The 281,848-nt window shown below is 41.2% G+C and overlaps 1 protein-coding gene across 1 annotated transcript; it reads left to right on the top strand.

The window, feature by feature from the left end:
* Positions 1–71,232: 71,232 nt before the first annotated feature.
* Positions 71,233–239,900, top strand: LOC124775730. The gene is made up of 6 exons (XM_047250557.1): positions 71,233–71,604; positions 80,381–80,438; positions 91,496–91,707; positions 194,055–194,120; positions 197,227–197,354; positions 238,827–239,900. The coding sequence occupies exons 1-5, from the start codon at positions 71,233–71,235 to the stop codon at positions 197,317–197,319; spliced, it is 801 nt and encodes a 266-aa protein (XP_047106513.1). The 3' UTR covers positions 197,320–197,354; positions 238,827–239,900.
* Positions 239,901–281,848: the final 41,948 nt, after the last annotated feature.

The raw sequence follows: 281,848 nt of genomic DNA, 5'->3' as shown, positions 1-281,848 counted from the left end.
GACTAATGACCTCAGAAGTTGAGTCCCATAGTGCTCAGAGCCATTTGAACCATTTTTCTAAATCAGGATGGCCGGACTCGGGTTGGAACCGTCGTCCTCCCGAATACGAGTCCAGTGCGCCACCTCGCTCGGAAACCTGTGTGGAGACAACCTCATGAATCCACGGACCCTGTATGTCAGCAGTGGATTGTTCAAGCAGATGCAGGCTCCGTAATGGTGTGGGGAGCGTGCAGTTCGACTGATATGGGACTTCTGATACGTCTAGATACGACTCTGACAAGTGACACGTATGTAGACATCCTGTCTGATCTCCTGCGTCCATTCATGTTCGTTGTGCTGTCCGATGGACTTGGGTAATTCCAGCAGGACAATGTGGCACCCAAACGTCCAGAATTGCCACAGAGTGGCTCCAGGAACATTCTTCTGGGTTTAATCACTTCCGCTGGCCACCAAACTACCCAGGCATGGACACTATTGAGCATATCTGGGATGCCTTGCAACGTGCTATTCAGAAGAGAGCTCCAGCCCCTCGTACTCTTTCGGATTTATGGACAACCCTGCAGGATTTATGGTGCCAGTTCCCTGCAGCACTACTTCAGACATTAGTCGAGTCCATGTCACGTCGCGTTGCGGCACTTCTTCGTGTTCGCGGGGGTCCTAGATGATATGAGACTGGTGTACCAGTTTCTTTGGCTTTTCAGAGTAGGATCACTTTTTTGTCCGTCTGTGTGTTTGTCTGTCTGTCCAACTGTTCAAAACCCTGTTTATTAGGAAAGGGTAGATTTTATGTCGCATATTGAGGTTCACGTTCTCTTGGTGATGTAAAAAAAGTGAAGTATCTAAGTCAATTCAATCAAATGATAAGGCAAATTAAGTCACATATTTTGATAGTCGAAAACACACCCATTGAGACCCACAGGGATTTCCCGCTGATCTAGAATCATGAAATTTTCCGAGAAGCTGGCTTTCACACAACAACCTAACGGAAAAATCCGAAAATTGTTAATCTGAAATTATATCATACGAAAAAAAGTCATTTGTTATTAGACTGTGCGTCTGTCCGTTCGTCCGTTTGCCAAGACCCCATTTTCTGAGGAATGGGTAGACGTATCAAGCTCAAAGTTATATGTCATATTAAGGTCTACGATACCTTTCGTTATAATAAACGCCAAAGTTAATGCAATCAAAAGATAATGCCATTTATGTCAAATAATTTTCTGTTCGCAAACTCAGTTGTTAAAATCTACAGGGTACTACCTGTTGATCTGGAATCATTAAATTTGGCAATAAGCAAGGTTTCACAGTAATTTTTAATTATATGACACGAACAAATTTTTTGGTCATGTGCTATCGTAGTGCCCCTCTATCTGTCTGTCTATCAAGAGCCCTTTTTCTCAGGCACGGATAGACTATGAAGTTGAAATTTATGTCACAGACTGAGGTCTGTAGTCCTTTGGTGGTGTAAAAATGTTACGTTTTTAAGTCAATGCGATAACAAGATACGACCATTCATGTCACACATTTTGATACTCCCTCATTAGAAACAGTAAGGTTCTCCTCCTTGATGTATGATCACGAAATTTGACGGGATGAAAGGTTTCACTGTACAAGTAAAGGGAAAAATTATAAAATTGTTAATTTATGTCACACGAAAAATATTTATTTTGTCATTTGTTATCCGACTTTAAGCTTGAAATTAAAACATTCTGGAAGGTTTTGGAATCCGTGGGACCGATATCTTGCCAGTCATGAATAGTATATATCGGATATAAAAAAGAAATAGATGAATAAATATATTTTAATCATGCTGCTACCGATTTTTCGTGTAACTGTGGAGTACGAGTACATATGGCCTGACGCGATCGTTAGGAATCGGCCAGTTTAACCTCCAATAACTCATGTACTATTCAAGTTACACGCCGGTAATTTATACCAATTTAGATTTACACTAATAGCTTTCTAAAGACACGTCGATCGACGAAATCGGATGAAGCGTTTACATTTAGGAAATTCATTGCTGGGCGATACTTGTATAATTTACCGTCAGATACTAAACTTTAAACTAATAAAGATATTGAAAATCTGATTACACCATCAGAATCGTCGTGCAAATAATAGTAAGGTACATGTTTCTTTTTGGGGTATCATGATTCATCTGGCTACTATTAATTTCAATACGAACTGTGATATGTCTGCCATTATCGTTTCACAAAGTCCGCCATCTTTGGCACTCCCGGCATAGACATCTCCTTCATCGACACAGAGCACCGTCCTCGTCACAGCGTCAACAAGGAATTCCCAACCACGCCACGCCTGGACCCCGGCTAACGTTTGGCACCACGTGGTCCAGCTATTGTGCGGCATCACGCGGTGGCTAACGAGCCGCGGCTTTGACGAGCGTCCTGTGCGACCGCCCCAATTCCAAACATAGAATATTTCCAGGGTGCCGCAACTCACCCGTTACCTCACACACCTCCACTTATTAACATTCTGGCTTGCAAGAATGCTCAGTTCATACAAGTACACACAATACAAATTTCAAAGAACAGAATTAAGTGATTAAAACGCCAGGCCAATAGTGTTTACAAGATTTTTGTAGTGGTGTGAGAACAGCATGAATTTCGAAATAAGCTTAATCGAACACAAATTATGTACGAAACGGCATATTAAATAAATGCCTGCATGTAATTTTTTTTTGGACAAGATATAAAATTTTTAAGTGAGCTTTCATTTATGTGCGGTTTTGTAAGCACTTCTTGTGCCAATCACTCAGCGTTAAGGCGCCTTCTTGCACTAATGTTTTCCGTCGCACTACACAAGCTCACACGGATTTTCGCACAAAATATTGATCAACTCACATCAGTCTTTTGGCCAAGTGCCTCGCAGAAATCGTGTCTGCCTCTGAATTCCGAGCTCCACTGTTTATCGTGACAAATCTGTCTGCAACGAAAACCAAAAGTAGAAACCCCTCAACAAACCATTTCCTAAACAACCAGGATGCTCGCTAAAGATCCCCTCCAGCAGAAACGATACTTTAGGGACTAAGTCATATGGCTCAAAATAGTTCAAATGGCTCTGAGCACTATGGGACTTAACATCTATGGTCATCAGTCCCCTAGAACTTAGAACTACTTAAACCTAACTAACCGAAGGACATCACACACATCCATGCCCGAGGCAGGATTCGAACCTGCGACCGTAGCAGTCGCGCGGCTCCGGACTGAGCGCCTAGAACCGCTACACCACCGCGGCCGGCCTCATATGGCAAACAACTGAATCACAGTAAGCTCATATTCCCATAAGTTCTATTTAATTGGCTTTAATCAATCCTTCCTACCTGCAAGCACCAAATATTGCATGCACATACAATTAAATTTTTAATACACTTCAAATTGACCACTAAATTCTTTGCCACACTCTCATACAAGCATAAATCAATACATATTTTACTTAAATCTACGAGGTCACTGACCTTCATGCACCCTCAGTGCCTGAACTTCCCCCATTTGCACACTTACAGTGCCACAATAAACTAACAAATTATTAATGAATCTTCAAGTAAAACATAAAATTATCCCTCCAAAACTACTACAACCTATTACAAATTAGAACAGCTTTTCATTTCTGCCCTTTCTCTATATATCCGCTGCCATTTTAAACTTCTCACGTTTCCAAATATGCGGCAGCAACGACCATAACGTTCTACCGTACCAACGCCAATCAGTCTCACTAGAATCACACTCCTCCTTCGTATACCAATTTTTACGAACATCATTACACAAACTGTCCGCATCCACACTATTTATTTCAGCCGTCTCTAAATTTTCTGTTAGTTCTTCCACACATTTTGCCGATTCACTACCCACAGCATGCACAACTTTACGGTTTTTTCCCTCCAAAATATCGACACTTGCAGCTTCATCAAAATTACACATCAAGTCACTGTTAAACACTTTATTTTCCTGAAATAATACATCGATGCCTAAGCCACCATCACCATAAATATTCATCTCAGGAACCTTATCTGCTGATACACTATTTAAATCACTACAAAAATTCACATCAGAAACCTTACTTTCCTCCATCGACAAATTAACTTTACATGAATTGTACACAACTTTATCCTCCGCCGCTACATTACACAAATTGCTGCTACCTTGTTGTACAATTTTGCGACTTCTAGGCTTGCTACATTCCGCTCTGATCGGACAAGAATCAGCACACACTGCCATTTCTACACACTTTTCATCCAGATTAACCCCCGATCCTACTTTACATACATTCTCACATTCATACTCTGACAAACGTTTTAGATCCACACATTCATCAATACGTATGTTTCGCCTTCATTTGTGACTAGAAACGCGTAAATTCCTCCCTCCGAAGTATCAATACCAGTAGCTTTTACATCATTACATAAATTACCATTACTCTGTTCCTTTAAACAGAAATCATCTACCTCCTCCGTTACATTTTTAACTTCAATTGCTGGCGAGACCAATGCTAAGCCTTCCTTAGTGACACGCTTTCCGCCAGAAACACAATCACCCTCACTTGCAGCTGGCGAGACCAAAGCTACGCCGCCTTCACTAACATTGACGCTTTTCACCGACTCACAAATACTTGTTACTACAAGACATTCCTTATCCCAACTGCTACTATTTGCTATTACCTCTTCAGAACTCTCCACACAATTCGCTTTCACAAAATTCATGTCCTTTTTAACTTCCTTTTGAACCGCTGAATCTTTCCATTTATCACCATTCATTACACATTAATAACTTACATAACTTACATCATTCACCGCAAATTTATTACCATTACTTGAATCTCTCACAAAAATATGCTTCCGCCGTTCGCGCCGGTTTTTATTGAAAGAGCTATCGATATAGCCTTCCTCCTTAATATACTCCATATTATATATTTGTTGCCTTTCTCCAAACCTATCAACATGTCTACCATTACCATTATCTCCAGTCCTTTTCATCGCCTGTTCAGATCGCCATCCCCAGATCTGAGATGTGGCGAACATCAGTTTCCCGACTGGTTGTTACGCGATTGCACTTCGCGCGAATTTCCCCCGTCAAATTTGCGTTCTTTACTTGGATCCCATTCATGGAAGTTATCACTCCTGTTCGTTCTCTGGCCAATCTGCTCATTCCAGCTACTATCTCCCTGAGAATTCCTTTGATTTCTCTCACGATTATTATTTTGGTGGTGATTATTTGGATTCCCATTTTGATAACTACCACCCGGTTTGCTCTGAGGTTTGAACTTCAAAGCCCTCTCTAATTTTTCTACAAATTCTAGAAATTCGCCCACGGAGTCACATGGACTATGGTCAAGATCCCACTGCAAATTTTCGGGTAATCGCCTTTTTAACGTGATGATTTTCGTTAAAACCCCCAACGGATTTTTCACATGCATAAGTTTGCCAAGTTCGCACTTGCAAAAATCTCTCATCGTCCCATTACCGTACCTATGACTTGGCCCATTTAAGAATTCATTTTCGATCCGCGTCTGTTTTGCCTCACTCCAAAATTTGTTCAAGAAACACTTTTCGAACTCTTCGTACGATTCGCATCGCTTTTTCCAACATGCCGCGGCCAAGATATTTACTGCGTGATATCTTCCGTCATCTGTGTAAAATTTCACAGATCCGGTATTTGCACAAGGGATATTTATAACCAGTGTGGCCTGTTGGGACGCTAACGAATTTAAATCACTTTTTATCTGTTGCATTTGTTTTTTAAATTCATTTTCACTAGTGATACTGGACTCTTATTTTATCTTTAATTTTGCCCACTTCTTTCTCCCACTCACCTGAACGATTGGCAATGTCGCTAACTGCTAAATTTATATCGCCTTTATGAGCATCTTGCGCTTTTATACAATTGCTTACCTTGCCCCAAGTTCCATCTGAATCTTGTCCATTTTTTCCCCGAGATCTTTTTCCACTGATTCGATTTTAGATTTTACTATTACAACTTCGTCTGTAATTTTCCCCATATCCATTCGGACACATTTTAATTTATCATCAATTGCTTTTTCACGGTTACCCATAATTTTTTCAACTTCCTCTTTCACAGCGGAACCTATTTCAGTTCGCATTGTACCTATATAAGCCCGAATTGTATCCGTAACTGTTTGAATTGTATTGGTATTATATATTATTGTTTTCATATTATTTCCCAATCCATGGATCATTTGCATTAGCTGAGACGTCATATCTCCCCCACATTCATTCCCCTTGCCTGAATTCCTACTAGTTACAGTTTCGCACTCTGATTACGGACTAACCAGCTCACTTCTGTTTTTAGAATAACACATATTAGGTGACTGTTTTATATTCACGAGATCTATAAGTGGAGCGTGAACTTCAGAAACAAACACTTTCTCTCTATTTGCGCAGGCACTTATCTGATCTGAGATGGTTCCCTCTGCCATGGTGAAGCCATCGGTTGTAGTGGAAGTCGACATTGAAGACTGCCCTGAAGTACTGGAAGAAGCTGCCGTCGTATTGCTGATGATCTGCATCCACCACTGGAGAAGTTGCCTGATGTAGTTGTAACTGCTGCCGGTTACCGCATGTTCCAACCGTCTCCAATACCGCTGTCCATTAAACGCGCTAACCGCTACTGTTCCCTGCACTCAACTTATTTAGACCCTGAGCCCCCATGCAAATTGCCTTTCACGTGATAGATTAGGACCTCTATCGATAGCATGTGTTAGTTGTGAAAATTACTGCATAATTTCACTATTCCCATGAACCTACTTGTGAAAAAAAAAAAAAAAACAATCTCACACTGTGTTTTGTGAGAGGTTCACTCTACAGAAATCTCTACTGGTTTTGCAATGGTTTTTACACTTCGCATAGTATGCTGAATAACAGAGAGCAAAGGAATTACCACTTTGCAGGGCACAAATCCCGAATGAGCCCCCGATTGCAGGCTTTCTAATTAAAAAATGATGAAAAGGTGGTGACCCTCAACTATGTGCCCTCCAACTCAAAGTTGAAATATTAAAAGTTTTGGATGGTTTTGTTGTCTAGGGGGCTGGGATACGTAGTTGCCGCATTACAGGCCAAATACTGCTGAGTCTACAGTATACGATAAGCATACACACATGAATCGAATGGTCAAAGGTTTCTATCACTCGGCAATTGCGAACTACGAAAGTAACATATAAATTTATAAATGAAAGATTGCAATTAAATAAAATCTGCAGGTACTATCTTAACGACTTTAAATAATGAGTACGATAGTAGAAGTACTTTTGAGAATACGAAACTCAAACTATACTAAAATAAGAGATCAATAAAATGTAAAATTAAAATTTTTGTTTTTTTGTGCTTAATTTTAACACTCTGAAATTATAAGCGAATGTTAATTTGTTAAATCATCGTATAATGACAAAGCCACAGCAAAGTGTGGCCGGTTCAGCTAGTACTGCAGTATATAATTGCCATTTTAACTTACAGAGTTTAGTTGAAGAGATGAATGAGACTGCCCCTGAAGATTCGAGGGTTTGCCTATTGGTTTGTCAAGGGCGCTATGGTGCTGAGACTTGATCCACCTTGCTGCAAATTTTTCTGCGTCGAAGCAATGCAGTGGAGGTCCATTTATTGAAATGAAAAGTAGATTTGAAAGTGTCGGAATTTGTAAGTGATTTCTCTGATCAGTCAGTGTTAAATTCATGGCACTAAATCCGCGTTCACATTCAACCGTAGATATAAGTATAACATCGACTGCTTTCAAAAGTTCCTTCACAGAATTGGGCATGTGTTGAGGATTTTCTCTATAGATTCGAAAATCTTTAACTAGTGACGCATACGTGCTTTCACGTAATTTAAAATCCACCTTATTACACAAGCGAGAAATTGACATGTCACCATAAAACACACGTTCATGATCATCTGAAGGCCATGTATCTGAATTTAATACGCGTACACCCGAAAAGAAAGCCAGATCCTCAAACGGTTTTTTATGTTGTCTACCAAAGACTGAAAAAATTTCTTTCGAAATGTCTGAAATCTGTTACATTCATCACAAGATGGTTATTTAATTAATACCCTTTGAATGTGCGCTTTTCCTCTAACTCTTGTACTATCACCCTAATTCGAGGCGAGTCATTTGTTTTCAGTGTTTCAAGAGTTCTTATAGCCACGTCAATTTCCTGTTTTGCTTTTAAGGACTGAAGAATTTCTGTTATGCATAAAGAATGATAATACTTGCAGAACTTCTAGGGCCTCATAAAGCATAACTAATTCCATTACAAGCAACCATTTTGTGAGATGTTTTAGTAAACCAAATTTAGATCTCTCCTGTGATCAGGAACCATAATGTTTCAGTTTTTCAAAAAAATGGACAAGAGAGCTGTGACTTTCAAGAAAAGCTCGAACGGCATTAAATGAGGAAGCAACCCAACGTACGCGAAAAATACGGCCTAGTTTTAATAGCTGCGAGGATAACTCTTGTGAAACACTTTGTAGTAGTCTCTGATTTTTGGGACTTCGAGAAAACACAGAATATAAGGAATCTAAAAAAAAACCTGTATATGGTATACATCCGCTACATCATTCATAACATCGTGGACAGCTAATTCCATTTTGTGGTTCATACAATGAACGACAGTTAAATCCTTATGTAAATGACTACGCAGTAGAGCGGCTACGCCTTTGTAAGGTGCAAGCATTGTTGAGGCACCATCTGTTGCGATACGTACAAGGGGGTTTTTTAGTACGTCTTTTGTAATGCCATACTTTTCAAGAGCTGCTAACAGTGTGCTGAAAATGCATTCTCCGGTCCCACTTTCTAATTCAACAATGTCAAAAAAAAATTGCAAGCAACTCCCTCAAAGGACAAACGTAAATATATTATTAAACAAGTTTTATTGGAAACCGTTGTAGTTTCGGCCATCATGATACTAAAGTTTGTATCCGATTCTACAAGGAAGTGAGAAAGATTCTTTTTCATTTCTTCTCCTACAAACATAATGATATTTCGGCTTGCATGGTCAGAATGAAGCATATTACCGACTGACAAACCATTAAGCTTTGGTAGTTCGATTACTGCAGGATACGATTTAAATGATAATTTCTGTTTAGCTATTACATATGCAGATCTGAACAACGAAGCAGTTCCGATTACTTTTTCTTGATGCTGCTTTCCCCACAACTTTTCACTTTCACTCACGCATTTTTCTAAACTTTTCTTTTCTTTTATACTCATGATGTCTACGCACTTCATGGGTGATTTGCACTTTGCATTAACCCCGATTTTATCATTTAGTTTTTTGGCGTTATTAGCAGAAGCACCAGCTAAAAACGCGTTATCGATACGCACACGTTCACTGCTTTCCACCTAAGTTCACGAAATTGTGAGCACACTGTGCATATTACTAAGTTTTTGTCATTTACGGACAGCCACGGCTTAGTCTTCTGCCAGTTTTGAAAACGTGATAAGGCAACACAATTTCCTACTATAATCTCAAGAGTACTGTTACTCCCATTCCTACCTTGAGACGTGTCACAGTTTTCAGTCACCGGAGATTCAGTCTCTTCCACTGTATTAGCACCATCATTACCGTTTTCTTCTTTACATTCACTGTCTATTTTAACTCTTTTAGCACCACTGTTAGTATCCTGACTGTCAGAGTTTGTACACGTATCAGGTAATGGACTGCTCTTAAGGAAATCAGAAATTTTGCTTTGTTTGAATGACATCCTGAAATTCTGTAGTTCTTACAGGCCCGGACGCACTCAACTCACTAATGAAGCTACTGAAGCGGGACGTGTGAAGATCACCGTGTGTTTGGCGGACGCGAGGCAACGAACGAACGGCACCAATTAATTTGGAGTACGCGATGCTGGGGAGCCTGTGTTACGCTCCACCCACGTGGTTCGCGGCTAGCGAAGTCAGACTGTCCGATTCCGTCTGACCAGTACCATTGCTCACTTCGCACTACTTTGTGCTTTCGTCCCAGGCGCGTTAGTCCGCGCCATACCGTTGCCAAAAGGTGGCCTAACAGTAAATGTTCGCACTGGTACCGGGCCAGGCACCACCCTGTGTCAGGGCCCGGGGTGGGAATTTCGGCCCCCAGCTAACCCAACTCTGCGGTACGGCTGCTGCGGTATGACTGTCACACTACTTCCCTCGCAAGCTCACAAGTAAACGGTTGACGCACCTTAGACGAAAGTAACAATGACAACATGATAATGATGATTTAGTTCTAAATGTTTTGAAATGCTTAACTACTACATAACACTTTTTCAAAATTAATAAGCAATCATATTAATAGTATTAATAGTAAGGCTGTATTAAAAACTTTCAGTGATCGGCTCCACAAATTTAAATTATATGTAAAGTTTTACTCCAGTGCGTGGGAAATAAACATCCCAGGTTAGGATGCATAAACTAAAACCAGAGGAGGGGATGGTCTGATGCAGAGGGGGGGGGGGGGAATCCCCCCCCCCATCCCCCCCTGCAAATCGCACACTGATTTGGAGGTACGTAAGGTTGTCCGAGGAGCCACTTTTCAAATGAGGAAAGGCGTCGACTGCAAAGAGAGCCCAATTAGGCAATTAATCCGCACTATGTGGAGGCTGTAATTCAGGCTGGAAGTGGTTCTGTGATGGTTTGAAGGTTTTTCTCGTATCATGAATTGGGCCTACTCACTCAGGATACCGTGAACATGAACCAGAATGTTTATTTCAATGTTTTTGGTGACAAAATGTTCCCCTTTCGCTGCATATCCACAATTATTATGCTGTGGACGCTCACATCTTTCAAGATGGGAAAAGCTCTGTTCACAGCGTTACATGCTTACTTTCCTTCTTTAACGACCACTGGCACCCTATGGTACCTCGACTAGCCACTAAATCTTCTGATCCCGTAGAACACGCCTGGGACTATGTGGGATGGCGGATGAGTGTAGCAGGCAGTATTCCCGCAATTTGGTCTATGAGATGTTTGAGAACAGTAATGAGACTGATGTTTTGCCTACAAAAGTTTTCATTTTTCTCAAACAACAATACTGTGAAACTTCCTGGCAGATTAAAACTTTGTGCCAGTCCGAGACTCAAATTTGGACCTTTCCCTTTCGCGGGCAATTGCTCTACTGACTGAGCTACCCAAGCACGATTCACGCCCGGTCCTCACAGCTTTACTTCCGCCAGTACCTCGTCTCCTACCTCCCAAACTTCACAGAAACTCTCCTGCGAACTTGCAAGACTAGCACTCTTGGAAGAAAGGACATTGCGGAGACATAGCTTAGCCACAGCCTAGGGGAAGGTAGGAGACGTGGTACCGGCGGAAGTAAAGCTGTGACGATGGGTCGTGAGTCGTGCTTGGGCAGTTCAGTCAGTAGAGCCCTTGCCCACGAAGGGCAAAGGTCCCGAGTTCGAGTCTCGGTCTGCCAGGAAGTTTCATATCAGCGCATACTCCGCAGCAGAGTGAAAATTTCATTCTGTCCACAATATTGTCCCCTTCAGAGTAGTTCCCTTCGGCAGCTATACACAGGTAGAGTCGTTGTTCCCAGTCTTAATACCACTGGTGAAAGGCTTCAAGTGGTAGTTGCTTTAACATGCCGGTCACATTCTTTTGAATGTTCACCAGAGTCCCAAAATGACGTCTTTTGAAGACATGCTTTAATTTCGGGAAAAGAAAAAAATCACAAGGAGTCAGATCAGGTGAATAGTGGGACTGTGAAATAACAGGCATGCTTTTTGGAATCAAGAATTCCGTGATGGAAATGGACATGTGATATCGGGTGTTGTCATGAACCATCATCCACTTGACTGCACTATCCAGTCTCACTCGATTCACCCTTTTCCTGAGCCTTTCAAGCGCATCTTTGTAAATACCTGGTTGACAGTTTATCCTGGAGGAACAAATTCTTTAAGCTCAATATAGCCCTGCGTCTAGAAAGCAAATCAGCAATGTTTTAATTTTTGATTTGCTCATTTGGGCTTTTTTTAGTCGAGGAGATGTCTCAGTGTGCCACTCCTCACCTTGTCGCTTTGTCTCAGGATCGTACTCAAAAATCCAGGGTTGGTCCATCACCTGTGATCACGCGACTGAACCATTCATGGTGATTGGCAGTCCTCTCAAAGAGATCAACGCACAAGTTTCTTCGATTGTCCTGCTCAGCTGTGAGGTTTTTTGGCACCATCTTTGCACAGACTTTTCGGGTGTGCATAACTTCGGCCTTTATGTGACGTACGAAGAAAGTGTTTTAACAGGTCACCTATCACTCTTACTGTTAAACGTCATTCTGATCTCACAACAACAGGCACACGTTCGACTTTTTGAAGGTATTCCTGAGCGAGGTTCATCTTCTACGTGTTCTCAGCCTTCCAAAATGATTCGTACCAACGAAACCACGTGATATAGATAAGGAATGTTCCCCATCGGTCTGTTTCAACTTTTCAAAGATCACACTCGAGGATTCCAGAAGTTTAACACAGAACTTGATGCTCTAAATTCCGCTGATCCATTTTCGTAACAGTCTAATTGCTTTTCTCACACACCTTTAGCTACGGGACCAAATCATCAATGAATGGCCTCAGCTGAGTATGGCATACCTTAGGAAACTTGATGACTCTCTTCCTGGCTGAATTGAGGCCATTATCAGGGATACAGGCTGCGTTACACGGTTTTGACGCGATGTCTCCTACCGGAGCCTATTCTTTGTTGTTGTTGTTGTTGTTGTCCACTGTGCTCAATTAACATTATAAAAGTATGGCTCCGCTGGGATTTTCTCTTTCAGCAGTGCATTGTCAGAAGAAATTAATTCTGACTTATTTCAAAGCTGGTGGTATTTTGATGAAAACTGGACCATGAGCACATTATACATTTTCGTAACAAGAATTTTCGAAGCAAATACCTTATGTGGACAGCATTTGCAAACAATTACAAAACCACAGCATTTGCTTTGTTACGAACACTGAAGCTCCTGTTTTACTCATCTTCATCTTCGTGCATCATATCTGTCATCTCTTTTATATAGTCTTCCCTCTTATGTTATATTCAGTTAGATGGGTATGTAATTGCGGAATTTCTTTGGGTTCCTTAACTTTATTGAGGCCCTCTCTTACCGCCTCTGCTTTCCGCATGTGCATCTCATGTGCATTTTACAGTGTTTTCCTCCCTCTTTCATTTACAGCTTGGTTCTTCTCTGTCCACTCCTTTTCCCTTTACTGAGGATCTGTTTTCCTAACAATTCGACGCCACCTGGCCTGCTGGTAGCATCTTCTTCACCAACGCTTAGGTTCTTCATATAACTTTGCATGTTCGTCGAGCAGCTGGTATAAGATATTCCTTCTCACTCCTCTTTGTAGCCATGGATAGCCACATTTTCAAGACGAGGTCATCAGCTCTTCGTGTTACGTGATTGTACTATCTCACCCTGGATTCCAAGTGTTTTTTTTATTTATGTGGACTGCTTTGAAACTACCTCTTATGAATTCTTTGTGCACTTTATCTTTCAATGTTACTCCTCTAGCCAATCGTAATATGTGCATTTCTGTTGCAAGGAGCTTCTATTCATGGGCCTTTTTTGATGCCCAGACTTTAGTGGTGCAAAGAAACACTCGTGTTACAGTCACAGACTTTGTTTTTGTTTTGTTTTTATGGGCGTTTTTGCATCGTACATAAACCATGAAAACATATGCCACTTGTTCCAACAAGATGCTATTCTATGAGTTATGTCTGCTTCAGTTGACCTGTCCTCTGATGTTACTTGTCCCAGATACTTAAAATTTTTTGACTCTTGGAAGTGTGGCGATATCAAGATAGAAATCTGTGGTTTCCGTGGCATTAAGGATGAAACTGCAAGATTATCAATTTTAAATCCATCCCGTATATGGAGAGTGCGATGTTTTAAGATAAGGAAAGACAGATTAAAATCTTATTCAGCCCGTTCCTTAATCGGCTGCAGTTCTGTTTCAAAGCAAAACACTAAATATCAATAGAGGAAGCTGGCAGCACTGGCGCAGATCGCACAAGCTTGAATATTAAGCTCGTCAAGAGAAGTAATTAATTCTATAATAACTGTCAATTAAGTTAATATTACACCGTAACGAAGTTAATTACAGCCTGTTTTATATTATCTATTGAAGGTTTCACTCGTTTCAAAGTATTTCTCGAAAAAAAAAAAGAAAACATAATGGCCGGTTTCCGCTTACTTTAGACGTAGGTTTACATACAAAATTTGACATTTCTTTAAATATTAAGTGAAGAATTTAGGTTATTTTCATTACACATATATTTAGTAGTACAGTACCTACTCTGGGAATTAAAGGTTTTAAGTTCTATCTTTTATTTCATTTCAAAAAGCGTAAAGTACGTATCGCGCATACACGATCCTAGGACTAATTTTTCGGGTATACAGATTTTGATTTTTAACATTAGTTTAACTGCATTAAGTTACTGTATTAATAGTATACACATATATTAGTGTTCCACATAACTTTAGTGGCTTTTATGATCTGTAGTATTAGAATATTATTGTTATTGCCTAGATAAATTTTGTAAAAAATATTGTAAACAACCATGAGCGAGAAGTGCTTGAGCTGCCGTAGGAAAGTCAGTTCTGGGGCTCTGTGCAGCTGTTGTGGCAGATGGTTACGTTGGGATGAATGTAGTGGCATGGGAATCGGGGAAGTAAATGGGTCTCTTCCATGGTATTGCAGATTATGTTCAAGAGATAGGAAAATAGCGGAACAGGAAGAGAAGATTAGAGCCCTTCAGGCTGAACTGGATAGTGCTAGGGAGGAACTGACGAGGTTAAGGGGGGAGGAGGGTGAAGACCGGTTGGAAGTGGTAGCAAGGAACAGGATCCACAGAAAGACAACAGCATCAGACAGTTTCACCATTGGCAAAAACAATAGATTTGCCTTGCAACCTCAGTCAGATAAGGAAGAGGCTCAAGTAGTTGTAAGTGTAGTCGGCACTCAACAGGATTTCACTAGGAAACCAACTGTTGTTTGTTGTCATTTCAATGTAGATTTTCTGAAAGAGTCAGATAGAAAGCTTGACCTTGAAGTACTACTTGGTTCTTTCAATTTGACGTCAGTTATTGATTTTCCTACTTGGATGGTACAGGAAAGCAGCACACTGATAGATAACGTTTTCATAGAACAAGGCAAATTCAATCAAATAGAAACTTTTCCTGTTAAGAATGGTCTGTCTGATCACGATGCACAGCTAGCTACAGTATATGAATAGCTCCATACAGTAATGCAAAACAGTCCTCCAAAATAGTGTGTTCCATTAACGATTTAACACCTCAAAATTTTTGGGAAAGTTTGCAAGAGTTAGACTGGGATGAGGTGTATAGGGAACATGATGCTGATTTAAAATTTAACCTATTTCATGATACCTTTGTGAGTATATTTGAAAACAGTTTCCCTAAGAAAATAGTGAAATATAATTGTAAGAAAGCAAGTAAAAAGCCATGGCTTACTAAAGGGATAAAAATATCTTGTAAACAGAAAAGGGAACTGTATATTATAGCTAGGAGGAGTAATGGTCCCGAAACAATGAAACATTATAAAAACTACTGCACTGTAATAAAAAAAGTTATTAAAAAGTCCAGACATATGTGCATTATGTGTGAGATTAGCACATCTGATAATAAAATTAAAACAATTTGGAATATTATGAAAAGGAAAACAGGGCAACCGAGAGCACAGGAAGACTGTATTTATATCAAACACAATGAAAAGTTTGTTAATAAGAAGTCAGAAGCAGAAAACATATTTAATAATCATTTTTTAAATGTTGTAGAGAAAAGGTTCCAGCTATTCATTAGAAAATGCAAGGCAGTATATGGAAGAGGCAGTACCTACGCAATTTCATAAAATTGAAATTCAACCCACCTCTCCTACTGAAATTAGGAAAATAATAAATTCACTCAAAAGTAAAAGCTCACATGGAATTGATGGCATTTCCAACAGAGTACTAAAAGCGTGTTACCAACAAATAAGTAGGATTCTCAGCCACATATCTAGTAGCTCACTGAAACAGGGAATTTTTCCAGATAGACTGAAACATGCTATTGTTAAACCATTGCATAAAAAAGGGGATAGATCTGATGCTAACAACTACTACCCTTCTACTCAGTAGATGAATTTTTAGACATCAAGTAGTAACTGTAAAAAAAATTAATTATTTTGTGTAAAGAAAACTTATGTTAAAGTGACACGTTCCACATCATTACGAAATGTCGTATTCCTGATCTATGGAACAAGGATTAATGTATGTATGTATGTATAGATCATTTCAATATGAAGCAATATGTTGGAAATACCGTCGTATCTCGTATCGATCAACACACAAAATTTAGTTTTAAACTTGGAATATACAAACGTATAACACTTGTTGAGGTTTTATGTACGTTTAGCGTCTCCAGAATTACTGTAAATCACAGTCCTTCATGTTGAACGCTCGCTGGAGATGGCCCATTATGTTATTGGACAACGTGATCTCACTTCTTACAATCTGTTAACAAGTGGCGGAGAAAAACACTCAGTACATGGCGCGTTTTTATCATCAAATATACCTACCTCGGCTGCAGGAAGCAATAGATAACGCGAAAATGACAAAACTGGACAGGGCCCAAGCGTCCTTATGTGATGCGTCACAGTCAATTTGAAACATTCGTGGCTGTGTCTACAGGATGGGAAACAAAAACTTGAAATCAAGTTCAGAGCAGGGCAGGAGTCCTCAAATCGAACAAAATTTTTCAGATACCTGCACATCAGAAATGCACTGTTCTAATGTCACGCACTTCCTTCGCCATCCTCTCTTTTAGACCTTAGCTTATTCAAACCAAAAGCTCCTTTCGGGAAGATGGAGAGTGAAATTTGTCCTTCTATCAGGTCAGTTATATCTGCTAGAACATTAAAGCTTCATTTTAAAAATTGAAAAGGAAAATCTGACACCTAGAAATGACACTCACCTTCTTTTTCTAAAACTGCTCTGTAAGATATAATGTGGCCCCCTCTAAACACAGTCATAATACAAATAAGTAGCTCATATCAAATGCTTTTGTTTATTGCAAATTTATAGTCTCGGGAGTGAGACTGTGACTCAAATAAGTCAAACGAGCGAGTTGGAGAATCAGCACGAAAAAAAAAAAAACAAATAAATCAATAAAAACAGGGTCATATAACAGCAGGCAATCAGCTACGAATGCGCAGAAGTCTTGAGTATTTACTCTAATCAGCCTCAGCTAGCAATAGCTACGCTAAGGAGTGAAGATGTAGGTGAAATTATCTCAAGTTAACTGCTTAAGCTGCATAGTCTGTACAAACTTTAGATTTATACAGGTGGCTGATATCGTTAGTTGTCGTTTCACTGTGATGTTTAGAGGATTAAGTTTCGCTATCAGAATATCAGCTACACTTGGGATACTGAAAAGTTATTTAATTTACTAAGGTAATAAACTACACTGCAGAAATAGCACTCTAGTGAGGCAGTCAATTATGAGTTACTGTAATACCCAAAGCTGTTAAAGAACATACTGTAAGGGCAAAATGTTTTAATTTTTGCTTAATGTACTGATACAAGAATGAAATCTCACTCTAACAAACAAAGACTTGATGAAAATGATACCTAAGCATAAAACATTTCCGTTTTCTTAAACCACAGGTTTTGCAGCAAATCCTCGAAATTTCTGCCTCCAATATTGCTTCAAAGATTATTTATTTATTTATTTATTTATTGCCTTTCACAACTTGTCCATACAGCCAGCTAATCACAGGAAATGTCATAATGAATCGGCCGCGGTGGCCGTGCGGTTCTAGGCGCTGCAGTCCGGAACCGCGGGACTGCTACGGTCGCAGGTTCGAATCCTGTCTCGGGCATGGATGTGTGTGATGTCCTTAGGTTAGTTAGGTTTAAGTAGTTCTAAGTTCTAGGGGACTGATGACCTAAGATGTTAAGTCCCATAGTGCCCAGAGCCATTTGAACCATTTTTTTTTTGTCATAATGATTTTGACAATTTTGATAATTCATGGGGTAGACACTAGTGAAATCATACTCTCGTACGATGTAACGTAGCATTAACCAAGGGCTGATTAGACATAAAATAAAATTTACAATCAGAGTATACGATAACGGGTAAACAAGACGAACACGCAACACTAAATGAACATTGGCAGTGTACTATAAAAATCTGACTATTAACACAATAAGAAATGATAAATCGCCGTTGGCACACATTGGGATACTCCTAATTCAACTCACATGAATGATTGCATATCTAAATTAACAATAAAATGTTCTTAATTACGTGCTGTGAGAATTGTTTCAAAAGTAGTGGCTGGAGAACTGAACATTTGTGCAGGTCTGTAAGCACCATCTAGACAAAACAGGAGAACAGTTCGCAAGCATCAAAATTGTGCATTAAAACCACATATGTAGTTACACCAGTATTCAACTTGTACATTCGTTGTTGTGGTCTTCAGTTCGAAGACTGGTTTGATGCAGCTCTCCATGATACTCTGTCCTGTGCAAACCTCTTCATCTCAGAGTAACCACTGCAACCTACGGTCTTCTGAATGTGCTTACTGTATTCATCTCTTGGTCTCCCTCAACGATTTTTACTGCCCCCCCCCCTCTCCACGCTTCCCTCCAGTACTAAATTAGTGATCCCTTAATGTCTAAGAAAGTGTACTACCAACCGATCCATTCTTCTAGTCAGGTTGTGCCACAAAAATCAGAGATGATAACTACTGTGTCTGCTGTGGACGTCCGTGCGAATAATAGGGTTTTCAAAATGGTAATCAATTCGGCTGTCATAATAGTAGAGTGGGGATTCAGCTCGTATAGGCCTTGCTGTTTGCTTCGGGGTCCCAACAAGCACTGCGGCGCCTTCACTAGACTTGGATCCATCTTTATACACCACGCACGCATCGTGATACTGAGACAGAGCCACAAAGTTGCCACTCCAAAAGGAGTAATCCGCACACCTTTACAAAAATTCCTGTTCTGTTACATGCGATGCCCAAGGATTAAAACATTCTTGTGGCCAGTTCTTCAAGCATGTATCTCAGTTTGGTAAATGCGGCGTTAAACAGCACAGTTTTAGAGGCACTTTCGGAGAACATTGTTTGAGTCCACCGGACCTTACACACTTCAGCCAAATTATATTGATTCCGTCGATGGCGGAGTAAGAGTTATGGGTGTGAGTTGTCACTTTATTGAGTGTACTAAATAAGTTTTCTTCTCAGATGACTCATTTGTTACATTGTTCAAATTACACCGCTGTCGAAACCGAAATCAAAAATTTCCGTCTTCAGATACCCACAAAAGACGCTCTGAGTAAGCGAAAATAGATCAGCTAAAATTCTCTTAAGAAACCAGAAAATTGGCAGATTATAGACTAAAAGCCCGAAAGTATCAGGAGCATTGCCAGTTTAAGTAAGTATTGGAAATATTGGTCCAATTTCTACAACAAATACCCAGTGAGTTGATAGGTGCGGTTGTATGTGTCATGGTCCCTACAGATGAACAGTGTCTGTACACAGAGGCAATCGAATTGTTTTTCCACATCTCTAACATCAGTTGCAAATTTTTCATACCATTTCAAATGTCCTTTGAATGCTCAAGCAACGTTCTGACTGATTAATGTGTATTACACGATCACAATTACCTAGACGCTTATTCTCCTGCACTTAATGACTTTCTTAGGATACACTTTACCGTGGTAGACTTTAATAATTGATAACTGCATGTGTCTTCGCAAATATGGATGCTTTAATGCCACAGAACAAGTTATGGACTAGACATCAGAAGGTTTTTAATGGTACGACATTACAGGAGTGAATTAGTAATACGTCACGAAGCTCGGTATAAAATTACATGCTACGGAAACTGTTTTCGTGTGTACTAAAGGACAGTGCAAGATCTTTCGCACTTGTTAACTATGGAACTTCAATGAACGGAATTGTTAGGGTAAATTAAAGCATTTCTTAACAGCAGCTGATTTGGCGTTTTACACACATTACCTGATCAAAGTAGCTGGACGCCTATGTATGCAGAATTGACTACTGAGTTGTCATACGAGGAGAACCATCCAGTAATAATAGGGGGTGGAGAGTACTGTGTTGTCAGTAGAGGAGCCGCAACAGCAGAGTACGTTGGTCAGGGGAGCTCAGCGACTTCGAATTTGGGCCAATCACTGGATGTCACCTGAGTAGCAAATCCTTCAGAGATATTTCAACCGTTCCACAGCTGCTCTAGCTGACTGTTGGCGGTGTGATTGTGAAATGGAAGTGCGAAGGAACAGCCACAGCTAAACCAAGATCGCACAGACCCCATCTACTGACGGACAGTGACTGTCGATCATTGCGCAAGGTGGTTGTAAAAAAAAATCGCGTGAAATCAGCGAAATGAATCATTTGTGAGTTCCAAACTGCTGTCAGCTAATCTTGGAAATAAACGAATTAACCTCGTGACATATTTTGCACATTAACGTCTTACGTCTTACGGAGTAACGTCTTACGTCTTACGGAGTAATTATCTGGGGTAGCTCACTATTTGTAAAGATAGTATTGACTCCACACAAGCGAGCAGTAAGAATAATATGTGGTGTTCACCTACTGACGTCAGTAGGTATCTTTCCAAGGAGCTATCATTTTAACTGCTAGTCGCAATACAAATATTCGCTAATGAAATCAGTCATGTATAATCCATCAGAATTTGAGAACAGTTATGCCCATACGTACGACACTACAGCGGAAAGTGACCTTTATTACACTTTATGAAAACAGACTGGCTCACAAGGGAGGTCACTATGCAGCAACAAAAATTTTTCATCATTTGTTCAAAGCCATAAAATGTCTGACAAGTTGGGAAGCAAGTTTTGAATCTGACGTAAAATTGTTTCTCCGCGACAACTCCTATTCCATTGACGAATTTCTATTTAAAAACTGGTGGGCATAAAAAACCTGTTTCCAAGTGTAGTTGCATAAGAAGGCCTAAAAATAATGTTTCCATTAATTTCAGTATTTTATTATCCATCTTCAGCAGCTGTAGTTGCCTGTAACGAAATAATAAGCAACCAGTTACATAAAAGAAATTTAATTTCTTTACCGTACCCGAAACCGGAAAAGAAATAAATCTCTTTTATGCAACTGGGTGCTTATTAATTACTAAAGCACTCCGTCTTCAGGCGACGAGTGACCTAACGGGACCATCCGACCGCCGTGCCATCCTCAGTGGAGGATGCGGATAGGAGGGGCGTGGGGTCAGCACACCGCTCTCCCGGTCGTTATGAAGGTATTCTTGACCAAAGCCGCTACTAGTCGTTCGAGTGGCTCCTCAATTGTCATCACGAGGCTGAGTGCACCCCGAGAAATGGAAACAGCGCATGGCGGCCCGGATGGTCACCCACCCAAGTGCCGACCACGCCCGACAGCGCTTAACTTCGGTGATCTCGTGGGAACAGGTGTATCCACTGCAGCAAGGCCGTTGCCTTTGCTTATTAGTTACATGTTAATTAATGTTAACACTAATCATATATATGCTGAAACTGACTTGTTCCACATCATTTCGATAAAAGAATCGAACTAGGTAACTCAGCAGTCCACATCGGACAATAACTGAACGTAGGGAGTTACACAGAGGATGGTGTAAAACGGTGGAGAAGCTCCTCGTAAGCCACACATTTCACTACACGGTGCTAAACGACGCTTCGGGTGCTGCAAAGAGACTATCACCAGAAGAAATGTCACTAGTAGAACGTACAGATGCGTAATAGTGCAGAACAAAAAAGTGTCAGCCTACAGACATGAAACGAGCTAAACCAGAACATATAGGTATAATTTACAGGCAGACAATGATGTAGACCCGAAAACATGTAAAAAGTACACACACACACACACACACACACACACACACACACACACACACAATGATCTAGGCTGGAAAGCATGACATAAAGACATAAAGACACAGAATGATCTAGACCAGAAAACACGTCAGAAATAAAGCGTGCAGGCAAGCAATGATCTAGGCCAGAATCATACAGACACACAATGAGCTAAACCAGAAAACATGTCAAAAATAAAGTGTATAAGCACGCGATGAATTAGGCCAGGAAACATCTTCTGAATCCCGAGGAAACTTACATTTCTGCCTGGGTAAGAAATATGCAGAAATTCGTGACAATGGTTCAACTTTTTAAGTGTGAAAGTAGAATAAATAGTTTTTACATTATTAACAAGGTAAGTACAGGGTGTTTATAAATGAATATCGGGGTTTTAACACTTTATAATACTTATCATATTAAACTTATGTCAAATGAAAGAGCAACTCAATTTGTCCAAGAACCTTATAAATGTTCAATGTGAGCACCATTTATCACACGGCATACATCAACTCTATAGCCGAGTTCTTCCCAAACGTTGATACGTGTGTCTTCAGTGATTGTAGCAACAGCTGCTTCAATCCGGTTTCTTAATTCATGGAGGTCTGCTGGTAGCGGAGACACGTACACACGATCATTGATGAAGCCCCAAAGGAATAAATCGCGTGGCGTTAGGTCGGGTGAAAGTGGAGGACATGCAAAGCAAGCCCTGTCATTGGGCCCCTTGCGGCCTATCCAGCGCTTGGGTATAGTGAAGTTCTAGCGGATTTCGGCGGAAACATTGCGCGCTGTGCATACGCACTGGTGCCAAAACACAACTGTGAGTTGCTATTTCATTTGACGTATCATTTATAACCGTAAGTTTAATGTAATAAATATATAAAGCGTTAAAACGCCGATATTCATTTGATAAACACCCTGTATTTCATCTCATTTCTTCACATTCACTCACATTTCTATTTTTTAAATTTTGTTGATCGCATTGAACAAGACCAGCAAAAAGAGCTTACGTTTCAGACTAGTAAAGTATACCAAGTCAACTAAATACTGGAAAGAAATGACAACACGTGTTTCAGAACATTTTTACGTTGCCCCTTTTCTTCCTTTGCCCTCATCCCTGGGGGTATCTTACTCTCACCGTATTTTTATACAAATAATTAGTTGTGTACAAACAAAATTTGATTAAAATTGCTCGAGGCGTTCCTGAGCTATGCATGTATGTCACCCCCAACCCCAGCCACACGTTTATGTAAGGCAGATGGTTCTAACCACCACCACAATGTTTCTATGCAGATAGTAATGATGAGCATACTAAATTTGATTGGCATCGTTCCAATGATTTAGGAGGAGATGTGGAACTTACATGTGTACACGCATACATATAATGATCTTCATAAATACGGTATATAAATAAGCTACTGCTAGTGAAACTATACCTATACAACTAGTGCTGACGCCCTAATCCCTCTGTCGTGTCAATTTCACTGAGATTCACGGATAAACCTTGCGTATAATTTCTCGCGAGCAAAAGTGTACTGTATGTGTCGAGCCGAGTTTATCTCACTGTAAGACGCTACATCCTGTAGTTATTTCAAGAGAGATCTCAAAAAATCTCTAGTACAGTAAGTTCTATCTGTAATACGATGTGCATTAATTTACTTGTGCTGTACCACAGGGACACCTATTCTGTATACCCCAGTTATGTTCTACGCAACAAAATAATTTTTTTGTCAGGAACTGTGTTTTTATGGTTCATTTGCAGCAAGTCCTACATACAAACTCCGCGTCTCAGTAGCTGTAATCATTGTTTACTTTTTCAAACAATAGATAGTTTCGCCGGCCGTAGTGGCCGTGCGGTTCTAGGCGCTACAGTCTGGAACCGAGCGACCGCTACGGTCGCAGGTTCGAGTCCTGCCTCGGGCATGGATGTGCGTGATGTCCTTAGGTTAGTAAGGTTTAAGTAGTTCTAAGTTCTAGGGGACTGATGATCTCAGATGTTAAGTCCCATAGTGCTCAGTGCCATTTGAACCATTTTTAGGCTGTGCTCCAATCTTTACTAGAAACTTTTAAAGGCGAGATACCCAGAATTCACTCCGTACAGAGTCTAAAAGCAATATATACGCTCTTTGAAACAGAATATCACTGTAATTAAAAAACAGAAATATTCAAATTTCGTGGCTATCTTAAATTTTAAAAATGACCGCTTTCTGCCACAATGCGTTGTTGACAAAGTGTCAACCATCAGCTTTGTACTAATGGAATAGCAACATAGGCCTGCCCAGTCAGCTCCCTCTAATTTCGTGATTCTGTGGTGTGCACTGTCTTCTTGATAGTTTCCATCACTTCTCTTTCACGTACCAATCTCGCAGCTAATTTACGACCGAAAAATGCCCTCACACGGATTTGAAAGTGAGATCGGTGACTGCTCCTTCTGTAAGTAACAACTTCACTGCTAAAATGCTTGTTAAGACCGCCAGGAATAGCGAGCAACATTTCAAGGTTAAGTCTGACGGTGTATTTAAGGAAATAGGACGCGACCAGTCCTCTGTAAGATGAACCACGCCACAGTGATACGCCTGGCAGATTAATCTGCTACTCTTCATTAATGTCCGAGTTTTCGTTAGCTCTCACGCACTTTTATTGTTCCGCTAAGTTTAAAGTTCACTTCATACGACAAAAGATTCAATCCTGGAAACCTTCACTTTTTTCAGACATGTTAATGAATCATTCACAAAACTGGATTTGTCTCTATGGACCACCCTCAATTAGAGCACGAAAAAGTCTCAGAAAATGAAGCTTCCGTTACTGAGACCACAAAATTCCTCGAATACTGGTTCTGTTGAACCCAGCCTCACGAGAACATTGCCTCAAGAACTTAACTGGTGATTGTCCGACACTTGGCTTCTCTCCTAACAACTTGTAGGGAAAACTGACTCTTATAATAATGATTCCTGTCAAAAAAAAATACAATTAAAATTAAAATCCTTCAGGCTGAGTCCAAGAGATATTATGGTCAGCTGTGTTAGTTGTTGACATAATATCACTGTTTATTATTCTTAAAGAGACGCTTTCACAGTTGGAAGGCATTTTCACTTCCCTTACCCGTAATTTTACATCAATTTATTTTCAGTGGGACAAGACTGAGCGCAGTTTTCTATGAGGAAAAATTTGAAGACTCAGCCCTTCGCAGGGCCAAAACGAAACCCTCTTGTTGGTTTCGGGATGTTGTGAGACATTCGTTATATGACGTCCCGGAGAAAAATAATTTTCAGAATTTCTAAATTTCTGAAAGGTATTACACATAGTACAAAGTTCGCTACGGTAAAAAAGAAAATCTGACGGTACTTTAATGCACAAAGTCTACAGAAAGCCCACTAACACCGATAGACATCATCACAAAAATCCCCAAAAAATCCCAAACAACACCCAAGCAGAAAGCAGCAGTGATTAAAGCATTAGTGGACCGAAATAAAAGAATCTGCTAACCACTGTACTTGGAGGTTCATCAGTTAAGAATTACTTGCAGAAGAAATAGCTTCTCTGACAAGGAGATAAATAGGGCACTACATCTTAAGAGGTAAAACACAGATATATCAGCAGGTGCTAAGAAGATAAGGTTTTTGGCATTATTCAAACCAACAAGAAATACACGTGAGTAATTGAACACCGCAAAGGACCTACGCCTACCGCTTGTCAAAACAGGAGTATATAAAATCCTTTGCACATGCGATCATATGTACTGTACATATGAACTACAGGAAGGCCTGGCTTAAAGGACAAGAGCAACTGTCACGTGACGTGCGGTGGCGCCCTTTACGATCTCCATATAAGCGGTGGCCCCAGCTCCTAGCAGCCAGTCGTCGACTCACCTCGGAAGATGTTCTCGGTAGTTGAGAACGAAACGTCAGGGAGAAGAAGTTCTACAGATCGACCACGGCAACTTAGCCCAGAAGTGTTTACTCATGGATTCAGGTGGTATGTTCTCAGCAATTAGCGGAGTATACAAAACGACGAGCATTTGTGACAAAAATGTGTGCAAGTTGAAATAAAACAACCTCTTGTTTTACATTCCTTTTTTGATACCCTAATGAAATACTCTTCGAAAAGGCGATTCACTGAAAGTTTCGTTATTCCAGTTGTATCTAATAAGTGATTTTGTACAATACAATACATTTTATAAAATTTATTACTTCATTTGTTTACGTGTATGTCATGTTCGTCCAATATATGCTAGCACTATTTTGCATTCACTAATTAAGCCATAATTAAGAAAAATTGGGTTGACATTGCTGTTTTTCACTATTTTGTGTAATTTGATGTATATCCTATGTAAAAATCTTTTATATTGTATACGTCAGTTTGGATTATTTCATGGAATTCACGCAACTAGATCCAGTTTTCAGATGAAATGCACCGGGACGACGACCAGAGCAGCAGTGGCAGGAAGCAGATTACTCCGAGTTACAGTGAACTATGATATGTATAAGCAGTGAACTAGACTTCATATGTCACTGCAGAACTAATTACTAAAGTGTAATGTTTGGAAACTGTTCTAGCAGTTAACATGTTTTTCTCTCAAAATTATCTTTGAGTGGTGGAGGCCAGAGTGATCAACAACAGATACGCCCATGATTACACATTCTTGATGTTACTGGAAAACAAATATAACAACAAACTTTTTCAAATTCTCTTTTTAATCAAATAATCTTCAAACATCTGTGAAAATCCAGGTGCCATTAATAAATGACAGATGAATCTTGTTTATGTGTGAACGCAAATTGACACTGAACTGTACGGACCTCTGCAACAACGCCGATGAACGAAATATGAGCACTCTGTTTTTCAATTATATTGGTGCTGGACCCAGATTTCATCATGAGCCACAAGTCAGCTCATAAAGTTTTGCGGATCGCTATTAAACATCGATACATATTGTGTTGAAATGTCAAGGATGCAATTTGGTCGATTGTGGGTAATAGCGGCACCCATCTTGCACACAGCTTCTTCACAACCAATTCTCTGTGCAGGGTACTACGCACTCGTTCAGCTGTGGTGCCTACAGTTCGAGAAATCTCATGAATTTTTATTCAACGGTCTTTCATCATCACATCATAGATTTTATCAATGCCCCCAGGGGCTCAGCATTCATTTGCTGGGTACAGGCTTGGCGACCCCGGGGTCCTGAGCTGGGGACTGGTCAGCGCCGCCAGTCTCCTGTCACCGTAACCCCCGGACATGCTTCAGCGACCGCCGTATGGCGCGGCGGTGGAATGTTGTGTGCTGCGGGGAATGGTAATCTTGGCTTGACCGCCTGGATTGCGAGGAAGGACGACCTCTATAAAAACCCCTCAATCTTCCGGTGTGCTCCGCGCCTATGAGATGCATGGCTGTTGGGGTGGAACAGTCGCAAGCGGGCAACCTCTGGGGCACCTGCCGCACCCCAGTTGTATAAGGCTTACTCAGGCACGCGGGGCTCTGTCTGAGCAGACCTTTAGTTCCCTAGCTGCTCGTGGGACCGCAATGGACCCTTCGACCTCTACATTTCCCCCTACCAGTGGCTTGGGTGGGCCGCTGGTAGGAAAACACACCCCATCGAAGAAGCGACTTCGTGCTGCGAGTCCTCCAGCGCCTGGTGTTGATCGAGATTTATCAGACTGTCGTAACAGAGCACATGCTGAGAATCAGAATGTGTTTTTGATTATTAAACGGAAGGAGGGTAGCTTTGAGAGGGTTTCTCCCTTTTACATCCACAAGGGTCTTGAGGGAATTGCAGGAACACTGAAATCTGTGAAGCGACTGCGCAATGGGACTTTGAGGCTCTCACAGACCTTATTAGCCAACTCCCCCGCCCATTTCTTCCCCTGGGGGACTTCAATGCTCATAATGTCTTATGGGGCTCTCCGACTACTTACCCCAGGGGTCGCACTCTGGAACGCCTCATGATGTCTGAAGAACTGTGCATCCTCAACTCTGGTGCTCCTACTCATTTCTGTACTGCTTCCGGGTCGTCATCGGCTATTGACCTTTCCTTTTGCTCTCCAGCACTCGCGGATTCTGCTCTGTGGGAGGTTGTTGCTGACCTCCATTCTAGTGACCACTTCCCCCTTTGGATTCGCCTCCTGGATGAGGCTGTGGCAATATCAGTGCCGCCTCGGTGGCACCTCTGCAGAGCTGACTGGCCACTTTTCAGCCAACTGGCTGTTTTGGAACACCGTGCCAGCGTCCACGAATGGGTAGACCATGTTATAGCTGTAATCTCCCATGCTGCTGAATTGTCCATCCCACGGTCATCCGGTCATCCCAAGAGGCGTTCTGTCCCTTGGTGGACCACTGAGTGCCGCTCAGCCATCCGAGCCCGCCGTGCAGCTCTGCACTGCTTCAAGTGCTGTCCCTCAGCTGACAATCTTGCGGCCTTTCGGGTGGCAAGGGCCAAAGCGCGGCGAGTGATTAAAGAGAGTAAACGACGGTCATGGCAATCGTTCTTGAACTCCATCTCCCGCTCCACTAATTCTACGAAAGTATGGGAAGCCATCAGGAGGATTTCCGGGAAACGCAGCCAACTTCCTGTCACGGCATTGCTGCATCAGGGATGTCTCCTCACGGCGCAGAGAGACATTGCCCAGACACTGGCCATGCATTTTGCGGAATCTACCGCCATTATTAACTGTGATCCAGATTTCTGCCGCTACCGCATTGCCGTCGAGAGAGGTCACTTGGACTTCCTGTCTCCAAATTCTGAACCCTACAACTGCCCCTTCACAGTGTGGGAACTGGATTCGGCGCTGACTGTGGCTCATGATACTGCGCCTGGTCATGATCAAATCCAGTACGGCATGCTGCAGCACTTGTTGCTGCCATCCAAGGAAGTTCTTCTAAATTGTTTTAATATGATATGGTTATCCGGCACGTACCCTGACTCATGGAGGGAGGCGATTTTGATTCCTCTCCTCAAACCGGGGAAGGACCGAACGCATCCCAGTAGTTATCGAAGTATTGCTTTGACGAGCTGTGTCGGGAAGACGTTGGAACGCATGGTCAACCGTCGCCTGGTTTGGGTGCTCGAAGCCAGGCAGCTCCTTAGCCCCTCTCAGTGTGGCTTTCGGAGATGTCGTTCAACTATAGACAACTTGACCCTGCTTGAGGCGGCCATCCAGCAGGCCTTCCTGCGTAACCAGCATTGTCTAGGTGTATTCTTTGACATTCATAAGGCGTACGACACTACTTGGCGCCGCCATATCCTCAATCAACTCCATGAGTGGGGCTTTCGTGGCCATCTCCCCATCTTCATTCGGTCCTTTCTTTCCCACCGCCTCTTTCGATATAGGGTTGGTGATGTGCTATCTGATTTGTATGTGCAGGAGAATGGTGTTCCTCAGGGAAGCGTTTTAAGTGTCACCCTCTTTGCCGTCGCCATTAACAGTATCACGTCCACTATCCGGAGTCCTGCCCAATGCTCATTGTTTGTGGACGATTTTGCTGTTTTCTGTTCTTCCTCCAGTCTTGTCACTGCTAGTCGGCAGTTGCAGCTTACGATACAGCGATTAGAGGCATGGACTGCGAAGACGGGTTTTACCTTTTCTGCAGACAAATGTGTGTGTGTTCATTTTAATCGTTCTCGACGTCTTTTTACCTCCCCTCAATTGCGTCTGAGGGACACCATTCTTCCTTTTATCGACACTGTGCGGTTCCTGGGCCTCACTTTTGATTCCAATTTGTCGTGGTTGCCTCACCTTAAAGACCTCAAGGTGCGGGCCCTGAAGGCCCTGTATGGGTCCGCACGGCCTTCGTATCTGAAGATCCTTGACGCAGTACACCATGAGGGTATCAGGCTGGCCATTGGTGCCTTCCGTACCAGTCCCATCCCCAGCCTGTGTGCTGAGGCAGGGGAACCGCCGCTCGCCATCCGGCGGAAACTCCTCATGGTGCGACGGGTGTGTCAATTCCTTGCCTGTCCTACCTCCCCTGCGTACCCTACCGTTGCCCGACCGCCTATGGAACGTCTCTTTTTCAGTCGTCCCAGGGCAACGAGACCATTTGGGATTCGTGCCAAGCATTTGCTTGAGTCCCTTGGTGTGGAGCGTGTGGCCCCCCAACGACAAGGTTTTACTCGCCTGCCTCCCTGGTTGCTCCAGAGGCCCAGCGTCCTTTTAGACTTGTCGGAGTACCGGAGGAGCTGCACTCCTGCGTTTGTTTTTACCTCCTTATTTTCTGATATTTTAAACCAGCATCCCGACCATGTACCAGTATTTACGGATGGTTCTAAACAGGGGGACTCTGTTGGTTGTGCTGTTGTTTTCCCTGATCGAGTCATCAAGTTACGGCTTCCTGCTGCGTTTACCATCTTTGATGCCGAATTGTTTGCGATCTTGCGGGCATTGGAGCAGATGCAATGTGTTCCCAGTCTTCAGTTCCTCATCTGTTCTGAGTGCCCTTCAGACCATGCAACACTTGTACCCAGCAGATACGGTCGTCCAGAACATCCATGATGCCCTACTCCACCTGCAACGGCAGGGGAAGGAGGTTTCCTTCTGCTGGGTGCCGGGGCACGCGGGTATTGTGGGAAACGAACTGGCGGATGTGGCTGCCAAAGATGCATGTTCCCTCCCTCACGTTGTTGAATGTGCCGTCCCTCTCCATGCTGTTACCTCCCTTTTGCGTTTTCGTGTTATGCGTCAATGGGAAGAGGAGTGGCTGGCAGTCGGTGACAATAAGCTGCGTCTGGTCAAGGCCACCACGCGGCCATGGCGTACGTCCTACCAGTCGTGCAGGCGGGATGAGGTTCTCCTCACTCGCCTCCGCATCGGGCACAGTCCCTTAACGCATGGCTTTTTACTCCGGCGGGAGGACCCCCCAATCTGCAGTGCTTGTGGCGTCCAGAGTACTGTCCGCCACATTTTACTTGACTGTCTTTTATTCTCTGACCAGAGGGCGGTGGTTTCTTTGCCACCGGATTTGCCCTCTATTTTACAAGATGACGCAACGACTGTAGTTAAGGTCTTACGGTTTTGTGTCCTGTCCGATTTGTTGCCTCGGATTTTAGGGAGAGGGTTTTAATGTGCTGCTGGGTGACTGGCTCACCCAGGTTTTAGGTAAGAGGTCAGCCAGTCACGATTACCTCCTTGTTTCCCTTCGGTTTCTGTCCTCTTTTCCTTGTTTCCCTTCCTTTTTAGTGTGTTCCTTATCCTCTTGTTTTGCCTCTGTATGTGAGGATTTGAAACTGCATCAGGTCTGTGTGTTTTAGCCGTTCTCCTTGTTCGCTGTCCGTCTTAGTCCCTTCACTGCATGTGTTCCTGTTTTTATGCGTTTGGGCGCTGATGACCCCACTGTTTAGCGCCCGTAAACCTCAAACACACACACACACATTTTATCAATGATTTCCTGTTTGGTGACCTCAACTGGACGGCCAGAGAACGCTTCATTTCCACTAACTTGTCTGGCCGCATTCAAATTAATTAATTCAAAAGTAAATGGTGTTCAATGATGGTGCAGTATCATCGTGTACTTCATCTAATTCTGTTTTGATTTGTGCGGCAGTCGAACCCTACAAATCAAAATTTTTAATAACAGCACGAAACTCTGTTTTCTCCATTTTCAATCGTAGTCGACACACTGATCAATTAATTCAGACGGTTGTCAACAATGAACCATGTCAATTGATGAAATTCTTGGAATAATCAAGGCTCCCAACTATGAAGGCACAGCAAAAATATTCAATTCTTTCATGGAAATATACCAGACTTATCAAAGCACCCTCGTATGATGATGAGAAATGCTCAGTTTTCAGTTACCTGTTGATTCTGTCAGTCGTGAATCGATTAGGCGTCATGAAATTTAGGAGCGTTTTTCTCAAGAACGGACGGCTGTTGAGTCAAAATATCTTAGAGACTTTAAATTTAGGTTGTATACAAGTGGCGTGCCAAATATAAATCGCTTCGGCTGGCCGTTTCTGAGGCCTTCACCTGGTCAGTACTATAGCTCCAAACATCCTTCAGTCCCGTCATCCACTAAAAGTCTGAGACTGTAACTAACATCAACTGCCAATTTATTACGTTACATACAACATTTTCCGTTGGTACTTTAGAATCTGTCCGCCTCTATAGCGAAGTGGTTAGCGCGTCTGATTACTATTAAAAAACTAGAAACCCGCCTCGACTGCGAAAAAAACACCTAATGTTTACCTAAGTTTCGGCGTAGATAACTACACCTTCTTCAGAACAATAAAACCCACAAGTGCGTAAGAAGACCTTTGTCAATGATTAAAAGAACACCATGGCTATACATTTATAAACGAAAAAGGGAAACACAAACAGTACATATGTACAAAGTATAAACCGTTGTTACTTAACTGTTACTGCAGTTTATGGCGGGTCATGGGTTTGGCTAAAAATGATCTCCAAGCAGCCGAACATAACCATTTCAGTTGGACCAGAGGACCCAATCCGTTCCATGCAAATACAGCCCTCGCTATTACACAGCAACCACCAGCAGCACAGAGCATTGTTGACAATTTGGGTGTATGGCTTCATGGAGTCTGCGCCACACTCGAGCCCTGCAATCGGCTCTAACCAACAGAAGTCGACACTCATCTGACCAGGCCACGGTTTTCCAGTCGAGTAGGTTCTAACCGATACGGTCACGAGCACGAGAGAGGCGCTGCAGGCGATGTGCTGTTAGCGAAGGCACCCTTGTCGGTCGGCTGCTGCTGTAGCCTGTAACAGGTCCATGACTAAGGAATTTATTGCTAGCGCACTCGAGCAGATGTAATTTCGATGGATTGCTCACGCGCTGCCTGTGATATGTAAGCTATAGGAGAATCTCAGGCCAGAGAGCAGTGTGGTATGCAGTAGGAACTGTGTAGCAGTAGGAGTAAAGCCGTCGGCACACGGGCCGTTCAGTCGAACGTTAACGTTGAGCGTGCCATGTTCAACGTGCTGCTGAACACTCAGGAATGACACGACTTGAGCATACGGTACGTGGGCCCCAACATGGTATAGGCGATCGCAACGCACTCCAGCGGCAGTTGAGGGATGTTTCTAGTTCGTAGATCACACTGTTTACTCAACGGGCGCGCGTAAAATTCCCACTTTAGCTCTATCAAATCGCACATTTTCCCCATCGTCCACGAAAAGGAAAGTACCATGTCCAATCAATAAGGACAGAGATATATAAAAGTTCCATTACAAACAGTGGGGTACAAATTTGGAATACTTCTCCGCATAAGATAAACATTATTTCATCATTCCCGCATTTTAGTAAAACCCCAAGGTCAGTCTTACTTAATCACTGTTCCTACCCAGTAGCAGAATCTTTACAACATGTCAATTACGAAGCGTAAAAGAAAAAGGAGCAAAATGTCTTTATACAAGTAGCGCAAGCTGTCCTGTAGATTAAGCCAATCGAACAAAGTCACCCCTCAAAAAAAGTTGAACTTATATTTACATAACATCAAATATTATAGTATATACTTATATTAAACTAATAATACAGTATCAGAAACTAATGAAAACGCGAATGTTAGGAAATAAAATTTAGTAGAGTCAAGACGCGAACCTCCGCCCCAACTAACAACTCAATACAAAACAGTACTGCTATTCATTACGCTAAGCCAACAACACAGATACTAAAAGTATTCAAAGTATGTTACCCATTGCAGAAAACCTTATGGTAGATATGTTACTAATTGAAATTTAATTATAACAAATTGTACCAAGAACAATGCGTTTTAGTGGATCTTCCGTGTGTCGCTGCCTTCAAATAGCCTACTCTCGTAATACGCAAGTTATAATAATTCTTTTGCCATGAATATGATGTTTCTCGTTACTTTATTGGAACGAATCACACAGTTAACAACGGGTTTTCCAGTGATTCTGAATTTGCTGGTGCTCAGAAACAGCATATATACATATAAGCTTGAAATGAATGCCAATATGGCGTCTCACAACTCTGTACTGGAGGGAGACGACGTGTGTGTGACGCAGGTGGCGTTGTGCCATCTCATTGGTCAACGCTCAGACGCACGCTCAGAATATCTGACATGCCAGATATTGCTCTGCACGTTCGGAAAGACTCCCGAACGTGCTATTCCACGATATGACGTCAGGAACTCGGCACGCTCAACGCTCAACGTTCGGATGCACGATCCGTGTGCCGACGGCTTAAGTAGTAGCTAGCGGTCGTGTGTATGGAGTTGGCTGGGCCGGTGGTGGGGAGCGATGGCGGTGCCTGAGCGATGTAGTATAAGATAAAAGCAGCATGTAAATGTTTAAAAAAAATCTCTTGATAATAATCTATCTCATAAAAATTAACTTCTGACAATCATTCATCTCTATTTAAAGAATTTACTAATTTCTCCAATCCATGGTCATCCCAATTATTGTAAAGAAAAATCAGTTGTTTCCTTTTATACATGACAAATCTATCAGCCAGCATTGCACTGGGCTGTGCCAGAACAGTTTCTTATAGGAGAAGATAGATACGCGTTATCCGGCGACCTTATTGAGGTAAGAATTTTCAATTTATTCAGTATGATCTTTCAGGGCCATGACGCAACAATGCTGACGACCAAAATTTACCAGTTTAAATTCACAGTCAATTATTGAAAGGTTGTAACTGAGCCACAATTTTATTGAGAGATTAGTCACATTTTGTTATTGGTAGGTTGCGGAATTTATCTGTTGGGAGGTTACACTAAATGTGAATGCTATACATAATTATATTTTGTCTGTGGGGAGGTTACAAGCCCAATAACGCCAATTTTCGCCGCACTGTCCTAACGGATATGTTCCTCTTACAGTCCACACTGATTTCTGCGGTTATTTCACGCAATGTTACTTGTCTGTTAGCAGTGACAACTCTACGCAGACGCCTCTGCTCTCGGTCGTTAAGTGAAGGCAGTGGTCCACTCCGTTGTCTGTGGTGAGATGTAATGCCTGAATTTTGATATTCTCGGCGCACTCTCGACACTGTGGATTTCGCAATACTGAATTCCCGAAGATTCCGAAACTGAATGTCCCATGCATCCATTCGGCATTCAGACTCCGTTTACTTCCGTCGCCCGGCCATAATCACGTTGGAAACCTTTTCACATGAAGCACCTGAGTACGAATGACAGCTCCGACGATGCACTGCCCTTTTATACCTTGTGTACGCGATACCACCGTGGTCTATGTGTGTGCATATCGCTATCCCAGGATTTTTTCACCTCTGCGTGTTATTAATGCGAGTATGAATGCCGCCCTTAAAAAACTGAAACAGAAAAAGAATGCAACTGGATACCAGTAGCGATAATCACCTAAAATGTTATATTGCCATTAATTGTAGCCTGCTGGAGTGGCCGCGTGGTTCAAGGCGTTTCAGTCCGGAAGCGCGCGACCGTTGCGGTCGCAGGTTCGAATCCTGCCTCGGGCATGGATGTGTGTGATGTCCTTAGGTTAGTTAGGTTTAACTAGTTTCAAATTTTAGGGGACTGATGACCTCAGATGTTAAGTCCCATAGTGCTCAGAGCCATTAATTGTAACAGAGAATTGGGAAATAAACTTTACTGAACTGTTATTCAAATTTAATGTCATCTATAGAATTAATTACACAAAAAATAAAACCCTCTGTGGACAGTCATCTCCCAGAACGACAAATGGGTTTCATATCTGGAAGATCAACACTTACGGCAGTCAAGCTTCTTCTAAACGACATCGACGAAGCGCTACAAAAGAAACAAATGTTCTACACAGTGTTCATAGACTTTACCAAAGCCTTTGACCTACTGGAAAGAGATCTCACAGTCCGAAAACTGGAAAACACCATGGGAGAAGATAGCATATCGGCAAGAATAATCAAGTCAATCATCGAACACAACCTAATCACAATACCACACAACATCTCTTTTTCGAACCTGCAATCAAACGGAGTCTTTCAGGGTAACCCAATAAGCCCTTTGCTGTACCTTCTTGTCACTGAAGAAGTACTCCGAATTGGAGAAAACGAAGAAGATGTATATGCGTACGCTGACGACAAGGCCGTAGGTTCAACAGATGTACAGAAGCTGCAGAAAATCATTGAGAAAACAGACAAATGGTGTAGTGAACACAAACTACACATAAACAAAACAAAGACAGGAATGGTGATTTTCAGAAAAGGAGACAAAACACCCAAGAATGCGGAAATCAACATCAGAAGACAAAAAATAAAAATCTCATCAGACTTATACCTAGGGTAACATTGCAACCAACAGCCAAATGCTTCACAAAACATACAACAGAACGTGCAGCCCAAGCAATAATAGCAATACAGAACATCAAAAACATTGCATGGGGGCTTAATTATATATAATGCAAATAATTTTAATTTTTTTGATTTAGTAGCTGTCTGTTCGGTTACGCTGTCTCGTAAACGGTTGGCCCTGACTAGTATTTGTACGCAATCTGACTGCATAGAATAACAACAAAGAATGAAAGAAAATTTCCGTTAACACAATTAATTAATTAAGTCCCCAGCAACTATAAAACCTAGGAAACAACAAAACACAAGTGTAGCTGTTCTGTGTGTGGAAGTGTCATTCAACGTACACATCTGGCACGGTTCTTCGTCAATAAGACAAGATATTTTGAACACCATTTCTACTGAAGCAATTAAAAAAAATAGAAATACTATAATTGCGTAAGGAAACCAGAATTACACTCTAATACAAGAACACAAGCCAGATGCTTTGTTGACTGAACCTGTAATGACGCATTATTTAAGACACTGAAATAATAAAAAAAAGGGAATTTTTTTACCTTCATATATATTGACGAAAAGCACTCTGATCATTACAATATCTCCATTCGAACAACATCTGCTGTCTAGCCCATCAAACAACTGCATAAAACATGGCCTCAAATAGTACAGCTATCAATATCCTCTCAGCAAGATCTGCACAACCACTCACTACGACGACATCTCAACAACGACTGACTCCTACTACTTCTCAACAAGCACTGACTACTGCCACAACTCGACAAGCACTCTCCACCACGACTTCTCGACAAGAACTGCCAGTGGAGGCGGCGGAATAAAACTCTTCGGCGCAATCTCTGGCGCTGTGGCTCAGTGTAGCCACTTTTCATATGCCCTTCCTCCACAGGCCAGAATTTGATGGTATTTTTGCCAGCATTGGTGGTGAAAATACCACCAAATTCGTCAAAAAAAATACAGACAAAAATAAAAGATAATATTAATACGCAAATATCACATAATTAGATAAAATTTTGGCTTTGCACTGACCTTTCAATAACCTAATATATAAAATACAGTAAGCAATACAAATTCTTTCATACATGTGGCCCCACATAATAGTTTACACAATACACAAAAAATCAGTTTATACAAATATTCACATAAATGCTTTCCATAGTTCAAGAAACAAGTAGTTGACAGTTCCAGCAGTAGCACCCAGCAATGGTCAACAGGTGCAAACACAAAAGAGTGACATTATTTCAGTAGAAGCAGTTCCATCAGTGGCACCCAGCAATGTTGAACAGGTGCAAACACCAACAAATGACATCATTTCAGTAGAAGCAGTTCCATTAGTGGCACCCAGCAATGTTGAACAGGTGCAGACAGCAACAAGTGACTTCATTTCAGTAGAATCAGTTCCATCTGTGGCACCCAGAAATGTTGAACAGGTGCAGACAGCAAGAAGTAACATCATTTCAGTAGAAGCCGTTCCAATAGTGGCACCCAGCAATGTTGAACAGGTGCAGACACCAACAAGTGACATTATTTCAATAGATGCAGTCCATCAGTGGCACCCAGTAATGTTGAACAGGTGCAGACACCAACAAGTGACATTATGTCAGTAGAAGCAGTCCATCAGTGGCACCCTGCAATGTTGAACAGGTGCAGACACCAACAAGTGACATTATGTCAGTAGAAGCAGTCCATCATTGACACCTAGTAATGTTGAACAGGTGCAGACACCAACAAGTGACATTTCAGTAGAAGCAGTTTCATCAGTGACACCCAGTAATGTTAAGCAGGTGCAGACACCAACAAGTGACATCTTTTCAGTAGAAGCAGTCCATCAGTGGCACCCAGCATTATTGAACAGGTGCAGACACCAACAAGTGACATTATCTCAGTGGAAGCAGTCCATCAGTGGCACCCAGTAATGTTAAGTAGGTGCAGACACCAATAAGTGACTTCATTTCAGTAGAAGCAGTTACATCTGTGGCACCCAGTAATGTTGAACAGGTGCAGACACCAACAAGTGACATCATCTCAGTAGAAGCAGTCCATCAGTGGCACCCAGCAATGTTGAGCAGGTGCAGACACCAACAAGTGACATTATCTCAGAAGAAGCAGTCCATCAGTGGCACCCAGCAATATTGAGCAGGTGCAGACACCAACAAGTGACATTATCTCAGTAGAAGCAGTCCATCAGGGGCACCCAGTAATGTTAAGTAGGTGCAGACACCAATAAGTGACTTCATTTCAGTAGAAGCAGTTCCATCTGTGGCACCCAGTAATGTTGAACAGGTGCAGACAGCAGTCCATAATATTCACTATCACTAATCACACTGTTCATCAGAGTTTATCAGTAGAAATTTAACATGTCCTAGTGGCACCAATCATGTAGAAAAAGTGCAAGTAACAGTCCATAATATTCACTATCACTAATCACACAGTTCATCAGCAGAAATTAAACATTTCTAAGTGTCACACATCAATGTTGAACAGGTGCAGGTGTGAACAACAGTTTGAATGCACACACAATTGCTTTTACAAAATTATTATCAATGCTCTTACACTAAACATACAAATTATAATAAACACACAAATGATATCAGATAATTATAATATTAACTATTACAATACACAAATAACAGTAAACCTATAATATTTGTGGGTGTCAGTGCAAGCCACAACAAACAAGGAAAATAATATTTAGGAGATAGGTCGGTACCAATTATCTGGGATTAGGAAAGGAAAACACACAAAACACACTCCCTCATCTTTCCTCCACATTAAGTGCTACTGTGTAATTGAATAGTGTTAACTGTGTAAATACAATTCTGTCAAAGATTTGATGATCGACATGTGTATCAGGTAGTAGTGGCAGCAATGTATAACAGTCAATAATAGTTAGTCAACGTCATAGTCATCATGTCAAGACCAATGTTTGCCAAGCCAAATCAAATGTATGGTTGCTGAACAACTGTCAGTGTGCCAAGATATGCAATTACTTCCTCTCTCCCAAAAAAAAAAGTATGTACTGCTTATTGATTTAACAAAGTGTGTGTAGACAATCTTCCTTAAACTTTAGTGTTCTAGTCTGCCATCTTCATCCTCCTTGTTCCATATATAAGTTACTGAGCGTAAGCAAAACATGCAATAGCGAGTAAATAAATATACCAGTGGAGAACAAAATGTCAACAAGTGGATACAGCACAATTCCTACAACGAGGCTCTGCCAAGCGAACAATCTATAATTAACAACAAAAAAAATATGCTCCTCACTTACTTTACCTCTTATCCACCAAAGCTCCAATAATCATTATCATCACATAATCTTAATACTTCAATAATACCCCTTACGTCGATACATATAAACCTTATCATCAATATCATTTACCTTACTTCTTGTCCACCAAAACTCCAATAATCATCCACTTCACACAGTCTCAATACCTGAATAATACCTCTACAATACGTCGACACATATAAATCTTAGCACCAGTATCATTTCACTTCCATAACAACTCTTACCTCTAGTCAGTCTCCTCGAACAAGTACAGATAAAATCCTAGTGCAAACTTCAATTCATCATCCCATATAATCCGAAGACACAATGTCCACACGCAACCTCTGTGTAATCCATCGGACCCATCTCTTCTACTCATAATGAATTATAAGATACATTTTGGTTACCTTGTCCATCATTAAACAAAATAAATGCATACATGACTTCTAACAGCCTTTAGTTTGAATAACTCTCAGTAAGTAAGTACGAGTACGTAGTATGAAAGATCACATAAGACTTTGAGTGAATAAATCGTAATATTTCACAGTGTGTACACCACTTCAAGAATCGTGGCAAATCAGAAACATACATGTGGAGTATGTCTTGTGTCAAGTGTCACTTCCTATTTCAATTGCTCACGAAGAATGCAGTGTAATAACTGTCAATGGTCTAACCCTAGTGTTGGTATGTCATGTCATTAGCTTCCTTCCTATTAGCATTAATTTATACAGCTTCCATAAAACCTCCAGCTCATGTGACTTCTATGAAGTTTCTTGTACTAATGTCGTTCGTCGAATTATAGCAGTTCATTTTTTTATCTTAAAAATATAAGTTACTGAGCGTAAGCAAAACATGCAATAGCGAGTAAATATACCAGTGGAGAACAAAATGTCAACAAGTGGATACAGCACAATTCCTACAACGAGGCTCTGCCAAGCGAACAATCTATAATTAATACCACAGTGTAACCTAAACTCCATGTTCGTACACCTCATATCAGCATTTCTATATACCAAATTAAAGAGTAGTTATGACAACAAACAGAAATGTATAAATATGCAATCCATACGCAAAGCAGCAAATATATATCTTACACAATAAACAGGTCATTAGCATCATATCATCATAAGCAAATAAATGTTCATATGTAATCTTAATAAGTAAACATGAAGGCGCAAGCAGATAAATCACAAAGTATAACTTACATACATATCAGCACAACTAATCAGGTGACAATTATAATTTAAATAAATAAGCACAGCAGGCACATAATAAAAAAAATGTGACATCAGTGAAAAAGCATAGCAGCCAAGCGATGCATAATATACATAAGTAACAACCCTGTTCATTAATCAATCATTGTCAAATCAGTTAATGTACGCAAGCATGTCGCTTCACAAGTAAATTCATAGAACATGAAATTTAGCAAAAAGTATGAATCACGTAATCGCGAGCAGCAAATTACGTCTAAAGTACGTACCAAGTGGAAATATGTTACCTGAAAAATAAACTCAATTAATAGTTACCTTTTTAGTTTATTAGTTTCTTCTTCGAAATTACATTCTTCCTGAAATTTTCTCGATAGCAAGTCCTCTTAACGTCAGACACACACAGAATTTACCTGAAGTTCTTAAATATTTTATACAAACGTATCCTGAAAAATACTGAACGTTAATAACATAATTTATCAAGTCACTATAGCTTTATACCGAATTTAATCAGAGAAATTAGACTGTGTATTTGTTTACGGCTGTCAGTGCATTCACACTGAGCGCTCGATCAGCTGTAGGCGCGTGACGTAGGAAAGTGTTGCTTTGAGTACGTGCCGCCGCCAAAACACAGCGCGGTATCCTTGTATTCTCTGCATGTTTACATGTAGCTGTTAGTTTCTCAAAAGTATGTCATTCCACAAAAATTTTAACGTTTGATATATCATGTATTCCCTTAGAGCGCCGAGATTTAAGAGTTTCTACTTCGACGGTGTTATCATGAATAATTTTGCGAATTCTATATGGACCGTTATAAAGCAGAAAAAATTTGCGACACAAGCCCTTTCCTTTGTGAGACAAACGATGACACTTAATTAACACCTTTTGACCAACTGACAAGGTTTTTAAACGACTAGGACGCTTAGCTGACTTCTCTCTTCTAGCAGCTGCAGATGCAAAATTTTGTAGAGCCAGGTTGACAACTTCAGAATGCCGCAGTTTCCGTGAAGGCGGAAAAGGAACGATTTCAGAAATGCGATTTGTCGGTACTTTGTTTTTTAATATCAGTATAGGCGGTAAAGAAGTTGAATCATTAGGGAGTTCATTCAGAATGTTTTGAAAAATATGAAGATACTGATCCCACGTTTTGTGATTCTGATGACAATAAAGTCGACACAATTTATTGATTTCCTTCATCCATCTCTCTGAAGCGTTAGATTGAGGGTGAAAAGGTGAAATGAAAATTGGTTTAATCTTATGACGCCGTAGAGTACGAAGCCAAATTTTAGAGCGAAACTGTGATCCATTATCTGATATAACCCTATCAACATGACCCACTTCTTTAAGAAAATGTTTGATGAAAGCATTAGATACTGAACGAGCTGTTGCTTTGCGTAAAGGTGTAAAACACACATATTTTGATGTCAATTCCACTGCTACTAAAATGTACGCAAAACCATTAGTAGAACGAACCACTGGACCGAAGAAATCGACTGCAGCCATCTCTTTCAATTTCGCTGGAATGATAGGAAACAACGGTGCTCTGTGAGAAATCGTTGGCGGCTTAGCCTTTTGACATAATTTGCATTTGGCAAGAACAGATCGAATACGTTTTTCCATATTACTGAAGTAGCAATTTTCTCGTAATTTATGAAAGCATTTTCTGGGACCAAAGTGTGCATAACTGAAATGTGTGTACCAAATCAATTTATTAACCCACTCATCAGGAATGCAAACTAACCAAACAGAGTTGTCGACCGATTTTCGTTTAAAAAGAATATCATTGCGAACTAAATAATACTGTCTGATCGCTACACTTTCCTTTCTCCTCCACTTCTCCTTAATGTCCTTCCAGATTGGATCCTTGTTTTACTCCTTAGCGATGTCCTGGAGCGAAGACGAAATAAAATTCTCAAACGCAACACCTTTAATATACATCAAACAATAATTGTTTTCTTTGCAGTCCTCCTCAGCACTTTGTTTCAAACCCACAGGTGCACGTGATAAATCATCAGCAACAATATTTGAAGAACCCTGTATGTAAACAATACTAAAATCAAATTCCTGTAGGTACAATGCCCATCGTGACAATCTGCCATGAGTTAATTTTGTTGACATAAGAAATTCCAGAGCTCGGTGATCGGTGTAAACCTTAGTATGACTGCCAAACAAAAATGTCCGAAATTTTGTAAAAGCCCAAACAACAGCCAAAGCTTCAAGTTCCGTAATCGAATAATTCTTTTCTGATTTAGAGAGAACACGACTTCCAAATGCAATAGTTTTCTGTACTACAACGCTGTTTTCTTCTATCTCTTGAAATGAGTGTGCACCTAGGCCTTTGTATGATGAGTCCGTCGCCAAACAAAAATGTTTAGATAAATCCGGATGTGAAAGAAGTGGAGCACCAACTAAAGCATCACGAAGTTGTTCAAATTCTGATTGAGCTTCCTCATCCCAACACCAATTAGAATTCTTTCCAGATATTTCACATAAACGGGGTGTGGTCAAATTGTCCAATCTAACAAAGCGTCTAAGAAAATTACAGACACCAAGGAAACTACGAACATCACGTTTTGTGGTAGGAATAGCATAATTACGAATAGCGTCTAGTTTCTCTGGATCAGGAAGAATACCTTCTGTAGAAATAATGTGACCGAGAAATTTCACCTGAGGACGACCAAATTCAGATTTTTCCAAGTTCACTGTAATGCCAACTCTTGCAAAAATACGTAATAATGAATCCAAAATTTTGTTGTGCTCACTCCAAGAACGTTTAGCAATAAGTATATCGTCAACATATGAAGTAGTATTGTCACGAAGATAAACAGGTAAAATTTCGTTTAAACTACGAATAAATGCTGATGAAGATACAGTAAGTCCAAATGGTAATTTCCGAAATCACTTTTAGGTAAAATAGTCATATCCGGTTATTCTTTACCGATTCTCTAGATAGATTGATAGTCGAAGAGTTGTTTTGACAGATGCAAAGAATAGTAAAAGAGTAGGCAGCGGTGCAGAAAACTAAAAGGGAAATAGCACCACTACAGCTCGGGGCCCTATGCACGCTACGGCACATATTCACTTAGTGTAGTGATTCCCCTGAGGACATTAATAGCCGCACATAATTTCCAGTTTGTGACTTAGTGGCCAGTTTCGTGGAAGTGCGTACGTAAATTGATCTAACCATGCACATGGATGTATGTCATTCTTAGAATTGCGGAAGATCTTAAATTTCCGAACAGTTAAGAAGTGTTTATAGTCAAAGTTTTCTCCTCGTGGCGACAAAGACCTACCGCGTCTGTCCCAGTCCGAATGTCGATTATTGTCAAGTTCGCGCGCCTGGCGCTCTCTTGTTGCTTCTCATAAATGAAATAAATTACTTTCTACAAACCCTTCTGCTATCTGTGATTCTAAATTTCTTTTGCTGTCTTTTCCTACGATTTCGCCTTCAATTTGTTTGACTTGCTTTTGTAATGCCTCAAATTCCCTTTTAATGCGTTCATTAAATTTTCCCTGATTTTCAACATGCTTATTTATGTTCTGGTACTCTTCGGTTTCTGCAAATGGTAATGGAGCTGTATCATCTGAATCTCTGTCCCGATGTAAACTAAGATTTGTCAATTTATCTGAAATCTCCTCCACTCTTTCCGATAAATCACCTATTTGTTCTTTCTGTTTATTTACGTCTTCTGTAAGTGTCGCGACTCGGGTTTCAGTATTGACACATTTGGTAGTTAACTGTTCATATTGTTGTGTTAGGTTATTTAATCTGTCATTTGGTACGGATTCCTCGATTCTCTCAAATATTTCTTCCTTATCGTGTGCACGTTGTAAATTTAACTCTGAAAATTTTTGTACTATCACGCGATCTCTTTCTTTCTGTTCTCTATCCTGTTCCTTTTGTCTAATCTCTACTGTAATTAATCTATTATTGTGAGCATTCAAAATCGGTTGTATTTCTTCTCTAATTTCTTTCTTTAATTCATCTTTCATGTTTCTGAAACATGTCCCTATTCGCGAGTCTAACCGTGTTTCCATTGTTTCCATCTCTGTTTTAATTGTTCCTATCTCTGTTTTAATTGTTCCTATTTGTGATCCCAGTGAGTCTAACCGTGTTTCCATTGTTCCCATACCAGTTCTAATTGTTCCTATCTCAGTTTTAATTGTTCCTATTTATGAGTCTAACCGTGTTTCCATTCGTGCTCCCAAATTTAATATAGCACCCATCAACTGCTCCATATTAACCGGTTCGAAATTCTTTTCGCCCCTAACATTTCCCGCAAAACCAACTTCCTTCTGCATAGCCATAAAGCTGTCTGTGTTCGTTACTATTCCAGAATCTTCTATCGTTAATCTCGTATTCTGTGAATTTTCTGATTGAGAAAAATTTTGAAATGGTTCCGGTCTATCTTCCCGACTTATTAAATTGTTTTCAACTTGATCATTCATCATACTGTTCTCCTGTGTTGGCGAGTTCGCCATGTTAACAATTTCGTCATTCTCACTATTCATCATTTTTGCCTTTTTCATTGATCGCGTAATCATTTACAAAACATACAAAACTCGTCACTGTACGAAAATTACACACAATGACTCTTTATCTCCAACAATACCATTCACACGAAATATTTCCCTCAAACACGATTAACGAACAATTGAAATAATTGCACTAAATTGTCAAACCCGTAGACAAGACAACAAAAATTAAATTCTGCGAAAAAAAATACCATTAGAAGAATGACAATTACCAAATCTACACATGCAATATAGACTACAATTACTAAACTACAAATTACTACAACAATACTACTGTCCGCTATTTTTACAATCAGAAGAATTCCAAGGGACGATCCGAAGCAGCGGTCGCCACGTGCATGGGGGCTTAATTATATATAATGCAAATAATTTTAATTTTTTTGATTTAGTAGCTGTCTGTTCGGTTACGCTGTCTCGTAAACGGTTGGCCCTGACTAGTATTTGTACGCAATCTGACTGCATAGAATAACAACAAAGAATGAAAGAAAATTTCCGTTAACACAATTAATTAATTAAGTCCCCAGCAACTATAAAACCTAGGAAACAATAAAACACAAGTGTAGCTGTTCTGTGTGTGGAAGTGTCATTCAACGTACACATCTGGCACGGTTCTTCGTCAATAAGACAAGATATTTTGAACACCATTTCTACTGAAGCAATTAAAAAAAATAGAAATACTATAATTGCGTAAGGAAACCAGAATTACACTCTAATACAAGAACACAAGCCAGATGCTTTGTTGACTGAACCTGTAATGACGCATTATTTAAGACACTGAAATAATAAAAAAAGGGAATTTTTTTACCTTCATATATATTGACGAAAAGCACTCTGATCATTACAATATCTCCATTCGAACAACATCTGCTGTCTAGCCCATCAAACAACTGCATAAAACATGGCCTCAAATAGTACAGCTATCAATATCCTCTCAGCAAGATCTGCACAACCACTCACTACGACGACATCTCAACAACGACTGACTCCTACTACTTCTCAACAAGCACTGACTACTGCCACAACTCGACAAGCACTCTCCACCACGACTTCTCGACAAGAACTGCCAGTGGAGGCGGCGGAATAAAACTCTTTGGCGCAATCTCTGGCGCTGTGGCTCAGTGTAGCCACCTTTCAACATCCGCCTGCTCAATCTAGAAACAGCCATGAATTTATTCAAAGCAAAAATCTCGCCAATCCTGGCCTATGGGATGGAGGTTATATGGGACCACCTCACAGAAAAAATCTAGGAACACTAGAAAAGGTAAAATCGACTTATCTAAAAAGAGGACTAGGTCTCTCAAAGACAACAAGATCTAGACTAGTGTACCTTCTAGCGAGAGAGACATTCCTAACTGAAGACATCAAACTTCGATAGATGATACCACACACCAGGGCTTCCAGAAATCAACTGAAGATCATGGAGGACAAACGAGAAAAAATATGGCCGGAGTTCTATGGCACCGAAGCAATGACGAACGGCTCATGGATAGCACCAAACTTCGAGCTGCGACATGTCGTAACTAGACTCTCTATTCACGGCTTTCATCATCTAATTTGCAAAAACAAAACTTATCATGACCCAACTACAACATGTGTATGTGAACTGTGTAACGAAGCCTGTGAACGATATCACATAAAACTGTCCAGTAAAAGAGTGAAATCGATAAATGAATATGCAAAAATGTAAAATGTTAAGCAAAGTAACTGTATATTTGGCTGCAATTTTATTAAATAAATCTATAACATTAAGTTAACAAAATTTCACATCTTACAATGTTAATGGACTTATTGGTTTAGTATCATGTCTTCCAATATTAAAGTGAGCTAACTTTTCAAATCCTCTTTCAAAGTGCTAAGCATAATTGACTTTTAACGGCCCAGGATTGAATCAAGGTAAGCGTAGTTCCTAGAGTTTGACACATTATTGTGCATTCATGACAACCAGATTCCAAGAACCGTCACTACATGTTGCTCCTTGTGTATCCCACAGGGTTTGAGGCGGTCCAGATTCCCGGAGAGTACATATTTTCGCACTTCCAGACTGATGAATGTGCGCCGACAGAGGTACATGTCTACAGTACAGCGTAACCTTGTTCTTCGGCGTCTATTACATTAGCTCTGAAGCGTAAAACTGTACGCAGAATCAGGAAGCTGTCTAAGGTTTTCTTTGACTATAGAGAAGTGGTATACTCCTGCGTGATTAAATTGTACCGTAGAGGGAGGGGACTCGATGTGTGAATTTGAGACGTGTTGCAGGAATTCGAGCTTTAGGATATTTAAACCGGGTCCTGTCTGCAGCTCGATAATTTCTGTATGGAGAAACGACAGAGAAAAGATTGGGAATTCTTTCTCGATAACGTTCTGTAGTGTTTGATTACAGATTGCGCAAAAACCACTAGTGGTATTGTTTTGTACATAAATTGTCTTCCATTGTACAAGAAGTAGAAATACTTATCCTTGCTGATGATGCAAGTACACACATCAAAAAAAGTTTTGCATCACCCCGGTTCCCAGAACACATGAAAATAGACGTTGACTGTGGATATTGTATCACAGACACAAACCCTTTGACTGTTCAGAAAAGTCACTAAACCCGCCCACAGATGTAAACAACCATGCATGAGCAGCACCTATTAGACGGAGGGGGTCCGATAGCCGATCAGTTCCAGTTTTTCCACCAGGAAGGAAGTATACGGCTCGCCTAGTCTTTAGTTCAACCATGCCTAGACGATCAGTACCGCGGTTCGATCGCGTCCGCATTGTCACTTTGTGCCAGGAAGGGCTCTCAACAAGGGAAGTGTCCAGGCGTCTCGGAGTGAACCAAAGCGATGTTCGGACATGGAGGAGATACAGAGAGACAGGAACTGTCGATGACATGCCTCGCTCAGGCCGCCCAAGGGCTACTATTGCAGTGGATGACCGCTACCTACTGATTATGGCTCGGAGGAGCCCTGACAGCAACACCACCATGTTGAATAATGTTTTTCGTGCAGCCACAGGACGTCGTGCCACGACTCAAACTGTGAGCAATAGGCTGTGTGATGCGCAGCTTCACTCCCAACTTCATGGCGAGGTCGTCTTTGCAACCACGACACCATGCAGCGCGGTATAGATGGGCCCAACAATATGCCGAATGGACCGCTCATATTGGCATCAAGTTCTCTTTATCGATGAGTGTCGCATATGCCTTCAACTAGACAATCGTCAGAGACGTGTTTGGAGGCAACCTGGTCAGGCCGAACGTCTTAGACTCATTGTCCAGCGAGTGCAGCAAGGAGGTGGTTCCCTGCTGTTTTGGGGTGGCATTGTGTGGGGCCGACGTGCCCCGCTGGTGGACATGGAAAGCTCCGTAACGGCTGTACGATACGTAAATGCCATACTGCGACCGATGGTGCAACCATATCGGCAGTATATTGGCGAGGCATTCGTCTTCATGGACGACAATTTGCGCCTCCATCTTGCACATCTTGTGTATGGCTTCCTCCAGGATAACGACATCGCTCGACTAGAGTGGCCAGCATGTTCTCCAGACATGAACCCTATCGCTCACATGCCTAGGATAGATTGAAAAGGGCTGTTTATGAACGACGTGACCATCCAATCACTCTGAGGATCCACGCCGAATCGCCGTTGAAGAGTGGGAAAATCTGAACCAACAGTGCCTTGATGAACTTGTGGATACGCCACGATGAATACAGGGATACACCAACGCAAAAGGACGTGGTACTTGGTATTAGAGGTACCGGTGTGTACAGCAATCTGGACCACCACTTTTGAAGGTCTCGCTTTATGGTGGTACGACATGTAATGTATGGTTTTCATGAGCAATAAAAAAATGGGGGAATGATGTTTATGTTGATCTCTATTCTAGTTTTCTGTACAGGTTCAGGAACTCGCGGAACCGAGGTGATGCAAAACTTTTTTTGATGTGTGTATTATACTCAAGCTTAAAAGAGTAACTTTAACGCTTAAAAGTGTTAATAACACTGTGTTGAAAATTAATAACGGTCTCTGTAAGTGCACTGACACTGAATCTAGGTAAAACGTAATACATGAAGCTCAGTACCGCACAGGGCTTTACTACGCTAAGGGGCTAGTAAATAAATAAAATAGAATATTCTAAATTCTTAGCTGTTTGTAATGATAAGAACCTGAACTGGGAGTCATGTGCTGCAGATCTTTTTAAAAGTCTCAACTCTGAAAATTTTGCGCTTCAGTCAATAACCAAATTTTAGAGATTAAAATGTGAAAAACTGAATTATTTTTCCTATTTTAGTTCACCAATATTTTGTGGCATCATATTCTGGTGTAGCTCGTCATTGTCTTGTGACAGCCAGAGCGAGAGCACCAGCAGCAGCGAGTACTGTTTGTATAAAGCGTTTATTTTGCATTTTGTTTACGACCTTCCACTAAGGAAGGGATTCTATTTGTGTTTATCTGCTCTGCATAGTAACTAACAGTTCTTGATAAAACTTTACGTAGTTTTCGTGTTAGATTTCTTAGTGTTTTCTTGATCGTTTAGAACAGAAAGCGCCCTAAAACCGTCTTTTGTTTGTTTCGCGGCCGTTAGCCACTAGTCACTTGAATCAGCAGTTGTCTTGTGACAGCTAGAGCGAGAGCACCAGCAGCAGCGAGTACTGTCTGTATAAAGCGTTTATTTTGCATTTTGTTTACGACCTTCCACTAAGGAAGGGATTCTATTTGTGTTTATCTGCTCTGCATAGTAACTAACAGTTCTTGATAAAACTTTACGTAGTTTTCGTGTTAGATTTCTTAGTGTTTTCTTGATCGTTTAGAACAGAAAGCGCCCTAAAACCATCTTTTGTTTGTTTCGCGGCCGTTAGCCACTAGTCACTTGAATCAGCAGTTGTCTTGTGACAGCCAGAGCGAGAGCACCAGCAGCAGCGAGTACTGTTTGTATAAAGCGTTTTTGTACTTATTTGCTGCGCTTAGCTTTTAAATAGTTTTTCTGGGAAAACCTAGCGTAGTTTTCGCGTCTCGTATTTCAGTGAGTGTTTCTTGATTATCAGAGTAGCTCATCAGAAGATTATCTTGGGAATTTGTCACCGTATAGAGTAGGGTAAACATAGTCATGTGTAGGGACTGTGGTTGTTGTGAGCGGACGCAAGGAGAATTGGCCACTCTTCGGGGGCAGGTGGAGGCTTTGTCTGTTAGGCTCATCGAGCTCGAGGCGCAGGCGTCGGCTCGTAGTGGCGTTGGGGCAACTGTGGTGAGACCTATGCCTACTTCGGTGGCCTTGGAATCACATGGAACCCCTGATGTCGCTGCGTCTTCCGGCAGTGAGCATCTTACCGGTCAGCCATCACTCCAGGGTGAATGGCGGACAGTGGTGGGCTCGCGCGTGCCTGGCCGAAAGGCGAAGGTGGGATCTGGCCGCGTGGCAGCTGCCTTACCCCTTTCCAACAGGTACGGGGTGCTTCCTAGTGGTGATGACATCGTTTCCGAGCCACCACAGGATGCCTCGCCTGCTGGGCCAGTGGCCGATTCTCCGGCAAGGTCCCGACAGTCACAGAGGGCGGGCCTATTAGTTATAGGGAGCTCCAACGTTAGGCGGGTTATGGAGCCCCTCAGGAAAATAGCGGGTAGGTCGGGGAAGAATGCCAGTGTGCACTCGGTGTGCTTGCCGGGGGGTCTCGTCCGTAATGTGGAGGAGGCCCTTCCGGCAGCTATTGAACGCACTGGGTGTGACCGGCTGCAGATAGTAGCACATGTCGGAACGAATGACGCCTGCCGCTTGGGTTCTGAGGCCATCCTTGGTTCCTTCCGGCGGCTGGCTGATTTGGTGAAGACAACCAGCATCGCACGCGGAGTGCAAGCTGAGCTTAATATCTGCAGCATAGTGCCCAGAGTCGATCGCGGTCCTCTGGTTTGGAGCCGTGTGGAGGGTCTAAACCAGAGGCTCAGACGACTCTGCGACTATAATGGTTGCAAATTCATCGACCTCCGTTATTGGGTGGAGAACTGTAGGGCCCCCCTAGACAGGTCAGGCGTGCACTACACACCGGAAGCAGCTACTAGGGTAGCAGAGTACGTGTGGCGTGCACACGGGGGTTTTTTAGGTTAGATGGACCCCCCCTTGGGCGAAACGATAAAATACCTGACGGCTTACCAGAGAGGACATTATCATCGTTGATAAAGAACGTCCGTCCTCAGAGACCAAAAACAGGAAAAGTTAACGTAATATTGGTAAACTGCAGGAGTATCCAGGGCAACGTTCCTGAATTAGTATCTCTTATTGAAGGAAATAGTGCGCATATAGTATTAGGAACGGAACGTTGGTTAAAACCGGAAGTGAACAGTAACGAAATCCTAGACACAGAATGGAATATATACCGCAAGGATAGGATAAACGCCAATGGTGGAGGAGTATTTATAGCAGTAAAGAATTCAATAATATCCAGTGAAGTTATTAGCGAATGCGAATGTGAAATAATCTGGGTTAAGTTAAGTATCAAAGGTGGGTCAGATATGATAGTCGGATGCTTCTATAGACCACCTGCATCAGCAACCGTAGTAGTTGAGCGCCTCAGAGAGAACCTGCAGAACGTCGTGAAGAAGTTTCGTGATCATACTATTGTAATAGGGGGAGACTTCAATCTACCAGGTATAGAATGGGATAGTCACACAATCAGAACTGGAGCCAGGGACAGAGACTCTTGTGACATTATCCTGACTGCCTTGTCCGAGAATTACTTCGAGCAGATAGTTAGAGAACCAACTCGTGAAGCTAACGTTTTAGACCTCATAGCAACAAATAGACCGGAACTTTTCGACTCCGTGAATGTAGAAGAGGGTATCAGTGATCATAAGTCAGTGGTTGCATCAATGACTACAAGTGTAATAAGAAATGCCAAGAAAGGAAGGAAAATATATTTGCTTAACAAGAGTGATAGGGCACAAATCGCAGAATATCTGAGTGACCACCATCAAACGTTCATTTCTGAGGAAGAGGATGTGGAACAAAAATGGAAAAAATTCAGAAACATCGTCCAGTACGCCTTAGATAAGTTCGTATCGACTAAGGTCCAAAGCGAGGGGAAAGATCCACCGTGGTATAACAATCATGTACGAAAGGTACTACGGAAACAAAGAAAGCTTCATCATAGGTTTAAGAGTAGTCGAATCATAGCTGATAAGGAAAAGCTGAACGAAGCGAAAAAGAGCGTAAAGAGAGCAATGAGAGAAGCATTCAACGAATTCGAACATAAAACATTGGCAAACAATCTAAACAAGAACCCTAAAAAGTTTTGGTCATATGTAAAATCGGTAAGCGGATCTAAATCCCCTATTCAGTCACTCGTTGACCACGATGGCACCGAAACAGAGGAAGACCGAAGAAAGGCAGAAATACTGAATTCAGTGTTCCGAAACTGTTTCACTGCGGAAAATCGTAACACGGTCCCTGACTTCAGCCGTCGCACGGACGCCAAAATGGAAAATATTGAAATAAACGATATCGGAATTGAAAAACAACTGCTATCACTTAGTAGCGGAAAAGCATCCGGACCAGACGAGATACCCTTAAGATTCTACAGTGATTATGCTAAAGAACTTGCCCCCTTTCTATCAGCAATTTATCGTAGATCGCTGGAAGAACGTTAAGTACCTAGCGACTGGAAGAAAGCGCAGGTCGTTCCCATTTTCAAGAAGGGTCATAAATCAGATGCAAATAATTATAGGCCTATTTCGCTTACGTCAATCTGTTGTAGAATAATGGAACATGTTTTGTGTTCTCGTATTATGACGTTCTTAGATAATACAAATCTCCTTCATCATAACCAACATGGATTCCGCAAACAGAGATCATGTGAAACTCAGCTCGCCCTATTTGCCCAAGAAATTCACAGTGCCGTAGACACTGGCGAGCAGATTGATGCCGTATTCCTGGACTTCAGGAAGGCATTTGATACGGTTCCGCACTTACGTTTAGTGAAAAAAATACGAGCTTACGGAATATCGGACCAGGTTTGTGATTGGATTCAGGATTTCCTAGAAGAAAGAACACAACATGTCATTCTTAACGGTTCAAAATCTGCAGATGTAGAGGTAATTTCGGGAGTACCGCAGGGAAGCGTGATAGGACCTTTATTGTTTACAATATACATAAATGACTTAGTTGACAACATCGGTAGCTCCGTGAGGCTATTTGCAGATGACACGGTTGTCTACAAGAAAGTAGCAACATCAGAAGACTCGTACGTACTCCAGGAGGACCTGCAGAGGATTAATGCATGGTGCGACAGCTGGCAGCTTTCCCTAAACGTAGATAAATGTAATATAATGCGCATACATAGGGGCAGAAATCCATTCCAGTGCGATTATGCCATAGGTGGTAAATCATTGGAAGCGGTAACGACCGTAAAATACTTAGGAGTTACTATCCGGAGCGATCTGAAGTGGAATGATCACATAAAACAAATAGTGGGAAAAGCAGGCGCCAGGGTGAGATTCATAGGAAGAATTCTAAGAAAATGTGACTCATCGACGAAAGAAGTAGCTTACAAAACGCTTGTTCGTCCGATTCTTGAGTATTGCTCATCAGTATGGGACCCTTACCAGGTTGGATTAATAGAAGAGATAGACATGATCCAGCGAAAAGCAGCGCGATTCGTCATGGGGACATTTAGTCAGCGCGAGAGCGTTACGGAGATGCTGAACAAGCTCCAGTGGCGGACACTTCAAGAAAGGCGTTACGCAATACGGAGAGGTTTATTATCGAAATTACGAGAGAGCACATTCCGGGAAGCGATGGGCAACATATTACTACCGCCCACATATATCTCGCGTAATGATCACAACGAAAAGATCCGAGAAATTAGAGCAAATACGGAGACTTACAAGCAGTCGTTCTTCCCACGCACAATTCGTGAATGGAACAGGGAAGGCGGGATCAGATAGTGGTACAATAAGTACCCTCCGCCACACACCGTAAGGTGGCTCGCGGAGTATAGATGTAGATGTAGATGTAGATGTAGAAAGTAGAGGGTGCTGTAGATTGAACGCCGCTTTTCAACTGTTTATTAATACTGTTATTAACACAGGTTCAAAAAATGGTTCAAATGGCTCTGAGCACTATGGGACTTAACGTCTAAGGTCATCAGTTCCCTAGAACTTAGAACTACTTAAACCTAACTAACCTAAGGACATCACACACATCCATGCCCGAGGCAGGATTCGAACCTGTGACCGTAGCGGTCGTGCGGTTCCGGACTGTAGCGCCTAGAACCGCTCGGCCACCGCGGCCGGCTTAACACAGGTATTCATAATTACCAAGGGCAGATGTGTCAATGGGTCTTTGGAGTTCCGCGCGACAAATAGCATTCACTTCTTAAAGATCACATCACTCAGGTGACCACCGCCTTTATGGTAGCACTCATGTAGGCTTGCTGTGAAGCTGCGGCGCAAAGTGTCCTCTGGTGCGACAACAGGAATACGTTATAATTCTCTACGTATATTGGCCTCTTGCGCGTGGGAGTTTGCAGGGCGATTTTCGAAGACTCTGGACTTAAGGTGACCCCAAATTAAGAAACCGCCATACCACATCACAAAATAGGGAGATGCGACATCCGGGAAACTACTTGCGCAGTTCGTCCACTGACAGACGGGCGGTGTGTGCAGTTATACCATCTTGTCGATACCACGTCACTAGAAGGGGATGCTGTTGTAATGCACGCAAGACAAATTTTGAATCATGCGATTAACACACTGGACTCGCATTCGGGAGGACGACGGTTCAATCCCGCGTCCGGGCATCCTGATTTAGGTTTTCCGTGATTTCCCTAAATCACTCCAGGCAAATGCCGGGATGGTTCCCTTGAAAGGGCATGGCCGACTTCCTTCCTCGTCCTTCCCTAAAACCGATGAGAGCGATGACCTCGCAGTTTGGTCTCTTGCCCCAAAGCAACACAACCCAACCACTCATGCGAACAGTTCGCTCGGAAGTCACAGTACATGTTGCACCATTGTCATCCCGAACGAAATATGGACCAATGATCCCAGCTGTAGTGAGTCCACACCACACCGTCGATTTTGGGCTCTGTATCGCCTGTTGGATCTTCTGTGGGTTCTCAGTGCTCCAAATCCAGTAATTTTGTTTCTTAACTGCGCCTCGCAATGTGAAGTGAGCCTTGTCAGTCATCATCAGGTACTCAACAACTCCTGGGGTGAGCCGCCAACATTTCCAGGTATTTGTAGCAAAACCGAACACATGCGACATTGTCGGAGGGCCTTCAGAGTTGTACTGTCCGTATTACATAGGGCTGTTCATGCAAATCTAGGTGTAAAATGAGCCGTACAATGCCGTAGCTCATGTTAAGTGTCTGTTATCTACGGCGGAATGATCGTCTTGCAGAAATGATGCCCGGGTACGGTCGATGTTTTCCCCGAGTCCTTACATTTCGGGGTCGTTCAGATGACTTGCCGTCAAGCACTGACCCATCTCTGCGTCAGTTATTTATTCGCAACGTATGGTATGAATTGGGACAAAAGCCTTTTCAGTAGTTGCAGGGGCAACCGTCTGGATGATTGACTGATGTAGCCTTGTAACACTAACCAAAACGGCCTTGCTGTGCTGGTATTGCAAACGGCTGAAAGCAAGGGGACACTACAGCCGTAATTTTTCCCGAGGGCATGCAGCATTACTGTATCGTTAAATGATGATGGCGTCCTCTTGGGTAAAATATTCAGGAGGTAAAATAGTCCCCCATTCGGATCTCTGGGCGGGGACTACTCAGGAGGACGTTGTTATCAGGAGAACGAAAACTGGCGTTTTACGGATCGGAGCGTGGAATGTCAGATCCCTTAATCGGGCAGGTAGGTTAGAAAATTTAAAAAGGGAAAACGATAGGTTAAAGTTAGATATAGTGGGAATTATTGAAGTTCGGTGGCAGGAGGAACAAGACTTTTGGTCAGGTGAATACAGGGTTATAAACACAAAATCAAATAGGGGTAATGCAGGAGTAGGTTTAATAATGAATAGGAAAATAGGAATGCGGGTAAGCTACTACAAACAACATAGTGGACGCATTATTGTGGCCAAGATAGATACGAAGCCCACGCCTACTACAGTAGTACAAGTTTATATGCCAACTAGCTCTGCAGATGATGAAGAAATTGAAGAAATGTGTGATGAAATAAAAGAAATTATTCAGATAGTGAAGGGAGACGAAAATTTAATAGTCATGGGTGACTGGAATTCGGCAGTAGGAAAAGGGAGAGAAGGAAACGTAGTAGGTGAGTATGGAATTGGGGTAAGAAATGAAAGAGGAAGCCGCCTGGTAGAATTTTACACAGAGCACAACTTAATCATAGCTAACACTTTGTTCAAGAATCATAAAAGAACGTTGTATACATGGAAGAAGCCTGGAGATACTGACAGGTTTCAGATAGATTATATAATGGTAAGACAGAGATTTAGGGACCAGGTTTTAAAATGTAAAAAATTTCCAGGGGCAGATTCGGACTCTGACCATAGTCTATTGGTTATGAACTGTAGATTAAAACTGAAGAAACTGCAAAAAGGTGGGAATTTAAGGAGATGGGACCTGGATAAACTGACTAAACCAGAGGTTGTACAGAGTTTCAGGGAGAGCATAAGGGAACAATTGACAGGAATGGGGGAAAGAAATACAGTAGAAGAACAATGGGTAGCTGTGAGGGACGAAGTAGTGAAGGCAGCAGCAGAGGATCAAGTAGGTAAAAAGACGAGGGATAGTAGAAATCCTTGGGTAACAGAAGAAATATTGAATTTAATTGATGAAAATATGAGAAAATGTAAAAGTGCAGTAAATGAAGCAGGCAAAAAGGAATACAAACGTCTCAAAAATGAGATCGACAGGAAGTGCAAAATGGCTAAGCAGGGATGGCTAGAGGACAAATGTAAGGATGTAGAGGCATATCTCACTAGGGGTAAGATAGATACAGCCTACAGGAAAATTAAAGAGACCTTTGGAGAAAAGAGAACTACTTATGTGAATATCAAGAGCTCAGATGGAAACCCAGTTCTAAGCAAAGAAGGGAAAACAGAAAGGTGGAAGGAGTATATAGAGGGTCTATACAAGGGCGATGTACTCGAGGACAATATTATGGAAATAGAAGAGGATGTAGATGAAGATGAAATGGGAGAGCCGGCCGCGGTGCTCTAGCGGTTCTAGGCCCTTCAGTCCGGAACCGCGCGACTGCTACGGTCGCAGGTTCGAATCCTGCCTCAGGCATGAATGTGTGTGATGTCCTTAGGTTAGTTAGGTTTAAGTAGTTCTAAGTTCTAGGGGACTGATGACCACAGATGTTAAGTCCCATAGTGCTCAGAGCCATTTGAACCATTTTTGAAATGGGAGATATGATACTGCGTGAAGAGTTTGAGAGGGCACTGAAAGACCTAAGTCGAAACAAGGCCCCGGGAGTAGGCAACATTCCACTAGAACTACTGACAGCCTTGTCATGACAAAACTCTACCATCTGGTGAGAAAAATGTATGAGACAGGGCGAAATACATTCAGACTTCAAGAAGAATATAATAATTCCAATTCCAAAGAAAGCAGGTATTGACAGACGTGAAAATTACCAAAGTATCAGTTTAATAAGTCACGGCTGCAAAATACTAACGCGAATTCTTTACAGACGAATGGAAAAACTAGTAGAAGCCGACCTCGGGAAAGATCAGTTTGGATTCCGTAGAAATATCGGAAAACGTGAGGCAATACTGACACTACGACTTATCTTAGAAGAAAGATTAAGGAAAGGCAAACCTACGTTTCTAGCATTTATAGACATAGAGAAAGCTTTTGACAATGTTGATTGGAATACTCTCTTTCAAATTTTGAAGGTGGCAGAGGTGAAATACAGGGAGCGAAAGGCTTTTTACAATTTGTACAGAAACCAGATGGCAGTTATAAGAGTCGAGGGGTATGAAAGGGAAGCAGTGGTTGGGAAGGAAGTGAGACAGGGTTGCAGCCTCTCCCCGATGTTATTCAATCTGTATATTGAGCAAGCAGTAAAGGAAACAAAAGAAAAATTCGGAGTAGGTATTAAAACCCACGGAGAAGAAATAAAAACTTTGAGGTTCGCCGATGACATTGTAATTCTGTCAGAGACAGCAAAGGACTTGGAAGAGCAGTTGAACGGAGTGGATAGTGTCTTGAAAGGAGGATGTAAGATGAACGCCAACAAAAGCAAAACGAGTATAATGGAATGTAGTCGAATTAAGTCGGGTGATGCTGAGGGAATTAGATTATGAAATGAGACACTTAACGTAGTAAAGGTGTTTAACTATTTGGGGAGTAAAATAACTGATGATGGTCGAAGTAGAGAGGATATAAAATGTAGACTGGCTAGGGCAAGGAAAGCGTTTCTGAAGAAGAGAAATTTGTTAACATCTAGTATAGATTTAAGTGTCAGGAAGTCGTTTCTGAAAGTATTTGTATGGAGTGTAGCCATGTATGGAAGTGAAACATGGACGATAAACAGTTTGGACAAGAAGAGAATAGAAGCTTTCGAAATGTGGTGCTACAGAAGAATGCTGAAGATTAGATGGGTAGATCACATAACTAATGAGGAGGTATTGAATAGAACTGGGGAGAAGAGGAATGTGTGCCACAACTTGACTAGAAGAAGGGATCGGTTAGTTGGACGTGTTCTGAGGCATCAAGGGATCACCAATTTAGTATTGGAGGGCAGCGTGGAGGGTAAAAATCGTAGAGGGAGACGAAGAGATGAATACACTAAGCAGATTCAGAAGGATGTAGGTTGCATTAGGAACTGGGAGATGAAGAAGCTTGCACAGGATAGAGTAGCATGGAGAGCTGCATCAAACCAGTCTCAGCACTGAAGACCACAACAACAACAATGGTATGGTCATCAGCAATGTGTTTGCGATGGTTTAACCTGCGGTAAGTTCATTTGGTCGCTATTATTGCACCGCCTCACTGTAAAGTTCTGCCACACGGAACCAGTCTTTCACAATCGACTTCCGCATCGTAACTGAATTTCCCTTTCCCTTGCAATGCTGCTAGCGTGTCACAGATTATCTGTGCGCGCACTCACAATAACGAGAATACGTGGTTATTTCAAAACAGAAACAGTCTTGGTTGCCAAACCATGTAACATCAGAACGCCTTTCACCCAAAGCTAATTTGCACGATCTGGTGACGCCACAATAGTGTGAAAGTCGCTATTGACATTAATAAGTTTGCAACCGTCCGCCCCTGGTAGCTGAGTGGTCCGCGCGGCAGAATGTCAATTCTAAGGGCCCGGATTCGATTCCCGGCTGGGTCGGAGATTTTCTCCGCTCAGGGACTGGGTGTTGTTTTATCCTAAGCATCATCATTTCATCCCAACCGACGTACAAGTCGCCGAAGTGGCGTCAAATCGAAAGACTTGCACCCGGCGAACGATCTACCCGACGGGAGGCCATAGTCACACGACATTTATATACTTTGCAACCAAGGTTATTTTTATTCTGAAATAATTCAAAACCCGTTATCGTACCGTTTGGCCTCAATTACTTGATGATGTCGCTAGAAATGAAAGAAGCGGAGAAAATTGGTATTCCTTGAAAGGCATTCACGTATCTCCGGGAGCCGGCAACGTCAAGCTGACCCTAGATGCGACGTACCACCAAAGGCTTCTGTCCACTAGCAAGTAATTTCTGTAAGCACTTGTTGAGGTGATTACATTAGAATACAAACTTGCTCAAGTTTACTTCTTCAAGTGACTGGAGCAACTTTATTTCAGGAACTTGCTGCAAGTAATTGTTGCAGGAGTGCAATTATTCTTAAAGACCAGAGCAGTCGCCACTGTTGCTGCATTATTATTAATGAATAAAACTGTTTCTATCATTTGTAGGCTTAGAGAAAGCTTTTGATAATGTTGACTGGAATACTCTCTTTCAAATTCTGAAGATGCTAAGAGTCAAATACAGAGAACGAAAGGCTATTTACAAATTTTACAGAAACCAGATGGCAGTCATAAAAGCAGAGGGGCATGAAAGGGTATCAGTGGTTGGGAAAGGAGTGAGACAGGGTTGTAGCCCATCCTCGATGTTACTCAAATGGTTCAAATGGCTATGAGCACTATGGGACTTAACTTCTGAGGTCATCAGTCCCCTCGAACTTAGAACTACTTAAACCTAACTAACCTAAGGACTTCACACACTTCTATGCCCGAGGCAGGATTCGAACTGCGATCACGCAGTTCCAGACTGTAGCGCCTAGAACCGCTCGGCCACTCCGGCCGGCGATGTTATTCAATCTGTATATTGAGCAAGCAGTAAATCAAACAAAAGAAAAATTTGGAATAGGTATTAAAATCCATCGAGAAGAAATAAAAACTTTGAGGTTTGGCGACGACATTGTAATTCTGTCAGAGACAGCAAAGGGCCTGGAAGAGCAGTTGAACGGAATGGACAGTGTCTTGAAAGAAGGATATAAGATGAACATTAAGAAAAACAAAACGATGATAATGGAATGTTTTCGAATTAAATCAGGTGATGCTGAGGGAATTAGATTATGAAATGAGACACTTAAAGTAGTAGAGGAGTTTAGCTGTTTGGGGAGCAAAATAACTGATGATGGTCGAAGTAGTGAGGATATAAAATGTAGACTGGCAATGGCAAGGAAATCGTTTCTGAAGAAGAGAAATTTGTTAACATCGAGTATAGAGTTAAGTGTCAGGAAGTCTTTTCTGAAAGTATTTGTATGGAGTGTAGCCATATATGAAATGAAACATAGACGATAGAGAGCTTTGACAAGAAGAGAACAGAAGCTTTAGAAATGTAGTGCTACAGAAGAATGCTGAAGATTAGATGGGTAGATCACCTAATTACTGAGGAGGCATTAAATGGAATTGGGGAGAAGAGGAGATTGTGGCATAACTTAACTAGAAGAAGGGATCGGATGGTAGGGCACGTTTTGAGGCATCAAGGGATCACCAATTTAGTACTGGAGCGAAGCGTGGAGGGTAAAAATCGTAGAGGGAAACCAAGAGTTGAATACACTACGCAGATTCAGAAGGATGTAGGTTGCAGTAGGTACTGGGAGATGAAGACGCTTGCACAGGATAGAGTAGCATGAAGAGCTGAATAAAAACAGTCTCTGGACTGAAGACACCAACAACAACAAAAATCGCGACGCAACACAAAAATAAGAAATAGAAAAAAAGTTGGAGGTATACATATTGATATAACCAAGAAACACTTTTCTTTTAATTAAAATCAAAGGATTTCACGTAGATTAAGAACTTTGAGGATGTCGTTTGTAAATTTCGAACATCTCTTGTCTATCGTGTAATGAAATATTCGATAACAGACACAACAATGCGCCGCGGCGCGGTATCTCACCAAAAGAGTGCATTTTAATTACTCTTTTACCATAAATGTAATGCATTTACGTTTATGTTAACATTGAAAACCAGCTAAAATTTAAATATGTCTGAACTACCATTCTGCTTTCGTTTCTGACGAACCAAATTAATTGGTAATCCCGTCTCGCACTTACTTGACTGTTGGTGCCAATTACATCTATTTGACGGTTCCAGTAGTATATTTCTTTCGGCCTATCTGTCTTCGTGTCATTCTCCTTTTCGACACTGATATTTTCGCGCCGGTATTGAACACACATATCTCCCGCAAGTGTGAGAAAAACTCCTAGAAAATGACAAATTCGGCAAGTACTTGCAGCAAGATGCAAGAAACTAGAACGAATTCTCAGCCTGCAATGGAGTGTATGCTGTTTGAAATTTCCTGATAAACTGAACTCTTGTGTTCCACCTGGACTCGAACCTGAGAACCCGGTCTGAGACAAAGTTTCAATTTGTTGGGGCGTTTCAGGCAAGAAATTGCTTCCACTAACCAGCGAATTTCTTGAGGTGGACAAAACTAGCGGCCGTCTACGGGTGGGGCGTATGCGGGTATGGTGGTTCCTTATATTCCACTCAGTTCTATAGTTATACAGATAACGCACAATACCACAGCAGGAAGTTCCACAGAATTCCTAACAAATATGATTTCAGGGTTACGATGTTAGAGTGGTTGCGAGACTGGAAATTAAGCTGTACCGACACAATGAAGAAAGCTGAACTGTTATCTAAAATAAAGAAAACAAACCAACCGTGAAAGTGTATGTCGTGGATAAAATCTCTGACAGCAGAGGCCAGATAGTAGTCCGCTTACCGCCCTAGAACTGCGATCCTAATCCGATAGAATTGGCATGGAGCAAAATAAAACCTAATATCAAGGAGAACAATACAAAATTGTTGAGGCTTCCGTGGCCACTTGTTGACAAACTGCCTACTGGCTTCTGTCTCGGGTTCTTCGGCCGACGTTCATCTAATGATTTTTCTGACGTTTCGCCAGCACGAGTGGCTGGCATTGTCAAGCTTCACCCCCCATTGCCGGTGGTGAACCGGAGCCGAGCTCGCGGGCGCAGACTATATGTACCTGGCGCGCCAACGTCCGAGGGCTTCTCCGCGGTCATTTCCGGTGCGGTTCTCCTCTTGCTACCTGCGACGGTCGTTCGCTGCAGTACGGGAAGCCAGGATCCGTTTACCTTAAGGCTTTCCTCTTTCTTGTTCAAACTGTTCGCGTGTTTTTGTATTTCCACAGCTTCTCTGAACAAGCGCGTGTGATAGTGCTTCTCTACAGCCAGAACTTCCGTGTCGACGAATTTTATTACGTGGTCGGTCTCATTCAGTGCGTGCTCTGCCACGGCCGATTTCTCCACCTGCCCCAATCTGCAATGTCGCTTATGCTCTTTGATCCTGGTGTTAAGGGATCGTCCAGTCATTCCGACATAACGGGGAGGAGATTTGCAGATTGTACCGACGCCTTGACCAACGACGGAAGAAGAAAGCGCGACTGATGTCCTCTCTCGCCTTACTGTCACGGTGCCGAGATGAATGTGCTACACCAAAGTTCTTGAGATGTAAGCGCCTATTCACCACCGCCCAAGCACATCGTATCTACGACAGAATGGAACGAGCTTTTCTTCGTGAGCGAATACAGACAACACGGAGAGACTTGGCAAGAACGGATCAGGAACTACTGGACATTTTCTACCAACTAAGTAGCGGAATGCAGCGAGACGACTGGGACAAGATCGACAGCATCACTCACAGGAGCATGCAAAACGAACTCGAGCGCTGCACCGAGCGACAGAAGAAAAAGTTTGAAAGATGCCGGAAGCAGACCGACAAGGCGATTCCCGACATGTCACACACAGTGATCAACCTCACTGAACGACAACTGACCGAAGAGGAAGTGTCTGTTCTTCAAAAAGGAGGGAATTTCCCTAACATCCCGAGAACTATACCTATGGAGGACATCATTGCCAACACCGAAGCAGCCATTCGGACCCTTCCCTGTGAAAGGGCAGAGGAAATACGCACTGAAACAGCCAGGATACTGTACCGAGCTTGCAACCTGAAGAGAGAAGAGGTACAAGCCATTAAGAATCTCAACGCCGACAAGAGTATATTGGTACTGCCTGCCGATAAGGGGAATGCGACCATCGTAATGAAGACCGTAGATTATGAGCAAAAGATCCGAGACCTATTAGATCCGACGACGTACCGAAAACTAAGCGCAGATCCGACGCAGCGTATCACACGGAATACGAATCGATTAATCAAGGCGTCTTCTCTGCCGGCGAACATACACAGAAATCTGCGCAACACAGAAGCCCTACCACCTCGGCTGTATGGATTACCCAAGATCCATAAGAACAACGTTCCACTGAGACCGATCGTTAGCGCTCCTGGATCACCGTCATATAAACTGGCAAAACACTTGGCCTCTCTCCTCCAGCCACACGTGGAGAAGACCGACAAATACATTAAGGACTCAGGACATTTCATTGAGAAGCTTAAGAAACTGAAACTTGCACCAAACGACATCCTGGTCAGCTTTGATGTTGTTTCGTTATTTACGAAAGTGCCACTCAGTGACGCTCTGGAGCACATCGATTCCATTTTCCCGCAAGACATCAGAAAGCTCTTCCATGCATGTCTCACCACGAGCTATTTCATGTGGAATGGCGATTTCTACGAACAGCTGGAAGGCGTCGCCATGGGTAGTCCTCTCAGTCCAGTGGTGGCCAACTTCTTCATGGAACAATTCGAAGCACAGGCACTGGACTCGGCGACTTGCAAACCTAAGGTGTGGTACAGGTACGTCGATGATACTTTCGTGGTGTGGAGCCATGGTGAAGAACAGCTCGGTGACTTCCTAAGACACTTGAGCAGCCTCCATGCCAACATAACATTTACCATGGAAGTAGAAAAGGACAAGAAACTGCCATTTCTAGATGTGTTGGTCACAAGGGACGGCGAAAACCTGGGACACAGTGTGTGTCGAAAACCGACACACACGGACCGATACCTGCACAAACTGTCAAACCACCACCCGAGCCAGAAAAGAGGCATGATTAGTACGCTCGTAACGAGAGCAGGACGAATATGTAAGCCGCAACACCTCAAACGAGAAATGCAACACGTGGAAACTGTCCTGAGGAGCAATGAGTACTCCACAAATTATATTAGAAGTGTAAAAGAGCCAAACACTCGACGAAGTAAGGAATCAGAAAAAGAAATGTCGGGTACGGCCTTTCTGCCCTACATTCCCAGAGTGACGGACAGAATCGGCCGTATATTGCGTAAGCATGGCGTAAAGACGATTTTCAAACCGACAAAGAAGATCAAAGAGTGTCTTAGATCGGCGAAGGAGAAAAGAGACCCACTTGCAATGTCGGGAATATACCGTATACCATGCACATGCGGAAAAGTTTATGTCGGAATGACTGGACGATCCATTAACACCAGGATTAAAGAGCATAAGCGACATTGCAGATTGGGGCAGGTGGAGAAATCGGCCGTGGCAGAGCACGCACTGAATGAGACCGACCACGTAATAAAATTCGTCGACACGGAAGTTCTGGCTGTAGAGAAGCACTATCACACGCGCTTGTTCAGAGAAGCTGTGGAAATACAAAAACACGCGAACAGTTTGAACAAGAAAGAGGAAAGCCTTAAGGTAAACGGATCCTGGCTTCCCGTACTGCAGCGAACGACCGTCGCAGGTAGCAAGAGGAGAACCGCACCGGAAATGGCCGCGGAGAAGCCCTCGGACGTTGGCGCGCCAGGTACATATAGTCTGCGCCCGCGAGCTCGGCTCCAGTTCACCACCGGCAATGGGGGGTGAAGCTTGACAATGCCAGCCACTCGTGCTGGCGAAACGTCAGAAAAATCATTAGATGAACGTCGGCCGAAGAACCCGAGACAGAAGCCAGTAGGCAGTTTGTCAAGGAGAACAATGTCACTGGTGACACGCCCAATGTTGACAGCAGGATCTTGTAAACGCAGCTGTCGTTTCAGTTATTGCTCAGGACTGGCAAGACTACTGCAGGAAAGTGCAGCAGGCGGAGCGAGAGTATTGAACAAGAGATGGAATAACGAAAATGATCGTCGATGAAGCTATCATCAACACCACGCAGTCAAGTGATGATGATGATGATCTTGAATCAAACACAAATGACGATGATCTTTAGTGAATATCATTTTGACAATTCCGTCAGGCGTAGTTACTTCCACTATATAACCATTCCTGCTGTGCTGAGTTCAATGAATGCAATGTACAAAAAGAGTCCAAAAATCAGTTTTTGACTTTCGATTTATAGTGTCGAGGTTGTACATTCATCTACTTTCATTTGTCATTATTTTCTATAAATAAATAAAACACAAGTTGCAGGTAAAACTGTCGAGCATGAATATATCAATAGATAGGTGATTTCCGATCCGACGGAAGTGTCACTTAACCCTTTCGGATCCGAACTTTTTATGGAGGACGAGAAATTTTTCTTCGTGTGGTAATGCTATTAGATAAGTTTTTAATGATTTTAGATTCAAGATTTACACAAAAATATGCATCCGTTTTCAAAACATACTTTGTTCACTTGGCTTCATTTTATGGGCTAAAATAACTAATTACGAAATATTTCCTATCGTAATAAGTAGTAAAATTATCATTCAGTAATTACTATGCAAAATAACAATAACAATATTGAGTTCTGCAGTGGAATATAGCGAATCAACCCGATCCGTGTACTCTGGTCATAACGGGCTCTTACGGACTGCTACAGTGACTTGCTGATATTTTCATAATAATGCCCAATGTTGGCAGCACTTGCACATCATAAAATGTTGAATATTCAAAAATGTGTACCTCATGTCTCCACTGGGAAAAATATTTATGTTGCACCTGAGACACAGTAAAAGTTAATGTAAATAATTGTAGCCAGAGGGTATGAATGGGTTAAGCGGGAAATATTCAGCACAAAAGGCGGAAAGCAATTCCAGCACTGATGCAAGCCCCTGTGGAGGCATTGCAGTTCTCGACAGCCACCGCACCAATCGTCAGCTTATCGTGGACAAACGATGCCAAACTGCCACAATGGAATGGCAAAATTTTACGGTACGTGGTATCCACCCTAGAATCTCTCACAGACAGGTTTTTTATACAGTTGGGTATACTGACAACAACCTCACATACGTTTACTCCCTTGTGAAGTTTGTTGTCAACAATCAATTCAAGTTTGAGAACAACAGTGACATTCATAAAAGAGGAGGAATTATTAACATTACCTGACATTTCTCCATAGCGTGGTACAGAAACGAGAGAGGTATTCAGCGTATAAATCTTTGAACACCTAGGGAGTGATGTGGAGAATTAAATGGGCAGTAAAATTAACATCAAACACGAAGTGAAATCGTATCGGCTCGATAACTTCTCCTACTTCTCACAAGAATTTCTGAATGTCTAGTAGTATGATGTGTGTGTGTGTGTAAATGCGTGTGTTTTAAAGAGAGAAAGAAACTGAACATAGTTAAGTGTGAAACACTCTGTATGCAAGTTTATAAAAGTCAGGTTTAGAAATCGAGTAAATGGTGAACATGTTGCCATACATCTCACTGATAACATAATAACAGGTGTCCCAGAAGACTTTTCCTGATTACCAAAATTAATGAGCCATAAATATGAAACATACACGAACACTTTTTATCTTGAATTGTATGTGTAATAGTCAAGTTTTTGTGTACATGCATACTGACTGTTACTTTCTTTGTCATAGGGCCTAGTGCCGTAACGACAGCAGAATCGGAAGCCATTTTCAAACAACATGTACTGTACTGAAACCAGGAGAAAGCCCAATGTGTCGTCTGATATCACGAGACACAATCACCAAAAACAGTCCAGAGAAAATAGCAAACTGATTTCTTGAGGCTTCTCACGAAGGCATCTGTCACTGTCTAAACTAGGTCTAGGCCATCCTATTCTAAAGAGATCACAGCGCTATCGGTTTCCTGAAACTTCGCGTACCGCATCTTGATGCCTTTAACACCTAGTGGCTGTCTATGGTAAGATGTCTGGGATTTTTTTCTGCACTGTTTTTGGTGTCCGTGTCTGGTGATCCAGAGGGCATGTTGGTCTTTGGATTGGATTGGATTGGACTGTTTGAGGGAAGAGACCAAACAGCGAGGTCATCGGTCTCATCGGATTAGGGAAGGACGGGGAAGGAAGTCAGCTGTGCGCTTTCAAAGGAACCATCCCGGCATTTGCCTCGAGCGATTTAGGGAAATCACGGAAAACCTAAATCAGGATGGCCGGACGCGGGATTGAACTGTCGTCCTCCCGAATGCGAGTCCAGTGTGTGTTGGTGTTTCTCCTGGTTAGAGTACAAGTTGTTTGCAAATGGCATCCGATTCCGCAGCCGTTAGTCATTGGGCGCTATAACAAACAGAATATTAGTAAGTACGTATGTACACAAAAACTTGAAAATGTCAGATGCGATTCATGATATTGTCCATGTGCCATATTTTAAGCCTTATAAATGTTTGCAAACAGGGGAAAACTTCTGGGTCACCATGTGACTGTAAACGTAAAACTTTCTGTCCAGGTAATTGCGATAGATCGCAGTTATGATTCACGAACATGAAAATTACCAACTGACTTTAGTGCGCAAGGAGACGGCACAATTCCTGTGAACTGCATGACAACCAAACAAACCAAGGTACACGTTGACTGCTAAAGCCACAAGATTTGCCGTCACCTCTACAGTGCTTAATCTGAGGTTCCGCAGAACTGCAGGCAATCAGTGTTAGAAATGAGTGAGAATTTAATAATGAACAGGAAGTCTATACATCCCTCGCAGACACCTATGGCTTAGTGCAGCTGCGATACCGAATCCAACGTAGCACCCCGGCAAGAAAAGTGACCCAAGTCGGAAAACGGCATCTTTAGTTTACGTCATTGAAAAATACGTGCAAAGTGCTCAAACGTGCACGAAAAGTACCAAAACCTGTAGTTACCTGTTTATAAGAGACGCTGGAAGTGATGGCTATGGGCCTCCAGGCATCGCTGATTTCTTGTAATGACGTTACCAGCAAACCGCTGTAATTCTGCAGGTGTGATATAGTTAATTTCTCTAGTAATGTTCCGTTTAAGATCATCTGTTTTGCGAGAACTGTCAACACACGCTTTAATTTTTAGTGTGTCCCTCCCATAAATGAAAATCACACGGTGTGAAGTTCGGGGACCTTGGAGGCCAGAGGCCTCTACTGTAGGGGAACACGTCAGTGATGGGGGCCATATTTTGGTTGAATGTGTGAGCGACTCCTGCATCTTGTTGGAATACTGCATACAGCTTCTCTGCATCTGTTAATTATGCATAGAAAGAGTAAAAAATCTCTAGATATCTGGCACTGTTTACAACTTTACAGCGTAATTGAAAAATAGGGGACTAATAATGCGCTTGCCGGACAACGCACACCAAACACCTACCTTCTCTGAGTGGAGAGGTTCTTCATGACGCAGAATACGTGGGTTTTATGTCCAATTCTGGAATTTACATAATCTGACAATTAAAACCAGATCTCATCTGACTTGAAGCAAAACAATGAAAATAAATATTAGTGTCAGGGGTGTTGAGAAACAGCTGAAATTGTTAAAAATGATCAAAACTACAGGGCCCGATGGAATCCCTGTCAGATTCTACACCGAATTTGCGACTGAGTTAGCCCCTCTTCTATAATCTATCGTAGGTCCTTCGAACAAAACACCGTGCCCAGTTCTTCGAAAAAAGTATAAGCCACACCTGTGTACTAGAAGGATAGCAGAACTGATCCACAAAACTACCGTCAAATATCCTTAACATCGAATTGTTGTGGAATCTTGGAATATATTCTGAGCTCAAACACAATGAGGTATCTTGAATACAATGACTGCCTCAGTGCCAACCAACATGGAATTCGACAATATTTATCATATGAAACACAACTCGCAATTTTATTACATGACATTGAAAGCTTTGGATCAAGGCAGTGACTTAGACCCAATATTTCTTAATTTGCGAACAGCATTTGACTCAGCACGACACCTACGCGCATTGTCAAAAGTACTATCACATGGGGTATCAAGTGAAATTTGTGACTGTATTCAGAACTTTTTGGTCGGGAGGACGCAGCATATTATCTTGAACTGAGCATCATCAGCAGATGTAGAAGTAACTCCAGGTGTGCCCCAGGGAAGTGTGTTGGGAACCTTTCTGTTCTTGTTGCATATTAATGAATGTCCTTGCGGACAATATTAATAGTAACCTCGGATTTTTTGTAGATGATGCCGTTATCTATAGTGAAGTACTGTCTGAAAGAATCAAGTCAAATCTTGATAATATTTCAAAGTGGTGGAAAGACTGGCAACTTGCTTTAAATGTCCAGAAATGTAAAACTGTGCACTTCACAAAACGAAAAAACGTAGTATCCTATGGCTACAGTGTCACTGAGTCACTGCTGGCATCGGTCAGTTTTCACAAATACTTGGGTGTTACGCTTTGTAGGAACATGAAATGGAATGATCACATGGGCTCAATCGTGGATAGAGCAGGCGGTAGACTTCGGTTTATTGGTAGAATACGGGAATACGGGGGAGTGCAGTCAGTCTACTAAGGAGACTGCTTATAAGTCACCGGTTCTAGAATATTGCTCAATTGTGTGGGAGCCGTAAGAAGTAGGACTAACAGGGGATATTGAACGTATGCAGAGAAGGGCAGCACAAATGATCATAGGTTTGTTTGATCTGTCCGTGAGTGTCACAGAAATTCTGACGGAACTGAACTGAAAGACTTGAAGATAGATATAAACTATCCCGAGACAGTCTATTAACGAAGTTTCAAGAACCGGCTTTACATTATGACTCTAGGATATTACAGTCCCCTAGGTATCGCTCAAAAAGGGATCATGAGGATAAGATCAGAATAATTATAGCACAGAGAGAGGCATTCAGACAATCATTCTTCCCACGCTCCATACGTGAAAGTAACGGAAATTAACCATAATAACTGGTACAGGACGTACCCTCTGCCACGCACGTCACGGTGGTTTGTGTTAGCAGCTAATGTTAACAGCGAAATGCAGTAATGAACTCTTTTATTTTATACTGATACTCAAATTTCAACTCTTGGACCACAGTCGCACGATAAGCTTTTAATTTCATACCTTTTGGTACACGATGTACGCATGGACTTGTGCCTATAGTTTCAGCGGTCCTCATTGTCGGTCACCTATCCATCTGCACGTTCTCAACGGATCCTACAGCACGCCATTTCTTGCACAGATCTTCAATATTGCTGGTCGTAGGGAGTTTCCTACCAGGATACTTCGCTCGAATCATTTCTTTACATTCTTTGACGGAGCCTCTCTTTATTCAACGCTCCACAATATCAATTCGCTGTTGTAATGCAAACTGCCCGACTCTTACAACAATTTAAGAATACGAGCTTCTTAACAAGTGACGCTCAAACACACAGCTGCACTCAACTTTCCGGTAACATGCAGTGTAGCCAAGTTTCGGGAGTTTTGCCACTTCACAAGCAATTCGACTAGAGGTGATTAACTGGTAAGTGAGGCTGTATATAGAATTTACTGCCTGCAATACTAACTTGAAATTCAAAGGAAGCTTTCATTATGTTTCAAATAATTAATTCTTTAAGCCGAGTTTTCTCAGGTCTTGCGTTTTTGGGTTGTGTCACTGTTCTTGTCAGGGTGCGTTATGAGATGGCAGCCAACGGGATATTGCAGTTCGTGGAAGCGACTGCGGCGCTGTGGCCGGACGAGGCGGCGCAGTATCCAATCGAGCAGCCCTGTTTCGGGTACAGGCCTTGCTTGACCTTGGTGGCTTCCAAGCAGGATGCAGTGCATTGCGCACAACTGCGAGCCGTGTTGCTAGCCAGCGGGCCGGTCACGTGGCCGCCTGCCGCAACGCTGGTTTGCTTGGGTGGGGCGCAGGGGGGGGGGGGGGGGGGCCTGGGACTCCACAGAAGCAATATACTACGCCGCCGGGACTGCAGAGGCGCACTTGGCCGCCGGCTGCGCCCAGAAGTGGGCGCAGCCGGCGCAAGCCGTCGGCGCCGACCAGCAGCGCTACAGGTAACTCGAGTCATTCTGTTCTGTCGTATTCTGCGTCTGCCTTCAGCCATGTCATCCTGCTGGTGTTACCGGCACAGCACTGAATATTCAAGCAGCGAATAATGGGGCAAACAGTAACAGGGTGGAGGGCTCGAATGTCTATACCGTGGTAGTACAGGTTACGAGAGCATGCTTGGCAGTGCAACTGCGTGAGTACGATCAGATTATTTTTGTAGCAGCACGGTGCAAAGCGGCATTTCACCTTGGTGTCCAAATTGAGCTCAACGGACACCTTTCTCGAAGGTGTACGGGTGCAGGAGAGTCTGTTCCATCACCTCCTCGAAGTGCAGGCCACGGGTTTGGACAGTTGTAACATGTTTTACCCATATTGGGGAAGAGCAGGTTTGAAATGTCCGGCCAGCGAACCTAATTTAAGTTTCCACTGGGCTATCTCATCATGCAGATGCCAACATGGTTCCCTTGAATGGATCACAGATAATTTTCGCGTTCTTCGGAGTAAGAACCTCATCTCTAAAACACCACGGCGTCGAAATAATGCTAACTGCAATCTTCATTCTCGGAAATACGTATTTCAAGCATTATATTCATTTCCTAGGATTACGCGAAACACATCCTAAGTTCGCCGGCCGAGGTGGCCGAGCGGTTCTAGGCGCTACAGTCTGGAACCGCGCGACCGCTGCGGTCGCAGGTTCGAATCCTGCCTCGGGCATGGATGTGTGTGATGTCCTTAGGTTAGTTAGGTTTAAGTAGTTCTAAGTTCTAGGGGCCTGATGACCTCAAAAGTTAAGTCCCATAGTGTTCAGAGCCATTTGAACACCCTAAGTTCGTAATTTAAACCGTGATCGAATTTTACATATCCACGTCCAATATCTGTATGATACTATACTATAAAGGGATAGTCAAATGAAAACGATGTAGAAAAGTAACCAAAACGTTTATTATTTCGAAAGTATTCGCTGGCGTGCCTGTTGTTTCGATTACGCTGCAGACGTTCCACTGAGGAGCCCTTATACATCCTCCTTACTTCCCCGACTTCTCTCCATGCGATTCCCATATATCTGGAGACGTGAAGAGAAACATTCGTGGCCGTCTATTTGCTTTGGACGAATAGGTGCAAACCTGGGTACAATCATGGTAACCGCAAACATTTTTCCATGAAGGCATGTCTGATCTGACTGTTGGATAAATGTACTATCAGTTATGGTGGTTATTTTTGAAATAATAAACAATTTACTTACTTTTTTCCATCTGTCTCGTTTTCATTTGACTGCCCCGTATATAATTACTTAATGATCGTAGAGACAGGTCTCTATATTGACATCATAACAAATGAGTTAATCGCTGAGTGAAGTGAAAACTTTCGTACATACATATTCTACTTCTTTTCGGTGGTATCATAGATTGATTATCCGCTTAAGAACCCTACAACGCGTGTGTCTGGAAAAAATTCTCATCGTTAACTAGAGATTGCAGAATTAATACAACAGATTCTTGGCATACTTATGGCGAGCAACGGTCGTATTTGCGTACCGTACAAATTTTAGGCAAAATCAACTGCTTGATATCAATAATAGTCCACTTAAAGACTTAACGAGTGCATACATCGGGAATAGTTGTAGTGCATCCCTTACTACTAGCTCTGTTTGTCTACTTGCAAAGAGCTGATTCCTACCTTTTCCTATGGGTAAATGTGACACGAAGTCACTCAAACTCAACATAAACCAACATTTTCTAGTTGTGCATATGTGTGTGTGTGTGTGTGTGTGTGTGTGTGTGAGTGGGGGGTGTGGCGCGGGGGGGGGTGGGGTGGGGGGGGGGGAGCGAGGGCGAGCGAGGTGATCTCGGTTTGAAACTGAGGCCGGATTGGTTTTTTCTTATTTATTTTTTACATCTTGTAGCAAGTGGCTATATACATTTCTGAAATTTCCTAGCTATAAATCTACAGTTCTGACTTTATTTAAACATGATAGTGTTCTCGACATATAAGGCAATGTCCCCACATTCCGGCTGACGCACACTATTTGTACCGTACATAATATGGGACCAAGCATCGAGCCTTGTGAGAGTCCGGTGATGCAGTTTTAATCGCGTTATCACATCTGTTCTGCACAGAGTGATTCCTTACTATAAACTAGGCAATCACAAGAAAATGTGCAGTGAGATGCCTCGTTGTGAGGCTTACCAAACGTTTCCCCAATGTGGAGGAAGTATGCTGTCTTTCTGTGTCTCGGGTACTCCTTCATACGATGGCTATTTGGAAAGTGAAGTCCGATCGGGCGCGAAGTGGAAACAACAGTGACAATCCGGTAAAGTTCTGCACAGATGTGGAGGGCAGTGCCTCTTGTATGCTCGTCGATCGCGTCACGTCCCTCTTTTCAATTCTGTGCACATAAAGATGCCTGGCTAAACAGTCTCTCCCGTGAAGTATGAGGACCAAGTGAGAGATTTCGCCTGATGTCATGCAGCCCACATAACACAGTTCCTTCTTCATGACAATTGTCAGCCACACTCTGCAAGGACAATGCAGATGCTCCTGTAGCGTTTTCGATGGGAAGTATTTGATCACCCACAATACAGCCCGTAACTGGATACCCCTGAGTTTCATCTCTGCTCACATGAACCACTGGCTTTAAAGACAACTTATTGGCACCGTTAATGAGCTATAGACAATCGTACAGAGTTGGCGGAAAGCACAGGCGGCTGCCTTCTATGACGAGGGTACTGGAAAGGTGGTACAACGCTACGACAAACGTGTAAGTCGGAGGGGCGACTACATAGAGGTAGCTGGAAGCTGTAGGTAACCGTAGCAAATCAAATAACTTTTTTGTTCTCACAGTGGCTTCCATTTCACGACCCGACCGGATCTTACTTTCGGAATAGCCCTCGTATGTATGTGGTCGACTAGTGGAGAGTTAGTGAACAATGTGGAAGCTTTCTCACGTATAAATTCTACAAATTTCTGATGGTTCGCTTAAGGAGACCCTAGCGCAAGCATCTGGTCCAAATTTCTCAGTTTTGGCTGTAGTGTGCAGAATCCAGAGAAGCTATTGGTTGTTTGAAGCATTCACATGCCACTGTCGACCATCAGATAGATCAACTGTTCGTATATTCTTAAGCTGATGTCCATTGATAATACCCCATTTCAAACGGATATATACATCTAAATCTACATGGATTCTCTGCAAAAGTGCCTGGCAGAGGGTTCATCGAACCACCTTCACAATTCTCTATTATCGTACAGCGCACAGAAAGAATGAACACCTATATCTTTCCGTACGAGCTCTGATTTCACTTATTTTATCGTGGTGATCGTTCCTCCCTATGTAGGTCACTGTCAACAAAATATTTTCGCATTCTGAGGAGAAAGTTGGTGATTGGAATTTCGTGAGAAGATTTCGTCGCAACAAAAACGCCTTTCTTTTAATGATGTCCATCGCAAATCCTGTATCATTTCTGTGACACTCTCTCCCATATTTCGCGATAATACAAAACGTGCTGCCTACCTTTGAACTTTTTCGATGTACTCCGTCAGTCCTGCCTGGTAAGGATCCCACACCGCGAAGCAATATACTAAAAGAGGACGGACAAGCGTAGTGTAGGCAGTCTCCTTAGTAGGTCTGTTACATTTTCTAAGTGTCCTGCCAATAAAACGCAGTCTTTGGTTAGCCTTCCCCACAACATTTTCTCTGTGTTCTTTCCAATTTAAGTTGTTCGTATTTGTAATACCTAGGTATTTAGTTGAATTTACTGCTTTTAGATTAAACTGATTCATCGTGTAACCGAAGTTTAACGAGTTACTTTTAGCACTCATGTGGATGATCTCACACTTTTTGTTATTTAGGGTCAACTACAACTTTTCGCACCATTCAGATATCTTTTATAAATCGTTTTGCAGCTTGTTTTGATCTTCTTATGACTTAATTAGTCGATAAACGACAGCGTCATCTGCAAACAGCCGAAGACGGCTGCTCAGACTGTCACGCAAATCGTTTATATAGATAAGGAACACCAAAGGGCCTATAACACTACCTTGGGGAACGCCTGAAATCACTTCTGTTTTACTCGACATCTTTCCGTCAATTACTACGAACTGTGACCTCTCTGGCAGGCAATCACAAATCCAGTCACATAACTGAGACGATATTCCATAAGCACGCAATTTCGCTACGAACCGCTTGTGTGGTACAGTGTCAAAAGCCGTCCGGAAATCCAGAAATACGGAATCGATCTGAAATCCCTTGTCAATAGCACTCAACACTTCATGTGAATAAAGAGCTAGCTGTGTTTCACAGGCTTTCTAAACCCATGTTGACTGTGTGTCAATAGATCGTTTTCTTCGAGGTAATTCATAATGTTCGAACACAGTATATGCTCCAAAATCTTGCTGCATATCGACGTTAACGATATGGGCCTGTAATTTAATGGATTACTCCTACTAACTTTCTTGAATATAGTCCACCATCGCACCAGAGAGTGCTCATCTCAACACGTTTAAAATTTCGTAGCTGTGAAAGTACGGTTGTGACTGTGCTTAGACGCTAGTGTGCTTGCCTTTTAAGGCATTCACCTCGCGTTCGAACTTAGGTACACTACATAGAATGCTTATATTACAGGACCTAACGTTGAGCCTTGTGGCATCCCAGCGATCCATTTTTGAGCGTGCTAAAACGTTTGTTGCGCAGAATTGCTTCCTCATTAGAAACTTTTCTGGAAAGCCTAATTGAGACAATTTGTACATGAGGTTTACCAAAAGCTTTCTCGGTGTGGAGGTAGTTCGTACCCTAGCCAACGTATCTGATCGACAGGCGCAGCGTTTGGTGAACTGTGTTATGTCTGAGCGTAAGCCATACTGCTGAACAGAGGTTACGTAAAGAGCTTGCAGCGTTAAGACGCTCTAGACTCTAGAGGTTTCTCCAGGAACCTGACGAGCTGCAGTAATGGGATTCTGTAAAATTTTCGTCTCTGCATATTATAAATTAAATTTCCCTGCTGCGTTTTTCTGTCCGTATTTGAAGGCTAATCTCAGGGACTACTGTAGGGGTTTTGACACGGCTTTGACTAATAGACTGATCCACGAGAAAAACTATTGTGTGTAATTTATTACGACTACGCCAAACAAGTCGTCCGGCCATAGATGTTTACAAGGGATACTCCCCATCGCACCCCCTCAGATAATAATAAAAAATAAAAAAAAACAGAGTAGAAACAGTGGACGGTCCAAGCTTAAGATGTGCAACATCGAGCGCATTTGTAAGAAGCTGGGCGTTGTGATTCTGTAGTCATGGTGTTGTACTACAAAGCGAGAGGTCAGTGTTCAAATCTCCCTCGCGCCCCTTCATTTTTTAACAAATTTATGAACTGCCCGTCCGGTCACTGACGTGTCTGTTCTCCTTCTGTAGTCTTGTCACTTGCCGTACTATACACTGGTTGTATAATAGGAGTCATATGGTAAGAATACACTACCGTCGCAAGCAAACGTGATGAATAGTGAGAGCAGGCGAGATGCCGCATAGACCTCACACAGAAATGAAAACAAGAAATAAACGAGTGTGAACTATGTTACAACAAAGAAATTCAGCGTCAAAACTTCCAAAACGGAACGCAAGAGTCGTAACATTTGGTACTTATGCAGAACAAATAAGTACGTACGTCTGTAGGTAACATCTCGCTGTTGCAAACCGACGTTACACAATGACACAGACACGAATATGAGTGCAGCGAACAGACACTTCAATGACCGGACTGTCGAGCCCGAGGAAGATTTGAACACGGATCTCCCCCTTCGCAATCCAACACCGCGACCACACAACCACGATGCCGTGGCTGGTCAGATTTGCTCGATGTTGCACGTCTCGAGCTTGGACCGTTGACTGTTTTTATTTTGCCCATTTTTTCAAAGTTACGGACACCTTCATCCCGTTTTCATGCTTGGTCTGTGTTTAGTTTTTGACGGGATAATAATTGGGGCATCTTACAACTAAATCTAACGGGGTGCAATGGGAAGTTTCCCTCGTTAGTGCTATTCGTGTGAAGCCTAGGCAAGTTGCTAGTCATCAGGCATAAGCTAAGACTGTTACAAAATTTTGTACATGTCTGCACGTTCAGAGACCGTGAATAGTTAGAACTGAAAGAAAAACAGCCCTCGGTCACTATTTTCAACAAATTAACCTGGTTTCAACACTGCTAACATGGTCACAGAATAATGACTAAAACGTATGATAGGGTATAAGTATGGAATCATCGTAAAAGACTGACAGTACTTCTATGTCATTTATAAAATAATAAATATGCCAAAAGGGCATTAGTCACAAAGATATTTAAGAAAAAGAAAAGAAAACTGTGATAGCGAGTCGCTAAGGGCTGCTCGTTACTTGCGTGATGCAGGTTGCAACCTATCACAGTTTTCTTTTTCTTAAATATCTTTGTGACTAATGCCCGTTTGGCGTATTTATTATTTTATAAATGTCATATAAGTACTGTCAGTCTTTTACGATGATTCCGTATTTATACCCTATCATTCGTTTTTAGTCATTATTCTGTGACCATGTTATAGAATATAGACCATTCTTTGTTTTAAATTCTGAAGAAGAAACTCCTAGCAGTGTTGAAACCAGGTTAATTTGTTAAAAATAGTGACCGAGGGCGGTTGGGTTTTAGCTGCTTGGTATAAGGCAATACATATTCAGACTCTAGGCCGAGAAAAATATCTTCCTTTGTTTCCAGCACTTGTAAAAAGCCAGCCCAGTGTTAACGTGTTTTCCTATAAGAAGATTTCTCACTCTAGGCGGTATTTTAAGTTTGACGGGAAGCTGCTCCCATACGACACAAATATTCCATTGCCCGTAGTCTGTCTCATTCTCAACCTCGGAAAATCTAAACTTTTTAAATTTATGTCGGTTAAATCGTTCCTATCGTTTGTAATTGACTCGAACTTCCCTAAAATAAATGAAATGAGAAGTTTCGGTAGTTTTCGCAATGATCTCAGTCAAAAGATCTTATAAATACAAAAGCCAATTTAACGCAGTAATGGCATTATAGAGCTAACAATGTGTGTAATTTTTTTCATCAAGAGACAGTTCGAGTTTCATTTTGATGGTATTGCTTACTCGTTAATAGCGGTCTAGACACTGCCAGTTCAAGAAAAGCTGCAGTGTGTCGTTTGATTTGATCTGTTGTTATTCAGTGTACGTTCAGAGAGCTACGTGATACAGTAGCGCCAGAGCAGTATGGTTCCAGAAGCAGGTTCCAGAAGTAGAAGAAAATCGGTAGCTTTGAGGAGAATAAATTTTTCAGAAGAATACGAAGCAACGGATAGTACTTCGAGTAAAAGAAAAAAAAGTTACCGTCGTAGATTTCTTTGCAATACGGTGTTCGTTGACAACTGTCCATAATGTCACGTGCAAGAAATAGTGATCACATGTGAACATAATTTAATAACAACGCGAAATCAAGAAGATTAATCGTCTTAGACGTATTGAGTTTGGAAACAATGATGCTGAGGAAGACGGCTGACGACTATGTGCTGTAAGTTTTACAGACGAGACAACATTTCACACAACAGATGCATAAATAGCCCCGACTGTCGCAATTTAAGGTTCGGAGAAACTAAAGTAATCACGTGAAATTGTTCGTGATCTGGCTGAACCGTATAGTGGACAACGCTAGAAAAACGTTATAGAGCCAAGCGGCGATTTTTTCAGTGTATACGACCACGTTATTTTGTGTTGGTATCGAGTAACTGTCCTGTGTTCTGTAACACTCTTCTTGCTGACGTCAGTATGATTCTCCTTGAACTGCTCACAGCCGATTTCCTCCTCTATCGTTGCCCAAGAGAAAAAGTATTGCGTCTCACTAAACTCTAATACTTGTTCTTCGAAGTATAGATTTCACGTCATTAGATTATTTTTCCAGAACCACACTGGGACACGCAGAATGCATTTTTGCTGATGACATACATTCTGTATGATTCTTGTCGACATGTTGTTATGCGTTAAAGAGTTACCGCCGTTTGTAACTGCCATGTTCATTTCGAATTGCTCTGTACAATCGTTTCCACATATCTGGGAATCGGGTCTGACGAGCGATACTAGTCAAATGAGTCATAAAACGCGACCTTTCGCAGTTGTGCATTAAACTTTTTATTTCTTCTCTCCAGCATAACATAGTTTTTGAAGGGCGCATACAAATATTACACACGTCAGTGTTTACAGTGAGGCTTTTCGCAAAAAGAGCTTTGGGGGAACAGTGTGTCTAGAGGCTCTCATATATGCCGAATGCGTCATCTGGTGGACGTTTAATTCATCCCAATTATCAATTTTACAAAATTGCTCACATATTTCCATTTTATCTGTGAATTACTGTTTGTAACAATGAAAACGGGCGCAAGAGAAATGTAGTTTTCTTACTTCAGGCTCTTGATGTCGCATTATTTCAAATAATTTTCACTGGCAGCTTCAAGTCGCAGAAGCTCACATAGCACAACACTGAAGGAGTAGAACTGTCCACACCACCGAACTGCCACAAACATTACAAATGCTGTCTAGTTCTGAGTGCTTACTGCAGTAACTTCTTTTCAGCAGCTTAGTAGAGTAGAACATAGCGCCGAATCAGGTGGTAATATTTTTCTCACCACTGTCATCCAGTATCACACCAAATGCTGCAGCAAAAATTGGAGTTGCTACACGTCCACGAATTCAGAAATTTCCACGTACCTTTTACTTGGTAAGCATGTGTGGCTCACCCAGATAAGTATATCTGATGTTTTCTTCTGTTGCAGGGGTGTGCAAAACGGGAACTACCAGGAAAGCGATGTGCGCCCAAGAGCCGCCTCAGAGGTGAGAACCAAGTTATGTAGTTAGGCGTTTGCATGTTCCGTGTATCATACGTACTACAACTCGATATTTTTGGTTGTGGCACCGTTCATGGGAAATCAAGCGGATCCCAAATGCGACGGCGATTTCCAATTACGATGTAAACGAAATTTTTCGGAAATATTCCGAAATAGCGTCCTCAATCTTTTACCTGTCATTTCCTCATATAGCCTTTATGATATTGCAGATTGCACAACGGAATCACAACAGTACTTTACCGTTTTGTGTGGAGGATTAGACCCATGATGACATGCTGAATATACGAGGGTTGCCCAGAAAGTAATGCAGCGCATTTTTTCTTCAACAATTCTTTACTGAACGTAATGAGAATTATACACACGAAAGAACGGTGCTTTATCTACACACCCTATTTTTCCACGTAATCTCCATCCCGTTCTATGGCCTTCCTTCAGCGCGAAACAAGGGCGTGTTTGCTCTGACGGTACTAATCCTTGTCCTAATGACGGAGCCAGTGCTTCACTGTGTGAATCACCTCCTCATCGTCCTCAAAATGTCTTCCACGACTGGCATTATTTAATGAATGACATCAGCTCGCTGCAGCATGTCAGGTGTGACAGCCGTGGATGGTCTCCCCGACCGCTGCAAATCGTGGAGCTCCGCCGAGCCGCCTTCTCATAAAAAATTGGAAGTTTGTGGTAAGGTCTTATCGGACCAAACTGCTGAGGTCATCGGTCCCTAAGCTAACACACTATTTAATCTAATTTAAACTAAATTACGCTAAGGACGACTCACACACACACACACACACACACACACACACACACACACACACACACACACCCATGCCCGAGGGAGGGCTCGAACCTCTGACGAGGGGAGCCGCGCGGACCGTGACAAGACGCCGGAGACCACGCGGCTACCCCGCGCGGCGCCTTCTGATGACCTCACCCTCCTTGCCCAGCGACTAACTGTACTTCCATCGACATCAGGTGCTCCACAGACTTTGCACAAGTGTCTGTGCATATTTTCCACAGTTTCTTTCTCTGCAATGAGAAATTCAATGACGACACGTTGCTTGTAATCTACATCACCTACAAACGCCATTTTGAAACTCTCCTGCAGCTACGCTATCTGTCGGAAATGACGGAAACTGCGCGCGCTCGCTCAGTAGACTTAAGATAATACATACGTAACGTTTCTCATTCGCAGCATTGTTTTCGGCTGAGAAAAAAATGCGGTGCATTACTTTCTGGGCAACCCTCGTGCATTCAGTTTTTACGCGGCAGACCTGCTGCACTGCTCTGGAGAGAACACGACCATGATGTCCTGCAGGTGTGTACGTCTATACTTAACCTTGGTAATTAACTATGCCGGTCGCAAAAGGCAATACCTTTTCCACAATGGAAGACAGGAAAAAAATGTTAAATTTCAAGGTCGAAAACGTGTCCTCTTTAGGGACTGAGACCTTCTCAATCTCTATGAGGTGCAACACAGCTCCAGATACTGTCATTGAGTACGAATTCTGGAATCCAGATGGCCGGACTGCACAACAAAGTGGTAAACTGAAGATACGAAAGCTGTCTTGATTCAATCTGAGGCTGTAAATCGTTGGTTGCGCCGGCCAATTTGCGGCCGCTTTTGGGAGATTTCTCACATTCATCTAGTCGAATGCTGGCCATAAGTTCCCCTCTTTCCAACCAAACCAAAAAAAATGTAGCATTCAGAACACATTTTATTCAACTTCAGTTACGCCGATCAACATCAAAGGTATAGATCATGGAAGTAATGCAGTAAATCAATTAACGTGGTCAGATGTGAGGTTCCGTAAACAAACAAGATTTTATGGATCCCATAAATGTTAAGTAAGTGTTAAATTTGATTCCCTGTTTCTCCATTTCGTGTTACAGTCAAGTGGCATTTTGTGTGTTCTTTTTGTTGAAATCCAACAGAATTTTCTGAATTTTTATGAATTTTTATATTTCAGGTATTTAATTTCAGTGGCAGCTTAACATTATTCGAGTATAATGATTTTGTTGTAAGTATTTTATACCTATAGTATATCATAACTCATTTGCTACGCCGACGACATAATTTCGGATTGTTGAATAACCGTGGTAGCATTCATATTCAAATAAATAATATTAAAAGACTTCACACTATTGAAAAATGCATGCCGTTTAGGTACCAAAGTAATATACCTTAAAATTACAAAGTGGATAATTATCGGTCATTTGAGATACAATTAGTTTTGTTTTCTTTCTATATAATTACTATTTGTGGCACGATGTGTTCTCAGACTCATCGAATTAGCTATGTCAACAACGGAAATTTCAGATTTTTTTCCCCACCTTGCCCGCATCTCGTGGTCGTGCGGTAGCGTTCTCGCTTCCCACGCCCGGGTTCCCGGGTTCGATTCCCGGCGGGGTCAGGGATTTTCTCTGCTTCGTGATGGCTGGGTGTTGTGTGATGTCCTTAGGTTAGTTAGGCTTAAGTAGTTCTAAGTTCTAGGGGACTGATGACCATAGATGTTAAGTCCCATAGTGCTCAGAGCCATTTGAACCATTTCCCCACCTTGGAAAAAATTCTGCGGACACCCATGCATGCTGGCACCTTACATAGATCGATTTTTACATTATCTTAAAAGAAATAAATAATAAATATGATTAACAACACGTAGGTATTGTTCTGAAGTTCGTCTGTGGAGTAGAAGGAGTTGTCAAGCAGAAATGATTTACATTTGTTTTTAAAATTGTTTTAACTGTCTGTCAGCACGTTTGATTCACAAGAGGTAGTCACCTATTTTTGTTGCTGCATACTATGCTCCTTTCTGTGGATGAATAGGATTAAGCTATGGACGGCGGAGGCTGTTTTCTTTTCTAGTGTTACGTTTATGAATATCGTACTGTTAGTTCAAAAAATGGTTCAAATGGCTCTGAGCGCTATGAGACTTAACACCTGAGGTCATCAGTCCCATAGAACTTAGAACTACTTAAACCTAACGAACCTAAGGACATCACACACATCCATGCCCGAGGCAGGATTCGAACCTGCGACCGTAGCGGTCGCGCGGTTCCAGACTGAAGCGCCTAGAACCGCTCGGCCACACCGGCCGGCTATCGTACTGTTAGTTTCAATTTAGCTGGTTTTGCACAGCAAGCGTTATAATAAAGTACTGCGAGTCATTTCGTGCATTGCCTGGACATTGTCATGTGTTGCGGATGTCCATGGCTCTCCTTCCCAATCATCGTCGCCAAAGTGTATGTGGCCCTGACCAAATTGTCGGCACCTTGCCACTACGGCTGGACGCAACATTGCATTTAGTCCACATACCGCTAAAACTTCACTGTGAATCTGTGTGCAGCTCAGACGTTTTGTTCACAAGAACCGTGCCGTCGTACGTACTTCAACTTCGGAGTACGTGTCCTGTTGCCCGCGCCGTTTCGCTCCCACACTGCGATGCACCTGTACCGCAACGGAGCCGTGTGTGTGTTACCTGGCAAACCTGATTTTAGGATGAACTACTTTTGCCTAGGTCAAACTCGTTCAACCTGTTACCGATAGAATAAAACAGTTTAGCCTAGGTCGAATCGGTTTATCCAAGTTAGAATTTACATGCTTTAGGATAAATTGGTACGTCCTAGTCTGAACTTATTTCACCTAGTTTGTATCTTCTATAAGCTTTTCAAAGTAAACTGAATAAAGGTATAGAAATAAAATATTCAGTATGATCCATTAAAGTTATTTATTAACTAATCAGTAATTTCACATCTGTCACTAGATCAACTTACATGTATCCATCCACAGAAACCACCTTTTCTGCAATTTGCTTATTGACTTATTTTTACAAGGTTTACTTTGATGGTACTTAGAATTGCAGAGTACTTCGTTTTTCTTACAATTGCATTTGTTTCTTGTACAGTTTTTCATGCAACTGCATTTCACGAAGCCTTGCCCTGATCCAACAGAATGTTTTGTGGCTGCAGTCCTTAAAGATATTTCAATATCCTGGTTAATATCTCCCACATCTAAAAACTTCTGAATGCAGACGTCGAAATCAGTTCTAAAAAATAAAAAAGAAGTTGAAACAAATATTTTTTAATATTTTATTACAAAAAATTATGGAAAATTTTAATAAAATTATACTTGCAACAGTGTTTTTGAAGTAGCCCATGTTTGGTGCCAACTTTTTATATGCCCTCATCAGTCTTTTGAAGTATTACTCCAATTATGTTTCGAAGGTCACCTCTGCCTTTATCTACATCCAGAATAGGTACGGTTACGTCAGATGGTGGATGGGATTTGTCAGAGGAAGCTTTCATTCTTTTAGCTTGTTTTTCTTTTTTTAATTTTCTGTCGCAATTTTTCTAGCATTTTGAAAGTCGTTTGTGTCAGTTTTCACAATGTTATCGTCATCACTGTCTTCGTACTGTTCAGTACTGCTGTCATCTTCAATTGCCTTCTTTAGGTCATGTTCATCCTGAATATCGTTTATGATTTCTTGAGGCAACGAGGAAGTGGAAAGTCTTACTCTAGGTTCGATTCCGGATAATGCTTTCTAAGGTGACAGTTTTATGCCAGAGTGGTAGGCTCGATTTTTCATGAAACGGACATACCTTAATCGTTCTGACCACTTCGTCGAATTGTTGTCCTTCAACCAAAAACTTAACATATTTTCAATAGCACGTTCAACAGAACCCTGACTTTGGCTGTGCCTTGGTTTTCCACGCACAATTTTCAGTTCTGACCAAAGATTTGCGAATTCACTTATAACATTATTGACAAATTCTCTGCCATTATCAGATTCAAGAATGCACGGCGCCCCTGAAGTTAGGAATACGTCATTCAAATCAAGCCACTTCTTCGGCCCCCTTTTGTTGTTAATGCACGAAGGAAAACAAATTTTGTCAGATGGTCTAGGTAAACTAGAATGAATTTTAAATTCCCGTCTGCTTGTGTTTGGAAATCAATAAAATCGACTTGGCATCTGCTATTCATTTCCGAATGGAGAATTGGCTTTGAAACTAGCCCTCTTTTCTTTTTTTTCTTCTGTTGTTGACAAAAATCACACATTAATAAATAGACATATCATTTTCTTTGTGATATTGGCATATTTTTTTGATGTCTCGGCTAATATCCTATCGCGACCACCATGACCCACAGCTACATGAGCTGCGTCAATCACATCATGAAGTTCATCAGCTGGAACAAAATATTTTATATTCCCTTCACACTGTGCAATGAGATTTTTCACATCACCAATTTTCAAAACAGTAAATCGTTTCAGTCTTCTTTTTTGTTCAAAAATCGTTCAAATGGCTCTGAGCACTATGGGACTTAACTTCTGAGGTCATCAGTCCCATAGAACTTAGAACTACTTAAACCTAACTAACGTAAGGACATCACACACATCCATGCCCGAAGCAGGATTCGAACCTGCGACCATAGCGGTCGCGCGGTTCCAGACTGTAGCGCCTAGAACTGCTCAGCCACTGAGGGCCGGCTTCTTTTTTGTAATGATGTTCTTTTTTCCAACTTTTCTGCGTCTTCTAGTTATTCATCTGCTGATAACACATGATAATGAGAATACATTTTGTTTTCACTCTGCAAAGTTTGCCCCAGAAACTTGTCTCTCCGCAGCTTTTGATTCGTTTGTCTACTGCAATAATTATACTAGGATTATAATGAAATCTTTTAAACGCAGGCCTGCCGGGGTGGCCGAACGGTTCTAGGCGCTACAGTCTGGAACCGCGCGACCGCTACGGTCACAGGTTCGAATCCTGCCTCGGGCATGGATGTGTGCGATGTCCTTACGTTAGTTAGTTCTAAGTTCTAGGGGACTGATGACCTCAGTAGTTGAGTCCCATAGTGCGCAGACCCATTTTAACCATTTTTTAAACGCAACCAGCAATTCAACACGCGCACTCGTCGATGCAAAATACCGTTCAAAACAAAGAACAGTGCGAGTTAAGAACGGTTGACAGGAGCGAGGTGCGAGTCAGAGATGATTCGGGGATTCCCCGTTCGTACAGGCAGCGACTTGCGTTCCGACTAGGTAAAATTAGTTCAGACTAGGACGTATCAGTTTATCCTAAAGCATGTAAATTCTAACTAGGATAAACCGATTCGACCTAGGCTAAACTGTTTTATCCTACCGGTAACAGATGAACGAGTTTGACCTAGGTGAAACTAGTGCATCCTAAAATCGGGTTTGGCCGGTAACATATGCATGAGACCGGGAGATTTCTCTTCTGCCAATGCGTCTATCTTGTTACGCATTGGTCTTACCGCGGGACAACGAAAAATGTGTGTGAAATCTTATGGGAGTTAACCGCTAAGGTCATCAGTCCCTAAGCTTACACACTACTTAACCTAAATTATCCTAAGGACAAACTCACACACCCATGCCCGAGGGAGGACTTGAACCTCCGCCGGGACCAGCCGCACGCGGGACAACATGGGTAACGTAATTTTTGAAGTCCCCCGTAAATGTATTGTGACGCTGTTTTTAGTATAAAGGACAATTCAAAAATATTTATTTCGTCATTCATACACGTCAGTGCGCGCATACCTGATGGCACGGACAACGTCCAGTGGGTATTCTGTTTCTTTCCATGTACGAGGTCTGTTCAATAAATTCCGGAACATTCGTAATTTCGCGCCAGTGGTGTGATGGAGCGAAAAGCCCTTGGTATCCCTGAACAAGCGTGTGTTTAATGCGTAAGCGCCGGAAGTTTCATTGTTGTATGTCTGTCAGTTATTGTTCCGTTCTGTATTGAGTAGAACGTTGTGTCGCACAGTTTGCGAATTTCGAGATGGCAGAGTTAGAGGAGCAACGCGTCTGCATTAAATTATCGTGAGACTTGAGAAAATCTTTACAGAGACACACCAAATGATGCAGGAAGCCTACGGTTATGAGTGCGTAAACAGTACTCGGTGTTATGAATGGTACACACGGTTTAAAAATGGCGGACGGAAGTTACAGGTGACGCTCGTTCAGGACGCCCTTCGACGTCTACTGATGATGCTTATGTCAGGGACGTCAACGAAATTGTGCGTATCAACCGAAGACCGACTGTCTGAGAGATTGCAGAAGAATGTAACGCTTCAGCTGGACCATGTCACGATAATGCTGACACAGCACCTTGGAATGCATCGTGTTGTCGCTAAGTTGGTCCCACTGCCCATGAGTCAACACCAGAAAGACCTCCTCGCAGTCTATGAAGAGCTTCTGGATAGCACACGTGAGATGTTTCTTAAGAGAATCATAACTGGTGAACAGACGTGGGTTTACGATTATGATGTTGAGACGTTGAAAAGACGAAGATTTGTGACGACAGACGAGATAAAGGAAAATTCACAGACGGCGCTTCACAAGACGTACCAAGATTGCCATTGGAAGTGGAAACGGCGTTGGGAGCGGCATATCAATTGTGGAGGAGAGATTTCGAAGGACACCATACACAATAAGTAAAAGGTAGCGCAGAAAAATTTTGTGGACCAAGTTCCGGAATTTTTTGTATCTGCGCCGCAGACGTAGTTTCCTATACTGGCAACAAGCTTCCGCTTTCCCTTCGATTTTCTGCTTTTTGATGTCACAAAGTCTTTCGTCATGTTTGTTTTGGGTTTGGGACGGACATACTTCTGTCTGTGTACAGGCACTGTTTTCCTCATTTTACTTATCGAGACTTCGTTCTTGCGGTGGTGCTTGTGTTCTTTCGTCGGATTGCTGCGGCAAGTGCGGCGTCGAATTCGCCCCGCTCAACAATTGCCTGCGCGTTGGTCGGTGAGACGTTCTGCGCTGCTGCCTCAACTGCTTGCACTGTAGTTATGAAAGCTTTCGTTTTCGATACCGATTTCAGACTCTTTCTACCGCACGATCCGTTCTAAATTTGGTATGTCTTCGACCGTGCTGCTTCCAACACAGGTTCGTTTGATGCCTCTTGTTTTTAGCGGCTACAAATCAGTCATAAGGTATGGCTTTTCTCCTTCCTACTAACAGAGGAAAACCTGCAGCTGGTCGTTTTTGCTACTGCTGCAATACCACTCAGCTACGGATGCGGAGATAGGTTTTAGTATTACCCTAAATACTTACCCTATGTAGGGTGACTAATCTCGTAATTGAACTGCCTCCTCACAAGGGGTGCACCAGAAGGCTTGCATTTACCGTGAATCTCTTGCCCAACGTAAAGTCCGGAGCGACGGGAAAAAAGCGCAGGTGACGCCTGTATATAAGAAGGACGGATCCTCAAGAGTACAGACCAATATCCTTAACATCGGTTTGTTGCAGGATTCTCGAACATATTCTCAGTTCGAATATAATGAATTTTCTTGAGACAAAGAAGTTGCTGTCCATGCTTCAGCACGGCTTTAGAAAGCATCGCTCCTGCGAAACGCAACTCGCCCTTTTTTCACATGATATCTTGCGAACCATGGATGAAGGGTATCAGACGGATGCCATATTCCTTGACTTCCGGAAAGCGTTGGACTCGGTGCCCCACTGCAGATTCCTGACTAAGGTACGAGCATATGGGATTGGTTCCCAAATATGTGAGTGGCTCGAAGACTTCTTAAGTAATAGAACCCAGTACGTTGTCCTCGATGGTGAGTGTTCATCGGAGGTGAGGGTATCATCTGGAGTGCCCCAGGGAAGTGTGGTAGGTCCGCTGTTGTTTTCATAAATGATCTTTTGGATAGGGTGGATAGCAGCGTGTGGCTGTTCGCTGATGATGCTGTGGTGTATGGGAAGGTGTCGTCGTTGAGTGACTGTAGGAGGATACAAGATGACTTGGACAGGATTTGTGATTGGTGTAAAGAATGGCAGCTAACTCTAAATATAGATAAATGTAAATTAATGCAGATGAATAGGAAAAAGAATCCCGTAATGTTTTAATACTCCATTAGTAGTGTAGCGCTTGACACAGTCACGTCGATTAAGTATTTGGGCGTAACATTGCAGAGCGATATGAAGTGGGACAAGCATGTAATGGCAGTTGTGGGGAGGCGGATGGTCGTCTTCGGTTCTTTCGTAGAATTTTGGGAAGATGTGGTTCATCTGTAAAGGAGACCTCCTATAAAACACTAATACGACCTATTCTTGAGTACTGCTCGAGCGTTTGGAATCCCTATCAGGCCGGATTGAGGGAGGACATAGAAGCAATTCAGAGGCGGGCTGCTAGATTTGTTACTGGTAGGTTTGATCATCACGCGAGTGTTACGGAAATGCTTAGGAACTCGGGTGGGAGTCTCTAGAGGAAGGGAGGCGTTCTTTTTGTGAATCGCTACTGAGGAAATTTAGAGAACCAGCATTTGAGGCTTGACTGCAGTACAATTTTACTGCCGCCAACTTACATTTCACGGAAAGACCACAAAAATAAGATAAGAGAGATTAGGGCTCGTACAGAGGCATATAGGCAGTCGTCTTTCCCTCGTTATGTTTGGGAGTGGAACAGGGAGAGAAGATGCTAGTTGTTGTACGAGGTACCCTCCGCCACGCACCGTATGGTGGATTGCGGAGTATGTATGTAGATGTAGATGTAGATGATTGTTATAAGCGTTTTCCTTTCTGTTACAGACATTATCTTACATTTATCCACACTTAGAGAGACGTGGAAGTCTTGTCCAAGTCATTTTGCAACTTTTTATTTTAGTCTGACGACGATGTTTTCCTCTACTGAAGTGTTTTCCAATCTTCTTGAATACGCAACGTCCTTCCAAGAAAATAAATTCTGGTGTCTCCTCAGAACCGCGAGAAAACTATGTCAGTGACCTGAAAGGCAGAGGATTTAATTTTCTTTCTGTTGACAGTGTAGTGATCGAGAAATCGACTGCACTGTGCAAAGTGGTCGCAGTGCTCTGCGGATGGAAGCGTGGGGGCGAGAAAAACCAGCTGCGGGTGCGCGTTTTCGCTCACTTCAGTCAGCTGTCCGAGTACGCCAGCGAGTGCGGACGTGGTTACTACGTCTTTGTACATCGCTCCGAGTTGTGTGGGTAAAATGGTGAAGTTTCTCAAAATACCTGCGCAGTCCTGTACGTCTGTTACATTTGGCAATGGCGGAAGCGGCTCAAAATCGAAAAAAATAGACTTTATGACGACAGTTATTTGAAGTATGGTTTTACTGTCACCAATAATAAACCTCAATATGTATTGTATTAAACAGTCCAAGGAAATGGACAAACCGTTGGATTTCTCCGAAAGAAAACTGAAAATCCGTAATTAGCAGCAAACTACTATTATTCAGGTAATAAAATAGTATTCTTATTTGTAGGTTAAAAATAATGGTATGTTACGGATTACTTGTTTTCTGATTTAACAATATTTCTATTAGGTTTTATGTATCCAGTGTCAAACCGAAAGCGTTAGCTGTTACCGAGTCACATATCGAATCGCTAAAGCAGGGAAGGCGCGTATACATGCCGGGAATCTTATTTTCTCAGCAGCCCTGGATGTGACTGTAATTATGCTAGGTAAGCAGGAGGCAAACAAGGTAAAAAGCATACAATTTTCCGATAATAGCACTGAAAGCAGAAGAAACGATATGGCTGAATACATTCGACACCAATTAATCGCAAAAGTAAAGTAGAGCCCGCAGTTTGCCTTACAGTCTGACGAATCTACTGATGTTCCATATGGTGCGCAGTTTATGGTATTTGTGCACTCTGAAGTGGATGAAAGTGTCATGGAAGACATTTTATTATGCAAAACACTTCCTGCTATCACTAGTGAGCAGTTTTTGTACGACATGTTTTTAGAAAGCACTCGCAGCTACGAGACTGATAGGACGAAATGTAACGCCATTTGTAGTGACGGTGCTAAATCTATGACTGGCAATAAAAGTGCGGTCGTTGCGAAATTAAAATCGATAATGCCATTTGTTTCATGGACACTCTGCTTTCTTCATCGACAAGCTCTGGCTGCCAGTATTTTACCTTCTGATTTAAATGATGTGGTTAAAGAGGTGACAAAAGCTGTGAACTCCATTAATGATAAAGCGTAGCAGCATCAGCGAATAATATTGTAGTGCTGCTGATATTATTTGATAAAACGTTTGAATGGGTTTCAGGTGGCGTGTGGCTTGCACCGGGACACCTCAGTCAGCGGGCGCTGCTGACGGGTCCTCAGTTAGCCCGTAAAGAACACGAGGACCTGCGACTGGACTCCTTGCAACACCACCTGAGGAAGGCTCCCAGCGAGGAAGAAGCCGGGCCCCCTGCACAACAGCCTAGGGGGGCCTGCCCTAACGCTAAACGGCAGAGGAAAACGATTATGAAAAACGTAAGTTTCGATCCTAATATGTGAACCTTTTTCATAAGGACTCTCCTATTAGAGAGAAAATAACCCAGACTCTTAATACTGTCGTGAATTCACAGACTGTGATAAATAGTGCTGCAGTGTTAGGAGCACGTCATACCGAGAGGTACTGTGCTAAGATTGATGTCTTCATCTACGTGTACGAGCCTGCATCAAAAAGTAATGCCTCCTGTGGCATAAAAGATTTAGTAATGAACATGTAAGGCCGAAATTAGTTGCTTCCTGGTCTCGGGTAGGTGCGCTGGCCCCGGATCGAATCCGCCCGGCGGATTAACGAGGGCCGGTGTGTCGGCCAGCCTGGATGTGGTTTTTTAGGCGGTTTTCCACATCCCGCTAGATGAATACCGGGCTGGTCCCCACGTTCCGCCTCAGTTATACGACTCGCCGACATCTGAACACGTTCGCACTATTCCATGAATTACACTCGACGCAGAGAGCTGGGGTACAATAATTCCGTCCCGGGGGGTACGGGGTGGCGGCAGGAAGGGCATCCGGCCACCCCTTCATCCTAACCTTGCCAAATCTGTTCGTAACAACACCGACCCTGCGTCAGTACGGGACATGGCACCAGTGAAAGAAAGAAAGAAGGAATGTAACAGTGGAAGTAGTACAGATCAGTATCCTACACAACAGAACCATTCAGCACAGTCACCATCCATTCGTACACATTTGCGACTTCATTGAACCCAGCCACCAACCAGTTAGGTAAAATTCAATTTTCTGCTACTTGATCCACAATTTTAAAGCTGTTTTAGCCTTATCCGCAAAAAAAGTGCACGGGGTGCTGTAATCAGCAGTATGCGACGTTGTATGTCCCACAATGCGTCAGCTGCCTGCGGCTGGCGCTGGGGCAGCAAGCGTCTGTAGCCGAGCAGTATAGACGCAGCCGCAAAGGACAACAAGTGAGCGTATCCGAGAGAAAAGCACTATATACGGTGATGGAAGATGAGAAATTGGTGGAAATGATTTCAAAATTTCCTCGCGTCGGTACCATTATACAAGGACCAAACTGTGAAGGATAATGCTTCGAGAAGAAAAGCGAAATTCATGGAGAGTGTCGCCAGCCGCGTAAGAAAACTTGAGTCATAAATTTATCAACGAAGCGAAAATGAGAACTCTGCAGAAGCTTATCGAGTTGGAAAATCGTATTTCATTCGGCTCTTATTTTTCCGTGCGTCGTTCATCAGCGATTACTTACACTCAACAACTCCAACGCCATCAATTGCGGATAACACTGTCGTCGCATAACCTGATTACAAAAAGACTGAAATGCAAGCTTACCAACCGTTTTAATATTGCGATCAGTTTCTGTTTTTATTTTTATATTATACTACTTTCAGTCTTATACTGTCTGCATTATTAATAAATCAGTAACACATTTAGGGAGATTTTTCATTTCATGCACCCTAGTATTAAGGCTAGTTTTTCGCCTGAACTTATTGGGTGTGGATATCTGGGAGAAAAATCCTTCTTAGTAACTTCTTTGACGAGTTCGTGGACACGGCTGAACTGGGCCATGTTCCATTTGAATTACTCTGACGATCTATAGGAATAGCGAGCTAAGCGTCGGCCGTTCAGCGTGAAACGCATAACGGCAGACGCATGTTTCAGGCGCCGCGTAGGAAGCCCACCTTAACGGAGAAACGGACATAGTAGATAAACGACGGAGTAGCAGTCGACAATATCTGTCACAGATGCCAATCTAGGACGAGGTGATGAAGTGATTGGACGAGACAGATGAGTTAGAGTTCGTAATCATCAGGTTAAAAAATACTGTGAGAAAATGGGTCAAGAAGCAGAAACACGAATTATTCCAAACTAGCTTTGATGTCTGGGTTCGACTATGGCGCAAATGTGTACTAAAGTATGGTGACTGTTGAACTGCCGGCCGAAGTGGCCGAGCGGTTCCAGGCGCTTCAGTCTGGAACCAGGCGACCGCTACGGTCGCAGGTTCGAATCCTGCCTCGGGCATGGATGTGTGTGATGTCCTTAGGTTAGTTAGGTTTAAGTAGTTCTAAGTTCTAGGTGACTGATGACCTCAGCTGTTAAGTCCCATAGTGCTCAGAGCCATTTGAATCATTTGTGTTGAACGGTAGAGCTGTGTACGGCACAGTTCAAGCTGTGATCTGTACTTATTCTGCTGTTACGAGAGTTGCCCAGAAAGTAATGCACCGCATTTTTCCCTTCAACCATACTTTATTGAACATATTGAGAATTACACACACGAAAGAATGGTGTTTTTTCTACCCACGCCTTTTTTTAAACGTAATCTCCACCCGTTCTGTGGCCTCCCTCCAGCGCAAAACAAGGGCGTGTATGCGCTGTCGGCAACAGTCCTTGTCCTGGTGACGGAGCCAGTGCTTCACTGTGTGAACTGCCTATGCTGACTGGCAGATGCAGCGCCAACTTCTGAGTCGTAATGCGTCTGTCCTCACGAATGACAACATCAGCTCGCGTCAACATGCCAGGTGTGACTGCCACGGACAAATCGTGGAGCTCCGCCGAACCGCCTCCTGGTGACCTCGCTCTCTTTCCCCAGCGACTAACTGTACTTCTGTCGGCAGCAGATGCTCCATAGACTTTGCACAAGCGTTTGTGAATGTTCCGCACAATTTCTTTCTCTGCAGTGAGAAATTCAATGACGGCACGTTGCTTGTAACCTACATCACCTAGACACCATTTTGAAACTGTCCTGCAGCTACGCTATCTGTCTGAAGTGTCGGAAACTTGGCGCGCTCACTCGGGAGACTTCAAATAATACATACGTAACGTTTCGCATTCGTTGAATTGTTTTCGGCTGAGAAAAAAAATGCGGTGCATTACTTTCTTGGCAATCCTCGTGTGCTGTGCGTACTACTCTGAACTATATGGTAGAGGTTACTTTTATTTTTTTATCAGCTGGTGGGGCGTCTTCCCGTTCCACTGGGCTACGGGGCGCGTGAAAAAAATCTTCTTTAAATTCCTCTGTGCGCCCTGTTACCAGTGTAAATCTGGCTTAACGCTCCCAGCTGGAGCGGTAAGTACAAGGGCTTAGTAGATTCTTAGGAATAGGATATCGCAAGACAGTTACCGTCTTTCTTCCAGAGTCTGGCAGTTCAAGTTTTTCGGTATCTTCGTGACCCTCTCCAGTCAGTGAAACGAACCTGTGAGTATTCGTATTGCTCTTCCCTGCATAGGTACAGTATCACGTGCCAGTCCTATTTGGTATGTTTCACACACACTTGAGTAATATTCTAAGGTGGATCGCACATGTGTATTCTAAGCAATCTTTTTGTCGACTGATTTTTCAGTGTTGTACCAACTACCACCTACTTTACCTCCGACTGAGCATACGCGATCGTTCTGTTTCACACATCTACAAATTAGAACATCCAGGTATTTATGTTAGTTGGATGATTCAAGCTGTGACTCACTGATATTGTAGTCATAGGATACTACGTTATTTCTTTCATTTTGTGAAGAACACAGTTTTACATATCTGAACATTTAAAGCAAGTTGCCATCCCTGCACCACTTTGAAATCTTATCAACATCTGATTGAACATTTGGGCAGCTCCTTTCAGACAGTTCTTTATAGCTGCGTCATCTGTGAAATGTCTTACGTCATTAACATACGACATGAGCAGCAAGGATCGCAACACACTTCTCCGGGGCTCATATGAATTTACTTCAACATCCGTGGACGGCACTCCATCCAAGATAACACGCTATGTTCACCCTTCGAACAAATTCTCAATCTGCTCACACGGTTCGCTTGATAACAAACGTAATCTTTTCACTTTATAAAATTCTAAGAAAAAATCATTGGCACCAACGTTAACAAGATCTCTGTGAGTTGCATAAGTAAATGCGACAGTCCATGCAGTCCGTGGTGTGTCCATCATTGGAGTTCCTTTCCGGGTTTGACACAATACAGAGTACGGCTCTGAGTTGTTCGGAAATACGAAATGATCGTTATAACATTACAGTAGAACAAGAGAACAGTCAATGTTCATTGCAGAAAAAATATGTCGCACGCAAAGGCAGTATGTACGAAATTAACCTTTAGCCAGTTTGAAACTTGTACCAAAGAATAACTGGTAACGAATCTCCCTGGGTCCAGCTCGACTCCTGAACCACCCGAGCAGCCGAAAGGGACTGACTCAAGATATTACCGTTTCGCTACCTGTTTCTCGCTTATTGAACGTTGAAACTTCTTTATTACATATTTTACTTAAACTGCTGAGTGAAATTGAATGCAAGTGAACGTACTTTCTCTTTACTTATTCTTATCATGTCAACACTGACCCACAATATTCTAGCGCAACGCAATCTGACTGCTTAAAAAAAGGATAACCTCACTTCAAATAATTAATTCAAAAGAATGGCCCTGACTAAAAAGAAATCATAACAGTAACCACCGGCCGGTGTGGCCGTGCGGTTCTAGGCGCTTCAGTCTGGAACCGCGTGACCGCTACGGTCGCAGGTTCGAATCCTGCCTCGGGCATGGAAGTGTGTGATGTCCTTAGGTTAGTTAGGTTTAAGTAGTTCTAAGTTCTGGGGGACTGATGACCGGCGTTGCCCCCTGGTGAAAAGTTGTTGTGATGCCTCGTGTACGGAGGATAAATGCGTACCATCACGTTTACGACTTTGATAAAGGTCGGATTGTAGCCTATCGCGATTGCGGTTTATCGTATCGCGACATTGCTGCTCGCGTTGGTCGAGATCCAATGACTGTTAGCAGAAATTGGAATCGGTGGGTTCAGGAGGGTAATACGGGACGCCGTGCTGGATCCCAACGGCCTCGTATCACTAGCAATCGAGATGACAGGCATCTTATCCGCATGGCTGTAAAGGATCGTGCAGCCACGTCTCGGTCCCTGAGTCGACAGATGGGGACGTTTGCAAAACAACAACCATCTGCACGAATAGTTCGACGACGTTTGCAGCAGCATGGACTATCAGCTCGGAGACCATGGCTGCCGTTACCCTTGAACCCTTGACGCTGCATCACAGACAGGAGCGCCTGCGATGGTGTACTCAACGACGAACCTGGGTGCGCGAATGGCAAAACGTCATTTTTTCGGATGAATTCAGGTTCTGTTTGCAGCATCGCGATGGTCGCATCCGTGTTTGGCGACATCGCGGTGAACGCACGTTGGAAGCGTGTATTCGTCACCGCCATACTGGCGTATCACCTGCCGTGATGGTATGGGCTGCCATTGGTTACACGTCTCGATCACCTCTTGCTCGCATTGACGGCACTTTGAACAGTGGACGTTACGTTTCAGATGTGTTACGACCCGTGGCTCTACCCTTCATTCGATCCCTGCGAAACCCTACAATTCAGCAGGATAATACACCACCGCATGTTGCAGGTCCTGTACGGGCCTTTCTGGATACAGAAGATGTTATACTGCTGCCGTGGCCAGCACATTCTCCAGATCTCTCACCAATTGAAAACGTCTCGTCAATGGTGGCCGAGCAACTGCCTCGTCACAATACACCGGTCACTACTCTTGATGAACTGTGGCATCGTGTTGAAGCTGCATGGGCAGCTGTACCTGTACACGCCATCAAAGCTGTGTTTGACTCAATGCCCAGGCGTATCAAGGCCGTTATTACGGCCAGAGGTGGTTGTTCTGGGTACTGATTTCTCAGGATCTATGCACCGAAATTGCGTGAAAATGTAATCACACGTCAGTTCTAGTATAATATATTTGTCCAATGAATACCCGTTTATCATTTGCATTTCTTCTTGCTGTAGCAATTTTAATGGCCAGTAGTGTATTATCTATCCTAACTAGCGCATGAACCCCAAAGTTTTCGTTATAAATCTTGCAAGTATATTCATATCTATTAAAAATTCTTGAGCACAAATTTTCGAATCATTCTGCATGGGATGGGGAGGGGGGGGGGTATGAATGGGGCTAGGAGAAATTATTTTTTTTACTTCTTAGACCGATTTAAGAACTTGCAATACTAAAAACTTATTAAACTTGCTGGCAGATTAAAACTGAGTGCCGGAACGAACACTCGAACCCAGGACCTTTACCTTTCGCGGGCTCTTGCTAGTTCTGCAAGGTTCGCAGGAGAGTTTCTGTGAAGTTTGGAAAGTAGGAGACGAGGTACTGGCGGAAATAAAGCTGTGAGAACGGGGCCTGAGTCGTGGTTGGGTAGCTCAGATGGTAGAGCACTTGCCCGCGAATGGCAAAGGTCCCGAGTTCGAATCTCGGTCGGGCACACAGTTTTAATCTGCCAGGAAGTTTCATATCAGCGCACACTCCGCTGCATAGTGAAAATCTCATTCTAAAAACTTATTTAAATGATTATTCAGCTGGAAACAATGTAGCTGCAGGTGATTCGAGTGGTGCGAGGCGTGTTAGTGAGGAGAGCGCGCTGGCTGTTGGCAGGAACGACGCGCGGCTGCCCAGGGTGGGCTGCCTGCACCGTGAGCAGCTGCCACGGCGGGGCCTCGGCGCCGCCGCCGGCGGAGGGCGACGCAGCCGAGGCCCTCTCACGCCGACGGACCCCTCGTGCAACCGCAGGGAGGGACATCTCGTGAGTGGGCCCCAACAAGACTCCAAAACTTACCTTTACGCTACAAACTGTTTCGCAATTCGCCGTAGCGGTGAAGGAGTGACTCTGGGCCTCGAGGTCAACGTCTGGCAGAAGCACGCGGTGCGGTGCAGTGCAGCGGACCAGGGCGACATCTCAGCTGGTGGCAAGCGGACGCGGACCACTCTGTTCCCGCGGCGGTGACACTTCGTCAGTCGCCGAAACTACTCGGCGGCGGCCGGCTGGGGCCAGCCGGCCGCCGGTGAGGCGGGGGAAGCCTTGGCGCAGCCCCAACTTCCCAGCGCACAGTAGAGGCTGGGTGTCGGAAGCCGCTTCCGGCGGACTGTGCATTGGTGGGTAGCGGAGCTCCTGATGGGGGCCACGTCAAATCACGAGACAGCTGCCCGCCCCGTGGTCGCCTGACGGCTCCGATCGTCGGCGACAATTCCGTCCTTTTCACCCTCGCCCTCTCCCCTCTCCTTTCCAAAGACTGTGATCCTCGTTGTTTCCCCAAACCATCGTCCACGTCCATAACCTTCCTTTTTTTTCTCTTACCCATTACCCCTCGATCCGTATCCCACTTACTACACACTCGCTGCTGGGCGCCATCCCACACTCAGGTTCTCGTACGAAACTTCTCGCAACTACTACACCAGTGGTGTCCCACACTAAATCTTCATCGCCCTGTACGTTCTAGTTTTATGGAATAAAAAACTGCAAAAAATATGTATTCGTTTCTTTATTTCTACCTTGCATCATTCCTTTCCTCCCACAAGATGGCTCCCGAGGTCTATTTCAATGCAATAGGTCAGGGGTCTTCAAACTTTTCAATCCACGGGCCCCATTGACTCCTCCACGAAGTCATACGGGCCAAGATCTACCTAAAACACCCTAGCACTCCATGATCACCGTAATGTAAGGCTAAAGGAAAGATGAAATCGCAAAAATCTAAGGTTGTGGGAATAGTTAGCACTGAAACGAACTACCATTTTTATTTAATTACATAATTTTAATTGGTGGACGTACCGACCGAAATTCTGGAGTATTTTATTCTGGAGAATTTCACCGACAAAAAAGTATGTCACTGCATATTCTTCACGAAAGCGTCCTGCAAAGTTAGCGAAATCTCAAAATCATTGTTAGCAACACTATTACTGCAAGACGTAACAGAGGTAGAGTATGTCAACGCATTGTTATTTCAAGCAGCGCAACAATAAGTTTAGTTGTGTAGTCTTGTAGCGAGTAGCAGAGCCAATGTCGCGGTGTATTGGTCGCGATAGCCCTCGAAACTCAATTGTTGGCAGCATAGGTACCACCTCAAATATTTTGGCGGGCCGGATACCGGGGATGTCCGACCAGCTAACGCGGGCCGGTTTGCCGGCCCTCGCGGGCCATAGTTTGGAGACCCCTGCAATAGATCGTCTTGATCCCAACCGCTAATGTTCGGAATAAAACATCTCTCTGTATACCTATGCTTGGGTAAACAACCATTTTTAAGGGACTTGACAGAATATCCTCACACCACCGGGACTTCATATACAGGGTATTTATTTTAACCTGAGACAACTAAATATCTCGAAAACGACGCGTCGTATAAAAAAAAGGTTTAGGTGAAAAGTTAATATTAATAAAGGGGACATGTACAGCTGGCCACCCCAAACCATCGCTCCTTCGTGGGAGGGATCAACTTCATATTTAAAAATGGGGATTCCCCATTTCTATTACACCGGATTCTACGCCAAAAATACCTACTGTTTACTCAAACCATTGTTTTCCATCCGTGACAGATGGCGCTGTAATCGACAAATATCAAGTGCGCGTGCGTTTGTGATTACGGACGCATTTGATTCTACATTTCATTTACGATGTACCAGGTGATCAAAAAGTCAGTATAAATTTGAAAACTGAATAAATCACGGAATAATGTAGATAGAGGGGTACAAATTGACACACATGCTTGGAATGACATCGGGTATTATTAGAACCAAAAAAATACAAAAGTTAAAAAAATGTCCGACAGATGGCGCTTCATCTGATCAGAATAGCAATAATTAGCATAACAAAGTAAGACAAAGCAAAGATGATGTTCTTCACAGGAAAAGCTCAATATGTCCACCATCATCCTCAACAATAGCTGTAGTCGAGGAATAATGTTGTGAACAGCACTCACTGTAAAGCAAGTCCGGAGTTATGGTGAGGCATTGGCGTCGGCTGTTGCCTTTCAGCATCCCTGGAGATGTCGGTCGATCACGATACACTAGCGACTTCAGGTAACCCCAAAGCCAATAATCGCACGGACTGAGGTCTGGGGACCTGGGAGGGCAAGCATGACAAAGTGGCAGCTGAGCACACGATCATCACCAAACGACGCACGCATCAGATCTTTCACGCGTCTAGCAATATGGGGTGGTTCTAACAAAACCCCATGTCATTCCAAGCATGAGTATCAATTTTTACATCTCTATCTACATTATTCCGTGGTTTATTAAGTTTTCCAATTTATACTGACTTTTTGATCACCTGGTATATTAAACTTTTATGTCCTAACGGTTGATACTGATGTTCCAAATTTACTTTAATTTTGTAAATTTGATTGTACAGTACAATATGTTTACCAGTTTCATTGCCTGCTTAGAAACTGCGTCTAGTGTGATCCAGGAACAACGAAGTGGATGTATTAGTTTTCTGTTCCCATTGGGATACTTCATGTCGGTGAGTCCCCTTGGCTCTCACTATTGGTATGCTCGATTTTGGTTCGCCGCCTTGCCTCTCACCACAACTGGAATTCAGAATAAATGCTCAAACTGATGACCTTCCATTTCGATACGTTTATTAAATTGTGCATGAAATGCATGGACACATCTTAAAAGCACATCCACTGGAACGTTGCGTAACCATTTCTGACACCATCTATCATGTTCTCTCGAATAATTGGTACTTTTGTGTACACTGCGTCCTTCATATAACTCCGCAACAAAAAATCCAGCAATTTAAGGTCGGGTGATCTGCCACGCCACTTTGCCGCACCAACTCTGCCAACCCCGCGACCACTGAAATAGTGAATCAATGTTTCTTTGTCAAAAACTGGCAGACATGATATTTGTCGATTACAGCGCCATCTGGCACGCATGTGAAACACTGGTTTGAGTAAATGTTCTTAGAGACCAAAAACCAGTTTACTGAAATTGTTGTGTTATAAAACACATTGTAGCAGTGCAGTTCCCAATTGCCTTTGATGTTTGGTCTCTGATGAACAGTGGTGTGACTCGAATTCAAATCTGCCCCAGTCACTCTCGCTGTCAACCGAGGATCCGCATGCATAAAATCCTGGTCTAGAATTCAAATATGCAATAAAAATGAGAGAGCGGGGTTCCATTTGAAAATACGAAGTTGACCCCGCCCACGTAGGACGGGTGTTTAGGAGTTGGCCAGTTGTAGCACAGACTGATGTCCCCTTTACTAAGATTAACTTTTCACCTTGAACATTTTATTCGTACGATGCATCGTTTCGACATATTTATTTGTCTCAGGTTAAAATGAACACCCTGCGTACTGGGTGAAGACCCACAGGACAAATTCTGTATTATTGGAGATAGCGAAAACTACAACGAGAAGAATGATCCACCACGACCACACCGCCGAAATGATTAGCCGAATGCATGGCTGGTTGTCTGTGAGACAGCTGATTAACATAGTCCGACAGAAAGGTATTAAGCCTGTGCCAATTACCATAACCGTATTGTGTGGTTCTGTTCTGTAGTCACTCGTACAACAAATCACACGCAGCAGGAGCAGACGGAAGTGTGGCAGATATGAGTCAATAGGAAGTAGCTGGAGAATACCACAGACAACGTCCAAAAAAACTTAAGCCTAATCACAGAATGATGGGCCGTTTAAAGAAACGGTGCAAGTAAGCAATGTTCACGTTCCATGTGGCCACGCACAGCAACGTGGGGTTCAGTCAGCAGCTGTGCTAGCAAAGGCGACAGTGAGTCTGACTCGGTCAAGAAGGAAGGTGGCACAGGAATGCGGGCTCCAGGATACTGTGTTTGATCATTTCCACCCCTATCAGATCAACCTTGTGCAGCAACTCTACTGTCATGATATTGACAGGTGAGTACGAGTCCTGTGAATGGTTTGAAGAAAGACGCACACACCAGGAGAACCTTGAGCTATCACTTTCTTCAGCAATGAAGCTAGTTTCCATTTGAATAAGAGGGTGAACGGAAATAACGCTGTCTAAAATTTTAGGAAGCATTGTGTGTCTGGAGCAAAGCGGTCGGTTTATACAGCTAAAAATCAAATAAAAAGTCTCGAAGCGTTTTTTTTTCAGCCAGTTTCGGCATCTCGCCTTACTCAGACTGTCTTCAGGCTTAATGGCTGTACATTACGGCTTCTGGCGGCGGCAGACGAGGCGAGATCCGTAGAAGCACGGTACTGCAGTCACAACCCTACTTCTATGGATCTCGCTCCGTCCGCCGCGACCAACAACCATAATTGCCGTAAAAAGCCTGAAGATGATCTGAGGAAAGGGCCAAAACAGCTTGTTAACAAATAAAAAAATTCGAAAACGAGATCGATACTGTTTGTATTTGATTTAATAACGCTGTCTGCTGGAGAAGCGATATTTCCCATCTTGCTGTCGAGGCGCACACTCAGACTAACCCTAGGTTAAAAGTGTGGTGTGGCATACATGGGGATGTTCTCATTGGTCCCATACCTGCTCTTGTCCTAAAAGACAGTCCTAACTGTCAGTTTTGCGCAGCCTAAGTTTTGGAAAACTATTCCTGCATTTCCTCTAACTGTATTTTGATTGCACCTAACAGTTTAGTGTGCCATCTCTCCGTCATGAGCATTGACGCGTGTGTTTTGAGCCTGGCTCACTGCCAAAGCACGTCGGGCCACCCGGTGGTCCGTCGTCTGCACTGCTGTTTTCCCAGACTTGAAACTAGCCTATTTTCAGACTGCTGCGACGTTTCATAGAACCGCCGGGCAGTCAGTTTTAATTGGTTCCATAGTTTTTAACGGCATGCTCAATGCTGCACGCTACATACAAAATATTGAGGAAACATTACTACCTTGTTTGGACGATCTGTCTCTCGTTTGGAAGACGTACGTCTTTCTTCGGCAGAATGGTGCACCTCCTCGACTCAGATGAAACGTCCCCCGACTCCTGGATGAGGTTCTGCCAGGGCGTTGGACTGGTCCAGTGGGAAGGCCGTCTAAGTCGCCAGACATGACGCCATTGGAACTTTTTCTTTGGGGCCACCTCAAGGCTGCAGTGTACACAAATACACCAAGAACCTAAATCAGGACGGGCGGACGACGGTGGTCCCGAATGCGAGTCTAGTTTGCTAACCACTGCGCCAACTCGCTCGGTAGAAACGAATGATGACGTGGTAAATTACGTTAACGCTTATTCATTTAACAGGTGTATTGGAAAATTTAGAAAAGTCAATTTACAAACGTACTCTTTATTTTAATCAAGAACTGCAAAGAAACGACAAACTCTGAAAATTCTTTGAATTGGTTTGTTCAACAGTGTCATGTTCAAAGAATTATTACAAAATATAAATGTTCATCGTAGATAAACAAAATGTTAGATTAATTGAGCTAATCTTTCCTGAATCGTCGCTAATGTTACCTAATTAAGAAGAGGGGGAAAGTTTCGTGTTTGATACTAAATTGCTATAATGGCGTGCAGGCAGCAGCACGCGCGCAATTAAAGCAAAGAAAATTAATCATTTACCTTATTATGAAGTCTTCACCGAATGAATAAAAAAATCTCTCTTTCCGCAGTAAAGATATTAAAAATCATGTGATAAAATCAGTTTCCTTACTGCAGACGCGCAGTGTTGCCGATGATATTGCGCCGTCTGTGCTACAAGTCATAAGAGAAGCTGGTAGTGAACAGGTATCAACATACGACACTGCGCGCTCTGAGAGAAACAAAGTGTGCGACTGTCGTCTGTGCATCCAAGTTATATGGGAAGCTGATAGTGAACAAATATCAACAGCTTACTGCCGTCGGTGCATCCAAGTCATAAGGGAAGCTGAATCATTGACGCTACCGTCATTGGCGACGCATTCGCTGCCGCTTTGGAGACACCAACCACAATTACGGGCTAATTCAGCTCGTAACTCCTAGGTTGCAAGGATTAGATGGGTACTAGAAGTAAAGGTGACAGCCGCTTTCTGCGCCACATGAAAGGAGGTACTGCCAACAGCTTGTAAAAGACTCCTGTAGCTTCAATGACTTGCTGGAACAACATTTTACTAACTGATCTTAACTCTGCAGCGATAGTTCGCAATTCCATATGCGAGTAAATAAGCTACCTGTTTCCTGGGGATAAATCATTCATAAAAGATATTTGAACCTGTGTGTTAATGTTTTCCTAAGGAATTGTAAATTACTGAGTCTGCCCGCAAAATTAAATTTTGTTCTGGAAAATTTAGTAGGGACCGATATCAGAGCAGACATAGAGCTGCCTAGCATCTTCTCGCTGAACTCAGTGCTATGAATACATCGCAAGTAACTGAACTTTTCTCTTACATAGAACGATGAGCAGCATAATTTCGAAAAATACATTTTACAGCATTAGTCATTTTCGTTCCCTTAACTCAGTTACTACTGTAACTTGTTGCTGGAATGCGTATTTAATTACCTATTTCTTCATTAATATCGGAGTAGTAAATTTAGTAAGAGACTTTTATTTTTCATGTTATCCATCTATATATTGGGGCTGGTCTTCTTCCATGAAGTTGAGAGTACCCTTTCAGTGTTGTTCGTCAAAGCATTATCTTCAGAGCTCAAGTTAACGTGGAGAAGTAACATGAAAGTAATAGGTCAAAGCATTCTCTTCAGACCTCAAGTTCCGTAGTGGTAACAGTTAACACAGGACGCACGTTTGTACCGCCATTAATTTTTGCTTTTGACCATGCCGATCTTATGTTTTTGAATCTGACGTAATACTGTAAGTGGCAAGAAGAGCGATAGTCGAAATTTGTTGCGACCTGAATAAAAAGATAGTTTTTGTGACAACTAGTCCTTGGTGCATTCCGGTCTCGGAAACTGACATACGGCCGGGAGAGGGTCGTGCTGACCACATGCCCCTCCATATCTGCATCCAGTGACGCCTGTGGGCTGAGGATGACACGGCGGCCGATCGGTATCGTTGGGCCTTCACGGCCTGCTCGGGAGGAATTTAGTTTTAGTTTAGTCCTTGGTGCATTATAGGGTCGCGGTTTAAATGTCCCAAATCTTTGCAAACGTTGTAAGTGGCAACGTGTGTGACAGGACAAGTTTGAAAACACACATGAAGTGTTGAATGCTATTGACAAGGGATTTCAGATCGATTCCGTATTTCTGGATTTCTGGAAGGCTTTGGACACTGTACCATACAAGCCGCTCGTAGTGAAATTGCGTTTTTATGGAATATCGTCTCAGTTATGTGACTAGATTCGTGATTTCCTGCCAGAGAGGTCACAGTTCGACGTAATTGACGGAAAGTCATCGAGTAAACAGAAGTGATTTCTGGCGTTTCCCAAGGTAGTGTTATAGGCCTTTTGCTGTTCCTTACCTGTGTAAACGATTTGGGAGACAATCTGAGCAGCCGTCCTAGGTTGTTTGCAGATGACCCTGTCGTTTATTGACTAATAATGTCATCAGGAGATCAAAACAAATTGCAAAATCACTTAGAAAAGAAATCTGAATGGCGCGAAAATTGGCAGTTGATCCTAAATAAAGAAAAGTGTGTGGTCATCCATATGAGTGCTAAAAGGAATTCGTTGAACTTCGGTTACACGATAAATCAGTCTAATCTAAAAGCAGTAAATTCAACTAAATACCTAGGTATTACAATTACGAACAGCTCAAACTGGAAAGAACACATAGAAAATGTTGTGGGGAAGGCCAACTAAAGACTGCGTTTTATTGGCAGGACACTTAGAAAATGTAACAGACCTACTAAGGAGACTGTCTACACTACACTTGTCCGTTCTCTTTTAGTATACTGCTTCGCGGTATGGGATCCTTAGCAGCCAGGACTGACGGAGTACATCGAAAAAGTTCAAAGAAAGGCAGCACGTTTTGTATTATCGCGAAATATGGGAGAGAGTGTCACAGAAATGATACAGGATTTGGGATGGACATCATTAAAAGAAAAGCGTTTTTCGTTGCGACGAAATCTTGTCACGAAATTCCAATCACCAACTTTCTCCTCAGAATGCAAAAATATTTTGTTGACACTGACCTACATAGGGATAAAGGATCACCACGATAAAATAAGAGAAAATAGAGCTCGTACGGAAAGATACAGGTGTTCGTTCTTTCCGCTCGCTATACGAGATTGGAATAATAGAGAAATGTGAAGGTCGTTCGATGAACCCTCTGCCAGGCACTTAAATGTGATTTGCGGAGTATCCATGTAGATGTAGATGTAGAAAAGAAAGACTGCCCTATTAAGATCTAGTTGCAATTGTATGCGATCTTTGGATTTTTAAAGTCAGAAAGAGGAAGGAGATCCATAAACATTCACTCAGTAGCGGAGGGCATGCTAGGTGAGAGCAGTGGTACACGGAAAAGATACAGGTGACAGAGGAGAAGACAAGATGGTGTTTCCAGAAAGGTAGGATAATGTAAGTATGTCACATTTATAAAAAGAAAACTGGGACAAATTTGATAACGCTGAGCAATCAAATACAAAACGAGAAATTTTGGAAGAATATCTAAGAGCTCAAACTGGAAACGTAGAAAACAAAAGAGACGAAACTTCGTGGCAGATTCAAACTGTGTGCCAGACCACAATTCGAACCTGAGACCTTTACAATTCACAGGCAAATGCTCACTGATTGGGCTAGGCAAACACGAGTCACTACCAGAACTCACAGAGTGTGCTCCCTGCTGCCGTTGGATGAGCAGCTGCCAGCAGCAAGTCGTATACTCTTAGCTTACTTATTTGCTACAGAGTTTAATTCTTAATTTCTTTGCGTGTTGTTGGGTACTTGAATTGTTTAATTCATAAATTTCGGGCGTATTATAGTATTTGAGAGTTGCAGCATCGCGTTTTAGTACCCGAATAGTGTAAAATCGCGTAGTCTCCTTCTGCCGCCGAGCAGTGTGTCAGCAGTGCGCAAGTAGCAGCATTACTGCATTTACTAGGCAATCTTGTATTTTAATAACCGTTTAAATTGTGTCGAATTGTTTGTGCTCTCTGTAGATTAGTTCAGATGTTCTTTGCACAACAGTATTTAGCATGGATAGGGACTGCGACTGCTGTGTTCGGATGCAAGCTGAGTTGGCATCCCTTCGCTCCCAGCTTCAGGCAGTGTTGGCTTCGGTCACACAGCTTGAGGCTGTTGCCAATGGGCATCACTGTGGGGGTCCGGACGGGGGTTTGTCGGAGACGGCCAGCTCGTCCCACGCATCCCCCGATCGGACTACGGCTGTGGCTGCCCGCGATACTGTCCACATTGAGGCTGACCCCCTCACCTGTGGTAGAGTGGGAGGTCGTCTCGAGGTGTGGCAGGGGGCGAAAGACATTCCGGAGGCCTCTCCAGTTTGTCTGACGAACCGGTTTCAAGCTCTGTCTCCGGCTGATACTGATCTTTGGCCGGATATGGCTGCTGGTCCTGTTCCAGAGGTTGCCCCTCATTCTGCAAGATCCGGGCGGTCGCAGAGGGTGGGCTTACAGGTAGTTGGGAGCTCCAACGTCAGGTGCATAATGGGGCCCCTTAGGGATATGACTGCAAGGAAGGGGAAGAAAACCAATGTGCACTCCGTGTGCATACCGGGGGGAGACATTCCAGATGTGGAAAGGGTCCTTCCGGATGCCATGAAGGGTAAGGGTGCACCCATCTGCAGGTGGTCGCTCATGTCGGCACCAATGATGTGTGTCGCTATGGATCGGAGGAAATCCTCTCTGACTTCCGGCGGCTATCTGATTTGGTGAAGACTGCCAGTCTCGCTAGCGGGATGAAAGCAGAGCTCACCATCTGCAGCATCGTCGCAGGACTGACTGCGGACCTTTGGTACAGAGCCGAGTGGAGAGTCTGAATCAGAGGCTGAGATGGTTCTGCGATCGTGTGGGCTGCAGATTCCTCGACTTGCGCCATAGGGTGGTGGGGTTTCGGGTTCCGCTGGATAGGTCAGGAGTCAACTACACCCAGCAGTCAGCTACACGGGTAGCAGGGGCTGTGTGGCGTGGACTGGGCGGTTTTTTAGGTTAGATGGCCTCGCGCAAGTACAGAAAGGGCAACAGCCTCAAAGGGTGCAGGGCAAAGTCAGGACATGCGGGGACCAAGCAGCAATCGGTATTGTAATTGTAAACTGTCGAAGCTGCGATGGTACAGTACCGGAACTTCAAGCACTGATAGAAAGTGTAAGTAAGCTGTTTATGTTTTCTCTATGTAAGTAGGCTGTTTATGTTTTCGCTATGTAAGTAGGCTGTTTATGTTTTCTCTATGTAAGTAGGCTGTTTATGTTTTCGCTATGTAAGTAGGCTGTTTATGTTTTCTCTATGTAAGTAGGCTGTTTATGTTTTCTCTATGTAAGTAGGCTGTTTATGTTTTCTCTATGTAAGTAGGCTGTTTATGTTTTCTCTATGTAAGTAGGCTGTTTATGTTTTCTCTATGTAAGTAGGCTGTTTATGTTTTCTCTATGTAAGTAGGCTGGTTAGGTTTTTTTTATTGGTAACGCCAACTCTGTATGAAAATCACTGGCTGTGCTGTGTGCAGTCTGTGGCTGCTTTGCATTGTTGTAATACTCGCCATTGTAGCGTTAGGCAGCTGGATGTGAACAGCGCGTAGCGTTGCGCAGTTGGAGGTGAGCCGCCAGCAGTGGTGGATGTGGGGAGAGAGATGGCGGAGGTTTGCAATTTGTCATGAACTGATATATATATTATGACTTGTGATGATATTAAGGTAAATACATTGTTTGTTCTCTATTAATATCTTTCATTTGCTAACTATCCCTATCAGTAGTTAGTGCCTTCAGTAGTTTGAATCTTTTATTTAGCTGGCAGTAGTGGCGCTTGCTGTATTGCAGTAGCTTGAGCAGCGAAGATTTTTGTGAGGTAAGTGATTTGTGAAAGGTATAGTTTAATGTTAGTCAGGGCCATTCTTTTGTAGAGAATTCTGAAAGTCAGATTGCGTTGCGCTAAAAATATTGTGTGTCAGTATAAGCACAGTCTTGTAAGAATTGTTCAAAGGGGACGTTTCATATGTCGACCCTTAGCCTAGGATACCTCACTGGAATCTTCTGATTTTTTTCTTGTAGTTTGTGTATTTAGTGTAGCTTTTGTTTATTGCTAGCGCGTAATTGTAGAGAGAATCTCCTTTGTAGTTGCAGTCTTTCATTGTTGTACTGTAAAACAGTTGTGGCATGCATGTAGATTTGCACCAAGTATTTCGCAGCTGCAATTAACTAGATATTATTTTCAGTGCTATGTTAATGTGTTCTCTTATTTTTGATCTTCAAATTGTGCTTTTCTTTGTTATCGTGTGAAATACTCTGACAATAATGGCGTGTGAAAAACGTAATACTAGGCTCCAAAGTAAACTGAGAAATGACAGTGAAGACGAAAGCAGTGTGTTAACGCCACCATGTAATGAATTAACAAATATTCAAAGTAGTAATTTGGTAACTGTGCATAGGGAAATGGAGCGGGCGTCAAATAATGGTGTAGACATTGAAACATGTAGAGAACAGGGAAGCATTCTCGATCGATCGGTCGGCAACAGCTCGCCTCAGGAATCCGAAATGACAGGAAACAATCTCGCAAATACTGTAGATTCAGGTTTTGGATCCTCACCGTTTTCTCAAATAAGTCAAGACACATTTTCTGCTTGTCAAAATGTGAATGTTGCCGGTGCAAATGCACTGCCGAACAGCGTAGAGAAACAGATTCCAGACACTAATACATTATTATTGCAATTAATGCAACAAATGGAACAAAATCAGAGACAAACACAGCAACAGTTAGACACAGTGGAACAAAATCTTAAAAAGTTAGACTCATTGGAGCAAACTCTTGAACAAACACGTGAAGATTTAACTACTGAGTTACATAACATTGAATCTAAATGTCAAAAAGTCTGTAATGACGTAAAAACACAAATTTGTGAGCATTTTCAACCTATTTTTTCGCGGCATGAAAATGCATTACAGAATCACGAAGCAGCCATAAAAGAACTGCAAATTATTGTTCATGAAAATCATGAGACCTTGCAAGCTAAATATAACTCAGTTGCATCTACCGATTCGGTTACGCAACTTGCAAAAACTCAGGAAAACTTTAAGGACACAGTAGATACTCTGAAACTTGGTTCAGAAAAACACACTGAAGAAATAAGTACACTATCGGAGAAAGTAGCCGAACTTTCGGATCAGGTCACTAACTTATCTACAAAGGTAGATGATGATCTGAATGACACAAGACCCGTAGCCTTCACTGACACAGAAGAGTATGAACAAATAAGAAAATTCAAACAAAATCAGAATCAAATTAATACGCAACACCAAAGAGAAATCCGGGAAGTACAAGATCAGCTGACACAGGTAATACAAGAATTACGTATTTCAGAGGACACTCGCGCCCCAACACGGGAAGAGGGACTTAGAAATACGGAAAAGGCGCAAAATAATAACACAGGGCATTTCGGAAGTTATGAAAGAAACTGGCAATGTGCACCGAATTTCGAGATGGAACGGCCGACACGACCTAACAATGACCGATATGCGACTCGCCGACATGATGATTTTGACTATAAGCTGTTCATTACTACACGTAAATTCAAAACATTTAAGAATTCAGGCAACGACATTCATCCACAAGAATGGCTCCATCAATTCTCTCATTGTTTTCCTCCCAACTGGTCGTTAGAACACAGATTAGAATTTATGTGTGGCTACTTAGAGAATGAACCAGCTGTAAGAATGCGATCGGTCATTCACGATTGTCACAGTGAAGGAGAATTTTATCATGCCTTCCTCTCAGCATATTGGTCTCAAGCTACACAAGACCGTGTAAAACATAGCATCATGATGATGAAACACTTTGAACAATCTGAATTTTCCAGTCTTGTCAAATATTTTGAAGACATGTTGCACAAGAATCAATATCTTTCAAACCCATACAGCCCCTCAGAACTCATCCGCATTTGCTTAATCAAACTGCCTGAACATTTACGACATATTATTTTGGCAGGACGTTGCAAAGACGACATTGAAGCATTTCAGGGACTCCTACAAGAATTAGAAATTGACACAGACAGTCGCTGGATGCGAAAACAGGAAAACAATCACTACAGGTCACATACGTCACAATTCCGTGATGACAGAAACAATAACTGGACACGAAAAGGCTATTCTTACAACGCAAATCGTGACCAAAACAGACACCACCCATATGACAACCGCTGGCAGAGTAATAATAGTTACAGAGAAAGATCGCATTTCCGTAGTAATGACCACCACAGAGACAATCAGAGAAACAGACAATATGGTAACCAGAACTATTTTTATCAAGGGAGTCAGAATACTTTCAGACGCAACAGTTCAGCGCGCAGTTACGATTCAGGAAGAAATTCTCCACCACATGACCGACAAGAAAGAAATTATGAAATCTACCGACATGACAACAGACGAGATAATCATAACGACAGACCTGAATTTCATCAGAACTGGCGGGATTCAAACAGAGCAGGGCACTTTCGACAAAGTGAATTTGTAGAAGTTAGGTCTCCAAATCCCAATAACGACGCGCGCCAACAAAGGAACAGACAATGACTCGCACAGCAGGCAGCCGCGTGCGCCCGCTGGCTCCGAGAAAAATAACATAAGACGCTAACCTTGAGAAATAGTCCAGTATTCTTTACCGACGTATACCGCACGATAACTGGGTTGATGTTGAAACTCTGAGTACTATGAAGAGTAAAAGATTGTACCACATTTCAAATGTAAAACCGTTTATTGAAAGATAATCTGCTTTTTAACTTTGTCTTTGCCATAAAACTTTTCACTTCACATTTCTAGTATGCTTTGTCAGATTTAGAATCTGTTAACATGTAAGAATGTTTGAAGTGAAATATCCAGTCAAGAACCAAGAGAACTTATTTAAACAGAAATTACGAATGCATTGTTATAGTGAACAGACGACACAGTGTTGTATTTGTACATTCTTGCTTGTTAGTTGCACGATTACGTAACGACTATCAGGCTTACATACTTAGGACACATACTGGTACTACTAATGAGATTTTAATGCAACATTTTGGTTTACTTGAAAATACATTCCGGATTTAAAGTACTTTCTGTGAGATACCAGATGAGACAATAGTTAGTTTATGTGACAGCTACACGATTTTATCACGACGCTACTAATGAGTGACAATTTACAATGCTGCTTTTGCAGTGTATCTGTTTTATATCTGCACAGTTTTTCTGAATTCTTCTGGAAAGTAAAACATGTTTTAGTAGTAACTTTTGTGGTACAGCAACAATGAGATTGTCTTTTCCGTAGCACAACAATACGTTACAGCACAGTACTTTCATCATCACAACAATAAGCGTAATAACTAAGATATCTCTACACAAAGCATTTCACTTTTGTTTATCATGAGGTAAGTACATTGACTTCTGCAGAACTTAGCTTTCGGAGGACGATAACTACGACACTTCCACACAGATTATGTTGCAACAAGACGCACATTTAGCGCTACAGTACACGTATTTGAGTGATTAATTTTGTACTTGAAACATTTATTTTTAAAGATTTTTGAATTACAAAGAAAGTTTTCCGTGATACATTTCATTCCATTGCTGTAATCTGTAATACCTGAGGGTATAATTACATTAATCCTCAGGGGGGTACATGCTTACTTTGTGTACCATGTGTGTGGCAACCACAAGGAACCCTAGCTAATATGGTATTTGCTTATACAACTTTACACATCGGTACCATATTTCTCTAACACACAAATTACACAGCTATCTGATCATTTAACTGAGAGAGACAAACATTTATTTTACTACATCAGTGACACATGTTTACGCAATTACACAGTTGGATAACTTCACACTTATGAAACTGTATTTTGTCTGTACTTTGTAAACTGTTCATATTTTTCGGAACCATTGTGATACTATGAGAGCTTTGAATGATGTATTTGGTATGAGATCATGATTTTTAAAGTACGTTTGAGGTAGATGACACTATTTAAATGAGCAGAGAATTCTTTTTAGGCTTAGAAATTATTGGAGGAAGTTACGACGATTTTGAGATTTGACTGAAGTTTTATGATGTTATTATTACGACGACGATGTGTATTATGTTGTTGAGGAATGTTTATTATGCTACGTATTTCTCACGATGAAATATTGAAGAAGTGTCGACGAATATGTATATGTATAATGAGGTAAGGAATAATGAGTAGTGTTTAGGGACTCTGATTTATGAAAAGGATGTTGGAAACCAAGAAACGTACTTTAAGAGTTATGAAATGTGTGTGTATATGCATGAATGTATTACAATGCAGACGAAAATTTTTTGGACACTGTTATATCAATAGCATTATGTTTCTACAGATTTGCAACGCTCATTCTTGACCTGTGAAATATTTTTAAATGAGACTGCAACGGTAGCAGAAACTGCTGTCGTAAATATTTCCGTACGAAAGTTAAGTGACCACCTGCACGTAATGCGTCGCGGGCACCCAGCTGTGTCAGACGCCTGGAGAAAAAGCCATTATTGCGAGCCCTTTTCAGCGGCACAGGTAGAAAAAAAAGGGGACGTGGGACGTGTCAAACACCTGGAGAACAAGCCATTAGGGTGTGCCTTTCATCGCTAATGCGACACCCTCGTTACTTGAAAACATATGATTACTCGCACTTTGTGCTAATTACTGAAATGCTTATGAATTGATGGGAAATATTCGTACATCTGCACACCTGATTACGACAAGCGTCTTTCTATGAGAGTTGAGAGCTACTAACTTATGAAATGTCACATGACTACTGAATGATATTTTTATGCTTTGCTTTTCATAGTTGCTTATTTCATTTGACATCTGTTTTTCAGCTGTGTTGCAGCATTGCTTTTATAAAATAAAATGCATTTGCTAATGTGAACACTTTCTGTCAACAGATCTATTAAATAATTATTTTATGATCCACATTCTTTAAAAAAGGAGCACTTGGAAAGGAAAGAACAATAAGAAGGAACTAGTAACTGCATTCATAATTTTCTTTTCAAGTAATTGGTAACTTTTTGGTAGAATAACTTCTTGTGGTGCACCACTTTAATTACTTAGACATTAAGATGTGATTATACATTTGCCTTATCTGCATTGTTATCTTTAGTGTACTATTTTTTCTGCTTGAGCTATGTCATGTTTCGATATAAGCTGCTGTTTGCCAGGCATAGTGCTACTGAACTTTAATTTGTGTTACTCTGCTAAGCCAGATTTATTTTTTTTTTGCTGCACAGTGCCCTATATTAGTTGTAATATTGCAATTGCTTTGGCATTTGTATTTTTGTCATTGATATTTGTGTTAATTGTTTTGTGCTGCTGCATTGCCTCGTCCCTTAGTTTAGCATCTGAGCTCAGTAGATTTAAGTTAGATTAAGAGGGGGTAGACTATAGAAGAGAATGAGTTGCGATGAATTGGAAGAAATGCATTGAAAAGTTATACAAAAAAAGGTACAGAAAACAGGTTTAGGTAGGATTTTCTTGGAAATAAATGTTGAGGTAAGAAATGTATGAACATATAAATACAGAAAGCATGCTTAGATAGAATTTTTTGGGTGGAAACAAAGGATGGAATAAGACGAAAGATCTATAGAATGAAGTTTTGGGATGGACTGCAGTACCAAATGTTACACTGAAAACGAACCCTGTCCTTTCCTTTTGTGTTATCCCAGTATGTGTTTGTGTACCCTTGTGTATTTGTTTTCTTCCTGTCTCTGTGTAGTTTCATAGAATTTTTTTCTCTTTTAGTATTAAGCTACATTCACTATGATATTCTGTTCTGTTCAATGCTCATGTGTAAAGTTGATGTTTCAAAAGTTATTCTGATCTTTTATGTATTTACTTATGTCATAATTCCTGTAACACTGATGTATATGTTTATTTCTATTCTTTTGTAAGGCCTGTACTACAAGTGTTATCTGTATTGTTATGTTTTTAATTATGTATTTTGTACCTTTGTAATTGTATTCTCATGTTATAATATTGTAATTGACGCCAGTTAATCAAATTTAGTAACTTGAAAGCATTCATTTCACTGCACACTTTTCTGTTGGTCATAGTATATGGACACTATGTGAGAAGTAGGGTCTGTGAGAAGTAGGGACTGATAGTGTTTGCACGTGTGTTGATAATTCAGCAAGGGACTGGATAACAGCATTGCTGGTTCTAAGGACAATTTCAAAAACTTTGTGAGTGCACAAGTGGTGGTTTATGGACTTGCTATATTATCCGCAAGACGCTTCAATGGTGATTGTGCACCTGCACAGTCACAACAGATGGCTGCTGGCTATCTCTCCAAGGACTACAGTGGGTCTGCATCTTTGATGACCCACCAGTACCATTATCTCTACAAGGACTACAGTGGGTCTGCATCTATGATGACCCACCATGCTATTATTTCTACAAGGACTGCAGTGGGTCTGCACCTCTGGTGGCCCACCAATACCGTAATCTCTACCAGGACTACAGTGGGTCTGCTCTGTGATGACCTACCTACCAATACTCTTCAAAATTTCGACTGACTCTGCTGTGGGTTTGCTCTGTTGTGGCCCATTACCTGTCTGCATATAGAGAGTCAGCACTGTCTTTCCATTGGAAGGACAACACTACTTCTTCAAGACTGCATGGAAATCCACTACTTCCGTGTGCATTTTCTTTTACTGCTCAGACTTTGAGAAAAACACTGAAATTTTACAGTGATGAACAATCTGGACTGTCTTTATGGACTGTGAAAAAAATTTTAGCTTTTGACCAGCATTGTATAAATAAGTGTGTGAATTTGATATCTTTGTTATTGTAATTATGAAAAATTTTTTCAAATCATTATTGGCCACTGCCCAAAAATATTTCGTAAAATTTTTTGTGGGGAGCATGGGGGCTATGTAAGTAAGCTGTTTATGTTTTCTCTATGTAAGTAGGCTGTTTATGTTTTCGCTATGTAAGTAGGCTGTTTATGTTTTCTCTATGTAAGTAGGCTGTTTATGTTTTCTCTATGTAAGTAGGCTGTTTATGTTTTCTCTATGTAAGTAGGCTGTTTATGTTTTCTCTATGTAAGTAGGCTGTTTATGTTTTCTCTATGTAAGTAGGCTGTTTATGTTTTCTCTATGTAAGTAGGCTGGTTAGGTTTTTTTTATTGGTAACGCCAACTCTGTATGAAAATCACTGGCTGTGCTGTGTGCAGTCTGTGGCTGCTTTGCATTGTTGTAATACTCGCCATTGTAGCGTTAGGCAGCTGGATGTGAACAGCGCGTAGCGTTGCGCAGTTGGAGGTGAGCCGCCAGCAGTGGTGGATGTGGGGAGAGAGATGGCGGAGGTTTGCAATTTGTCATGAACTGATATATATATTATGACTTGTGATGATATTAAGGTAAATACATTGTTTGTTCTCTATTAATATCTTTCATTTGCTAACTATCCCTATCAGTAGTTAGTGCCTTCAGTAGTTTGAATCTTTTATTTAGCTGGCAGTAGTGGCGCTTGCTGTATTGCAGTAGCTTGAGCAGCGAAGATTTTTGTGAGGTAAGTGATTTGTGAAAGGTATAGTTTAATGTTAGTCAGGGCCATTCTTTTGTAGAGAATTCTGAAAGTCAGATTGCGTTGCGCTAAAAATATTGTGTGTCAGTATAAGCACAGTCTTGTAAGAATTGTTCAAAGGGGACGTTTCATATGTCGACCCTTAGCCTAGGATACCTCACTGGAATCTTCTGATTTTTTTCTTGTAGTTTGTGTATTTAGTGTAGCTTTTGTTTATTGCTAGCGCGTAATTGTAGAGAGAATCTCCTTTGTAGTTGCAGTCTTTCATTGTTGTACTGTAAAACAGTTGTGGCATGCATGTAGATTTGCACCAAGTATTTCGCAGCTGCAATTAACTAGATATTATTTTCAGTGCTATGTTAATGTGTTCTCTTATTTTTGATCTTCAAATTGTGCTTTTCTTTGTTATCGTGTGAAATACTCTGACAATAATGGCGTGTGAAAAACGTAATACTAGGCTCCAAAGTAAACTGAGAAATGACAGTGAAGACGAAAGCAGTGTGTTAACGCCACCATGTAATGAATTAACAAATATTCAAAGTAGTAATTTGGTAACTGTGCATAGGGAAATGGAGCGGGCGTCAAATAATGGTGTAGACATTGAAACATGTAGAGAACAGGGAAGCATTCTCGATCGATCGGTCGGCAACAGCTCGCCTCAGGAATCCGAAATGACAGGAAACAATCTCGCAAATACTGTAGATTCAGGTTTTGGATCCTCACCGTTTTCTCAAATAAGTCAAGACACATTTTCTGCTTGTCAAAATGTGAATGTTGCCGGTGCAAATGCACTGCCGAACAGCGTAGAGAAACAGATTCCAGACACTAATACATTATTATTGCAATTAATGCAACAAATGGAACAAAATCAGAGACAAACACAGCAACAGTTAGACACAGTGGAACAAAATCTTAAAAAGTTAGACTCATTGGAGCAAACTCTTGAACAAACACGTGAAGATTTAACTACTGAGTTACATAACATTGAATCTAAATGTCAAAAAGTCTGTAATGACGTAAAAACACAAATTTGTGAGCATTTTCAACCTATTTTTTCGCGGCATGAAAATGCATTACAGAATCACGAAGCAGCCATAAAAGAACTGCAAATTATTGTTCATGAAAATCATGAGACCTTGCAAGCTAAATATAACTCAGTTGCATCTACCGATTCGGTTACGCAACTTGCAAAAACTCAGGAAAACTTTAAGGACACAGTAGATACTCTGAAACTTGGTTCAGAAAAACACACTGAAGAAATAAGTACACTATCGGAGAAAGTAGCCGAACTTTCGGATCAGGTCACTAACTTATCTACAAAGGTAGATGATGATCTGAATGACACAAGACCCGTAGCCTTCACTGACACAGAAGAGTATGAACAAATAAGAAAATTCAAACAAAATCAGAATCAAATTAATACGCAACACCAAAGAGAAATCCGGGAAGTACAAGATCAGCTGACACAGGTAATACAAGAATTACGTATTTCAGAGGACACTCGCGCCCCAACACGGGAAGAGGGACTTAGAAATACGGAAAAGGCGCAAAATAATAACACAGGGCATTTCGGAAGTTATGAAAGAAACTGGCAATGTGCACCGAATTTCGAGATGGAACGGCCGACACGACCTAACAATGACCGATATGCGACTCGCCGACATGATGATTTTGACTATAAGCTGTTCATTACTACACGTAAATTCAAAACATTTAAGAATTCAGGCAACGACATTCATCCACAAGCATGGCTCCATCAATTCTCTCATTGTTTTCCTCCCAACTGGTCGTTAGAACACAGATTAGAATTTATGTGTGGCTACTTAGAGAATGAACCAGCTGTAAGAATGCGATCGGTCATTCACGATTGTCACAGTGAAGGAGAATTTTATCATGCCTTCCTCTCAGCATATTGGTCTCAAGCTACACAAGACCGTGTAAAACATAGCATCATGATGATGAAACACTTTGAACAATCTGAATTTTCCAGTCTTGTCAAATATTTTGAAGACATGTTGCACAAGAATCAATATCTTTCAAACCCATACAGCCCCTCAGAACTCATCCGCATTTGCTTAATCAAACTGCCTGAACATTTACGACATATTATTTTGGCAGGACGTTGCAAAGACGACATTGAAGCATTTCAGGGACTCCTACAAGAATTAGAAATTGACACAGACAGTCGCTGGATGCGAAAACAGGAAAACAATCACTACAGGTCACATACGTCACAATTCCGTGATGACAGAAACAATAACTGGACACGAAAAGGCTATTCTTACAACGCAAATCGTGACCAAAACAGACACCACCCATATGACAACCGCTGGCAGAGTAATAATAGTTACAGAGAAAGATCGCATTTCCGTAGTAATGACCACCACAGAGACAATCAGAGAAACAGACAATATGGTAACCAGAACTATTTTTATCAAGGGAGTCAGAATACTTTCAGACGCAACAGTTCAGCGCGCAGTTACGATTCAGGAAGAAATTCTCCACCACATGACCGACAAGAAAGAAATTATGAAATCTACCGACATGACAACAGACGAGATAATCATAACGACAGACCTGAATTTCATCAGAACTGGCGGGATTCAAACAGAGCAGGGCACTTTCGACAAAGTGAATTTGTAGAAGTTAGGTCTCCAAATCCCAATAACGACGCGCGCCAACAAAGGAACAGACAATGACTCGCACAGCAGGCAGCCGCGTGCGCCCGCTGGCTCCGAGAAAAATAACATAAGACGCTAACCTTGAGAAATAGTCCAGTATTCTTTACCGACGTATACCGCACGATAACTGGGTTGATGTTGAAACTCTGAGTACTATGAAGAGTAAAAGATTGTACCACATTTCAAATGTAAAACCGTTTATTGAAAGATAATCTGCTTTTTAACTTTGTCTTTGCCATAAAACTTTTCACTTCACATTTCTAGTATGCTTTGTCAGATTTAGAATCTGTTAACATGTAAGAATGTTTGAAGTGAAATATCCAGTCAAGAACCAAGAGAACTTATTTAAACAGAAATTACGAATGCATTGTTATAGTGAACAGACGACACAGTGTTGTATTTGTACATTCTTGCTTGTTAGTTGCACGATTACGTAACGACTATCAGGCTTACATACTTAGGACACATACTGGTACTACTAATGAGATTTTAATGCAACATTTTGGTTTACTTGAAAATACATTCCGGATTTAAAGTACTTTCTGTGAGATACCAGATGAGACAATAGTTAGTTTATGTGACAGCTACACGATTTTATCACGACGCTACTAATGAGTGACAATTTACAATGCTGCTTTTGCAGTGTATCTGTTTTATATCTGCACAGTTTTTCTGAATTCTTCTGGAAAGTAAAACATGTTTTAGTAGTAACTTTTGTGGTACAGCAACAATGAGATTGTCTTTTCCGTAGCACAACAATACGTTACAGCACAGTACTTTCATCATCACAACAATAAGCGTAATAACTAAGATATCTCTACACAAAGCATTTCACTTTTGTTTATCATGAGGTAAGTACATTGACTTCTGCAGAACTTAGCTTTCGGAGGACGATAACTACGACACTTCCACACAGATTATGTTGCAACAAGACGCACATTTAGCGCTACAGTACACGTATTTGAGTGATTAATTTTGTACTTGAAACATTTATTTTTAAAGATTTTTGAATTACAAAGAAAGTTTTCCGTGATACATTTCATTCCATTGCTGTAATCTGTAATACCTGAGGGTATAATTACATTAATCCTCAGGGGGGTACATGCTTACTTTGTGTACCATGTGTGTGGCAACCACAAGGAACCCTAGCTAATATGGTATTTGCTTATACAACTTTACACATCGGTACCATATTTCTCTAACACACAAATTACACAGCTATCTGATCATTTAACTGAGAGAGACAAACATTTATTTTACTACATCAGTGACACATGTTTACGCAATTACACAGTTGGATAACTTCACACTTATGAAACTGTATTTTGTCTGTACTTTGTAAACTGTTCATATTTTTCGGAACCATTGTGATACTATGAGAGCTTTGAATGATGTATTTGGTATGAGATCATGATTTTTAAAGTACGTTTGAGGTAGATGACACTATTTAAATGAGCAGAGAATTCTTTTTAGGCTTAGAAATTATTGGAGGAAGTTACGACGATTTTGAGATTTGACTGAAGTTTTATGATGTTATTATTACGACGACGATGTGTATTATGTTGTTGAGGAATGTTTATTATGCTACGTATTTCTCACAATGAAATATTGAAGAAGTGTCGACGAATATGTATATGTATAATGAGGTAAGGAATAATGAGTAGTGTTTAGGGACTCTGATTTATGAAAAGGATGTTGGAAACCAAGAAACGTACTTTAAGAGTTATGAAATGTGTGTGTATATGCATGAATGTATTACAATGCAGACGAAAATTTTTTGGACACTGTTATATCAATAGCATTATGTTTCTACAGATTTGCAACGCTCATTCTTGACCTGTGAAATATTTTTAAATGAGACTGCAACGGTAGCAGAAACTGCTGTCGTAAATATTTCCGTACGAAAGTTAAGTGACCACCTGCACGTAATGCGTCGCGGGCACCCAGCTGTGTCAGACGCCTGGAGAAAAAGCCATTATTGCGAGCCCTTTTCAGCGGCACAGGTAGAAAAAAAAGGGGACGTGGGACGTGTCAAACACCTGGAGAACAAGCCATTAGGGTGTGCCTTTCATCGCTAATGCGACACCCTCGTTACTTGAAAACATATGATTACTCGCACTTTGTGCTAATTACTGAAATGCTTATGAATTGATGGGAAATATTCGTACATCTGCACACCTGATTACGACAAGCGTCTTTCTACGAGAGTTGAGAGCTACTAACTTATGAAATGTCACATGACTACTGAATGATATTTTTATGCTTTGCTTTTCATAGTTGCTTATTTCATTTGACATCTGTTTTTCAGCTGTGTTGCAGCATTGCTTTTATAAAATAAAATGTATTTGCTAATGTGAACACTTTCTGTCAACAGATCTATTAAATAATTATTTTATGATCCACATTCTTTAAAAAAGGAGCACTTGGAAAGGAAAGAACAATAAGAAGGAACTAGTAACTGCATTCATAATTTTCTTTTCAAGTAATTGGTAACTTTTTGGTAGAATAACTTCTTGTGGTGCACCACTTTAATTACTTAGACATTAAGATGTGATTATACATTTGCCTTATCTGCATTGTTATCTTTAGTGTACTATTTTTTCTGCTTGAGCTATGTCATGTTTCGATATAAGCTGCTGTTTGCCAGGCATAGTGCTACTGAACTTTAATTTGTGTTACTCTGCTAAGCCAGATTTATTTTTTTTTTTGCTGCACAGTGCCCTATATTAGTTGTAATATTGCAATTGCTTTGGCATTTGTATTTTTGTCATTGATATTTGTGTTAATTGTTTTGTGCTGCTGCATTGCCTCGTCCCTTAGTTTAGCATCTGAGCTCAGTAGATTTAAGTTAGATTAAGAGGGGGTAGACTATAGAAGAGAATGAGTTGCGATGAATTGGAAGAAATGCATTGAAAAGTTATACAAAAAAAGGTACAGAAAACAGGTTTAGGTAGGATTTTCTTGGAAATAAATGTTGAGGTAAGAAATGTATGAACATATAAATACAGAAAGCATGCTTAGATAGAATTTTTTGGGTGGAAACAAAGGATGGAATAAGACGAAAGATCTATAGAATGAAGTTTTGGGATGGACTGCAGTACCAAATGTTACACTGAAAACGAACCCTGTCCTTTCCTTTTGTGTTATCCCAGTATGTGTTTGTGTACCCTTGTGTATTTGTTTTCTTCCTGTCTCTGTGTAGTTTCATAGAATTTTTTTCTCTTTTAGTATTAAGCTACATTCACTATGATATTCTGTTCTGTTCAATGCTCATGTGTAAAGTTGATGTTTCAAAAGTTATTCTGATCTTTTATGTATTTACTTATGTCATAATTCCTGTAACACTGATGTATATGTTTATTTCTATTCTTTTGTAAGGCCTGTACTACAAGTGTTATCTGTATTGTTATGTTTTTAATTATGTATTTTGTACCTTTGTAATTGTATTCTCATGTTATAATATTGTAATTGACGCCAGTTAATCAAATTTAGTAACTTGAAAGCATTCATTTCACTGCACACTTTTCTGTTGGTCATAGTATATGGACACTATGTGAGAAGTAGGGTCTGTGAGAAGTAGGGACTGATAGTGTTTGCACGTGTGTTGATAATTCAGCAAGGGACTGGATAACAGCATTGCTGGTTCTAAGGACAATTTCAAAAACTTTGTGAGTGCACAAGTGGTGGTTTATGGACTTGCTATATTATCCGCAAGACGCTTCAATGGTGATTGTGCACCTGCACAGTCACAACAGATGGCTGCTGGCTATCTCTCCAAGGACTACAGTGGGTCTGCATCTTTGATGACCCACCAGTACCATTATCTCTACAAGGACTACAGTGGGTCTGCATCTATGATGACCCACCATGCTATTATTTCTACAAGGACTGCAGTGGGTCTGCACCTCTGGTGGCCCACCAATACCGTAATCTCTACCAGGACTACAGTGGGTCTGCTCTGTGATGACCTACCTACCAATACTCTTCAAAATTTCGACTGACTCTGCTGTGGGTTTGCTCTGTTGTGGCCCATTACCTGTCTGCATATAGAGAGTCAGCACTGTCTTTCCATTGGAAGGACAACACTACTTCTTCAAGACTGCATGGAAATCCACTACTTCCGTGTGCATTTTCTTTTACTGCTCAGACTTTGAGAAAAACACTGAAATTTTACAGTGATGAACAATCTGGACTGTCTTTATGGACTGTGAAAAAAATTTTAGCTTTTGACCAGCATTGTATAAATAAGTGTGTGAATTTGATATCTTTGTTATTGTAATTATGAAAAATTTTTTCAAATCATTATTGGCCACTGCCCAAAAATATTTCGTAAAATTTTTTGTGGGGAGCATGGGGGCTATGTAAGTAAGCTGTTTATGTTTTCTCTATGTAAGTAGGCTGTTTATGTTTTCGCTATGTAAGTAGGCTGTTTATGTTTTCTCTATGTAAGTAGGCTGTTTATGTTTTCTCTATGTAAGTAGGCTGTTTATGTTTTCTCTATGTAAGTAGGCTGTTTATGTTTTCTCTATGTAAGTAGGCTGTTTATGTTTTCTCTATGTAAGTAGGCTGTTTATGTTTTCTCTATGTAAGTAGGCTGGTTAGGTTTTTTTTATTGGTAACGCCAACTCTGTATGAAAATCACTGGCTGTGCTGTGTGCAGTCTGTGGCTGCTTTGCATTGTTGTAATACTCGCCATTGTAGCGTTAGGCAGCTGGATGTGAACAGCGCGTAGCGTTGCGCAGTTGGAGGTGAGCCGCCAGCAGTGGTGGATGTGGGGAGAGAGATGGCGGAGGTTTGCAATTTGTCATGAACTGATATATATATTATGACTTGTGATGATATTAAGGTAAATACATTGTTTGTTCTCTATTAATATCTTTCATTTGCTAACTATCCCTATCAGTAGTTAGTGCCTTCAGTAGTTTGAATCTTTTATTTAGCTGGCAGTAGTGGCGCTTGCTGTATTGCAGTAGCTTGAGCAGCGAAGATTTTTGTGAGGTAAGTGATTTGTGAAAGGTATAGTTTAATGTTAGTCAGGGCCATTCTTTTGTAGAGAATTCTGAAAGTCAGATTGCGTTGCGCTAAAAATATTGTGTGTCAGTATAAGCACAGTCTTGTAAGAATTGTTCAAAGGGGACGTTTCAAAAGCACCGAAGCTGAAATCGTTATAGATACGGAAAGCTGGCTTAAGCCAGAGATAAATTCTGCCGAAATTTTTACAAAGGCACAGACGGTGTTTAGAAAGGATAGATTGCATGCAACTGGTGGTGGCGTGTTTGTCGCTGTTAGTAGTAGTTTATCCTGTAGTGAAATAAAAGTGGATAGTTCTGTGAATTATTATGGGTGGAGGTTATACTCAACAACCGAGCTAGGTTAATAATTGGCTCCTTTTACCGACCTCCCGACTCAGCAGCATTAGTGGCAGAACAACTGAGAGAAAATCTGGAATACATCTCACATAAATTTCCTCAGCATGTTATAGTCTTAGGTGGAGATTTCAATTTACCAGATACAGACTGGGACACTCAGATGTTTAGGACGGGTGGTAGGGACAGAGCATCGAGTGACATTATACTGAGTGCACTATCCGAAAATTACCTCGAGCAATTAAACAGAGAACCGACTCGTGGAGATAACATCTTGGACCTATTGATAACAAACAGACCCGAACTTTTCGACTCTATATGTACAGAACAGGGAATCAGTGATCATAAGGCCGTTGCAGCATCCCTGAATATGGAAGTAAATAGGAACATTAAAAAAGGGAGGAAGGTTTATCTGTTTAGCAAGAGTAATAGGAGGCAAATTTCAGTCTACCTACCAGATCAAAACGAAAATTTCTGTTCCGACACTGACAATGTTGAGTGTTTATGGAAAAAGTTCAAGGCAAGCGTAAAATGCGTTTCGGATAGGTACGTGCCGAGTAAAACTGTGAGGGACGGGAAAAACCCACCGTGGCTCAATAACAAAGTTATGAAACTACTGCAGAAGCAAAGAGAGCTTCACTGCAAGTTAAAACGCAGCCAAACACCCTCAGACACACAGAAGCTAAACGATGTCAAAGTTAGCGTAAGGAGGACTATGCGTGAAGCGTTCAGTGAATTCGAAAGTAAAATTCTATGTTCCGACTTGACAGAAAATCCTAGGAAGTTCTGGTCTTACGTTAAATCAGTAAGTGGATCGAAACAACATATCCAGACACTCTGGGATGATGATGGCATTGAAACAGAGGATGACACGCGTAAAGCTGAAATACTAAACACCTTTTTCCAAGGCTGTTTCACAGAGGAAGACCGCACTGCAGTTCCTTCTCTAAATCCTCGCACGAACGAAAAAATGGCTGACATCGAAATAATTGTCCAAGGAATAGAAAAGCAACTGAAATCACTCAACAGAGAAAAGTCCACTGAACCTGACGGGATACCAATTCGATTCTACGCAGAGTACGCGAAAGAACTTGCCCCTCTTCTAACAGCGGTGTACCGCAAGTCTCTAGAAGAACGGAAGGTTCCAAATGATTGGAAAAGAGCACAGATAGTCCCAGTCTTCAAGAAGGGTCGTCGAGCAGATGCGCAAAACTATAGACCTATATCTCTGACGTCGATCTGTTGTAGAATTTTAGAACATGTTTTTTGCTCGAGTTTCATGTCGTTTTTGGAAACCCAGAATCTACTCTGTAGGAATCAACATGGATCCCGGAAACGGCGATCGTGTGAGACCCAACTCGCTGTATTTGTTCATGAGACCCAGAAAATATTAGATACAGGCTCCCAGCTAGATGCCATTTTCCTTGACTTCCGGAAGGCGTTCGGTACAGTTCCGCACAGTCGCCTGATAAACAAAGTAAGAGCCTGCGGAATATCAGACCAGCTGTGTGGCTGGATTGAAGAGTTTTTAGCAATCAGAACACAGCATGTTGTTGTCAATGGAGAGACATCTACAGACGTTAAAGTAACCTCTGGCGTACCACAGGGGAGTGTTATGGGACCATTGCTTTTCACAATATATATAAATGACCTAGTAGATAGTGTTGGAAGTTCCATGCGGCTTTTCGCGGATGATGCTGTAGTATACAGAGAAACTGCAGCATTAGAAAATTGCAGCGAAATGCAGGAAGATCTGCAGCGGATAGGCACTTGGTGCAGGGAGTGGCAACTGACCCTTAACATAGACAAATGTAATGTATTGCGAATACATAGAAAGAAGGATCCTTTATTGTATGATTATATGATAGCGGAACAAACACTGGCAGCAGTTACTTCTGTAAAATATCTGGGAGTATGCGTACGGAACGATTTGAAGTGGAATGATCATATAAAATTAATTGTTGGTAAGGCGGGTGCCAGGTTCAGATTCATTGGGAGAGTCCTTAGAAAATGTTGTCCATCAACAAAGGAGGTGGCTTACAAAACACTCGTTCGGCCTATACTTCAGTGTTACTCATCAGTGTGGGATCCGTACCAGGTCTGGTTGACAGAGGAGATAGAGAAGATCCAAAGAAGAGCGGCTCGTTTCGTCACAGGGTTATTTGGTGAGCGTGATAGCGTTACGGAGATGTATAGCAACCTCAAGTGGCAGACTCTTCAAGAGAGGTGTAGCTTGCTGTCCAGGTTTCGAGAGGGTGCGTTTCTGGATGAGGTATCGAATATATTGCTTCCCAGTACTTATACCTCCCGAGGAGGTCACGAATGCAAAATTAGAGAGATTCGATCGCGCAAGGAGGCTTTCCGGCAGTCGTTCTTCCCGCAAAACATACGCGAGTGGAACAGGAAAGGGAGGTAATGACAGTGGCATGTAAAGTGCTCTCTGTCACACACCGTTGGGTGGCTTGCGGATTATAAATGTAGATGTAGATTTACTTCCGCCAATAGCTCTTCTTCTACCTTCCGAACATGTCAGTGCTCTGGCGTACCTTACAGAATTAAATCTGGAAGGTAGGATATTGTGGAGACTCGCTTAGCCACAGCCTTGTGCCGTGATGTTTTTTTCCTCTGGGGCACTTCAACGAACGTTTCAAACCTTCGCGATACTCCTACGTGTGATATTGTTCCTCGATACAAAAAGCAACCACACAAAGTACTTAAAATACATTTTTTATTGTTATTACGGGTATAATCACATATAATGATGGCCGGTTTCTTGCAGAATGGACTACTCCAAGAAATGAATGGCGATGAATGTTTTATGTTCTTCATATTTTATCTGCGGAAGATTAGAAGACCTTAAAAATTTCTCGATACACGACATATATGAGCCAACACCAGTGTTTGAGAAACGGTGGAGTATGGGATTGTTTCTAGAATGAATTTTCAGTCTGCAGTTGGCAGTTGACTGTGCGCCCATTTGAATTTCCTGGCAGGTTAAAAGTATGTGCTGGACTGTGACTTGAACTTGGGACTTTTGTCTAGGCAAACACCTTTGAAATGGCTTTAATATTTACTAACATTAATGAAGTCACGCAAGATGAAATTCTTTAGGAAGGATGAGGCCCCGGAAATGTTGGAGTCAACAGGAAGTGCAGTTGTGACACTAGAGACCCGTAACACATTATGTAACACTGTTACATTGCGTTACTATTGGAATATTTAATTTTATTCCATTTCACGAATGTCGGTTTTTATTTTTATTTGTTATGTATGATAGCCTAAATATTTTAAACTAAACATGGGAAATGGTTTTGTTATAACTGCAGTATTATCTGAAAGAGTTAAAAACTGTGTTATAATAGTAGACACATTGGCATTGTCACCAACTTTATACTATTTCAAGTCACTGACAATGTCTAGAGTGGTTAAAAGAGACAATTCGGAGTGCAGACGGGCTCAGAACAGCAGACCATAAGAAGTGGTGCAGCTGCGAGTGAGGAAGGAAGGAAGTGTGTGTGGCTCTGGTGCATCGAATGTGGTTGCCAGAGACACTGTGAGTTCCAAGAGACACAGTACCCTGGTAATCTATAATGACTAAAGAAAAGTACTGTGTCACCACAGAAAACTGGCTATTTTCCTATATTAAAATAGAGTTTGGTTTTGTGCTGTCCAGCTAGGATCCTTGTTGTTTAAACTTTGTAAGTTTCATCACCTTAGATAAAGATGAAGTAAGTCTGCTACAGACACTGACGTTAGTTTACCCTCATGAACATCACAGCCCTTACGTATGTGTTACCTCCATGGTGTAGATGCTTTGTATCTCACTGTATACAAAATCTCATTGTCCTACACCTCGTTGTAGAATGGGTGCATGGTGATATATTCACTGCTAAAAATTGTTTCCAAAAAAATGAATAGTTTGTACGCAGAGTACATGTGTTCATCCTCAGTAGCTAATTGCTCAGACTAAGATTAATGTGAAGCTATGTATAATATATCCCACCATTTAAACAACTGCTACAATGAGTTCTTGCTGATGCCATTTTCGTATTTCGTACAAAACTTTTAAAAATATATAAAACGTGTTCACATTAAGTGGGACATATCTTTTTGAACGTGACATATGTGAACAGCAACTGCAAATGTAAGCGCATGTAAATGCCAAGGAAGAAACAATAATACTCTTACGGTATATTGATAATTTTTACTTACGGACCGTCTGACAGCAACTGAATAAAACACAATTTTAGTGCCAATGAGTTGCTTTCAGAACGACCATAAGTAAAAATTTTCAATATACCGTAATATTACACGCAACTGAGGAAGACAAGACTACAAAAGTTGAAGATGTCAATAATACTCTGTTTTTGATCAGTGTGGCGAAGTTTTGTAACTGTGATTTCGTTTTTGTATGAGAGGAATATCGAGTCTTTTTACAAATAAGTTAAAATATTCTGTCATGCTCGATTCGAACCAGCGATCTATGAATATATTATAAAATTCGACGGTTTACCGCTTTAAGAACTGGACACTACTTTGCTGTACAATTTATGATTTAAGAAATTGGTAAGACTAAGAAAAAAGAATTAAAATTATGAAGGTATTCAACAAGATTTATTAATATGACAGTGAACAAACGTATTAAAAAGAAAAGAACATGCCCAAGTAAAAATAAGTACATCAATTTAAAAAGGAAATATTGTAACTTAAGCAAACATGTTGTAACGACTCATTTTCTGATGGTACCCGTGTGCTCTCCCCTCGGCCACGACAGCATGGTGATTTATGGGGAAGGATGCTCGCTTCAACCTGGGGCGGGTGGAACGGATTTTCCACTAATTACCGCTTGGAGCCGACGGGGCTGGAGAGAAATTTTGGCATGATGGCTTTTGTATAAAAAGTGCTTAAAGGCAGCACCTTAGAGGAGTGCGGTAAGCAGGAGCAAGTAACGGTCCATGAGAAGGCCTTTATTCTGCTCCAAATTCTGATTGCTTAGAAGGACTATATGTTCACTTCGTGGAGTGTTTTGTAGCTCGCGAAATCGAGAGAAACGGCCGGTAACACTCGTGGAGTTGAGGTGGCGAGAAGTGAACCCTCTAGAGCCAAGTTTCGTGTTTTTTAATTTTATAATTTCAGTAATATGTAATTAGTGATCCTTCGGAATCAACGGAGTTGCGTTTCCGTTACGAAACACCTACAAAGTATTCGAAAGCGACTTCCTGTGCATGGGCGTCGTTTTCTTAGAGCTCAAAGGAAGGGTGGAGATATTAGCTAGGTGGAAGCGGTGGTTAGATAAAACTTAACGAACTTAGGTAAGGTTATTTGACCTATAAATTTCATTTGTTTTCGTGCAAATCTGGGAATGTTTTTAGTGGCCTTTTTCTTATTGACTGAACTGTGTTCCAGTTGGTTGTTGAAGTAATTAACACACGTATTTGCAAGCAGCCAATTGAAGGAATTGTTGGCGTATACTTCTTTCTATAGCGTGATCAGATCTGGAAATCTTACCTGAAAGAAGTTAGGTAGCAACAGGGCTTTTACTGACTTTGAAACCGCGAAGTTTAACCCAGCCTTGCGGGACAAAGCGAGACTGGTGACCCTTACGTTAGACTGATTTTACATATGTAGCAGCTTAGCAAATTGAACCGAGTCAGCCAGTTAACATTTCCTATTCAATCTGTGGAGCAGTAAATCTGTGAAGCAGTAAACCGACAGGAGGGTGTGGATTCTAGCTGCGGACGCGAGTGTGATTTCGCGTGACGTCGTGGAAACTCGTCAAGGGACGAGAGGAATGTTTCAGTGTGTGTTAGGCCAATAAGATTAAAAAAAGAAGATTTATTTATATTTAATTTCAGTACAATACTTAGACAAATATGCGGTCTTAAAATAAATATTTTAAATAACCTTAATGTCTGCTGGACCATGACTCGAACCCGGACGTTCCGACTTCTGCGTTCAAGGCTTTCCAGCGAAAGAAAAGGTCCAGCGTTCGAGTCCCGGTCCGGCCAGGAAGTTTTCACCTTATTGGCTAATTTGTTTGCGCCTACACATCGTATTAATGACACTACTTACATCTTGATAACGTAGTTGTCTTAAAATACCACTTTCAGTGGTGAGTGAAGCCAAAATACTGAGCCTGTCCTCTAACAAGGAACTTAAATTTTGATAATTATATTTCTCTACTAATGTTTGTGATGATTAGTGACAGGTTCGTCCTTAGAACGACCTCGATATTAAGGAAACACTTTTGACGTTTGTGGGGTTCTGGTTCGTATGATACGAGGTACGCAAGAAAAAGCTTTTCGCGAAATCCAGCTCATTTCAAAGTGCGAAAATTCCCTTAAACAAAATTTAAAAAATGTTTTAGTGGTCTAACATTCTGCGTGGTGTCTGTTTGTTCTAAGTCGTGTCTCCCTACCACTTTCGCGCAACGACGCTCTGAGCGTGTTTTTTAGGGAATTGACTAGTTTGAACCTGGGACCTGTTGCTGGTAAGGAGACGCCAGACCACACATGACATGAGTTCAGTGAGACTAGCGATGATATAATCAAATACTTAATGATTTCAGCGTCAGTTCCACTGCACTCCCCGTAAGATAATCTTAATACTAACTAAATTTAGTGGAAGGGGTTCGAGGCTTTCCTATTTTTAGTTAGCTGGTAAAATAACGTCGAGAAAGTAGTTGAGTTTACCATTGGAATTTTTATTCTATTCACAAAACATTGTTTATAAATTGCACTATTGACAAAAGGAAATTTTTTAATATAGGATGATAAAAACCAACTGCGTTCAACAAAAATGTGAACGAATATTCCCTGAATGGGTTTCCAAGTTCTATAATGGATCGAAGGATGACCTATGCCATATCACACCTATAATCTAGGTTTAAATTAAGTTTCATAAAAGAGAAAACTATCAAAATGGTCTACAGTGACCCTCAATTATCTTATATTACTTATTTAACTTGTCGTAAATTACAGTGGCTGATGTGGCTTCTCAATAATTATATAGCAGAAAAATCATCGCGTTTCAGATTTTTAACTTCTGATAGCAAATGCGAATACCATGAGCGTTAATTGACGATCGACACTAGTATTACGCAAAAAGGGGATGGAACAGATGAGACTTCTGCAGTTCTGAGTGAAGCCTTTTGACTCTTCTTCGGCATCGCGTGCTTTCATTACCTTGTCGGTGGTTAGGCAGGGGGCGGCAGGCGGCACAGCTCCACGCACCTCGCCGTCTCGGAAGCAACTCTCTCTCTAACTTCTCTTTACTACAATTTACTGAGGTGGGTTTGAGAAAAAGGTATCTGGCTGTGTTTTCAACTGACAAATCGGGGTCTCAATGTTAACCTTAAGATCCGCCTACAAAAATTCTGTCCATCCAATGAGAAACGTTATACTTTTCGTGGTGGGGCAATGTTTTTAACGTTTGCAACGTAACAGAGACGCGTATAGTCTCACGCTAAAACTTGCAACTGGTGTGGCCCTTTTAGTGTTATCGTAAGATCAATACTGTTCTTCTGGAGGGCTCTATCTTTTAACATGGGCTGGGGGGTGGTCTTGGCGGTCGGCCGGGGATGTGGGTATCCGTCCCTTATCGTAGGGCCTTCTAGCTTAACACGGTTCTGCTCTCGGCTTCTGTTCTCGTTTCTCCCCTCGGAACTGCGTCTGTTTCACGGTGGCAAGGTATGACATGCATTTAGGCGCTCTTGCGTTAGACTGTGGTATTCCATTTGCTCACTCGTTGATCGTATTACTTTGGTTAATTTAATGTCAGGATTTATTCGAAGCTATGTGACATATTACCGGATTTGCTATCATGTCAGGGTTTTCATGGAAGGTGTTGGGTTTGCCTGCCACCTTACAGTGGTTTTGCCAACTAGAGCGCCACACGTTCGAGCAACTAGCACTGGGATATGACGCGAGGGAGCGCGAAGTACGTGTTTTTTTATTATACGGGGGCTCGCACCACAGCATTGATAAATACTTTTATTACTAATTTTTTTGGTGTGAACCCATAGTCTGTAGTCTGTGGAGCGAGCCCATAGCCGGGATGTTGGCCTGACTGCAGGAGGAATACAGATTTTCTTCATCACGGCGCTAGGAGGGAGAGGGTCTATAGCTTACATAGCCTGCACTTAAATGCGTCCCTGACGATTAATGATCTTTATGCACTTTGGAAGAAATCGTTCAATATGGGCATTGCATTGGGAACGTCGAAAGGCTGTTTAAGAAATGTGTGTGAAATCTTAATGGACTTAACTGCTAAGGTCATCAGTCCCTAAGCTTACACACTACTTAACCTAAATTATCCTAAGGACAAACACACACACCCATGCCCGAGGAAGGACTCGAACCTCCGCCGGGATCAGCCGCACAGTCCATGACTGCAGCGCCTCGACCGCTCGGCTAATCCCGCGCGGCGCAGGCTGTTTAACTTGGTCATTTTCCAACTCGGCCGTGCCATGGTGAGTACATACACTGACGGAAAGAAAATCACAGCACCCAAAAATAATTAATGTAGGGCAATGAAATTTCGGGAATACATTTGTCTACGTATCACATTTAGGTGATTAACATCGCAAGATCTCGGGTTAGCGCGACGTAAGCCACTGCTAATGTGAAATGCTGGTACACTATTAACTGGTGTAACCGCCAGAATGTTGAATGCAAGCATGCAAACGTGCATGCATTGTGTTGTACAGATGCCGGATGTTAGTTTGTGGGATAAGAGTTCCACGCCTGTCGCACTTGTTCGATCGGTTATGCTATTTGTGGATGACGCTGGAGTTGTCGTCCAATAATACACCATATGTGCTTACTCGATTAGAGACAAATCTGGTGATCTAGCAGGCCAAGGCAACATGTCGATACCCAGTGGTCCGCAACTCGTGGTCGTGCGGTAGCGTTCTCGCTTCCCGCGCCCGGGTTCCCGGGTTCGATTCCCGGCGGGGTCAGGGATTTTCTCTGCCTCGTGATGACTGGGTGTTGTGTGATGTCCTTAGGTTAGTTAGGTTTAAGTAGTTCTAGGGGACTGATGACCATGGATGTTAAGTCCCATAGTCCTCAGAGCCATTTGAACCATTTTGATACCCTGTAGAGTATGTTGAGTTGCTACAGTGGCATGTGGGCGAGCGTTATCCTGCTGGAAAACACCAACTGGAATGTGCTCATGAAAGGCAACACAATAGGTCGGCTCACCAGACTGACATATAGTTTTGCAGTCAGGGTGGGTGGGATAACCACGAGAGTGGTCTTGCTGCCAGAGGAAACCCACCGAGGACGGTAACTCGAGGTGTAGATCCAGTCCCTCTAGCACGCAGACAGGTCGGTTGCTGGCCCTCAGCTGGTTTCCTTCTGATCAACACACGGTCATCGCTGGCACCGAGGCAGAACCGACTTTCATCTGAAAGTCAGTGAAATACATGCAACAGGGCGTCTGGCTCCGAGCGGTCATTGAAGTAACTGACTTGTGACAGTTCATCATGTCAACGTGGTGCCAACTGCTGCTCAAATTGCTACTGCAGATACAGTTATACGAGACAAAGCCATACGCCGACCACGATGGTCTCCACTCTCGGTGGTGCCACGTTGCTGTCCGGAGCCTGGTCTTCTTGCGACCGCGCCTTCTCTTGACCCCCACTGCTAGCCATCATGTACAGTGGCTGCATTCCTGCCAAGTCTTTCTGCAGTATCACAGAAGAAACATCCAGCTTCTCGTAGCCCTATTACACAGTCTCGTTCAAACTCAGTGAGATGTTGATAATGGCGTATTTGTCGCCTTAAAGGGACGCAGTCGCGAACAGGCTAAAAAAAGAAGAATTTTTTTAGTCTTAATCTATGCTCCAATTATTTGGCTACAAAATGCCGTTTGTTTCATACAAATCTGATTATTAGATTCCGAGTTATTAATTTATTCGTGAAGCATGGTAACTAGCGCCACGTCCATTTTTGCTGTGTCTCGAGCAGTAGTCAGCATTGACCATAGTACAACAATCATTTATGTTCCACGGATATAAATACTCTTCTGATGTTTGCCAGCTTGTCTGCATTGTCGACTATCGTTTGCAGTTTCTTTATCCTAGTTGTTTTCGTTTTGGTGATACAAATGTAATGACTTTGTGAAACGTTATAACACAATGGGTAGAATAAGGAAGTTTGGATATAAGCCTAAGTTTCGTAAAATAAATATGTAAAAATAAACCTCGAAACTGCTAGTTTTGAACAGAGGGCAGAAAATAATATTGAAAGTGAAGTCAGTGCGAGTGTCAGTGCTTCAAGTAAGAAGCTTCTAGGTGCTGCCGGTTTTCCAAGTGCCTCTCAAATGCGTGACAATGCAATATGTGGTGTGAACAGTGTTTCTATTGTTACTGACACGAACTCCACTGATCTCCATGAGGTTATTACGTGAACTTACCGAAAAACACACAAATTGTAAAAACTGTGGTGGAAACGTTACTTTGCACGAAGATGTGGTGAAAACCAAGGGAATTGTTTGTAATTTAGTTTTGACATGTTTGGAATGTAGCTGTACTGCCAATACAATGTCATCCCACGTAACAAGAAGCAGATTGTATGAAACCAATATAAGATTGGTGTAGGCACTTACATCTATTGGAAAAGGGCGAAGTGCAGTTGCTGTTCTTTGTGCAGTGATGAACATTCCTCCACCTCCAAGAAAGTTTGATGTTTGCAACAAGACCATTGGTGCAGTTGTAGCTGGGGTAAGTGAATCTACAGTGTTGAAAGCAGCCAAAGAAGCAGTTCAGTTGAATGATACGAAATCTGACCCAAGGCAAATTTCTGCTGGTTTTGATGGTAGTTGGCAGAAACGTGGGCATACATCCCTAAATGGCATTGTGTCAGCAACTTCTTTTGATACTGGGAAGGTTCCGGATATTGAAATTATTACTAAGTTCTGTGACATCTGTAGCAAAAATCCCAGTATACAACTTGTGTGCAAAAAGGGCTATGATGGTTCTAGTGGAGGCATGGAAGTGGCTGGTGTTGCTAACATTTTCAAAAGGTCTGTGCAGTCAAGAGGTATCCTCTATACGGACTATCTTGGGAACGGGGACAGTAAGGCTTATCAGAAAGTGGTAGAAGATAAACCTCATGGGCCTAGAGTCAAAATTAATAAACTGGAATGTATAGGTCATGTACAGAAAAGAATGGGATCACGACTTCTAAAGATATGTAAGGAAAAATGTTAGGTGGTAAAGAGGGCCTGACAAAGGCTGAAATAGACAGGATCCAGACTTAGTATGGTATGGCCATTAGAAATAACTGCAACAATGTAGAAGCAGTGAGAAGAGCCATCTGGGCTATATTCTTTCATAAAATTTCAACAGATGAGGAACCACAACATAACCTTTGCCCACGGGGACCTGACAGCTGGTGCAAATTCAACAACCCAGCTACATCTTCCAGCTATAAGCACAAACATTCAATTCCAGAAAGAATCCTGCTAGCTGTGAAACCCATTTTCAGAGACCTTAGCCGACAAGAGCACTTGAAAAAGTGTCTCCATGGAAAAACTCAAAACCCAAATGAAAGTTTGAATTCTGTCATTTGGACAAGGCTACCAAAAACTGTTTTCTTTAGAAAAAGAAACATTAAAATTTGGTGTTCATGATGCAGTGATGTGCTTCAATGCTGTTGTGTCAAAGAAGACTGATGTATTAAGACTCTTGGGAACAAAGGATGGTATCAATACTGAAAGGGGACTGAAAAAGATTGACATGGACCGTATCCGTTACGCTGATATTTCTGCAGGAAATGCTACCAAGGAGGCCAGGATAGCCAGAAGATCAAAGAAAAGAAGATAAAGATCAAGAAGCTGAGCCACAGTATAGCCTGGAATGTTTTAGAAGTATGTCTGTATGACATTGTACATTACTTTCTTGCATGTAAAACTTTAATACCATTTTTCTTAAAACTACATTTTTGACCTTCTGGTACACTTTTCTCAAAAACTATGACTACTACAGACATCAGACTTACAGTATCCCTTGTTAATATAACGATGATTAATTTGATAAAAAAATAGGCCAGTAGTGATAAAAAGAACAGATTTACAAGCTCCAAGGTGTTTAGAAAAGTTTTAATTTTTTGTCTTATAGAACAAAAAAATGATTACTCATGAAATATATAAAATACATTAACCATTTTATTATGTGATTTGAGAATGATGTTTCAGCTGTACACTGTAAAAGTTTCAGGTCTTTATCTCCATTAGTTACTTCAGAAAGTGTACCTGACGTTTGCTCGTTTTAGCATTGATTCCTTATGGGAGTTCCCTCACGACTGTGTGCCCTTAAAGGTATTCTTGACTAACATCAACTCACTACGTCCAGTCTCAAAGGTAACCAACGCTCACGAACATTACACCGGTTACACAGTTTAATAGTGTACCAGCAATTCACATTTGCAGTGGCTTACGTCGCGCTTACATTAACCCGTGATCTTGTAATGTTAATCACCTAAATGTGTTACGTAGACAAATGTATTCCAGAAATTTCATTGGTCTACATTAATTATTTTTCGGTGCTGTGATTTTCTTTCCGTCAGTGTATGTACTCACAATGGCATGGAGGAGTTGGAAAATGACCAAATAAAACAGCCTGCAAATCCGACATTCCCAATTCAACGACCATATTGGACGATTTCTTACAAAGCGTGTCAGTAAAGTATATCTGATTTGCAGCCTCACAGCGGCGCTACAACCACCACTCTTATGCGACTGGCGCGAAATTTAAATAGATATCCTTTTTCAGAAGTAGAAACTCACCTAGCAACTTTCCTTTATGTCGCACAACTCCTGCTTGGTGTCGTGATTTTTTTTCCGTCGGTGTATTAGTTTACTTTGGCAGAGGACGTGTTTTCCTTGTATACGGACGTGGTCAGCACGCTGCAGCCAATAGCACTTCTGTCTGACGCAGCGAATGAGTGAACCGTATAGTTACGGTTCAAAAGACCCTATCTAACGATAGGACATCTTCAACATAACCATGAACTCTGTAATGCGCTTTCGACATTGCAGTCTTCGAAAGACATCTTTTTCGTTTGAGGAGACTTTTTCGAATGCTGAATACTCACTTTGTTTTTCAATTTGTATTTCTTGCAACAAATATATGAAGAAATTGTGAATACAAAGATCACATATTGGCGCATAAGCTGACACCAAGGATAAAAACTAATTGCACTAGCGATTGGATCTATTTAGAACAAACAGTTTCATAAAAGAAACTCCAGCCATTAATGTGTACAGAATAAACTAAATCTCAAAGGTTTAAAAATTTTGTATACTGAAAAACGTTCTGAGAGGTAGAAAAACTTAACAGAAAAGAAAGTGAAGCACACAGGAAACATAGTCGGATATTAACGTAACATGCATTGTACACGTACGCAACACAGACGGGTATGTAAATGATTATTGGTCTCGGAAATAACCAATTTTCGGGTTATTATCTCCATTATTTTCTAAAAAAAATCGAACAAACGATCGATTTTGACACTCTGAAGATACACAGAATCAAAATGTTAAATTAAATAGCCAAAAAAAGAAAACGTACTCTGTCCACCGTTCGCTGTTTTTCTCGAAATGCGATAAGTGACTGAATACCGTAAAAAATACCAGTATTCTCCGTTGATTCTAATTTTTCCAAAGTGCTCAGAAATGACGTAATCGGAAATCGGGCCACTATTTGGGCATTATGAACAGTCTGTGCTAAAGGGTGAAAACAGGTTGAAGAAGTGCGGAGCCGGCCGGAGTGGCCGTGCGGTTCTAGGCTCTACAGTCTGGAGCCGAGCGACCGCTACGGTCGCAGGTTCGAATCCTACCTCGGGCATGGATGTGCGTGATGTCCGTAGGTTAGTTAGGTTTAATTAGTTCTGACTTCTAGGCGACTGATGACCTTAGAAGTTAGGTCGCACAGTGCTCAGGGCCATTTTTGAAGAAGTGCGTTTTTCGTGTTAATTTGTCCGTTTTCAAGGGCTACATGCGGATAAAGGCATATTATGTAAACACAGGCAGGAGATCAGCTACTTTGTATTTTAATTGTATGCTACGAATGAATTGTTGTAGGGTTTTTAATTTATTACTGTTACCATAATTTACTTTCTCTTTTATTATTTCTTAGAAATGTCAGACAAATCTTTAATTTTTGAAGTCAAATAAAACATTGTACTTTGTTGCTACGTTATACCGTAAAAATATTTCCAGGCCAGGGTTGGTGCCGCTTTGTAATACAACGAATGTTCGCCAAAGACAGAGAGAAACTACCATTTAGATTAAAGATCTAGTTTTGGACAATGCATATACACACGCGCCATAAACCAAGACACGCCAACAGATACGTTATTGTCTCAGCAATGCTGTACCAATTCTTGTTATTAAAATAACACTGATCGTTTTTCTCGTTTTCTACAGTATAACAACCCAATGTTTCAAACCAATACAAATTCTACGAATAAAATTGAGTTTTTATTAAAAGGTACATTTAAGAAGGAAGAACTTGGGACTGCTGCTATATATTTCGGGTTTTTACTCGGTTGTTAGTGAAAATTAGAAAGACTTGCCATAACTGAGACCTAAGAAATTGCGAAATGTACCGGTTATTCACAATAAAAACACCGGTATCGGTTTTAACTGGTCGGTTTTTCCTATCCCTATGTTACACACTTTCCGGGAAGATGGAAAAGTTTAAATGTATCAACTTGAGTTAACAGACCCTGGTCCAAAAATGACCTAGCTGAAAGTTATAAGCGAAAATCGTTGTGATACCTCTGATACAAGTGTCCATAGCACTTAAGAGGGGGATTATGCATGTTAGAGCCCATATTTACTGGACAGTTTTTTCTTGTTGTGGTGTGTACTATCTCCTCCAGAAATGTGGAAACCAAAGAACTTGCAGTAGGTGATATGTATTTCACAGTATCGAAGATAAGAAAGTGTACATAGCTCTTAAGTTACACATGTTAAGAGCCCATGTTTACCAGCAATTTTTTTCTTGTTTTGATCTAAACAAGCCGGCCTCTGTGAACGAGCGGTTCTACGCGCTTCAGTCTGGAACCGCGCCGTTGCTGCGGTCGCAGTTTCGAATCCTGCCTCGGGAATGGATGTGTGTGATGTCCTTAGGTTAGTCTGGTTTAAGTAGTTCTAAGTCTAGGGGACTGATGACCTCAGATATTAAGTCCCATAGTGCTTAGAGCCATTTAAATCATTTGATCCATACTGCCACCTTTGAAAGTTGTCTACCCTGAATCTTGGCAGCATCAGTACCCGTATATGTATTCCTTTGCAGTACTAGAGGTACCAAAAGGATTTCCGCATATAATTTCCGACCACTTGCCTCAAATTGATAGTTTTACCCTTCTGAAAGTTTGTAATACCATCAAGGAATCACCGTATTTAAAGGGAGTGAATAGTGTCTTTTAAAGAGTGATCACTGTACAGGACACGTGTGACTCACCGCTATCGCCACCTGACTGCGTGTATTTTGTTCCCGCCTTCTAGCGCGTCAGTCGCTGCCTGTCGGTCTCGGAGTGAGGTGCTACACAAATTGTTCGTCGGATTACCGATTCTCTCAAGATGACTGAACGTGTTGAGCAAAGACACTGCATCAAATTTTGTCAAAAGCTTGGTGATTCTCTCAAAGCGAAAGAATTCGTAAGATTCAGCAGGTGTTTGGAGTAGATGCGATGGGTGTAACACAAAATAAGGAGTGGTTCAACCGATTCAAAAAATGGCCGCACATCAGCGGAGAGTGACCAGCGTTCTAGCAGGCCCCAAACTGCTCGGAGTGCACCAGTTGTTGAGAGGGTACAAAATTTGGTGATAGCAGACCGTCGTTTGTCTGTGTGGGAGATTGCCTAAGAGGTTGGAGTGAATAAAGATTCTGCACGCGCAATTTTGCGTGATGATTTTAACATGCACCGAGTGGCTGCGCAATTCGTGCCCAAGTTGTTGTCGCCGGAACAAAAAGACCTCCGTTTTGTCATTGCACAGGGCCTTCTGGACTCCACCAACAATGATCCTGGGTTTCTGAACGTAGTGATAACTGGAGATGAGTCATGGGTGTACGGATCAGACCCAGAAACAAAAAGACAGTCGTCGCAATTGAAGCATCCCGAGTCTCCAAGGCCGAAGAAAGTGCGGCAGGTGCGAAGCAAAACCAAGGTGATGCTGACTGTCTTCTTTGATGTCCATGGAATCGTGCATCATGAATACGCACCAGAAGGACAAACAGTGACAAAGGAGTCCTATCAAGATGTTCTCCGGCGACTCCGTGGCGCAGTTCGGCGCAAAAGATCAGGTATGTGGACGGCGAAAAACTGGCAACTGCATCACGACAATGCCCCCGCACTTTCATCCCACTTGATCCAAAATTTCTTGGCCAAACATGGGATACCGCCGTTCGCCAACATACCTACTCTCCAGACACGGCTCCTTGCAACTTCTGGTTGTTTCCAAAATTGAAGACGCCACTGAAATGATCCAGTTTTGAGAGTAGAGAAGAGATAATGCGAAACACGACGACGGAGCTGAACACCATTCCAAAAGAAGACTTCCAGAGGTGTTTTCAGCAGTGGAAGGATCAGGGGGGCTAAGTGTGTGCAAGCACAAGGGGCCTACTTTGAAGAGGATTAGGGTCCCAACCCAGTCAGGTATTCGAAATATTTTTCTGGCCAAAGGTCGGATACTTTTTAGACAGGCCTCTATCTTGGGCCCAGTTGTAAGTTGCCAGTTCACGCGGTGAAGGTTATCCAGTTCGATCGCTCACTATCCAATTGCAAGAACAAATGCCGAAAATTTCATTTCTCGCTAGGATACAGCAGCACCACATTGGCACCCGCATTCCCAAGCATTTCTTAACAACGAACTGCCCCTAACGATGAATCGGCCGTAGGGGTTTCTGATCTCGTATTGCACCCTTGGCTTCAAGGAATGCCTCAACCCATATCAAGTAATTTTTTGTGGGTGTTTGCGGTGTGGAAAGCTTACTGTTCCGCTTTCAATCTCATCCTGGTGGGAAAACGTAATGTAAGGTACGTCTGTCGAAAATCTAGAAGTGTGATAGTTGGGGTCTGATGACCAATAAAGACGAACACTAGGCAGGCTACGAAAAATGATGCTATTAGTATACCTAATAAATCTTTCAGCTCAGCTGATGTAATGCTTACTTGGTTCTAAGACTATCATATAAAGAAATTCTTGTGAGAGAAAGCGCAAGAAAAGTTCTAGAGGGAAATTCATATTCACAGGAACACAAGGACCAAATGGTACGAAAAAATGGTTAAGTATTCTGTACTGACATGGATTCATTCCCTGTTTAGAAAACTTCAGCTGATGTGGAGTAACTATAGGCATATTAGAAATTTCAGTATCTGATTCTGAACTAGAAAGATATTCCAATACTTCTTCACTGATGAACTTCATCACAAGTAGGACGGTGTGAACATCATATCAGGAACTCAGCTGATTTTTTACTTCGTTTTGAGGGACTGAGGCTGAATGACTCTGATATTTTAGTGAGTTTCGATGTGGTCTCTCTCTTCACTCGTGTTCCTCTGTCTGATTCGTTGCGGTTAATTGAAGCCAGGTTTGTTGCTGATTTAACTAATCTCTTTAGGCATGTGTTGACATCCACTTACTTTTTATTTAATGACCAGTATTACGAGCAGTTGCGATGGGTAGTCCGTTGTCTCCTGTGACCGCAAATTTATTTATGGAAGACTTCGAGGAACGTGCATTGGAGTCGGCGCCTTTAAAACCCGCCTGTTTCTTTAGATGCGTTGACGATACCTTCGTTGTTTGGCCTCACGGTAGGGAGAATTTGATTGTCTTTCTAGAACATCTGAACTCGATCCACCCGAACATTCGTTTTACGATGGAGATAGAAGAGGATGGTTGCCTTCCCTTTCTCGACGTGTTGGTTAGGAGGAAGGATGATGGATCATTGAGACATGCAGTCTACAGGAAACGTACTCACACCGACTTGTACTTACAAGCTAATAGCTGTCACCATTCGGCTCAGCGTGAAGGGGTACTTCGAACATTGGTACACAGGGCACATGTCGTTTCTGACGCTGAGACTTTGCCAGCTGAGCTGTCCCATCTTGAAGTTACATTTCGTCAAAATGGTTATAGTGATAAACAGATTGAACGTGCGTTGCGCTATCGACCAACTGTACATCGGGTGATTGATGATAATTCTGAGTCAACACCTAAGTCTACTGCCTTTTTGCCTTACGTAGGAAACACGTCCAACAAGATCGGTCGTATTTTACGGAAATACGATGTGAAATGTGTTTTCCGACCTCCATCTAAAATTAGAGCACTTTTGAGTTCCGTTAAGGATGATCTTGGACTGCGTAAGGCGGGTGTATATCGTATTCCTTGTAGCTGCGGCATGGCATATATTGGTCAAACTATCAGGACCATGGAGGACAGATGTACTGAGCATAAACGGCACACACGATTACAGCAGCCAAATAGATCTGCTATTGCCGAACATTGCTTGGATACTGGTCACCCCATGTTATATAATAACACCGAGATATTGGCATGCACGTCCAGCTGTTGGGACAGTGTCATTAGGGAGGCAGTTGAGATTAAATTAGCGAGTAACCTCGTTAACAGGGATGGAGGTTTCTGTTTAAATGAACTCTGGAATCCGGCTCTCTCTCTTGTCAAAAAACAGAGGAACAGAGTCAATGCTGCCTCACCTGCGAATTCATAGTCTCACTATCGATAGCTCTGACTTTGGTCATCTTTGGTGGCACTAGTGTTCAGTGTGTGTGTGTGTGTGTGTGTGTGTGTGTGTGTGTGTGTGTGTGTTTTATCTTTCCTGCTTCTGTCGGAGAACCGAGGTATTAAATTTGCATGTACGCCGTCTGTCCGTTGCAGTTTGCCTTGAAAATGGCGGGGTGTTCTCCCGCCGAAATATCGGCGGTCGCTGAAAGTGTTACCTGGCTGAATTCCCGGAAGTTATTTGAAAGTTGTATACGCCAGGAGAAAGAAACTCAGGTCTCATATATTACGTAGGTAAATGGTTATGAACAAAATCAAGATTTTCGCATGACATACAAGCGGGAGTGCAATGAAGTAAAGATAATCGAAGTTCTCCGGTTCTTCCATGGACGATGTGGACTATATGTTCCTAAGCTGTGGTATTTTAATGAAATGTCATTAGAGTACCAAGAAGAAGAGAATAAATTTTCGCATACTTGCGTCTTTTTCGTCATTGTGAGGGGTAAGTGAGTCTAAACAAATTATTAAACGTTTAATTGTCCATTCGCAGGAAGTTGATGTAATCATCAGGTTCGAGTATAACATTTCCATTAACAGGTTTTCATGTGTATATTTCTCTCTCATTTTAAAAAAATTGTCTGTCCAAGCATGTTTTCTCGTTCTTGTTCTTCTTTAAACACGGTGTGAGAGTCAACGTTAGAAATGCTTTATCTACACTCCTGGAAATTGAAATAAGAACACCGTGAATTCATTGTCCCAGGAAGGGGAAACTTTATTGACACATTCCTGGGGTCAGATACATCACATGATCACACTGACAGAACCACAGGCACATAGACACAGGCAACAGAGCATGCACAATGTCGGCACTAGTACAGTGTATATCCACCTTTCGCAGCAATGCAGGCTGCTATTCTCCCATGGCGACGATCGTAGAGATACTGGATGTAGTCTTGTGGAACGGCTTGCCATGCCATTTCCACCTGGCGCCTCAGTTGGACCAGCGTTCGTGCTGGACGTGCAGACCGCGTGAGACGACGCTTCATCCAGTCCCAAACATGCTCAATGGGGGACAGATCCGGAGATCTTGCTGGCCAGGGTAGTTGACTTACACCTTCTAGAGCACGTTGGGTGGCACGGGATACATGCGGACGTGCATTGTCCTGTTGGAACAGCAAGTTCCCTTGGCGGTCTAGGAATGGTAGAACGATGGGTTCGATGACGGTTTGTATGTACCGTGCACTATTCAGTGTCCCCTCGACGATCACCAGTGGTGTACGGCCAGTGTAGGAGATCGCTCCCCACACCATGATGCCGGGTGTTGGCCCTGTGTGCCTCGGTCGTATGCAGTCCTGATTGTGGCGCTCACCTGCACGGCGCCAAACACGCATACGACCATCATTGGCACCAAGGCAGAAGCGACTCTCATCGCTGAAGACGACACGTCTCCATTCGTCCCTCCATTCACGCCTGTCGCGACACCACTGGAGGCGGGCTGCACGATGTTGGGGCGTGAGCGGAAGACGGCCTAACGGTGTGCGGGACCGTAGCCCAGCTTCATGGAGACGGTTGCGAATGGTCCTCGCCGATACCCCAGGAGCAACAGTGTCCCTAATTTGCTGGGAAGTGGCGGTGCGGTCCCCTACGGCACTGCGTAGGATCCTACGGTCTTGGCGTGCATCCGTGCGTCGCTGCGGTCCGATCCCAGGTCGACGGGCACGTGCACCTTCCGCCGACCACTGGCGACAACATCGATGAACTGTGGAGACCTCATGCCCCACGTGTTGAGCAATTTGGCGGTACGTCCACCCGGCCTCGCGCATGCCCACTATACGCCCTCGCTCAAAGTCCGTCAACTGCACATACGGTTCACGTCCACGCTGTCGCGGCATGCTACCAGTGTTATAGACTGCGATGGAGCTCCGTATGCCACGGCAAACTGGCTGACACTGACGGCGGCGGTGCACAAATGCTGCGCAGCTAGCGCCATTCGACGACCAACACCGCGGTTCCTGGTGTGTCCGCTGTGCCGTGCGTGTGATCATTGCTTGTACAGCCCTCTCGCAGTGTCCGGAGCAAGTATGGTGGGTCTGACACACCGGTGTCAATGTGTTCTTTTTTCCATTTCCAGGAGCGTACATTTGTAGCCATTCCCGTCATACACAATAAGCGTCTGATTCAAAAGTAAAGTTGACGAGCTTTATTGGTATGTGTACGGCTTGTCGCGCGCATACGTAGCGAATTTCACGTACGAGTTCGTTCTTTTACGAGGGCCTTAGCAAGTTTTTATAGATTTCATTGTCCATTCAAAGAAACTTGATGAAATCATCAGGTTCTGAGAGTAATATTTCTATTAGCAGATTTTCACGGGTAAATCTATCATATTATGCCATTCCCTGAACCAGCGTCTTGTTTTCCTCTCCATATTATGTAAACTTGGTGCCAAAGTCAGTGCCATGACTGCTTTGTCTGCGTTTGTGGCCATTCTTACTTCTGTCAAAATACTCAAAAATACCTAAGTGTCAGGTTAACCTGACAAACATTGTTTGAACGTATATGGTCTTGTTCGACAATTACGCTGGTAGACAAGGGTGCGTTTCACAAACAAGTTTGCTCGTTTACAGGGGCCTTACGAGTTTGGTGAAATGGACTAGCGTTGTAAGTACCGATGTGATAGAGACACGAAATTAGTTCACACCCTTCAGGAGCCAGTTGTACAGTTGTACCGTTTTACAGCCCACTAGTTGCTTTCATTATGCACTTTGGTGAGCTTTCTGGTGTTGGTGCCTATTTTTCGGTGTTTTTGCTGCAATCAACTAACCACTCTTGCGGTCACTGGTCGTATTCGTGAAATTTTGTCGTAAGTATGCTTTTACTGCGCCCACCCACCTCTACCGAGGTTAGATATTACGAATATAATCCCTCGTCTAGTTATTAAATGTTAATTTAGTTATATTAGTGGGGAACGGGAAAAACTGGTAGAAGCCGACCTCAGGGAAGATCAGTTTGGATTCCGTAGAAATATTGGAATACGTGAGTCAATACTGACCCTACGACTTATCTTAGAAGCTAGATTAAGAAAAGGCAAACCTACGTTTATAGCATTTGTAGACTTAGAGAAAGCTTCTGACAATGTTGACTGGAATACTCTCTTTCAAATTCTAAAGGTGGCAGGGGTAAAATACAGGGAGCGAAAGGCTATTTACAATTTGTACAGAAACCAGATGGCACTTATAAGAGTCGAGGGGCATGAAAGGGAAGCAGCGGTTGGGAAGGGAGTAAGACAGGGTTGTAGCCTCTCCCCGATGTTATTCAATCTGTATATTGAGCAAGCAGTAAAGGAAACAAAAGAAAAATTCGGAGTAGGTATTAAAATCCATGGAGAAGAAATAAAAACTTTAAGGTTCGCCGATGACACTGTAATTCTGTCAGAAACAGCAAAGGACTTGGAAGAGCAGTTGAACGCAATGGAAAGTGTCTTGAAAGGAGGATATAAGATGAACATCAACAAAAGCAAAACGAGGATAATGGAATGTAGTCGAGTTAACTCGGGTGATGCTAAGGGAATTAGATTAGGAAATGAGACACTTAAGGTAGTAAATGAGTTTTGCTATTTGGTGAGCAAAATAACTGATGAGTGTCGAAGTAGAGAGGATATAAAATGTAGATTGGCAATGGCAAGGAAAGCAAGCGTTTCTGAAGAAGAGAAATTTGTTAACATCGAGTATAGATTTAAGTGTCAGGAAATCGTTTCTGAAAGTATTTGTATGGAGTGTAGCCATGTACGGAAGTGAAACATGGACGATAAATAGTTTGGACAAGAAGAGAATAGAAGCTTTCGAAATATGGTGCTGCAGAAGAATGCTGAAGATTAGATGGGTAGATCACATAACTAATGAGGAGGTATTGAATAGGATTGGGGAGAAGAGAAGTCTGTGGCACAACTTGACTAGAAGAAGGGATCGGTTGGTAGGACATGTTCTGAGGCATCAAGGGATCACCAATTCAGTACTGGAGGGCAGCGTGGAAGGTAAAAATCGTAGAGGGAGACCAAGAGATGAATACACGAAACAGATTCAGAAGGATGTAGTGTTATGTCCTGGCCAGTAATGCCAACCGAGCCCGCTGCCAAAAGGTTGGCAGCATCAAAGTCCGGACGCCGTCCGTATAAGCAGCGCCAGCGAGACAGCAAATCGCCGCAAGTCTGCGCGCGCCACCGCTGGCTTCTGGCTTCTTAAGCGCTGGAGTCGCGAGCGCTAGGACAGTTCTGTATTCGCCGCTCAGTTGTATACTCGCCACCGAATTGTGTACTTGCTAGTCAGTTGTGTGTTCATCACAGCAGAGTTGTTGTTTGTCGTCAGCCGACGCAGACCTAGCCGCTCCGACTCGAACTAGACAGATTTCTGTAGACACCGAGTTCACTACTGCGTTTGTGTATCTTCGTAAATAAAAGATAAGTACCGACTTTTATTTAATCTGAGTGTTTGGGCTTTCATCTTTCTGTTCACTGTTCCAGCGGACCGGTCGGCCCGCTATTAAAAGTGTGGCGGTGACTTCGTAAGCCATTTCCACAGCCAAGTGTTTGTCGCTACGAACACCGCCACAAAATGTAGGTTGCAGTACGTACTGGGAATGAAGCAGATTGCACAGGATAGAGTAGCATGGGGAGCTGCATCAAACCAGTCTCAGGACTGAAGACGACAACAACAGTGGGTAACTCATATGGTAATGGTTATGACAATCACAAGATTGCTGCAGTAACCACTTGCTTCTGTTATAGACAGACGATCCCTCCCCTCATTAATATATTTATGTGCGTCGTGTAGTACCCATTCTTTCATGTTTACTTGAGTCACCGCTAGTTATTATCATTTCCATAAGGCATTAATTTCCTCTAAATTAATTTTCATGGCACTTCCCTGTAGGTCACCAGAGATCGGACTGTAGCATCCAGGGGTATGCTAAACAGCACATTTGACACCTCACAAAGCCACGTCTTTGTCACGCTTGCAGTAATGTTCTGTTTTGAAGTGGGAGAAGTTTCTGTTACCATTTGAAAAACCAAACCCATGTTACCACCCATAATATACTTTTCCTTCTTCTACGACAATGATGCGTTAATTCCCAACTAGCCACAGAATCATTCAACTGGAGTCGCACATGGCATAAGGAACGAAGGGAACATGAGTGAAATAAAAACATTTAATTTGATCCAACTTCCCTCTTTTTTAGTGCTTTAGTGCAGTCTCGCCAAGGTAAAGTTTAGCTTGGCAGATACTGTATGGAGCCATCGGCATGGTACGCAGATGACCCATTTCGTCAGTCTATATGAAAAGGATCAATAGTCACTTTTCATTATGCCTCCCAACCCAACAACTGTCAGCCGCGCGGGATTAGCCGAGCGGTTGAGGCGCTGCAGTCATGGACTGTGCGGCCGGTCCCTGCTGAGGTTCGAGTCCTCCCTTGGGCATGGGTGTGTGTGTTTGTCCTTAGGATAATTTAGGTTAAGTAGTGTGTACGCTTAGGGACTGATGACCTTAGCAGTTAAGTCCCATATGATTTCACACTTTATTTTTTTTTAACCAAGAACGGTCGAGTGAAATGCAACACCACATAGTAGCCGCAGTGAATGCAGGTAACTTCAGAGATGGTGGCAACAGCAAGGGACAAGTATATACGTCTAGATTTTTGTCGTGCCTCCTTTTGTTTTGATTGTTGGTTGACAATTTTATAAGTGCCTTAACATGAATAAAAGTGAAAAAAAGCAAACGTGCAAAATTAAGTGGGCGACATTTCGAAAATTATCGAAGGAAAGGCGAGAACGAGAAGCCAGTGTTCTAAAAACGCTTGGCAGAGCGGATAAATTTTTCGCAAAAATGTTGCTGGTACGACTTCGAGTTCAAGTAGTACGGATGATATTTCTGTCACTGCAGCTGTTGTAAAAGAAGTAACTACAGACGAAACAAAAGTTAAAAATGAAGAAAAGCAAATTGTTCCTGATATCGAGTTTCACGAAGTTACAAGAAGTCTCACTAAGTTTTCACTAAGTTTCAAGAAGTAACCTCCTTTGTGATGATCCTGCAGATGGTGTGTCAAGGAATCAACAATCGACATTGTCTTACAACGTGGCTTTAACCAAAATTGTAACGTTGATTTTTATAATTCAAGAAGATCAGTAGGCGATAAAACCGGATATTTGAACAAAAATGTATTTTACTGTAAACTTGTAAATGGGGAATCAACTTTGCGTGATTTTCTATATAGTATACTCCTGTAGCACCGGTGCTGTTTTTTGTGCACCATGGAAATTGTTCGGAGGTAAGGCCACGATTGCTACTAACGGTATTGCAGACTGGAAAAATATTTCTAATATTTTATCTCATCATGAGAAGTCACTTGAACACAAAAATTCTGAGTTACCACTCTTAACAAGAAAATAGTACTTGGAACAATAGATAACCATTTCGAGTCATATGTTGAGACAGAAAAAATATGCTGGTGTAGTGTGTTGAAAAGGGTGTTCACAGTAGTGAAGAAGCTAACAAGTCGTGAACTTCCCCTACGTGGACACGCTGAAAGATTCCATTCATTTTATAATGGTCAATTTAAGATGTTTCTTGAACTTATGGTCGAGTTTGATCCTTTTCTCGCAGAGCACACTGAACTATATGGAAATTCAGGGCACGGACATACAAGTTATATTTGTTCAACATTCTGTGATGAACTAATAGAGCTTCTTTCTGAATTAATAAAAAGAATTATCGCAAGTGAAATAAAACAGGCCAAATATTTCTCAATGATAGTAGGTTCTACTGCGGAAATGTCACTTATTGATAATTATCTTTCATATTAAGATATGTGAACGAGAATGGTGAACCTGTTGAACATTTCCTCCTTGTGTTTTTCCAAACCCGGGACACAAGTCCAAAAACTTAGTTGAGGACACACTAAAAGACCTGTCGACAAATTCCATTGATATTACTGACCGCGGAGGCCAGTCATATGACAACGCAAGAAATATGTCAGGAACCTACACTGGTTTGCACATCAAAGAACGAAATCCGAAAGGGGATTATATCCTTGTGCAGCACATTCTTTGAATTTAGTCGGCACTAGAGATGCAAGCTGTTGTCGGGAAGCATGTTCATTTTTCAATGCAGTGCAAAACCTTTATAATTTTTCTACACAGCGCTGGGTTAAACTTCCTTCTTTCATGAAACCAGGAAGCAAAACGGTAAAAACTTTATCAAAAACATGTTGGTCAGCAAGAGAGGAAGCGCGTATAAGTCTATATGAAAACTGGGAGGGCGTTATCAATGCCCACACACATATTGCCAATAATACGTTGAAAAACCACTTGTGCGAAATGAGGCTTCAGCTTTACTGAATCAACTCAGCAGACTAGAAACAGTATGCATGATGAGAGTTTGGAAGGACATACTCCAGAGATTTAATAGTGTAAATCTGAAATTGCAAAGCGTAAATATTGATACTAAAATAGTGCATGAATTATAAGAATCACTTGTAGGATTTATTGCATCTATTCGTGGCATGTTCCACTATTATGAAAATAAATCCATGGAGATTGTGACTGATATAGACTACGAACGCATCTATAAAAGATCACAAAAACGCAAACTTCATGATACGAAGAAGCGGACTCCGAAGAAGTTTTTCTGATTGGAAGGCAAAAATAATAGAGTCGAAACATTTCTCCCAGTACTCGACAACTTGTACGCCGAATTAGTGAGGAGGAAGGTAAGCTATAGGACACTGTTGGACTGCTTCAGTAACTTTAAGAACACTTCACCTGACGATATTGCTGAACGTGCAGCAAAACTCCAAGCGTCATGTGACGCAGATTTAGAGCCTTCCTTCCCTAGTGAATGTGTACACTTCGCGGAACTTTTGAAATCCTCTGAGATTAGTGATATACCACTCGAAATGAGTAAATTGTCACGAAGAGAGAGGTTCCAGTCCGTGTTTCCGAAATGAAATTGGAAATTTGTGGTAAGTTCTATGGGACCATAATGCTTAGGTCATCGGTCCCTAGGCTTACACTTACACACCACTTACTCTAACTTAAACTAACTTACGCTAACGACTACACACACACCCATGCCCGAGGGAGGACTCGAACTTCCGACGAAGGGAGCCGCACGAACCGTGGCAAGGTTTCCGAATGCTGACATTGCTCTTAGAATATTTATGTGTAAGGCACTTATATATAGTTCTGCAGAACGCTCGTTAAAAGAATGAAATCGTACCTACGTTCTACGTTGTCTGAGGAGAGATTGAACTCCTTGTCCATTCTTCACATCGAAGCCGACCTCCTAATTGATAATCGTCTGAACTATGAAGATATGATCAACGAGTTTTCTGCCGCCAAAGCCAGACGCAAACTTTACTGAGTGGCGAGTTTGTTCATTTATTCATATTAGTCTGACGCGGAACTAAACCTTGCTTACGGCAGACGTGACCAAAGGCGCCCGACAATACCCGAATGATGGTTCAAATGGCTCTGAGCACTATGGGACTTAACATCTGTGGTCATCAGTCCCCTAGAACTTAGAACTACTTAAACCTAACTAACCTAAGGACATCACACACATCCATGCCCGAGGCAGGATTCGAACCTGCGACCGTAGCAGTCGCGCGGTTCCGGACTGAGCGCCTAGAACCGCTAGACCATCGCGGCCGGCCATACTCGAATGACCCACGCCGTTCGGCGCTGTACAGTCAAGTCATACTGACACTGTAGTATATTACAGCTGATGCGTATTCTTGGCGTCTGCTGAAATGTATAATTATCGTGGGAATATACATTATCGGAGGGTACACTCAGATGAAAAATTGTTAATAAATAACATGGTTCAGTTCTGTCGATAAATACGTAAAAGCTTTGCTACTATTGTTAGAAAGAGCTATGGTGAGAGCAGTAGCTGCAGTACAAAAACTGTTCAGCCCTTACATGGATTAAAGATATTGTGTACACTTATTATGCACCATCTAACTACACAGACCCTAATGCTTTACACGGTAACTATTAGATTATAAAACAATTTGATTTTTCCACACTAGTCTGTAAAATTATACAACAGCAAATCCAGTTCCGTGTTTGTTCGTCTATATTTAGTTATTAGTTCGTGCACCGAAATATCTATTTCATTTTCATTTCTTACGCTTTCCTATAGGTTCACGTATTAATACCGAACGTGTTTTTTTTATCTGCAACACATTCAAGTTATTAGACCGTAAAACCACAGTTTAATTTTAATTTTCAACGCATCTCTGTAAAAGTACGTATTAATTCCTGATGTATGACACGTTCGCTTCAATTTTTAGACCGTAACACAACTTTTTTATTTTCATTTTCAACGATTTCGTGTAAAAGAACATTTTAAAAGTGAATGTATACCAAAAATCCGTTGTCTCCTAAACGCTCTGCTGAATTTTTAGGCCATAGAAGAAAAGTTATTTGTCTTGTGTTCGTTTCTGTTGTGTTTCGACAGAAGAATGTGTTAACACAATGCAGTTTTAAGTTTGTTTTATCCGCTGCCGTATACCAAGCACAGTTGAGGCACCATATTACGTTTCGATTGAGCGCGACTAGACCGCTGATGCGTCCTTCAGAACAACGAACTGCGGAGTATGGAAACAGCTCACAGCGTACCCACACAAAACGGCAGTTTTGAGGTGATCGGGTAATAGTTATTACTTAAAACATTTTTTTTTGGGGGGGGGGGGTCGTATATAATATGGTGTGCCTAGGGGCGCAAAATTTTTAAATCCGCCACTGGTTCTTGGTGAGTGTTCAGAGTAACCCTAGAAAATTACCCCATACAATATAATTCATTGAAATTAATCAAAGTAAGCCCCCCGTTGGTGGGAAGGCTTACGTGCCTCAGCGATACAGATGGCCGTACCGTAGGTGCAACCACAACGGAGGGGTATCTGTTGAGAGGCCAGACAAACGTGTAGTTCCTGAAGAGGGGCAGCAGTCTTTTCAGTATTTGCAGGAGCAACAGTCTGGTTGTTTGACTGATCTGGCCTTGCAACACTAACCAAAACGGCCTTGCTGTGCTGGTACTGCGAACGGCTGAAAGCAAGGGGAAACTACAGCCGTTATTTTTTCCGAGGGCATACAGCTTTACTGTATGATTAAATGATGATGGCGTCCTCTCGGGTAAAATATTCCGGAGGTAAAATAGTCCCCCATTCGGATCTCCGGGCGGGGACTACTCAAGAAGACGTCGTTATCAGGAGAAAGAAAACTGGCGTTCTACGGATCGGAGCGTGGAATGTCAGATCCCTTAATCGGGCAGGTAGGTTAGAAAATTTAAAAAGGGTAATGGATAGGTTGAAGTTAGATATAGTGGGAATTAGTGAAGTTCGGTGGCAGGAGGAACAAGACTTTTGGTCAGGTGAATACAGGGTTATAAATACAAAATCAAATAGGGGTAGTGCAGGAGTAGGTTTAATAATGAATAAAAAAAATAGGAGTGCGGGTAAGCTACTACCAACAGCATAGTGAACGCATTATTGTGGCCAAGATAGACACAAAGCCCATGCCTACTACAGTAGTACAAGTTTATATGCTACAAGTTTATATGCCAACTAGCTCTGCAGATGATGAAGAAATTGATGAAATGTATGATGAGATAAAAGAAATTATTCAGGTAGTGAAGGGAGACGAAAATTTAATAGTCAAGGGTGACTGGAATTCGAGAGTAGGAAAAGGGAGAGAAGGAAACATGGTGGGTGAATATGGATTGGGGGAGAGAAATGAAAGAGGAAGCCGTCTGGTAGAATTTTGCACAGAGCATAACTTAATCATAGCTAACACTTCGTTCAAGAATCATAAAAGAAGGTTGTATACATGGAAGAATCCTGGAGATACTGAAAGGTATCAGATTATATAATGGTAAGACAGAGATTTAGAAACCAGATTTTAAATTGTAAGACATTTCCAGGGGCAGATGTGGACTCTGACCACAATCTATTGGTTGTGAACTGTATACTAAAACTGAAGAAACTGCAAAAAGGTGGGAATTTAAGAAGATGGGACCTGGATAAACTGACTAAACCAGAGGTTGTACAGAGTTTTAGGGAGAGCATAAGGGAACAATTGACAGGAATGGGGGGAAACAAATACAGTAGAAGAAGAATGGGTAGCTCTGAAGGATGAAGTAGTGATGGCAGCAGAGGATCAAGTAGGTAAAAAGACGAGGGCTAGTAGAAATCCTTGGATAACAGAAGAAATATTGAATTTAATTGATGAAAGGAGAAAATATAAAAATGCAGTAAATGAAGCAGGCAAAAAGGAATGCAGACGTCTCAAAAATGAGATCGACAGGAAGTGCAAAATGGCTAAGCAGGGATGGCTAGAGGACAAATGTAAGGATACAGAGGCTTATCTTACTACGGGTAAGATAGATACTGCCTACAGGAAAATTAAAGAGACCTTTGGAGAAAAGAGAGCCACTTGTATGAATATCAAGAGCTCAGATGGAAACCCAGTTCTAAGCAAAGAAGGGAAAGCAGAAAGGTGGAAGGAGTATATAGAGGGTCTATATAAGGGCGATGTACTTGAGGACAATATTATGGAAATGGAAGAGGATGTAGATGAAGATGAAATGGGAGATACGATACTGCGTGAAGAGTTTGACAGAGCACTGAAAGACCTGAATCGAAACAAGGCCCTGGGAGTAGACAACATTCCACTGGAACTACTGACGGCTTTGGGAGAGCCAGTCCTGACAAAACTCTACCATCTGGTGAGCCAGATGTATGAGACAGGCGAAATACCCTCAGACTTCAAGAAGAGTATAATAATTCCAATCCCAAAGAAAGCAGGTGTTGACAGATGTGAAAATTACCGAACTGTCAGGTTAATAAGTCACAGCTGCAAAATACTAATACGAATTCTTTACAGACGAATGGAAAAACTGGTAGAAGCTCACCTCGGCAAAGATCAGTTTTGATTCTGCAGAAATGTTGTAATGAGATGTAGTCGAATTAAGTCGGGTGATGCTGAGGGAATTAGATTAGGAATTAGACAGTTAAAGTAGTAAAGGAGTTTTGCTATTTGGGGCGGAAAATAACTGATGATGGTCGAAGTAGAGAGGATATAAAATGTAGACTGGCAATGGCAAGGAAAGCGTTTCTGAAGAAGAGAAATTTGTTAAAATTGGGTATAGACTTAAGTGTCAGGAAGTCGTTTCTGAAAGTATTTGTATGGAGTGTAGCCATGTATGGAAGTGAAACATGGACGATAAATAGTATAGACAAGAAGAGAATAGAAGCTTTCGAAATGTGGTGCTACAGAAGAATGCTGAAGATTAGATGGGTAGATCACAAAACTAATGAGGAGGTATTGAATAGAATTGGGGAGAAGAGGAGTTTGTGGCACAACCTGACAAAAAGAAGGGACCGGTTGGTAGGACATGTTCTGAGGCATCAAGGGATCACAAATTTAGCATTGGAGGGCAGCGTGGAGGGTAAAAATCGTAGTGGGAGACCGAGAGATGAATACACTAAGCAGATTCAGAAGGATGTAGGTTGCAGCAAGTACTGGGAGATGAAGAAGCTTGCACAGGATAGAGTAGCATGGAGAGCTGCATCAAACCAGTCTCGGGACTGAGGACAACAATAACAAACAAACAAGTGTTAACGTTTCAGTGTCAGAAACAGTGCAGGTCATTCTTATAGTGAAGACAGCAGCATTCAGTTTCTGCACAAGTTCTTGAATGTGCTACTACAAAGAAAGCTTTCCATCTACTCTTAGTCCCAAGAATTTAAAATGATCAACGTCACTGACTGATTGACCACTTTGGGAGAATCACATTTCGCGTTTACAAGAGCTCCATGTTAGAAACAAAGCATTGTGTTTTGTTGCAGTTTAGCTTTAGTCTGTTTTCTGTAATCTCGGTCTTAGGTTAACCGGTTGTACTGGAATGTTAATCACTTAGAAATATTGCCCAGAAAAATGTGTTCAAGAAATTTCAATACTCTACATTAACTATATTTTGGTGTTGCGATTTTTCTGTCATTGTAATTATAGTCCTGTGAAATCGTATGGTTCTTTTTGAAACATCCTGTATTCAAATGCATTTCAATATACTCAGAACATATCACGCGCCGGAGGTGTGTTGTACTAAACCCGTGCGTGTGAACAGCAAGCGACTTCACATTGCACAACTTGCTTTGCATGCAGTTGGCGTTGATGGGACTTCCTGCAGCAGGAGGTCGCAGCGTTGCCACGTCTCGCGCTCGCATGATGGCTGGAACCGCAACCGCAAAGAGCACAGCAAAAAATTGGCACTCTGGCCAGACGAGATAAGCTCGTAAGGCCGTCGCTTGGCCAAAAAAGGACGTCCGGGGCTCAGATATCGTCTTGAGCTGGAGTTCTTTGTCCTCGCTCTGTTACTCATCCCTGCGAGTACGCAGCGCGCCTCTTTCAGCGTACTTTTTTTTCCTTCAGTTATCGAATGTCAGATTACCGTGGGGATCGACCAGTACGTAACGGAAAATCTTTGTATAGTCAACTCGTCGAAACTACTTTTTGTTTATAAAAAGGCGGCGTTGTGTCGTAGAATGTGTGTAGTAACGTGATAAAAATGATATTGAATAACTTCGCAAACATATCAAAACTGACGTCGGAACGAAATAAATGTTATCGCAGTAAATTAACAAAGACTGTAATGAATTAATATGAACTGCGAATGTAATTGCAATCTCTGCTCCTTTTGCAAAAGGATCGCTCTCTCTTCCCTTTTGTTTCTTCGTAGTGTAAGTTGCCCTTTTGTGACGAGGCACGAAAACGTGTAAGTTTCACGTAATATTTAGCCTAAATGTAATCAAATATTACTTTAAAGTTCTGTAAAATTTTATATGTACCAGGTCCTATATTCATGAAGCGGCAAAATCAGTGTTTTTATGCAAATTTTATAGAGGAACATTGGTGTAGAGGTCAGCGTATTGTTCTAAATGATAACGGCCCAGAGTCGAAATAAATATTTTAATATTTGCTAATTTTGACAAATAAAAATAAATGTAAATGTAGGAGATTTGTCTTGATTAGCGGTTCTTCGTTGGAAGCAGTGAAAGTAATTTTTTTTTCCAACATTGAATCATATTTGAGTAAAGTGACTTCAGTAATTCTTTCTATCCCCACTAAACGAAATAGCGAGAATTTCCGTAGGATTGCTACAGTCAATTTCAGTAAATGTTGTGTGCTGTTTTTTTTTTTTTTTTATTTTAAATGGACTTGTAGTCCGGGGTGATAAGTTACAATACAGCGTCACCGGTCTATTGCTGGTAGCGTCTTTTAATATAAAAACATCGTGTCGGGCAAACTAACTGCGAGAAGAACCACAACTGAATCATTAACGTAAATAATCTTCAGTTGTGAAGCAGCCAGAATAACACTAACTCCAACCTTTCATAACATATAAATACCAATACAAAAAACGAACCACCAGAAGGAGAGGGCAGTGATGTTTTAATATTCGCCAAACAAACCTGTTCCCAGCAGTTTAAAACGTAATCCACATTGTCTCATCTAGGTCTTTGAACGAGAATTTTATGCACGGATTTTCCGATACCTACTATCCACGAACTATGGCCGAGAATTCTGAGATAAGATACCTTGGTTTCTGGCAACTTCTCCTGAGTGTAACAGAATGGTATTTAACAATCTATGCTTTGGTTTGTATGAAGATCTGCCGAGACTAAACACAGGAAACTGTGAAGGGTGTGAATGTCCACCTCCCATTATTCATAGCAAACAGTGCAATGAAACATTTTATCCTCGACTATTAACTGCACTAAAATGGGACTCGGCTATAAACTGCCCAAAAATGGGACTACTATAGGAAAAAACAGTTTAGGTTTCAAAAACAGCATCAACTACATTGACACGTTTCACCTATTTCAGGCATCTTCAGAATTCGTGTAGAAACTGTGGGCAGCGCATTAGTCACGAGTATTCGAAATCTCGGTGTCAACCTACGGCTAAGCTTGCAGCTATCACATGCTTGCATGACTTCGCCGTAGGTGCACAACAAAATTTCGACTATTTATGACTAATGCGTTACCCGCAGTTTCTACACGAATTCTGAAGATGCCTCAAAAGGGCGAAACGGATCAGTAAAGCTTATGCTGCTTGTGCAACCTAGACTGTTTTTCCTACTGATAACATACACGGTTTCTGCAACATGGACACAGAGTGGGATGTTCTATTTATACAGGGGGTCTAGTCATTTTTTCTCACGTGGACGTCGTCACAAGCAGGATGTTCGTGGGGAATAATGAAACAAAGAAATGGGTCGCTATTCCGATCTTAGCTTAATGTAGAAGCATGACAATGTTTATGTTGAGAGCTCATGTAGAGGAATGTTGTATTTGTATTGTTTTGGATTAGTGCAGAAATTAAAGGAACGGAAAGATTCTGCAGTATTTGTGAATTTTGCTGCAAAAGTTGGCATTTGGTTTGGCGTAAAGATCGCGTGGTCGTTCCGTGACAGCAATAGCTTACTATTTCTGTATGGCACATAGGGGGCTATCCAGCGTCAACATCTGTATACCAGTGCAAACATTTTAGCCCAATCTAGAAATCACCCTTGTTGCCAACACCAAGTAGTCCTACCTGTGGAGGGCGAATAAAATTTTGTTTTCGGTTTAACGACAGTCATGAGAAGTTTCATGAACATGAAATATGCCAGTGTTCCTGACTTTCGAACCTGGACAACTCTCTTCCTCATGAAAAAAAACACCAAATTTTTAGGACTTATACAATCCGTTTCATACAATTTTCTCTACCATCTCCTCCTTAGGACGTCAAAGTAGGCATTTAGAGGGGAACCTTGGCTCAAGCAACCTTAGTTCATTCCTGAACTTTTACAATAGGAATTTTCGTAATTTCTCCATGTATGATGTGTACATTGCTGAATTTTGTATTTTGAGTACTGTTTAGTAAATATGTTACCAGACATTTTTGTAACGGATAATTTTCAGATTTATTTCGAAGAGATGTGTCTTCATCTTAATTGGATCGGATATTCAGTTCCGCGCTACGCAAATGGTCAGATGTGGACAAAATGCAGAATAAAGTAAATTTGTCACTAAAGCCAGACACGCAAAACAAAGATCTACGTACATCAGTGGAATTTGCACAACGTGATCCGGCGGCAAACTCGTGAAGACTATTTACAACATATCCGCTGGGAAAGCTTGAAGAGTCACAAAGCAAATCTGTTGTGATACACAACTGTGGAAGGATGTTTTGTAAGGATGCAACTGTTTCCAGATTCAAAGCGTTCTTTAAGTGTTACAAAAATCTTACAGGTATGGCTCGGCGATAGTATTCTTCTTCTGTGGTGTAAGGGACGTTGCTGCATGCCGATTGAAGGCGGCAAATTCTTGGAATCTCTTCCTTAATGTCAAGTTTGGCGACTAATGTCTTCATTTCATTATACAAGGCTTTAAATGAGTGTCTGACGTTTTCTAAAATTTTTAATTGTATGAAGTGACCAAATGTGTTAATAAGTTCGTTTTGAATTAAAGAACTTGTGTACATTATCTTCCTACCACTTGTCGTTAATTGGTCTTTAAGAATATTATCTCCACTCTTGGTTTTGTATCTTAACAACGATCGAAAATTCCCACCATTTTCGTCCGGTTCTTCAAGGTTTACTCGCCCAGATTCACGATGACCCCTCCCGCAAAATAGAATTGTTTGTATAATGGAGATTAGCAGTTTTCTATTATTCTCAATATCCAGTCTTCTTTGGGCATTTGCTTGATTGATAACACTTTCAGTTTTTTTCTTAACTATAGCTTTCGTGTTTTCAGCAACCAAAACGTATTTCTTATGATAAGTTCTCATGTTTGCTGAACATTTCCCTGGATTTTTTTAAATTGGTTGTAAGGTGTCAGGCAAATCCAACACCTTCCATGAAAACCCTGACATGATAAGCAAATCCAGTAGTATGTCACATAGCTCCGAATAAATCGTGACATTAAATTAACCAAAGTAATACGAGTAACGAGTGAGCAAATGGAATACCACAGACTAACACAAGAATGCCTAAATACATGTCATACCTTCCCACCGTGAGACAGACGCAGTTCCGAGGGGAGAAACGAGAACAGAAGCCGAGAGCAGAACCGTGTTAAGCTAGAAGGCCCTACGATAAGAGACGAACACCCACGTGCCACCTAACCGCTAGGACCACCCCCCCCCCCCCAGCCCATTTTAAAACCTAGAGCCCTCCAGAAGAACAGTATAGATCTTACGATAACACTAAAAGGGCCACACCAGCTGCAAGTTTTAGCGTGAGACTTTTTCGCGTCTCTGTTACGTTGCAAACTTTAAAAACATTGCCCCACCACGAAAAGTATAACGTTTCTCATTGGATAGACAGAATTTTTGTAGGCGGAGCTTAAGGTTAACATTGAGACCCTGATTGGTCAGATGAAAACACAGCCAGATAGTTTTTTTTAAACCAACTTTGGTAAATTGTAGTAACGAGAAGTTAGGGCGGAGTTGCTTCGGAGACGGCGAGATGGATGGAGCTGCGTCGCCCGACGCCCCCTGACACTGCCAAACCAACGACAGGGTAATGAACGCACGCGATGCCGCATAACAGCGCATAAAGCTTCACTCAGAACTGCAGAAGTCTCATCTGTTACACCCCCGTTTTGCGCGATACTAGTGTCGTTCGTCAATTAAAGCTCATGGTATTCACATGTGCTACGTAAGGTAAAATCTGAAACGCGATGATTTTTCTGTTATATAATTATTGAGAAGCCACATCAGCCACTGTAATTTACGACAAGTTAGATAAGTAATTAAAGATAATTGAGGGTCACTGTAGACCATTTTGATAGTTTTCTCTTTTGTGAAACTTAATTTAAACCTAGATTATAGATGTGATATGGCATAGGTCATCCTCCGATCCATTGTAGAACTTGGAAACCCATTCAGGGAATATTCGTTCACATTTTTGTTGAACGCAGTTGGTTTTTATCATCCTGTATTAAAACATTTCCTTTTATCAATAGTGCAATTTATAAACAATGTTTTGTGGGTAGAATAAAATTTCCAATGGTAAACGAAACTGCTTTTTCGACGTTATTTTACAAGCTAACTAAAAATAGGAAAGCCTTGAACCCCTTCCACTAAATTTAGTTAGTATTAAGATTCTTTTACAGGGAGTGCAGTGGAGCTGACGCTGAAATCATTAAGTATTTGGTTATATCATCGCTAATCTCACTGAACTCTTCTGAACTCTACGTGTCATGTGTGGTCTGGCGTCTCCTTACCAGCAACAGGTCCCAGGTTCAAACTAGTCAATTCCCTAAAAAACACGCTCAGAGCGTTGTTGCGCGAAAGTGGTAGGGAGACACGACATAGAACAAACAGACACCACGCAGAATGTTAGATGGTAAAAGCCTGAGTAACCAACGCCTCTGGTAATTGCGATCTTCTTTCCCTAAATTTTCGGTAAGGGAAAACAACACGCAGTACTTGCAGAAACATCCAGACTTTTCCGCTAATATCACCACGTAAACTCTTCTAGCCACTTCGTTTGAAAACACCTAGTATGGTCTGTACGAGTAATGGGGGGAAATTTGTACACAGGCTCAGGTTTCCAAATATTTTCTAGCAAAAAAATTCTTTTTTTCGTTTGTGAAAGACTGAACAGAATTGTTTTGACAATAGATTCCAATATCATTCATACTTTTCCTTACTTAATCAGGCCCTCTATCCTCCGTAACTGGAACAACAGTAACTGAGGTCGAAGAAGCGACGCCAGTAGAAGCAGTTCTACCAACGCAGCTGACTTCAGAATTGACACCCTCAAGCCCATTTGCACTTTGTCCTTTCGTAACACTATCAATTTCAGGAGTGTCTCCAACAGGCTTATTGACACTTGATTTTTTGACGAAAAAGTTTTGAATAGGAGCTTGCCTATTCATTGCGATTGTGGTTCACTTTCAGCCAACTTCAATACACTGAAAAGCACGTAAACATTAACACTTAAAGCACCACCATACTTAAATACAAGTACAACGGATGTCGAACAAACATTAATCCACATCAATGAAATATAGATTGTATTGTCGGTGTCCAGGTTCGGAGAACTTCGCTCCTGTCGCCGTTCGGTAACTGTCGGTAACCGTCGCCGTTGAGACAAAGCCAACGTATGTGCAATGATAGTGGGTAGTGCTACATAAAAAGGGGCTATTATATCATTAAGTTCGTTCACACCATGACAATCACTACATTTGAACATGATCGTGTTTATAATGCGCTTTTACGGAACATTGTTACTTCCGTGGCATACCTACTTGCGCAAATAATCGGTATGACGCAAGATGCTGGCAAGCACTGCGCAGTGCTATTATCCCGCAACATTCCTTACCTAATGTATGCTGTTACAATACAGTTTTGTGTTCCTCTTTTAATTTACCCATCCAATGCTATGTGATATGTATTAATAAATTGGTTCAAATGGCTCTGAGCACTATGGGACTTAACATCTGAGGTCATCAGTCCCCTAGAACTTAGAACTACTTAAACCTAACTAACCTAAGGACATGACAACATCCATGCCCGAGGCAGGATTCGAACCTGCGACCGTCGCGGTCGCGCGGTCCAGACTGAAGCGCCTAGAACCGCTCGGCCACACAAGCCGGCCTATGTATTAATAGTGAACCAATACATCGTATATATACTACGCACTTTTAAATAAACTAATACATCACACGTCAGAAGTTTTTGTAACTTTAAGCTGCTGGTGTGAACATATTTCAACTAACAGAACTTAATAACAAAACTTTTTGTCTCAAACATAGCTTCAGCTCATACGAGGCTAACATGTACGACATCTGAACAGGATCTCTTAAAGCATCTTTCAGGTATTCCTTGTGGAGAAATCAGTTTAAATTTTCACAATTCTTCTTTTGCTTGTGCATTTTTCCCACAGTGACACAGGGTCGGCATGGTTAATCGGATTTGGCAAGGTTACTTTAAGGGGTGGCCGGAAGCCCTTTTTGCCGCCATCCCGTATTGTAGTGCTTCGAATATTTCCACGTAAATTCTAGAACCACTTGGCCTTACACCGTCTCGAACCCACGATATTTTAAATAGAAGTGTGAGAGAGATCCCGACCTGCTGCGCATTGCATGTTTTGTGCAGGTCTAGAAACAGCCACGTGCAAAATAAGGACGCGGCAGCCGACAAGAACCTGCTGTACGATCCATAGAGTTTCAGTGTATGTGTAGAGAAGAGCCTGTGCTATTCTTTGCTGGTTTAGTGACTGTGATGATTGTTAAAGACAAATGAAGAAATGAGATTAGACTTTCAAATAATTCATGTGTTGGACTTGATAGAAGCAAGACATGTTCATATTTTCTGGTGGTTATTAACCCGACCCTGTTGTAAATGTATCTTAATAGAGTTCGAATATTTATATGACAAATGGTGAATTTGTTTTTGTGGAAGCTGAAATATACCATGACTAAACTAAAAGTATTCTTCGAGTACCACATTATTTCAAGAGTAGAGAGAGAGAGTCTGATCAATTCCCTTAACCAGCATTATTCTTCAGAGAAGAAGTTTTTGGAGATCGACGTGGCCGGCTATCCAGAGAAGAAGATCGGCTGTGCATACCAAGTAAGTCAACCTATGGCAGAGAGGTGGGACGTTTGCAGATGTCTGCGAGCCGTGTAACTGAGGCGGGGCGTGGGGAGCAGTCCAGTATTCACCAAGTGGGATGTGGAAAACGCCTAAATACCACATCCAGGCTGGCCAGCACACCGGCCTCCGTCCATAATCCGCTGGGCGGATTCGGTCCGGAGCCGGCACGCCTACCCGAATCCAGGAAGCAGCACATTAGCACTCACGGCTAACCTGGAGGGTTAAATTTTCACAATTAAAAATGGCTCTGAGCACTATGAGACTTAACTTCTGAAGTCATCAGTCCCCTAGAACTTAGAACTACTTAAACCCAACTAACCTAAGGACATCACACACATCCATGCCTGAGGCAGGATTCGAACCTGCGACCGTAGCGGTCGCGCGGTTCCAGACTGTAGCGCCTAGAACCGCTCGGCCACCCCTGCCGGCTGTCACAATTACCTAAAGACAAATAACATATTTCGAACGATGTATATCGATAAAAAAATCAAGTTTGTTTTTGAATTTGAGCAAAATGGAATCGACGCGACTTAACGAGTGTTTTGATATATTCACTTGCACTCACGGTATAAATTGTTTTTTAAATCCGTTATACATTCGCACTTCCAACAAAACCAGCTAGACGTTGAGAAACAAGAATCTGTCACGTCAACTTACGGAAGGTTGACGGAAGCTAGCATGAATGTTACGCCATTTTCTGAGGCGGAACGGACACTGAAAGGCGCAGAAATGGACAGGAGCAGAGACGGAAGTGAGAATTGGCCTTTATTCCGAACGTGGTATATTTGTCCGCATACGCGCAGGTGGCCGGGCGCGTGCCTGACTGGGACCGAATCAACCCGAATTGGCACGAATGTCACACCACTAACACCTATTCCCCTCACCGATACAGGGAAGTCTGATTGTCTACCACGGCGATGCCTTCACGTAGTATTCATTAACATGATTAAGATATTGTTCTTACTTTATTCTTTATATTCATTACTGCGGGGGGGGGGGGGGAGGGGGGAGGCGGGGAGGAGGTCCTTACATACGCCCCCGCTGTGTAGGCACCGGCGAATTTAGCTGTTTGCCGCCCCTCGACAGAAAAAAGTACTTTCGCTTCTCATTTCGACATAAATGTACCATATAGTAACTCACATATGTAAATAACTGAATACTGCGGCTTCTGCAGCCCATAGGAAAAAGAATGATCAATACATGCATATTGAACTCACTACACTCAAATCAGGCGAAGCTGCTAACGGCGTGCTTTCTTTGTAGCAAATTCGTAGAACACGTCTTCATAGTCTTGTTGTTGTGTTATGTTATAATTCGTGGAGAGGATGGAAAGACTATTGATTCGATCCTGCGACGTGGATGATAGCAAATAATTTTCTTAAACCTAACAACTGGTTGCAGCAGTTGACGAAAATATTCATAGTACAATGTCCAAATTCGTAAACAGTTTTTGAACGTAGTTTTCACACAAAACTCTATAAAAGTACTTAGAGAAGAGGTTTTTATTTCGTTGCTCTTCACGTATGTTTCAAAATTAATAATTTCTTTCAAGTCGTCTTTGTAAAGCCGTTGCAGTTCTTTTAGCACATCCCAAAGTGCAATGTTGTCTCGTCCAGAAAAATTACGTAGGAACTCAAATTGCAACAAAAGTCATCCAACTCAAAATTTGGCCACCCAGATCGCCCGACATGACTTCCATCAAACATTTTGGGACACAATCGAGAGGTCAGTTTGTGCACAGAATCTTGTACAGGCAATACTTTCGCAATTATGGACGGTTATAGGCAGTATGGTCCATTATTTGTGCAGGTACTTCCAACGACTTGTTGAGCCATACTACGACGAGTTGCTGCACTTCGTCAGGCGAAATTAGATCCAACATGATATTAAGAGGCATCCTATGACTGTCACCTCAATGTACAGTCGCAGATGCTGAACCAGAATGTGATGGGAATTTTGTAAACACTTACTGCTACGTACCTCTGGAATCCTAAAAAGGGATTTGTCTCATGTAGAAGCGCCACTGTATTGTGTGCGGAAAGAGTACCAATACGCTATTAACCATCCATTCGCATTTTCAAGGTCATTGAGCTGAAGCACACAAGTAAAGGCCTATATCGCTAACGTTGGTCGGAGTGGAATTTTGGACACATCTTATGCTCGCCTATTACGACCTTTCTGATGCCAGAATATCAACATGTATTCCATAAACAATGACCGTGTGAAACTCAACTCGCTCTGGTCGTCCACGAGTCGCAGAAGGCAGTAGATGCCAGCATATAGGTTGATATCATGTTTTCTGGTCAGAGTCCAGCAAAGTTCCATGCTATTGGCACATGAGTAAAATATGGAATATCAAACCAGAATTGTGATTGGACTGAAGAGTTCCTAGCAAATAGCGTGTCGCTCTTAATGGGGAAGATTGCTCAAACTTAAAAGTGGTTTCAAACACTCGTCTAAGTATTTTTATAGCATCTAACAGCAGTGTGGTTCAGTGCAGTGAGCATGGTGGAACTAAGTGCCAGATAATGAAATGATAATACGGTGTGGGAGATAAGTATGGGTCATTGACCAATTTAAACTTAGGATGTTTTGGATTTCCTGATATTTTCAAAATGGAGTAAAGTGTAAATGTCTACTTGCATTTTACAACTTCCCTGTCGTTTTAACTTGGGACACACAGATTTTGGTGTGAGAAGAGTGCTGAAGGTGACTGCAGCAACACCACAAACAACATAGTAGTTACAAAAATTGGAACTGCTATCTTGGATTTGGAATTTTCTGTAATTTTTAACTTAGGGGAAGTGGACTCTTGGGTTCTGAACCTGAAACTTGGTCCTCGTTGCCTGTGGAGGAGATGGAGATGGTGTATGTGTGGTGGTACGAAGGAGGACAACTGTGCTAGTTCCAACATCTTGGATTTTGAATTTCCCACAGTTTTTAACTTATGACAAATGGGCTCTTGCATTCTAAGTTTGCGATCGGTATTTGCGGTCTAGAGTTATGCAGAGCACCCAGTGAATCTACAACCGAGGTTTCTACAGTGGGTGGATAAGACATGATATTTGGAGACGTCGCGAGTTTTGCGACTTCGGAAGGGTCTTCCCGAGAGTTGTTTGCATAAATAATCGCTCCCATTCTATCCTACTACACATGCAGCTGTAATTGTTTAAGCATCACAGAGTTTTAAGCTTAGGGTAAGTGAGCTCCTGGTGTTCTAAACTTAGAGTAGCAAATATTACATAGCACAAGTGGTGTGCTTTAGTAAATTTCTTTAATTTCTCGCAGTTTTGCACTTAGTACAATTGAGCTCTTAGCAAAAGTGTCCTGGAAACCTTGCAGAACTGTCCCAATATTCTGAGGTTCACGATCTTGGATTTTATACCTAACACAACTGAGCTGGCAATCATGGATACATCGAGTGCAGCCATCCTGAATGGCGGTACTTGCGTCGTCACCTGACGTCACGATGGCGTCCTCTGGTGGCTGAGAAAAACACAGAAAATGTGACAACTGTGCAGGCTATCCCAGTACACACCAGGTCTGCCATCTTCGATTCTGACATCGTAGAGGCTGTCCGAAGTTCCACCATCTTGGATTTTATACTTAAGACAACTGGGCTAGGTCCACCATCTTGGATTACAAACTTAACTTGGATTTACCATGAATAGGACAATGAGCTTGTTATTGATTTTTTAAAATTTCACACTGGATGCGAATAACACAACTGGACTGTTTTGGATTTCCCACCCTTTTCTAATTTTCTGCCATTTATACACAGGGCAACTGGCTAGTAGCATCAGAGGGGCGAGGAGGAATTGGGGAGACGGGGGAGATATCTGGCAACAATATATTGTCCTGTCATCCATGACATATTCAGGCATCTGGCAACAATGCAGAATGCGCCAGCAATGGTACAGCTACCTTACTGGAACACCCCTGCATTTTATAATATGCCTTGCCTAACCACCATGCAACCTGTGTTCAACAAGTTCAAAAATGGTTCAAATGGCTCTAAGCACTATGGACGTGACATCTGAGGTCATCAGTCCCCTAGGCTTAGAACTACTTAAACCTAACTAACCTAAGGACATCACACATATCCATACCCGAGGCAGGATTCGAACCTGCGACCGCAACAGCAGCGCGGTTCTGGACTGAAGCGCCTACGAACCGCTCGGCCACAACCGCCGGGTTCAACAAATCCCACAAATCTTGTGCACCCTAAAACTGTTGTAACGGTGCTGACTCGTTGTGTACATGGAAGAGAATAACTTCTGCCAAGTGCTTTTGTGGAGCTGCCGAGCAAACTGTTAAACATGTCATTGAAAATTGTCCATTGACAGCCTTCACTGGTGACCGCTACGAATTCGTGCATGCTACTGAAAGACGATAATATATCAGCAATATGGACATTCAGCTGTAGTTGTACTTCCGTATATTTTGCAGTTTCATATATTTTATGTATTTCTACACCTATCGTTTTTTCTATTTATATGGCCTATATGCATACTTAATGTTTTTGTTGTGACTGTTTATAGTTTATTAATTCAAATGATATGCTACGCTATACCGATACTTATATGAATCAATAAATAATAGAAAGAAGATTAATTTTTGACATTTACAACAGTATTTTTTTTCGTAACAGTAAAAAATCTATCTGGAAAGTAAACACTTCAGTGTACACGAAGGTAAACTGTACTGAAAGAAAAACCTTTCATCGAAACTGCATTTACAAAAATATGTTTACTTCAGGACCTGATGTTACTTTCAGATGGCTTGAAAATTCAAATACTCTCAGAGAGCAGAAAGACACGATAAAATAATCTGTAGTCAGTTTTCACTTCAGGTACACAGTTGCACCTTTCAGAGAGTACAGTGAGAAGAAGGAACCTAACTGGTTCTCTATTCAGCAAGTCGAACTGTTTCGACTTGCTGAGTCGTTATCGCGCCGTTGAAACGCCCTTTCAGAAATCTTGAGGTCAACATCAGATCCTCGTGAAATTAAGGGAAGTGTTCTGCAGTCAAGTGCAGGCAGAGGCTACAATGACGACATAGTTTGCTAAAGTACGTGGAGCGGCTATTGTAATCGAGAGAACAGTTCGGCCGGCCGAGGTGGCCGAGCGGTTCTAGGCGCTACAGTCCGGAGCCGCGCGACCGCTACGGTTGCAGGTTCGAATCCTGCCTCGGGCATGGATGTGTGTGATGTCCTTAGGTTAGATAGGTTTAAGTAGTTCTAAGTTCTAGGGGACTGATGACCTCAGAAGTTAAGTCCCATAGTGCTCAGAGCCATTTGAACCATTTTTAGAACAGTTCGAAGAAGAAACTTTCGTACCGCAGCCATTTCATAATAAATATTGCAGTCGCGTAAGTACTCTAGCACCAATAGGTTAAAGCGGCTGAAGCTGGACTCAGTATCAAGCGCTAGTGAGAAACTGGTTTTAGGGAGTCTTGCTGCGAAGTAGGGCGTTCCCCACACTGAGCGCTCTTCGCCATCTTTGAAGGCAAACGTTCAGTAATTCATGTAGCGGCAGGGAATTGTTCGGTGGAAATACTGTTTAAGAGTATCTCACAATGTCAGTTGAGTGCGAACATTGACTTGTGTCTCAGCAACACTACGAGTCAGTTTTGCATAAATTTCGGTGCACAGATTTCAAAACTGTGTGCGTAGCTTCTTCACTTGCTGCCAGTCAGACTGTTGTGGGGCCGATTAATAAAAATACACTCTAAGACAAAAAAGGTAGCATCGAATATACTGGTGATGCAGTGATCCTAGCAGGTAAGGAAGATGACCTTCATAAAGAAATTTACTTGCTAAAAGAAATAAGTGCAAAATTCGACATGGAAATTTCACAAGAAAAAACTAAGATAATGGCCTTCATGGCCAACAAAACGAGGAAAGACACTCAATTTAAATTTTACAAAACTGTTGCGGTTCCTACACTGCTCTATGGAAGTGAGATGTAGGTGATTACCAAGAAGCAAGAAAGCCGGATTCAGGCACAAGAAATGAAATTCCTTGGAGGTGTTAAAGGTTGCACAAGAGAAGACAGGCTAAGAAACCAAGATATTAGAAGAACTGCAAATCTTTAGCCACAATGATAAAATTCGGGATTACAGAGGAAAATGGAACGAACATCTACAAAGAATGGAGAGTGAAAGACTCCCCTTTAAAGGCAAGAAATTATAAGTGCAATGGGAGAATAGACAGAGGAAGACCGCGACAGGGATGGGTACCGTAACAGGCAATTCCCGCCTAGTACCTGAAGAGAAGATGAAGACAAAAAAGGAAACAAAGACGCACCACGAAGAAATTACTGTACATGTACAGAAAAATAAAAGATTATAATTTCAGAAAAATTGGATGATTTATTCAAGAGAAAGAGCTTCACAAATTGAGCTAGACAATAACGCATTGGTCAACCTCTGGCCCTTATGCAAGCAGTTATTTGGCTCGGTATTGATTGGTCCAGTTGTTGGATGTCCTCCTGAGAGATACCGTACCACATTCTGTCCCATTGGCGCGTTGGATCGTCAAAACCCCTAGATGGTTGGAAGGCACTGCCCATAATGCTCCAGACGTTCTCAATTGGCGAGAGATCCAGCAACCTTGCTGGCCTCAAGGTAGGGTTTGGCAAGCAAGAACACAAGCAGTAGAAACTGTCGCCGTTTGTGGGCGGGAATCATGTTTCTGAAATGTAATCCCAATATGGCTTGCCGTGAACGGCAACAAAATGGGCCGTAGAATATCGTCAACGTACCCTTCTGCCCAAAGGGGTCCAGCTATGAAAAGAAAAGGCACCCCAGACCATCACTCCTGGTTGGCCTACCGCACGATGGCGACAGGTTGGTATCCCACTGCTGTCCACTGCGTCTCCAGACAAATCTTCGGCCTAGAATCTCATTTATTGGAGTATCATTGTCTTCAGTGATGAGCTCCAATGACCAGCGAAGACGTGTCTAGAGACTCCCCAGACAGCGCTGGGATACCAACCTGACTGTCGCCCGCCATATGGCCCGACAATCAGGAGTGATGGGCTAGGGTGACTCTATCCTTGATAATGGCCTCCATTTAGGGAGGAAGAGTGTCCAGAAGTTTCTTCAGGTATGCCATATTCAGCCCAAGCTGTCACTAATGAGTAGATCACGTAGAGCTGCCAAATTTCGGGGATGTTGATTGCTACATTTCTCCTGCTGTTCCAACCACTCTCAGATATTTTCCACTGAATTACGATCAGCTGATTTAGGGGGCTAGTGGCAATGCAGTAAGGTGTCTGAGGGTTCGTCAAACCAGAGATGCATGTGTGCAGCATACTCTCCATGGTCATTGGTCATCCAGAAAGCTGAAAAAGTCATTTTGGTGCGCATTCACGGTAACCTGGATGGGCTGTCATATGTCAAGATACAAAAGACAACCCCAAAACATTACTGAACCATCTCTTACTTGCATTACCTACAGTCCAGTTTCTGCAGTATCGGGCCCATTAAAGAGGTACAGTGATCACTGTGACCAACAGCCTTTTGTTTACACTCGGCTCCAAATGTCCATTGCATGTCGTTACTTCCACAATGTTCGGTCTGGAAATGGTTAAGAAGAGCCTGCATTCACTGAAAGCTGTAATTCCCGTCGGTTTTGTTACAGGCTGTCATTGACAAGACGTGACTCACGCCTCTGGTAATGTGTCAGTCAGGATCTTTTTACGTCCACTGTTTTTACGCCATGAGCGAGTGGTACTCCATTCGTTATAGACACACCGGATTGTCCGCGTTGATGCTCCAACAAGTCACGTAGCTTCATTCACAGTGTGGTCATGGGCGCGTCCAAATACACACATCAAAAAGTTTTGCATCACTTCAGTTCCCAGAACTCCTGAAGATAGACGTTGACTGTGGATATGTATAACAGACACAGTCCCTTTGACTATTCAGAAATGTCACTAAACACGCCTAAAGATGTAAACAACCATGCATGAGCAGCGCCTATTAGACGGAGGGGATCCGACAGCCAATCGGTTCCAGTCGTTGCACCAGAAAGGATGTACACGGCTCGTGTTGTCTATAGTTCAATCATGCCTAGACGGACAATACCGTGGTTCTATCGCGTCCGCATTGTTACTTTGTGCCAGTGCTCTCGCCAAGGGAAGTGTCCAGGCGTCTCGGATTGAACAAAAGCGATGTTGTCCGGACATGGAGAAGACATAGAGACAGGAACTGTCGACGACATTCCTCGCTCAGGCCGCCCTAGGGCTACTACTACAATGGATGACCGCTACGTACGGATTATGACTCGGATGACAGCAACGCCTCAATGTTGAACAATGCTTTTCGTGCAGCCACAGGAAGTCGTGTTACGACTCAAACTGTGCGCAATGGGCTGCATGATGCGCAACTTCGCTCCCGACGTCCATGGCGAGGTCCATCTTGCCGGCCGTTGTCGCGTGACCGCTATGGTCGCAGGTTCGAATCCTGCCTTGGACATGGATGTGTGTGATGTCCTTAGGTTAGTTAGGTTTAAGTAGTTCTAAGTTCTAGGGGACTGATGACCTCAGATGTTAAGTCACATAGTGCTCAGAGCCATTTGAACCATTTGCTATTTTGAGGTCCATCTTTGCAACCACGACAGCATGCAGCGCGGTACAGAAGGGCCCAACAAAATGCCGAATGGACCGGTCAGGATGAGCACCACGTTCTCTTCACCGATGAGTTTCGCATACACTTTCAACCAGACAATCGTCGGAGATGTGTTTGGAGGCAACCCGGTTAGGCTGAACGCCTTAGACACACTGTCCAGAGAGTGCAGAAAGGTGGAGGTTCCCTGCTGTTTTGGGGTGGCATCATGTGGGGCCGACGTACGCCGCCGGTGGTCATGGAAGGCGCCGTAACGGCTGTACGATACGTGAATGCCATCCTCCGACAGATAGTGCAACCATATTGGCGTATTGGCGAGTCATTCGTCTTCATGGACGGCAATTCGCGCCCTCATCGTGCATATCTTGTGAATGGCTTCCTTCAGGATAACGACATCACTCGACTAGAGTGGCCAGCATGTTCTCCAGACATGAACCCTATCGAACTTGGGTGGGATAGATCGAAAAGTGCCGTTTATCGACGACGTGACCCACCAACCACTCCGAGGGATCTACGACGAATCGCCGCTGAGGAGTGGGACAATCTGGACCAACAGTGCCTTGATGAACTTGTGGACAGTATGCATCAATGCAAGAGGATGTGCTACCGGTGTGTACAGCAATCTAGACCACCACCTCTGAAGGTCTCGCTGTATGGTAGTACAACACACAATGTGTAGTTTTCATGAGCAATGACGTGAGCGGAAATGATGTTTATGTTGATCTCATTCTAATTTTCTGTATAGGTTCTGGAACCGAGGTGATGCAAAAGTTTTTTTAATGTGGGTATTATAGCTCCTTTCTGCCATTTCGTCACGTCTACACCTCGACTCACCTTACGGCAGAGGTTTCGTACAACTTTCTGGTACGTATACGCTTCTTCACTGCCATGGCTTACGTCAGCAATGGAAGGTCACATGACTGCCTGGTACCAGTTCGAAACCACCCATAGCGCTCCAAAGCGACTAGTGTGCTCTGTGAAGGGGATGACTCATATTTTGTCGACAAACTTATCTAACTAAACTCCCCTAAAGCTAAAACTTATGTTACTATAGTGCTATAGCTACCTAATGAGGTTTTGCAGCTGTTCAGACTAAGCGATATTCTTTAATTTAGGCTGATGTGCCAACATGTCACCTGCTACAGTAATATACATCTCCCCATGTATATCAAGGAAATGCATTGTTCAGAAACGCAGTTCAACTTGGTATTAGGTAAGTGTATTGAAACAAAAAGGTTCACATATATTTGTAAAAGTACTCACTTTCAGGAGACTAAAGCAGCACATGTAATAATACCACAACAACTGCGATTGATGATAACAGCTGCAATATTGAAAGCAAGCTCGACAAAGATATGAAATGTTTCTGGCCAGAATTTAAATGAGTAACTGAAAAAGGTAACCAGAGTAACTCAGAAAATAATATCCATTATACTACACTGCAACTACAACACATATAGCACGACTAAGAGATGTCATCCTGGATGTTTTGTTCATGTCTTAGGATAAGTCGGAGTATTGTGACAGAAGTTTCACCTGAATACAGACATACGACCATGTTAAGTCCAGAATAGGTCAATATCCGTCACAAGTATACAATGAAAACGGAAATAATTTTAAAAAAAGAGGAAGATGTGTGAAACATCCTTCGTCCTTATATTAAAATTTTGCCAATAATATCAATAAAATTACACAAAAAAGAAAGATATATAAAACATCGTCCAGCTTTGTACTGAAAAAATGTGTCAATAAAGTCATTAAAATTGACTTTACAAACCACACTATACTGGACCACAAGTTCTCCAAACAGAGGCATCGTTATGTCCAGACCATGAATCCAACAAAAGCAATGAACTAGTTTCTGCAGCTGGTAGGAATACGTTTCGAACGAAATGTTGAAAATTATTCGTTCCCTTTTTTCCAGATTTTGATACGTCGATTACTAGATTTTTGCAACTAAACAGTCCATTTTTTTAATTTTTGGTCCTAATTTGCCTTGCTGTTTTTGAAGACAGATTTAAAAATGTTCAAATGTGTGTGAAATCTCACGGGACTTAACTGCTAAGGTCATCAGTCCATAAGCTTGCACACTACTTAACCTAAATTATCCTAAGGACAAACACACACACCCATGCCAGAGGGAGGACTCGAACCTCCGCCGGGACCAGCCTCACAGTCCATGACTGCAGCGCCTTAGACCGCTCGGGAAGACAGACATACAGATGCGGAAACAGTAAACCACTGATATATATCACCGGCATTATCGTGTATGAATGTGTCATTGCATTCATTGGTCGGGCAACCGACTCTTCTTTTTTTCTCCCGCAAATGATAAAGTGCGGTTTGCACGCAGTTCTTTCACGAAACCTGACTGATCAACGTTACAAACAGCAGTTGTGGGGATAACAGCATGTTTCGTCTTTACGTCAGCTATGAATTTCTCTATAGTATTGTCCATCACTGGCAGCTGCTCTACATGTTTACGTGACGTAAACTCGGTAATTTAGCGATTTCCTATTCTGTACGATTTCTTGAACCTGCGTAGCCAGATCGACGGAGCCTGGAAATTAGCAACGTTCATGTCAGATGTATTTCGGAAGGCCCAGTCTCGTAGATCTCCATCGGTAACGATGCATAGCCTCTCACGAGCAGTTCTAAATCTTTCGAACAGGTTTTCACTCGTATGGTTTTGGGTTTCCGTTTGGCGCATATTTCTTACTTCCTGTAATTCATTCTTCCATATGTACAGTTCACACTCCGATTTTACGAAACGAAAACGCCTTTGCACGCTGTGTAACTTCAAGCGTTTTTTCCCTCCTTCGTTTAACCAGTATTTCACTGCCTTTTCTTTGTCGCTGAAAGCTGTTAGAGCACGTGTGTTTTTAGGCTTGGAAGGTGTTCTCATTTAGAACTGTTACTGGCACAACTCAAGCCGTTCGAACCGCACTTCATGGCAAATTACAGTTACTTCCTATTTCTTCTAACGTATTCACAATTTCAAACGATATGTCGATATCATTCGAATGAATGTCAAGAAAATCAACTAACAAATGACACACATGTACGTCCTCAGGAGAAGTGGGTGATTTCGGCTGGAAACCACGTTCTTCATATTTACCATTGCAAAGTTGAGAACGTTAACTGGATTCCACATTACTGTGAAACTGGAAGGAAAAAGGTCACTATTAGCAGGAATACCTCACTAATGCACAAGAAATGGTTCAAATGGCTCTGAGCACTATGGGGCTTAACAAATGGTTCAAATGGCTCTGAGCACTATAGGACTTAACATCGGAGGTCATCAGTCCCCTAGAACTTAGAACTACTTAAACGTAACTAATCTAATGACATCACACACAACCATGCCCGAGGCAGGATTCGAACCTGCGACCGTAGCGGTCGCGCGGTTCCAGACTGCAGCACCTAGAACCGCTCGGCCACTCTGGCCGGCATGGGGCTTAACATCTGAGGTCATCAGTCCCCCTAGACTTAGAACTACTTAAACATAACTAACCTAAGGACAGCACATACACCCATGCCCGAGGCAGGATTCGAACCTGCGACCGTAGCAGCAGCGCGGTTCCGGACTGAAGCGTAGAACCGCTCGGCCACAACGGCCAGCCACAAGAAATATAATTCAGCTTTATCTGTACTGTCAATACTTACCAATAGTGCAAAAAGCAACTGATAATTTGTAATAGTTGTTACTTGAATGGCTAATCCGAGAGAATAGTAACTGTGCACTGTAGTGTCAGAGAAACTACCAACGAACGGTTACGTGAAACATCCGTTACAAATTACGATCGGGTTGTGTCGTGTTTCCTGTTTACAAATGTACCACCGGCCTCGGCTGTGCGTGTGGCTGGTAGCCTACGTGCAGTTGATACAGCGCCAGTAGATTTCTACTGCCGCCTGGCGCGCTACGAATTTGGCAATTTTCAGCTATTTTTTTAAAAATACTTGCAGTCTCTTAGCAACTAAAATTTTGACAGTGCATTTCTTTCGTAGTCTTCTTCCTGTGTAAAATAATTTCTGGGTAGGTTTCGATATGTCTTATTGGACCATTCCCTTGTCAGTTTGAAGCGGGACTCTGACGATTGCTCGCTCCTGTCGTTCTGTCGCCTCTCTAGGTCGAACGCTTCCTTCTTGTCACTGTGTTAGATCATGAAGCAGCCATTGCTTCCAACATTGTCGATAGTGGCATTGCTCCTATTCAAATGACGAGCTATTCGCCGAGTACTCCAATCGGCTTCTTTGAGACCAACAATACGTCCCTTCTTATAAGCTGACATCTGTGTATATTGCCACTCACGTGCCTGCGAGGCATAGGTACTGTCCAGCTGAGTTCACGGAATGAAATTCACAAAGATTTTATGCCGTGGTGTCGGCATGCCCCTGTTTACTATCCTCGTCAGTTAGGTGCTGAAATAGCGCTGCAGTGTCACACATTCAAAGTTAAAAATTTTGCATTTTCCGTCGATACTTGTGTGAATATCAGTTTGTGGCCAGTTTGCATAAGTCCTCCGTGGTGCGTCCTTTCTCTCTCTCTCCCTCTCTTACAATTAGAGTGTATTGTAGGGGCAATCCATCAGTAAAATGTACTGAGTAGGACTTCGGGTCGTTGCCCTGAAAAACTTAATCTCAACGTCACTGTTATCTCTGTAGGCAATGCCTGCTCTCACTACATTTATTCTTGGTAAAAAAAAAGAAAAAAAACGGTGTAAAAAGCTTATCATATGGGAAATTTTTGGTTGTCCATGTTGTCCAGATCCATGGATCTTATTAAGTAGTCAGAGGAGGCTGCTATTTCTAAGAAATGTCAAAAATTCTCTCATGTAAAAGCACTTGATATTAATCTCATAAATCAAAGTACTGTTTATTTACCAAATACAAGGAGTCATTAGTCATGATATAGAAGCATTTTTGGCTGACTTGAAAATGCCATTTCAGAATTTTGAAAACTATCTTTCGTGTCTGACTAAGGCAGATTCTTCGAATAACAGCGATCAGCAAGTATTTCGGATAAGTCATTGTGATATATTGTGGTTAAAAATAGCATGTCGTTGACAGAAATTTGCGTAGGAAGAGTTTTTTTCGTATTTTTCGTTCTCTAGGAAGATCAGAATGTTCGAGTAAGGAGCCCTGGTAGCGTCAGGGACTTTTCAACCAAACGCCAGGCAGGGTGACAGTGGAGCGGAGGGAGTCCCAATTGTGAATATTTGCGAAGGGATTTCCAGTTCCACCATTTGATCAACAACCAAAGGAACCCTCCTGGAAGTGTTGGTCAAAACCGGGAGATAGGAACTGTTTTGAATTTATAAAACAATAAACTGGTAGCCAAGATCGCAGGTAGGACAGATGTGTTCTAAAATCCGATGATGGCGGCTTTAGTTTCACCGAAACCGGTAATCATGGAATAAAAAGAATTCCTGCGATCGTGGCTACCAGTTTATTGTTTTACAACCATCTAGATCGCTCCCACATGAGCACAATTTCCCCCCTAAAAAACAGTATGGTTTTGAATTTAATTCTGGGCCGATATGTGCGAGACCAAAAAACTGTGAAGGCCCGGTAATGTGAATGTGTATTTGCTTAGTGTATACAGAGTGAAATGGATGACTTCCTCGGTATGCGAAGTGCAGCTATGTCGTAAAGGTATTAGTCATAGGCAGAGCTTAACAGCACCTAGGGCTCCAAGAGGAAAAGCGGTGATCCACCGGAGCAAGTTAGTATATAGGGAAAGCCCCGAGAATACCAGCACTGTGGGGGGGAAAAGGACAGTATACAGCAGCTACGGGAGAACCTCGCTGGGCCTCAGCGATCTCCCAGCGTACAGCAAGACCAACGGCATTGACGTGTAAGCACGTGATTGGCGTAGAGAATGCGGTGATGGAAAGGTAGCGGGGGGAGGGAGTTGCATCAGCGCCGAGGCCTTAAAACAGGTTCGCCGAAAGGCAAGTGCGCAGTTGGGCGCCGGGCTGTGACGCCGGCAGGCTGCCGGCGCGCCGGCGCGACGGGCTGTGGAAGCGTGGCAGGTGAGCAACCATTGATCACTGTGCTGCAGGCCGCGGTAGTTTCCAGCCGTTTCCTCACATCTGCGAGCGCGCTTTACTCGCTGCAGATCTTAATTTGCTATTTCCAATCAGTTGGCACGGAATATTCCTGCATTACAAATATTTTCGAACTTCTGTCGATTGTTGTCAGCTCTTCGTAATTTTCTAGCAGATTAGAACTGTGTCCGGAATCGGATTCGATTACGAAACATTTACCCTTCACGGGCAGATGCTCCACCGACTGTGCTATCCAGCCACCACTCAGACCTTCCCTCACACTTTTACTTAACCAGTACCTCTCTCCTAAATTCCAACTTCGCACAACTTCACTCTCGAAATGCATAGCTTGTGGGTTCGAGTCCAGGTCCGGCACACTGTTTTAATCTGCTCCAAGTTTCATACCAGCGAACACTCCGCTGCAGAGTGAAAATTCATTCTCGCTCTCAAGTGCCCCTAGACTGTCAGTAATATTGGGCTGTAATATTGTGTTGTACAACATATTGACGGTTGGCTCTAGACAACAGAGTAATATTGCACAAACTGCTTGTTAAGTCTCGGGGATGTAGAAGTGGCGGATATGGATACCAGCTGTTGTTTGGTCCTTGAGCCGACTTTGCGCTTGCGAAATAAATAAATAAATAAGTAAATAAAAAATGAAAATAAAAGAGTGGAAGCGAAGATGGCTGAAAGAGAGGTATCAGAGGAAAGGAAGACTGACACGTGAAACTGTACTAAGGGGCCTTGGGCATAAGCGTACTAAATAACCATCGGAGCTATCAGAGGATGACGCTCGCTCATTTGACGTACTTCTGCAATTAGTTTAATCTGTAATTAAGAACAAAGACACTCATTTGCGAAGGGTTATTCCTGTAACTCAGGGTCTTGAAGTTACCTTACTTATGTGGCAGCAGGAAATTCTTTCAAAGACCTAAACTTCGTAAGTGCAGTTTCACCACAGTCAAGCCTGTTACGTAAAGGGCACAGCTACCATATTAGGTAGTTAGTTACATGCTACACAGGTAATTTGAACGATTCTTTTAGCGAAATTATGTGGAACGAGTCAGTTTACAGGATACGTACAGCAGTTTTTAAGTACAAATCCATTCATTGAGTAGGAGTTGTCCAGGAGAGATGGTCTTAGCTTACATTTAAAACCTGCCATCCACCTGCCAAACTGAGAAAATGATCAGAGTTTTTCGTTGCTGCGTACTGAACTTTCGTCTCAGCCACTGAGAACTTTAATAGTGGATAATAACGGGTATTTTTTTCCTGTGGCGTTGTGGATCTGAGCGTTATTGTGCTTCTCAAACTGAGTTGGATTTCTTTGTGATGAATTTCATTAGTGAATATGTGACGGTGCAGTTAGAATGCCTAGCTTCTTGAAGAGATATCAGCATGACGACCGCCAGTGAATGCCACATATTATTCTTACAGCTCACTTTTGTGATATCAGTACTTCCTTTCTAAGTAGTGAGTTACCTCAGAATATCTTTCTATAAGACATTATGAAGTGGAAATATGCAAAAAATATGTCTTGAGGTAGATTCGTTTATTTCAAGACTAGCAATTATGCGAAGAGCAAATGTAGCTGGAAAATATTGTTTGAGAATCTCAGTAATACACTTCTCTCAGTACAAGTTTTCGTCAATGTGTACAGTTAAAAATTTGGAACATTCTACCATGTTTACTGACTCCCGTTTATATGCTACTAATCGTTGGTATTACTGTATGCGTGTGTGGAAATAAATGTAGTGTGCTTTCTCAGAATTCAGGGAGAGTCCATTCTCAGAGAACCACGTAATAATTTTTTGAAAAGTATCACTGACTTTCTCTTCTGTGGCTTTCTCTCTTATGGGACTTATTTTACTACTAGTATCGTCTCGTTGTTCAAGGTAAGTGGAAGGGCATTGTCTTACGTAAGGAATAAGGAATAGAAAGCTTGAAGCTTTAGATAGGACTTCTTACCCGCGCAAAAAGTTCATGACATCAAAAATACCGACGTGTTGGCTGCACTAGTTCGTTAGTTCCATTTCTGCTTTTCGTTCCGCTTCCCATAATTAGTTCCCAACGAATTTATCTTCTTTACTATTTGTAGCTTTTCTGTTTCCAGATTTTTTTTTGAGTCATCCGTCTTCTGACTAGTTCGATGCTGCTCGCCACGAATTCCTCTCCGGTGCCAAACTTTTCATCTCCAAGTAGCACTTTCAACCTACGTGTCCAGTTATTTGCTGGATGTATTCCAATCCGTGTCTTCATCTACAGTTTTACCAACTACAGCTCCCGCTAGTAATGTGGAAGTTATTCTCCGATGTCTTAACAGGTGTCCTATCATTCTGCCCCTTTTTCTTGTCAATGTTTTCCATATATTCGTTTCCTCGCCTATCCTGCGGGGGACCACCTCATTCCTTAACTCATCAGTCCACCTAAATTTCAACATTCTTCTGTAGCACCAGATCTCAAATGCTTCTATTATCTTTTGTTCAGGTTTTCCCACAATCTGTCTTTCAGTACCGTAAGTAAATTCTAAAAAATTTCGTCCTCAAACTAAAATCTATCTTTGATTCTAGTAGACCTCTCTTGGCCAGGAATGCCCTTTTTGCCACTGCTAGTCTGCTTTTTATGTCCTCCTTGCGTCGTACGTCGTTGATTATTTTTCTGCCTAGGTAGCAGAACTCCTTAACTTCATGCACTTTGTGATCACCATTCCAGATGTTTCTTGCGTTCTAATTTCTACTACTTCTCATTACTTTCGTCTTTCTTCGGTTTACTCTCAATCCATACTTAAGTATTCATTAGACTCTTCATTCCATTCAACAGATTCTGTAATTCTTCTTCACTTTCGCTGAACACAGGAATATCAACAGTGAATCTTATAATTGATATCCTTTAACCTTGAATTTTAATCCCACTGTTGAATCTTTTTTTTATTTCCATCATTGCTTCTTCGATCTGTAGACTGAATACTGGTGGCGTAAGACTACATCCCTGTCTTACACTCTTTTTAATCCGAGCACTTCGTTTTGGTCTTCCACTTTCATCGTTCCCTCTTTGTTCTTGTACAGATTGTATATTATCCATCTTTCCCTATAGGTTACCCCTATTTTCTCAGAATTTCGAACATCTAGCATCTTCAGTCTTGCTTCTGTTACCAAAAGCAACATCAGAACTGTCACTCTGGTGCCTTTACCTTTTCTAAAGCCAAACTGATCGTCATATAACAGATCCTCAATTTTCTTTCCCACTCCTCTGTATATTGTTCTTGTCAGCAAGTTGGGTGCAGGAGCTGTTGTTCGATAATTCTCGCACTTGCCGGCTCTTGCAATTTTCAGAATTGTGTGGGAGATTTTTCGGAAAGTATGATGGTATATCGGCAGTGTCATAAATTCTATACACCAACGTGAACTGTCATTTTGTTGGCAGATTATTTTTCCCATATTTCAACAACGGCTAATAGTAGTGCTTAGTTTTGTTATGACGGCTACTACACTTGTTTGGTTTTACACACTATGAGGCTGGCAAAGCCATATAAACGTCCAATAATTTGCAAATCAATGTGCGTTCTATAGACTTCAAAGCCATTTGCACAATGCACTTTACAGAACACAACGTATCGCGCAAAATGAACAGTTCGGCATGCATTCATGCGAGACTGAGCTGAAAAAAATTAGTTAGAGAATGTACAAGGCACTGTTGGTCCAGATTGTCCCATTCCTCAACTGCGATTCGGCGTAGATCCCTCAGGGGGGTTGGTGGGTCACGTCGTCCATAAAAAGGGCTTTTGTATCCATCCCAGGCATGTGCGATAGGATTCATGCCTGGAGAACATGCTGGCCACTCTCGTCGAGTGATGTCGTTATCCTGAAGGAAGTCATTCACAAGATTTGCGCGATGGGAGCGCGTATTGTACATGAAGACGAATGCCTCGCCGATATGCTGCCGATATGGTTGCACTATCTGTCGGAGGATGGAGGATAGTGTTTAAGTATCGTACAGACGTTACAGCGCCTTCCATGACCACCAGTGGCGTACGTCGGCCCCCCATAATGCCACCCCAAAACAGCAGGGAACCTCCACCTTGCTGCACTCGCTGGACAGTTTGTCTCCAAACACGTCTCCGACGATTGTCTGGTTGAAGGCATATGCGAAACTCATCGGTGAAGAGAACGTGATGCCAATCCTGAGTGGTCCATACGACATATTGTTGGACCCATCTGTCCCGCAGTGCATGGTACCGTGGTTGCAAAGATGGATCTCGCCATGGGCGTCTGGAGTGAAGTTGCGCATCATGCAGCCTTCTGCGCACAGTTTGAGTCGTAACACGTCGTCCTGTGGCTGCACAAAAAGCATTATTCAACATGGTGGCGTTGCTGTCATGGTTCCTCTGAGCCATAATCCGTAGGAAGCGGTCATCCACTGCAGTAGTAGCCTTTGGGTGGCCTGAGCGAGGCATGTCATCGACAGTTCCTGTCTCTCTGTATCTTCTACATGCCCGAACAACATAGCTTTGGTTCACCCCTAGACGCCTGGACACTTCCCTTTGTGAGAGCCCTTCCTGGCACAAAGTAACAATGCGGACGCGATCGAACTGCGGCATTGACCGTCGAGGCATGGTTGAACTACAGACAACACAAGCCGTCTACCTCCTTCCTGGTGGAATGACAGGAACTGATCGGCTGTCGGAACCCCTCCGTCTAATAGGCGCTGCTCATGCATGGTTGTTTACATCTTTGGGCGGGTTTAGTGACCTCTGAGTAGCCAAAGGGACTGTGTCTGTGATACAAATCCACAGTTAACGTCTATCTTCAGGAGTTCTGGGAACCGGGGTGATGCAAAAGTTTTTTTCGTGTGTGTATTACAGAAATTAAGTTCAACTCATGACAGTTTTAGTTCATATTTAAGAAAATGGGATGCAGAAATTTACTTTAGCATTGAATTCGCGTGCTGTATTCAACATCCTCACGTCACACAAATACTGTCATAACCAGTTTCGACTCCATAGTAAGTTATCATAAAGTGTTGTGCTTACAAAGAAAGAAAAAGGGAAATAATCAAGGTGACGAGTTACTGCGAAACGGGTTCAGGTGTGTGTAAATGTTTTTGGATTTTAGTTCAAATGGCTCTAAGTACCATGGGACTTAACATCAGAGCTCAGCAGTCCCCTAGACTTAGAACTACTTAAACCTAGCCGGCCGCGGTGGTCTAGCGGTTCTAGGCGCTCAGTCCGGAACCGCGCGACTGCTACGGTCGCAGGTTCGAATCCTGCCTCGGGCATGGATGGTGTGTTGTCCTTAGGTTAGTTAGGTTTAAGTAGTTCTAAGTTCTAGGGGACTGATGACTACAGATGTTAAGTCCAATAGTGCTCAGAGCCATTTGAACCATTTTTACTTAAACCTAACTAACCTAAGGACGTCACACACATCCATGCCCGAGGCAGGATTCGAACCTGCGACCGTAGCAGCAGCGCGGTTCCGGACTGAAGCGCCTAGAACCGCACGGTCACAGCGGACGGCTTTGGGTGTTAATTTGATTTGTGATATCATTTACTAGTATTGTACCATCCCTCTTTTTCTTTGTTTTTAAATAGAACATCTTTGGATGACGTACTAAGAATTTTAATCTGCTCATGATAACTATGCACGTGACCTTAGAAACGCGATAAAGGAATTTCCTTGCAGCACATTCACTTTGTTTCCCATAGGCCTTGACTGTGAAAGTAGCAGCAGTGTGTTCGAGAAATATGAATAGGGACACGTCATGTTCATGGGAGGGAATCAACTTGTGTGTTCCTCAGGGTTCTGGTTCTAACTTGGTCCCATTACTATTTATCCCCTATGTTTGTGATGCGGCATTTTATTTAATCGCACGCAGAAGTAATCCTTTTTTTCTATGATAAAATCGTTATTGCCAAACCTAAACGAAGAAGTATTCTCATGGAAAATAGTTAACGGTGTTTCTGTTAAAGTTATTAACCATTTGTAGAAGTGAACTACATTTAAACTTTGAAAAAAAGTAGGGACACAGCTCATTCAGTTTTGTACTGTCATAGTTACCCAATGTCCTGTTAATGTAGTGTACCAATAAAAAGTAACAGACAAGAAATAAGTACTAAGTTCTTAGGTGCGCTTATTCATGAATACGTGAACTGGGGAAAAAAAAGTGAGAAGAGTAGCTATCGCGTTTAGCTTTAGCGGTTTTTGTCGTGAACGTAATTGCCATTTTTGTGGGATATAGAAATCCTTAAATTAACATGTTTAGCATATTTCCGTTCGCTGATGTGCAACATCTGTATCTGTACTCCGCAAGACACCTTGTATGTGTTGTATCACTTTCACTTTTTCCCTTTCGTGTTCCAGTCGTGAATAGTAAGAGGAAACAAAAATTGCTGGTCAAGCTTCCTTGTGAGCTCGAATCTCTCAAATTTTTACCTTCTCTGTCTTTTCGCGAGATTTGTATAGGAAGAAGATATATATTTGTTCTCCTCTAGGAACGTGCTCTCTCGGAGTTAAGCCTTGATGCAACGCCTCTCTTGCAAATCCTTTTAACTCGCAGGGTGTGATCTCTCAGACTGCGCTAGAATTTTTGAACATAATTATCTACGTACTGCCACAGAGGGCTCCCGATGTTCTTCGGTAGGGGTGACTAGTAATAGTCTAGTTGCGTGATTTGTGACGGTACCTTTGACGGGAACAAAAATCAGAACCACAGATTTTGGGATTTGGTGAAATAGAAATTTTGCTGCGGTTGAAGCAATGTAAAATAAATGTCATATCCACATTTTAAAATCCTCGGAAAGGCGTTAAAATAACATTTTAAAAAATCTAAATTTCAAAAATACACGTGGAAGGTCACAGTACCAGAACCTAATTTTTTACAAATTGAGCAGTGAATAGTCCTAAACACTTCTATGGCGTACGCTCAAAGTGGCTTTTACATGTGAAGATATCTCTGTGTTAAGAACTATTTGCTAGGAACTCTTCAATCTAATCACAAAACTGGCCCGTTATTCCGTGCCGTTTGTTCATTAGACCACTCTCCGAAATTGTTTGAACGCCTACTGGCAATCAGGCAACACGGATGGAACAATTCCTCAGTATTGGTTGGACAGAAGGATGTGATTACGCAGAATCACCTGTGGCGTTCACACACGTATACCTTCCAGATATTGGCTTAAGCAGTTGGGAATTTAAACCACAGCTTCACAGTACATTTATTCTATGACAAAATTTGTTGTCAGTATGTTGTTGTTGTGATCTTCAGTCAGAAGACTGATTTGATGTAACTCTCCAAGTTATTCAGTCTTGCTTCTTGAAAACAGTCAAGAGACGGTTTTAAAACGATCGTTGTTTCTAAGCATAGGAATCCGTTATGTAGTGGAATACAGTGAAACATTTTTTGGGCGCTGATGACCACGCTGTTTAGCGCCCGAAAACCTCAACCCACACACACACACACACGAAACATTTTTGGTCGTAGTAATGTGATCTCCTCCTCTTCCTCCTTAAAAGTTCACTTTTATCCATAAGGAAATCGTACTCCTTCTTTATTGAAACCTAGAACTTTGCACGCGAATTCGCCGGCGCGCGCTTATGTTATTTGTATTTTCATACTCACGCACACATACTCAGCCATAGACACACCCACCCACCCACATTTCATCCATAACTGTAGCGAATTTTCGAACATTTTGACATATCTCCCCCTTCAGCCGCCCCCCCTCCTCCCCCACGCATCTCGAGTATGGGTAGTAGCGGTATCTTATCTCCCACAATATTTTTATGCTGATAATGAGTCCTATATATATATAAAATTTTGTTGAAATTGCTCCAGGTGTTCCTAAGACATGCCTTCAAGTCACTCCTACCAAATACAAATTTTAAAAAAATACAAATGTTTTATTCCACTGTTGAGCATATTTACATGCAGTTGGTGTTGTCAGTGTTAAAATAATAATAATAACAATAATAATAATATAAATTTCGACATGACAAATGTGATTAACTGTATTATAACAATCCAAGATGGATATAATCCACATTTGTGCAAATGTCAATAACAACAAGAAGTTTCCTAATAGATCACTTAGAAGATAAATGAACTGCATAGTTAAGTGAATGACAAATAAATAATCAAATAGATGTTTAACAATAAATACATGAAATAGTAATAGAATAGTTGCACAGTGGGCGTATACATAGTTTGCAGTTAATCTATAGTTCATTCTCATAAGGAAAATGGGTCATTTGTCACATACTCAAGGAACTATTGAGCAGAGTAATTTATTTTACTTTTGATCCACTTCAAAACACTGGTTTTAAATTTGATTAATGGCAACTGTGTAGGCATTTTCAGGTAATTTGCTGAAGTAGACAGGACCAAGATGTGTTGTTGCAAGCTTAGCATATGGCATATTAATTGTATGTCCACTCCTTATGTTACGGTCATGAACTGTTCCTCTTAAGTTAAATTTACTCAGATTCTCTTTAATGAAGACAAAATATACAGGCCAGCCACTGTCATTATATTTAGTTTCTTAAAATAATCTCGAAATGATTCATACGGGCTAAGTTCTGCTATGCACCTTATGGCTTTCTTTTGCCATTTAAACACTAATTTTGAGCCATGGAACTGCCCCATAATAGTATTCCATAACTTAGGTGTGAATGGAATAATGCAACATATGCATATAACAGAAGTTCCTTATGAACACTGCTCCTCAGCTTGTACAGCAGATACATGGCACATGCCAGTTTGCCACATATCTTCCCTTGTGGGTATCCTAGCTGAGCTCTTGATCTATATGAAATCCTAATACTTATACTGTTTTGTTGTTATCACTGGGAGTGTTCAGATTGAATACAATAGCTTCAGTTTTACTAGCATTCTTCTGTAGTACATTTGCCTCAAACCAAGTAGTGCACCTCTCCATTGCCACTACCATGCTGTGTTGCACATTTTCACGATTGGTATTACATGTGATGAGTGATGTGTCATCAGCATATAGCACTGCATCACATGATACAACTGCAAGTAAATCATTTATATAAATAATGAAAATGAAAGGTCCAAGAACAGATCCTTGAGGTACACCCTTTACAACTGGTAGACATTCTGATATTTGATTATTTACCTTAACTTACTGTTTTCTATTGTCCAAGTATGACTGCATTAGGCGTAGGGCATTCTATCTCACTCCATAGTGGTAGAGATTTTTGTTTGTAGATTCATTTGTTCCTGCGAATGGTTATTATTTTATCCCATTTTATTAAATTCAGTTTACTTATCAACTTGTTTAGCTTTTGTTCTTTAATTGGTCTTATGACTTTTCTACAGTCTGTGGAAGTTTCAGTTGCTTTACTGTTAAATAGTTTGTCTGAGCCATAGTCTCTCATGATCTGAAATGCCTAGTTTGATTGTGTTGAATTCTGTTTTGGTTAGATGAAAATTACAAATTACGTTATCTAGACATGCTTCCTGTTGTGTGGGTTTGTCATTTATGCAACTGAACTTAAGGGAGCTTAATGTATTTAGCAAGTGATCAACCTTTCTATTCTTAAACCTAATGTCTCTATTGATATCACCAAATATTAGTATTCTGTAACTTTTGCATTTGAGTAGCAAGGGTAATGACTAACAGGGGATACTGAACACGTACAGAGAAATATTATGGCTTTGTTTGAGTTGCCAGAGAGTGTGACAAAGATACTGAAAGAACTGAACTGCCACTCTTGAAGATAAAGGTAGACTATCTCAAAAAAACTTGCTTACAAAGTTTCAAGAACTGGCTTTAAGTGAGGACTAAGAATATACTGATGATACTCCGAGGAGTGTAGGGGACGATGTGGGGGACCCGCATTGCCTACTAGGCAAGGTCCTAGGAGATGGATTACCATTGCCTTCCTCCGACTGTAATGACGATGAATGATGATGATGAAGAAGACACAAATAATCCCTTAAATATCTCTCCCATACAGATTGTGAGGGCAGCATGCGCAGGGACATTGAAATAGCCGTTCTTTCTGCAGTCCATATGTGAATGGAGCGGTAAAAGACCCTAATAACTACACCTTGTACAGCGTACTTTTGCACAATTGGACGTATCCCCTGCCATGCACTTCACAGTGGTTTGCAGAGTGTTCATGTCGATCTAGATGATTACCAAGTTTGATTGAAATCAGTTAAGAGGTTTAGTAGGAGATGTAGAACATACATACATTCAATGATTTTCATAAATACATAAATTTTGAAGCTACTGATAAACTGTCTTCACCAAGCTGACTAAGGCTGTGTTCACAGTGGCACTGACAGTGGTAGTCAGATACTGTTGCCCGATAACATCGTCCGACAGCGTGGTCATCATATGTCTGATCTCCTTCACCAGTTTTTGGCAGGGTCAAGGAATTTAGGTTTCATCTACCCTTGCCCTCACAATCTGTATGGGAGAGATATTTAAGGGATTATTTGTGTCTTCTTCATCATGGGCAGGCATCATAAAAAACAGCATCATTCTACGGGTTTTGTAAGAGCAGCTGATTATGATGGGATGATGAATTCCTCCTCCTTCTATCCAATGTTATTGTGATCCTCAGTTCGAAGACTCTTCACGCAGGTTTATCCTGTGCAAGCCTCTTTATCTCAGCATAACTACTGTAACCTACATCACTTGAGACTGCTTATTGTAACAAAGCTTTGGTGACACTCTTCATTGTTTGTCACCACCTCCACACACAATTCCCTACATTACAAAATAAACTATATGTTGATGCTTCAAGATATATCCTACCTTATCCCTTCTTCTAGTTAAGTTTCATCATAAAAATCTTTTCTATCCAGTTGTATTCAATACATCTATGTCAGTTCCCCATTTAATCTTCAGCATTCTTCTGCGGTAATGTCTACCACATTTCAAAGGCCTCTATCGCCTTCTTGTCTGTACTGTTCTGTGCCATTGTTTCACTTAATATGAGATTACACGCCAACCAAATATTTTCTGAAAATGAGCTGCTGAAAATAGTGGGAGAGTTTTGCTGTTTGAGTAGCCAAATAACTGATGATTGCAGAGCGGCAACAAAAGTGTTTTGAAAAGTGAACTATTTGCAGTTTTAAAAATGACTGAAGTTTTAAAAACGAAATTTTAAAAATGTAAAATGCAGACTTACAATAGCATGAACAGATTTTTGAAAAAAATTAATACTTTAAAATCTAATACTAATCCAGGTTAATACTTAAATTTACATTAGATGTTTAAAAAATTCGCTTTTCAGTAAAGCCTTTCTTGCTATTCCAACTCTACATTTTATATCCTCCTTACCTCTACCATGTTTAGTTATTTATCTCCGCAAATAGTGAAACTGAAACTCACCTGCTATTTTCAGTGTCTCATTTCCTAATAAAATTATCCCGGATTGTATGATTTAATTTGGCTGCATTCAGTTAACTTTTTTATGTTGTTGTTCATATTGTAATCTCTTTTCAATGAACTTTCCATTCCATTCAACTGGTCTTCCAAGTCTTTTGCTGTTTCTGACATGTTGCTCAAGGTACAGATTGAAAAAGCTGTTCAAGGTGCAGATTGAACAGATTGTGGGATAAGCTGCAACACCCTGAACTCTTTCCTCAACTACTGGGTCCCTTCCATATCTTTTGAGTCATTTAATGGCTGTCTGGTTGCTGTGTAAGTTATATCAATCATCCATTACTGTCATTTGCACTATAGGGTGGTATGGCTGGCACATTGCATATATAGGTTTGAGAAAGTAGGTGGCAAAGCAGACATGTGCAAACACATTGTACAAGAAAGGAATATGAAATAGAACGACCATGATCATCACTCGCATGCACTGTCAGCCTCATGGTAAACAATGAACTACTGAATGCAAATCTTGTGTCAGATTCTGTCCTGAATTAAGACAACTCATTTCACCCAGAGAGTATTCTTTGTGTTGTGAGTGCATCCTAAAACAGTCCTCAAATAAATATGTAGCATTCTGTAGCACAGGTTTTCAGTAGGAATCCACTAGAGATGAAGGCTGTTAGCGACAAACCGTGGATTTACAAACCATTGCTATTCATCACAAGAACAGCTGACTTTGGCCTCAGTCTCTATGGGCTGGTAATTGACAAAAGGTTTAACCCCAGGTTTCCATATGGTTAGTTTCAAATCAGTATAATGAATCAAAACACACTGGTCATATAAATGGGAATCAGACTAACAGAGAAAATCTTCCTCTATGCAGCTGAGTGTGTCCTATTTGGAATCTTCCAGAGACATTATTCTGCCGACAGTTCTCAGGAATCAGAGTGGTTTACCTCAGTTAAACATAATGAGTTGGGCTGTTCCTAGATTTCTGAAATCATTCCAGGCAAATGCTGGGATTATTTCTACCGATATGCCATGACTGATACCTTCCTATTCCTTGCCCATTATTATTCTAAACTGAAGTAAATTTCATCGATTAATGTATATTATTGTTTCTTCTACTATTATGTCCACCCCCGGTAGCTGAGTGGTCAGTGCGATAGAATGTCAATCCTAAGGGCCTGGGTTTGATGCCCAGCTGGGTCAGAGATTTTCTTCGCTCAGGGACTGGGTGTTGTGTTGTGCTAATCATCATCATTTCATCCCCAATGACGCACAAGTCGCTGAAGTGGTATCAAATCGAAACACTTTCACCTGGCAAACGGTCCACCCGACAGGAGGCCCTAATCACACGACATTTACATTTTTTTTGCTACTATTATTGTCTTTGTCAGTATTATTTTCATTATATTTTTTGTAGGCAAATATTTTAGATATATAAAGATCTTGTGCCAGGCAGTGAGGCATATTTAACATCAACCAAAGTAAAATAAAAATGGTTATCATCTTACATAGTCTTCATTACAAACATTGTGTGTTATATTTCTCGTGTCAGACCAAAATATTTTCTATTCCTAGTATGGTTTCCTGATGAAGAAGCTAATCTAATTCTTCTATGATGATTACCAAATTCTGCTAGACACATTTTGCTCTCAACTCATTAAGGCATGACGGAAATAACACTTGTGTGCGTTACAAGTATAACGTGACAGCTTCTGCCGCAATGGTAACCTGCTGTGTAGTTCTGACAGCGAGTCATCACTACCCACAGCGTTTCTAGGAATACAGAGTATGATACTTGACCAAAAACATTAAGATGGTGTATGGTACAGCTAAAATTTCGATGTCAGAAATGAGTTACAGGCATTTAGTTAAGATCCTGTCAAGTATACAGAGTATAGAATCTAGACAATTACTTCACATACTGCATCAAATGAGGTGGAATAGTGATAGAAAAATATAGATGATATGAATAGTGTCTCACATAAGGATATTTGACACTTGGATGTCATAGGAATGCTCACATTACCAGTTGTTTACCACCAACATAGAACAATTCTTAGATGGCTTAGTAGCTGGAAACCAAAGATTCTGTGGATGTCTCGTTTAGTGATTTTTATCATGTACATATGGTTTGTGTAATGCCATAATTGTTTTCATCTATATCTACACAGCTGCTGTACACTCGGGTTTTGGGATTGAAGTTAAAGAAGGGACAGTATGCAGTCATATTTTTGTGTGAATTGGCTGCTGGAGGAATAATGGCCAGTGTCTCCACCTCTTAGCGGTTAAATTTTACAAAATTCTTTTTAACTGAGAGCCTACAAAAATAAATTTTATGTTTCTGAGACTGATGGTTTAGGCTAGGCACTGGTTGGGCAAATAATTTTGAACCTGCTCTTTCACTCCATTAGGGGTTGAATCTTAAGAAAAAAAAATCTTATTGAGAGCCTACATCAAACAAGTAATGTTGCCTCCAACTGCCATGTTTGTGATGACTGAGACTGCGGTGATAAGACTGTCAGTCTGTTTCTCCTTCACATAAGTAGACATACACTGCAAGGCACTGTAGAGTCCATGATAGGTGCTCTGTATCAGTGGTAGCCATGCCCGGTACATTTCCATTACCATACAGGGAAAGGGAGAAGTGACTAGGTGCATGTGTCTATTCTCACAATTTTTGGTCTGTTTTTCTCATAACTCCTAGGTGAGATACACAGTATTCTCAGTAATGTTGTTGCACAGCTCACTGGCCTGCCTCCTTAGCTGAGAGATCAGCATGTCAGACTCTCATGCAATGGGCCCGGGTTTGATTCCTAACAGGGACAGAGATTTCTTCCGAATGGAGACTGTGTGTTGTTCTCATCATTGCAGGTCATCCTATATGGTATCAGTTAGACTTGCAATTTGGCAACTGAACTTCCCCAGGTGGGGACTCCCGGCCATCAGTGCCATACAATTGCTTCATTTCCCAGGTCACCTCAGATTCAGCTTCTTTTAGATTTATACCTGCAGGGCTTCACGACTACTGTGCCACCATTCCTCCAGCGCTTCCCATCTGAACTTCCTGAGCGTATGTGTCACACTGTTCTAAGGGGCCACATGGACCTGTTACAGCAAATATTTGAAAGCAGCACTTTACCAAAATTCTATCAACTAATATGAATCTTCTATTCACCTTCACTGTTAATGATTTCAGTTAATTGTATTTCACAATCACTTCATAATGCCAGCATTTTCTTCAAAGATCTCAAGAAGTTTATCTTCAACCCTGTGACCTGTCATCATTGATCCCTTCTGTAACTCAAATTTAAAGAGAACTGCTTCTCAGAACAGTGAGTATGGACAAAGCCTATAGTGATATAAATAGAAGAACAAAGTCTTGCTTACATTTGTACTTCAGTTTCATTTGGGTAAATAATTATTAAACTTTTCTTTTTTCAGGGACATGATGGGGAGGCTGCAACAACCACCTTCAGCAGCTCTCCGACACCAACACCTTTGTCATGGGTTAGTACATTCCACACAGTATGCTTGGTTCTTGCATTTGTGAGAGTATTCCTGCTTAATATGGCTGTGCAGTGTGTTTATGTTTTTATTTTCATGTATTTCTTACAATGAATCAACTAACTCATTGCCACAAGCAGATAAATGTGAAAGAATAAATATTTCATATATTTTTAGTAGTATATCTGCTATTGCTAACTACTGTTGAACATTGCATGTTTTGCATGTGGTAGAGAGTTAAATGCCTCTAATTCAAGAGCAGATGGATTCTTTGTTGCAGATTTCTTTGGAATGAAACCCTTGCAGGAATTATTATGCATAAAGAGGACAGTCCCTTACTTCTCAAGTGGGTAGAGATTTACATGTCTACAAATACACTCAGCAAGCCACCTTTCAAAGCATGACGAATGTATCAAAATAAAATATTCGACAAATGCAATCAAAAATGCAAAGTATGACGGTTGTTCAAAAAGTAAAGAACAGTCAGTTGTAAAATGGATATCACAGAGAAAATTGAAACGGTTTTGTTTGCAACAGTTAGCTACACCTTCTAGCTACTCCTCTAAATAGTCGCCACTCTGTCTTTGACATCTTATTTTAGCAGAGATGAAAATCAGAGGGAGCCAAGTCCAGGCTGTATAGTGGATGATAAACACCACTTCCTATTGAAAATGCTGCAGCAACATCCTCATTGCCCTTGGAGTGTGTAGCTGAGAACTGTAATGAAGAGGGAAATGGATGGCAGTTAAGTTACCTGGGGTTGCATGAAATCAGGTAAAATCTCACAGCAGGCATCCATATGTGGCAGGAGATACTATTTTGTAGGCTTTGTTATGCACTCACTGTGTACTCAGAACTGAGAAGAGTGACATGATGCTATCTACGGACACACTAGAGACACTGTCGAACACATCTGTGCAAAGTTTTGTCAGATTTTCACTTTGGTTTTCATTTCGCAACCGATAGTAAAACCTTAGTAACTTTTTTATTTGCTGACAAATGGAAACAACTGCTGTTTTCTTCTTTTTAATGGAGTACTGCACCATTTCAGTGGCATTCGATAAGATTTGAAGGAGTGCAATGATGTAGTGCTTGCCAACGTGTGGAATGAAGCTTTCTGGAGAACTTACATGGTTGAATACACAGATACTGATGGTATCAGGTAGTGGACAGGAGTGGCAAACATTGGGTACCTGGGGTAGCAGATCTCAAACTTGTTACTTTTTTGTTCATTCCATATATAAACACAAAAACATAAACGAAGGTGACATGCCAGCATGAATGTAGAAATATGGAAGGTGTAGATAACAAGCATTAAGTAATACATGTGCTATATTTAAACAAATCAAAAAATGGTCTGTATTGTATTTTGTGTGAGATGTGATTTTAAGAAAGTGTTGCTAAAACCTGTGTTAGGACTATACAGAGAGGACTATAGAAATGTCAAGCATGCTTAACTGTGTGCAGAGTCTTCGAAGGAAGTATTACCATCCTGTATGCACACTTACCTACTGGAAACAATAACTGCACTATTAAATAAAATGGATGCTGACTTAATTTTACCAGTAGCCTTACCGTACTAAAGGACTACCCAAAGCATTGCTCAATTTCCATGATATTTCAAAGTTAAAAGAAGATATTCTGAATTGTGAACAGAAACATTTTGTACAGTAGAGCACAATCTCTTTGTTCGACCATGCAACATGTTTACAGCGATCTGTTGTTAAAGTTTTATGATTCTTACACCACTGAATTCTAATTCCTCTGGCTTAACAACACATTTACTCACTGTATTTCTGCCACAGATGTTTTGTTCACACAATTGCTATCATAATATTTTGGTTGACCCTGTTTTCTAGGTCCATTTCAAACTGAGCAATTGGTTTGGTGACAGCAATGTTTTAATTCAAAGCAGGATTTCTCTTTGATGTCATCCTGTGCCTGTTGATAAGTTGAGTTTTTTTTCCACTACTGTGTTTAGCAAACAAATTTTTCCCACTGTGTGAGTGTGCTGATGCAACAATAGATACAGCAGCTGTAGTTATCCCTAGCAGGTTTGCTACTGGTATCAGGGACTTAAGCATTTAGTGACAATGACAATTGTTCCTCTTTTGAAGACTATAAAATCTGGCATTGTGATACACACACTTTGAAGCACAAGAACAATGATAAAGGTACTGGGGGCTCACAAAATTTTTATGACTAGCAAAATGCTACTGATTTGGAGATAAGGCAGAAAAACAATTTGCATGAAGCAGGTGTCCATGCGTTATTTTGTCCAGTCTCTCTAATATATCAGACTCCTGTTGGATCTACAATGCAGAATAATAGCTTTGCAGTCAGTTATTTTCCGTCTGAAATTGTTGCCCATTGTAAAGATTTGATATTGATACAAAACCAGACTGACAAATCTGAATATCTGGACAGGGCTCTGATAGACAGTGTACCCAAAATTGCAGCCAGTGTCTCAACGACAGTGTCACATCACACATTATTGTTCCCAATGAGGACTACATCTTCTGTAGATAAATATTTCAGAAAGCCTCTCATGTTTTGATTTTTGTGCATAAGAGCAAAATAAGACCCTAATCACTACTTCCTAAGAAGACCAAGAGAAAAGTCAGTGGATATTGCAGAGGTGTTGCTAGTCCAAGAAATATTTCTCCAGCCGCACTAGCAGCAGTTTAAGGCAGCATAGCTAGTTAAGGGATTGGGTCTGTTCCTTGCTGCCTCAAATGTAAAACAGGATCAGAGAACTGGCAATCACAGGTGACTGCAACACTGCCAGCAGTGAGGGCATGACTGCAGGATGTAGAATGTCTCTGATGGTCCTGGTGTGCCCACAGCTTCGTAGATGTCTGAATGTGGCACCAAAGTTACCTTGCCGTAATGACCCCAAGATCTTATTGACTCATTATAGAATGTTGAGAATGTTATTTGATTTTGTTTATTAAGCAATTATCCTTTTTTGGGGGAAGAGAGGACACTATTGTAATTGCACTGTTTATCATTCATTATTTATTGATGCTGCACTTATACTGAGGATTTTATTGTCACCTTCCACAGTTTTAGTTGATATTGGCTTGTAATGATGTTATATTTGTTGCAGGTCACCGCATCAGCTGAGACTCTGCACTATGTTCCCATTGGAGCTGTTGACCATCTTACCAGCCCAGAGAGTAGTAATGAGAGCCACTGCTGAAGAGCATCTGGTCATCAGTAGTCATTCTGTTGAAGGTAGCCTGAAACAGGGATATATGAAATTTTTTATGGGATGTTTGTTAGTCTGTATGTTTTCCAGTATCTAACCAATTGACCGGCTTGGTTGGAGTTCGTGTGCCAACACACACACACACACACACACACACACACACACACACACACACACACACACACACACACTCCAAAACACTGCTCATAAAACCTGGTAAAAACCACCATATGACTCACTGAAATCATGTACTAAAGTGAAATCCTAATTTTGGTGACACACACACACACACACACACACACACACACACACACACACACAGGTACAGTGCAGGTTCACAAATGTTTTGCTGATACTGGCAGGTAAGCTGTACTTGGGAGGGGCCATAAGCAAACCAGATTAGTGGACAGCTAGAGCTACAAGGATGTGAGCAAAGTAGTGGGAATACTTGAGAATGTTACACACTTGTGGGATCACGTCTTGTTTTCTCTCAGATGCTCAAAGAAATATTTGTACTGTACTTTATGAAGCACCTTAGTCAGTTGCCAAGTGAGAGGAGTAGGAGCAGACCACCATACCAGTTGACTAATAAGAAGTTTGCCAGTGACAGTGAATGTGCTGAAATTGTCTAATTCTTGAGGCCAGCTCTGTATATGGACACTGCTGCATTTTTTTTCATCAAAACTTCTACTTTAGAGGCAATGTCTGTACTGTTTTTATATGCCCAGTGTTCTAATAAAACACCTTAGGCTTCATGTCAGTTTGCTTCGATACCCAAGGTTGCAGTAGCATCCATATTGTTCATTAGTACAGAAGCAAAGATGTCATAACCTCTGCTAGTATGAGAACATAATCATTTGAGCACCATTTCAGTTATTCTTCTCTTTTGCAGCAGTAGATCGCAGATACGTTACTCCAGATACCTGGGGCAAGGTTCAACATTTAGTACAAGTTCATGTTGAGTTAGACAGAGTCACTGGAGATTGAATAAAATAGAGGGAAAGTTCCACATTCTGGCCCCAGATGGGCTAATTGGGCTTGATCAAGTGCTGTGTCATACTCTGCCAATGACTTATTCAGATGCTTTATGGAGAGGCATATGGTCATCACAGCCCTCTCCTGGTCGCCCTCGAGACTGCAACTAATAAGTCGAGTAGCTCCTCAGTTGACATCACGTGGTTGAGTCCACACTGTACCAGTCCTTCCACCAAAAAAAAAACTCTGTGGAAATACCAGGAATCAAATCTGGGTCCCACACAACGTGGTCAGCAGAGTTGGACAAATGTAATAATAATAATAATAATAATAATGAAGAGGTTAAAAAAAAAACAACCAACAAGTTGCAAACCAAAGGTTTATGTAACCCATGATCTGGCTTTCGATATTTATAAAACTATCTTCTTCAGAAGGAGTGAGCCCTAAAAATGTATATAAATGGTTACAAACTATTTTTACATAAATAACAAATATTAATAATAGAAAAATATTTGTGAGGTAATCATACTCACTTGTTGCATCACAAGGTGCTAAATTACATCAGCTGAAGCTGAGCAGCTGTTGTCGTTTATAAAAACCAGAAACATATGTATGATATACCAGAAACATCACATGCCATGGCTTTAGTGTAAGTATGCCAGAGGCAAAGGCCAACTGTTGAAAGATACAGGCTCAAGTGATAAGGAAAATTAGGATACAGAGGGCACGAAATACAAGCACGTAAGAATTGCGTCTTGATTGCCTTAAGTAACAGCAGTTTACATTACAGTAGAATGAACAATTCATCTACAAGGCTTCTACTAATGCAATAAATTTTACGGGTATATATTACATATAAGATTTTTAATATGTTTGCTGACAGAGTAATACTGTATGTAAATTCAGCATGCAGAAGCTAAAGTTCTATTTACAAAGGACCATTGTTGCAAATACATGGGGAAAGAAGATAAAAATGAGCTAAAACATTGTCACTAAAAAGGGAAACTTTCACTTAACACTACGGTAGCTTAAGTGATTAGGAAACATTGGAATGCAGTGGGTGCTATATACAAGCTCATAAGCAGTGTCTCTTGCTGGTGTTCAGTTATGTAATTTTACATTAAAGCAAAATGACAATCTCATATACAAGGCTAGTAATAAATGCAATAGTTTTAGAAGAATACATTAAATATGAAATCATTTGTAAAACATTTATGTAGCAGAGTGATATTGCTTGTGAATTTAGTGTGATATGTAAGTAGCTCAGCAGTAGAGAGGAAGTATTTTGAGGTAAATAGCATATTTGCTGATGGTAGTGGAGATTGGTAACCATGTGTTATGCTTCTTCCAGTTACCTTGAAGAATTTTTCAACCTCTTCAAATTTATACAGTTGCTGAATCACAGTCATGTTTAAGATTTTGAATAATGATAGTAATAACTGAGGAAAGATAGATAGTGTAAAGTCCCCCACATCATTTGTAGACAAAATAGTGAGTGATACTGGATGCAACTAACTTACCAGTATGTTTGTATCCTCAAGAAGTACTGTACTGAACTGTTGGTGCTACTTTGCTACGTTAATAGTGCACTTTTGTCTCTCTTTTTTTTTGGGGGAGGGGGGGGGGCAGTGTTTCATAAGCTTGGTTTGAGTGGGCCATCGTAGCAGTAAGCAGTGAAGCAGTGCACTACTTATTGTGAGGTATCGTATTTACTCGAATCTAAGCCTCACTTTTTTTTCCGGTTTTTGTAATCCAAAAAACCGCCTGCGGCTTAGAATCGAGTGCAAAGGAAGCGGAAGTTCTGAAAAATGTTGGTAGGTGCCGCCACAACTAACTTCTGCCTTCGAATATATGTAGCGCTACACAGGCATGCTTTGTAGGCACAAATACTGGCGCCAAAACCTCTGTGTCAGTAAATAAATAAAAAAAAAGGGTGGAAGACGAGCTTTTTTTCTCCGCCCCGAGTTTCGACCACTGCATTTTCATACATTATCTAACGAAGTAAATAAAAATTCCGTATTGTTCATCTTCGAATGTAGCAGAATTTCAATGTACTACGAAAATCCGACTGGCAAGACTGTTCGGGATGTTTGTCAATATGGCCAACTCTATGTTCTGAATTTTTTCCTACCCGGTGAGAAGAGATGGTTGCTAATAGGAACCTGATGAAATATGAATCACATGCAGTATTCTCTTCACCATAAGAATAATACGAATATAAACGCTTTGTCATGTATTCTTTCGTGTTTGCTGCTATCTCATTTAAATCCTGTCTGCCTAATAAACTATGAAAACAGAGTGAGACAACAGCAAACACGGAAGAATATATGTATCGTGTCATGTTTACATTCATATTATTCTTATGCCTAATAGAGATACAGTCAGAAACGAAGCACAGCAACTGACTAGATTTTTAAATCTAAGATGACTCTAATTTCTGTGCAGAATTTGATGTACTAAAGAAGTGGCCGCAAAGATTTTCAAACGGAGAAAAATTTTCGCCTCACTCTCAATCAGAACATGTTCTATCATACGCAGTCTATTATTTGGTTCTTGTTGATCATTATCACAGAAAGCAGCAGTGTAAGTAACAACAAATAGCAATCTCTTGCCATTGTTTCGCTAATGAGACGATTCCTCTCTCTTTTTTTTTTTTAATTGTAAGCGGCGGTAGTGCGCACAAAAGCAAGCCATTCCGCGAGCGGCGACAGGCTGTAAACACGCACTATCAGAATGCGACAAACAATGCATGACACAGTACAGTATTGCATTTTCAGCTTAGAGCGACATAAACACCTATAACTAAGAAAACGGCACTTATCAGATCAAAGCAAAATAAGCAATCGATTCAAACCAGACGAAGCATGTAAAAAAGGAAGGGTACCTGTATAAATATGAACGGAGCGCCTGACGCATAGCAATGGCTACCTGGTAAAGCTTAACTGCTAAGCTTATGACTTGAACCAAACTACTGTAGCTGTATCGTCATTCATTTGAGCTAAATTGTGTCTCATATTACAATGGACCAACTTTGTTTCGATTTGGAAGTGCGGCCTAAAACTTTTCTCTCCCCTTGAATTTCGAGTCTCAAGTTTTAGGCGCAGCTTAGATTCGGGAAATTTTTTTTGTCTTTATTTCGAGTCTCATTTTTCAGGTACGGCTTAGATTCGAGTGCAGCTTAGATTCGAGTAAATACGGTATATTACAATTTTTTCACATTCCATTCATAATGGTAGGTTGGAAGAGTGGCTGCTTATACTTAAATGTTTCTTAGAGAGTTGGTATTAGTTTATTTTATCTTCATGATAATCATGGAATTGAAATTTGTGTAGCTGAAAATTATTTTTCAGCTCTATCCAGAAAACCACTTACTAGTGTTTTCCAGATAATTTTTAGCAGTTTGTTCAAAACCAGTGTTCACTGTTCAGCTTTTGCAGCATTTCTATCACTTCTTCCAATGAACGAAGCAAGCCTATGACAATCCACACTACTCTTCTTCTTATCACTTTGATATCTATGTTTCAATAGTTTTCCAGTATAAACATAAGAAGTATTCTGTGAATAGGGCAACCAACATTTATCATGGTTGAAAGGGAGATGACCACAATTTTAATGGCAGTTTAGTTGCAATAAATGTCAACTGCACAACTAAAAGGGGCGATCAAAAGGTTCCATTTGAGAGCACTGCAGCAGTATATACATTGATAAGCCAAACAATTATGACCACTGCACACTGCGATGTTGGATGACACCTGGTGGCTTTGCAGGCACATGATGCGGTAACAAAAGCATGTAAGTGAAGTAGACACAGATGGGGGATCACCCTAGTGAAGAAATGGGCTGCAAATGGGGAAATCCATTGAGGAAAGCAACTTTGACAAAGGACAGAGTATTATTATGCAGAGCCCATGAACAAGTATCTCAAAAATGGTGAAGCTGGTCGAATGTTCAAGTGCTGCTGTTGTGAGCCTCTATGAAAAGTGGCAGAAGGACAGCGAAACTACCACTAGGTGCTAAATGGTTGGACATCCATGACTCTTCATGGAATTCAAGGTTCAGAGGCTTGTCTGCCCTCTAAAGTAGGGTAAATGGTGATTTGTGGCATCTATGCTAAAAGAGCACAATGCTGGTGCATGCACAAGTGTTTTGGAGCTCACTGTTCATCATACATTGTTGAACATGTAGCACCATAGGAGACTGCCCCTACATGTTCACATGTTGACACAATGATACTGTCAATTACAATTGCAGTTTGCACTGTGCTATGGGATGTATTCTCCTGCTCTTGCATGTGATATGTCATAGTAATTGAAGGCCTGCTGACAGCTGCAAACCACCTGCATCCCTTCATATTTGAAGTCTTCCTCAACATCTTTCAGCTGTATAATTGACCATGACTCAGAGCCAGAACCATGTTACTGTGATTTGAGGAGCATTATAAGGAAATCACTTTAATGTCTCAGCAACCAAATTCACCTGGTGTAAATCCTATGGAACCGATTTGGGTCGCTATCGAGCACCATCACTGCACATGCAAATCAGTGGCCTGTTTGGATTTGGGGTGGAAAATCATTAAAACAAAGGCATTTTTCATTGTGGCATAATCTCACGAAATTTCCCCTCTGAATGTAAAAATATTTTGTTGTTTCTGACCTACATGGGGAGAGACAATTATCATAATAAAATAAGGGAACTCAGAACTTGCACTGAAAGGTACGGGTGTTAGTTTTTCCATGTGTTGTATGAGTTTGGAATAATAGAGAATTATTGTGAAGTTGGTTCAATGAACCCTCTGCCAGGCACTTAAATATGGTTTGGAGAGCATCCATGAAGATGTAGATGTAGATGTTATTTAAGCGAATTACATGACCTGTGTGTGGATGTCTAATGCCACATACCTCTACAAACCTATCAACAAGCTGTTAGATCCCTTACACACAGAGTCAGTGATGTATTCCATTCCAAAGATTGACAAACAAGCTATTAAGCAGTTGGTCTTAATGTATTGTCTCATCAGTGTACCCAACTCTGATCGAGGTACATGAGCTGTTTTGTGTGGCCTTCCAATGGAAATTTTTTGATTGCCTCTTATACATTACATTTTCTTGGAATGGGTGACAGAGGAGATACAAATATAAAAAATACTCGGAAACTTTGCTTATTTTTACTCTATTATGTCATATGCTATTATATTTAGAGTAACACCATGAAACAAAATAATGTTTTTAAGAGGGCAAAAGCCCATAATACGACTCACTTGTGGTGTAAATTCAAGAACAACATGATGAAACCTATTCAACGAATTGGATATAACTACTGCTTCTCCATGTATTTATTCCTAAAATGATCTATCAAATGTGTTGTGTGACGCATTTGAGAAATAAACAATGTAAAGAGTGTTTTTAAACACGATTGCCTCTACAATCCATGTTCTTGAGTCCTTGTTACTTCCATGAATTTTATATACCATAGCAGCTGATCAGTACGAGGTGAGCATCCAGTTGCCAGTTGGCAGTACTGACCAAGAAACCAGTAAATGTTTCCCCTCTCACAACCCCTTTGTATGTGTAGACTATGTCATACTGTCTTCAGTCATCACATTCTCTCAGGTTATATAATCTTCCTTCCACTGAAGCATGAGCAGAGGAAAGACTGTATGCCAACAACAGTATTGATTATTATTCAAAAACTTTTTGAGATCACTCAGTCTGGGAACTTGAACTATTGACAGTACTTCAACGAAATAATATTTATGACAGTGAGTACTGATGAAATTTACAGGTCAAACAGGTAGTCAATAAGGGAACTGGGAGAATTAAAAGAAATTGTCATTATAGAGGAGATCCCAGGCAACACGGAAAAGTTGATCACTCTGTTTGCAAGATAGGAATCAGTCAGTTGTGGACTGTCAGACCCAGTACATAATATTGGTGACTCCTGTGTATTAAGTCCAACAATTTCTATTGGTAAAACATATTTACTTGTATCCAAAATGAATCTTTCACTCTGTAGCAGAGTGTGCACTGTTTTGGAACTTCCTGGCAGGCTAAAACTGTCTGCTGGACTGGGAATAGAACTCAAAACTTTTCCTTTGATGGGCAATGCACTTGCAACTGATCTATTGAGGCATGAGTCAGCACTTGCCTTCACAGATTTACTTCTGGGGGTACCTCTCACTGCATATCTTGCTGGAGAAGAACTCATGTCTCCCGCACCTCTCTGCGTGGTGTCAAGTGTCTCACATTGATGTCCTTAAAACCAGTCATCCATATACTCCTTGTCACAAGTGGAATAGGTGAGGGGACACACAACTATGTAAACACAAAATAGTACCATAAACATCAAAATGTTTCTGTATTAAATACACCAATTATACCACTGAACCAAAACAGATAGGTGAAAACAAACATGGAGAAGAATAGGGAACAAGTTATTGATTCTGTCTAATTTGTTTTTCTCTATTTGGCAGTCATGGTGTTTCATCCTTCCGTCATGGATAAAATGTGCAAGTACACTGACAGTTCTGACTGGAGGTAGTTGTTGCGTCTGGTGAAATTATCTGGTGTCAGTAATGTTCTGCAAGTATCTTACACTGCACTGTGTCTATGTTGGTAACTAAGCTGTCACTACAAAGGTACTATTGACACTGAGGTCTTTATTTTTATGACTGAAGCACTCAAGGGCTCTTTCTGACAGTAAATTTCTCCTTTTACAGAAAAGAATAATGCCACCAATTGAGCTACTAAGCAAACACCGTTAATACAACATAAAAAACTGTCTGTTAATGAACATGATATTCCATAATGTCACCGTTTAATTGCGTATGAGCTAGTAAGTGAACAAGGGGTTGAGTGCAAATTTCCACGAGAGGGGCAGAATGCTCTAACTGTTAATTTTCGTACATCGTAACCAATTAATTTGAAGACATATTGTGCACCAAATACTAAATTAGACAATAAGTACATTAAAAGTATTGCATTTTTAATGACTGATAGTTGTCCCCTCAGAATATTTTTAAGGTAAATGCTTTGAAACATAAAAGCTAACCATATAATATTACTACATGTGAAATGCATTTTCCATATTATTCATATTTTTGTGGATACCACATTTCTTGAGTCTATGATGTAAAATTATATTCTTATATAATTAAATCAAGTGTGTTTGTTAACTTAGGAAATGAAGTTAGAAAGTATTCACTAAAATAAATTTCTGTTCATTTATTAGCAACAAAAATGTTAGATGGAATTATAAAATGATTCAGAATGTCAGAAAATTTTGGTAGATGTCAGTAAAAATAACTAACAAGAAATGTTCTCTTAAAAGTGCAGAAACAGTAAATAAACTTTAAAAAATCACCCCTATAACTTTGATGTCATGTAGAATACTTTGTTTACTTACACAATTTTTCATAGGATCATGTTATAGGATTTAATGGGTCACTTTCATAGTTCCTACTTACTATTTTTTTAATGTTGACTATCATGATGTAAACTGAACAAAATATGTTATGCAAACTACATTTCTGGGTTGTTTCTACAAGAGCAGACTTATTGACTGAACCAAGGCATTCTTTGTTTCCCAAATTAGACATGGTGATGTGCAGCTGTGTCAGTTGGGTTGCAAAATCTGTAACTTCAGGTTTCATCATGTTCCATTCCATAGAATTCGAGAGGATGGTAACTCTGTGGTGCACATCTTTTTTTAACTTTGAAATTTCACAGTCTTTTTCTCTTTTCTAAAGTAGAAAATTACTTTTCACTTCCTGACTGATGTTATTTGAGTCCACAAATGAGCACTCCCGCAGTTTTCTTTAAGGTCTACAGAAATCACTCTGCCATTTAAAACTGTATGTAGTCTCACTGAGCCACAACATGTCTTGTTTGTACTTGGAGAAAAGAATAACTACCATTGTTATTAAGTTGAGTGGCATGGAGAGAGGTTGTTCATGTAGGAAATGGGGACAGATGTCAGCCAGGTATACTGGAGCCATGTTTCTGTTCAATTGATGAGGGACAAGAGAAGGGTTCTGGCAATCTGTGACAGGCACTGCATGCCAGGACATTGAACTGGAACTTTTCTGCATCTCGGTAAGATGGTATGCAGGCAGAGATCCAAGGGGACAGGGAGGGTGACACTATGGTCCTGACACGTCCCTCCCTCCTGCATGGGAAGCCACTGTATTAACCACTAATGCAAACAAATTATGATGGTTATATTAAGACATTTTAATAATTTTATTGTTTTATTGTTAAAGTAGATGATTGCAAATTGTATTTTCTGGGGTTGAGAGGGGGGAAGGGAGTGAAAAATAGTGACGACCGAGAACCGAGTCTTGAATCTGCACCTATCTGTATCAGGAAGGAAAAAGATCAGGGATACTATCTTGGCACTGTTTTTGTAAGGGTTTGTATCAGTCTTGATTGTAGGACAGTGCCAAAAGAGCCTTCATGCCAAAGAAATGGCTCAGTTTGTTGTGAAATATCTGACAGATAAGCAGACCGAAGTTATGCAGTGACTGCTGAAGCCACAGTTATTTCATTTCATGCTCACCAGTGGTAAATCTGCAGTTCAGTAGAACAGAAGAGAATTATTTCTAGAAACATATGAGCATTCTGAAATGAATTAAAAGTTGGTGCCCCATGTAGCCCCCCCCCCCCCCCTGCCATCTTGCAGGTGCCTATGGTAGTTAGTTATGCTTTTTATCTTATTGGAATTTATAATACAAGGACTACTAGAGAGATTACCTGGGAAATGTTTAAATCTTTTGCTACATATCAACTTTCTCACAATACTGATGGGTAAATACATTTTGATGCAAATTTTTTCCCCCTCAGACACACTGCTTGAGTTGTAAGCATATAAAACTGCTGCTTATTAACAGCAATGTGTGGCACGTAGTTGGTCTGAGGAATGACATTGTCATAAAAGTTCTGGCTTGTGAATAAAATGCAATGCCCATTGTTTTCTCCTCTGTTACAGTTGCTAGCAGAGGCAGACCAGTGTGGAGATAGAACTGTCAACTACAGGCGTGGCTGCAGAATGGACAGTTATCCACATAAGAAGATACACTTGAAAAGTTATTGAAATCATACCATCTGTAAAACACACGCAGCAAAGAAGTCCACCACAATATTTGTTCTGCATAGACAAAGCCACTGCCAGTAGATATTAAAGTACCTTGTTTCACTTCAGTTCATAAACATGTCCACTGTAGAGGGTCTTCCTTGAAGAGCTCCTTAGATGATTACGAGGCGGGACACCTGGTGGGCAGAGCCACCAAACTGGAAGACCTCCCCAGCACATCATCACAAAAAAACAAACAAGAAAATCCAGACCACATATTTCTCTGTATCTACAGATCCATCATCATGTCGTCAAGCCTTTTTAAGGGTCCATTTTTTTTCCTCCTGTGGGCCTTTGAGACTACAGTGCAAACACAGTTATGCAGTGGAGCCTCAAAGGCACACTGGACCCTTTGAGGCCAGGGGACCGAATAGTCCCCGATCTTCCCTGAGTACAGTTTGGTGCGATATATATGGCCCCCCCTTCCCCACTTCTTCACAATTCCAATGAAAATATTTGCCTTTCAGAGCCATAGTTTTTCATATTTCTTTCTATCCTTGAACTACAATGAAGGGGCTCCCTGTGTAACGCCGACTGTGCTCCGGTGGGTGAGAAATCTCCCGGTTTGCGAGCTCTTATGCACCACCTGACTTTGTGCCCGCTCTGTCTTCATCTGATGAATCATCTACAGTTTTTCTTCTTCTTCTTCTTACAAATAGCAGGTGCAACTGCCATTGTCTAGTGCAGAATTCAACAAATTAACTTACATTTTTGTTTTTCCACTGTTATCAGCTAATATGTGTGTGACTCTGTGCATTTCTCTTTCTACGCTTAATAAAGAAGGAAACCAAAAATACTGTGCATATTTTTCAGTGTTCTATCAAATTTCTTTTCCATGGTATTTATTCAGTCTAGGCCATTTACTCAGGTTTGGCAAGTTTTGTTTTATTTAACCATGCCGGTGGATTTCCTTTCTGATGCCACAGTCATCAGGGTAGCCTGTCTGTGAATCATCTTTCTTGTGTGTTAACGTATTTTAACTGTTGTAAATCATTCCCTCTCAGGGAAATTTGGGAAAAAGCACAATGTTCATCTAACTGAGCATGAGAAAGCGCAATCCACACTCAGGTTGGCTGGTGTACCTTACCATGGTTGTTAATCCACTGTGCAGGTTTGTTCAGGGTCTTTCACACTGGAAGGTCATTAGTTCAGGAAAACATTGAGCAATTTACGTGGAAACTGAGTATAATGTTACAGGATGCAAGAACCTGAAGCTGTATTTCTTGCTTGTTTGTCTGCCAAAACCAGTTTAACTGAAAAAAAAGGAAATTGAAAATACTAGTAGAACAAATTAACTACAACCAAAAATTATGGTAACATATTTCATAATTTATTTATGAAAAATTACAGTTTTATTGTAGGCAGATTGAATAATTGAAGAAGTTCTGAACAGAGCAGGGAAAAACAGTTTTATAGCACAACTAGGCTACTTTAAGGGATAAGATAACAGTACACATCCATTGGCACCAAGGAATATTTTATTTGGTTAAGGGGAGAAGTATATGTTTGTGTTGAGGGAGAGGGCAGGGGAGAGGGGGTAAAATTGCAGTTGCAGATAAATGCTTGTGAGAAGGTTCAAATGGATGCAGGTTGCAGTAGTTATGTAAACTGTTGACACCAGAGGTATACACCTCATCATAAATGATATACAATATTGAATCATTAAAATGGAATATTTATGAAGTTTATGAACAGACTGAGTCCACAGGAACCTACTCAGGACAATTAGCAATGTGAGGACAAGAAAACTCTAGTTAATAATCATTAATATGTTGTTGTTTTTAGTGTTTGGCTGATTCAGTGGGACATGGTGATGGGTGCAAGCAATGGTTTACTTCACACAACTTACCAGGATAAGCAATGCAATTTGTCATCATTCATTAGTGGCCCTGGATAGATATCTCAAGTGGCGGCCCTGTTCTCTGTCAGCTCCAGGAATTCTCTTTTTAGGCATGGATCTAGAATGTGGGTCTGGTGGGTGGGGTCACAGTTTGATACAGTCTCTCACGCCCCCCCTCCAACAACTTTTGACATGCCACATATGCCTATAATAAAAATAATACCTATAAATATTTTAATATAATATGTGCAATCAACTAGCAGTAGCATACAAAACTTGTGGTTTGAAGATTAATTACCAAAAACCAGAATACTTGACTAATGACTCAGATGAGCTATACATTCTAGGAAAGAAAGTCAAAAAGATAAACACTTTCTGTTATTTGGGATCCATTTTAGAAACTGAGGGAAAAATCAGAGTCAGAAATCAATAAAAGAATTAATAGCGGATGGAAGGTCATTGGGAAGCTTAACTCAGTCTTATGGAGCAGGAATGTAATGAGCATAACCAAAAAATTAATATACAGACCCATATTAGAGAGTGTGGTTCTGTATGGAACGGGGATTTGGACAATTAACCTGAAGCACATTAAAAAATTACAAGCTCTAGAGATCAACTTGTGGAGGAGATCGGCAAGAATCTCCAGGAAAGAAAAGATAAGGAACGCCAAAATAATAAGGAGAAGGAGAATGTAAATAAAAGAAAGAATATGTGATGTAATGGATAGCAAGAAATTACAAATTACAGGGGTACAGGCATGTACGACGAATGGAGAAAGCCAGAATACCAAAACTGATACTGGAGTGGGAACCAGAGGGGAGAAGAAGAAGAAGAAGAAGAGGATGATCTTTGACCACCTGACTTCAAAATCTACAGCACACAATGAGGAGGATGGGCACAGAGGAAGAGGACACACAAGACAGAAACACTTGGAGAAATATTTTGAAAATATAGTTTAAGAACGTTTATTCTTTGTATTGTAATTTCCGAGTAAATTATTATGTTGGAGATAAGCCTCTGAAATGAGGAAAAGCTAAAAAACAAAGTATTGTGTTTACATCCGTGAGTTTATTACTTTAGCACGGCATGCAAGAAATTTCATTTCAGAGAAGTACAGTATATGAAAACATTTGTCCAAACATTTGAGAAGCACATTTGTCACACAAATGATGTATGGACTTTCACAATTCTGACAACATCAAACATTACACACTATAAAATCACTGTGTTCATTCACCATGATTTATGCTTCACTTAGGATTGCATTTATGAACACAGACCTGTAGAATATGACTATACAATCATAAATCATTTCCACATTGTGGGATACAGAGTTTCTGTAATTTTTTTTCTTAGTGGGATGGGGGTTCTTTGCCTTTTTGTCTGGGCTTACTCAGCTTTCTGCAGTTTATACATTCTACCAGCAGACCCTTGAACCATGTTGGATTTGTCGTCGTCATTTGGTACAATTAGTCTGTGAATGGCTGCTTTTAGCTAGTTGGAATGTTCTGTACAGGTGGTCAGCACACAAGAACACACACGGAGGAAAGAAACTGAGAAGTAACTTGTCATTTTCTAGAATTCCTTGACATTTTCCAGACACTTAATTTTTATGCTACATTATTCTTCAAAAGTTAACTGAAAAATTTGGAAATTTATTTATGTAAAAATATAAATTCTATTGCTAAAAACATATTTTGGGTGGGAGGGGGATAGGGTGGGTCATGACTGTCAATTTCTTCCTGAGGCTTCTGCATTAATGTGCCACTGGAGGTCATACCATATGGGTTACATGACAGTGTCAACAGAAGTACATTTGCAGATTTGTTGTGATGAACCGAGAAGTAAATGTAGCTGGGGAAAATACAGCAGGTGAAGTGATAGACTTCACCTATGTAGAAGGCATTATTAAGTGAACTGAAGAAGGCAAAGTGAGGGATGTATCACAAGATTGCAGTCCACATCAAAATGCTTTTATCATATACTGAGAAGAAACTGAGTAAGGTATTTGTGAAGTTGCCTGAAACTCAGTATTTTATAAAATGAAAACAGAACTTTGGGTCCCCCAGAGAAGAAGAAACTGAAAGCATTTGTAATGTGTCAAAGTCTGTAGGCAGTGGAAATAAAGCATGAGCAGTTACTACTATGTATAAATGAAGATAAAAACTTTCACAAAAAGGGACAAATCTCTTAAGGAGTCCAAGAACAGTTACCTTTGGACTGATCTAAGGTGTCCAAGGACAGTTAATTTTGGACTGGAAGGAGGAATAAAGGAATAAAATGTGTGTGTGTGTGTGTGTGTGTGTGTGTGTGTGTGTGTGTGAGAGAGAGAGAGAGAGAGAGAGAGAGAGAGAGAGAGACAATGCACATTGTTGTTGTTGTTGTGGCACCAGCTTCATGCAGCTCTCAATTATTATCTTCTGCTAGGCTTTTCATTTCTGCAGAAGTACCGCAGCATATATTCACTTCAGCCTCATATTTGTGATCAAACCTTGAGCTCCCATTGTAATTTTTTGCCTTACACTTCTCTCAATGCCCAAACTGACTATTCTTTGATGCCTCAGGGTATGTTCTATCAGTTGATCTCTTATTTTAGTCACATTACGTCACAATGCTATTTTCTCCCTAATCCAATTCATAACCTCCTCCGCAGTTACTCCAAATCTTATCTTCAGCATTCTTCTGTAGCACCACATTTCAAAAGCTTCTATCCTCTTCTTATCTGTACCACTCATCATCCATGCTTCACTTCCAGTCCAGACAAATAGTTTCAGGAAAGATTTCCTAACTCATTAATTTATGTTAAATGTTAAAACATTTCTCTTCTTCAGAAACACTTCACTTGCTGTTGCTAGTCAGCATCTTATCTTCTCTGTACTTGAGCCAACATCAGTTATCTTACTGCCAAAACTACTACTTTTAGTGACTCATATACTGATCTTATTCCCTCAGTACCATCTGGCTTAATTTTATTACACTCCATTATCTGTATTTTACTTTTGTTCAAATTGATCTTTAATCTTTTTTAAAGATATAAATTATTCTGCTCAACTGCTCTTGCAGGTCCATAGATGTCTCTGGCATAATTACATTGTCATGACAAACATTGAACTTTTCATTTTTCATCATTTAACTTTTATTCCATTTCCAAATTTCTCTTTTCTTTCCTTTAGAACTTGGTTAATGTACAGCATGAATAACATTTTTGACAGGCTACAACCCTTTCCCACACCCGTCTCAACTTCTGCATTCCATTAATTTGATGGGTAGAAATGTAATACCGTGTACTGCATAGACTGACTCATTCACTGAGTTCATATGGCTGTAATTTGGTAAATTTTAAAACTGTTAGGGGATTTGTATGCATGAAGATTTTCATAGATGGAGAGTACTTTGTAAGGTGCACTGTAAAGCATTAAAAGCATCTGACGTAATGTAAGTGAAATTATTCCAAGAAGTTTCCATACGATATGAACACATGGTACTATTCCACAATTGCTTGTCATGTTGAACATTCTGATGCCTCTGTGACCATGTGCTTTGGGATTTTCCCTCTGTATCTGGTGAATTTTCAGAGAAGGGAGGATCTTTATGTAATAATTATGAAGCAGTGGTGTACAGATTTGAGTTACTGATTTGTTAATCTGGACCACAATTCTCCCCTCTATGAATCTTCTTTTTCTTCCCTTGAACTGAGTCTCCTGTGCAGCCTGACCTTTGCTGGAGATAAAATTCATGCTTATCTAGGTTCAACAACATACCAGATAACTGCGTATATTCATTAAACTTACACAGCTCTGAAAACCCAAATGTCTGAAATTAAGCTTTCGCAATTACATCAAGTGTTAAGTCGGCAATTTTGCTTTGATAATTACATCAAGTGTCAACAAAGTTATCAACAGGTCAGCATCTGCTCTCTGACAGGGTTTAGTGCAGAAGCTCCAGTGGAACTGTCTCCTTTTTTTCTTGACATAGACCATTGTCAAGGTACATGCTATTTGTTGTGACTCGCCGATCATTCAAAGCGCTGCTGCACAATTACGCGCGCCCTCTATGTGCGGCGCTGTCTGCCAGCCATGCAGCAGCTGCACCACCTAAGCGGCCAGCCGAGCAGCGGCCGCTAGACTGGGACTCAGTGCTCATTCGAATGCTAACGTGTACCCATGTCTTGCTTGTCAACTTACTCTGTGACTTATATGTGTTGTGTCGATCTGAAATATATTTGTTAAACTTGACATTATAACAATTGGCGATGAGATAGTGGATTTTTCCTTTTCCCCGTTGACCCACAGGGTTCCATGGCTACTGTCGAGCAACTATTGCAAAATCTCCTTGAACAGCAAACGTTTCTAACAGCGGCAATTCGCGATTTCGTCGTGGCATCAAATGCGGGGCGTTTCTCGTCATTGGCTGTACCTCCTTATGATGAGATGGCGGAAGACTGGTCTGATTATGAAAAACGTCTTCGATAGCACTTCTTGGCATTTCATGTCACGGACAAACAACCATGTAAGTCTCTGTTCCTTTCCTGGATTTCACCTCAAATGTATCGGTTGTTGTCGCAATTGGCTCCTTTGAAGGATCCTGCATCTTTGTCCTTTGCTGAAATGTGCTCACTTCTGTCTGTCTATTTTCAAAAGCAAACGCATGTGGTAGCCTCTTGTGTTACCTTTTATCGTTGTCAAAAACAGCCACATCAATCCTATTGTTCTTGGGCTGCTGAACTTCATGGCCTCAGTTGAAAGTATCAATTTGTTACTGACGTTCACAAAGAATCCTATGCCGATTCCATGGTACGGGATGCTATTATCCGGTCGGTGCCCGGCAAAGAAGTTCGGCAATGTGCCCTTCAGTTGGCGAATCTGACTCTAGATGAAGTTCTCTCCATTGGGCAGTCTTTTGAAATTTCTCGCGCTGCTGGGGCGCAAATAGAGGCGTGGGGTGATGTCGGGGGAACACAACCTCTGTGCGCTGTTGACGACGCATGCGGCGCGTGCCCGCTGGCTGACGTGGCCGCAGTGCGCTCCCACGCGCTGCCTCGGCCTAGCCGTAAACAACCCACTAAGAAACTGCAGCAAAACCCCCGGCAACTTCCATCATGTCCGCAGTGTTTTACTAAACATTCACGCGAAGATTGTCCCCAACGTTGGGCTGTGTGTCACAATTGCAAAAAGAAACGTCATGTGTCTTCCGTTTGCAAATCTGACCACATACATGATGTTCATGAACATGACGCTGATTCTGATTCTGTGTTGTCTGTCGATTGCACTTCTTCCCTTTCAGGGAAGTTATTCCTCACTGTCCAAATCCTTGGTCGAGATGTTCGCATGCAAGTGGATACCGGTTCTGCTGCCACTATAATTAATTCTCAGACGTATCTTCAGTTGGGTTCTCCACTCCTGTCACCTGTCACTCGGCAATTATGGACGTACAATAAACAAAAGATTTCTCTCTTGGGTCAGTTTAATGCTGAGGTATCTTACAAATCCGTTGTTTGCACTGTTCCCATATTTGTGGTCAACCAGAGCAACGCAGAAAATCTTTTTGGTTTCGATGCCTTTCGCGCTTTTGGGTTCTCCATAGATGACTCTGTCAATATTGTCTCGGATGCTATTCCTTATGCTCAGCTGGATTCCTTGTCGACGACATTTTCGTCCCTTTTTTCTCCTGGCTTAGGCCGTGCAAACGACTTTGAAGCTCATATCACACTCAAACCCACTGCTCGGCCTAAGTTTTTTTGGGCTCGGCCCATTCCTGTGGCCCTTCGTGATCAGGTAAAACGGGAGTTGGATCGTCTCACTACTTCAGGAGTCTTGCTTCCTGTCACTTCCAGTGAGTGGTCTTCTCCTGCCATTGTCGTTGCTAAGCCAAATGGTGATATTCATCTCTGTGGCGATTTCAAAGCCACTGTAAATGCTCAATGCCTCATCGACACTTACCCTATGCCCCGTCCTGAAGAACTGTTCACTAAACTTGCTGGAGGCCAGTATTTTTCTAAAATTGACCTGTCAGAAGCTTATCATCAACTTCCTCTCGACACTGCTTCCTGGCAGTTTCTGGTCCTTAACACGCCTTTCGGCCTCTATCAATACCAACGCTTGTCATTCAGGGTTGCTAGTGCCCCTGCTCTCTTTCAGCGTTTCTTGGAACAATTATTGCTCCCTGTCCTTGGGTGTATCAATTACATGGACGACATTGTTGTCACTGGCTCCGCCACTGAAGAACATCTTCAAAATCTCCGCACTCTTTTTCATGTCTTACAGACTGCTGGTCTTAAGTGTAATCTTCAGAAATCACAATTGTTTCAGGCATCTATCACGTACTTGGCGTTTCAACTCTCTCAGGATGGTATTCGTCCGCTTCAGCAAACTGTCGCTGCGATCGATGCCCTTCCTCACCCTACATCTGTTAAGGAACTGCAGGCCTTCTTGGGGAATATAGCATACTATCACAAGTTTTTACCGTCTGCGGCTTCGGTGGCTCAGCCGTTGCATCGGCTGTTGCATAAAAACGTGCCTTTTCACAGGTCCACGTCATGCGATGCAGCTTTCCAGAAATTGAAGACTATGCTGAAACAGGCCCCATGCCTGGCTACTTATCGACCTGGCCAACATCTTGTTCTTGCCACAGACCCCTCTCAATATGGGGTCGGGGCAGTCCTTGCGCACCGTTTTTCTGACGGTTCGGAACAACCCATTGCTTATGCCTCCAACACGCTCACGGATGCCCAACAAAAGTATTCTCAAATTGAAAAAGAAGCTTTGACCATTATTTACACTCTTCATAAGTTTGGTGTTTTTCTCTATGGCTCAAAATTTCATCTTGTTACGGATCACAAACCACTTGTCTCTTTGTTTCATCCATCAACGTCACTTCCCGGCAAGGCTGCACACCGCCTCCAGCGTTGGGCTCTTTACTTGTCTCGTTTCAATTATGAGATTCATTTCCGGCCAACGGCTCAACATGCAAATGCTGATGCTCTGTCTCACCTTCCCATGGGTCCTGATCAGGCATTCGATAGGGACAAACTTTTGTGTTTCCACCTGGATGTTGCTGAGCAGCGGGTTGTGGACGGGTTCCCCATCACTGGGGACAGGCTGGCGGTTGCTATGAGTTCTGACCCTACCCTCTCCTGGGTTTTACGCTGTATTCAGAAGGGTTGGCCAGATCGCCCGTCCGCTAAGACTTCTGATCCGTTGTGGAACTACTATGCTTTGCGCTACCGCCTCACGGCTAGGGAAGGTGTTATCCTCCTCTCCACTGACAATGCTTCGCCGCGTGTCGTGGTACCTGCGTCTTTGCGTGCTTCAGTCTTGCGCCTCCTTAACCAAGGGCACTGGGGTGTGTCTCGCACAAAATCTCTGGCGCGCCGTCATGTGTACTGGCCTGGCATCGACTCTGAAATAACACACATGGTCGCTGCCTGTGGCCCTTGTGCGTCACAGGCCGCTGCCCCGAAGTCATCTTTGTCACCGTGGCCTTCGCCTGAGAAGCCCTGGGAGCGCATTCATGCTGACTTTTCGGGACCCTTTTTAGGTACTTATTGGCTCCTCGTAATTGACGCCTACTCTGACTTTCCTTTCATTGTCCGTTGCACTTCGCCTACCACCGCAGCAACCACCAGTGCTCTCGCTTGCATTTTTTCTTTGGAAGGCCTCCCCTCAACTCTTGTTACTGATAATGGTCCGCAATTTGCCTCTTCCGAATTTGCAGATTTTTGTGCTCATCACGGCGTTATGCATGTCACGGCCCCACCATTCCATCCACAATCCAACGGTGAGGCTGAACGACTGGTCTGCACATTTAAGGCTCAGATGCGGAAACTTCTGACTTCTTCTGCTGCTGATGATGTGCTTCTCAGTTTCTGGCGTCTTACCGTTTCACCCCCATGGGCGACCACAGCCCGGCTGAGCTCTTACATGGCCGACAGCCCCGCACGCTACTTCATCTTCTGCGGCCTCCCACCTCACGGCTGCGGGTGCCTTCCCTTGGCCGGTTCACCGCCGACGATCTCGTCTGGGTACGGGGAGATGGCAGGCAGCCAAAATGGAGCCCGGGCCGCATCTTAAGACACCGTGGCAGATGCCTGTATGAAATACAGACGGACACGGGTGTTGCAGTGCGTCATTCGGACCAGCTTCGGCCTTGTGTGCCAGCAACACCTGTTCCGAATGCCGCTACACCACTTTTGGCCCTACCTGATGCTCGGGATCTTGGCATCTCTCAATACTCACAACGCAGCCCTCTCACCGTCATCGCGATGCCAGCACAAGAACGGACGCCACCAGGAGATGTGCCCATGTAGGAACCGAATGACCATCCTCTGTCAGAGCAAATCTACTCGCCTCCTCCTCCAACGGACGCCGACACATCGCCCATGTCTCCTGTCATATCAACTGGACTTGCCGCAACGGGCATATTGGTGCAGAGTGCCCCAGCAGATTCGACCCCTACGTCTCCTGTCATCTCGACCCGTTATCATCGGGGACACTTCCGTCCGTACGGGAAGCCTCCTCCTCGAGACTTTACGGTGAATCAAACAACGCCTATGGACGTTAGCCATCTCCAGGACACCTCCATCAAGACCAGAGCAACAATTTCAAAGGGGGGAAAAGTGTTGTGACTTGCCGATCATTCAAAGCGACACCGCGCAATTACGCACGTCCTCTACTTGCGGCGCTGTCTGCCAGCCATGCAGCAGCTGCGCCACCTTAGCAGCCAGCCGAGCAGCGGCTGCTAGACTGGGACTCAGTGCTCATCCGAATGCTAACGTGTACACATGTCTTGCTTGTCAACTTACTCTGTGACTTATATGTGTTGTGTCATTCTGAAATATATTTGTTAAACTTGACGTTATAACACTATTCTATGGTACAGGGCGTTTTCAGAGGTACGGGCACAGCTGCATGGAATAACTGCCAAATTGGCAGGTGCCGGAAAGCTTGACCAAACTGTAGAGCTGCCCACTTCTCGCAGAAATGCTGTTTCCATTGCACTCAACAGCATGCACAAAGAACACAAATTCCCCACACAATATGCACATTCAGAACTGCTAATAAAAACTAACATATCGCTGAAGCAATATGTTACACTTCAGCCTGTATCGCTGGATGTATGAGGGATCATACATGGATTATGAAGGACCATTTCATCCAAGGAATTGTTGTTAAACTATGTGGTAGACATGATAAGTCTGCTGATATCTGCACAAGCTGTATGCTGTCTGCTATTACATTCACCATACTCTTTACAGATAGGAGCAATGATGACACATTTGTTTGTGGACAAGTAATAATGCTTGGTCTAAGATTTGGAGCAGTATTATATATACATAAAATCTACATTTAAATCTACCGTCTACATCTATGTCAACCCACCTTATGGCGTGTTGCATACAGTAGTTTTGCTGCCACTATCATTTCTACCATTTCTAGTTTCATTTATGAGTTGTGGGTGGGAATGACGACTGTCTGTAAATGTCTTTATAGGCTCTAATTTCTTCACTTTCCCTTCCATGTGACTCCTGTATGGGAGGCAGTAAATGTTATCTGACTCTTTTTTGAGTATACACTGTGGAAATTTTAACAGTAAACCTCTCTGTGACGAGAGAGGCTTCCTTATTGCATGTATTACTGGAGCTTGGAGGTTGTTGGAAAATTCCCTGATGCTCTCACTAAATAAATATGTAACCAAATATGCATCTCTTTGTATCTTTCCAGTCCCTATTACTCTTAACCATTGTGGTCACAGACTGACAAACAATCCTTAAGAACCAATCAAAATACAAAACAGTAAACCATTTCTTTCATGATTGGATTGCATTTTCTTGGGATTCTGTCAATGAATCTCAGCCTGTCTTCTGCTTTTTCTGTAAAAAGTTCCATTGTTGTCCCATATTAGGTCACTCTGGATGAAAGCTCCTGTTTATTTTACGGTTGGTACTGTTTTCAGTGGCTTATCGCCAATAGAGTAATCGAAGAGTAGTGGGTAATTCCAACAGTGTTTGCTTAATGCATTACTGGAACATTAATTTACACTGAGGATCAACTACAGCCTCTGTGGTAAATGTAGATCCTCTGGAAGTCTTCTTGCATTTCACCAGTTTCCTTTCATTGCCATATTTCAATATACATTACATCTACATCTACATTTATACTCCGCAAGCCACCCAATGGTGTGTGGCGGAAAGCACTTTATGGGCCACTGTCATTACCTCCCTTTTCGGTTCCAGTCGTGTATGGTTCGCGGGAAGAACGACTGCCAGAAAGCTTCCATGCGTGCTCAAATCTCTCTAATTTTACATTCGTGATCTCCTCGGGAGGTATAAGTAGGGAAAAGCAATATATTCGATACCTCATCCAGAAACACACCCTCTCAAAACCTGGACAGCAAGCTACACTGTGATGCAGAGCACCTCTCTTGCAGAGTCTGCCACTTGAGTTTACTAAACTTCTCCATAACGCTATCACATTTACCAAGTAACCCTGTGACAAAATGCGCTGTTCTTCTTTGGATCTTCTCTATCTCCTCTGTCAACCCAACCTGGTACGGATCCCACACTGATGAGCAATACTCAAGTATAGGTCGGGCAAGTGTTTTGTAACCCACCTCCTTTGTTGATGGACTACATTTTCTAAGGACTCTCCCAATGAATCTGAACCTGGCACCCGCCTTACCAACAATTAATTTTATATGATGATTCCACTTCAAATCATTCCGTACGCATACTCCCAGATATTTTACAGAAGTAACTGCTACCAGTGTTTGTTCCGCTATCATATAATCATACACTAAAGGACCCTTCTTTCTGTGTATTCGCAATACATTACATTTGTCTAAGTTAAGGGTCAGTTGCCACTCCCTGCACCAAGTGCCTATCCGCTGCAGATCTTCCTGCATTTCGCTGCAATTTTCTAATGCTGCAACTTCTCTATATACTACAGCATCATCCGCAAAAAGCCGCATGGAACTTTCGACACTATCTACTAGGTCATTTATATATATTGTGAAAAGCAATGGACCCATAACACTCCCCTGTGGCATGCCAGAGGTTACTTTAACGTCCTGTAGACGTCTCTCCATTGAGAACAACATGCTGTGTTCTGATTGCTAAAAACTCTTCAATCCAGCCACACAGCTGGTCTGATATTCCGTAGGCTCTTACTTAGTTTATCAGGCGACAGTGCGGAACTGTACCGAACGCCTTCCGGAAGTCAAGGAAAATGGCATCTACCTGGGAGCCTGTATCTAATACTTTCTGGGTCTCATGAACAAATAAAGCGAGTTGGGTCTCACACGATTGCTGTTTCCGGGATCCATGTTGATTCCTACAGAGTAGATTCTGGGTTTCCAGAAATAACATGATACGCAAGCAAAAAACATGTTCTAAAATTCTACAACAGATCGATGTCAGAAATATAGGTCTATAGTTTTGCACATCTGCTCAATGACCCTTCCTGAAGACTGGGACTACCTGTGTTCTTTTCCAATCATTTGGAACCTTCCGTTCCACTAGAGACTTGCGGTACATGGCTGTTCGAAGGGGGGCAAGTTCTTTCGCGTACTCTGTGTAGAATCGAATTGGTATCCCGTCAGGTCCTGTGGACTTTCCTCTGTTGAGTGATTTCAGTTGCTCAATAGCATCATCCACAAACATTGCAGTCTTCCATAACCTTGTGAATTTTGTTCACTAAGCAACATTGAGGAATTGTATCAAAATCTTTTGTTGAGTTAAAGAACATATCAAATATTTTGATAACAGGTACTGAAATGAATAATATATAAGTGTGAACAACTATCAGATACACAGATGAGTAGCTCTGCTGAGGGATAGGCAGAATTTTTCAATGCTGTTGAGATGCAAACCCATACTCTTCCTCTCCAAGGGCTGTGTTGCACTATTGGTAATCACCCTAGAGGATACACCAGAACAGAAAATAGATGGCGACTTTCTGTATCCACTTGTCCTTCACTTACCAGTTACGACATTGATGTAGTCATCCAACTGGACACCATCTGTCCAGAGAGAGAAAAGTTATCTATGGACCACTGCAAGGTTTTAAAGCTTTTTGGTGGCTTGTTTACTCTTGTATTTCTTCTCTAATTGAACGTGTGTGTTATTGGCTTGGGCATTAACTAGGAATCATTCTGTTTGCCAGCTCTTGATGAATAATCTGATGGGGTTGTGTTTCTGTTATGCATGTAATGAACACAAGGCTTAAGAGGGTGAGGCACCCTATCAGCTCTATTATTACCCGAGTGACCATAATGCCAACTCTGTTATACCTTTAATCACAGTATTCAGAAAACAGTCACTTTTTAAAAAAAATTGAACTTCTAATACTTAATCTTTACTGTTCGCATAAGAATAATTTTTCCCCTTTACAAGAATACCTAGTGAGTTCTACTAGGAGGTAGAGATGGGCTAGGAATGTTTCTCTTTCTTGGGATAGGCAGGTAATACCTTACTACAATAGCATACTCTGGGATGTGTTTGTTGTCAGTTGGCACTGTTCTTGGTGTATGATGAGTTGCACACATAATTTTCCATGGGATATTTGGGAAACTTTTATTTCAGTCAAAAACTACATTTGTTTTATCCTCAAATATTTTTATGCACAGTTTTTTTTTTTTTTGCTTATACAACAATTTGTTTGCCTTAAGTCATCGATGAAATTGGGTGACACTATTGGAACTCTCATAAAGTCTCATCATGATGATGCTAGCTGTAACAGAGTACATCTTATAAATGATTACCCTTCTCAGTTCTGAGCTTAGATTTGGTGAATGAAAAGTTTATAGTGGTGTTCAATGCATTGTTCTAGTATAAAATATGATTATGATACCAAACTTAAGAAATTACTGTGATTTACCAAACATTTAGAACATATTCAAAGTGAATACTATTTACATTAAAAAATAAGTGAAATATGAGCAGTACTTAGAAAAGTCAATATTAAACACCTAAAAATTACAAAAACAATTCCAATGGAATGTGAAATGACAGGTCATTGCTGAATGTAGTTCCAGTGCTACATCAGAAAAAAAGTAACTGTACTGCTGTGTAGAAGTAAACAATAGCTTATTTAATAGTATAGGGTGTAATAGGCATATTATAGCATTTATAAACACTCACTAGTCACAAATTAGCATTAACAGACCAAGTACCTTTATTTCTCGAAGATGTACTGACACTGCAGTAAATATCTTTCTTTAAGAAGATGCTGCCACCTACTGGTAACACACAGAATTGAAAATGAGTGATTATTATTATTATTATTATTATGAAATATCCGTTTAATAAATCATTGATATATGATATGGCGTACACCCCTATTTTGTACATTAATATACAGTTTCTACTACACGATAATTTACAGTAAAATGACTAAATACTTTAAATAATTCCAAGTACATAATACTTTACATTAAGTCATTGCAGTATAATACATTAAAATAATAGTGCAGGCTAATATACAGTGTGATAGATAGGAAAAGCAATGTTACATACATAACAGAAAGAGGGAAATAATTTAAATTTATGTCAACAGATACTCTCTTATAGTGTAATAGCATCTTTACTGCAAATGTGTTTTTAGAGCCACTTGGAAATTTTGTGTCTCTTCATTGTCTTCATGTGGCGAGGAAATTTATTGTAAAGTTTCTTCCCAGTTTACACTGGTCCGTTTTGTTTGAGAGTTACATTTACGGTCCAATATGTGTGGACTGTTTGATTTGTTCATCTGAAGTTATTTTTAGCCTTGGAAATTTTCTTTATGTAATTAACTACCTCAAGAATGTACACACATGTCAATGGTAGTGTTGTGACAGTGCCACAACATTTACAGTGCCACCACGACAGTATGCGCAAACGGCAATAGAGGCGCCCCGCAACTCGGCTGAGTGCGGGAGCGCCACCTAGCTACGAACGGCGCCGGCCGCACGTCACGGCACGGCAGTCGAATAAGAGATACTGAGTTGTTATCATGTAACCAGCTACTGTTTTTAAGTGAGTGTGTTTGAATATCCATGCGATTATTGGTGATTAAAGATTATAACACTTTTTGGCGACGAGGTCGGATATTTTCACTGCATTGTGGATTTGTGTGTTCGTGACGGGGCAGACATGGAACAGCTTATGCAAGCGCTCATTGAACAACAAACACAGCTGACGGCTGCTATTCAGGCGTTCTCAACGTTGCTTACTCATCGTCTGTCTTCCTCTTCTCCGCCTCCATTCCCTCCTTACGACGAGGCCGCTGAAGACTGGGAGGATTATGAGAAGCGTTTGCGGCAACACTTCTTGGCTTTTGGTGTTGTCGACACTCCTATGTGTAAGTCGTTATTTCTATCATGGATTTCCCCACAGATCTATCAGCTGCTATCTCAGTTAGCCCCTCTGTGGGAACCTGCCTCTCTCCCTTTCCAAGAAATGTGTGACTTATTGTCTAACTATTACCAAAAAAACACCCACATCGTTGCCGCACACGTGGCGTTCTACCAGTGTCGTAAACAGCCCCATCAATCTTACCGGGCTTGGGCGGCACGTTCCACGCATGAGCTTCCGTCCTGGACATTTTCGACCATACTCTCGTGTCTCTCTGCGGGATGTTCTCGGGGCCTCACAAGAGGCCATGGATGTCTCCGCACTGTCCATGTCTCCAAGGAAGTGAGTGTTTTTTTTTCAAGGGGGGAAAAGTGTTGTGACAGTGCCACGACATTTACAGTGCCGCCACGACAGTACGCGCAAACGGCGATAGAGGCCCTCCGCAACTCGGCTGAGCGCGGGAGCGCCACCTAGCTATGAACGGCGCCGTCCGCACGTCACGGCACGGCAGTCGAATAAGAGATACTGAGTTGTTGTTATGTAACCAGCTGTTGTTTCTAAGTGAGTGTGTTTGAATATCCACGCGATTATTGTTGATTAAAGGTTATAACAGGTAGTTTCTGGAATGTTTTAAAAAGGGATTTGCAAGAGAATGTGGGTGCTATATTTTCAGTTGCCCTGCCATGTGAAATTATCCCATATCACAGAAGTGAATCTGTTTGGGAAGAATACACATTTTTTAAATTTTTCATTTATTGTACATTTAGCAAATATTTTTATGCCAGAATGTATTGTTCAATTTGTGTGCTTGTCCCAATTCTTTTTTTTCCCCCTGAGCCCATATTCCTTGAGACTTTGTTCAGTTTACAATTTCTAATTGTTTATTAAATAAATTCATAGTGAGGGTTAATGGATGTTTGTTTTGTGTATTGTAAAGGTGCATTGTGACAGTTTTCTTCTCTGTGTTAACAACAAGACTGTTCGTGGTGAACCATTAAGCAATGTTGAGCTGCAATTTTATATTTCATAATGTAGTTCTGCAGCAGTTTTGCCCTTGGTATATTTGTGTAAGCTGCAATTTTTTTATATTTCTGTGAGTTGTTGAATGGCTCTAGGCCATTGATAAATGTCAGGAAAAACATTGGGCCCAAAATAGAACAGTGAGGCACACCTTACTTATTTATTATTGGTCGGTATGCATAATTTTTTCTTCCTGTTGCGTGGTTACTACTATCTGCTCTCTGCTTTTCCAGCATGGTGTCATCCATTCTTGTGCCAACCCCCTGATTCGTAAATATTCCACTTTTTCAAGCAGTAGTTTATGGTCTACCTCATCAAAGAATTTTATGGGGGTTCAGAAATATTTCCAATACATGGTCATTCTGCTCTATTGTAATGAAGTCTTCATTAACAAAATCAAAAATGGCAGATCTTGCCAACTAGTTTTTTCCTAATCCACATTTGTTACTTGGTACAAAATTATTTTTCTCTGTGAATGTAATAAATCTTCTGTAAAACCTACTTTCTAGTATTTTTGGAAATCAGACAGCAGAGATATTGGTCTGTAGTTCTTTTTATTTGTCTTATTCATGTTGAAAAAAGCCTTACTATCACCATTTTTAGTTTTTCTGGGAAAACATCACAACATAATGAGGAATTGCAAAGATGAGTTAGAGGTTGAGTCAATGCTATTGCACAATTTTTAAATATGTAATTATGAACATTGCCCATGGCTAAAGAAAATTTATATTTTAATACCTTTATAATACTCAGTATTTCCTTTTCGCCTGCTGCATATAAAAAGATTGTTTTTTGATTTAAATAGATTTTTGGTCTGTGCTTTCAGAAGCTGTTTTCTGCTGTTTTTTTTCTATCAGATTGATTGCTGTTTCTGTGAAATTTACCTTAAATACATCAGCTATGATGCATGGATCAGTAATTATGTCTCTATTTTCAAGCAGATTAAATATTATGTTGATTTTCATGTGTTTCGCCAGTTTCTCATCTGACAATGCCCCACATTGCTTTCATTTCATTTGTGGCTTTCTCCGTGTGGTTATCATTTGTTATTTTTCTTTGACCTTCTGATGATTTCATTTATGATCGGTTTTTATTTTTTTAAATGAACATAAAATTCTCGAGTTGTTGTGATTTGCTTGGCTACCCGATAGAGAAATCTCTTTTCCTTCAGTGAAGCTTGTACATCTGGAGTGATTCAATTACTTTTTGTGTTATTTGTCACGATTTTCCTTTTTCTGAGTGGGAAGAACAGCTCAAAATAATACTGAAAAGTCTTAAAAATTTATCAAACTTTTCATTTCTGTTCCTACAATTGTATACTTCCTCCCATGTTTCTTGGGTTAAGAAGTAAATAAATGAATTTAAATGTAAGTGGAGGCTTTCATAGCCATTGTGACATCAATAAAACTCTCCTGGGTATGTGACTGTATTTTCAACATGTAAAACTTCTTCAAAATTGTGGCCACTGTTGGAAGTGGCCGTCCTCAAAGTGTTGATGCTAATGTGCTTAAGTTAGTAATGGCATCCTCATGAAGGTCATTTGCAGCAATGACTGAAACATTGGAGAATTTTATTGAAGTGTATTTACTTTTTGTACTCTGAGGTTGCTAGCAGTTATTAATGATTTATTAGAATGTATAGGGTGTCCTATTTTTACTTATATTATCTAATATTATTTGTGCAATGTGATCTTCAAAACCTGTGGTTAAACCTTTTGGGTTATATTTTGTAGGTACCCAAGTAAATATTTGGTCTATTGCTGTGGCTGAAGTGTTACTAGTAAATATTTGCCGTGTTGTAGTGGCTGAAATGTTTGTTTTATGTTTTGCTGTTTCTGTTGTAGCTGTCAGGTTAAGTGTGTTTAGGACCCTCAGTAGTCTTCTTTTTTTTGTTCAGAGTACACAGAAAAGTCACTATTGAAGTCACTACAAATAATCATACATCTGTTTAAATAACTTATAAAAGAGATAATCTAAATTTTTTAGTAAAGTGTTCATGTCACTATCAGGGGTCCGATAGAAACAAATTATAGCTCTGTTGTTGTTGTGGTCTTCAGTCCTGAGTGGTTTGATGCAGCTCTCCATGCTACGTTATCCTGTGCAAGCCTCTTCATCTCCCAGTACCTACTGCAGCCTACATCCTTTTCAATGTGCTTAGTGTATTCATCTCTTGGTCTCCCTCTACGATTTTTACCCTCCACGCTGCCCTCCAGTACTATATTGGTGATCCCTTGATGCCTCAGAACATGTCCTACCAACCGATCCCTTCTTCTAGTCAAGTTGTGCCAGAGACTCCTCTTCTCCCCAATTCTATTCAATACCTCCTCATTAGTTATGTGATCTACCCATCTAATCTTCAGCATTCTTCTGTAGCACCACGTTTTGAAAGCTTCTATTCTCTTCTTGTCTGAACTATTTATCATCCATGTTTCACTTCCATACATGGCTACACTCCATACAAATACTTTCAGAAACGAGTTCCTGACACTTAAATCTATACTCGATGTTAACAAATTTCTCTTCTTCAGAAACGCTTTCCTTGCCATTGCCAGTCTACATGTTATATCCTCTCTACTTCGACCATCATCAGTTATTTTGCTCCCCAAATAGCAAAACTCCTTTACTACTTTAAGTGTCTCATTTCCTAATCTAATTCCCTCAGCATCACCCGACTTAATTCGACTACATTCCATTATCCTCGTTATGCTTTTGTTGATGTTCATCTTATATCCTCCTTTCAAGACACTGTCCATTCCATTCAACTGCTCTTCGAAGTCCTTTGCTGTCTCTGACAGAATTACAATGGCATCGGCGAACCTAAAAGTTTTTATTTCTTCTCCATGGATTTTAATACCTATTCCGAACTTTTTTTTGTTTCCTTTACTGCTTGGTCAATATACAGATTGAATAGCATCGGGGAGAGGCTGCAACCCTGTCTCACTCCCTTCCCAACCACTGCTTCCCTTTCATGTCCCTCGACTCTTATAACTGCCATCTAGTTTCTGTACAAATTGTAAATAGCCTTTCGCTCCCTGTCTTTTACCCCTGCCACCTTCAGAATTTGAAAGAGAGTATTCCAGTCAACATTGTCAAAAGCTTTCTCTAAGTCTACAAATGCTAGAAATGTAGGTTTGCCTTTCCTTAATCTTTCTTCTAAGATAAGTCATAGGGTCAGTATTGCTTCACGTGTTCCAACATTTCTACGGAATCCAAACTGATCCTCCCTGAGGTCGGCTTCTACCAGTCTTTCCATTCATCTGTAAAGAATTTGCATTAGTATTTTGCAGCTGTGACTTATTAAACTGATAGTTCGGTAATTTTCACATCTGTCAACACTTGCTTTCTGTGGGATTGGAATTATTATATTCTTCTTGAAGTCTGAGGGAATTTCGCCTATCTCATACATCTGGCTCACCAGATGGTAGAGTTTTGTCAGGACTGGCTTTCCCAAGGGTGTCAGTAGTTCTAATGGAATGTTGTCTACTCCCAGGGCCTGGTTTTGACTTCGGTCTTTCAGTGCTCTGTCAAACTCCTCACGTAGTATCATATCTCCCATTTCATCTTCATCTACCTCCTCTTCCATTTCCATAATATTGTCCTCAAGAACATCGCCCCTGTATAGACCCTCTATATACTCCTTCCACCTTTCTGCTTTCCCTTCTTTGCTTAGAACTGGGTTTCCATCTGAGCTCTTGATATTCATGCAAGTGGTTCTCTTTTCTCCAAAGGTCTCTTTAATTTTCCTGTAAGCAATATCCATCCTACCCCAAGTAATATACGTCTCTACATCCTTACATTTGTCCTCTAGCCATCCCTGCTTAGCTATTTTGCACTTCCTGTCGATCTCATTTTTGATACGTTTGTATTTCTTTTTGCCTGCTTCACTTACTGCATTTTTGTATTTTCTCCTTTCTATACTGATTTAATTCTTAAAATCTTGATATTTCCAGATCTCTTTATTTGGGAATATTTTCTGGGAACTGAATGGGTGTAAGTTACATCACTGTCAATGTAGATACAGCAGCCACCACGACTTTGTTCTTTCCTGCAGAAGTGACTGCTTAGTATGAAGTTTGGAAGATATACCACTTTCATTATGTCTTCCTGCAGCCAGTGTTCAGTTAGACACAAGACTGAAGCACTTTTAAATTCACTGAAATCACATGATATAGACAAGGGGGTGTTCAAAAAATCTCTCCACAGTGCCATATGATTGTTAGCCGTGCGTGCCGTATGCCACAGTGAATATACCGAAATGAAACTCAGTGAAATACAAGTTATTAACTTATTGAATATTCATTTTTACTGAGCTAAACAAAACAGTGGAATGTTGGGAGAGTCCACTTGAAGGGAAGTAACCCAGGAGGGCGAACAGCCATACGGCACGCGCGGCTAGCAATCGTTCAGCACTGCGGAGAGACTTTTTGACGACCCCGTATATGCTACAATCAGTCGCAACAAGTTTATACACTCCTGGAAATTGAAATAAGAACACCGTGAATTCATTGTCCCAGGAAGGGGAAACTTTATTGACACATTCCTGGGGTCAGATACATCACATGATCACACTGACAGAACCACAGGCACATAGACACAGGCAACAGAGCATGCACAATGTCGGCACTAGTACAGTGTATATCCACCTTTCGCAGCAATGCAGGCTGCTATTCTCCCATGGAGACGATCGTAGAGATGCTGGATGTAGTCCTGTGGAACGGCTTGCCATGCCATTTCCACCTGGCGCCTCAGTTGGACCAGCGTTCGTGCTGGACGTGCAGACCGCGTGAGACGACGCTTCATCCAGTCCCAAACATGCTCAATGGGGGACAGATCCGGAGATCTTGCTGGCCAGGGTAGTTGACTTACACCTTCTAGAGCACGTTGGGTGGCACGGGATACATGCGGACGTGCATTGTCCTGTTGGAACAGCAAGTTCCCTTGACGGTCTAGGAATGGTAGAACGATGGGTTCGATGACGGTTTGGATGTACCGTGCACTATTCAGTGTCCCCTCGACGATCACCAGTGGTGTACGGCCAGTGTAGGAGATCGCTCCCCACACCATGATGCCGGGTGTTGGACCTGTGTGCCTCGGTCGTATGCAGTCCTGATTGTGGCGCTCACCTGCACGGCGCCAAACACGCATACGACCATCATTGGCACCAAGGCAGAAGCGACTCTCATCGCTGAAGACGACACGTCTCCATTCGTCCCTCCATTCACGCCTGTCGTGACACCACTGGAGGCGGGCTGCACGATGTTGGGGCGTGAGTGGAAGACGGCCTAATGGTGTGCGGGACCGTAGCCCAGCTTCATGGAGACGGTTGCAAATGGTCCTCGCCGATACCCCAGGAGCAACAGTGTCCCTAATTTGCTGGGAAGTGGCGGTGCGGTCCCCTACGGCACTGCGTAGGATCCTACGGTCTTGGCGTGCATCCGTGCGTCGCTGCGGTCCGGTCCCAGGTCGACGGGCACGTGCACCTTCCGCCGACCACTGGCGACAACATCGATGTACTGTGGAGACCTCACGCCCCACGTGTTGAGCAATTCGGCGGTACGTCCACCCGGCCTCCCGCATGCCCACTATACGCCCTCGCTCAAAGTCCGTCAACTGCACATACGGTTCACGTCCATGCTGTCGCGGCATGCTACCAGTGTTAAAGACTGCGATGGAGCTCCGTATGCCACGGCAAACTGGCTGACACCGACGGCGGCGGTGCACAAATGCTGCGCAGCTAGCGCCATTCGACGGCCAACACCGCGGTTCCTGGTGTGTCCGCTGTGCCGTGCGTGTGATCATTGCTTGTACAGCCCTCTAGCAGTGTCCGGAGCAAGTATGGTGGGTCTGACACACCGGTGTCAATGTGTTCTTTTTTCCATTTCCAGGAGTGTATAATGCACAGGGACTGAGGTGGTTATCTGAGGGGGAAAACACTGAATTAATCTTTCACTGTCCATGCTGACCAGTCTTGTCAAATGACAACTGCCTTTTGTTCCCTCACGTCAATCAGAACACACTTGGACCTTGATTTTTATCTCCTTAAGAAGATGATTTTTGAGGAGCTAAGACAGAGTGGAAAATGTGTTACCAAATAGATTTGAACGCATGTGAAAGTGTGTATGAATTGTATGGTGAATATTTTGGAAAAAAATTAAATGATTTTTCAAACAAAATATTTTTTTTCATTGTCCCTGTAAAAATTTAAAAGGCATCCTTCAAATGAGTTTCAACTGTGAACAAGTTTGTGACTGATTTCACAGACACACCAATTCAACGGCCATTGGAAAATGGCACTCATTCGAAGGGTGAGAGTTTGGCATGATGGCATATAACAGTGAGAGTGTGCTGTAAGGTAGGTGTGGGGAAGTGGTTCTCTGCTGCAGTTTGGTGATGGAGCTGGTAAAGAAGGCAGTGAATTGATTGATTGAACACTTTCTTGACAGCCACAAACAGGTATGGCTGAGCAGATCCAAAACAGACAGACACTGCAGACCAAGGGAGGCAATCTGTGGACTCCAGCATGCCAGTGCTGATGTGTCAATGCAGGCATTCCCTGTGGAAGGTAGTGGCTATTTTTGTAAATTATCTTAAACTCTTACGAGAAACTCCAAGTTATGCCGCTGCATGCTGGCAGATGGTGGTCAGTGGTTGCTGGGGGGGTGGCGTACCAACAAGGCAATGTCCATGTGCCCAGGTGGGACACTCGTAGGCTGTGTCATAGATGTGGTGATGACTAGGGTGTGTAATCAGATGGCCCAGGTTTATGATACTGTGACGGGCTGCTCCTAGTGGTCTAAATTACGTTTCCATGTACTGACAGTTGTGGGAGGCCTCTGTATTGAGGCTGTGTCGAAACATTTGGTGTGGGATTGATAGCCTGTCATGATGTAACTGGTAGGTTCGCCAGTCATGTGGCAGGAGTGCTGTAATGTTCCTCTTATCGACCCATGGAACTGCCGACAGTGGAAGCAGTGTTGCTGTTGATGCTGCTGAAATGGCAGGGCACTGGTCAAAGGACTTTGGACTGATTTCGTTGCTGGGCTGCTGTCACGGCTGCTGGTGCCTGGAGCATTACGTTTTCACCCTCCTTAGATTAATTCGGTCATCTGGATTCCAGTTTTGTTGGTTTGACTGTACCAGAGACACACATCTATCAGCTCTAGACAATCAGGTAGATGCTGCATTTCTTGATTTCTGAAAAGCATTTCACTCAGTACCATATCTGTGCTTATTGTCAAAAGTATGATCATGTGGGGTATCAAGTGAAATTTGTGACTGAATTCAGGACATTTTGGTAGGGAGGACGCAGCATGTTATCTTGCATGGAGATGTAGAAGTAACTTCAGATGTGACCCAGGGAAGTGTGTTAGTACCCTTGCTGTTCATGTTGTAGGCCTATATTAATGACCTTGCAGACAATATTCGTAGTAAAATCAGGCTTTTTGCAGATGATGCAGTTATCTATAATGGAGTACTACCTGGAAGAAGCTGCATAAATATGCAGTCAGATACTGATAATATTTCAGAGCGGTACAGAGATCGACAACTTGCTTTCAGTGTTCAGAAATATAAAATTTTGCGTTTCACAAAACAGAAAAACGTAGTATCCTATAATTATAATATCACTGAATCAATCTTGGAATCTTTTTTTTTACTGTAGATAGGCCTACAGTATCTCACTCCTGCAGTGCAGAAGCACTGAGTTTCTGTGCCTCTGTTTGCTTTTTCGCTGTCTTTTACACAACTTATTGTTGCTCACTGTGGTTCACTCATTTCTTCACTGCTGCCATCATGACAATTGTGGGGCCACAGGTTGAAGAGAGGTAAGAGCGTGATTTAGGCAACTCTAGGTCCGAGATGACACTACACAACACTTATTATGATAAAAAGTGCATAAACGGCTGATGCGCTAGTTCGTATGGTTATGAGTTGGAGGTGTCGTTCGATCCGATGTTTACTTAATATGGTCGTAGATGTTCCATCGTCACGCGTCCATTTTGTGCTGCTAACAACTGGCGCAGGGTAGCCAGAAGAGTTGGGTCTAGTGTGGCGTTTAGGAGTCAGGTTTTCCTTGGGCAGGATTTCTAAAAGTGGGGCCCAGTGGGTAAATTAACGAGTATTTGGCGTTTAGAGTTTTGGTTCCGGTATTGCAGGAAACGGACTATGGGACCTGAAATGTCACATGGAGTGCGGTACCATTCATTAGCAGTCCCTGACCTTGTAGCTCTATGTGCTGGGCACTGCCAAAATGCCCTTGGTCGTAGCGGATGACAGTAACTATTATCGATGTTGGTACTGAGTTATGCCTCTTCCGCATCCTATAGGAAAAGGAAATTCCCTGTCAGTTTAATGGACTAAATTGCCGTGTGAAACATCCGTTATAAATTACCCAAAAACGTTAAGAGGAACTTTAGGGAAATTCCCTGTCAGTTTAATGTCCCTCTCACATTCGAAAAGCGTCCTCAAGTTCACCTTTTTTTTAAGGACTAAATTGCCGTATGAAACATCCGTTATAAATTATCTAAAAACGTTAAGACGAACTTTAGGGTGCATCACACACATAGTCACTCATTCTCACTTACTACCAACTCACTTTCTGTCGCGCAAATGTTCCTCAAGAACCTTTCTCATAGAAATAACACAAACATAGACATAACCATAACACCTAATAACTAATAAGTAAATACAGACATTCAGCTCGTATGCTCACCTCGTGGTCTTAATGTGAATGGGTGTGTTGGGATAATCTTAGGTTCACTCTGCGTCAGTGGCTTATTTCTGTTTTCCCTAACTGGTTCCCTTCCCCCTTCACAAGGAGATGCTGGCAATCGAGGCAAGCTTCTGCTTCACCTAAAAATGGGCGCATTCTACTTATACGAATAATTGTGTTTCGGGTCAGAATTTGTGTTTTAACATTAAGTGGGGATGTTTTTCCGTCTATTTGATAGGGTCCTTGGTACGGGGGATGAACTTTTGTTCCCTCTTTGGAATGTGAGGGTTAGATACTTTTATCCACTGGCCGATGTGATACTTAAGTAATTTTGCTTTTTTAATGTGTTTTCACGTATTTCTAAAGTCTTTGTGTTCATGTTTTTCACCTGATGCCAGTTACCTTTTAATCTTTTAGTAAAGTCTTGAACAGAGGACGATTCCTATCCTGGAGTAGGATGACCTAAGTCGAAAGCTGAGGGCATTTTCTGACCAAAAACTTACCTTGTAGCGCGAAAACCCGTGTTTTCGTGGATGTTTGAATTGTACGATTTTACGATGTATTATAATAATGTGTCCCAATTATCGTGGCTACTATTCAGATAACAGCTTAGCATTTCACTCACGAGGAGAACACGGCAAGTGCCATAGCCCGATTTCCCAGAAACTTCGCTCAGTGGAAGAGTAGTCAAAATAAGCGAACGTATGTCTCTGCTTGTCTGTAGTCTGTTTCTGAGAAAACGATTGTCAAAGTTTCTGAGGTAATTTGTGTGTCTTTTAGCGAGCAAACAGTCCAACCGATACGGCGGCGCAGTGGTTAGCGTTGCTGTTTCACATTTTTGCGCCCCATTCTCGAAACCTGATTATCATTTTAATTTTTGTTTTTCATTTATCTTCCAATGTCTGCAGAAGATTCCTACATGACTGTTTTCCGTTATACACTGAAATAATGTTATCTTTATTGTCTTCTAACCGTATGTCTAGCGAATGAATACATAAAAAAAATTAAAGTAAATGAATGTGAAAATTATTTGAAGTTGTTTTCGGTGCAGTTCCTGTAGTGTATCTTGATTCTTAATCAACTGCAAGCGCCAGTTTTCAGTAAATGGAAATTATCGCAACGCATGAAATTTTCGGTAAAGTTAGCGACGTATCTTTCCCAAAGTGAGGTTCATACGAAGAAATGTCACTGTTGCGAACTTGCCTTCATGCAATGCTCAACATGTTCGGAATTTCTGTGTGCGGAATGTTTCTACGTTCGGTATCATTCACAGGAAAGCATCAACCAAATCTTCATAAAGAATAAATATAAGAATAAAATAAAGAATTGATATAAGAATGAAATATAAGAACATGAGAATTTAAAAAGATTGTAACCCCTCAAAATACCAAACACACATATATAGTAAATGTTCAAAAACAGTCGAGTATCTGTGGATCTCGTCTTCCAGTGAGGCAAGTTTCTGGGAAACTGGGTCACTGCACCTGCTGTGTGCTTCTCGTCAGTGTCATATGAACTATCTCTGTACTACAATTCGCTTGTGGATGAAGGCATAACTTCCTAACGCGAGTAGTCAACATAGTTACTTAAACAATTCAGACAAAAATTCGTGTCTTGGTTTGTTGTTATTGTCTCTGGTGTGCCGAATTTCAATAGTCAATGATTAATGAAAGCATGAGCCAGTGGAAGATACAGAAAAACCTCAAGGAGGGGGCGCTAAAGATATCTTGAGCTACCTTTACTTTTACCGTTTAAAAAATAATCAAGTCACATGCAAAGTTTAAGAAAGTTTTATTTAAACTGATTATACACATATACAAGACAATGCCATGTTATGATAAAAAAAGTTACAATTGTGTTTCTCTTCCTTGAATGATGAAATCTATGCGCCAGTTCAATTCTTCCTGGCAAACTGCATAATTGCAGCATCAACAGGACAATTAATGTGCTCAACAGAGATGGGAATTTGGATTAGGAGGGAGGCGTTCTAGGGTAGTCCGTGCAGTATGTCTGTATACATACATCGTAGACTTGGAAATGCCTTTGGAACCATATAGTTTCATTTAGGAGATGTTGAATTGTTTCCTGGTTTATTGCTTTCTCAGAGACAGCCGTTTCGCTCAGCACCACCACCACAAGCATATAGGATACCCATATAGCAGGGAAAGGACAAGCACAACGAGACAGGCCCAAAATAAGACACTTGCTGCCGGCAGTAACTTGAAAACTAGCGCTGAACGCCAATGCTGCTGCACCTCCTCTTCAAGGTTCCAGCAGGTATTCTGACATCAATATTATAATGGGCATTCTGCGGAATAAGATTGGGTGAGTGGTTCTGTGCTGGACATTGGCAATGTATTGAGTGAACGCGCCAGACTAACAGATGATAGAACACTTTATTGATGTACGCAGTCATGGTTCAACACGTCCGAAACAGGAAGACTGCAGATGATTGGCGGCAGTGCTCAGATCCCAGGACGCCAGTGCAGACATTCCGATGCAGTGGTTCCTTGTGGATGGTAGTGGCAGCCTGGCTACTACAGAATGGTGGCGGATGACAGCCGATGACTGCTGGGTCGCGGTGCGGCAGCAAGGCGACACCCACATGCCTGCATTGAACACTCAGGCAGTGGTCGTTGGTTCTCAGGCTGGCGGAGACAGTGTCGTAGATGCAGCAATGACTGGCACAGGCTGTGTGTCATTGTACAGCCCAGCTGAGAGGATTCTGTGCAGGGCTGGTCGTGGTGCTTTAAATTCTGCTTCCATAAGCTGACTATCGCAGAAGGCTCTGTACCAAGTCCATGTCAAAACGTCTGGAGCAGGCCTGGCATGCCGTAACCTGCAGGTCAGTCAGTCACGTGGCGGGAGCCTGTGTAATGTCCCTCTTGTTAACACACGGAAGTGCCGACTGCAGAAGCCATGTCTCTGCTGACGTTGCTGAGCTGGCAGGGCATTGACCGATGGACTGCAGCCTGGTTTTGTAGCTGGGCTGCTGTCCCAGCTGCTGGTGTATGAGCCATTATATAACGACAGTGGTGCTTCAGGGGCACAACAATGGCCAGAAGGCATCCACAAGTTTTATAGCACATTTCTCCGTTACAGATGAGTCAGGGAAAGAGCTTTGCGAGTGAGTTGCTTACACCAGTGCGTCTATATCATTTTCTCCTACCTGTTTGCTTTGGGGCTGTCGCTGGCCTCCTTCACACATGATGACTGTTGAGTGTAATCATAATGACGTGAAAACTTAGTCTTTATAAATGCCACCTGTGGTAGGGTTGTCGTTCACTCAACTGACAAGAACTTTACCTTTGAGGGCGCCAATGTCCTGCACAAAAATCCACCCTGTCATTGCGTCTCAGGCTTGGTTATAAGGACATTCGGATAAATTTCACCACTTCCACGTTTCTGCCTAGGCACTGTCTTCAACATTCAGAGTGTTTGTGCTCAGTTTCATTACACAGAACTGGATGCTGTCTTCCTGTTCAGTAATTACTTACGGGAATGCGTAGCATTCCACGACAAACGCTTAGGAGTTAATTTTCAAGAATTCAGGAGTTACACGTCCATCTTAGTTGTATGATTTACTAACAAGTGAAACACTTAAGCTTGATCGGCTGAAACTGAACAAATACAATTTTAAAATAGCAGAATGTTTCTGTTCAAATATATGTTACAATCGTTTACCAATAAAACTCGTCATTTCTGTGTATTCGATACTTGAAAATTAAAGAAACTACAGACGGCATAAATAAAAATCGCTGGAAGGACAATACTGTTTTACAGACAATTTTGATCAGAAGATTCACTTAAATATTTGCTCAAAACATTATACATAAACACATATAATGTTTAAAAACTGAAAAAAAAACATACTGGAGCAGATAGCTACTGATCATGCGATGACTCTGGGTGTAACATGTACTTGATTACTTAAAGATATCATGATATGAGGATCTCAGGCTGTTTAGATAATGCAGCACATTGCATCGGAAGGGGCTAGATATTTAATGAAGAAGGCATAATTGCAGGTACTGGCGGCAGTTCGATAATTAGAGCTAATGTGTGAATTTTAACAGAAGCTTCTAATTCAGTGACACCAAATTAACAAATTTTATCTTAGTTAATTTTAATAATGTATTGTGTGTTGCGAAGTGTAATAACAAAAACACACACACACACATAATGGCATCGAAGAGGTAATTGTGACTGTGATGGAAATTAAATTAGCGGGATATGTATGAAAGTAAGTTAGATGGGATCTCAGAGAGCAGTATGTTACTGTAATGCTGAAGACTGCAAAGTACTGAAAAGTTTATAGAAGATGTCAGATGGACTGCGATGATTATGATGCTTATAACTGTTCAAAATGTGGAGTACACTTTCCTCATCTATTTTTAAAAATTCCATGCCTCATACAGTTTTCAGGATTTATGTAATTTTCTGTGTTATTGAGCAATTTCGGCCATGTGATATTTTCAGGTAACTTACCTGTTAAAGACTAAAAAGAAGCTAGACAATATTAGTTCTGCAATACATCACTTATTAATTCAAGTTAAAGGTAACAACAAAAGTAAATGATGATAGGTGCGATATGTACTTGATACATTTGTTAGTTGTTGGATGTCTGAATACTTCCGATGGCAAAGCATTGCAGATTTTTTTGTGATTTAATAGCTACGAACGAAGTTATCGGATCTGGGGTAATTTGCGTTCTTTTTAGTCATTGCTTTTAACTTCAAACAGTAAGTGATACTCCAAAGAAATAATATTGTTATTTTTTTAAAAAAACTTGTAACATATTCTTTAAGAAACATATTCTTTAAGAATACTTAGGACTGAAAATGTACAATGCAGCAGAATGAACACTAAATGACATTTGCAGCTGGCATGAAACCACTCAAAAAATTCTTAACAGTTATAGACCCAGCTTGAACGAAAGCTTTCACCTTCATTGTGAAACATACTAGTGATGCCTGATATTCCAGGTGAAATATGTTCAGGTGGAAGAAACACAAACATTTAGTTGCCAAAGGAGACTACTCATTGAGAGATATCCAAACTTAAGGGCAGAAAAGCATACACCATTTACACCAAGGGAAAATTTTGTGGATATGAGAAGTATTAGTCGCTGAAACATTTGAGCAACACATAAATTCCTTTGTCCCCCTGATGTTATTAAGCTTTAACTGCCAAATTAATCCGACTATTTGGCAAATAAAACTATCAGCCACTGTACTGGATAATATACCTTACAGATTGTTGCTTACTTGGTATCTTTGAATTGAGAAATTACATTGAAGATTTTAAGCGCGTATTATTTTTAGTGTGAATGCCGTGTCCTTAATCATTAATCAAAGATAATAGCAAGTTTTTATGTTTTCCTCTAGATGTGTGTGTTATAAGATACTGTGAGCAGTGTGACAATGCAAATAGCTTTTTTCAACTCATAGTATCGAAATATATGTAGAAAGTATCTACTTCACACTTTTTTCTCCATTACAGCAGCCAGATGACAACGAGACTGCTTCTCATCCTTCAAGAAACTGTCAAAAACCAATTCCAAGCAGCAACTTCAAGACTCTTACAAGATACATTTTCATCAAGCCAACTCTGCTATGAGATGAAGAAAAGTTTGGCTCTTGGAGCTCCACCAGACCATATAAGCCTTCCTCCATGCCGAAGACGCACTCAATGCAAGAAAGCTCTGGAAAGACTCCTTGGATGATTGCGAACCGGGACGGTCGGTGAGCGGGCCCGCAACCTAAAAGACCTTGTCACTCAGATCCATCATCACCCCCAAAAAAAGCAACAACCTAAAAGACCTTGTCACTCAGATCCATCATCACCCCAAAAAAAACCAAGAGACAAAACTACTTCTCATCTGCACTGTAACGGCAGGATGCTTGAACACTGAAACTTCCACCTCTACATGTGACCAGGATACAGGCATCCTACCAGTACAGGACCATCATCATGTCGCCAAAGTCAAAGGGCCCATGTATATCCCCATGGGTCTTTGAGGTTCCAGGTCATGTATTGCACATACATGAAATGGAGCCTCAAAGACCAATTGGGGGGCCCTTTGAGGACCGGGACCAATTGGTCCTCGGTCTTCCCTTACTGCAGTATTACTAAGCATAACACGTGTAGCCCTCCTTTTGAATGATTTGGCGATTTGAAACCTTCAGTGACACTTTTTTCGAGGCAGTTGTTCACTCTATTAAATTTCCGACTAGACCATTCCTCTTACTACAACCCCACCATAAGGGGCGCCTGGTGGTACGCTGACTGTTGTAAGGAGGGTGACAGATCCTTTAGTTTGTGGGCCACATCGCTTCATCGGACAGTGAGCCCGATTTGGTTTCATCTCACGAATCTTGCAGACAATGCAGAAACAATTTCTCAGTTTTTTTCAACATTCCGTTTTATGTAAATGTAATTTGAGCATAGACATACTGGTGTTTGAATCTTTCCAAGCCATACACTGTTCCAAATCATCTATTGGAATATATCAGATGTTCATATGACCCTGTTGTAAAATGATCATGCCACGCCAATTAAATAAGATAAAAAATATCTACTGTACTTTTTATTTCTTTGCTATCCATGTAACCATAGCCGCCTTGTCTTTCTCCAAACATGTTCAATGAAGGGTTAATATTGCCGACCGCATGTGTCACAAATAAACTAGTGTTTCTATCTGAGCTAGAGTCTGTTCTGTATGAGAACCTCAATGATTTTTTGCCACAAATCAAAGGATTAATAGTCATAAGCCCAGAAAACGCCACTGTAGTTCTCATACGGGAAATGATTAATGAAAGCAAATACACTAGTTCTGTTTTCTCCTGACGACAGAATGAATTTTCAGAAAGGCAGCTTAATCAGACAAGAGAAGACTGGTTATTGGTAATTCAGAATCGCAATTCACTTTTGCGGATTTGACACGTGTAATCAGGACCATTTTAAGGCCCAAGCTGCACAAGCCGCCACTTACAGTGCCAAGTTGAGGGGGGCCCCAGAGGCATAGTTCATACCACAATTCGTAGCAGCCGGTTAGGGCACCAAATTGAGAGGACGTCCAAGTGCGAGATTTGCAGACAGTGCGTATCACACTTCGTAGCAAAAACTGAGACAGATGAAAGTGTAGGAGGGAAAAGGGGAGGTGGAGGGGGGGGGGGGGGGGGGGGAGAGGCGCCAAACGGTAAGTCGCTCGTGTGGAAAATTATTCTCGAACCAACTCTGCTGTAACGCATGTTGCCCTGTGCCTAAGACATTGTTCTCATGTTTGTGTTAATCGTCCAGATCTTGGACGACATAAAATGAACATCCGCATAAAGAGACTGGTCCACCTTGTATTCGATGTCATATAGAGAATTGCAGAACATACGCAAAAGTGAGTGCTCCAAGAAGATCGCTCATACAGAAAATGTCCTTGGAGGAGGAAGTCAATTGCGCAGATTGTCTTCCAGAATACCCCACTAGGGTTCATGTACAAACAGGCCAGTGGACTGATGATGATGATGAAGATGATGTTTGGCTTGTGGGGCACTAAACAGCGCGGTTATCAGCGCCCGTATAAATTCCCAACCTTTGCTCAGTCCAAACTCGACACTTTCATGAATGATGATGAAATGATGAGGACAGCACAAACACCCAGTCATCTCGAGGCAGGTTAGTGGACTGAGGGGATGACAGGAATTACATATACTTCGCATCGTATACTTCAATCAGCCGCTCATATCAAAGTGTTAGCGTCGTTGTGTCTAGATTGTGGAGCACTGGGTTCGATTCCTGGCCGTTCTGACATTTACTTCCCAAGGGGCTGGGTGTTTGGATTGTCCTAATCATCTCATTGTCATTAGTCATGCAAGTGGGGTTCAATCGAAAGACTAGCACCTGGCAGTCAAACAATCCCAGACAGTGTCTCCCCCTCAATAATGCCATACGACCATTTCATTTTTTCATTGTGCTTCATTACGTCGTTGTGGTCTTCAGTCCGAAGTCTGCTTTCATGCAACTATCCACGCTAGTTTACAGTGTGCAAGCGTCTTTCTCTCTGTATTATCTCCCGCAACCTATATCCACTTCAACCTGCTTACCGTATTTTACTCCTACACATCCTTTTATTAACAACTGACGATTCTGTGATTCCACAGAATGTGTCCCACAACAGATCCCTTCTTTTGGTCAAGTTGTACTATAAATTTCTTTAGTCCATATTCCAGGCATCTTCCACATATACCAACTCTTTCATGCTTTTCATTGTGGGATCCTGCCCACTCGTCTTCTATAGGGTGCCTAAAGGAGGCTGCATTCTCGGAATGCTATACAACAATTCAAGCAAATCACATTAGTAGTTTTTATTAATAATAAAGAAGATAGACAATACTTGGCTTTGAATTAACAATGATCTCGCAAGAGATGGGCAACATGCAAACAATCAAAATCCTTTGCTGTATACAAGGTCCATGTAAGCAACTGGTATGGATCACATGTCACTGCTATCATAATGCTGTCCTAGTACTGTGCTGGTCTGCGAGTCCTAGTCTGGTACAGTCCGAATGCTTTCCGGCCGAGGCTGGCTGGAGCGGCACTCATTCACTTCGTCTAGAGGCCGCTCCTATCTTGGTGACATCCTGGTCAGCATGCTATTGGTGGGTGCCATCTCACTGCCTTCTCTGCTCTTGCATTCTTCGTCTTCGTACGCTTGTTGATATGCCGGAACATTTCCCCCCGCCCAAAGCAACGGATCGTCATCGTGTAGGGAGTGCGACCGCGGCGGCGGAGGCAGGAGTGTGGGCGCAATGCCGGGCCGAAAGCTGTGGCTGCAGGGTACATCAAGCTTCGGGCCGTACCCCGCCACTCGGACTGTGCTCTAGTGGAACCGTCCACCAGAAAACGACCAGAAGGGTACGAATTCACCTCCTGATGGCAGGAACCAGGTGAAAAATGCCTCAACTGCTGCAGTGTGGGCGGGTCCAGCTCCAGGATGAGAGGTGGGAGAGGAGGCGAAGGCTCTGTCTCCATGGGGTCGTCCCGCGGTGCCGTGAGGACACCCTCTGGCAGCTACTGTGGCCGCGCTGTGAATCTGGGGAAGAGAGACTGAAAGATCATCGTGTACATGACAAAGGCGAAGTTGATTTTGATGGCGGCGCCCTGTAAAAGACAATATTATGCGGCACGAAGCGATACTTGCGGCCTTGGGCGCCGGATGGGGCCATCTCGTGGGTACGAACAATATGAGGCGAGAAACAAGTGCAGGCTCGATCCCTGGTGTGTACGGAGCGAAGTTTGGCCATCTGCTGCGCGAAGGTTCTGTCAAAACATTCTGCTGTGGATTGAATAGTGCACTAGCTAGATTCTGTATGCCACTGCATTCACAGAATGTTTGAAATTCATTTGACGTGAACTGAGGACCATCGTCTGGCACTATTACTTCAGGTAAACCTTCGAGCAAAAAATCGATGTCAACACCTGAATTGTGCTACGTGAAGTTCTCGAGTTCATTGGCACAACAAAAGGAAACTTGGCAAGCAGAGAATTTTTGTGGCGGAGCGGAATGATTTTCCGCACATGTGTGACACTGTGGCGTCCATACCCTGCCAAGTTGGCTAAGCAGGGATGGCTAGAGGACAAGTGTAAGGATGTAGAGGCTTATCTCACTAGAGGTAAGATAGATACTGCCTACATGAAAATTAAAGAGACCTTTGAAGAAAAGAGAACCACTTGTATGAATATCAAGATCTCAGATGGAAACCCAGTTCTAAGCAAAGAAGGGAAAGCAGAAAGGTGAAAGGAGTATATAGAGAGTCCGTACAAGGGTGAGGTACTTGAGGACAATATTATGGAAATGGAAGAGGATGTAGATGAAGATGAAATGGGAGATATGATACTGCGTGAAGAGTTTGACAGTGCACTGATAGATCTGAGTTGAAACAAGGCCCCGGGAATAGACAACATTCTATTAGAACTACTGATGGCCTTGGGAGAGCCACTCCTGACAAAACTCTACCATCTGGTGAGCAAGATGTATGAGACAGGTGAAATACCTTCAGACTCCATGAAGAATATAATAATTCCAATCCCAAAGAAAGCAGGTGTTGACAGATGTGAAAATTACCGAACAACCAGTTTGATAAGCCACAGCTGCAAAATACTAACTCGAATTCTTTACACACGAATGGAAAAACTAGTAGAAGCCGACCTCGGGGAAGATCAGTTTGGATTCCGTAGAAATATTGGAACACGGGAGGCAATACAGACCCTACGACATACCTTAGAAGCTAGATCATGGAAAGGAAAACCTATGTTTCTAGCATCTGTAGACTTAGAGAAAGCGTTTGACAGTGTTGACAGACTACTCTCTTTCAAATTCTGAAGGTGGTAGGGGTAAAATACAGGGAGCGAAAGGCTATTTACAATTTGTATAGAAACCAGATGGCAGTTATAAGAGTTGAGGGACATGAAAGGGAAGCAGTGGTTGGGAAGGGAGTGAGACAGGGTTGTAGCCTTTCCCCGATGTTATTCAATCTTTATATTGAGCAAGCAGCGAAGGAAACAAAAGAAAAATTCGGGGTAGGTATTAAAATCCATGGAGAAGAAATAAAAACTTTGAGGTTCGCCGATGACATTGTAATTCTGTCAGAGACAGCAAAGGACTTCGAAGAGCAGTTGAATGGAATGGACAGTGTCTTGAAAGGAGGATATAAGATGAACATCAACAGAAGCAAAACGAGGATAATAGAATGTAGTTGAATTAAGTCGGGTGATGCTGAGGGAATTAGATTAGGAAATGAGACACTTAAAGTAGTAAAGGAGTTTTGCTATTTGGGGAGCAAAATAACTGATGATAGTCGAAATAGAGAGGATATAAAATGTAGACTGGCAATGGCAAGGAAAGCGTTTCTGAAGAAGAGAAATTTGTTAACATCGAATATAGATTTAAGTGTCAGGAAGTCATTTCTGAAAGTATTTGTATGGAGTGTAGCCATGTATGGAAGTGAAACATGGACGATAAATAGTTCAGACAAGAAGAGATTAGAAGCTTTCGAAATGTGGTGCTACAGAAGAATGCTGAAGACTAGATGGGTAGATCACATAACTAATGAGGAGGTATTGAATAGGATTGGGGAGAAGAGAAGTTTGTAGCACAACTTGACTAGAAGGGAAGGGACTGGTTGGTAGGACATGTTCTGAGGCATCAAGGGATCGCCAATTTAGTATTGGAGGGCAGCGTGGAGGATAAAAATCGTAGAGGGACACCAAGAGATAAATACACTAAGCAGATTGAAAAGCATGTAGGCTGCAGTAGGTACTGGGAGATAAAGAGGCTTGCACAGGATAGAGTAGCATGGAGAGCTGCATCAAACCAGTCTCAGGACTGAAGATCACAGCAACAACCCTGCTAAGTACAGTGTCAAAGCTCTAACTTCGTACGAACAATCCCCCAGTTTCCTTGGTGAAGTAACTGTAACACTTCCTTTTCCAAAGCTTTAGGGATCAACACACGTGACTGTCCACACTCATTTTGAACAAGAATCGCACCTTTCTGTACAGTAAGGCTACGCCGCCGAGCAAAGTATCGGCGCACTACAGAGTTCTTTATGCTATTCAATGAATGAGACCAAGATGTGCAAAACGTTCAGATCTGGATCAGCTTCCATGGCCTATAGCTCAGTGGAAAAGACTGAAGCAATTCAGAATCTTGAGCATCGATGTGACAACAAGATGCAGCGGAAGCGTCAAAGTCTGTATCAGGGCCAATCGGAAGACGTGAAAGTGCGTCCGTATTACCATGTTGAGCTGTCGGACGATACACAATATCGTACTGGTATTGAGACAGCAACAAAGCCCTTCGTTGCAATTTTTGGCAAGTTCGTACAGGAGTCCGCAACTCGTGGTCGTGCGGTAGCGTTCTCGCTTCCCGCGCCAGGGTTCCCGGGTTCGATTCCCGGTGGGGTCAGGGATTTTCTCTGCCTCGTGATGACTGGGTGTTGTGTGATGTCCTTAGGTTAGTTAGGTTTTAAGTAGTTCTAAGTTCTAGGGGACTGATGACCATAGATGTTAAGTCCCATAGTGCTCAGAGCCAGCCAGTTCGTACAGGAAACCGGTTTCGCCGGGTCAAACAAAACTGCAAACACTTGTGATCCGTTACAAAATAGAATTTCCTGCCATACACATAGTGGTGGAATTTGATGACACCATACACAGTAGCCAATGCCTCTTCCTCAATTTGTGAATAGTTATACTGAGCTTTGGACAACACTTTTGATGCGAAAGCAATAGGCCTGTCTTTACCACCAGTTCTGTGCGAAAGCTCTGCACCGATTCTGTAAGAGGAAGCGTGAACTTGCAATACAACTGGTTTGTCAGGATCAGAGTGAACTATGCATCGATCACTGAGCAATGCATCTTTAAGTGTTTAAAAAGCTACTTGGCACTCATCTGTCCAAATGAAGGAGACATTCTTGCGATGCAAGCAATGCAACGGAGATGCGATTTGTGGAGCATTCGGTATGAACCGAATATAATAGTTAGTTTTCCCTATAACTGACTGCATTTCTGTGATACTGCGAGGAACTGGCAAATCGCGTATGGCTATCAAATGCGACTGAAGAGGATGTACACCTTGACTGTTTATGTCATGACCAAGATGCCGCAACATAGAGTTTAAAAAATCACCCTTGTCCAGCCTACACTTTAGTTCTGCTTCAGAAAGCACACAAAACAAAACATGTAAATTTTCAATATGTTCCTCAGGTGTATGACCTGCTACTACTAAAGCATCCAAATAGTTTGAACAGTTTGGCACTCGTGCAGTCAGCTGTTCCAAATACCATTGGAAAATGGCAGGTGTGGAAGCACTGCCAAGGGGCAAACGCAAATATTTAAACAAGCCCAAATGAATATTTACTACACACACTTTTTGAGATTTTTCATCGACCGGTATTTGAAGATATGTGTCGCGCAAATCAATTTTTGAAAAGTAGCGTCCACCATCTAATTTGTCCATGAGATCCTCTGGGCGTGGCAATGGATAAGTATCAATCACAGTTTGTGGGTTGACTGTAGACTTAAAGTCGACACAGAGGCGAATGTGACCGGAAGGTCTGGGGAGCAAAAGCAGTGGACTTGACCATTGACTAGTTGATATGGGCGCAATAACTCTGTTATCTTACAATTCTTTAAGTTGAGCAGCGACATTGTTCCGTGATGCAATGGGAATAGTTCTGGCCCTGCAAAATTTAGGCTGAGCATTGTCTTTCATAGTAATATGTACAATAAAATTGTTAGCTTTGCCTAAACCTTCAGAAAAGAGTTTCGGGAATACTTTTAGCAAACTAGCTACAATGTCTTTTGTACCGAATGCAGGCACTGACAACACGTGGTCCTGAATGTTAAAGCCAAACATATCAAAAGAATCAAGACCAAATATGTTCTCACTGTAGCACTGTAGCACTGTATAAGTCACTGTTCACGTATGCGAGCGATACGTAGCAGGCAAAGTACATGTTACGAGAACGGGAATGTCCTGTCCATTATAAGCCGCCGGCCTCTGTGGCCGAGCGGTTCTAGGCGCTTGAGTTCGGAACCGCGCTGCTGCTACGGTCGCAGGTTCGAATCCTGCCTCGGGCATGGATGTGTGTGATGTCATTAGTAAGTAGTTCTAAGTCTAGGGAACTGATGACCTCAGATATTAAGTCCCATAGTGCTTAGAGCCATTTGAACCATTATAAGCCATCAGGTTCGTGCTAGTTTTAGATAGGCATGGGGAGCCTAACAGTTCATATGTGTGACGACTGAGCAATGTGACAGAGGCACCCGTGTCCAATTGAAATTTCCCACAAATAAGTAAATGAACTAAAAGTTTGTTTGACTGGTGTATCATTGAAGAAACTGCACGCTTACGCGATGCTGACTTGGAATATACTGCATTAATGACATGGGCCTTGCGAGTAGTTTTGTGTGTGGCCTGAATTCTTATGTTAGTTCCGTTGCAAACATACGCATTGTATATGTCCTTTCCTACCACAAGCGTAACACTCAGCTTGTCGGGAGGGGCAGTCTTGGCGTTTGTGCCGTGAATAATACCGAGGGCAAGACTTAATTTTGTTCGCCCGTGTAGCCGCCTGTTTAGCGAACTGCTTATGCAGTGTCTAAGGTAGTTTACTGGGCGTGGTGAGCTGCTGCTGCCGCCAAATGGGCTGATCGGAAACAAGGGACTCAACCCGACAAATAGCTGGCTGCTCAAATGTATGAGCCGACTAGGCACTGGAATCATACTGATATAGTATATGCACTACCTGCTGAAATGATGGATTGGACTGTTTCAATATCTGTTCTCTGAGTTTGACATCGGGGAAATTGTACACGATCGCACCACGCAACATAACATCTGCATGTAAAGGACCACAAACACATTTGAATTTGCATTTCCTGTTACCCACTCACGATAAATTTGTTCTGACCGTTTTTTGCAATTGAATTGATACCTAGCTGCTACCTCATTTATTTGTTAGTCAGCGGGGAGATAACTGTTTCATCAGACAGTTCACTCGGAGTGGCGTTAAGATATAACTTCTGGATAAGTCGGAAAGCTGCACTTCCTACCATTGATAATAGACAGAGAAGCCGGCCGGTGTGGCCGAGCGGTTCTAGGCGCTTCAGTCTGGAACCGTGCGACCGCTACGGTCGCAGGTTCGAATCCTGCCTCGGGCATGGATGTGTGTGATGTCCTTAGGTTAGTTAGGTTTAAGTAGTTCTAAGTTCTAGGGGACTGATGACCCCAGATGTTAAGTCCCATAGTGCTCAGAGCCATTTCATTAGACAGGAAAGTTTCACAGTACATTGTGAGCTAGTAGGTGTGCCTCAAATTAGTGTAACCAGCCGAGTCATTCTTCTTCTTGTTCACTAAACTGTCGAAAAGGGGGTATAGCAGCTGTAGTAGGCGGTGCTTGTTCCACCGGGCGCGCAGCGTTGGCGAGTAGCTTCTACATCATGTTGAGTAAGGTACAGATCTGTTGCTTCTAGGACTGAAACATCTGCATTAGCTGTGTGGCATCTAACGCTTACGGCTGTAGGGTCACAACAGAGGGCGGGAGAGTCGGGGTAGCCATTTTGGAAGAAAGAAATGCAACAAACAGACAAAGCAAGCAAGCAAAATAGCGAAGAAAATTTCTGCAACGAACACCTGAAAACACTGATTAGCAAAAAGACAAGAAATGGTTAAATCAATGAATCGCCCCCGCAAAGAAAAGACAAGAGAGAATTAAGGCGGCAGCAAAAAACAGAAAATTCTCTGCCCGTCAGGCGAGGAGTTCGGTTGTAAGACCTCGTCGCCAAATGTGGGGTCCTACCCACTCGTCTCGTTTAGGGTGCCTAAAGGATGCTGTGTTCTTAGAATGCTGTACAACGCTTCAAGCAAATCACATTAATAGGTTTTATTACAATAAAGAAGATAGATTATACTTATCCTTGAATTTACAATGGTGTCGCAAGCAACAGGCGACATGCAAAATATCAAATTCCCAATCAAAATAAATTTTCATCTCCCTTAACTATGTGAGTAATTTCTCTTTCTCATCATGAAGTCCTTCACTCTCTTCATCATCTGCGGAGTTATTAGGCATACAAACTTGTACTAACAAGTGATTAGCAAGTTTATCGTTTTTACATTCAGTCTGTTTTTTCAGACAACTGAAACAGCTAGGTGGAACTAAGTTGTGTCAGCTGTATGAATGTTTTTCACTCATTCTCCCAGTTCCAGTGATTCCAATCAATGTGAGAAAAAGCAACCGACACAAGTTCAAGACAGTTACATCTCCCACTCTCGGGGTTTGAGTGTTTTCACTTAGGTACGTTCTGAGCCTTTTATAATAAACATGAACCATGGATAGATGACAACTCTTCTTAGAGAAAAAGTAGTAAATGGGTATATTGAGGGCGCTTGGCATGTTTTTAATGCACAACCTTTATATAAATTAATTTAATTATATTAAGTTATATTATTTTTATAAAGATTTTTGGTCTGAAGATTTTTTTATCTTATAAAAAATCGAAGATTTTTAACTCATGAGATTATTAAGAGATTTTTATCTTATGAAAAACTTTTTGCCGAAAGTCTTCGACTTTTTGTCCTTATAAATATTATGTAGTGTAATACAATTAATGTTATATAAAGTTGAAAAAACATACCATGTGTGCTCAATGTACCCACTTACTACTACATATAAAAATTCAGGCCAATTTTGAGCACACTAGAATTAAATAAAATTTTACTTGAAAATAATGGGAATTTTGAGTACACTAGAATTAATTTAAAAGAATTCCTTTTGCTGCACCAATTTCAGTAAGGATGGCCATCTCCCAAGAGGTTATAAAATTAAATGTATTTAATATTTTACATTTTATTCAGTGTTGGATAGCCATCCAACATCAGATTACCATGAGGAAATCAGAGCAAAAATTCCAGATCATGAAATTTATTACTATTATTTTTAAGACTCTTAATTGCTTTATATCTTAGGTTAATATCCTGTCCTTCAAAAAATTGATAAGCCCAACTACTAATTAGTTTCAAATATTGGTATGGCAAAATAATTTTAAATTTATCATTCAGTTCCAAGCATATTTTATCTCCCTGTCTAGTACTCAGATATTCACAACTGGTAATGTTATACAAAAAAATGCTTCTAGCTCACTAATCAAAAATTAATCAATAACATTTAAAATCCATATGGTACTCTATTATAATTATCTAGAACTATTCTTTTACTGTGCTGAAATGAGAATTTCGTCTTAACTGTTTTGCTTACTGAAGTTTTAGTATTTACGTGTCTAGTTATTTGGTTGTACTCACTTGTATCATTTCTTTCACTTCATCTGAAGTTTGTCTTACCATAGATGTGACCTCCAGCTTTTGAGTATTCTTGTAGTTTAAAGTGACTCCCTTTAATTTCATCCCTGTATTTTTATCATTTTCTCTAAATATTCACTTTCAGGTCCAGTTGAAGCCCAATTTGTAATCCAGTTCCTTTCTGACTCATCAGTTGAATCACATAACACATACTGTGTTCCCAGAGTATTTTCATCATTATAAGTATATAACATACGGTCTGTATCAAAATATATAAGTGTTTCATAGCTCATCTAACATATCACATAATGTGAGTCTTGCATGTGATGTAGTGAATGCTCCTATAAAAATATTTTTAGTTGTATTATTTTGGATGTAATAATCCTTGAAACTGTACTTCATCTGAACCATATTATCATTAATAAAATTTATATCTATATTATCTAATCAGTCATCCTATAGCAGGCTCGTCCAAACTGTGCCCCTGGGGTGCTAGCGATCGCGATCGCCCGCGGCCAGCGCCCCGGGCGAATTCGTATGTTGCTGTAGTGGCCGAGCTGTGCGGCTTAGCTGAGCATGCGGACCGCCCGAACGCCAGCCGATAGATATATTTGTTCGCCCGTTTTCCCTTCGGGCAGAGGATGTCTCACAAGTGCTTCAACTAGAGCTGATTGACCTACAGTGCCATATCTGCCTGAAGGAACATTTTCTTATGTGTAAAACTTTGGATGACTTTTACAGCTGTTTCCCACGAGAGAAATATCCTCTTTTGCACAAGTTCTCTCAATGTTTGGTTCCACATATATTTGTGAGCGTTTTTTCTCTCTTTTAAAGCTTGCTAAAACTAAGAACCATTCATTCCTTGGCGATAAAAATTTGACCAATTCTTTGACGTTAGCAGTCTCACTGAATATTGTGCCAAGCCTAGACAAAATCGTTTCCTCGAAAAAGAAAAATGTGTAAAATGTTAATTGTCTTCTTTAACAATGTTGACTGTAAGAACCAAGGAGCTTTGTAACCTTAATTCTATTTTAATAAGTTTTCAAACTTGGTCAGTTAAAAATATTACGTACAAAACAGCAAACTAAGGACCGATTTCTAAACTCTGAAAAGGGTTACAAAAAATTGTAGCACGAAGTACAACAAAAAATACTTACTTGTAACTACTAACAGTTAGAATGAGACTATATTCCTTACATAAAATTAATTCTAAAATAAAATATTTTGTTTACATTTATTCTGACCACGGGACAGTCCAGTGCAGAGCAGTGCTGTGCAGTCTCACTCGCTCTGCAGCTCTCTCTCTCTCTCTCTCTCTCTCTCTCTCTCTCTCTCTCTCTCTCTCTCTCTCCTCTCTCGCTCCTTTGGCGACACTAGCGACACACGGTCGCAGACAGGGCGCTGAAGTACACTGTCATGCGCCCGCGGGGCGCGGGCGCGCCCACCGGGCGCAATTCGTGGATGAGCCTGTCCTATAGTATCTCATAAAGTTGTTGTAAATCTGTAACATACTTAGTTTAGTAAAACTTCGCCATTTTGTCATTGACAAAATTTTCCCTATCATGAATTTAGACATATCCTGGCAACAGCTAGTTTTCCTGGATTTTCTTTTATGTTAACAGGATCTCAGTCAATACCTTTTTTCTCTGATATACTTTATGTACATCTGATTAGTTTCAAATTAATATGGTTTGATTCCTAATGTTATTTTCATTAAATCTTTCACATAATTTTTAAACAGTGCATTACTTTTATTTCTAAAATCTCACACATCATAGATAACTTTTATACCCTGTCCTATAGCATTATTTACTTCATCAGTTATCCAACTTCCAATAGAATTTCTTTCGCTATCATATCCTTTCTTCTGCACATTAAACACATAAAGGAAACAACAGTTTTTCAGTTATATCAATCTTCATTTGTGCGCATAAAACAGGGTGTATCACACAGTCCTCTATGTGCCACTACTTTAAATTTTGTAAGCCCATACAATTTTTTAGAATAACATCTTGGTTTATATATTTTTGTTGGATGACCTACATAATAAGAATAATAATATTGTACAGTTGGATAGAGACCACACATCAGTATATCTCGATTTTTTGTGTGTTAACACTATCTACTTCAGCTATTTATTTTATTTGATTTGTACAGCCTCCATAAAAAGTTTCTCTTGGATTCAGTGGTTTGACAACTTCAGGTAACTGTTTTAATTTCTTAAATTTTTTATACACTGCAGAGTTAATCTAATTACATTCCCACATCTCTGTTAAATTATATCCAGAATTTCATATTTCTGTACTTGTTGTTAATGTCTTTTGATATAAATCATCCATTGATTCTAGATTTTTGCTGTTAATCATTTTAGTTTTAAAACACTTTTAAAACTATACCAAAAAGAGCTGTATGGTTGATAAACAATATTGATTTCATTATCAAAGCAATCTACTTTAGCTCGAGCTATAAGTAATTCACCACCATTAAGAGCATGTTGAATATTATTATTGTTTAAACTGTTTAACCAAGACATAGATTCTTTACTATAATTTTCCTTTTGTTCTTTATTTAATACAGCAGTTCTTCCTTCCGGCACATGTTTATATCTGTATGTAGCCATACAAACTCCAGCAATTGTTAAATAACAGAATGGAGCTACATTAGGTCTTTCTAGGAACTGTTTCCTTAGTTCCAGTTAACCTCTTCTCAGTATATCATCATCAGAATTACAGTATTCATTAATTTATTTCATCAAATTTCAGAAGCATGATTGGCAAATGTGTAAAAATAATTTATATTAGGTACATGTTTTTATCTTGTTCTAGTCTTTTGAAATAATTCTTGATGAAATGGAAAATGTTGTAATTAATTTCATTAATTACAATTTCCTTAATTTACTGTAGCCTCTAATACCTAATTTTTAGCTCTAGTTTTGAGTTCAGCATCTCAGAGTCCTCATAGGAATAGGAAAATCGGTGGATGTAATTAAATTAATTAATTCATCTTTTCTTAATCTGTTGCAATAAGTAACATTATATCTTCTACAGTATTCACGAAGTTGGGCAATTGTGAATTGCTCTATTTTAACCTCTTATTTAAAAAAACTCAGCCAGGTTTCTCATTCTCCAACATGTGTCTTACATCGCCTTCAATTTTTAATATGGATTTGAGTAAAAACCTTCCATTTATGTAATCACTTGGACAATTAACACATTTTTTGTGTTATATGTCTCAGTCTGTTGTTCATGATTTTTCATTGTAAACAATATCTTCGAATGTTCTTCACTCGGAATTCGTTGTGATTTTTATAATAATGTATACAAACATCTTTTACACACACCCACAAGGTATTCGTTTACTATTGTATACTCTTATATGATATTCATTTTTACATTGTCTTCATATTGTCCAATGATCACATTTTGTTTGTTTCTGTGAAGTAAAATTATAAGTTGAGTTCTCAGTTTTACAATATTTACACAGTTTAGATTGGCTGGCTTTCCTTTACAGAGAAAAAGTCTAATAAAATATTTTTAGTAAATGGAACCAGTCATTGGCCTTGTCAACAACAAGTTATAATGACAAGCAAGCGTTAATGATTATTGATAAAAAGAATAAACCAAGATTTTATGCAAATCGATTTGCTGATGTTTTAGGATATGCTCATTCTTGAGAAGCAGTAAAATTTCATGTTAAGGAAAAGTATTGTAAAAGATATGAAAATTTCAGCAGCAATCAAACGATGCTATCTAAATAAATACAAAAATAAACTAAATTTGTTAATGAGCCTAATCTGTATTCTTTGATTGCAAGATCAAAGGTACTTTTACCAGAAAATTTCAAGATTGGGTTACAAAGAACCTTCACAATCAATTCTTCAATATGTAGGATATAAAATTAAAGAGATGTATTGAGCTCAAATAACTCACTTAGAAAATATAAACAAAATTAAGATGAACATATAGAAATTCAAATGAATCATTGATAATGTTTAAAAATGCTACAAGAATGAAACAGAGAAATAAATGTGTTATCTTGTGTTGTTCCTCAGAATTTCAATCATAATTTGAGATCAACTTTTGTTGTTTTAAAACTATTTGATGAAAACCTTGAATATAATTATAAAATAATTAGAGCTCAATGAAGAAATTTACAGAGGCAATTGTATAGAATCTAAGACAGACATTCAAATTGTGAAGAAATTTTAAGACTAAATTATAATTCGAATTCAGTAAATTTACACCAAAGAATGAAAGGAAACTTAAGAAATGTTTGTTGGCACAATTATTTCAATACTTTGGATAACTATACACAAGAACTACTGCTCACTGACATAATTAGTCTATATAAGGTATAATTTTTAAGATCAAATCTACAGATTAGACAAGTAGAATGACCTGGACCAGCTAACCATTTATTAATAAATTCTTTATGAAAAATATGATTATATTTAGTTTTTACAAACTGAGGATCGTGATCAGTTAAGCATATCTTCTTCTGTAGTAGATACTATTTCATAACGTATTTTTAATGAATGATTCAGATAATTTTTGACAGCTCAAAATATTTTTCCAGTTAAATTTACCTTTAAATTCTATTATAAAATCATCAGATGATTTTTATATATGTGACATATCATTCCAGCTCAATTTTGCTGAAATTCTCTCATAAAGTCTTCACATATTTTTTTGACGGTAGGCTATATTATTCCAATTTAATTTATCTTGAAATTTTCACTTAAGTCTTAAGCTAATTCTTGATCAACTGTTTCAAATTTAATTTATCTTGAAATTCTTGATGTGTTGATATATTATTCCAGTCTACTGGATTCTGATATTCTCTTGCAAATTTTTCAGATAATATTTGTTTCTTCTATACATAAAACCATTCTAATGTATCTTGAAACTATCTTATAAAACTTTTAGTCTGTTTGCATTCTGACATTTTATTCGAGTTTATTCTATCTTGAAGTTCTCTAATAAAATCTACAGAAAATTTTCCTTCATTTGATATAATATCCAGTTTAATTTTATCTTGAAATTCTCTTACAATATCAAGGTAATTTTCTTTTATTTAATATAATACTCCAATCTAATTTATCTGGAAACTCTCTTGTGAAAGTTTTAGTGAAGTTTCAATATGATATTGCATTTCACTCTAATTTGTTCTGGAATTCTCTCATAAAATGTTGAGATCAATTCCGTGTCCATGATATAATATGCCTATTAATTATATCTTTAACATCCCTTATATATATATATATATATATATATATATATATATATATATATATATATATATATATATATTCTTCCATTCTGCATTATTATATAGATTATTCCTTAGAATGTTATCAGCAGATTTTTCTGTATGCTTCAGTTGAAGAATATAATTTATGCAGATCCTCAAAACATAAATTATGCAAACTGTAATTCATCACTGGAAGGAGTTTCTGCTTTTCTAGTTTAGAATATCATTTAATGCCTACTTCTTTCACTTTAGCTTTTAGTTCCTCCATATTAGAAGCAGTCTTCACACTACAAGCAGTGTTGTTGCTAATAAGATTGTTTTATAAGATTAGAAAGAACCTCTTATTCCTAATTGTTTTGCTTTAGCTTTTAATTCGCTACATTTATGCTGTTCATTTACAAGAAATATTTTTATTAGAAAAAATGTAAAACTATGTATTTATTTTTGGGAAAAATTAATTGATTACTAGTGATCAATAGACATCTAATATTAGTAGAGGATTGTTTGGAAATAGAGTGAATACAAGTTTTAATTATGTTTCTTCAACTATTCATAAACACTACATATTTTTTCTCCATTTTGATTGCTCAAATAATTCACATTCTCATTGGTTAATTGATCTATGAATGCAAATACATCATCAGGATAACATACAGATAGAAAATATGAAAATGTTAATTTTATCACGTGTATTGTACAATATATATATATATATATATATATATATATATATATATATATATATAAACAATTTATGAAACAACATTGTCCTTACTCAACATTTGATATATATTTGACTACCTTCATTTCTGAAAACTTTCTCAGCTAGGTATACACCTCGTTAATGAATATTTTGTAGTTCACACTCATAAAAATTTCTTTTTTTCAACGTCTAGTGTCTTTAGTTTATATATGATTCAATCAGAATGAATAAGATCTTCAGTTTCAAAAATTTCTGGTTTCTGTCTATAGCGCTGGCAGCACTAAATATGGTAATGTCGCCAAAAGGAATGGAAGAAATACTCCTTCATGTTTAGATAAACTAGAACCTTCTTTGTGTTTTGTAAGGTACTCTGATACCTTTTTTCATAACAGATATTTCCAATGTTATGAGTAAATTACCATCAGATTTCATATCACCCTGATGTCCTCTTGGAACTTCGTTTCTATCTCCCTTTGCCATGCATCAGTTAAAAAATTATCAGTACTATGTAACTGACCGTATTGTGTTTAATTGTAATTGATTTTGGTTTAGTTTTGCTACTAGGTAGCAGAGTATAATCAATGCTGAAGTTATTCATTTATATAAACAAAATTTTTTATAAGGATTAATTTTTTTAATAAACCCCAACCATTATCATCAACAAACCCATACCTAATTTTCTCTTTCTATGCAATATTCCTTGCTGCTAATTTTTCTGCAATTGATGCAACAGAAGCATACATTCTCTCTTTTGAGCGAACTGTACTTGTTTGTTGGCCTGATGTCTAGATTCTAAATCTTTATGATCCTTGTAGCCTATATCATGTTGTTTACAAGCTTTGTTCAATGGGTTTATTCCTTGATCGCCTCTAGAGATCTTCCTTCTAATTTTGTTCCTGGTCCACAATAATTACACCCAGTGAGATGTATTTTAAATGGTAATTCATTAATTAAAATATTAACTAAGACTGTTCTGTATTTTCGATTTTCCCAAAATATGTGTATCAAGTTATTCAAAAATCTAGTGAAATATGGAATTCCTTTTGGATTGTTGACACTAAAAACACTAAATCTAATTGTTAACATTTGTGTCATTTTGACTTTTTCATTACGATAATTTTTATTTCCAGTTAACTCTTCTCTATGAGTAAACACTAATCTATTGATTAAATCTCTAACATAACTCAGACAAATGTATTCAGTTGGTTTTTCTGTATACTTTTTAATCACCCTTCATCTACTTCCTCACTGTCTTCTGACAAATGCATATTTGTTTGTAATCGTCTTAATTTTTGGAAGTGATCATCAACAACTTGTTTTGTTTGTTCATTGTATTTAATACTTTTACTTGATTTTATTGTATTTGGACTCTCTTCAGGATATAATCCTCCTGAATGGTACAAAATATCTGCATAATTTGATAAATCAACACCATCAAATGTTTGACCAATATAATGTATAGTAGTGTGGTTTTTAAGAACCAATATCTTTAAATGTTCCAACAAATCGTAATCCAAAAGCTGTCTCTTCATTATGGTTGATATACTTTAACAGTCTTTCACATATATTTATTTTTCTAAATCACCCTCGTTTATTTATTTAACAGCACTCCTATCTTTTCTGTATCTTTAACCTCTTCATAATATTTTGTTAATAAATCTTGTATTTCTTGTTTACATAGCGTATAATCACATTGAGGACTATCATATTTCGAAAAATTTACTAAAGTTAAAGAATCATTAATGAAATTTATTTTTTATCATTAATGAAATTTATTTTTTATATGTGGATTTATAATATTAATAAGATAATGCATTGTGCTTTTATGCTTATCAAAAAATAGCAACCACAAGTATCTGGTCCACAGGTAACTTCATTACTAGACGATGAATAATTTTTATAATGTTGATCATACTTAGATTGAACTATTTCATATTTTTTAAAAATAATCAAGATATTTTTTAAATTCATTTATATGTTCATGTAAAATACGATCATCATGGTCTAATAGATAAGCAGTATCATGTTTTATAGAATTCATTTAATAAGGAAATCTTTTATATGTTATCTGTACTGTCAATCAGTTGCTTGACTCTTCATTGTATGACCACATTAAACTTCAGAATATTTACAATAAAAATGTAAAGATAGAAATATTTCCTCAAGAAATGTGGAATTTGGATTCACCAAATAATTACTTGAAGGCATATGATGCATTTCTTGTTTTTAAAGGAATTACACAGTTGAAGGTTGATGTAGATATAATTCTATTTAATTTCGTAACAAGTTATCCTATCTATGTTGTTAACATGACTGGCAGAAAGAATATTATTACCACTCAGAGGACGACTACTTCAACAATAATACACTAAAGGACACAATCTCCTCCATAATTATTTATGGAAAAAACGATCTCACATTTGATGCACAACACAGAAAATTAACTCAGAATTTTTAAACTAAAAATTGAGTAATTAATGATATCCAGTTTTATTCATTATTTTTTCTGAATAGCCCTTTTCATGTAGATTATGTTAACATTTTGAATTTTTAAGATTAATTAATATTTCTCCGACAGTGATGATTCTGTTTAAATCGTAATCTGAAGAGCACCCCGCAGCACAAATCAAACATAGTTCGTGCCTCCTCAAGACCACTAACTCGAAAGGTTGCCATAGGAAGTGAGTGTAAGATATATGGCCACAAGCAGCCACCTCTCGTTATCAAATACCATCTTTCTGGCACAGTAGCTCTTTTGCTCACACAGCGGTGGCAGACAGGAAATTTTTGAAATTCTGTTTATTATGTATTGCCAGCATAGTGAAGATTAATATGGTGTTTTCAAACATATTTTGCCTGTTTCTTAGCCGATATTAATAGTCTAAACTTAAAGTTACTGATTAAGTTGTTTACTGTCGTTGTCTTAATCATTAAAATTCAGTTTCCTCTAAAAATACAGAAGTTATTTCAGAGAATCTGAAACCCGATCTTTTCTCCATGGAGTCTCTTTCTGTCTTCAGTCCACTTTGTCCCAGATTTCTTTGGGACTTCATTCTCTGACCTTACATTCCATTTGTGAATCTTGTCCCTGTATACGTTTCTGTGTTCAATTTCTATTGGATCAATTTTTGCTGCTTCTAGGTCCAGTTTGACTTGTGTGATGCATGATATTGTTGTTATGACCCCTTGTGTGTATCTTAGAATTCCCTTCTTGAGTCATTATGGCGATAATCTGATGATGTGCTCATATAACTTCAGCCTCTTTTTCTGACATCTGTTGCTATGTTTGACATCTTCTCTGTAGTTTACCTAGATTGTAATCTGTATCCCTCTTCTGTCAGCTTTGGGCCGATAATTTTTCCATGATTTTCCTGTCTTCCTTCAGTATGCCTTCCATTTCACTTTTTCTATGGAGTGTTAGCATCTCACTTGCATACTGTGTTTCAGGCTTGATTAATGTGTTGTAGTGTCTTACTTTTGTGTGAATGGACATCCATTTTTTATTACATATGCGCTGATCCTTGCCAAATGCTCTCTACATTTTTTGTAGTTGAGTCTTCTGTGTGATCTTTTTTGCTCTCGTTGGTTCAAGGATTTCACCTAGATACTTGAAGTGTGAAACTCTGTTTATTTTTCCATATTTTTTATCTAATTTTGTTACGTTTAATTTTGAACAGAAACATTTGGACATATCGAAAGAGATTTGCAGACGAACTTTTCCCACATATTCCTTTAGCTCCTCTGTTTCGTTGCCGTTGCTTCGTTGCCTGATAGTATGGCCAGGTTGTCCCAGCATCTTCCTAGTCATGTTAGTTTCCAGTGTCCTTGAGTTTCCAGTTCTTTTTCCCATTCTCTCTTTACTTTGTCCAGGACTGGGTTGAATAATAGTGGGAATAATACGTCACTTTGGTGCATTCCAGTTTTGATCATGAAGGATCAGAGATTTCACCCATGAATTTAACTTTTGATGTTGTCTCAGCTAAGGCCCGTCTGCATTGTTTTTGGGTCGAGTCCCAGTTCTTCTATGCCCGCCCTGTTGGCCGTGTGGTCTAAAGCACGGCCTTCCGGGCAGGAAGGAGCACCTTGTCCCAGGCATGAATACGCCTAGCGGACTTGTGTCGAGGTCTGGTGAACCTGCCAGTCTGTGGATGGTTTTTAGGCAGTTTTCCATCTGCCAAGGCGAATGCGGGCTGGTTCCCCTTATTCCGCCTCAGCTACACTATGTCAGTGACTGCTGCACAAACAAGTTCTCCATGTAAATGTTCACCACCATTACACTACCACGCAAACATAGGGGTTACATTCGTCTGCTGTGTGATGTTCCCTGGGGGGGGGGGGGAGGGGGGGTGTCCACCAGGGACCAAACTGCACAATAACCCTGGGTTCAGTGTGGGGCAGTGGAGGGGCAAGGTGGACTGTGGTAGCCTTCGAAGGGTTGTGGACCACTGCAGCTGTGGTGGGGACAGAGTCCCTCTATTGTTTCTCGTTACACCATACACCATACACCATGTTCTTCTAAGATGCTGAACAAGGATTGTCAGTCAACAGAATCATATCCTTTCCCGAAATCTATGAAAGTGCAAATGATTGGCTCATTCCTGATGTCCTTGTGTTTTAGAATTGTTATCAGATTGTGGATTTTTCTGTGCATGAACGAACGAGGTAAAAGCCTGCTTGGTGTTCATTAAGTTTGTGTTGTAACTGAACTGTTCTTGTGTTCTCTGGGGTAAGCATGTTGAAAAAATATTTTAGGTGAGTTGCAGCAGAGAGATTCCTCTGCAGTTTTTCACATCTGTACTATCTCCTTTCTCGTGCAGTGGATGAATAAGTGCACATATCCCTGCATCAGGAAGTTTTTCTGTTTGCCAGATGGTACAAATTATTTGCGTAAGCTCCTGTAGTGACTTTGGTCCTAGGTCCTTTAGCAATTCTGCAATGATATCGTCTTCACCAGATGTACTATTGTTTTTTAGTTTAAGTGGGTGTGGGTTGATCTCTTCACATGTTGGTGGGAGTGATTCTGGTTGCATTGAGGTACAGTTCTGTACTGGAAATCTTGTTACAGGATCAGGGAGTTGTGGAGATCTCAGAGATAACATGCCAGTTCTAGACAATTCTCTTGGTTGCTTAGTGCTAGTTTTCCAACTGGTTTCCTGAAGCACAAATTTTGAGGTGTGTACCTACAGATCTTCCTTGGAAGGTCCTGTAGAATTCTCTTGTGTTGTGCTTGCACAAGTTTACCTCTATAACATCCAGTTGCTCCTTCATGTACTTTCGCTTCGTTTGCCTAATAAGTTTTGCAGGGTGTTTTCTTGATTCTTGGAAACAACATAGGCTCTCTGGCGATTTTTTACTATTGTAATCCTGAAGCTTGTCTGCATATTTCTAGTGCCTTTTCACACTCTGTGTCCCACTAAGGGTGTTAAGTGTTCTTTTTCTGTGGTATTAGTTTATGTATGATCTTTCTATGGAATTCTTCCCATGTGTTTGCTGGTTATTTTCCCCATTCATGTTTTATGTTGGATTCCATAATCTCTTTTGTGTCAAACTTTTTAATGTGCATTGTTTTGTTTTATATATATATATATATATATATATATATATATATATATATATATATATATATATATATATATATATATATATATATATATATATATATATAATCAAAACAGCTCAAGATCAAATTCCTTTACGAAAACACAAGAAACATGCTTGGTGGAATGAAAACTGTGATCATGTAATCAAAGCCAGACAAGAGACATTTAAAGCATGGAATAGCAACAAGACAGAAGACACATATGATACATTCCTGACAACTAGAAAAGACACTTCAAAACTAATTAGACAAACAAAAAGACAATATGAGAATAGTCAACTCTTAGAAATTGAAGAAGATTTTCAGAAATAGAATACCAGAAATTTTTATAAAACTTTTAAAACCAAAATAAAGGGGTACCAACCCCAGAATCTTTGCTTCAAGAAGGAAAATGGACAGTTGGCTCTTAACAACCAAGAAAATTGCAAAGAACTTTCTAAATATTTTAAGAATCTTCTAAATTGCCCCGAGCCCACAGAAAGATTTCCACCAAAAATTCCCCAACAATGCAATCCAGTTTCACTTGCACCAAATGAAGAGGAAATCATTAAAGAAATTCATAGGTTGAAAAACAACAAAGCATCTGGTGAAGATGGAATTGTTGCAGAACTTTTAAAGGCAGCTGGTCCAAAAACCGTTAAAGAAATTACTTCAATCATGCAAAACATTTGGCAAACTGAAAAAATTCCTGATGAATGGAAAACCGCCTTGATTCACCCACTTCATAAGAAGGGAGACAAAACTGATGTTAATAATTACAGAGGAATTTCTCTTCTTCCAGTCACATACAAAATCCTCTCTCAATGTCTTCTGAACCGAGCACAACAACAACTTGAATGGAAAATTGGCGAATATCAAGCAGGTTTCAGGCCAAATAGATCTTGCCCAGAACAGATTTTAGTCCTCAAACTAATTCTCAGACATCAAAAAATTTACAATAAAAAACTAGTTTGTACCTTAGTAGATTTTAGAAAGGCTTATGACTCAGTGGATCGTGAATCTCTTTTCCAAATTGTGAAAGAACAAGGCCTGGATCCTAAAACCACGGCAATTATCAGAGACACGCTAACTGGTACAAAATCAAAAGTAAAGTTCAGAGGAGAAATTTCAGAATCCTTTGAAATAAAAACAGGCGTGAGGCAAGGTGATGGACTCTCTCCGTTGCTATTTAACTGCGTTCTAGAAAAAGTAATACAAGAGTGGCGCGAACGAAAATTGGAGTTCAAAATTGACCAACCAGTGAAATTAGGACGAACAAATATTCGAATAGACTGTTTGGCCTTTGCAGACGACTTGGTTATTCTAACGCAGGACATCCAAATTGCTCAGAAACAAATAGAAATTCTTAAAGAAACAGCAGAAAGAGTAGGTCTCCAAATCTCGTTTGAAAAAACACAGTATATGACTAGCAACAAACTGGCACCCAAACTTTTGGAAACTAAGTATGGAAAAATCAAAAGAGTTTCGCAATTCAAATATTTAGGTGAAACAATCTCAGAGACTGGTCTAGAAAAAATTGGAAATGAAATTCGTTGTCAAAAGATGGAGACAGCTTTTAGACTTACAAAAGACATCTACAACAAAAAATGTCTCTCGAGGTACTCTAAATTGAGACATTACAACACGGTCATAAAACCAGAGTGCCTTTATGGGGCTGAAACGCTAATTTTAAACATTCAAGAAATCCAAAAAAGAGAAAGAAAAGTAATCAGAAAAATTCTAGGTTCAAAATATACTGAAGAAGGAACATACAAGCTAAGAGCAAATAGTGAAATTCAACAATACACCAGCATATATTCGGATATGAAAAAACGCAGATTAAAATTTTATGGGCATATTAAAAGAATGGATGCTACCAGACTAACTAAACAAGTAGTGGAATTCTACGAAAATCGAAGTAAAGCTAAATTTGAGACAATAAAATGGATTGCTGCTATAAAAGAGGACATGAAAGAGGCAGATATAAAACAAGATGAAATTCAAGACAGAAAATTATTTGGGCAAAAAATTCATGACTGGGTAGTTGGTCAAGCTGAAAAACCAAAGAAAACTGGAACCACATGGTCTGATGAAAGGAAAAGAGCTCATTCCGAGAGAATGAAAACAATTTGGGCAGAGAGAAAGTCTAAAAGAAAATAACTGAATGCCCCGTGATTGTACTTCGCGTGGTCCAGTAGGGCCCAAACGTGAATAATAATAATATATATATATATATATATATAAGACAAAGTGGCGTCCAGTTACATTTTTACTTGTCAACAGATGGCCATGTGGTAGCTTCCATTTACATTAATGGGGAACATGCTTCACTTTAAACACAAAAAATTCTTTTTTAATGTTAATTTCAGTATTGTAATTAACATTACATGATATTTACATTTCGTCTCTCCAAATAAAATACAATACGTGAAGAAAATAATACCTTTGCTCAAAAAATACCTAATTTGAATCAAGTTTGTCCCCTGAACATATTGTTTGTGAACATTACTTCCTTGCCTTGTGGGGTGCAGCTGATTAGCTATAGGATCGGTTATGCTGACCAGTACTATTGTTATTTGCTATCGTCGTCCACTACTCAAGCCCATCTGGAAGGCGATGAGAACATCCACCATCCACCATCCACCATCAGCAGCTCTACCATTCACAAGTTGTTGCCAAGACACTGCCAGAAGGAGAAGAAGATGGTTGGATGACGGTTTAAATACAAGTCACAATCCAACAGCGACATTGAGCAAAAAAACCCAGTGGGGCGAAATGAAGTGAAAAGAGCACAATTAGAAAACACGCCTTCAGGTTTCCTTTCAAAAGGCGCTGAAAGGTTTTGTTGAAATCTTGTATAATTTTGTGTCTCTTATTATTATTTAAATCAATTCTAGTGCACTCAAAATTCCCATTATTTTCAACTAAAATTTTATTTTGTTTTATGTAGATTTTAATTAGGGACGAAAAACTTTTCTAATTTTTTTAAAAATTAATCTAGTGTGCTCAAAACTAGCTTTGGTTTTTATATGTACTAGTAAGTGGGTATGTTGAGTGCAGTTTGCATGTTTTTAATGCACAACCTTTTTTTACGAATTAATAATTATATTATGGTATATAATATTACATAAAATTTTCTTTTAAATAAAAAAATCTTCAATTTTTATTTTATAAAAACGTTTATGCAATATGACATAATTAATTCATAAAAAACGGTTGTGCATCAAAAACATGCCACATGCACTCAGCATACCCACCTACTCCTAGAAAAATAATATGCCTTATTCGAGGAATAGGTGAATAAAATGTATTTTTTTTAAAAAATGAAGTATTTTTCAAAATATATGTACTTACTTACTCGAAAACCATTTCTTTGTGCTTCTGGTCAGAACTATGGGTTTTTGGTTGATTTTAAAAGGTTAATAAATGGTGCTACATAATAAATTTATGTTTAAGTAAATGAACAATTAAGTTTTATTTAAATGTATTGAACCTCTCTCCCTTCCTGCTAGTTTGCATCCTTCACCTATAACTCTCTTCGCTAAATGTTGAGGTGACATGAACAGATAGCATATAAGTGACCTTTTTGTAATTGTTTGTTGACTTGCTTTTTAAACATATAGTATCACTTGCAAGAAAGGTTTTTCTGTAAAAATACTACGTCTGTCTTCATTACATACTCTTTTTGAATTCCTTTAATTAATATACTATAAATCGAGAATGTGAATAGTCTTTGCAGATATGGTATAGTGCATGGCATTTATCTTTAGGATCACTTTGTATCCACTCATATGTTTTCTTCCATTCCCACACCACTGAACTTTCTGACACTTTGATCCAGACACGAAATTTACTATTAAGTGAACACCCAGTTTTGCCAACTCAAGCTAAATCTGGCTACAAAAAAGAAGCCAGAAAAAATCTGAAATAAACGAAGGTGTGTTATGTGCAGTTATTTTTTCCTGTGAATATGGTATGTAACAGACTAACACAAATGTATATGTATTTTGTGGATCTGGAGTTTGCTGGACATTTCAGTCAGACAAACAATTAACTGTAATTGTTTTACATTATTTGAATTAAATATCTTTGATAAAATGGTGCAATGACCTGTATCTTTAAAAGTTTAAAACGGATGATATCTGTCACTATACATGTCAATTTAAACATTAATTTGCATCCATAAAAACTATATTTAGTACTGATTCATCCAAATCATCTGTGAATTATAGGGAGATTGACATCTTAGCAAACTACTGCACTGAATAGAAGTTCAGTCTTCCTCTCCATGGTTCAGCCACTGGCACATTGTTTGTTTCATCTGTGAAGTGTATGACTTCTGATTCATCCTGTATAAGTCAAAGTCTGCTTTACTTAGAACAGCTTTCTTCATTATTGGGGAGTTGCTATACTTTGCTGATGCCAATTTGGTTCCAAGTGTTTCCAGTAGTGCTCTCAACTTTTCATGCTCAACTTAGCATCTGCAACAATACATCAGCTGAATAAGTTGCATGTAAATTGCATCTGGAAGAAGTTAATCCACAGCAATACATTAACCAGTTTTAAACGATGAAAAATATTGGTTTCACTCAGAAGAATAGTGGTCAGCTCTGTCAGCTAAAAGACTAAAGAGCATTTTGGTTGAAAGAACAATACATGGTTCAACCGGAAGAAAAACTAGACTGCTTTCACCTGAAAAGGAAGCTGAGTAATTCAGCCAATACCGAAAACTACAACTGACTGAATCTTTTTCTTTTTTTTTTTTTTCATTCGACTGTTTCCGCAGACTTGTTTTTCTCGAAAGAAGTGAATGAATGATGGGAAGGGAGTGAGACAGGGTTGTAGCCTCTCCCCGATGCTATTCAATCTGTATGTTGAGCAAGCAGTAAAGGAAACAAAAGAAAAATTCGGAGTAGGTATTAAAATCCATGGAGAAGAAATAAAAACTTTGAGGTTTGCCGATGACATTGTAATTCTGTCAGAGACAGCAAAGGATATGGAAGAGCAGTTGAACGGAATGGACAGTATCTTGAAAGGAGGGTATAAGATGAACATCAACAAAAGCAAAATGAGGATAATGGAATGTAGTCGAATTAAGTCGGGTGATGCCGAGGGAATTAGATTAGGAAATGAGACACTTAAAGTAGTAAAGGAGTTTTGCTATTTGGGGAGCAAAATAACTGATGATGGTCGAAGTAGAGAGGATATAAAATGTAGACTGGCAATGGCAAGGAAACCGTTTCTGAAGAAGAGAAATTTGTTAACATCGAGTATAGATTTAAGTGTCAGGAAGTCGTTTCTGAAAGTATTTGTATGGAGTGTAGCCTTGTATGGAAGTGAAACATGGATGATAAATAGTTTAGACAATAAGAGAATAGAAGCTTTCGAAATGTGGTGCTACAGAAGACTGCTGAATATTAGATGGGTAGATCACATAACTAACGAGGAGGTATTGAATAGAATTGGGGAGAAGAGGAGTTTGTGGCACAACTTGACTAGAAGAAGGGATCGGTTGGTAGGACATGTTCTGAGGCATCAATGCACCAATTTGGTACTGGAGGGCAGTGTGGAGGGTAAAAATCGTAGAGGGAAACCAAGAGATGAATACACTAAGCAGATTCAGAAGGATGTAGGCTGCAGTAGGTACTGGGAGATGAAGAAACTTGCACAGGATGGAGTAGCATGGAGAGCTGCATCAAATCAGTCTCAGGACTGAAGACCACAACAACAACAATACATAGAACAACCACCATCTGAATCAAGGGTTTTGATTTGGTTGCACCTACAAATGGTTTCACTCAAATGAATGGATGAATAATCAAACCAATACATAAAACTACAACTGACTACATTTATAACTTGGCTACTACACCAACTGCCAAAAAATTGAAGCGTCTTAACAAATCTCTGTTTGCACTGCGAATTTTGTCAGACATAGGGGATATAAAAATGAAAAAGCTGGCATACTATGCTTGCTTTCATTCCATAATGTCATATGGGATTATTTTTTGGGGTAATTTATCAAGCCAAGCTAAAGTTTTCCGGGCACAAAACGTGCAGTAAAAGTTATATGTGGTGTGAACTCAAGAACATCCTACAGAAGCCTGTTTAGGGAACTAGGGATACTAACTACTGCTTCCCAATATATTTATTCCTTAATGAAATTTGTCACTGAAAATATATCACTTTTTCAAACCAACAGCCCAATTAATGGAATCAATACTAGAAATAAGAATAATCTTCACAAGGATTTAAAGTCACTTAGTCTTGTACAAAGAGGTGTGCATTATTCAGGAACATACATTTTCAATAACTTGCAGCAGCCATAAAAAGCTTAACAACCAATGAAATTCAGTTTAAGAGAAGCCTAAAGGATTTATTGGTGGCCAATTCCTTCTACTCCATTGATGAATTTCTCAGTAAAACCAACTGATATATATACACACACACACACACTGCTGGCCACCGCAAATGCAACACCAAGAAAGACAAGAGGTAGCACAACAAAATTTATTTTGTAGATAACATGTTGACCAAGTATCAAATGATTACATTTACAGACGTCTGTGACATGTGGTTCCTGCCAGAATCAGTAGCCAGAGTAGCCGTCATTGTTGGAGATCACCGCTGCCACACGTCTTAGCATTGAGTCAAAGAGACGTTGGATGTGTTCCTAGGGTACAGCAGCCCAAGCAGCTTCCACACGTTGCCAAAGATCATCTGGTGTGGCAGCTGGGGATGTAATCCGGGTCACTCGTTGAGCAACCATGGATCACATGTTTTCTATCGGCGAAAGATCCGGAGAGCGAGCCGGCCAGGGAAGCAATTCAATCTGGTTATTGACGAAGAACCTTTGGACAATGCGTGCCACGTGTGGTCGCGCATTATCCTGTTGAAATATGGCTGTGGCCGAGCCCTGAAGGTAAGGAAGGACAACTGGCTCCAGCACCTCGGATATGTAGCGCCGGCTATTTAAAGTACCGGCAATGCGTACTAGAGGCGTGCGAGAGTAATATCCAATACCGCCCAATACCATAATACCCGGTGCAAGACCAGTGTGGCGGTGCATAATGCAGCTGTCCAGCATCCTCTCTCCACGGTGTCTCCACACTCGAATCCGACCATCGTGGTGCTGCAGACAGAAGCGTGCCTCGTCAGTAAAGACAACGTCATTCCATTCTGCCGTCCACATCCGTCTGTCATCACACCATTGGCGACGGAGACGTCTGTGGTTCTGCGTCAATGGTAGACGAAGCAATGGACGTCTTGCGGACAGACCACTCTGCTGTAAACGGCGTCGAATGGTACGCGCAGACACTGGATGATGCGTTACAGACGCAATGTGCTGTGCTATGGTTCGGGATGTCACTGAGCGATCCGTCACTGCCATGCGCACAATTTGCCTATCAGCACGTGCAGTGGTGCACCGAGGTGAATGCGATCGACCACGTCGGTCCGTCGTACCCTCCTGCATCCAACGGTTACATATCCGCATTACAGTTGTTTGGTTTCGTCCAACACGACTAGCGATTTCTCTGTACGATAATCCACAATCTCGGTAAGCCACTATCCTTCCTCTGTCGAACTCGGATACTTGATCAAAAGATGTTCGCTGTTGTCTACGAGGCATAACGGATCGTCTTGTGAAACAACCACAAGGTAAACACACGTGCCGAACGTACACTCGTCGAAATCGCCAAGCCTTAAATGGCGCTATGAGGTGGCGCCACAGGCGCGCGTGGTGTGCGTCTGCGCTGAAATTCTAATCAGTTGCATATCTCATCGCTGCAAACTCATGGTGTAAATTTCACTCGATTCGGATGCTTCCTTCAGGGTGCTGCATTTACGGTGGCCAGCAGTGTATATATAACTCCTGTGCAATTTCAGTGCAGCAATAAGTTCATTGTAAATAAGTATTACAGTAGTTGTATTACATGTTTATTACCTTATAAATAAATAAAAAACTTTTTTATTTTAAATTCAGTGCATTAGTATTTGTAAAATGACTTTTATATAGTGTTCATTAAAAATGACGATCATTCCACTTGGGACCTGTGGAACAGTACATGTATTGTTGTTTTTCTGACATGTTCCACATGCTGGAGGACCTCCTCACTACGGATCAATTGGAATGAAAGTAAATCTAATCTAATCTAATCTATGGACCTGACGCACAAGCTCGTTCCACACATGTTGTACATTAACATCTACATGGAAACCTTGCAAGCCACGGTACCTCCCAAGATGTTGCTAGTCTAATGCCCCGCATCTTTTGCACATTTTGCATAATTTTGGAGAATACAGCATTATTCATGAGTTGAAAGAAATTCTTCTCAAATTCATGCACTTTTGCCATTAGTCTCTGTGTATGGTTTGATCCATGGAGCTTGCCTAAACGGTAAGATTCAGGGAATCGTTTTTAATACCAGTTTGTTTTGTAAGCATTGTTTTAGATTTCTGTAACTTTTGAAATATTATTTCTTATCTTTCAAAGCTGCAAACAATTTCTTTGTTTTTTTACAGTGTAATGGTGAGGCCATGTTTTCCGGATATAGGAGCAAATGTGAATGTAGATCATGAATACTTTCAGCGAATTCAAGATCTAATTCCAGTATGTACCCAACGTTCGAATAGCCTGATACATACTCCACCATTTGAAGCTGTCTGGAGAGCAAGTCATTCAAAATTAGATATGGGAAGATGTGGCAATATCGCCCATCTGTGTAGGCTATGTGCGTGAAAATGAATTATGTAAGATACATCGATTTTTTATCCTAACCAATCATGAATCCGTTATTAGCAGCTACATATCTGCAAGTACTATGAACAGTTCCACTTTTGATACGTCCAGAGTTGTTCGATATTGGTAAAAAGCTGAATTCTGCTTTATTTATTTTCACCAGTACATCCCATGCCAAATCAATTGAGGCAATGTAATGCAAAGGATCCAGTTGATATGTCTTAAGGCAAATACCACGAAAGTTTACGAACATGCCAGGAAGGAGCAGCGCATCAGTTTTTAAATACAAATCAAAGCATTCTACAGTGCCATACTACTGAATGCTTCCCATATGTTACAGTCTCTCTGCTATTCAGCTTGTGGTATTGTTTCGTCTTTTAATAGACTCATAAACTTATCGATTAAGTTCAGGGAATCTTCCAGCAGAATCCATTCGTTGCTTGCATGTTCTCATGGGAAAATTCCCTCCTGATTGACAAGGCTGAAATCTCAGTCGTTGGGGAAATATGTCCTCATTATCTTGGGTTCTTCTGGTTTTAGGTGTGACGTACATTTTTCAAGGGAGTGCATAAAAAATTTAACGAATCAATAAATATGAACTTTATGTTGCAGTCCCTTTCTTTGTTCATTACTGAAACACTCATTGTGAATGATTGGTACTTTTCCATTCGCGACACCAGAATAGAATCTGTTGTTGTTTGTTCACATAAGTGCATGATCAAGAAATGCCAATCGTAACTGCTCAGTTTATGGAACACAACTGTCTCAATATAGTAGGGCCCTTAGATCACACTGCAGTTAATAAATGCCATGCCTCGGTACGCGCCAGTGAAATGATAATGATCTACGTGCTTTACATCGTCTTCCTCAACGGATTCGAATCGGTAGATGTGATGTACATGTACAGACAAATAAACGATTACAGTTTCACAAAAACTGGATTATTCATTCAAGAGAAAGCGATTCACAAACTGAGCAAATCAGTCTACATCTACTTCTACATACATATCCAGCAATCCATCGTACTGTGCGTACCGGAGGGTGCCTCGTGCCGCTACCAGTCATTTTCTTCCATGTACCATTCGCAAATAGAAAGAAAAATGACTGTCTATATGCCTCCGTGTGCGTACTAATTTCTAGTTCCTTATCTTCGTCGTCCTTACCCAAAATGTATGTTGGTGGCGGTAGTGCAATCATTCTGCAGTCCACTTCAAAAGTCGGTTCTCTAAATTTTCTCGGCAGTGTTCCTCGAAAAACATGTCACCTTCCCTCCACGGATTCCCATTTGAGTTCCTGAAGCATCTCTGTAATACTTGCGTGTTTTCGAAACTATCAGAAACAAGTCCAGCAGCCTGCTTATGAATTGCTTCGATATCTTCCTTTAATCTGACCTAGTGCGCATCCCAAACACTCGAACTACGCTAAAGAATAGGTCTCACTAGCTTCCTATATGCAGTCTCCTTCACAGGTGACCCACACATCCTTAAAATTCTCCCAATAAACCGAAGCGACCATTCGCCTTCCCTATCACAATTCTTACACATTCGTTCCATTTCATATCACTTTGCAACGTCACGCCAATATATTTAAACAGCGCAACTTTGTCAACCAGCACAATGTTAATGCTGTACCTGAACTTTATGGTTTTTTTGGTCGTACTCATCTGCATTAATCTACATTTTTCTACACTTAGAGCTAACTACCATTCACTAGATAAACTAGAAATTTTGTCCAAGTCATCTTGCCAAAATTCATCTTACTAATTACATATTAGCGAAAAGTGACTGAAGCAGTAAAACATTTTCATACAACATAGATAAATTAAATTTAACAATATGATGGTATTTTCCCTTTCTGTGATCTAGTTGATCTTCATTGAAATCAATATATCTTACACTTTTTCACCACCTCCTGTCTTTGTTCGTCGCTAGATCCTTTAAGTGAAAACGGACATTCTGTTTCAAAATGAAGTCACTATTTTGGTAATAAAATCGGAAATACTATTGAGATTGAACTTTAAAAAGTTCATACAGCGAATCTTCTGATTCAAAAACAAAAATCTTAGAATCTACTTGGTCTATGCCGAGGTAGTACGCTGCAGGATCATTTGTTTCAGAATATAGCACTTCATCACGTTCCTTTCAGCTTTCTGTTCCGGTGAGAGGCAGCCTACTAACAAGACTACAGGTAGGTGTCAAATTGTCCCCTCATCTCCCATAACTCTGTAAGGATTTTTCAGATGTGAATAAGTACAGAATGGTAGAAGGTATAGTGTTGGTTGTGTCGATGAAATCAGAATCGTTGTATGATGACCGCTTTCGAGTAAAGAATAGTAACATGGCACCATTGCGTCATTTGTACATTTTTAGTGGGTCTTATCGATTTACCTGTTATCCATTGCTCTTAAATATTTCAAACGTAGATGAAATATTCGCTTTTAGTCAGATGCAAAGTTCAGTCTTAGTCAGATATTATATAAAATATTAGGTAGACGTATTTGAATATTCAGGGTTAGTCTGTGGCAAATTTACAACAGTTTCAACACATAACAGATTAGTTTCAAGGTGAATCTCAATGGCGTAAATCGCACAGTATGTGGTATCTAAAGTAAACATCTCAGTAGACTGGTAAGTAATTCTGTGTTTGATCTGTGATGCAATTGCAAAGATTTGCTGCAGTTCTCTAAATCGTATTCTCTCAGAACCAACGCAGAATGTAACCTTACGAAAAATTAGCTTGGATGTGACCATTTAGCAGAGTGTACCATGCGTACGTCAGACTCACACGTACGAATAGCAAATGCAGCGACAGTTCTTGGTTTGAATTTCTCAGAGGTAGAAGACAAGACAACAACTGTTTTTTTGCTTTTAGTCTTGTTTATTGTTCGTGTATGTAAACTGGTTTCCTGTCCTTAACTTTCGTGTGCGTCTGTGTTCCAACATGAATCTGAGCAGTGCAAGTGGTGTACATACGTAGACGTTATCTGGTAAAAAAGGGGGCGCCAAATCCATCTGAAATCGTGCAACTAATACAGTTAAATAAGCTATCTTGTGAAATCCTGTAGTGTGCGTGCAGTAAGCAGAGCTACAGTGCGTGACATCACAGTACGTGTCTTGTAATTCCAACACCCGAAACTAACAGAGCAAGAATTCTACATAAAATTAAAAGCTGAACTTTGAAAGAATATCTGTCCAAAATGATTCTGTTAAAATGCTGTGTAAATTTACATACGCAAACTGACTAAATAAAATTCCAAATATTAAACCGCACACATGCTAATGTAACACTGCACTGTAACAGTAAGGATATCTGCATAAGAAATGAGATTTGAGCTGAGCTTTACCTCTGTCCCTGATGATGATTTTGAAATGCAACGAATGACTGAATGCTGTTACTGTGTTATAACTGTGATGTTAAATTGGTCCTAACAAACTTTCATGACTTACCTTGTGGCAACGGAAACTCCGTACTGCACAAAAATGGTGAATATTAATATACAGCGCCGCATCAAACCAGCTAAAGAAAGAAACGTCTTGCCCAAGTGCAATGCAAGGAAAAGTAACTATGCTATGAACATCATGCTTAATGTTTGAGCTAAATACAATGTGGCAACACACGATTAGAAAATAAAATTTTTGTATGGAGACAGTGGTAGAAACTGAATTTCCTGAGTGATGTAGAACAGTCTAACGGTCATAAACTGTACTGTGAAACTCAGACTGCTTAACAATTACAGCACTCTTTACTAAATTCACTTTTTATAAAAAGTGTGACTGTGCCATAAAATTAGTTAATGATATACTAAAGAAGTGGTGACTTAACTCTGAATTCAAGACAGTTGGGCAGTTAACTTTGTTTAATTACGTCTCGACAGTCAAATAACTGACCCGATCAATAAAGAAAAATCATGATAAAAATTTACCTTTCTCAAACTCATGATGAATTATGTGCGAGCAAGCAATGCTTCGACAGTAAGGGGGGCTAGGCCGGTGTCACCCCAAGTACCATTATCCAAGATGGCGGTTATGACGTCATCCAACCCCAAGCGCCGTTGTTAACCCTAAGTAGGTCATCCCAAGTAATGTTATCCAAGATGGCGGCCGTGACGTCACAGACACGCACCCATAAGATGGGGGCCGTGACGTCACAATCACACCCTCAAGATGACATCGCCCCGAAGTAGGTCACCCCAGACCAGGACGTCACCCCAAAGTAGGTCACCCCAGATGACGTCCGTGACGTGACTAATGACGCAAGTCACACACCCCCTGCCACACACCCCTGGTGGGAAGCTTGAATTTTAGTGGGAAAGTGCCCCCTCCCCCCTCCCAGAAAAATGGCGGGAAGTTCAAATTCCAAGAGAATGAAGCATCACACGACAATTATCTCTACTAAGCAAAGAAAATCGCAGGAAGATAGCCAAGTTGGAATTTTTATGGTAAACAAATGTCAATTCGCGTATCTATACTAAGCGAAGGAAATGGCGCGAAAGAAAGGACACTTGTAGTAACCTAAGTCACCTTATCACAGGAGTTGGTGGGAAGTTTGAATTTTGGTGTGTCTCTACTACTGCTAAGAAAATGGTGGGATAGGACTCAGACTGAAGTCTTTATTTCATGCAGTACAACCATCCAGTGTTTGTGCTCACTACGAGCTCCAGACTCCAGCTGACTTAGTACGCACTACCACCACCAGAGGGTGCTATCCTCTGTTGTGTGATGTAATCTGATGACGCAACTACCGTTATTCGAGATAGCGGCATACAATGTGTTCATATAGGTAAGAAAAGGAGTTCACTATCCTTTCAACTACATAGTTTCAACTACTTTTCAATGTCCAATCCGCCACCTGTTCCTAGGAACTGGCCCCGAGTTTGAATTCTGGCAGTAAAGAAAGGTCACTTGGGCTTTCGCTACCAACCTAAGAAAGTTGTTGCAAACGAAGCTCACCACCTCTAACCTAAGCCTCCAGAGTGCACACTCTTCCTAGGGGTTGCTGGTAAAAGAACTCAGCCCGCACTAGGCTGATGGAGAGACGAAGGAGTGTACTTTATTTATTTGGGAGCAATTTATTTAGGGATGGAGTATATGTATCAGAGGACACACGCTCTGACATGCCCCACAGCATACAGACCTGCAAACTACTCCTACATAACTCACGTATAAGGCTCTACACACGCCCTTACTAATTGTAAACCGTCAAAAATAACGCACTGCACAGCCTATAGCTATGTGAAAAGTAACTCGTAAATAATGCAATATATTTACGTCCATATAGCCAAACAACTCGTAAATTGTCAAAATAATAATCCGTCTAATACACTCCGGTTGCTAATCGTCAACTATCGAAATCATACATCAGCCTATATTTAAGCAATTAGAGGCTGCACCACCACCCAGTGTATTCGTCACTGAGTCCAGAGCCCAACTGACTTAGTTCATACCGATGCCACTAGATATTCGTAACTGTCATTTGTTATCCTGTTACCGAAAAAACGTAAATTAAGCGGTGTCTGAGCTGTGATACCGTGCCGAAGAAGCAAAATACCATTGATAATCACATTTGTAAGCCAAAATAACTTTCTGGTATCATATTTTTAAGATATCTGTAAAACGCGATCACAACATTTATCTGTACTTTTGAAAATATCTGTCTGTAGCAGCGAAGTAATAACACATAAAATACGCTAAGTGCTGTACGGGCTAAAATGCGCCGTCCCAAAATCTCGTGACCTGAGCTGCAGCAAATTTTGCAGACAAGAGTTCCCATTCTGCGGTTCCAAATACTCACTCCATAGATATTTGTGCTCTATGGTCACACCACCAACTGCTAAATGGCAGCACAGTTCCAATAGACGAAGCAACGAAGAGAGCGAACCGGGATTCCGGCTCAGACAAAAAACAACGGAACAATAAAAATATCCATATCTCCTAAAATTAGTTTGGCAGTCGGCCAGTCACGGATTGTATCCAAACCGTAAAAGGCAAAGAGGACCTTGCCTATTGGGACATAAGGAAAGACAGATACGATATTGCGGAGGACATCAAAATCCAAAAACTAACTCGCAATCAGCTGAATGAGAGGCACAGAAGTTTGGAACAAAGCACAGTGCACTAGAATCAGCGATTAATACACTGCTGGCCACCGTAAATGCAACACCCTGAAGAAAGCATCCGAATCGAGAGAAATTTACACCATGAGTTTGCAGCGATGACATATGCAATTGATTAGAATTTCAGCGCAGACGCACACCACGCGCGCCTGTGGCGCCACCTCATAGCGCCGTTTAAGGCTTGGCGATTTCGACGAGTGTACGTTGGGCACGTGTGTTTACCTTTTGGTTGTTTCACAAGACGATCAGTTATGCCTCGTAGACAACAGCGAACATCTTTTGATCAAGTATCCGAGTTCGACAGAGGAAGGATAGTGGCTTACCGAGATTGTGGATTATCATACAGAGAAATCGCGAGTCGTGTTGGACGAAACCAAACAACTGTAATGCGGATATGTAACCGTTGGATGCAGGAGGGTACGACGGACCGACGTGGTCGATCGCATTCACCTCGGTGCACCACTGCACGTGCTGATAGGCAAATTGTGCGCATGGCAGTGACGGATCGCTCAGTGACATCCCGAACCATAGCACAGCACATTGCGTCTGTAACGCATCATCCAGTGTCTGCGCGTACCATTCGACGCCGTTTACAGCAGAGTGGTCTGTCCGCAAGACGTCCATTGCTTCGTCTACCATTGACGCAGAACCACAGACGTCTCCGTCGCCAATGGTGTGATGACAGACGGATGTGGACGGCAGAATGGAATGACGTTGTCTTTACTGACGAGGCACGCTTCTGTCAGCAGCACCACGATGGTCGGATTCGAGTGTGGAGACACCGTGGAGAGAGGATGCTGGACAGCTGCATTATGCACCGCCACACTGGTCTTGCACCGGGTATTATGGTATGGGGCGGTATTGGATATTACTCTCGCACGCCTCTAGTACGCATTGCCGGTACTTTAAATAGCCGGCGCTACATATCCGAGGTGCTGGAGCCAGTTGTCCTTCCTTACCTTCAGGGCTCGGCCACAGCCATATTTCAACAGGATAATGCGCGACCACACGTGGCACGCATTGTCCAAAGGTTCTTCGTCAATAACCAGATTGAATTGCTTCCCTGGCCGGCTGGCTCTCCGGATCTTTCGCCGATAGAAAACATGTGGTCCATGGTTGCTCAACGAGTGACCCGGATTGCATCCCCAGCTGCCACACCAGATGATCTTTGGCAACGTGTGGAAGCTGCTTGGGCTGCTGTACCCCAGGAACACATCCAACGTCTCTTTGACTCAATGCCGAGACGTGTGGCAGCGGTGATCTCCAACAATGACGGCTACTCTGGCTACTGATTCTGGCAGGAACCACATGTCACAGACGTCTGTAAATGTAATCATTTGATACTTGGTCAACATGTTATCTACAAAATAAATTTTGTTGTACTACCTCTTGTCTTTCTTGGTGTTGCATTTGCGGTGGCCAGCAGTGTAGTTACAAAAAGCAGTTCGAAAGGAAGTGCTTTGAATGAAATGGCGATATCAGAAGGCTTGCTTGTAAAATAGGTTGTAAAGATGTCCTTGGTGAAAGGTATTTAGGAACCTATGGAAACTGCTAACTCACAGCTCCTGGATCACAACCCACTGTGACCAGAGTATACTGAAGATTTAATTAGTGTAATGATGCCACAGTACTAACTATCCTCCTTAAGTGTGAATAGCATACAATCAAACGTAAAAATCCTACATTGACAATATTACGTTTGCAATGAGGACATGGAGACAGGCTTCCAACATGAAGTGGGTGCAGGCAAAATCGCTTATATAACTGGTTATGTGGCGATTCAATGTCGGGAGGTAATAATATAAAAGTAGGAATACCATAACTGACCTCGACCATCCTGGAGAACAGGCGAGGAATCTCCTTAGAGCCGGCCGAGCGGTTCTAGGCGCTGCAGTCTGGAACCGCGCGACTGCTACGGTCGCAGGTTCGAAGCCTGCCTCTGGCATGGGTGTGTGTGATGTCCTTAGGTTAGTTAGGTTTAATTAGTTCTAAGTTCTAGGGGACTGATTACCTCAGAAGTTAAGTCCCATAGTGCTCAGACCCATTTGAACCATTTGAGCCAATCTCCTTAGAAATATTCAAAATAATTTTGGTTGATATTCACGCTCCAATTGGGAGTGGAGGATCACGGGATATAATCATTTTCTTTGTCTGCAACTTGTGGTCTTGCAGTAGCATTCTCACTTCTGGCACACGGGGTCCCGGGTTCGATTCCCGGCGGGGTCAGGGATTTTCTCTGCCTCGTGATGACTGAGTGTTGTGTGTTCATCATCACTGACTCGCAAGTCACCAAAGAGGTGTCAACTAAAAAGGCCGAAGTTCCCCGCATGGGGCCTCCCGGCCAACAATGTCATGCGAGCATTTTTTGTTTTCTTCATTTTCTTTAAAGAAGCTATGGTCCCGCTCCTAACTCATGCGCAAAATATCCTCATCTTTGGCGGAAATTTATATTACATTATATATATATATATAATTTGTATATTTTACTTCAGTTACTGTAGCTAACTTTTTGCCTTCAAATAAAATTTCTTTGACATGTTACTACAGATTCGCCCAGATATTCGCTGAAACAAGTTCGTGGTGCCCTCCATCAGCAATGCTGGAATTCAGTATGGCGTTAGCCTTGATGACAGCTTCCACTCTCGCAGGCATAAGTTCAGTCAGGTTAAAAAATTTCTGTTTTACAGAAATGCTTTTCCTGTTGCTGCCAATCTGCATTCAGTTATTCTTGTTTTGTTGTTCTTGATGTCTGTGTTAAAACCTGTTTTCAAGACACTATTCATTTCGCCGGCCGGGGTGGCTGAGCGGTTCTAAGCGCTACAGTCTGGAACGGCGCGACCGCTACAGTCGCTGGTTCGAATCCTGCCTCGGGCATGGATGTGTGTGATGTCCTTAGGTTAGTTAGGTTTTATTAGTTCTAAGTTCTAGGGGACTGATGACCTTAGAAGTTATGTACCATAGTGCTCAGAGCCATTTGAACCACTACTCATTTCGTTCAACTCCTCTTGCAAGTTCTTTGACGTCTCTAACAGAAATACAATGTCATTGGCAAATTTCAGTTTTTATTTGTTCTCTCTGAACTTTACTCCATTTCTAAATTTCACCTTGCTTTCCCGTACTGCTTGTTCAGTGTACATACTGAATAATATTGGGGATAGGCTACAACCCAGTCTTACTCCCCTCTAAAATAATGCCTTCCTTTCAGGTACCTTGAGTCTGTCTAACTGCAGTCAAGTTTCTGTGTAGGTTGTAAATAACTGTGTGCTCCCCAAATGCTTTCTTGACTGCAGAAAGCAGTTCTTCTGACACACAAAATGAGCATTAATGCTCTTCTTGTCGGAGATTCATGATAGCTAATCAGCTTGCAGATCTAAATTTCGCTGTCCTTTGTATTTTACTTTGCACCAGTTATAAGGCTATTACCTTTCAAAGCAATTTATTAAATGAATAATTTTAGAAAAAATTAGAAAATCCACAAACATAAAAAACCTGTTCACATAACTGAATTATTGGTGTATGTTTCATGTTTCAGCAGTACCATAAACTGGTGAATTACATGTTACCAATTTCCCCAGAGTATATGACTCACTCACACTATCTAGATACAAATGCCCACACTACCATATACTCAGTTAATACAATGCAAAGGTTCACATTTCACATTACCTCATGTTCATCCCTTCATTCACACTAATAATCAAATGTATGAGATTAGCATTAGTTAACAGAAAATATATCAGCATAAAATAAAAACTGTTTACGAAAAATACATGTTTTGACAGCTGAAAGTTATTTTGTCTGTAGAATAATGAAACCTGTTGGCCAGAACCTTAACTACTGGCATGTGGATGGATCATTGGAAGGCACATTTATCATTAAGGATCCATGACTCACCACCTGTTTAAGACTATTTACTAATGTCAGACTTCAAAGGACTTATACCATACCATGAATATGTAAATTAAGTTAGATGATAGATAAGCTGTGAAAATCCGGTAAGAAGAAGAATATTACTTAATAATACTGAGGAACAGCTGGTAATGATATTAAGAAATTATTTTTCGAGTTTTAAGCTGTTCGTGAGGTAAAGTTGCAATTGCGTGTGGGTGATAGACGTCAGTAATTGTCCCATAAGATGTTTCATCTAAACTTTGATTATGTATGGGGAAGTTTTCAGAATGGTAATAATTGGAACGAAAATTGTATTGCAAAAGTAATTATGAAAGTGGGTGTGATGTGAAGCTGTTAAGATTAAAATGCTTGTCTGACATTAAAATTGTTCTTCAAAGTTATTGAATATAAACTATGAACACTCTATTGCCCATTTGAATTACAACTGAAAAAATGGGGGTATTTAAATCTACCTGCATGGGAATTCTTCTCCCACAACTGTATACTTTCCAGTTGCTTGAGATCACTATTGTTCATGAAATATAGGATGAGTGGTTGTGGGTTCTTGTAGTTTTACCTTTCTGAAATATTTGTATAGCCAACCAACAAATTTGACGAATGACATCTCCAAAATCAAGAAGTCCAGCCTCCAACTCCAATAACGAACTACTTGGAACACAGTGATAAATGAAACAACAAAGATTAATCAATACAATGAAGTAATTTTTTCAAAACAGATAATGAACTGAGCCAAAATAGTTCCAAAATTGAGACACTTTAAATAACATTTTTTTAGTAGCAGATAACTTCAGGTTTGAACATGTCTTTCTAGGCAATCTACAATTTATGAGAAAATCATTCCAAATAAATTTGTTAAATTCAGTTACCCTACAGTTGCAAAAGAATATTTAATATCAATTCTCTTGTAAACAAATGTTGATAAGTTATGATGAAATCAACTATAGAATAAATTAATTGTTGTTCAGCTAGATTTTGAAATATATTTAGTTACTTATGTAATGGATCATTTCACATTACTTCTTACTCAGATAGATATAAACATGCTACAGTCAAGGCACTTCACAAAAATGGAGACTATACATTAGTATAGTACCATAAATACTTCTCATTGCAGTAAGAATTTAAAAAATCGATCAAGGATAGAATTTATGAGCACTTAGATCAGAAAAACATTGACAGATGACATAAGAATAAATAAATCAGAAAATACAGAATCGAAATATTTTGTAATTTGGCTATGGATTTTAATTCCTGAAGTATGATATCCTCAGGTAAAAGTTAAAGTAGAGTAGATGACACAGCATATTCACACTTTTCATCTGAAATGAATGACAGAAATCATAATGTATCAGTTCCATATCAATCACATAACAG

The sequence above is a fragment of the Schistocerca piceifrons genome, chromosome 2 (genome assembly GCF_021461385.2).
Source record: "Schistocerca piceifrons isolate TAMUIC-IGC-003096 chromosome 2, iqSchPice1.1, whole genome shotgun sequence".
Classification (NCBI taxonomy): domain Eukaryota; kingdom Metazoa; phylum Arthropoda; class Insecta; order Orthoptera; family Acrididae; genus Schistocerca; species Schistocerca piceifrons.
The sequence above is the reverse complement of the archived record's forward strand: the minus strand, read 5'-3'. Positions and strand labels throughout refer to the sequence as shown.

Coding starts and splice junctions, on each gene's coding strand:
- LOC124775730 (XM_047250557.1), top strand. CDS start 71,233: ATGGCAGCCAACGGGATATTGCAGTTCGTGGAAGCGACTGCGGCGCTG. Junction 71,605..80,380: donor GCCGACCAGCAGCGCTACAG/GTAACTCGAGTC, acceptor CTTCTGTTGCAG/GGGTGTGCAAAACGGGAACT. Junction 91,708..194,054: donor GGAAAACGATTATGAAAAAC/GTAAGTTTCGAT, acceptor TTCTTTTTTCAG/GGACATGATGGGGAGGCTGC.